The sequence below is a fragment of the Helicoverpa zea genome, chromosome 17 (assembly GCF_022581195.2).
Source record: "Helicoverpa zea isolate HzStark_Cry1AcR chromosome 17, ilHelZeax1.1, whole genome shotgun sequence".
NCBI lineage: Eukaryota > Metazoa > Arthropoda > Insecta > Lepidoptera > Noctuidae > Helicoverpa > Helicoverpa zea.
Genome location: NC_061468.1, coordinates 9,528,641 through 9,816,998, shown reverse-complemented (window position 1 = coordinate 9,816,998; position 288,358 = coordinate 9,528,641). Strand labels below are relative to the sequence as shown.

At 35.5% G+C, this 288,358-nt stretch overlaps 8 protein-coding genes and 1 long non-coding RNA gene across 9 annotated transcripts in view; 4 read left to right on the top strand and 5 right to left on the bottom strand.

Annotated features, from left to right (window-relative positions):
• The window catches only part of LOC124638112 (hemicentin-2-like), a 289,572-nt gene extending 216,369 nt beyond the window's left edge, over positions 1-73,203 (top strand). Inside the window, exons 2-8 of the mRNA XM_047174965.1 lie at positions 43,300-43,393; positions 44,827-44,978; positions 49,176-49,256; positions 56,084-56,167; positions 65,949-66,083; positions 69,665-69,881; positions 70,263-73,203. Of these exons, the coding sequence (XP_047030921.1) occupies positions 43,300-43,393; positions 44,827-44,978; positions 49,176-49,256; positions 56,084-56,167; positions 65,949-66,083; positions 69,665-69,881; positions 70,263-70,378 (879 nt within the window). The 3' untranslated portion in view covers positions 70,379-73,203. The remainder of the gene's footprint in view (positions 1-43,299; positions 43,394-44,826; positions 44,979-49,175; positions 49,257-56,083; positions 56,168-65,948; positions 66,084-69,664; positions 69,882-70,262) is intronic.
• On the bottom strand, positions 3,076-4,236 carry LOC124638113. The gene is made up of 3 exons (XR_006985333.1): positions 3,928-4,236; positions 3,610-3,701; positions 3,076-3,116 (listed from the first exon to the last, which is right to left on the bottom strand). It is a non-coding gene; the product is annotated as an uncharacterized LOC124638113 (long non-coding RNA).
• Positions 73,204-79,426: 6,223 nt separating the features above from the next.
• LOC124638515 lies at positions 79,427-82,213 on the bottom strand. The gene is made up of 2 exons (XM_047175488.1): positions 81,913-82,213; positions 79,427-80,364 (listed from the first exon to the last, which is right to left on the bottom strand). The coding sequence occupies exons 1-2, from the start codon at positions 82,211-82,213 to the stop codon at positions 79,427-79,429; spliced, it is 1,239 nt and encodes a 412-aa protein (XP_047031444.1).
• Positions 82,214-82,439: 226 nt separating this feature from the next.
• Positions 82,440-83,012, bottom strand: LOC124638514. The gene has a single exon (XM_047175487.1). It carries the CDS (start codon positions 83,010-83,012, stop codon positions 82,440-82,442), a length of 573 nt encoding a protein of 190 aa, XP_047031443.1.
• A 12,016-nt stretch (positions 83,013-95,028) lies between these two features.
• On the bottom strand, positions 95,029-102,325 carry LOC124638546 (mitochondrial potassium channel ATP-binding subunit). The gene is made up of 14 exons (XM_047175549.1): positions 102,187-102,325; positions 101,756-102,101; positions 101,321-101,476; positions 100,281-100,426; positions 99,710-99,785; positions 99,316-99,456; positions 98,631-98,815; positions 98,038-98,215; positions 97,576-97,695; positions 97,188-97,291; positions 96,674-96,848; positions 96,081-96,259; positions 95,531-95,678; positions 95,029-95,160 (listed from the first exon to the last, which is right to left on the bottom strand). The coding sequence occupies exons 1-14, from the start codon at positions 102,231-102,233 to the stop codon at positions 95,059-95,061; spliced, it is 2,103 nt and encodes a 700-aa protein (XP_047031505.1). The 5' UTR covers positions 102,234-102,325; the 3' UTR covers positions 95,029-95,058.
• Positions 102,326-151,584: 49,259 nt separating this feature from the next.
• Positions 151,585-153,772, bottom strand: LOC124638278 (forkhead box protein D5-like). The gene has a single exon (XM_047175210.1). It carries the CDS (start codon positions 153,733-153,735, stop codon positions 152,836-152,838), a length of 900 nt encoding a protein of 299 aa, XP_047031166.1. The 5' UTR covers positions 153,736-153,772; the 3' UTR covers positions 151,585-152,835.
• A 10,457-nt stretch (positions 153,773-164,229) lies between these two features.
• Positions 164,230-248,781, top strand: LOC124638285 (putative phosphatidate phosphatase). The gene is made up of 6 exons (XM_047175217.1): positions 164,230-164,470; positions 193,406-193,557; positions 212,145-212,342; positions 244,233-244,394; positions 245,262-245,438; positions 245,798-248,781. Exons 1-6 carry the CDS (start codon positions 164,359-164,361, stop codon positions 245,897-245,899), a joined length of 903 nt encoding a protein of 300 aa, XP_047031173.1. The 5' UTR covers positions 164,230-164,358; the 3' UTR covers positions 245,900-248,781.
• A 341-nt stretch (positions 248,782-249,122) lies between these two features.
• LOC124638356 (putative phosphatidate phosphatase) lies at positions 249,123-259,885 on the top strand. Its single transcript, XM_047175296.1, has 6 exons — positions 249,123-249,286; positions 255,728-255,879; positions 256,789-256,986; positions 257,391-257,552; positions 258,169-258,345; positions 258,797-259,885. Exons 1-6 carry the CDS (start codon positions 249,229-249,231, stop codon positions 258,896-258,898), a joined length of 849 nt encoding a protein of 282 aa, XP_047031252.1. The 5' UTR covers positions 249,123-249,228; the 3' UTR covers positions 258,899-259,885.
• A 12,544-nt stretch (positions 259,886-272,429) lies between these two features.
• On the top strand, positions 272,430-288,053 carry LOC124638226 (putative phosphatidate phosphatase). The gene is made up of 6 exons (XM_047175124.1): positions 272,430-272,756; positions 275,587-275,738; positions 281,684-281,875; positions 282,841-283,008; positions 285,510-285,686; positions 287,177-288,053. The coding sequence occupies exons 1-6, from the start codon at positions 272,687-272,689 to the stop codon at positions 287,270-287,272; spliced, it is 855 nt and encodes a 284-aa protein (XP_047031080.1). The 5' UTR covers positions 272,430-272,686; the 3' UTR covers positions 287,273-288,053.
• The last annotated feature ends 305 nt before the right edge of the window (positions 288,054-288,358 follow it).

The window sequence follows — 288,358 nt, the reverse complement described above, 5'->3', positions numbered from 1 at the left end:
TATGCGGACCGAATATTACGGAATAAAAGAATCGAGCAATAATCGAATGTGAATCGATTTGAAATTACCGTTGTGTGTTTACGATTATTGTGTGGATTGCGGTGTTCTTTTTTATCGATTGCGCAGCAGTGATTGTCATGCAAAGTGTTTGGAGTTTATGGCGTATATTATGGGATGATTTAATTTAGGTAGCGGTGATGGTGTAACTCGGAACAGATGCAGGGCTAAGTAGTGCCTTCTTGTTTGATTAAATTCGTAAGCTTTGTTTCTTTAATGCACTGTAGTCTTCTATCACACAGAAAGAATCCTATAAAGAAGCATCGTAAATGCAAAAGTTTGTTTAAACTATTATGTTTATAAATTTTTCACAGTATTGTTGAATGGATTTTGACGAAACGGTGTAATGATATAGCTTTTATCAAAATAACAAATAAGATACTTTTTATCTATACGTAGAAATAGTTCCTTCGCGATGCGGGTGAAACCGTGGACATTTTACGTGAAAATTATTCAAGAGCACGTATTGCGGGATTCAGCTTAAATATGAAAAAGGTTACATCATTTCTGTTTATATTATTACCAAAATTATGTTTACAAGTGCCATTTAGCTTTATTGACATTAAATATTTTACTATAGGGCTCTATTTTGGTTAGAATAAAAGTAAAAAAGGTTACAATTTTGTCGTCGGTCCGTAAAAATTTTTTTTTTTTTTTTTTTTTTTTTTTTTTTTAATTAAAATGGCGTGTTAGATGACTAATATGACGTTGGGACAAGTAATTAGTTTATTTTTCAGTCATTTACACAAGTACCTAATATAGTCCAAGACGAACCAAAAGAATGCCCTTTTGGTTCCTACCTTTGCTCAAAGTGATTCTTCACATATTTAAAATCTCATAATTTTGACTTTCCCTTTTTAAACTGAATGTTCTACCTAACCATAATAAAATTTTCTTCAACAATTAAGCTCACCGATCATTAAAATTATCCGCGTCTGCAATTTTTCATTCGCTGAAATAACAAGCTATCTGAACCTAACCGTAGTTATTCTTCAATAGCAAACACACTTCGTTTTACTTTTAGGGTTCCGTACCCAAAGGATAAAACGGAACCCTATTGTTTTCGCTCCTTTGTCCGTCCGTCCGTCCGTCCGTCTGTCACCAGGCTGTATATCATGAACCGTGATAGTTAGAGAGCTGACATTTTCACAGATGATGTATTATTGTTGCCGCTATAACAACAAATACTGAAAACCAGATTTAAATAAATATTTTGGGGGGCTCCCACACAACAAACGTGATTTTTTTGTCCATTTTATAAATAATGGTACGGAACCCTTCGTGCGTGAGTCCGACTCACACTTGGCCGGTTTTTTCTCTTCACAGTTTTCGCTAAATCTTCCTGCCAGTTAAAGGTGCTTCTCCGAACGTTATCAGGCATAAAAGCAAATGATACTGAAACAGGTTTTTAAGCAACTCTCAACTGTCGGTTAAAGCTCTTAATGATCCAATTTGCAAAGCATTTTGTGAGCAAATACCGCCTTAAGTGGAGCCATGAAGTCAGCGAGTTTACGAACGCTATGCAGATTTTAAGTGTGATTTTTCAGTTCTTCCAATTTGTTAGTTTATGATGTTTGTGACGTTTCATTGCGTTTTTAAGTTGCGTTTAGTAGTAGTTAACTTTAAATTCACGTGCAATAGTGAAAATTTGGTATCATTAATACCCTGTCATAAAATGTTGAATGTCTTCACATACAATTTATCCTTAGGTAATCTATAGTTATTCAGCGACCTTAGCATGGCGATTCTATATCTATTCTACCAAGAAACGATAAAGCTCTTTCTTTCCCACTCGACATGTCTTCTACCCGAGCATGGCGCGAGCTGTAGACTCGCGTTTCTATCAAGAGAAAGACTTTCCATAGCAACGGATAAGTAGCTAGTGATGGGTCGTTCTGCGATGAATTTACGTTTAGTTAGCCAAAAAAATGTGTCAATGCACTATTTTTCACGCATGAACCTATACATAAACTCACGTAACTCAAAGCAACAACAAAACGTATTCATCGAACTTATTTCTTATCTGTGGAACTAAAATGGTTGATGCTATGGGTTGATGTTTGTTTGTTTACAAAAAACGATTCTTGTTGTTGATTTTACATATTAATTTAAGTTGTTGATTTTTAATATTGGTGACTACTGCGGCAAGGAAAAAGTAAGTAGATTTTGTGATTAAATAAATAAAGTACTGATTATTCCAATAGTTGTGTGTAATTAATCTAAACGAACAATAATTAATTATCCATACATACGATGAAAAGAACAAAGGAAAATAACATAATAATCTCAATAAATGGTGATCGGTGGCATTGTCTGATGAACACTTTGCCATGCACAGTTCAATGTGTTCCTCACTGTTATCTTGCTTCCCTATATTATTGCCCGAAGTGTTTTTACTTTCGCCGTTACAAAAACTGTTTATTTACAGCGTACGAAGTCCCATCTAATAAACAGAGAAGATAGTATCGCGATCCATTGAGAAAAGAAGGCCACGATAAAGAAGAATGGGTCAGTATTCAAAAGCTGCTGAAAAAATATGGAAAAAGAACGAGTTCTTGGCATACAATGCTGACACAAGAAATATTCTATTAGTAAGTGTCTTTAAATAATATTCATTTACTAGTAATAGTTCCCCAGACTTGTTGGCTTCATTCTAGCAAAACTCTCATGCTTTGTTTTCAAAATATAATTATGGCAATAATAATTATAGTACCTATTTGTTGCTTGTGTGATATAATATAAGCAACAACTCTTAAGATAAAAAATAAAATGAGACAATCATTTACACAGAGGTAAAGGTTTATTTACATAAAATTAAGGCTACAGATAAAGTCATTTATTCAAAATAGGCTGAAAATCAGCAGCAGAAGCGGTGGAACAAACTCCCCAGCAACTCAATTCTGTCTGTATGGTTTGAAGAACTGTTGATATACAAAGATATTCATAATAGTTGCTCTTCTGTGAGTTGCAGCTTGTAGTAAGCTACCACTAAGGTCATTAGTGTGTCTCTCTCTCTCTGCCTTTCCTCGGGAAGAGTTGTAGCTTGTAGCATAGGCACCCTGCAAAAAGAAATAACTGTGTGTTTGGTAAAGAGTTTTTACAGTATTATAAAAGAATAACATACTGATAGTGATACATTATCAGCATTATTATTGGTGTCATGAGCCAAGACCCTAACGCATAACTAGAATCCCCTGAAAATGAACGATAATTTAATTTTGTGTTCTTGTTTCAGATTACAAAAAAAGGATGCTAAATGACAGCTGGGCCTTCAGTTTACAAATTATAAATTATTGAAATTATATTATTTAATAAAGAATGTGAATATTAAAATCATAATGGTTGTTTATTTAAAATGTAATTTTTTTCTTAGCAGATAAAACTGTCCAATTCTAGAGTCATATAGCCTGCGCAGTTCGTTCTTAATGAGAGAACTATTGAAAATTGATTGTTTATGAACTCTGTCATGATAATTGGCATTTATGTTCAGTATTTTGCACTCAGTATCTACAATCTGAAATAGAGGTTATATCTAATATTAGGTATACTAACCTTGTATTCACTGCAAAAACAAATTGTTTAAAAAATTTGCTAACAGTGGTTAGTAATGTTGTTAATGACCTAAGCAGGAGCGAGCAAAGAACCTGCAACAATTAGGCTTTGTTAAATATTTTTCTTCTGTTTAATCATTTTCTTGCAATGAAGGGCAATACCTACATAATAGACAAAATAATCTTAGAAACAATAATAAATGAAGTGAATAGATTTTTCTATATTTAAACCTTATCTATAAGGACGAAAACTTTGTCATATTTTTGGTTGATAACAATTGGAAAGCACAACAATATAAAATAGACTGTAGGTACTTACATTGACAAGAACAGGCAGACCCTGAGATATAGGAGACAGATTCCTGGCACAAATACTGCACCATCTCTGCACATTTACGTTTTCGATGTCGAGAGGCTTAACACTCGTATAGCTCGTTCTTTGAGCTTTACACTGATTCTTCTCAGCATAAATACTGACCACATGACGACGGTAGGACCCCGAAATACTTTGTAAATGCTATTTGAGAACTTAAAATTATAATAATATTCTTGTCTACTCTTGTCTAGGTCCGATGAGATGTAGAGTATTTGACATTTCATATAGAAAGTTATATCTACTCCCAAATGTCAAAAGTAGATAAAATATAGTCGTCATGCTCGACGCGATAGACACATGTCGATGAAGAAAAGAAACATTTCTCTTCTCGATGTCAAACATCGCCATGCTCGGATCGATAGAAATCTTTCTTCAATCTGTCATTTTGTCGATTCTCCGGTAGACAAAAGCTGTTTCTATGGCGGTCATGCTAGGCCCGCAGGTAAATCCTAGTAAACAATAAGAATATTCTGCCATGTAACTTTGTATAATACATTATAAGGTGGTATAAAGCATTCATATAACTTCCACAAATACCAGTCAATATTGTTTACTATCTTTACACAAAGACATCAAAACTTTTGTTTGTCAAATTGTATTTATTTGTTATCAGTAATAACAATCTGTGTTTGTGTATTTCCTTAAATAAGCCAAACCAAGGCTGAGGTACGAAATTGTTATTCCGACCGGCTTTCGACAACAATTTAGATAAACTTTCTTCAGAATAAATTATGTAATATAATCATTTTGTTTTGTACAAATTATTTGGTATATTTCTCTATCTCAAAACTAGCTGCTTTACCGCGTTTAGAAACTACTGCCTGTACCCAGATAAAATATAAACTATGTTATTTGCGGATAGTGTAGCTTTCCAACTGTGAAAGATTTTTTTCTAATCGTTCCAGTAGTTTTGGAACCAAACAAAGCATGTCTTCTTCATTAGTCACTATTTTAATTCATACCACACTATCTTGCACTTGTGTTGTATCTTCTTTAAGCACCCGGAAAAAAACTAGCGTATAACCTTCCTTTATAAATAGCCTACTTTACAACTGAAATACTTTTAATAGCGCCTTAAACGAACAAACTCTTCAGCTTAGTAGTAGAATAAATTAATTTAGTCGTAATTAATTCAAGTTATATTAGTTTTGTTTGATAATAAGTTATAAATAGATTATTCGTCTGTATACCAATCTCGACAGCGAATTCATGTGTAAATATAAAATTATCATTAAATTGTTTTGGTGCGGTTGATACATTTAGAATTCCTTATCTTGCACAATAGGGAATGGGAAAACTCGTAACATATTCTAAATGTGAGTTTATTATGTGTTTAATTTTATGCAAAATTCAAACAATGAGTTTTATTTCTTAATCAAACTGGTTAAACTTATAATCTAATTAAGTTCCCAGTAAATGTCCTCGATAAACTTATGAATTTTAACAAAAAACATACAAAACAGAATTCTGTTAACAGTGTTTCTTAAAATTACTTTAAAATCTATAAGTAATCTGTCACAGCGACACACTGGCGGACTTTCCGCTCGGTTTTACCGCGGGCGAACTCTCACTTTGTACGGGCAGTGTTGCACAAATACCGCACCGAAAACAAAAAACAAACAAATAACAAAAACCGAGCGTGTATACGCGCTAGTATGAAACCTCTAAGAGTAACAAAACAAACACGCTACTCTCGTGGCCCGTATCTAAGGATTACAGGGCCGTCGACGTCTCGTTCACGGCAAATTCGTTTATTTCTCCTTTTTTCTCTCGAAACTTAATCCCTGTAGTATCTGGGGTGTAAGCAGGCACCTACTTAAACTCTCTGTAATGGCGGCCGCGTCGTCGGCAAAATTAATTTTAATGACTAGAACTTCAGAGTGTACGTAGAAAGTGGATTAAGCTACAAAAAGTTTACATTTCAGTGTTGCTATTACACTTAATTTAATGATATGGTGTTGCCCCATTTTTAACGCTGGCAATCAAATTATTTTTCATGACTTCGTTTTCGTTCCGTTGTTTGTTTGATTCGCCTTTTTAATTAAAAGCGTTGCTATTTAGTTTTGTTTGAGTTACGTACTTAAAGGAGTTTTAATTGGAGTTATCGTAAAGTTCCTATTAATTTCTAGGAAAATATTGGGGAGGATTGTGGGGGTCAATGAACCTATAGGGTACGGCTTATAACTTTGTGATTGCTCTCAGTTTTAAAGCTCAAATAAACTGTAAAGGTTCCGGAATTAATTATTATTAATTAGGCTTTTTACAGTGTACTATTAAAAGGCCCTTATTTTTTACGAAGGGCCGCTAAAACCGTAAAAAGTAAAACGGATGCGCCAATTAATTCCACTTCCCGCTGCACAAATTCCTTGAAATGACCGGCTGTTTCACATAAAATTCTCCCCTAACCAGGTAGAGTAATAACCCTGAAATGATGGGCCTTATTTAAGGGGAATTAATTGTCCTCAATGTAGTACACTTACTGGAGTAAAAAATATAAAAATGTTACGACTTTCAGTAAAAAGCCTTTGCCGATGTAATAACTCAAACAGGGAGAAAAAAAATTGTCCGGTCTTCCTTTGATGTGGTCGTCCTTTGGTCATTGTGTAGATATGTCGTAATACAATGAATTTGTCTTAAAAAATAATAAAAACACAACCTTTGATAATAAAAAGAATTTATAGGAAAATGTGTATGTTGTTAGAATGTGCGATTTTTTTTCTCAATAAAAAAATACATTAAGTATAAGTTTATTTGTATAGGTAGGTATTTCTAACTTTTCACTATTAATTACGAACCACTAGAAACTAAAAAAAAATAACAACTTTTTTTGTCGTCTCTCAAAAATTAATTTCAACCCCAGTTGAGGGGTAATTAAAAATAAAATTCCGCTAGGCTCAACTTTTCTACTTTTATTATGTACTCCTACTAATTAATGTTTACTTTTTGAGTTTCATTTTTTCCTGTTACGAATGTTTTCTGAGCAACAGGATAAAAAAATGTTACGGACTGTACTATGACTGTTCAAGAGACAGTAACTTCCTACATAATATTATGTTTTCATGATAAATTGGCTTAACTAGATAACATAGAAACTGGTAAAAAGAGAGGCTGATAAAGACGGTTACAGTTTACTTTTAATCTGAGCATTAGACCTGGTTTTGGGAAAAAGGATGGCATATTTAAAACTACTTTTTTAAGCTTCTTATTTTAGAAATATCAATAATAAATAACGTACTATATTTATAAAATAAAACGTCGTAATTTATAATAACATCTAACCTACATACTTCATATCTGCAAACCCATGAATTGTACGCTCATCTTTGGGAGTACTAAAATGCTGCCAGGATCCCCATTCCTGTCGGACCGTACTAAGTAACGCTGGTACAAAGCGTCATCTTATCGCCATCTTCGGTAACCCTTGTTCAAGTCCATGCATTAAATAAATTATTTATATGGACAGGGAGAACCCGAATAAGCTTTAAAATTAAAGGTCCCGTGGCTCCAAGTTTATGTGCATACCCTTGGGGTCAGTGTCCATTGAGGGTACGACACGGCATTTTTTTGACAACGATAAACTTATTTTTTTTTTACTTTATAGCAATATGGGAATGAAATTGCTATATTTGAAATCTTGACAGTTTTTGTTTTTGTACTAACAACATTGAAATGTTTACTGTATTGCCATATAAGCTTCCGCAGTCGGTTTCATCCGCGTTCTCCATCCGGATTTTTTTATCTTATTCTGATGCATTAGCTATTTTTTAACTTTTCATCAAAATCCATTAAACTGTTTGCGTGTGATCCACACATACAAACTTTCGCGTGTACAATATCAATAGGATATTTCTACTATTGAAAAAATATCGTGCCAAGTCGACAATGGGCACCAGACCTTGGAACTGCCTCCTTACTTACCATTTAGTGTTAGAATTTTGTCTTTTATAGCTAAGCATCTTCGCCGTAATTTTTCGGTTGACGGATCGCTTGCTGGGTTATATTCCCGGAGGGAGGGGATTTTTAAACCCTTGCATTTTTGGGTTGGGAAATATTTTATTTTTTGTTACTTTATATACTAACATGGATTTTAGGCGTCACTCATGTTGTAGGTATAGATACTAACTATACTTTCAAAGGCACACCGTCGCACGAAATATATGCATATCAGGATCTAATATTATGGCAAGAAAAAACTGTAAAGAACAATGTCAGACGTCCATAGTAACTTAGGCTCAATAAAAATATTTCATGTACAGTGAAAATTCTTACAGGTTTTTGTGTAGTTTAATGTTAGAAGCTTTTCTATGTTTTCCACTTTTGCATTGAACTTCTCAAAACCAAATTATTCAAACGAAAAACCTGAACTCGATAAACAAAATAATTACTTATTAACATGATATTTTTTTTTTGGAAAAGTTCTAGATAACAATTAAATATTTTATAAGAAGTTAGTATTTTATATGTAAATTGTTGCAGTAAAGAACTTTGTGTACGTGAGAATTCAGTTTTAAAAGTTGATTGGGTGAGCCGAAACCTGACATTGTTCTTTAGCAATACAAAAGTAATTTGATTATCCGTGTTCTTTAATTTAAATCGGTTCAGTAGTTTTGGCATGAACAAACGACATACTGACACACAAAGTTATATTCGCATTTATAATATAATTAGGATTACGATACTTAATATGTACAATTTTAACACATAATGCTCAGATTCTTGTTTTTTTTTCTATAAGATATTCCTTCATAAAACAAATGAGTGCACTTGACCTTCCATGAAAGTTTTCCTTCCATCGTAAGTGGACCCTTTCTCAGAACAATCTATATTAATCGCATCGCTGTTATTTGTACAACTCTTATAACCAATCATCATCCTCCGAGCCTTTTTCCCAACTATGTTGGGGTCGGCTTCCAGTCTTACCGGATGTAGCTGAGTACCAGAGCTTTACAAGGAGCGACTGCCTATCTGACCCACTCAACTCGGGCAACCCTTATAACCAATCATTAGTAGGTATTATAAGTTTGAAATCTTTCTTTGTGTCTAGGTTACCCTTTACACGAAACGACTGAATGGATTTAGGTGAGCTGTGGCGGATACAATTTTACATACAGTACCTAAGGTTAATCTTGGTACTCATACTTAATTCTAGCAGACAGATGTTCGAGACCCACATTCAGAAATTAAAATTATTTCGTAAAGTATATGGAGGGTCAACCATAGGACATTATAGGCTATTAATAAATAAATAAAATATCACATTTACCACAACAAATAACTTTCATACAAACAAACAACGTGAAATTCATCAAAAAAAACATAAATATTTATCACAACCGAATCAACTTCCTGAGTCTGAGGTCACACATAACTCAATATCGATAAAATAAACACTCATTTCCGTCTGTACGTCACACTGACCTTGAGCCTAAGAGAGCACACTGCAAACTTTTAGTCGGCCGATAGTTGTTTTGGGCTCATAAATCAGTATTATGATGAATGGAAGTACACACGTAGAACGATCAGGTCCGGTAACAGAACGACTAAAAACTGCAATTGTATGCATGTTTTTTTTAATATATTTTTTCCAACCACCAGAGCAGCAGTTGGCCGACAGTTTACCTATAGTTAATTTATTTTTAAACAAAAACTTAATTTCAATCAAAGTTTTCAGTCGTTCTGACACCGGCGAAATACCTGACCTTTGTGATGCGCACTACCATTCATCTTCATGCTGATTCATGAGCCCAAACAAACTATCGGCCGACTAAAAGTTTGTAGTGTGCTTGTACTGTTAATAAAAACAACCGATGACAAATAACCGTACATTTCCCCCCCCCTCTCCCCTTTTGTTTCCGTGATTCTAACGAAAACCAGCAAAATTCGGGCCCTTATTAAAATTCCATAGCGTAGATTCCCTTACAAATATTAAAATATTTTGTAAATCCACGCACATTTGAAGGGAGATAACAAATTAAGCGTGTTTTTTTTTAGTTGGGTTCTGTACCTTTAATATTTGTGTTTATGAGCTTAAAATATTATTTCATGACAGTTTTATAGTTTAAAATAAAACTTACAGTAAAACAACAATGTAGGTACGTCAAATTCATAGTTGGTTGTAAACAGCAAACATAGATATTGCGGAATTCCAGTTACAATAAATTAACAATGTTGCACTAGTCCTGATTTTAAATTATATCAAGGTATTTACAGTAGATTTAAGAGTGAAAGCCCTAAGTTGGAAAAGACTATGCTACATTGCAATAAATAGTCGTATTTTCTCTGCATAGTGCACTGAATAGTGAATTTGTATAAAATTACATACCCAGGCAAAATATAACCTATATTATTCGGGAATAGTCTAGCTTCATAACAGTGTTTGAAGAATTTTTCGTATAATCTAAAAAGACTTTATTTTCTGTAGGACCCCTAAAAACCGGGGTCATATGGAAATTTGACTTCAGATTCATTAAATGCATTCGGGTATATTAATGGGGGTCCGAAATCGGCCGTATCATTTTTGAATTTTGTTCTACGTTAACGAGCATTTTAACGAAAAGGTCCAATTCTTATCATATTTTTACTAATTAACCTTCGGTTTTCCTGTTATCTGGGGTTCTGTTGTATCAGCTGTGGTACGTAATATATTTTATAAAATCCCTTTATTTTATAAGATCATTTTTTGTCCGGATATGCATATCTTTCAGGCCCTCTCAGTTGGGCTCAGATATATGTAGATTGCGTACTTTATTTTGATATATTATGCAAAATCATAAAAAAAAAATACCTTTCCACTTGACTGTACAAAACCCTAAAGCATGAAACTTAAGCATGTCTAGTACTCCAGCGTTTCTTCTGGTATACACGGCCTAGCAAACAGTAACAAATTGCGTGCAAACATTTCTAAAACTGTCCGCGTTATTGCTATCTTTGTATGCGTATATGCCAGCAGTGGACGCGTATACAATTTTGATGAAATCTCACCATTTAGACTCGAATAAAAATATATATTTGTCCTCTGCAAATCAAACGACTAACATGTTATTTAGTACAATCTAAAGAACGCATTGAAACCAGGTTGCCAGTAGAAAAAGAAAGAATGTTTAAACAACCCCACACAACGTCAGTGGACTGAAAAATCTCCCGGGATTTAGCGAGTGCTTGAGAACTTTTAGTTAAAACGCACTTAAAGTGCTTGACCCAAATAAAGTTACCGTGGAAATATTACAAAGTACTATCCCGCGATCAATGTTCAGATCTCTGAATTCCCGGAAATAAGTCCGGGATTACATTGGCAGCGGGATTTTATTGTTCTTTGCCACAATTAGGTACAAGCTTATCCGACTTTACGGAAAACTGAGCGCTGTTTTAATTTTCATTGTGATTTTTAATGTAAGCAGCGGATTAACTTGATAGGGTTCTTTGAAAATGCTTTTTTTGGAACTTAATTATTAATTGTTTAAAAGAAAAATACTTCAGGTCTGCTAAAACCTTGAATTAACAAGAACTGAAACATTTGTAGCAATAGCTAAGTAAGGTACTGCTGACAAATTGTAATGATTTATAACCACTAGCTCGTAATTTCTACCCAATTTGTTACATTTTAAAAAAAATTATAAAGCACTATTATATTGTACAGTTTGTTTGTTTCTTTGAAAGAGTCAATCTCAGGTAGTACTAGTTTCCTTGTCAGATAACTTCGAGCAAGGCTACATACCACTTTTTATCTGGGCGCGCGAGTGAAACCGCTGGTGAAAGCTAGATACATATATTTTGACTTTTGTGCATATATACTACCATCATATATATTATGTATAGGTCACCGAATCCCTTGACGACACTGCCAAAAATAAACTTTATACCAAACAGTCGCTATACACTTGATTTGCCGTCATCAAAGCAGCCATTTGCTAAAACGGCTAAACCAGATCTCGGCCACATCGTAAACCCACATTGGCATATAAAAAGACGGTAAAACTTTAACAATGTACCCGTTAACTGTCCGTTTTAACTGTCTGTTAGTTCTAACTATTCTTCTTGATTAGATACTTGACTTAGTTTTATGGGTTGGTTAAAGAAGATTTTAGTTTTAGTAGTTCATGATGGTGAGTAAGGTAATTTAGTTGTGTGTGGTTTTTTTGTTTGATTTTTCAGTCATTGTAGCGCTGTTTTCTTAATTTCCAAACTTGCAAAAAAAAAACGGTAATCATCATTACTAACTTTATTCTAATAAAACACAAAGACAGCCAAACGAATATTATAATTCAATCTGGATACTACTTCAGGAAAAGATCAGATTTCTATTATAATGAATGACATCTCAAATAACAATAAAAATCATTCACAATCGTCATCAACAATGAAAGAAATATTTCAACTAAACCACTTAACAAAACGAATCTAATTTCAAACCAAAAATAAAATCTAATTCAAGCTTATCTACCGCAAAAACTTTTTCCATTCTACATGACCTCATTATGGGACCAAAAAGCAGAATACGAATAAACGAAAAAAAAAAGATATACCAACTCCGTAACGTTTAAAAAGCGTCCAAATTTCAAATATGACGTTTTTGTAATCTAACTTTTTGCGTGATCAATCACCTAGTGAAAAGTTGTGCCGTTAAACTGTCCGGATTATTAAAAATACCTCGGACAGTACCGGCATTTACGTCACGAATAAAGGCTCTGTACTCACTAAAGCACGTCATCTTTAAAAAAAGTTTTTTCTGTTAAAAATTGAAGAATATTTTGGGGAATTTTTAGAAGTTGAAGCTATAAAAAGATCCAAAATATTGAAGCTTTAAAATAAGCTAAAGAAATAATCCCTCGTTTAACCTCTAGTATGTTGCTAATTGTAAAACAATAGGAAATCAATTGTGTGTCGCGTATCGACATACAACGGGTTAAGTATGAATGCCACTAAAGTAGTGCCTAAAGTAGAACGATCTTAAATATGGCAACATCTGTGTTACATGAGTACAATCGTTCTTTGATTAAGACTAATTGTGATTTCTCTGCAAGATTTTCCTGGTGTTTCAGTTTTGATTAAGTATACCTCTTAGCTGGTTACCAACACGCCTGACCAGCACTGTGAGTGTAGGCCAATCTCCTCCTTTCCCCACGAATAGGGGAGGCCTTTGTCCAACAGTGGACTTTTTTTTGTTTTTAATAAATAAAGTATTAATAAAGGTACCTTAAATAATGTTTTTTTTTTTGCAATATATAGGTATAGGTAGATTCCATTCTAGTTACCAAGTGACCCAGTGGACGAATACCGTAAAGATGGCTGACTGCTCTGAAATTTTTGAGAGTCGTATTTCGAAAGGGAATTATTTTATTAACCTGAAACTCACTTGGGATTTTTCTATTGGATCTAGAATCAGGTTGAGCAAAGAGAATTGAATACCTACCTCGTTAGAGTACTTGTTTGCAGTAGTATTTATTTTAGGTCTTATTTCAAGTGTTTTGAAGCAAGGAAATAAGATTTATTGTTAACGAAAAATTTGTAAAAATATTAAATGTCAAAAATGCACATATAGTTTAAGAACAGAGACCGGCTTGTGAATGCGCTTGAAAGCTTGATTTGTATACACAAGTATTATACAAGTCGTTTCCTATAAAATTCGTTTTTCAATCAATTTGACATAGAAAACCGTCGAAATATGCGGTTAGCAACAACACACAATTACTACAAAAACAACTGACAACACAATCAAATAACAACGACACGACGTTCCCAGAAAAAATCTTGATACTTTCCCGGAATCCGTAAAATCCGACTCACAAAAGAAAAAACTTTCGTGATTTCGCAACATGTACCTCTATATACTCACAAAGTATATAATATATACTTACTACAAGTCTGTGTTATGGATTGACAAACTTTCAGAATTAATTTTGATACTTGATAACAAAATACGGGACTCAGTAAATGTCCTTAATGCTCGTGTCCACTAGAGCGTACCAAAGGTTCGTAGGCAAAAGTATTTTGGCCAAACTTCGGTGTTCCTAATTATGTTAGGAAAAACTCTTTTTATCTTGGAGAACTGTAGATAATATTTATCGGGGAATTGTTCACGCGTGCGTTTTACGGGATTTATTTGGACTATTTACATACGGATGGTGTTGATATATAAGTCGTAAAAGAAGATTCAGAGACTGTCTTGTGTTTGAGTTTTTGTAAGATATAGACTTATGGCACTCCCGTTAGGTTAGTTTTATAAAAAAGTTAGGCTTGATGCATGATTTGGCTTAACATGTGAGGTAGGTGTATACTATGTATTTAACGCGGGCCAGACATACACAAGATCTCTAGAAGGAATAAGCTTCGTTTTAGACAGTAAAATTCTGATAATTTCTCACCTCAAAAAAGGTGTTTGCTATATATACATAGTTCCATGTTCTAATATCTTTACCGTCTTTAACTTATAAAAACATATTTTACACATATTTTCAATAAACCCACTTACTAATTATTTGTTACGATGACGATGACTACAGATATACAAAGTTCCATTCACACAAACTAACAAAAAAAAAACAGCTCAACACCGCGACATCTAAAGGCGCTATCACACGATTTGTATTCCGTCTCCGAAATACGTACAACAGTGCTGAACGACTCCCGTTTGCTTTGTACTTCTGCAAACAAATGAGAACAGTTTCAGCTTTTGTGCGCCACCATGTAAACATATACAGAGGTATGTGTGCGGCACTAATTCTAACTGCGAACGTAGGTGTTTTGAAATGTGTGTGTAGAATGGTGGGTGAGTGCCTTAATTTTGGACGATTTGTGATGTTGAATGGGTTTTGTGGAGTAGGTAGGTTGATTTAATTATAAAAGAATAAGAAGGGAAGTGTCTTCAGAATATTAAAAGGAAAAGGGAAAGACATTAGTTACTTAGGTATTATTTGCACATAATTGTTGCCATAAATGCTTACTTATAATTTTAAAATCTTGCAAGTAGCAATTGATCCTTACATTTCATATACTTATTTACGGCAGAATAACGTATCAAAGTATCTGTCAATTATTCAACATCTGGAGAAGGTATTTGTCATTATTTGTACGAAGCTAATGTGAGATTTTAACCTCTAATAAGCATATTAGTTGACAGACAGATATTGAAATACACAGTCAAGTACCGATTGTATTTTTTTTTATGTATGTTTTTTATACTATTTGACTTTATTTTTATTTTGACTGACTCCGCCCGCGCCGCCACGATTGAATTCCCGTGAACAAGCTTAGTGATCAATATAGGCTTCGTAACTACTAAATATAAGACCATTCCCAAAACCACGTCTTTCAAAGAACAATAAACTCACACATCAATGACATTACCTTTACTTAAACAATACATGAGTATCGTGAATTCAATTACAATGTACGGCTGACTAAAGACCTACTCAGTTGTACCACGTTTGTGGTACAGGTACAGCCATGGAGGACAAAATGACTAGCGGAGGTGCCATAACAGAAAATCGCCTGAGAAACAAGCGCGCCAAAATGCGGATGAGCGGGGGACGAGGAACGTTACTGTTTTTGCCCTTTCTTTGGACTCGACAATTTGTAATACCAAAAATCGTTGATAGCCCAAAGAATTCGAACTCCTCGTTAGTCCACTCTTAACTGGTCGTTTTAGTCTCGTGGAACTTGACCTAGAAGAAGGCGCCTGACCTACATGCATTATGGTATCTCCGTTCATCTTTCCTTGCTCCGTGGGTACAGTTGAAAGCGAAAATCGAGTCTCTACGAGTGTGTGGCATTCTGTGTCCAACCGAAGCGAAATTCGATGTTCGTTCTGTTTTGCTTGCCACACCTGGTTACAGGTTTTGATGGCTACTAGAATGTAACTACATTATTGGGATGGTAAGTAACTCTTAGAGTGGGTTATACTATTTATCTGTAACTATAACCGAAGCATTTTTAGTTGTCAAATCACCAATTTCATGGAGGCTATTTGATGGCTGATTATGGTTTGGTTTTCGTTATTATAATTAAATGTTACAACCTAAATAAGTGTTTTAGCTATTCATAGCCCCAATATCGTAGACACCACAAAATAAATATAAAAGCCCGCAATTAAAGACAAAACAGAGTAAATTCTGACGGTTCAAGTAAAAAGTTTCTAATCAAATTCACCTCCTTCTACTCAAAACCTCAACTTAAAAAAAAGAAACAAAATTCAAAATTAGATCTTCCAACTTCAAAAAGCGACACAAGATACAAAACCGTTCTATAATCAAACATGGCGTCTAGAATCGGAATGTTCCTCTTTAAAAGCTATCAAGGCAGCGATGCGAGTATCCTTTACTTAGTAACTCTTGCAAAAGACCCGCATCCGGGATTATTCCAGCGATGGCACTGAGCCGTCTCAAAATGCAGATTATCCTACTAATATTATGGGAGTCTAACGTAATCTCGGATGCGACTCACAAATTCTACTTAAATACACTTTTATGTTAGGTGCTAATTTTTGTGTCAACAGGATTTATGTTTGTTTGTATTTTTGTTAAGGTAATGGCCATATCTCTCGTATATAAATTGCATGTCTCAAAAATAATGGTCATAATATCTCTTCTGTAAAATTGAAATATTTTAATCTATTATTTATAAAAAAAAAAACATATCCATTTCTGTTTCAGCGGTATTAAAATACAATATTAATCCATTAGCCTAAATAAATAATATTACGAGGGATATTTATAAAAATATAATTAGCAAAAACTATTCCAAATCTTTATAAAATGACCCAGATTCTTTGCTCTCGATTGCAATTATAATCCTTACTAAAATTAAAAATGTTAAATTAAGTAATCTTTCTGTTTCTTTCTCTTTCTGTCTGTCCGCCTAATTTACTAAACTGATTTAAAAATGTACAAATTTTTATCCTGGTACGGGAAGTAGTTCGCTCAGGACTCGAATGAAACTACAGTTATACTAAAGTAGTTCATATTAAATTTAGCAGCTTGAGTATGAGGGCGCGGGTTCGATTCCAGGTCAGGCAAGTACCAATGCAACTTTTCTAAGTTTGTATGTACTTTCTAAGTATATCTTAGACACCAATGACTGTGTTTCGGATGGCACGTTAAACTGTAGGTCCCGGCTGTCATAGAACATCCTTGGCAGTCGTTACGGGTAGTCAGAAGCCAGTAAGTCTGACACCAGTCTAACCAAGGGGTATTGGGTTGCCCGGGTAACTGGGTTGAGGAGGTCAGGCAGGGCAGTCGCTCCTTGTAAAGCACTAGTACTCAGCTACATCCGGTTAGACTGGAAGCCGACCCCAACATAGTTTGGGAAAAAAGGCTCGGAGGATGATGATTAAATTTAGCAGCATCACCCTTGTTACATCTACTTTTAGTAGGTAGGTGTACTTACAAAGGCTAGGCTGAGTAATTTTTAATTTGATGGCCGTAACTTCAAAAGTTGTAGCTCCGTAATTATCAAAGTGGCTAAAATGTACACCGAATACTAATTAAGGCTGTGTTTAGAATAATCAATGTGCACGGTACACATTGAGGGGATTCAGTTCTTTTTATAAAAGAAAAAAAAAACTAAAACCTTTTTAGTTGATGAGGTCTTTCAATTAGTGGACTTGAAACATTGAAAGTTGAAAACATTCAGAGAAAAAAAACCTATTTATATGCTAGTCTTTTTATCGCATTTAGAGTGTGAATGTTTTAGATAATATATTATTTATCAGTGCACAACCTTCGATCTTTAGGGTCATTATAAGGTATCCTGGTTCATTGATAGGTCATTAGTTTGTGAGGACCTACACATAGGTCAGATAGTAAAAAAACATTTAAAAATCTTCTCTCAGAATATTTGACCACCAGTTGTACCCTGAGGTTTGGGTACATTCTCCAGCAATCAACTCACTGAAAAAAGGTTTGATACCTATATTTATTCGACTCGTATTTAGTGTCTCAATTTTCTTAATGATGAAACCTTAAAAGCATTTCCATTTTCTTATGTCCGCCTAACGGACTATAACATGAGAAAACAATAGCTACAAGATGATATAGTCAAGTCAGTCTAACATGCCTCTTAAGTAAATAACACCAAAAAAACATAACTATGTCACAATACACACTCATAAAGAATAGAATGATGACATCACAAAACAATACACCACAGAAAATGTCAGGCCCAAAATTCCGTCCACCACAGTCTAACGAGAAAAGACATTTTTTCCACAGGATAAAGACGTACCCCAAACTTTAATAAACGTTCTTTCATATATAAGTAGTTATACTGTGGCTGAAGGCCGAAGAAATAATAGGTAGGGAACACGGAGTAAGGATGAACGGAGATGCCATGATGCAGGTACCAGACGCCTTCTTCTAGGTCAAATACGTACAGTTAGATGACCAAAACGCTTAGTCACAAGTGACCTAATTGTAACATCTGTTAAACATTTTTTGGTACTACAATATATGATCGGACCAAAAAAAGGAGACAGTAACGTTCCTCGTCTACCGCACACCCGCATTTGGGCGCGCTGTTTTCTTAGGAGATTTTCCGTTATGGCTCCTCCGCTAGTCATTTTATTCTCCATGGTAGGTAAAGAATAGGCAAATGGCAGTGGGTCTATCGTTTTCCTATATGCCTTTCTTTCGCTCTTATTGTTCGTGAGCGAGAGGCGCCTTTTCTAAGCCAGTTCTTTCGCATTAATTTTTGATTTCAAAGTGTAGGCGAGGTCGATTTTGTATGGGTAGTTAGTTAGTTTGTTCGTACTTGTAGCTGTTTTGATGCCAAAGTAAACGTCGAATGATGCTATAGCTACCTTTTATTGACAAATAAAATTGCCGGATATACACAGTGCAATGAATACAAGGTGTTGATTTGCATCTGTGCAATATTTCAGGAGGTTGACGTAAGATACGTAAATATAATCGATTGGAATTACAGTAGATGGAAAATAGTTAATATGCGCTGCTTTTTTTGTCATTGTAATGTCAGAGTATTTCAGAAGTAACCCAATTTTATGAATGAAATTTATGAGTGATCGTTGGGCATGCTTTGTTTTTGCGTTTGTGTGAGGGCGCAGCACTGTTTTGAAGCCGCGCCGAGTTTAAATAAGGGTAGGTGACATTGACGGATTTCCGAAAAAAAAAAGAGTGGTTTTTAATTAATATGGTTACTCTTGGGTGCTATATTTATTCCTCTCTATCAAGTGCAAGTATCGAGTTGCCTATATTGCCTAGGTTGTGGAGATCAGATAGTCAATCGCTTCATACAAAACACTAGCACCTGTATCCAGTAAGACTAGAATATCTCAACGCAGTTAAGAAAAACCTATCCAAATTGATAAAGTACCCCACAATCTCAATACCGATTCCCTTATCAGACTTCAGATATAAATCTCCCCCGAGGTCAATATTTAGTGAACCATAAAATAATAGAATCAAGCCCGATAAAGATTGGGAGCTCGTTATTTGTAATGCACTCAACTGTCGATAACTTGATTGCTGTGTTAAGACAAGCAGTCGCTTTATGTAAAACACATTTTCACCTGTATACCGTAAGACTGGAAGCCAACCCCAACATATAAAAAAAAACTAGCGAGATGATAAAGTACCGCACAATCTCAATACCGATTCCCTTATCAGACTTAAGATATAAATCTCCCCCGAGGTCAATATTTAGTGAACCATAAAATAATAAAATCAAGCCCGATAAAGATTGGGAGCTCGTCATTTGTAATGCACTCAACTGTAACGGGTCCATTATGGCTAAGATCGATCTTAGAGGTTATATCTTGGAAATGTCCTGTCCTCGGACTTTAAATTATGGACCCATATTATTATAAGGACGCTTTATGTCCTATCTTAGGCATTTTGCGTGTAATGTAGTGAAATGAAAATCGTTATGTTGGAGCTAAGTTTGTTCAAATTTTGTTCTGGATTTTATCTTGATTATTGTTTGTTTGAATCTGTAGATATAATATTATTATTATAAAGCTGAAGAGTTTTTGTTTGTTTTATTGAATGCACTAATCTCAGGAATTCCTTGATGGTTTTGAAAAAAACATTTCATTGTTTGATGGCCCATTTTATCGAGGAAGACATAGACAGCAAAGATATCAGGACTTATCCCTTAGTCTATCATATATATCCCTAATTGCTGGTTTTGATTACTTTTCACAGGAATCGAAAAACAATGCAAGTACTAAAATAAATACCGACTTTATTTCATTAAAACGAGCTCGCCGGTTCTATCGATGAAATGTGGTAAAAATTATGGCCTTAAAACTGTCCTTCAATAAAACGTTTTCACAAAAACGGTTCAAACAAACCTACAAATAAAACTAAACTTTATATTGAAGCAATAAAAGTTCAAAATGCAATGGCAACCTACAAAAACGATCCAAACAAACCAACAAACGAAACTAAACTTTATATTAATGGCATAAAGTTCAAAATGCAATAACCTTCAACAAAACGGTTGTACTATTAATATTCTTCGCTATCTTTTTGTACCATCACAAACAATTAGTCGTAATCATTTCGAAATAAATGGATGTTCAATAGTTAATAATTATTATTTTAATCTTTTGTTAATTGTCACGCGATTGTACTTTGTAATAAGTGAAATTAATTTTACCTTGTTTATGGGGAATGCAGATTAAGAATAAAACTGGCTGGAAGTGGAATAAAGAAATAATTACACTCACACATACGTATGTCCAATTTTATGGAAAATCATCAAATGACCCTTCCTGTTGTGGTTTTTGTATGAAGGAGTATCTTACTAACTGAAACCCACCATGTTCCTTCTAGAGCCCTTTCTGTACCAGGGCCGCGGTGACTTATATCAAGCAGTTGATCGCATACATTTTAAGATGTATTTAGATTTTTTAGTTTTTCTTTTTTTCTTGTTTTACCTACTAGGACAGTTTGTTATCTTTATTGTTAATATATCTATAAATCTCAGATTTATTACAATGACTATGTAGGGATTGTAAGCGCCTACACTTGGATGATAGTTGATAGGTTGACTGCTTCTCGTTGATATAGACAGGAAGGTCGTGTAGAAATGATAAAATAACACAAACTTCTGTGACGAGAGTATATTGATACTTATTGATACAAAATGATAAAGTGCAGTGATATAAAATGCTAATGCTACAGTTTAAATGGTCATACAAAAGTGCTGACACGCGCCGCGACAGTAATTATGTATATAAAATAAAATTAAACCTTTACAGTTGTCTGTACAGACTATAAAACATCCAAATATTTTAGTCACTTTAATATATCTAGATAAGCTTCCAAAATATAACATCGCATTGCATTTTAGTCATAGATGTCGACAGCAAAAACGACTAAACGTGGGTATTTTTAACAGTATAATCGCTGAATCATACGGGCGTAACCCTATTTGTCAAAGCAAACATGTATTTTCCATTTTCACTAGTAATTGAGATTGATAAAAAATGCGTCGAAAAAGGTTTTTCCGACAATTGATGCAGTGGAGTTTTTATTAGTCTTTTTTATCATGATACCCAATTTTATAAAATTTTGATGTTACATTTAAACGAAGCTAAATAAATTCTACAGTAAGCAAATTGATCATTCAGTAAAGTTGAAATATACCTGCTGCGGCTATCCCTTAGATTGCTTTATATTTCTACAAACTCTTCAGTGCATCTGGAGTTCAAAATATGTCATTCCATAAACATATCTAGTTTTTGTACTGTTTATACTTTACTTTTATGTAATTGTTACGATTATTTTATAACAATGTATATTTTTGTTGTATAGCTGACAAAATAATCGTATTTAATCAAGCCAATATGCTTTACTCCGAAATAATACTGATAAATAAAATTGCAACCATTAAAATAACGACATATAATTACAACCTGATAACACCAAAACAAAATAAAATATTCACCCCCAATAACAAAGCCATACAAAAAATAATTACAAAAACAACTGACAAGGCCAAAACGAGGCCAAAGCGACAGAAATCCATGGAATCGCCTGATTCTACAAATTGCTGAAACATTAACCTGACCATAGAGAACAAAATGAACGACGGAGGTGCCATAACGGAAAATCGCCTAAGAAAGTAGCGCGCCAAAATGCGGGTGAGCGGAAGACGAGGAACGTTACTGTCTTCGCCCTTATACCTACGCCTTCTTTGTACCCCACCATTTTTTGTAACACTAAAAATCGTTGACAGATGTCTCGAAGAACCCGAACGCCTCGTTAGTTCACGCGTAACTGATCATTTTGGTCATGCCCACCGTACGTATTTGACGTAGAAGAAGGCCCCTGATCTACCTGCATTATGGCATCTCCGCTCATCTTTCCTTTCTCTGTGCACCTAACATATTATACTTTGAGGAGAATCGAATGTACCATTAATTTTCTTGGTCTTACCTTTAAAGGTTATTACTGACAATCATTCTGGTTTTACTGTTCTTGGTTCTGTATATAAGAATTGTTCTGTATATAAGAATTGTTCTGTATATAAGAATTGTTCGATAAGAACCTTTTTATTAGCTTTTATTAATGTGACTTTATAAGTTGGGGTTAGAGGAGTCGCATAGGTTTTTGTCACCAATAAGGGTACCTATGTTTTTTTTAGACCTTAAAACATTGGTAAAAAATATCTGTGAATTACACTATTCCTCAAAAATTAGGGGGATATATTTTTATTGTATGTATATCTTTTAGTGATTCTCTAAAAGTTTCATGCATTGTTTGCTGTTTTTCTTTTGCCTCGCTTACAGGCTTTAAATCCGAGGCAAAAAAAAAACATTTTTTCTATATTTTGGGAGTTACATACAAAGCAACCAGGTATACAGAAAACATTTACGTCTGCAAAAGTTCAATGCACTAAAAAAACTATATTTTTAAAAGTATTTTTTAAAACAGTCCAGCCCCCGAGATTAATGAACCCTACAGACAGCCAGATTTAAAGATTATTTCGTTAAAATATTTATTTGTTTAAAATCTCGTTTCCGATACGCCTCTAGCTATAAATAAATGTTTTCGAAATGCCCATGTACATTCCTTTATACAAAAAATACATGAAAAATTAAATTTTCAGAACAACACGACGTTAAATGTATAAAAAATGTATGAATTTATTGACATGCATCTTCCATATAAAACATCTTCCATATAAAACTGGCACATAGTAGGCATCTGTCTACTTATTTTTGCAAGTCAGTGTATTTTGTCCCTGTCTGATCTTTTGCTCGGTCGAGTAAAAATGGGTTATTGTTTTCCTTTTTATCCTCACTTATATTAATGCAAAGGTAACCTGTCTATCTGTAATGTTTTATGGTAAAATGGCCACGCCAAAAAAGGGAACAAAAAATATGAAATTGGAAAATATAGGAAATTTTTACCACATCGTTTCAAGTTTTGCTATTGTGACTTACAATATGAATGTATATCTCATTCCCAGATGATTTTTAGGGTTCCGTACCCAAAGGGTAAAACGGGACCCTATTGTTTTCGCTCCTCTGTCCGTCCGTCCATCCGTCTGTCACCAGGCTCTATCTCATGAACCGTGATAGTTAGAGAGTTGAAATATTCACAGATGATGTATTTCTGTTGCCACTATAACTACAAATACTGAAAACTAGAATGAAATAAATATTTTGGGGGGCTCCCATACAACACGTGATTTTTTGCTCACTTTTGCTCGGGTACGGAACCCTTCGTGCGCGAGTCCGACTCGCACTTGGCCGGTTTTTTCAACATTATTTCTTTTTTCGACAAAGTTTGGTCTATTTGCTTTTTTAAATTATACATGTCATTTATAACTCCATTATCCTGAATTGCAGGAAAAATCGCTGGATACAGTTAGTTATATTATAAAACGTAAGCTATCAGTATTAGTGTAGGTTAGGAGCAATCCTTAAGAGATCCGATGCTTCTTTGATCCTTTGAAGAAAAAATAAAATAAAACTCCTTCATTTGCTCGACTGATCTGAAGAGTTTCCGGGTCCAAATTCGAGACGAAGACAAAATTCTTTTTCTTTCTATTTCTACAAATAAAAATAAATTCAAATATCAAACACTTCGCAACAATTAAGGTAAATGTAATAAAAAATATAGCAATTAGAAGAATTCTTGGAACACAAAAAAAGACTAATTTAGTTTTGCCAAAATTGTTTGAGCAATGAAAGTAATTTGATAATTTGTTTAACAGATTGGAATCAAGTAATCTAGGCTGTTACTAAATAATTATTTTAGTAATAACAAAATAATCTAGAAACATTTTTAGTAAGTATCAATATATTGTATAATATGATAGAGAATATTCATGTTAGAGCGCCCGCACATTGCAAACTTTTAGTCTTTCGACAGTTTGTTCGGGCTCAGGAATCAGTATGTAACCGAATGATAGTACGCTCATAACAACGTTCAGGTATTTGGCCGGTGTTAGTATACTTTGATAGAACATACGAAATTAATTTTATTAAAAGAAACCCTCTTGCTATGCGGTTGCATCATGCATGTGTGCGGATACTCTTAAAATTACCAAATAATGATCTCCAGATTCAGACGCTAGAAGTTGCGTCCACGTGACGCGAGTAACAAGTAAAGTTATATTGTTCAAATAATATGTCGGTTCCCTATTTATAGGATACCATCAAAGCATGTCATTTTGTCTAAAAATAGTATTTGGTGTTCTGTTATGAAATTATGTGGTTTAATTTAACTGTTTTCAGAGAAAGAGTAGGTAATTATAATGATAAACGATACGTTAAATCATTTTATTTTTATATTTACTATGTAGCTTTAACGAAAATAAATATATGTTCATAAATCTAATTAAATTGTTACTAACTGCCGAATAAAGTATTTTCATACTAAAATCAGTCAAAAATAAAATAAACGTCAGACTTACTTGGAAGACTAATAAACTAAATAGATTCAGTGTAGGTAATTAATTTGTTTACCCGAGCGATAAATTAGACGCTTTTCCTCTGAGTAATATCGCGTTTAACAACTTATTAACAACATTTACTAATAAATATAAGTTGTCTTATTTTACTTTTCGTTATTAATTAATTTAAGTAATACATTCACCTTTCTAGTTTGCAACCCATTTTTAAGGCGAAATAATTCTCAACTTTGCATTCTCAAAAGAGTGACCACTCTGAACAAAATACTCTATGACCAAAGACTAAGAACTGATCTCGAATTGTACCTAACAGAGCATGCAGCTAACAAAGCAAGTCCGGTAATTTGATTGTCTACATTTTTATCGTAAATAACAACGAGCACGTATTTACTCTTGGATATATCTATTTATTAACTTCAATCAGTGGACATCGCTTGGGGATAACGAATTTCGCGTTGTGAAACATAAGAGATAGCGGGTTGTGAAAGTATTCAATATTTTAGTGCGATAAAATGATTCCCTGTTGACAGTTTTAGGTAATTTTTCCCCAACGTTCACTGTTACTGCTGCTTTAGAAGCCTTTACACAGAAATGCTTGTTTTATAAATAAAAAAACTGACCTCTGATTACGGTTTAGGTACTATACTGGCTTGTACCTACTAAACAGCTGTCAAAAATATTGACACCCTTTATTTTTGCAGTAAAGTGTAATACAAATCACGTAAAACTCAGGTTCGCTTTTGACTGCCCGGCTAGTACATAGAGATGAAGTTCTTAAAAGAATAATGCATATTTTCGATTAAAAACTATTATAAAATACTTTTACGACTTCGCAACTTAAGTTTTAGCTGCAGGTTACTAATTCTGATAGTCTAGTAAAGTATGAAACCTAATGGATACTATCCATCATAATTACACAGCAAAATGTTTTTCTACGAGCTGAAAATAAAGAGTCTCTAACAACCTGAAATTAAAGTTTTTTATAGCACACTAATGACCGATGCGGCCTACCGACTTTTCAAGTTGAAAAAGTTTTTTTTGGCTTCGGCGTTTTAACGATACAAATTTTTTCATATAAAATGGCTTTCGAATAATAGGTGTAGTGAGGTTTTTAATGAGATAAAAGCATGTGCTAAAGTTTATGCTGTCTAATCTGAATAAATGATCCTGCATTTTCTTTTTGTACCAACAATACACTTACCTATCTATTTTTTTAGGTGTAGGTACCATCAGCATTATATAAAATGACTAGAAACATAACCTTTTTTGATATGTGAAACAAGTGAATAAATTATATGATGTAAATAGGTAGACTATAGGAACATTCGAGAGAGTTACCACAACCCTTGTACACTAAGGGTTCCAGAGGAAACAACGGTCAAAGTTCAATCAGTAAAAGTCTGACACTCCCTCCCGCTGCACCCTTAAAGGGATGCGTCATTTCCCAATACAAAAAGAAGTACTTGGTCACTTGGACACGCCAAGCCTATAACTTGTACCATACACAGCATCCCCCATTTTTCTTCATAAAATATTAAGGGGCCTATCTCGTTGCCCGAGTAATCTTTGGCGTACAATCATATAGGATGGGAAGTATATTTGACCGTGCACATTTTAAATGCGTTTGAAAAGAACATATCCTTTACCTATTATGTTCAAACAAGTGAACTATGTATTACATGGCTTATCTAGATTAGAAAGAAGAAAATTTAAGTTTGCTTAGGAGTATGTTTATGAAAAAGTTAAAAGTCGTACCTCAATAGCAACAAAATATGTTTGCTTCTTCCATACTTTTCCATCTGGCACCTTCGCAGAAGTCTTTCCAGTCATACCGTCTTTCACACACTCTACTCATAGTTTCTCTGGTCGTCCCTTACCTCTTTATCCATGCTCATCTTGCCATAACATTTAATACGTATAATCGAATCGAAAACCCATCTGAATCATTCCCCTATCTCGTATAAATCAGACTCGAACTCGTATGTAAAACTAACAAAAAGTTTCTATCGTCGAAAAAGACCCATTTACCAATGAAAGACAAAGTAATCATATAAATCCTTCGTAGTCCAGAAAGCACTTTGAAAAAGTTAAATTGCACATTAAAACCGTCTAAAGTTTAATATTATGCCAAAAACCGTTATAACGCCCTCTCGTTTCCGATAAATTCCGGTGTTTCGGAAGACTTCATTAAAGCCGTAAACGATTCGTTTAATTTTGCGGTATTGGCTCAAATGGTTTGCTCTATAATGTGAATTTGTAGCCAGCAATGATTACGCAATTTGAATGTTTTATGGGCCTATTGAAATATTCCTGGTGAGGCGATTATTAGGTATTCACTATGTTGACTAGGTAATTAGGAATTTCAATATAACTTATTGATTTGAAATTGTCGGGAGTGTACTTTTGATTCACATGATGTAAACTGATCAAAGAGCAAAATAGATTGATATGTTTTGGAATATTCAAGTCTTAAAATTAGTGAAAATTCACTGTTTCATTTAACTCTCAATACAATTTGACTTTTAAAATATTCCTTAAAAAAAACATCGAAACATTCACTTTTACCTACATAAGAACGATTCCTGATTATACTTTAACATTTCAATTGTATTTTATCGATACTCTTCCGAGAAGTTTCGGAACGTATCGATACATAATGAAATCGGTTTCATTGTTTCTTGATTCCGAATTCTGTTTTATCGCCGTGAATGCGGATGTCGGCTTTAAAATGGGTTCTGTAGTGTGAGCCGAATTATTATTTAAGTAAGTAGTTTGATTGGATTGAACTGAGTAAATGTTTATTGCAAATAACTTATGTAATGGGTGAAGGATTCAATTTTCAATTACATCATCATCATTTGCGTTAACTTTTGCCAACTATGTATGTTAAGGTCGACTTCTCCAGTAAGTCTGACACCAGTCTAACCAAGGGGTATTGGGTTGCCCGGATAACTGGGTTGAGAGGTTCAGATAGGGCAGTAGCTCCTTGTAAAGCACTGATACTCAGCTGCATCCGGTTAGACTGGACGCCGACCCCAACATAGTTGGGAAAAAGGCTCGGAGGATGAGGATGATGTTAAAGTCGGCAGAATGCAGCTGAGTACCAGTGTTTCATTTGAAAAAAATTGCCTATCTGACCTCCTCAGCCCAGTGACTTGGGCAACATGATATCCCTTAATAAATTCCCCACATACAGTATTTAAAAAATGTTCATAATAAAAATTCCTTGACATTCAATTTCATTAATTCCTTCGAACATAATCGTGCTATCTATCCCACATTTACCACTAGTATTCCTTCTACCTTGTAACAACACAGTACCACTTTACGAGTAACGTTTAAAAGCAATTCCCCGAACAAACAGACGAACAGACAACGCTTACTGTTCACTTGTGAATTGATCGAATTGTGTTTACATAGTGCAAGAACAACAGAAGTAGTATAAGCTGTCTGTGATGCCTGAATAATGAACTGTGAATACGTAGTTTAGGCCACAGAGTTTAGTATGTGTAGATGTGGCCGGTGTAATTCAAATAGGGGTTACTTGTGTGTAGTTTTCAACTTACGCTTTATAGTTTTCGCTCTAGCTAGAATCTAACACTTTATTTCTGACTTGTGAAATGTACAGCCATTAGCCAGTAGATAAGCGTGTTGACTATCATGCCTTCTTTGTACGAACGAAGCGTCATATAGATAGCATTATGACAAAAAAAACCGATGATGATGACATGAAAAAGATAAAAAGTATATATTGGACAAATAAAAATGAGTAAAACGTTCTTATGTCGTGATTTAAAGCAGTTATAAGCAATTGAAATTGCGTTATCTAGTCACACATAGGTCTATAGTAATAGGTGCCTTTAGTAACGGTCCAGATATGGAAGTTTGGAAACTGTATTGATTTGAAACGCTAGTTGAGAGGGTGTGGTCTGTCAAACACAGGATTTCAGCCGTCCTGAATTGCAGGCTTTGTATGTCAATATTAAGCTGAAAGATTTCTGAATCGTTTTTAATGCAAGTAAGTAAAAGATTGGGCATATATAGGTACACTGCTTCTTCTACTAACTTATATAAATATGTAATTGATACTTCTTCACCAACACCCTAAGATAGACCGCCGTTGAACATTGTGAAAAAATAATAAACAAATATATTCAATTATATTATTATTATATTTTTAGGATATTAAGATATCGAAAACCTCGCTTGCTGAAGTTAGATAGGCTGTATCCGACTTCGATTCTCTGTTTGGGATCGTTTGAAAAAAACGGAATACTTATGTAAAAAATAAAAAGGTAATTTTTAGGCAGCCACTCAATAAATTGCCGTCTATCGTAAATCAGACTCTACATATAACCGAATACGTGGTATTTTTGTATGAGCTTTCTGTTATACCTGCAATATATCGTATTTATCGGTTCCCACTAGTTATACATCAGGCTGGCCGTTTGTCAGGATTTGGCCAACACACGAATTTCCAATCATTAATCTTAATTATTTAGACAATGCAAAATCGCCATTTCACAGTTATATCTCTGTGGAATGAATGTGATGAAGTGAATGGATTTGTAGCTAAACGCATGAAAGCATAGGTGTAGAAATAGTAGCTTGTATTAAGCGTTAAACTTGGTTTCAATAATTAAGCTGGATTCATAACATTATCCTAATATAAAAATATAATATTAATTGCGATACAAATTACAAGATGTTATCAACATATTATTGTCGTTCATTCATTTCCATACATATAAATTACATTTTTGCGATAGGCTGAGGATGATGATGAAATTACATTTTTAAATATAAAAATATAAAATACCTATGGCCACCGATATCGGGCACACGACCCAAGGTACTGGTGGTTAGGGTCCCAGAGACTGAAACTTCCTCACAATACGCGCCGTATCAAGGCTGGCTTCTGAATCAGTCCCTTGATCCAACCGCCTAAAGAGATCCTCATGGGGTTCCATATTTTTTTTTCACAATAAAGCTTGTAAGAAATAAAAATTCCAAAGAAAAAACTAGCTTCAAATTCAGCGCTTCCAAATAACAAAAATATCTAAAAACAAACACAGAATAGAAACCACTGAATAAAATAAAAAAGTAAAACTCAGGTACACGTAAAAAGTCGGTGACCTTTCCTTAATTTTTACGTTTGCAAAAGTTCTGATATTTTTCACGAACACCGTCTCCGGTAGCGCCCGCCATACAAAGCATTTGTCGAAAGCAAACACAATATTAAAAGTTCACTGACCTGTTTAATGTCTCGTTATTTTTAATGACCCCTGTCAACATATCATAAAGTTGAGGATAATCTTGTTTTTTCGTTGTTTGTAAATAACATATAAAGTCCATGTTTGTATGTGTCAGGATTTTCAACCCTTTTCGCGTGTGGTATTTTTGTTGCTTGAATAGATCCTTTTTGGGGGCGTTGACTCTTTTATCTATGGGTTTTAATTTTACTAGACTTTATTCTTCGTTTTTTAGATTCACCTGTATCTTCAAGAATTTACTATTAAAACAGCCCTCTTTTCGCTAGATACGACTTGTTTTTATTACAAGCACCTCGAACAAACATTTCACGTATACGTTTCACACCATAATTTACAGTAACAAGTTCACCCATCCATCCATGAGCCAGCCTTATCAAGCGGTGCTTAACCTCAATGCCTAGAGAACCATATACTTAAATTACAAATGAATACCTCTGCTTTTTGATAAAGCTTTTTCTTTCCAAAACATCTTTCTTGATAGCCAATTTAAAATACAAAGGTGTCCTTTGATCGCCCAAGCTCAGATATTGGGTTACAATGATAGAAGGTGTTCCGATGGCGAATTAAATTTTTATTACGGCCCAAAAAGGGTATTCATTACTTTAATAAAAAAAACGAAGTGTTTTACAACTCGGATTTCTTGTAAGCTCGAAAGGGCACGATGTTTTGGGGTCCCGTATGACGTTAAATGGTGCTTTTGATTGACTGCCTTATTTTATGTATTTTAATGACAAATAAAATTCGTTAAAACAAAATGTGTTTAAAACGACCATATCATGTATTTTTAGGATATGCGAAGCAAAAATCTAGATAATATAAATAATTTATTTTCCAGTATATTTTTACATAGGTACACAAATTCATTCAAAATTAAGAACCTAATTTGTTTACTCAAATACTTTAAAGTTAAGAATTCTCATAATATTATAACGAATACGGAACCCAGAATGACTAATCGTAGCGAAACTTTTTTTTTCTTATTTTGGTACTAAAAAGTTTTACAAGATTTTTATAACTTTTCCTCTTTAATCCTCATCTGTTTAAAAAGCCACAATGTTTTTTTCTAGGTCATAATTTTGGAGAGTATTTTTTACACAATGGGCTACTTAGCAATTTGGCCTACTTATACATGGCCTACAGAAGATAGTATGATTATTAATCCTTGTAAGTCGACTAGCATTATAAACGACAAAGTAATTAACCTATAGATTTTGATGAAATTAACAAACTTAACAGTGGCCACATAATAAGCTTATAGACCACAATAACATAATGGGCTACGTTTTATCCGAGTGAGGGAAGAGATATCGTAGGCGGAAGCTAATATCTAACATAAGTATCTTCTACACATAAAGTTATAAAATATGAATGTAATATATTTGGCTAGCGGCATATGGTGTCCATGTTTCTATAACAAACTTTGTTGTTTGAACTTCTTACCAAACAAACTCTTTCGCAATTGAGCGGAACTTCGCACATGATATGCTTCTTGTTCCGCGACTTATTATTAACTTGTCTTGTTTCATTAAGTTTATTAATCTTGGTATATTTTACTAACTTATACTGGAACTGGTACTGGTGTCGAGTTGGTGATAAATTCTTTGAAGGAAAAAAAATATAACCTACATGTACCTAAATATTGACTAACTCCTTGGATTCGAATAAGTTTGATTTGTTTCTATAATATGATATGGGAGTCTTTATTCAGACAATAGGCAAAAATAAAAAATCAGTCGAAACTTGTAAGACTCTCAAATTCAGACTGAAAGAAACTATGCTACAAACATACTTACATTGCGAGTTAAATAAAAGCTTTTAAAATAATAGTATTCATTTAATTCACATAACAAAACATACCTTAAAGTAAAAAATAAAAACAAAAGAACTTCACAGACGTCCAAAAGCATCCTTACACCTCGGGGGTATTAACAACTCTTTGTATTTAAACTCAACACGACTCGGTAATCACGTCACGTTGTCGTAGCGGTGTCGTTCGGTTTAGCACGCACGTGAGTCGCATTAATATCACCCTGAAATCAGTCAAGGAACAACCCTCAATCAATGGGTATAAATTACTTTAAGCACGTAAGGCTTAAGATAAGGACTGATTTGGTTTTGTTATCCAGTTGTGGCGAGCTAAGTTGGGCGATCAATTCTGTTTTTAAGGTTTTGATACTTTATTGCGAAATAAGTATTATTTTTTTTTGTTGGGTTTAAATTACCATTTAAAATATTAAATGACCATGGGTATCATCTTTGAGGCCGCTATGATGTTGCAGTCGAATTTAATAGAAACATTACTGGTATTGAAAATAAGGTAATATTCCACGTGGAGTATTTGTTATTTTGGTTCGCAGGTAGATAGATAGATTAGGTAGATAGGTAGGTAGATTTGTTATATTAAGTTTATATTCTATAAATATATTTTCTAGCGATGCTGATTTCATAAAACAGATTCCCGTTCACTATTTTTTGAGCCTATTCCCGACATCTGACAGCTACTGTCTGCAGGATATTCTGATACAGTTCAATGCGTATTGTAACACACTGACAGCACGTCAAAGAGCGTGACTGCAGATACGTCACTCCGCAAAGCAGTAACATGTAATCCGCCTTCATCATTATCAACTGTCTAACCGTTCCCAACTGTGTTGGTTTCGGCTACCAGTCTCACCGTCATGCCGCTTATTACCAATGTTTTACAAGGAGCGATTGCCTTTCTCACCTCCTCGATCCAGTTACCAGGGCAATCCAATACCCCTAGGTTAGACTAATTGTCAGACTTTCTGGACCCGTAACGATTGACAAAGGTGTTCAAATGACAGCCGGTACCTACAGCTTATCGTGCTTTCCGAAACATAGAAAAACTCGAAATATGACAAGATGGTCACCCATCCACGGACCGACCGCACCAAGCTTAACTTTAAGATCGATTGATCCGCGTGGCTTTGTCTTAGCCACGAGCACTTCAGCATGTAATCCGACTTATAGTATGAAAAACAAACACAGTAAACCAGTCCCCAATAAATTCTAAGCGTACATAATGCTCTCAGAACGGCCAGCGATAATGTTGAAGATATGAATTACCATGCCATGAAATATATTCCCTCCTTTTACGAGGGTATAAAAGATTTAAATTACTCAAAAGCACACGTTTAATGCGGGGACTATTATATTTGTGACAGTAACTGCCGTAACGGAGAGCATGTTAGCAGTAACGTACCGAATATTAGAGGGTGTGTTTGTTAGTTTGTATGTTAATAACTATTGCAACTCGTTTTGTGGGCAAATAATAGCTAGGTACTAACTTTATTGAAATCATTTTCTATCTGTCATGCTTCATGTTAGACTCCTATGGGCCAATTTTACCTACAATCGCTTAGGTACGTCATCGAACTTTTTTTTGTGAGGGTCCAATAAAATAAAAACCGGTATCGATCATACCTATCAACCTATGAGCAAAACTGATATTTTAGTGCATAAAAGCAACATTTAAAAAAATCTCAATACGATACCTATTCCTTGTTTCTTTTAAACAAATCAATCGAAAATCGCTTTGATTCATCGCATTCACTACACAGCGTCTTTAAGATAAGTGAATAAAGAAATCGGTCCACCCCTTAACTTGGATCTAAGTAGAGGAAAAAGTCGAAAGCAATCGATCCTATGTCCCGTAGACATTTGTTCGGCAGTTACGGAAAGCTGAGGATTAGCCTGTGAGAAATACTTCTCCGATGTATCGTACGTAGGTAGTTGTTTGGGAGAAAAATAACGGTTCCGTAATGATTATAGTGGAGCGATATATAGAATATATTCTTTGTAGTTAACTATGTAGGGCCTGATAGGTCACGGTGAGTTTTGATTTTGGTACGTGAAAGTATATTAATGTTAATGGAGGTATCAAATCGATATATTGGATATACTTAATTATTATGCTTCGACGAACAATCTTAGGAAATTATTTTAAGTACACGCAAAAAACATGCACATATACAGAAAATGTAAAAAGAAATTGAGAGAAAGTCAGTGACAAAATATTGTATATCTTGCAGGTTGAATACGAAAAATATTCACACGAATTGAAAATGAAAAATCATGTCGAAAGAAAGTCGGTGACAAATGCTTTCAAAGAACGTTTCAAAAACGATCATTATGTGTTACCTCTACTTATAGTCGTGCGTGACATTCAGACAAAGGGGGATTAACAAAACAAAAGTCAAGGAAAATTATCGGGAGAATCGCAACGGCTTTTAAAATACGCTTTTACCTACAATAAAGAACCTTTTTTTTTCCTCTTCAACAAATGATAAAAAAATCCTGATATTTATCTGCGCCTACTAAATAATTCTAGCACCACAAAACGTAATCCTTGTTTTTAATACCAGCTTAGAACCGCTATATTTACGTCAGCCATTTTCTAAATTACTCTTTTAAAATTCATAGTTTGTTAAAAGGGAAAAAATATCAACGTAATATTGTAAAAGGGTTCTTCAAGATTTTTGCGTTTATTTTTGGAGGGAAAATGGCCGTTTTTGGCTTGATTGTATTGACCTAGGTATTATGTTTTGCGAACCTTAAATGCGGGTTACGAACGACGGCTTATATTTTCAGCCTAAGGTCGGTGTTGGGTTATTTAAGGCAGCAATTCCAGTCACAAAATAAGACAATGTTATTTATTTTGAAAATGTTGTAAATCCCTAGTAGTTGTTTTTGGACTTTCACAGGAAGATTATAGTTAAGTCCGCCTTTGTAAGTTGTTTTTGTAATGTGTGCAAAAATATAATAAACAAAAATAAATATTTGAGTTTACGAGCAAGACACAAAAAGGTAACAATTCAATATTATGTCGTATAAAATAGAAAAGCAGTAGCCGTGGTGGCCTAGTGGGTAAAAGACCAACCTCTCAAGTATAAGGGCGCGGGTTCGATCCCAGGTCAGGCAAGTACCAATGCAATATTTCTAAGTTTCTATGTATTCGTACTTTCTAAGTATATCTTAGACACCATTGACTGTGTTTCGGATGGCACGTTAAACTGTATGTCCCGGCTGTCATTGAACATCCTTGGCAGTCGTTACGGGTAGTCAGAAGCCAGTAAGTCTGACACCAGTCTAACCAAGGAGTATTGGGTTGCCCGGGTTACTGGGTTGAGGAGGTCAGATAGGCAGTCGCTTCTGTGTAAAGCACTGGTACTCAGCTGAATCCGGTTAGACTGGAAGCCGACCCCAACATAGTTGGGAAAAGGGCTCGGAGGATGATAAAATAGAAAAGCATTGAAATAAATTACAGGTTTTCAGCCAGTTCAGGCAGTTTCTCTGTAACATTTTATATCTGAAAACGGCCTATGATTGTGGTAATCGGCCGCTGAAAATTCGCCTGGTTAGTAAAACCAACCGTTGATTTATTAATCGAAGTTTTTAAGTTCAATATTTTATGTTGTGTTTGTATGAAGTGATTTGTTGGTTTTGTACTCGATAATGCAAGTGCGGTAGTTTAGGGATTATTTATGTTTTTGTTAATTATATTTGGTTTTTCTGTTTGTTTTTTCATCTTTTTCTAAATCAAATTGCAGGTTAGACACACATTATTACAAGATATCCAGCGAAGTGTTATCCTAATAAGTACCTACACTGCCTCATGAATTTTATTACCATTGTCGTTCAAAAGAAGAAATACTTTACTTATTTTTATTAACTTTGACAGTCAAATAACCCGATAGCACCCTGAAAACCGTATATAAAAGAAAACACCTAGCGTTTATCCATAGTATCAAACTATCTGAAAAGTTACCGTAAAATTCTAGTTACTACACCTTCAACTATCCCCCACGACTCATTCTAAAACTTACCAAATAATCTCAACCCTCAAAAACTCAAAAAGAAAATAAAACTACCGCATACACAATACATATTCATTTGACCCAAATAAATATGGCGATCCCCGGATAGGACATATTTGTTTAATACAGTCCATAATTTTCACGGCTCAGAACATTTCAGTGATCAAAGCATGCCTAATCGTTGGGGTCGGTTTGACCATTATATAGAGTGGTCCAAGTTTATAAATAGATGTACTACAGGGTTATTATTTAGTGGCTAATTTCTTCGGTCTTTTGAGGTATGCGAAATATTTATTGGTAGGAGATGAATACATTGATTTTGAAATAGTTGGAAAATTTTCAGGAATATTAAAAAAAATGTCGTTTAAAAGTAAAGTATTATCTTATCGACTAGTTGTTACATTATAATATAAATTCGGATTATGTCTTCTAGTAAACTAATTACAGAAGTAGGTACCAAGGAGTCAAAAACTTATGGTTAACATCTGTGTATAATTCTCGTCAAATATCTTTGCCCTTCTCAATCTCAAGTCAGCCATTTATATAACACTTCGCGAATGTGTGCAGTAGTATTTTCCAATTTTGGAGCGGTTAACTTTTTTGTAAAAAACAGTAATAGTTATGAGAAACCTGTGTAAGAAGTGTCAAAAAAATCGTCATCTAAATTACAAAAATTAAAGGGAAATTAACAATTATCAATTATTATAATTAAATTAACAATTAACAAAACACCTTCTAAACCCTTATTCAATTTCCCAGTAACAAACAGAACAAATATAATTAGACAATACCGGTTTTCCCGACCTATTTCTACAGCATTAAGACTAAATTGAATGTTAGCTCGACACACAAGCTTTCCTTTAATGGACCAATGGCGTGACACGCTTAATAGCGAATTAAGTACCTTCAGTATTGGTATAACATGCAAATAGATTGTTTTTTGTATTTTTTTTAATGATATTGATTTATGATACAGCCATTTGTTTTAGAATCGTTGTTTTCGAAATATTGTGAATATATATAAACTATCTATAAATAGAGATTTTATTTTGACATTAGCTCAGTATAAACTACGTCTTCGAATCTCTAATCGCAAGTCAACGGTAGATTGGTTTTTGGAATCCGCAGCTACTTAGTCAATATGATTTAAACGCCGGTAAGCGTAAAGTAGGAAAGTGCCCTAAATAATCCTACTGATATTAATATAACTGTGAAAGCTAGTTTGTTTATTACGTAGAGTGAGGAAGATTCGTATCTTGGAAACGGAGATACCCCACATTTTTGAAGATATGAAAATATACGAAGTAAAAAATTAAATAACTCATTTATTTATTGTTGTACACACTTAAACAGAATTTGTAATATAAACCTACTTCAAATTCCTATTACCCTTGACTCATAGCTCAACTAAATAATCAAGAGGCTTTGTAAACTAGAATCTATTAAAACTGGAGCCAACGACTTACACTAGAAGTACCTTTGTGCGGTAGAACTTGTCGAAAATGCTAAAATTCAATTGGTAGCCATTTTGATTTTCGTATTGGACCGTTCGGGATTCAATTTTGATGACAGAGTTCTCTTTTGAGGTAAATATATTAGGTAGTAGGTTTTCGTTCGCGATTTCCCGTCCAAGCATGTGTGATCTCTCAAATGTGGTCGTTTAAAGAATGGTGGGTTCAAGCTATACTGGTTTTTTCAGCTTCTTTTACTTGACGTTTCTACTGTTCATTATTGACTTGTCTGTAGTGTATTTCGTTTCATATGCTGATGTAGGAATTTGGCGGTTATTTGATATTAGATTTTTTATTACCTGTCTTATGTCTGGGTTTGAGGAAAGTAGCGTTTATGTTGAGATAAAAAAAAGTTGGGGAAAATGGAATCTCAAACCGGATAGTACATTTGTATATTTGAAAAAAGATGAAAAAAACAAACAGAAAAACAAAATATAAAACTACCGAACCTTATCAGCACTAGCGTAATCGAGTACAAAACCAACAAATCACTTCATACAAACACAACATAAAATATTGAACTTAAAAACTTCGATTAATAAATCAATGCGTGGTTTTACTAACCGGGCGAATTTTCAGCGGCCGATTACCACAATCATAGGCCGTTTTCAGTTAATAAATATTACGGAGGTACGGCCGGCTGAAAACCTGTAATTTATTTCAATGCTTTTCTATTTTATACGTCTGGTATTAAAGAAGATTTATTTTTATTGCCGTTGCCTTATAATAAGTTTTATTAATGGTCCTCTATTGAATTGTTTTGGTGTAATTGCAAGGAGTTGGGGAGGTTACTGATAAATGTTCGCTTCTGTGTTTTTATTGTAAGAAGTAGTGATACAGAAGTGTTTCAAAATGATTTTTTTTTTGTTATTTGATAAATAAGCGTTATTTTTTGGTCTAGTTTTCAAATGCTTTTAAGCTAGCTGTATTTTTTGAATGTGATTTGGTTGAATGATTCATGTAAATCCTAGTAACAAAAAAACATAAATAAACAGTTTGTTAGTTCTAAACCTAAATGTTCGCTCTATAGTTCTTATTACTTTTATTATCCAAACTACCAAACATTTACAGGCATCACTAACTTCAACGTGAATACCAAAACTTTAAAATGAAAAGCAAATTGTCAGTTCAGTAACATCAAAACCCAAATAATAATAAAGCATTTAAAAGTAAAAAGTTAACTGAACTCGTCGGGTTCAATGCAAACAACGAAACTAGTTAAAAGTTAGTACAACAGTTTAACAAATAGCGATTGGACAAGTAACAAATATTTAACTCAGTTGATTGTTGGATTGCGGGTAGATTCGGCTTTCGGCTAGCGCTGTCGGCAACGACAACACTATTTTAAAACTGTGTTAAGCGCGAGTTGGAAAAAAAGGCTCGGAGGATGATGTTGAGCGCGAGTTGGGTTGTCACCAAACACTTTATAATTTTCATCTTTCTCTATGTAATTAAGTAGGAACTTAGTACCAAAAATATTGATTAAACCTCTATTTAAAAACTAGCAATTTCTCATGGTTTCACTCGCAAACTGAAAGCTCTGCTTTGCTTATTTACTCAGATAAGAAAGCATGATATTATGATGAATGACGTAGCTTTTTATTGGCTTTAGAATGATTACTGCAAAAGCGGTTCAGTAGGTACAGAGATTACCTATCTTTTATTATATCTCTTCCTCTCATTATTATCTCTTTGTAGTATTAGAGGAAGCACAGTAATGCAGATCTTTTCTCTGAAAAAAATGCTCTTGTACTGGTTGGGAAATTTCACGAAATAGGCATGAAAATTAAAGAACAATTCCAGCAAAACACTTCAGCACTATTACTGTAATGTATTAAAAATTAAACACAAATTACATAGTTTTTATTTTTACAGCTATCGCGTAATGCCTCGCTTCTCTCTCTTCTTTCCCAAATGTCTTCATTACATAATCTTACGAAATAACTTAAAAGACCCACAAGTACACTACAGAAACCTCTTAATAATACCTTGAAACTAACACTAAATTATACACATTAATTTGCGTATTTCTATCCACATTGTTAGCAACCCCAAAGGACATGGCATATCTAGTAATAACCAGTATTTATTCTCTAAATAAACAGTACACAATGGTTAATATCTTGTCACAATGTATTTTAATGAACACACAACACGTTTGCTTAAGATTCGTGGTTACAACAATGACGTATTTTGGTATATATAGGTATCTTGGTTGTGAAGATACTTGTGTACTATCAAATAATTTGTTTCTCAACCCACTATATGGCATATTTCTTTGCTATTCAGATACTTTAAGGTCGATATTCGCGTAAAAGTATTTTCTATGATTCATCTGTTTGACCGATAGTCGGCCACAAAAAGACAGGTGCACTACACTGTCTATCCTTTACTCCCATGGCCCGATGAGACTTCACGGGTATATCAATCGCCAAATTCCAGACTCGGGATGCTTTTCAAAAGTTTTTTGAAACATACAGCTTTTGACCCAACCCAAGAATTGATACCGAGATCCAGTTCACTTCTCAATAGTAGCTCCATGATCCTAGATCAATGAGGCAGTAGGTATTTGTGATACATCTATTTTAAATAACTTATACAACAACACCAATGAAAAATAGCAAAAACATAACTTCTCAAACTAATCCAATGCAACAGAAAAGTTTTGATGCAAAATAAAACATATATTCTACGATTCTTTGACAGAAATTGGCGACGAACTCATCAAAGTTGAGGTTTGTAGAATCCTCTCGAACATTCGTGTTATGTGGACAACACTCGTTCTGTCAGTTCGAACTTGCAAGGAATTCAATATGTTTAAAGAGTTTATTTTTCTGTACATTTGTCATGAGTTCTTCTTGTTATTTATGTTATACAATATACATGTTTTGTAAAAAAAACACCATGTAGATAACTTGTTTAACAATGTATGGCTAAACTACAAAATAGATAAAAACTAACTATACTTTTGAATTGGCAAAAAAAATTGCATGTAATTAGGTAGGACTTCTCTTAGTATAATATATTTCCTCATAATCCTCATAAAATAAATGGTACATAAAATTGCTGAATAGTTCATCATCGTGTGAGTATAGTCATAGTCACGTTTACATCATAAGTAAAATAACTTTTTAAGCAACAAAAACGAATGAGATCAGCCATACTTTCAATACCTTTGTTATGAAAATTTCGCGAAATATAAAAGGATCTAAGTACCCTAGAACCCCGAAAGATATTCTAGATTACCTATTTAGCTGTCAGGCCCTATCGTTAACATAATATTTCACACAAAAAATACTAATGTAGGTAATACGGTCAGCATGACCAGATTTTTGTATCAAATTGAATTTGATCCAATTTTCCTTACTATCATTGGCCCAAAGAAATCTAAAAAAAGATTATGAAATCCCGTCAATCCGTGTAAAACCAATTTGTCATTGCCGTGTCCCAAAGTCATGGAATGCTAAAGAATTCTTAGTAACAAAGGAACGGAATCCCTCAAAACACTTCGGCACTTAATCAATCAAATGTTCGGATAACTTGACAAATCCTATCTCTCTTTGTCAAGAATCCCTTTCTTAAGATACGAAATAAAAAAAAATCGTAAAGAAGGTCCCCTAATAACTGCCAATAAGGAAGTGACATATGTCATATATAACTGTGAAGATATCGATAGAACGGGAGGTATTTACCTTGATACGAACCCCGATTCTATATGATTCGAGTAAATTACGAAATTGATCGATGTTTTGATTGAGTTTGCTGGTGTGAGTAATGGAAACAGGTGGGGTGTGGTATTTTTTTACCGGTCACACTTGAGGTGGCTATCAATTTGATTAGGTGGTAAGTTTTGAATGTTGAGGAAGAAATACCAATTCGTAAGGACTGTTCTTATACTGGTGCAAGTATTCATTTACTTCGTAACGAACACAATATTACTTATCAATGCAAGTTTTTGTAATGAGTGTTTATTGTAAACAATCTATTTCATCACCTAAACTTAAATTGCATTTAATTAATTGAAATCTATCGATAGTTTTCATACAGATTGTCGAACTAGTGACATCCCTAGTTGTTTTGAGAGTGATGAGTTATTTTGTTGCTTTCATAAAAAAAAAATATGGGGAAATGGTGATCTTTAATCATCAAATATTATTAAGATAACTACCTACGTATTATAAGTATAACAAATACAATTAAAAATAAAAAGATTATAGATATTTTCTCCCAGCTCCATTATTTTTTATCCCCCTTTATAAAGTTCTTTATAAAACTTCTGCCAATTTTTATTCTGTGATCCAAAGACCTTAGAGACGAGCAATTCTTCGAGCAAAGTGCGAATCAATCCGAATGTAAATTGGTTTGGATAAGGGGATTATTCTGGGGCAGGACATAATCACTAGTACTTCAATCAGGAGTAGTCTGTTTTTTCTTAGCTCTGAAATCTTTTTACATCTGGTTACTAGAATCGTGATGTGAATTTTAAATTTTAGGATTTTTATTCTTTTTTATCTGTTTTTTGTATGTTTTTTGTGAAAAAGCTTTAAGCTGTATAGATATATCAATGCAGAGGGTAAGTAGACTTGCATAGATTCACATTATGATGGCATCAGTTGATGAGATAAAAAAAATGTGTGAGACTTTATATCGCCAAAAATCTACCCAGATCTTCGTAAATCGACACGTTCTATAAACATTTTATATAATATTCCACCTCAATTTTTTTTATTCAAGAATAATACCCGAGTGTTTCTTTACACAAATATAACAATATTATTTATTAGCATTGATATATAACAATATAGGCAGTATGTACACCACTGTCCTTCGCAACTGATTGGGAACGAGAAATGGGGCGGAAACTGATTTTGGAGTTAGTTAAAGATATCGCCTTGGGGATACTGTTGCTTTCCTACAGTTACAGTCAAAGAGCTACAATATTTTTGGGTGTAACTTCTTAGATATTTGGTTGCCAAAAATCGCTATAAAGGCATGTAAAGGAAAAAAATAAATGTACTCAAAACTTCCTCAAAAATTACCAAGCTTCTTTAGTTTTACAGTTTGTTGTGTATAACTAGAATTTAACCGCGGCTTCATCCACTTCCCGAGAGAACTGCAGCCTGCACCCGGATAAGAAATCTGTCTACCAAATTTCGTCTCAATTGCTTCAGCAGTTTTATCCTGAAATCGTAACACACCACCAACCTCTTTTTCTGATTTATAAAAAACATTATTGTACACATACTTCTTACTTAGTAAGGCATAACAAACAATCACCATCTCCCCGCCTACACAGCTTCATAGGTATTGATTGGCGCTGAAGCCCTCGTTGAACTATAAACTCAGAGTAAACACAGATATTCTCTCTAACTAGATATTCTCTATCAGCCGGGATCAGTGTCGCGATCATATTCTTGTTAGTTTATATGAATTGGTAATAACTCTTCATAAACACTTATGAAGTCCTAGGTAGTTATCACATATTACATGTCTGTGGGTATGGTGGAAGAATTTGTTTGTCAATTTTACGAAGTGGCTTTAATTAAAAACTTTTAATATACATATAAACAAACTGGCTATTTACAAGTCGGAACAAAGAGTTCCGTACTTGCCATTATTAAAATCGACCTTAAAACATCCCAAAAATACATAGTTTGACTGTTTTTACTGTGTGACTCTGGTGGTTCATGAGGTACCCTGGTTAAAGAATGGATAGGACAATTGAGTCTTTGTAATAGAATTTCGTTTGGATACAGAAACTTAAAAATTGAGAGTATTGAGTGATTCTAAAATGCATTTTAATTATTGTTTCAGATGAGATGGCGACTGACTGGCGGCATGGGCATACAGCTTGCGGCGGCCATATTCTGCATGCTGCCTCTCTTCACATCATCCACAGGAGACATACGTGAGTTCTCTTCATCTCTTTCATCATCATCATCGCCTTTTTTATCGACCCTCTGCTGGGCACAGACCTCCTTTCACACAGAGAAGGATTGAGCATTTCAGACTTCGTAGTCCAGGTGTTTTCGAGATGTTTTCTTTCACCTCTAATCAGTCATGTGATGTTTATGATATGTTTATATATGTGGACATTCTAGTAGTTGCCTTACCTGCTCTTTCTACTAGGCAATCACAACTGCCATTATTTTCATCCATATACCTAGGCATAATACAAAGTAATACGACCTTTAAGAAAATAGCGTACCTACTCCTTTTCAAAGGTAGTGCCCTTGAGACTTCTCTGGTCTTGCAGTTGTCGATAATCGCACAGCCTCATGCTGCTTTAACCTATACAAAAAATGATGATGGAGAACTGTACTAAATGCTTACCAACAAAATTCTCCTAAAGCGTCACAAATAAAAAAGCCAGGACATAAAATTTACGGCCGGCATTATTCCGGCAAGCCAATTAAGCTTCACTGTTTCCAGGAGATAAGTAGATACTTGCCAATAATCGCCACCAAACCTGGCCTTATTATAATAAATGCTCATTGAATTAATTACTGAATCACTAATAAGATAATAAATGGTCCCTGATTGTGATGAAGCCGAACTCTAATTATCATAATTTTAATATTAATGCTGAGAATTTGACACGTGACAACAGATATAGCTTTATCATTTACATGGAATACTTATGGCTGTATTCTGTCACATATTTTATTGTCATTTACTACATAATAATTATAGTGAGGTATCGTAATTAATAAAGGGATTATTAATAAATAATCCGTGTTCATTTATTGTCAGGATCACTTTACAGCAATCACTTTATAAGTACATCAACTTGACTTTTTATTTCTATAATTATTTTAAATAAATACCAAAGAAATCTTGCGACTTGCGAAACTAACAATTTCATGCAAATTATTCCGCATTGTGCAAAATTTGGTGATGCGAAGAATAACTTTACATTATAGTATACGACAAACAATATCTTATAGCAACAACAATGCGATAGTAAACACATTCCGTCTTACCACAAAAACTTTTAAACGTCAGTCTAAGACTTGTCTAAAAAAATGTCAAATTATGACGTTGACATATGGTTCATTTTGCAGCCACATTTTTTTTAGACAAGTGTAAGACAGGTGTTAAAGTTTTTGTAGTAAGGCCAATTTGGTTTTATTACAAAAAAGTAAAACAGACGTCAGTCAAGACACGTGTCAAAGGAAAAGTCTCCATAAATAAAATCTAAAACACTTAAGTGAGTCCCATCTATGGCGTAAGCAATCGCCATTTTGACGACAAGCATATTCCATCCAGTTAAGCTCCTTAAATTACCTATATGTATATTTACGCTTAAATCCATCCTAAACCCTCACTCTCATGTACCAGGACATCATGGCACGTCAAGAGCTCGCGGGTGGCGCGCAGGCGTGCAGCCGGCCGCTGACGTCACGGCCAACAACACGGTCAGCAATATTACTGCTCAGCTGGGAGGCACGGCGTACCTGCACTGTTTGGTGGGGCATTTGAGTGAGAGAGGCGTAAGTATTCGTTTTTTAATATTTTTAACCGACTTCCAAAAAGGGGGAGACTCAATTTCGACGATTGATTTTTTAGGGCTATAAAGTTCTACTTGAGATATAATAATGGTATTAGAACTTGATTTAATTTTGTAAAAAAATATGTAGAATACACCATCATGAAAAACTCGAATTATAACGAGGTAAAGATACATATAATTATGTCGGACACTTAAAAACGTTTACGGTAAGCAGCAACAAACAACAAAAGAACACCTTTTTGTTGTTTTCAAAGAAATAACAAACAATTTTTTTTTTTAAGTTGAATTCTAAGCTTTTAATTAATGTTATTGTTTTTTGAATTCTGAATCTTGCACGCTAATTACACTAACTACAAGACAGACTCTGTTGTCTGACAAAGCAGTCATTTTAATAAAAATAAACGATTTTGAATTAAGAACTGAATCTCACCGAAGAACGCAATGACAAGACTATAGACACGCAATAAGATCTTAAACCAAAATTTTGAAATTAGAACGTACCTAACACGAATAGATAATAACAATAATTCTCCAATGAGGTCTTACATAACGGACGAGAGGTCGAAACTCCTTGGACAAGTCCAACCACTAAAGTGATAAAGTTTACGTGCTCAATAGCCAGTGATAAATCTGATTAGGACTTGCTAAGTCAGTTTGACATTGATGCTTAGTTTAATATCCAGCAACTTTGCCCTGATAAAGGTCTGTCACCTTTAATAATAACGAATTTAATAACTTTGAAAATAAATGGTAATTAAGGGGATTTTACTTGGCAAAATCCATAGTTAATTCTTATGTAAACAAACTAGGGCATACAATACCGGTTTACCGGTTTCGGTTTTACCGGTAAAACCGCCCATTTTCGCGATTTTTAAATTACCGGTAAAAATAATATGTTACCGGTAATTTACCGGTTTTTACGTTTTGTGATAAAATATAGCAATTGTTCATTTAACGTCAAATCTTTGTTATATAGCCTGAAAATAATGTAATATTGCATACATTACATATTGTAAGTGTGTTTAAGTTGCTGTTTTTTAGGAAAGTAAACTTGTGTCCCCTTAACTATCTCTAGGTTAGATACAAATCTTCATTCTCATCTTATTTTATAATATCTAAACAAATTTTATTCATTCGGTTATTCCGATTTTCCTCATAGCTGTCAGCTCATATTAGGTAAAAATGTAGCTTATGCTTATTTTACCTACTCTATGATCTTGCTGAGTAAGGGCTTTTACTTCACCACCATGCGGACAGCTCTGAGGACACGGTGGAGCACACAGTCTAGGTGTGCACTGCCTGGGAAGGGTAACGCCGTGTCGTCGTCGAGGCAATAGGCAGCGGCGACCTCTCGCGTCCGGTCGTGGTTCAGGCCATGGTCCTGAGTGAATGGGAAGCCGTCGCCTCCTTCTGCGAAGCAGTCATGCTTGAGAAGGAGACGGCGGAGAGACTGCGAGATCGCACCTCTCATCCCAACCGCTGTAGTGGACCAGACACCACGGGCGCTGAGTGTCGAGAGACGACACCCGGCCACCGTAGGCGTCGGTCTGTGGACGGTGAGTTCGGGTGGCTCATCGTTCCTCCGTCTGCATAGATAACAGACCCGTGTTGGCTTCGCGTGTTGTAAAGGCGGGTCTAGACGAACCGAGCACGAGCAAAGTACAAGCGGAGCCGTTCTCGGTTTCATCGTTCGCGGCGTCAAGTGTGGACGCACAACGAACCTACAACGATCACTGTTAGCAAATCCCTTTGTGCTCGGCAAAAACCGACAACAGGCGGAACGCAGCCGAGCACGAAGTGCTCGCAGCGCGCTCGTTAGAGGCTTGTAAGTTGGTCCACACTTATAGACGAATTGTGTTCGGCTCGTGCTCGGCTCTCCTAGCGTAGACGCAGCTTTACACATTGTTCGAAAGAGTTACCGCGACCCTGGTCCATAAAATGCCTACGATTTACTTTAATGAAAAAAAAAATTTTTTTCACAGTTATTCGTAGCGTTTATCCCGTCTTGTGACGGGGTCCGCTTTCCGTATCTACTTCTTCCATTTCATTCAGATGTTCTTTCCAGGACATCTTCCTCTTCGAGTTCGCAGATTTTCATGTCATTCATTACGACACTCAACCACCACAGTTTCGGCCTGCCTCTGCGCCTTTGACCGGGTATATCGAGATTGAGTAGATAACATTGGCGATGTATTCAGGTTGTCTCCTTTCTACATGTCCGTACCATCGCATATTGCCGTTTCTCTTGCATATTGTCGGCGACATCGCGTATGGATGGTACTAACATGTTTTTTTGTTACGGCCCACGTCACAAAAAATGTTTACCACCTTATACCCTGTATTTTTATTTATTTTTTTGCTTTTAGACTACCCAATCTTATTGTTATAATATCACATTTTAAAAATTACAAAAATTACCGTTTTACCGGTTTACCGGTAAAAATATTTTTATTACCGAATTTTTACCGGTAATTTTTATTTTACCGGAATTGCATGCCCTAAAACAAACCTAATGTCTGACTTTAAGACCTTTTTGATTAACGTAGATTAATTTTGGTCTAGTTTTGTAATAATTTTAAACAATGTTTTTGGGGCGTAGTTTGTTTTTCAAGAGGATTTTCAATTGTTATTATTTTGGCATAGTTACCAGTCTCATTGTAAGCAATATTTACACTGAAAAGCATCAAAACTGGATCAAGTTGAAAATTATTAGCAACTTTAATGTTTGCGCAACAAATAAGGACTACTCAAAGTTATATACAAAGTTGTATAAGTTGTATACATGTTATGGACCATGTGATTAATTCGGGCATTATTAATAATGCCCGAGCATTATGAATAATGTCTAGCTTTATCGGGCCAAGTGATTAATAACTATCTTAACTTCATTATTTATCACATTGCACGGGCATTATTATATTGCTACATGACAGTTGGGCAATTTGATAATAAAGTGGTGACGAAAACGTATCCCACGTAACAGTTGCCCGGGTAACTGGGTTGAGGAGGTCAGATAGGCAGTCGCTCCTTGTAAAGCACTGGTACTCAGCTACATCCGGTTAGACTGGAAGCCGACCCCAACATAGTTTGGGAAAAAGGCTCGGAGGATGATGTGACGAAAACGTATCGCTGCAAAACCGACTCCACGTAGTCTTGTCTGTCCTACCCCTAGAGTGCAATTCAAAACCGCGTAAGTGTGGAGGGGCGAGGCGGCCTGCGAGCTGAGGCGCAGGTAGTTTTAACGCTCGCCGACGCGGCTGAGGCTGGCCGGCTGAGCCGGCCAGCAAGCCGAAGCTGCGGCGGTGAGCGTGAAAACCATCTGCGACGATAAGCTCGCATGGGACCGCCGGAGCCCCGCAGCACCGGAGCCGTGACAGAAGCCATGCTTGCTGCATGTTGCTTGCTTACATTTTAAACGTACTGAGTAAAAAATTTAGAAGCTAAATAAATAAATTTTATGATGTCATTTAATAGTATTTTAGAAGTTTACTGTTAGAACGCATGCTACAAATTTAGATGCTAAAAAATAACCATCATGCGGAGTTGTATTTAGAGCGGTTTACTTAGAAGATAACGAGTGGCTGAGATAGTATTATTTAGATGCTCGTTAATTGTGGCTGACTTAGTAATTTAGAAGGCAACATACATTATTCGGGGCGAATAATTATATTAAAAAGGAGCCTGTTTAATAAGCACCCTTTAAATATGACTTTCCTTAACTTTTAAATGCAAAAACTAGTGGATTTTTAAGGCAGAAGTCCTTCATAATTAATCCAAATCATGAGGCTGATTATTTAAATTAAATTATTGCTGGCTTTTTATTTTAAATTAAATGGCAATAACAATAAAAAATTAAATATATAAATATGTTATTACTTTGCTTGTATTACTTTGCCCAAAAGGTCACGGGCAATATGTATAGTGCCCGGTCAATTTGATTATTTGAATAATTATTATCAAATTGCGCTCTCATATTGGGCATTTTTCATAATGACCGGGCATTATGTATACTGCTCAATTTATCACTTGGTCCATAACATACATATTACATATTAAACTTCTTACTGAAGTTTTTGCAAAATACATATTTGCTGTCGATTGTAATATATTAACTATGTAATCAAATTACACGTATAAAAATATATGTGTTTTTGATGAGTCTCATTTTATTTTGCAGCAAGTGTCGTGGATCAGGAAAAGAGATTGGCACATCCTCAGCTCCGGGAAGTTCACATATACCAATGATGAACGGTTTCAGGTCAGTTTATCATAATTCTTCTTAATATTACAATTTAAAAATAATAAGATCTCAATAATTCTTAACAGCCTAAAATCTCTTTACTAGTGGCCTTTTGCAATTACAAGGTCTTAATGATGAGGTTAGGCGTTATTAATGATCTTTAATCCGCTTATTTTTGATGTAACTTTATTACAACCAGGACAACTGCCTAAATTGTCCAAGACATTTTCCTGACATTCCCAAGTTGGCAAAAATCTGGCTAAAAAATAGCTTCATTACTGACAAGTGTCATGAAAATCCGTAAAATACATTTTGCATGAAAGAATACCTTTACATTCATAGGTCCTATTTAACTCAGTTTGAGTGTAAAATACTAACAGACAGCTTCTAGTTCGGCTGAAAGACTAACACAGTTGCGGCAAGTCTAGCCAGACGCACGGTTCCAATATTAGCCAATTAGCGACGCGGTATTGAGGCTCATTATACAGGATGTGCACATTATGCAAAGTGACGGACTGCCGGGATACTCGACGGCTAATTGAAAGCAAAACAATGTAAACATTCATTAGTGAAGACGAACTAAAATTAGGCAGCTTTGTGATGTTGCTAATTTATTTCTGTGTACTGTTTTATGTAACACTTGAAAAATTACATTCTTTAACATTGAGTCTTTCTATTTTTAAGAACAAAATATTTGACTAAATACTCTAAACAGCCATGTGCTAGTTAAACTTGTGTACCGAAATTATCTTTCTGAACTGAAAAATCTGAAAAAATATATCAAACCCGAACATCGAAGTAGGTCAATCTTAGTTTACTACTGCTGTAAAATACTGAAATACCAAAAATCATATTTTTTTCTGACAAACTGTAGCTCAACTGACAAAGATACGAAGTCATCATATTCCTTTTGCCTTCATAGATCTGATACCAAAAAAAAACTTAGATATGCAAACGCCTACCGCTACCATACAACCAGCCACCTACATTTCATTGAAAAGGCAACAGCCCACCCATCCAGAAACATCCTTGTATGTTATCTGTGGCAAACACACGAGTTACCAACAACGGGCAAGTTTCACAAACTTACACAGGAAAACTTCCCGTATGCAGTGTTTCAAGGCCTTCCTAGTTTGTGTGAGAAAAGTTCATTTAAATGGAATAATAGGATGTTTGTTGTTAGTTGCCGCGTGAATCTGATAGTACTTGGGTAGTTGGTCTTTGAAATTGTGTCTTAGGAAGTATTCTGAAAGAGTTACTAGTTTATAGAATACGTAAATGGTTTTCCAAGCATAAGTTATGAATAGAAATGCTGCAAATATTAAAGGGAAGACTTTTTCACATAAATATCTTCATCATCTGCTTTTGCCTTTTCTGAACTATGTTGGGGTCGGCTTCCAGTCTAACCGGATGCAGATGAGTACCAGTGTTTTATGAGGAGCGACTGCCTGTCTGATCCCCTCAATCCAGGTACCCGGGCAACCCAATACTCCTAGGTAAGACTGGTTGTCAGACTTACTGGCTTCTGGCTCCCCTTGCCAAAGACTGTTACATCTCAATCCAACCCAGTCTAAAGATTGATCAAGCTAAAAGTTAATAGCTATCCGAGACAGGATAATGGCTTTACTTATAACAATGGATAGATATTCCCAGAAAATAACCATCACCATAGATAGTATATGGAAACGCAGCTTAAACCGGGACCCATTGATCCGCGCGGCTGTTACTTAGTCACGAGATTATCATATAGGTTGAGTGGCACTCACACCGCTTAGTTTAATATAAATTCTATTTACAGCATAATACGGTCCATATCACAATGCAGTAGCGTGGCCGCTTTATTGTCAATGCTCTCTAAATTGTTCGTAAATTGGTCCGCCGCAAAATTAACGCCCTAGAATGCTAACGAATATGTGATCCGGCGACCGCTGTGGTTGAATTTAGCGCGAATGTGTAGGAATTACGGATAATTCGACCATCATTGAAATTTGGAACCTGGAGCATGTGTAATTATTTTAGAATAACGTTTAGTTTCTACTGTGATGGGGGATTAGGATCAAGCGTTGCATTCGGGTGTTAGAAGCTAGATTCCATAATGACTTGGTCTGAAATGTTTGACGTTTCATTTCATGAATAGTAATAATCTAGAGTTCATACTTTTAACAAAAGACAATAAAATGACTTAAACTCCATTGTACTGCAACGAGGAAACAGTAAAATTTGGACCAAACATGTTTATCCCCGAATCTGAAAAACATCGTAAAAAACTTTTCAAAAAACCTGAAGTTTATACTGTCCTATTAACTCGTATAAAATCCGCAAAAGCTTGAGAGGAAAGATGGGTGGCCATTGACGATTATTGTGACGCATTGCTCTTATTTACAATGACAAATAACTCACTACGGGCAATACCGTGGTCAGAACAGTCGTCCAATAAATACCAACTCGCAGTCTGACCCGGTCTAACCCGTCTGACACGACAAACGTTCGCTCAAGATATATGTATGTCGCTAGACTTAACGGCAGTAATAAAAGCAGATGCAATTCTCTCGACATGGCATAAATGAGAATGAGCTTGCTTTTGCCATAGATATAGAAAGGGGAAGATGTCGCTTACTGCATTACTTTTAGTAAGAAAATGGAAAGAACCTCTAATTTGTCTTTTTTACTATTAATCTAAAAATATAAGTTATGCTAATATTATTTAATTCAGTATATGCAGAAGATTGCAGAGCATACACAGACATAAAAAATAAAATCGTCAAACAATAGATTATGTTTTTTTATATACATTTTTTAAACAGCTTAAAAAATTTATAATGTTTATTTCCCTTTTTCTTATCCATCTTTAAGGCACTACACAGCTTTAATACAATTCCACACGCACACATACACATACAAACAAGAACACACAATTACACTAGCCCTATCTAAAATCACACAAGTCTATAGCACTTGCCCTCAGCCAAATCCGTGTCAAGCTGTATGAGTGATTCTTATCGCAGTGACAAATGTGCAGAATGAATTTTTGATGTAATTGAGAACGTTCCGTGTCGCACAAAACATGCGCAGTGCATCTGCATGGGAAGTTTTGAATAGGTTTTATATGACTAGCTAGTTTGTTTGTTTGTTTCTGTGTCTGTGGCGTGTGACTTTGTAGGAATATGTGGGCTGTTTTTTGAGTGATTTAGCAAAATGTTCGTTGGGTAGTTCTTATGCGAAAACAATGCTTAACACTTATGTGTGTCATTTATCTATTGCCATGCTATAAACGTACCATATCATAACACATACATATAAAGCCGAAGAGGTTTGTTTGCTTGAATTGGCCAATCTCAGGAATTACTACTCTGATTTGAAAATAATCTTCAGTGTTAGGTTAGGTTAGTAAGTAGTAGTAGGGTTTGAAACCGCTTTCGGTAGCCAGTTAATATTACAAATAATCCTTCTTAGAAAATAAAATATATTATTCACATAAAAAAACATACAAACACTACATAATACTAAGTTCAACTTTCTCACTAACACAAGTAAGTAAAGAAAATAACAAAACGCTACGTTTAGTTACAGCAATATTGTGCTGTGCCGGTATTATAATTTCTGAATAATAACACTGTGAACTAGAACACGTTTAGTTTCGTCGAGAGCATGGGAACGTCAGCAGCCAACATTTCGCGTGACTACTTAACTTGTAACGTTAAGTTTGTTTTAAGTTAGCAAATAATATTATTTGTAAAACTGGACTAATAATATAATAGAAAGAGGAAGGTTTTTGTGTTTATTTGTTTGTACCCTGAAGGCTCTGAAACTTTCAAGGGTTCCATATAGTTTTGTAGCCTTTAGGGAAAAGATAAACAAACAAACAAAATGCTCTTTATATAATTAGTTTAAATAGTAAAAACAATCATCAATTCATCTTGAGGAAACCTTGGACTATAAAGTTTGAAATCACCAACCCGCATTGAGCAAGCGTGGTGATTAACGCTCAATCCTTCTCCGTGTGAGAGGAGGCCTGTGCCCAGTTGGACGATAAAAAGGCTGTAACAGGTAAAAACAAGCTAAAACAGAACATTGAACTGCAATTTGAGACGTGAACTTAAAATTACAATTTAACGTTAATTCTTTTGCGGAATATTTTAACGACAGAATATCATATAGCATTGTATTTTACCGCTTCATGAAACCGTATACACAAATTAAGCTCAAAAGCCGACATAAATTAAACTGACAGCTTTAAGTGGTAACATCATTTTTATTTTATCTCATTTTAATACCTAAAAAGCAAAAGCTTAACAAAAATTGTACCTACATTGTACTATAGATCTAGTTATATCTATATCATGCTCTTCATTTATCTCAAAAGCATTCTTAGCTATACAAATCTAGAGCTTAACACTGGCATAAAAATGCCGTATAATAATATAGTTCGTATTCAGTTCTATATACCTACTCAACTCAAAAACTGTATACAGGACCAGCAAGGCAAGCTAATTCCCTTGTTACAACTAGATCACACTAAAAACGATTGACTGTAAACTTATCTCTCATATTACAACTAAAGCAGCTTTAACATCGATGACATGACATTATATTTATCTACACCATTTCCCAAGTACGTAACAACATACAAAAACAACTTTGTGAAAATTGTGTCGGAAAAGCCTGACACACTTTTCATATCGACGTCGGCATAAAAACTCATTTTATACAAAAAAATATCGTATTACACATTACGGCCAAATGCTTGTTTCGGACTTTTTCGGCTAAATTCGGCACTATTCGGCCTTCATCGTCATTGACGCGTCGTTTTCTATTTCTGCCGTGTCAGCCGATTGGATCACGGTCTAGGAATATACCTTACATAACTAGGCAATGCTCGGGCCCACGAATTTGCCGATGTCATGTTTGAACACAGCATAAAGATCAGACTAGACGGTTATAATATCGGGAATTTTGTGTAAGGGCTTAGACAATTTAACCAACTGGATACGCCGCCAAACTCATACTCGTTTGTTCATGTGTGCATCAAGTTTATGCTTGATGATGTGATCAAAAATGCATGAGTGAGCTATCACTATTTGTTGCGTTGCGTCGCGTCCCGCGCCAATATTGGCAGACTTTTTCTCATAAAAAATGCTCGTAGCGGTTCCTGTTTGCTACATGCTCTAAGGTACTGGGTTTTACAAGGTTATAACTTCAAATAGTATTTAGTTTTGTACGTTACTACGTACGCCAAACACAGCTTCATAACCATGGACGCGTAAAGAGCTTAGTTCGTCTAATCCTCCCTTTAGTACGAATAGTACGAATAATTTCCTTGTTGAACTGAAAATGATTGGTAAACCAGTAACGGCTGGTTCTGAGTACAATTTGGTGGAATCAACACAGGTTAATAGGTTGTGTGAGCTCAAAAGCGTTTCAGACTTGCTTGCTTTCAAAAACTGGCTTCACAAAATGTGGCAGTGGTAGTGTATGCGGGTTGTAATAATACAGTTTTTATAGTTCTAATTTTGTTGAAGGTTCTTGTTTGAAGTCGGTAGTGCTGAAAATCGTATGTTTTAGTGCTGTCTGATGAACACTAGTTCTTTGGCTCTTATGAACAGACAAAGTCCAAGTACTTTAAGAAAGGCAATTTTAGACTCTATTTGTTTAATCAACAATCTTAGCGTTATTTGCCTCCACCCTTAGTGGCGTTGTTAATTTTTACTGTTATACGTAATTCCTACGGTTTATCTAAAATTTCATCTCACGCTACAGAACCGAAATTCATTAACTTTTATACCGGTACAAAAGTTACCGGATTACCATTTTGGAATTCTTTTCAGTGTTTTAATTAATTTCCTCTCGATAATTTCGCGCCTCAAATTCCAAAAGTTTTTGGCTTCGTTAAAAAAATGCTGATTCGTTTGAACTTTAAATTGACAGTTGATTTGACGACTGTGTTCGTCTATTCCATCGGTTTGGTGAAGCGCTGTTTTTAATTAACAGGATCTAGTAATTAACAATTTAGAGCGTTACGTAATTCAGTCTCGATTTTTTTTTTGTTTTCTTTAAAAAAACTGTCATGAAATTATAGAAAACATATATGGCTATTCTTCTACATACTAACAATCCAGGTGATTGTTGCCCAACGTTCTCACGTACATTTTAGAGATGCTACAGCCATTTTCCAATTTGTTTGTCAGATTTTCACTGTTCTGCGAGAAAACCTATAATAACTACCTATTAAAAATTCTTCAACTGACAGCAGAGTCAAATGGGAGAACATGCTGCGCCGGTGACTTTACTTTTGACCGTATTCAAATAAAACTATTTTACCCCAAAAAGCTGCAAAGAAAAACTACGTTGCACTATTTTAGTTACCCCGAATCGTAACTCTCTTGGCCGGCAAAAGATTGCAAAAGCTTTTGTGCATTGACCCGGCCCGGATTCGAGAAAATACGGTTTCAGAGAATTCCGATCTTGTTCGTATATTCTGGGTGCAGTGTCCAACGATCAATTGAGTTCCGGAATCTTTGAGTATTTCTGGGTTTGTCGTCTTACAGTCCATTTGGCGGATATCCCCAAAAGATACTCAATTAAATAAGAACGTGATGCTGTCTGTTTGTGACACTTTCTCAGTTAAAAGCAGATATATTTTATGCAGGTTAGGAATTTTTGTTAGCTCTCTGTTAGGATTCAGAAAACCAGGCAGGAAAATGAACTGTAATAGTCAAGTATTAATAACAAGTTTGTTTAACGGAGATTGCCGTCTAGGGCACGGCTAGATATTTTTAGGCAACCCGTAAAATTCCTAAGGTTTTTTAATATTTTACACATTTTTTAAATGATTTGTTTCTTTGCAGGTATTACATGGCGAAGGTTCAGAAGACTGGACTTTGCAGATCAAATTCGTGCAGAAGAGAGACAACGGGACTTACGAATGTCAGGTAAGGAAATAGTTATTGAAAAAAAATGGTACACGTTTCCAATCTCACGTATACATACGATTTATGTAATTACCTACAAGGAAATATTCACTTAGTTTTAATACAACTGTCTGTTTACGGAGTCTCACTCTTTTTAGCCAGTACCTACATGGGTATAACAATCTGTTTACTTAAAGAAATTATAATGCTTTGTAATGTTTGTTATTTGACAAACAGAAAACAAATCATGTCGATTTATTTATTACAATTAAGTATTTACAAGCTTAAAAACAACAATCATAATTAAAATTAACATTATGTCAACATAATAAAATTGTACGCGTGACGGAGCATAACTTTTCTTTATCAATTACTAGCTTCCGCCAGCGGCTTCGCCCGCATGGTGTGTTGATAAAAAGTAGCCTATGTGTTAATCCAGGATATCACCTATCTACATACCAAATTTCAATCAAATCGGTCCAGCCGTTTTTGCGTGATTGAATAACAAACATACATCCATACATTCTCACAAACCTTCACATTTATAATATATATATATATAAGTAGGATTTATTAATGTAATGTTTGCATTGCTCTGCAATCAAGTAAAATTACTTAAAAGATTAAAGGCAACATTTAAACCATATTTATACAATTTAAATAAGAGATATGCTACTTAAAATTATTACTCTTTACTTTAATCTCGAAGATTATTATGCCCTTTCATATTTTCAGTTCCGAGAATGAAATATGAATAATAAGTATATATATGAACTGATTGAGCGCTTGTACTAAAATGTTGTTGAAAAATCAAAAAGAATTTCATAATGTCTTCCAATTCAATATTCTATTATGATTTCAACTATTTCACTTACCATGAGTGAGTGCTGAGTAAGACGTCACCTTTTATTTTCCACCGGTCATTCCCAATTTTGACATTAGCCCTGTACATGCAATGTCGTCATTCCTATAGTTAGGAAAATAACAGATCGAAGGGTTATTGTAAATGACCGTCAGACTACTAAGTCTGACCAAGTAAGGACCCCTAAATATGTATTTGCAAACAGAAAACGGCTGGCATACCTTCCGAAGTGCGGATGATTTACACTCTGTTGGCCTGTAGGGTGATCGCTACAGCACAGATTAACCTTAAAATATCAACCTCCAACTCAGCTCCCAGCTCCTTCTTCTTATATATACAGTCCCAAAAATAACAGCAACTTATTTCGTAAGCTAAATACTAAACCCCCATTCGCAGAACTGTGTTTGGGCGAAATTAAATTTAGCAAAAGCAATTTAAGCAGTAATCGTCGGCGTGCAGGCAAACTTGTTGTTTCTCTAAGTAAATAGTAATTTAGGTTTATATTGAAGTGCTTTGTTGCATTAAATGATAACATCTTAGGCTTGTGTAAGAATATTTTGAAGGGGTGTACTGAGACTGTTTGTTTTGAGAGGTTAGGTTGAGAGGGAGGTTGACTGGTGGGGTCCCTTAGGGCCAAGGCTTAACAGGGCTTTGGTAATGTTCGTAATAGTTACTTAGAAAGAATACGAGTAGTGTCATAGTAAGAATCTGTCAATTTTTCTGGCACCAGCTACAGATGTAGGCTACAGTTATAGTATGTACCCTGTACTTGAAAGTTAAGTATATTATAAATGGGGAAGAGAAACTCTTCTACTGAAAGTAAAATTTCATAAATAGCAGTGTCATAATACTAACCTAAACTAACCTCTGAGTTAGTTTTGAGACATCATCTACAGCAGTCCTGCTTGTGGCTAGATTCAAGTTAAAAATATATGAAGTTGAATGATAGTATGAAACTTGCACAACTCTGCTTAGCCTTACAAAGGAAACCACAGTTTATTAAAATAATGACAAAGTTTGCAAAAATACCCATCGTACACAATTGTATTGAAGAGAAAGAAAAATATTAAATATAATAGCACAAATCTGTGGGAACCATCGTTATTACAAAGTAATGATCTTTTTTCAAAGATTTTTCGTATTTTTACCTTTCTTTGTCATGTTTGAGCTTATTGTTAACGGTAATCTACGCGGAACTTATTATTCAATATAATATATTGCTTTGAAAATACTGTTATTATTATTCTTCTTCTTTGTATTTTTCGTGTTCGTTATTAAATCACGATTTCTTAGTATAAAACGTTTTGCAGCATATTCAACACAAAGCAGTGAAAATATTTTGCAATTCAAATGTTCTTTTAACAATATCGGCACGTACAAACAACAGTTCCACGAAAAACTATCATCTGACCGCCTTGTTAAGTAAAAAAGGTTTTAAATGAATAAAATTCACTTCAGTCACTCCATAAATATACACTATGACGATGCAATTTAAAAAGTCACCGCCCACCCACCGTCGGGAAATTGCTGAGCAAATAAAAGCAATAACATTTTCCAACACAATGACAGATTGCAAATTTAACCCTTATAATATTTCGCAGCGAATAAAATTTATAGAAATCGTAAAGTAATCCCAGAATACAGGGCGCGAAATTTTTAATTAACGGCGAAATTAAACGCGCACCCTGTGTTAAATAAAAAATAAATATCGAAGCAATTGAATCACCCTTTGTTATTTTTAAGCGCGGTTTCAACTCGCAAAATGTTCGGAAAAAACAATTATGATTGGTAAAAGCAGGGAATCGGATTGGGATTTTCTTCCATTTTTTCCCCATTGGTATAAAGCCGGTTATTTTTTATTAAATATTCGGTTTTACGGGTCGTTTTAGATGGCGCGTCATCGCATTGGATCGTAAATGTTTGTTGTTGAGTTTTAGCTTCACCCTGTATAATCCTCCGGGGATGTTGCGATAATCACCAAGCTTAGGGGATTAAGGGTAATGCTGACGCTGTAAATATTTGTTTCTATACTTAGATAACGTCACGAGCTAGTGATGACAACAGATATCGATAAAATTTACCATGTACCTAAACGTGACCTACTTTGATATCTAAAAACCCTTTTTGTAACGAACATAAATTCGGGGAATCAATTTCGAGTTCCGACATTTAAACAAATTGTGTTCGATTCAATTGACCTTTAAAACAAGGTTAGCAAATATTGGAAGGATTTGAGGTCAATTTAAAAAGTGTAGACTAGGCTTTATCGAGATTAAAATAAATATTGTGTTTTAACGATCATAAAAGATGGTGTTTATTTATTCCATGAGAGATAGAAAATTTAAAGATTTTGTATAATACAAAATATATGTATATTGCTGAACTTAGGTATGTACTTAAAATTTCTTACCTGTACCTAACTAATGCGAACACTAACAAAGTTTAGTTTATGCAAGCTCGTCTCGCTACGTCGTAGCGGCGTAGCACTATCGTAGTCTCGTAGCGTCTTGTAGCCTCGTAGCCTCGTAGCGATGTGGTTACACCCGATCTATACAGAGCGAATCTTATTATCGATTTTATGCTTCATAAATTTACATTTTCATGTGTGTGTTGTAACATTATTACAACAAGCCATATTTTGTGGATCGAAGACACCTGAATTCTGAGAGAAGGAACATTAAAGTTAAATAACATTATCTGCCAATAGATGAACATAGGTAAAATACGATAGAAACCTAATAATGGGCTGGATATTTTAGTATTTTAAAACATGTATAATTTGTGCTTATTTATTAAACCTTCTATAGCAACAATTTTTCGGCAAAATACAAAAACATTTAATACCTAATATCAGGTATTATTTGTAGCATCTATCTAACATTTACGTCGAAACTAACATTTCGAACAGACAGCTCCCCGCTACAAGACAGCTATCTATTTCGTAGCATCGTAGCAATTTCGTAGCCGCGTAGCACCTCGTAGCGCCTCGTAGCTGTAAATGGCAAGTCTGATATACAGGCTGTTCTATATAGTAATTACTTTATAATGACCCAAATCTTGGTACATTTAGTTAAAAATGTATAAAATCATTTTTTAAGGATACGTTACCTAGTAGGATTATTGGGTTGCCCGAGTAGCTGGATTGAGGAGGTCAGATAGGCAATCAGATAGGCAGTCGCTCTCTGTAAAAAACTGGCTCTCAGCTTACTCCAACATAGTTGGGAAAAGGCTAGGCAGGTGTTGAGGTTTTTAAGAATAAAAATTGGCTTAATGTTTCAAAACAACTTACAAAAGAATATAACCTTAAACAATGATACTTTCTCGCTTAAGCACTCTCTTTTCTTTTTATTTCCTAAAATTAAAACTCGATTAGTAACGGAATTCGATTCTATAACATTAGAAGCCCCTATCAGTTTCCTTAAGAGCCTTTAAGCTACAAAACATTGAAAAAGGAAGGAAAATTGTCGAAATAAACTTGTTTCTTATCCTTTAGTACTCTCACTACATTTAAATTGACATTTCTACTGAGAAATAAATATAACACTTTAAATAAAACTTCGATTACATTTTTCTGTGTTAATACTAATTTGTTTTTATTTTTTATGAATTTTATTTGACATTATGCCACTTTAAAATGCCATTGTATTCCTGTACAATAAACCCATGTTTTGTACCGTTGTTTGTTAAATAACCCGTTGTGTCGGAGCGCAGATATACCCTAGACACAGTTGATTTTCTATTATTCTATGATCAACATTAGCACTATACAAGCATTTAAAAACGATACATGCGCAAGTACGACTTGCACTTGGCCAGTTTTGAGGTACAAATCTTTCTGGAATTGAGCCTCGATCGACTTCGGGCGTGCTTGCTAAGCGCTCGGCGGAGTGTCTTTATTATTTTGTGATTCGTTGTGCATTGAATATCAAATAACTTCACGGAACACACCGAAAGTACACACCTGACCAGTTTTGAGGTAAAAATCATTCCCTTTTAATTCCTAAAATTCTATTTACTAAAAACTACTTGTAACTAACCATCCGTCCCCAGTCGGCACATTAAGCTATCATGCGGAGTCACGTCACGTCTCTCCCGATTGTTTTGTACCCTCTTGTACGACACGCTCTTACAAGTAAACTATATGACGCTACCTTGCTTAAGTTTAGAGTCCATAGATGGCGTGATAAGTCTACAGTGTGACGTTAAGGCCATCTTAGTTTTAGTTACGTTAACTAGATGGCGCTAGTAGGTTAGACAGTTCAGTTGAAATTGAGCCTTTGTCGACTCCGGACGTCTTTGTTAAGCGCTCGGTGGAGTGTGTTTATTATTTTGTGATTCGTTGTAAATTGAAATAAAATAACTTTATGGAACACACCGACAAGTACACCCTTGGCCAGTTTTGAGGTAAAAAATACTCCCTTTTAATTCCTAAAATTCTGTTTACTAAAAACTACTTGTAACTAGCCATCCGTCCCCAGTCGGCACATTAAGCCATCATGAGGAGTCTCGTCACGTCCCTCCCGATAGTTTTGTAGCTCCCTTGTACAACACGCTCTTACAAGTAAACTATATGACGCTACCGTGTTTAACTTTAGACGCAATAGATGGTGTTAGTGACGTCAAGAACGTATTAGTACTAGTTATGTTAACTAGATGTCGCTAGTAGTTTAGACAGTTCAGTTGGAATCTAGCCTCGGTTGAATTCGGACGTGATTGCTAAGCGCTTGGTGGAGTGTCTTTATTCATTTGTGATTCGTTGTACATTGAAAATGAAATAAATTCCAGACAACAATGTTTTTTGCTCGATATTAGACTTTATATATATTTTTCCATACTCAGTCAGATTTGAGTTTACAAATCACTGTTTTTATTCCTCAAAAGTCTGCCCATCTACTAAAAACTAGCTAACCATCCGTCCCCAGTCGGCACATTAAGCCATCATGTAGAGTCACGTCACGTCTCTCCCGATTGTTTTGTACCCCTCTTGTACGACACGCTCTTACAAGTAAACTATATTTACAATTGTATAGCCAAACTGTTTTATTGGTGTCGTTAAATGGCGAGGTTTTTTGGTGAAGAATTTGGGAGATTAGAGATTATGTTGTGTCGTTTTTTCTGTAAGGAAAACTAAATATAACAGTTGTTAGGAAAGTATAATCTGTAACTCTGTCCTTAGGCAGTATCTTTAGATTAATTTGAGGATTGAATAACAGAGATAAAAACATGTAATCATGAAGTAGCTAATAGCAAAGATATTCTAACTGTGCCTGGAAACCTAGACAGAATATGTTACGCGAGGATAGTGCAGCATTCCAGCAGTGAAAGAATTTTGCAAATCGGTTCAGCTATTTCGAAGCCTTCAAATTCTGGTAAAACTGCGAGAATATTATTAAAATATTGCTACAATAATGACAATTCTATCTTCTATCTATAGAAGCAGTAAAATGTCGATAAGATCTCTTTAACAATAATAGTTAGGAATTGAATTCGTATTATATTCCAAGCGGTTTCGATGTTATCTCTAGTTTCATTGTTTCAGATTTCAGCTGAATGTAATATGAGCAATATTATATTTTATTTATATGATAAATCAATTGTAGTACAGCGATAGCAATATTCGATATTACTCGGATCGGAGAGAGCTTTAATGATGCAAATAGAGATATTAAAAAAAATATTAATATGTATATTGCTTTGTGTAAATATAACACAAAGCAATATGCTGAAACATATTTTACGACCCTCAACCAAACTCGGGTAATTAGCCCTGAAACTTGACAATACTTCGCTTTCCATAGGTGTTGAATCTACAATCTCACGTTCACCATTATAAATCTTTAAGGACATAACCAACTGGCGAATAGTTCACACTGGACGCAGATGGAAACCACAAGGAACAGATAGTTATTTAATATCTTATGTCCAGGTGCGGGAAGCAGTTTTTTTCGGGACGCGTATCATTTAATCTATATTAATATTATAAAGAGGAAAACTTTGTTTGTTTGTTTGGTTGTAATGGATAAACTCAAAAACTACTGGACCGATTTTAAATATTCTTTCACCATTAGAAAGCTATATTATCTACGAGTAACATAGGCTATATTTAATCCCGGTGCGGGCAGTAGCTCTCACGGGACGCGGGTGAAACCGCGGGAAAACGGCTAGTATTTTATACAGCAACTGTTTATTACCGTTACAAGTAATTAAAGTTAAAGACAAGCATATTTTCATCTTTACTTCTTATGTACCCAGCATCACTATCTACACATACATACCACGATAAAGCGATGTGTACATAAGTGATAGCTTGTTACACTTGTTAGATGTTCAGCTGACATACTGACCTACTTCCCTCGCTACATTTTAAACTGATGCGGTGTTCCAGAGAAGGTATGCTTCATTCGATAACGGTCAGTTTGAGACATGATATAGCTCAGTTAGCTGGATACTTGGACAATATATCCCGTGTTATAAAATTAATACAGAAAATACAGGAAATTATTATCAAAGCCAACGGCAATCCTAGCTTTTGTCTTTAAAGGAGTTAAGATAGACTTTCAACAAAGAAGTAAAACATTGTATATTTTTCTTTAATTATAATCATCGATGTAAAAAAGAAGTTTACACATAGTTCCATTCAATTTTTTAATTTTCATTCTTGACTCATTCTTGGAAAATTCAAATCCACCATTAACTAAGAGTTCAATTATCAATTTTAAAAGTCCTCTTCACAAAAGTAACTTCAAACCCAGTAGCAATTAATAAAAACTCGAAACCATTATCAAATCAAGCAAAATCATAAAGATTACAGTAACCACTCATCAATTTGCACAAAACGAATTTGAAACCGGTTTCCTCGAAAGCGAAACTCGAAATCGTTTCTGATTCCCCCCAATAAACCGGATTAACTCCCCCGTCTCGTTATACCGAAGAAACAATAAAAATAACAAGATTCGTAACATCAAGACTGTGGATCTTTTAAAACCATGGAGTACAAAATTAATAGCAGAGGTGCCATAACAGGGCTGCGGGATTGTTCAAAAGAGTTACATAAAAGGCCTACAAAGGACCACAATGGATTTTTTGCCAGTAAATGTCTGACGAAGTCTGGGCTAATTGATGATTTTTGCCATGGATAAAAAAAAGGTTCCATAACCAAAAATCGCCTAAGAAAGTAGCGCACCAAAATACGGGGACGAGGAGCGTTACCTACTATTATCATCCTTACCAAAAATCGTTGACATATGTCTCAAACCACCCGAAGCCTCACTCGTACATGATCGTTTTGGTCATGCCCACCGTACGAATTTGACCTAGAAGAAGGCGCCTGACCTACCTGCATTATGGCACCTCCGCTCATCTTTCCTTACTCCGTGTTGAAAAAGGAATGCTCACCGTATGCTGATGGTATCGCTTCGTATTTGCATGTAACGAAAATGATTTTCACAACTTACATGTGGATGGTACTTGGATGTGGGATGGGATGGGAATGGGATGGAATGGTTCTTGTATGATTGCGTTTAGATCTCGTTCTGTTTTACTTGAAATTATTAGGAGGTACCTATATTGTCACCATAATATTTTAGTAACTGATACTATTTTGAATATCTGTAGGATCACTCATATTTACCATCAGTTTCTTTAGATATTCCTCTGGAACGATACGTGGACTATCATAAAGATTTATTTATGCCCTAGACCACAGAAAACGCTACCGTCTTTGTGATTCGTCTCTGCCTTCACTCAATAGGACAATTTATTATACGCAAATTAGGTCGCCGACATGTCGCCGACTTGTCTTGGCGACGTTGCCGAGTTTGATGTGCTTAAAATCAAAAATATGTTCACGTGTCACGAAGTATGATTTTAGGCTGCGTCACACGTCCGATAATCGGTGACCGATTTTTTGTAGGAATAAAATAGAAGACATTGATAGCAATAGTGCAACACGCATATTCTACAACAAGTTAGTCAGAAAATTCCAGTAAGAACGTCCTACAAAAAATCGGTCCGATTATCGGTCGTGCAAAAAGTCTGCAGCTTTAAAAGTCAAACATTTCTGCATTCCACAGTAATTCAAACAAACTTCAGTTTTATTTGCAATTTGCAAACCGTTGTAATACTGGCACCACACGAGGTTATAAAAACGGATCGTAAAATAAGCCGTTTCGAGGAATACAATAGGTGTGCGAACAAAAGTGCTTCGTGTGCGCCTCACTTAATATATGCTAGGTGCTTTACAGACAGACGCTAAGGCCAATAAATCTAAATACACGAATATTTTTCGTCAAAACAACGTTTTTTTTTTGGAGATGCCTACCATTTATTTTTGTTAAGTAGCCATATTTTTGCAGGCTTCTTGGATTTTTCTTTTACTACGCCTTGAATAATTTTTCAAAGACAATCCATTGAAATACTTAAATAAAACAAAAATAACTTTGTGTTTATTCTCAGTCTCTTGAACTGTAAATAAACAGCTTTTATTTCTGATAGCATAATGAAAACTGTGACGTTCTTGATGTTAGATATAAATAGAAAATGTATTTTTAGTATTGTCATTCTACAAAACAACATAGGTAAGGATTCTGTGTCAAAAAATAGAACAAAATTAGCGAGATCTCTTTTATAGAAAATTACTTTTTCGCAGATACTGATTTCTACCAAACATCGACATTCGCAGAAACTGATTACTGCCTATTATTTTTTCCTTGCCACCATTCGCAATCTCACCTTTTACACTCCGGAAAAAAAACTTATATAGAACAATAAAGTAGTTATAGGTACTGTTATGTTTTAAAATCTTTATAATTTAATAAAGGAATGCTATTTACCACCCTCAGTCAAATCGCTAAACTGATTTTATATGAAAACGTTTTAGTATGAATACACTGTTGTTACAAAAAAAACACGATGTTAACCAGCATAAACCCTCAATTCCAGGTGTCAACGCGAACAGGCATCGTGTCCCACTACGTGCGGCTGCAGATAGTGGTGCCAGAAGCCTTCATCCTGGGCTCCGGAGAGCACCACGTCGATCTCGGCAGTGTCATACATCTTATATGCATCGTTGAGAAGGTGACTCCTTACTTTGACACTAATGATGCCTAGGAAATCTCCATGGAATTAATTTAAATTGAATTGAGCTAAAATTACACTTCAGACTCTTTTTTAATAACGCTACTTACTCAACACAATAAGAATTTGGAAAAACTGATTCCAGTTTCCAGTAAAGAGATAATTGTATGTCACTTTAATCAGGATTTGCCCTTAAATTGCAGTTGTTAAATCATAAGCCCATGCTGGCCTAGATTATTTCATGAAAAGTCACTGCAACACCGAAACCGCATTGTCAAGTGCCAGAGCCAGCCGAATCAAAGCTTACAGTGTCAAACCTGCAAATTAAATATTATAGAAGTCACCTCTTTAACACTGAAATTCTCTTTTTAATTTACATAACCACCTCCAAATCTGCAACAGCATACTCTTAACCTACTTAAAAAACAAAAGAGAAAAAAAGGAATAAAAAAATGTTCTCAAATTCCGAGCGCATTATAGAGCAGACTAATTGCATGTTTTACAGGAGAAAAAAAAATAATATTTTCACTTTGGATTTTGTACGTTTTTTCTTTGCCAACATTATTTTTCTTAACGAGGGAAGCTGAGCGTTGTATGTAGGATCGTTCGCTGTAATTAAGAGAGGCGAGGTCGGCTCGCGGTTACGATCTATCGATTTACGCCCCTCTAGATGGGTATTTTCGTTTTAAAGTAGACGTTAAAGGGTAGTTGGTTATCTTGATTTATAATGTTTGGTTTGTGTTTGCTTGTTAGGTGAAATTAATAGGTAAATGGTTACTGTTGTTAGCTGTAACAAATTATTTATGCAATGTGATATATGTATTGGGTCTACGTAGGTATTTATATTATAAAAGTAATGGTCATGGGAGACGGAAAGACAACAAAGTGATCTAATAAGAGGTCCGTTTTTATTTTTAAGTAACTGTAGTCTAAAAATGAACTCTTTATAAGATATCACTGTTGATATACATACGGCAAATACAAGTAAGTCAAATTCGTCTGATAATTATAATTCAAATTGAAAGCAGAACAAATTATTTATTAGTTGATACAACATTTCTAAATACTACAAACTGCCAATCTCACCCCTCACCGCTTTAATAATACCAGCTGTTATCGAAGTTTGAGATTAAACTACCCCCACTTGAGCCACAAGATAGTTCACAGCTCTCAACACAAACAGACAGACACACACTTAGAATCCGGGTCAATATTTTTATAACTGACCCAGATTTATTGAAAGCTAGTGTAAATGGGAACAACTTATTTCAAGATGAAGCGATATCCGTGTCGATTCATTTGCGGTTCTAATGGCTCTCTATATTTGACTCAATTTAAACTATTACAAAAGGACTGTGAAATTAAGTCTTTTCCCATTTACTGTATTGTGAAATTACACCAAAATTGTTCGAGAACAAAGAATGTATATGCGTCGGCGCGAGTCCACTAACATGTATTGATGCACAGAAGTTACAATTCGCGGACTTCTCTAAATTCTAAAATATAAGCTCACATTTTTTTTACTATTTCATAGAGTAAGTAGAAAACAAATATTATATTTTTCTCGGTTACGGAAAGTTACGAAAACCGCGAACGGAATCGTGAGTAAATTTAATATTGGTAATAGTGAAAAGCGGGCTAATGATTATCCTAAACCTATCTGCCAGGCCACTAGATATTAAGTCCATAAGCATCATAGATGTAATTTAGCTACTGCGAGCGATCCAATGCATATCCGATACATTAGTAACACACTAGTTGGAATGTTAAGCGCTTAATTGATAATTCCCCACATCTAAGCTCTCTGATTAATGTTTGGTCTATAATTGTGCCCTGACCTTTAACCAAAGTACAAATGGTATAAACTGCTCAATTGAATTATGACCCGTTTGTGAATACGTCAAACAAGAAACTTCTATTTGCTTACTACACTTCTAACCTTTTAAATATTAAGGAAACTACATATGTTTTTGTGGGTTGTAAACACATATAGGTATTGCAATTTTAAACTTTCTCATTACGACAGTAAATAATATTTTTAGATAATAACAGTTATAATCATATTTTCAAAAATGTAACTCATCGTCTTAAAATGCATCCCAAGCTGTGCTGAACGGTCAGTCGACGCCAGCACTTTCTGACCAGCAAACCAAACAGCTTGAATTTTCATTACAAAACCAGCAAACTATAGTTACGCCAACATTGCTGTTATGTTCAAGTTCTATGTACGCGATGTAAATAAAGCCAGCCTTCAGGCTTCCCCAGAAATTGCATATCAAATATCCGAATAACTCTTTGACCGGTCGGAATATTCAAGTCGAGACTCATCAAACTGGCTATGTACTGGACATGTTTACTGCTCGACTATCGAAATAAGCGATTTAGCGATTTTAGATTTTTTGTAGAACATTCTAATTTTGCAGTTTTGTATTAAAAAAAATGGGGTCATTGTGTAGACTTAGTATGGCCTAGCTTCCGCTATCGGTTTCACCAGTATCTCGTAGGAATATAAATTATTAAATTAGTCAAATTGTTCCTGAGATAAGTGCCTTCAAATAAAGAAACAAACTATTTAGCTTTTTAATATCAGCAAGATACCTATCAGGTGGACTGTGGAATTGTATATCATATCATATCATTTATTGCATTCCATAATGTACATTTGGTTGTTGTAGGTACATAAGAATCTCCGAAGGAACATGATGGGTTTTAGTCAGCAAAAGTCTGATACTTCCTTCTTCTGAACCCATATTGGGAAGTGATATTTGTTATTTACCACATTATACGAAAAAAATACTGAAGAGGGTAAATAAATATAATTGACAAATAATGCGTAAATAAATTACCTAGGTACTAAGTACCTAAAGATTCATAAAATTATTTACCTCAACGAATTCCCACTGAACGTTGTCGCCCTTTCAAATTATCATTTGACGAGACAAAAACAAAACACATCGTGTAATACATGAAGGGTTCATTCAATATACGTCAGTTATTTACATGTGTTGTGAAAGTTTACAGCCAACTGGGGTTTTACGACATCTTGTGGCACCTTCTCGTAAAGTCGGTTTATTTTACATGTGGAGTTTGGACTGTGTTATAGCGTTTTCGATTTTGGTGGCATGAATTGAATTGTTGTGTCTTGTGTTAAAGCTTGATGAGGTCGTAAAGGATGTGTTGGAGAATTAGAATCGGTTGTCTTATTTTTTGGTAATGATATAAAGGAAATGCGTCCTACACTGCAAGGACAGTTTCCTTATTTTCAGCATTGACCTATAATGTTTTGAGTTCTTTACCAAAATTAGAACTGCATTAACTGGCTACTTACCTACTTCTCTGTTTGTCATAGCCATTTCGATTCCGTTGATTGTGTAGGTATTATCCTCAAAATATTCTAATGCGCGATTCCGACTCTAAATTAATAGTGTATCTAGTAGGCTTTTAACTAAAGATAAACAATCTTCATAAGAAAATACTACTTTATATGACTTGACTCTTTTATGTGCCTATTCAAATAGGATCCTATAGCCACAATTATCAGCTTTATTTTCAATTAACATCTTATTCCTTCTGCCTTCCAGAGCCCAACACCACCCCAATACGTGTTCTGGTACCACAACGACCGCATGATCAACTACGATGCTACCCGCGGTGGCATCACAGTGGAAACAGAACCGGGTGCGCGCACGCAGTCGCGGCTGACCGTGCGCGGCGCCACGCTCAAGGACTCCGGGAACTATACGTGCAGCGCGAGTAATACGGAGCCCGCTTCCATACATGTCTTCGTTTCTGAAGGCAGTGAGTATTGTTTGGAGTAAATTTTGATTATATTGGAAGGGAACAGGGATCTTCTCCTTATGGAGTGAGCTGCGGGGCCACCTAACAAGCCTAGTGCCAGTTTTGTCAAATTCACCTGACAGCTTCTTAAGGAATTGTAATGCCGTATTGAGGTCACCCGTCATCCCGTGCACGAGATCTTAGCACCGCCAAGTCCCAAACTTTGAACTGTTTTGTTAATGTTTCTAAAACTCACGAAGCAATTTTAGCCCGACCCAGAAATCCAGAATGTTTTGCTTCCCTGCTATTTGCAAACTTAACACACGACAAAACAGGTCGTAATACCGCTGTCCTTAACCATGAACTATCCGACATTTTGTAAAATCAACTACCATTTTCCAGGTAACAAAATGGCGGCGATCTTACGACGCAACACGAGCGCTATCCACGGCATCACCACCAGCGGCACGTGTCTGCTGCTCCTGACGTCAGTGCTCATGCACTTCGGTCTCCGATGACGTTAGTGCGGGATGCGAGCGAAGCAGCACTGTATGAGAGAGTAGGTAGCAACGGGTATAGGTAGCACTGTTGCTAAGAGTGACGGGTTCTTTTTTTAAAATTGGTTTACTTAATTCTTTTTTTTCGCAAAGATTGTTATTAGAGGTTTTATTCCGGTAAAGTGATAAATATTATTATTATGGAGTCTTTCGCATTTTGAGATATTGCAATAAAGAATTCGAATACACACCAAATTACACGAAATAGACACATTTATTACAATAATAATTACTTAAATCGTTTTATGCACGTGTCTGCAGCTCCTGACATGAGTGATCATGCACTTCGGTCTCCGATGACATTAGTGCGGGGCCGAACGAAGCAGCACTGTATGAGAGTGTAGGCACTGGTAGTTGAGTAACGGGTTCTATTTTTTAAATTATTTTTTCTTCTTTTTTTAAACCCAGCGCAAAATGATGGGTGTTTTAAGTTTGACTGCTATGTGTGTCTATCTGTGGCACCGTGGCTACAATACAAAGCCATATATGGAGGCCGAACTATATGGTTTTCTTCCAGGATTTTTCATTTTATTATACTGATGAAAAGAAGATGGACCTGTTCGGATGAGGTTTTTTACTGCCGAATGATGTGTATTCTTGTTATTGTCTTGTTCAAGAAAAAAGTTGAAATAGTGATATAACTCTATGTTTACTATTTGTAATATTGGAACTTGTTATATTTTCACATTTGTAATATTGGAATGTATTTTTCTCGGACTTTGATGAATAATGGATTTGAATGGCACTTATTTGAATAGTTCTGAGTGGTCACTTTAAAATAATGCTTAGACATGCCAAGCAATGTCACACATTTTAATGATTTGTATGAATTCCCAAAACTCAATTACATTCTCAATTTACTTTACATATTGCAACCCAAAATATATTCACAAACTATATATTATAAAATATATTATGAGTGTATTGAAAATCAATAGTCACAGGACCTCATACAGTGCTAACTTAGAAAATTAATTACTAAAAAATAAATTAATAAACCAATCATTGAATTGTAAAATAAGTTGATTGTAACTTAGTTAACGTAAAACAAATATATGACGTAACTTAGTTACTTATTTAGATTAATTTAGAATGTATTTATTATATAGGCACAATATTGTACAGTTAAACAATTCTTAGTATTATGAACTTGCTGGATTTTGATGTTAAACGTTAAGTTTTTTGGTACTAGATATTGAAACAGTAGGTATTATGATGTTTTAAAACTATACTTGTTACGTAAAGATTTGGAGTTATTTGTCCAAAATTGAGCCATCTCTTACTAACAATAGTTTCAAAACGTCATAATAAGGCTACGGCTTAATCAGGCAGTTTAGCAAGTCTGAATTTTTCAATAAGGGTACGAGCACATTAATGAACTAAATATGCAGTGAAAAAAGCGTCATCTCATAAGTGTGCAACAACCCTAATAGATACCTACTCACTAAAATAAATATTATACAAAGAAGAAAATGGAAACCAAACCTTAAAATTCAAGTAATTATAAACTTAATTATAAATTGTTGTTCTCAAAACTTAAGCCACGAAAATATAAAAGTGTTAAACAAAATTAATTGTAAACATTCTGTCATTAAAAATAATGCTCAAAAATTATATTAATCATCTGATACTTGTATGTACATAGTAAGTAATGGTTCGATTCATTAAATTGTAAATAAATAAAGCCTGTGTAATGGCATTATATTATATTGGCCATTTCAAGATGGCCGCCGGCGCCTATGTTGATTGCGAAAACCAAACTCTTACTGAGGTCACTTATTGGTAAGAAATAAAATTATAAATAAATTCTAGCAGTCAAATGTTAAAAAAAATAGGATTCATGCTCTGCAGTCAACAAGACAGTGAAACAAGCACAGTTGTTAAATAAATTAATGAAAATAATTTTTGAGTGCATGGATTTTTTTTTCATTGAAATAAGTGAATGTTGTCATCATCATACCAAAAAGCAATGTTTCTTTTGCGGAATTTACTCAGTACTGCATTTTTTTTTTTCTTTGGATACCTACTTATTAATGTTTCACCCTTGAACACGATAGATTTCATAATGAGGTCAATTAAATTATACGTATGTGTAAAAACCTGAAATTTTTATAAAAATTATAATAATACCCTGTGCCAGATAAGTTACATTTAAAGTAATATTCGTCACTTATTTTGAACTCACTCTTATCTCAGAATTTGTATAGACAGAATTATTTCAAATTATTATCCTGGTCTTACTGTAATCATTGATATTTGTATTAAAATTAAATTCTCAGGAATTAAAATTAAGATATTTCTAATGTTAAGCTGTTTGTTGTAAAATCTATTTTGATATTTAGACATTTGATAATAATAAACATGGGAAACTTTTTAAAACTATGCCAGAACATAAGGTACATAAAATCAATCTGGACTGTTTAAAACTCAAGTTATTTTCGCACAAACTTCGTTATGAAATAAATCAAATGTCTAATTACCAATATAAAAATATAATTTACCGTTAGAATCGCCATTACCATTATTCTATGGTAAGACCATAGACTAGTATAGCCATGTAAAATACCACAAGTATACTTGAAATAAGGTTTGAACGTTTCATTCTAAAAGATTATTCTCTTGTACATAAAACATGACATTATCATAAAAAATAGAAATAATAAAATTAGTCGAATAGTCTTACTATTAGTTAATTTGTAAATATATTCATCAGTGTTATTAACAATCATTTAATGTAAATAATATTTCGGTGATCATGTATGCAATAAATAATAAATTTCCTTGGATTATGAGTTTTATGACCCACCATATAGGCCGGAATAAACGCATATTCTTTGGGTAAGTTAGGAAGGTATGCGTAAAGCTTGAAATAGATTATCGGATGCAAACTACCGACAATTTGCACGAATTTCAGTTAGGTACATCGCTAGCTTATGATAATAAATGATTTCGTAAACATTAGTCAACTTTCGATACACACAACTACAACATTGTATGTACGTACCTAACCCTATTGGTGAGGCGTGTGAATAGACTCACCCCGAAAAATAATGAAGAAGAAAGAATGCGGGGATTTAAAAAATTTAAAATAGAAAGCGGGGAATCAATGTGTGTGTGGTGGTGAACACAAGTTGTATATTAATTAAATCACTACTGATGAGATTCCGTGAGACACCAATACTCACTACAACTATTTGCAGCAATAAAGCCCATGTATCTTGTGAATACATTGGCCCCACTCATAACCAGGGAGATGGCCGGCGAAATCTTGGTTCATCCGCCGGTGGACTGGTTAAAACTCATGAGATAAACACTGCACTATAACTTCACAATGCCTCACAGCAGCAGGTCCACTTATTACACGAGAATCTTCAGAATTTCAACATATAGGGGAGTTCATAAAGTGAACTTAAGGAAATACATAGCGGATTACATAGAGTGTACATAAGGAAATACATAGGGGATTACATAGTGTACATAAGGAAATACACAGCAGATTACATAGAGTGTACATAAGGAAATACATAAGGCAGTTCATAAAGTGTACATAAGGAAATACATAGCGGATTACATAGAGTGTACATAAGGAAATACATAGGGGATTACATAGAGTGTACATAAGGAAATACATAACGGATTACATAGATACATAAGGAAATACATAGGGGTTTACATAGAGTGTACATAAGGAAATACATAGGGGTTTACATAGAGTGTACATAAGGAAATACATAGGGGATTACATAGAGTGTACATAAGGAAATACATAACGGATTACATAGAGTGTACATAAGGAAATACATAACGGATTACATAGAGTGTACATTAGGAAATACATAGGGGTTTACATGAAGTGTACATAAGGAAATACATAGGGGATTACATAGAGTGTACATAAGGAAATACATAGCGGATTACATAGAGTGTACATAAGGAAATACATAGGGGATTACATAGAGTGTACATAAGGAAATACATAGGGGATTACATAGAGTGAACATAAGGAAATACATAGGGCAGTTCATAAAGTGTACATAAGGAAATACATAGCGGATTACATAGTGTACATAAGGAAATACATAGGGCAGTTCATACAGTGTACATAAGGGAATACATAGGGGATTACATAGAGTGTACATAAGGAAATATATAAGGGAATACATAGAGTGTACATAAGGAAATACATAGCGGATTACATAGTGTACATAAGGAAATACATAGGAGATTACATAGAGTGGACATAAGGAAGTACATAGGGGATTACATAGAGTGTACATAAGGAAATACATAGGGGATTACATAGAGTGTACATAAGGAAATACATAGGGCAGTTCATACAGTGTACATAGGGAAATACATAGGGGATTACATAGTGTATATAAGGAAATACATAGGGCAGTTCATACAGTGTACATAAGGAAATACATAGGGGATTACATAGAGTGTACATAAGGAAGTACATAGAGGATTACATAGAGTGTACATAAGGAAATACATAGGGGATTACATAGAGTGTACATAAGGAAATACATAGGGGATTACATAGAGTGTATATAAGGAAATACATAGGGCAGTTCATACAGTGTACATAAGGAAATACATAGGGGATTACATAGAGTGTACATAAGGAAGTACATAGAGGATTACATAGAGTGACATAAGGAAATACATAGGGGATTACATAGAGTGTACATAAGGAATTACAAAGGGGATTACATAGTGTACATAAGGAAATACACAGGGCAGTTCATAAAGTGTACATAAGGAAATACATAGGGGATTACATAGAGTGTACATAAGGAAATACACAGGGGATTACATAGAGTGTACATAAGGAAATACATAGGGTAGTTCATAAAGTCTACATAAGGAAATACATAGGGGATGACATAGAGTGCACATAAGGAAGTACATAGGGGATTACATAGAGTGTACATAAGGAAGTACATAGGGGATAACATAGAGTGTACATAAGGAAATACATAGGGGATTACATAGAGTGTACATAAGGAAATACATAGGGGATTACATAGAGTGTACATAAGGAAATACATAGGGAATTACATAGAGTGTACATAAGGAAATACATAGGGGATTACATAGAGTGTACATAAGGAAATACACAGGGGATAACATAGAGTGTACATAAGGAATTACATAGGGCAGTTCATAAAGTCTACATAAGGAAATACATAGGGGATGACATAGAGTGCACATAAGGAAGTACATAGGGGATTACATAGAGTGTACATAAGGAAGTACATAGGGGATTACATAGAGTGTACATAAGGAAATACATAGGGGATTACATAGAGTGTACATAAGGAAATACATAGGGGATTACATAGAGTGTACATAAGGAAATACATAGGGGATTACATAGAGTGTACATAAAGAAGTACATAGGGGATTACATAGAGTGTACATAAGGAAATACATAGAGTGTACATAAGGAATTACAAAGGGGATTACATAGAGTGTACATAAGGAAATACATAGGGGAATACATAGAGTGTACATAAGGAAATACATAGGGGATTACATAGAGTGTACATAAGGAACTACACAGGGCAGTTCATAAGCTGTACATAAGGAAACACATAGGGGAGTTCATAAAGTGTACATAAGGAAATACACAGGGGATTACATAGAGTGTACATAAGGAAATACATAGGGGATTACATAGAGTGTACATAAGGAACTACACAGGGCAGTTCATAAGCTGTACATAAGGAAACACATAGGGGAGTTCATAAAGTGTACATAAGGAAATACACAGGGGATTACATAGAGTGTACATAAGGAAATACATAGGGATTACATAGAGTGTACATAAGGAAACACATAGGGAATTACATAGAGTGTACATAAGGAAATACATAGGGGATTACATAGAGTGTACATAAGGAAATACATAGGGGATTACATAGAGTGTACATAAGGAATTACAAAGGGGATTACATAGTGTACATAAGGAAATACACAGGGCAGTTCATAAAGTGTACATAAGGAAATACATAGGGGATTACATAGAGTGTACATAAGGAAATACACAGGGGATTACATAGAGTGTACATAAGGAAATACATAGGGCAGTTCATAAAGTCTACATAAGGAAATACATAGGGGATGACATAGAGTGCACATAAGGAAGTACATAGGGGATTACATAGAGTGTACATAAGGAAGTACATAGGGGATTACATAGAGTGTACATAAGGAAATACATAGGGGATTACATAGAGTGTACATAAGGAAATACATAGGGGATTACATAGAGTGTACATAAGGAAATACATAGGGAATTACATAGAGTGTACATAAGGAAATACATAGGGGATTACATAGAGTGTACATAAGGAAATACACAGGGGATTACATAGAGTGTACATAAGGAAATACATAGGGCAGTTCATAAAGTCTACATAAGGAAATACATAGGGGATGACATAGAGTGCACATAAGGAAGTACATAGGGGATTACATAGAGTGTACATAAGGAAGTACATAGGGGATTACATAGAGTGTACATAAGGAAATACATAGGGGATTACATAGAGTGTACATAAGGAACTACACAGGGCAGTTCATAAGCTGTACATAAGGAAACACATAGGGGAGTTCATAAAGTGTACATAAGGAAATACACAGGGGATTACATAGAGTGTACATAAGGAAATACATAGGGATTACATAGAGTGTACATAAGGAAATACATAGGGAATTACATAGAGTGTACATAAGGAAATACATAGGGGATTACATAGAGTGTACATAAGGAAATAGATAGGGCAGTTCATACAGTCTACATAAGGAAATACATAGGGGATGACATAGAGTGCACATAAGGAAGTACATAGGGGATTACATAGAGTGTACATAAGGAAGTACATAGGGGATTACATAGAGTGTACATAAGGAAATACATAGGGGATTACATAGAGTGTACATAAGGAAATACATAGGGGATTACATAGAGTGTACATAAGGAAATACATAGGGCAGTTCATACAGTGTACATAAGGAAATACATAGGGGATTACATAGAGTGTATATAAGGAAATACATAGGGCAGTTCATACAGTGTACATAAGGAAATACATAGGGGATTACATAGAGTGTACATAAGGAAGTACATAGAGGATTACATAGAGTGTACATAAGGAAATACATAGGGGATTACACAGAGTGTACATAAGGAAATACATAGGGGATTACATAGAGTGTACATAAGGAAGTACATAGGGGATTACATAGAGTGTACATAAGGAAATATATAAGGGAATACATAGAGTGTACATAAGGAAATACATAGGGGATTACATAGAGTGTACATAAGGAAATACATAGGAGATTACATAGAGTGGACATAAGGAAGTACATAGGGGATTACATAGAGTGTACATAAGGAAATACATAGGGGATTACATAGTGTGCATAAGGAAATACACAGGGCAGTTCATAAAGTGTACATAAGGAAATACATAGGGGATTACATAGAGTGTACATAAGGAAATACACAGGGGATTACATAGAGTGTACATAAGGAAATACATAGGGCGGTTCATAAAGTCTACATAAGGAAATACATAGGGGATGACATAGAGTGCACATAAGGAAGTACATAGGGGATTACATAGAGTGTACATAAGGAAGTACATAGGGGATTACATGGAGTGTACATAAGGAAATGCATAGGGGATTACATAGAGTGTACATAAGGAAATACATAGGGGATTACATAGAGTGTACATAAGGAAATACATAGGGGATTACATAGAGTGTACATAAAGAAGTACATAGGGGATTACATAGAGTGTACATAAGGAAAAACATAGGGGATTACATAGAGTGTACATAAAGAAGTACATAGGGGATTACATAGAGTGTACATAAGGAAATACATAGGGGTTTACATAGAGTGTACATAAGGAAATACATAGGGGATTACATAGAGTGTACATAAGGAAATACATAACGGATTACATAGAGTGTACATAAGGAAATACATAACGGATTACATAGAGTGTACATTAGGAAATACATAGGGGTTTACATAAAGTGTACATAAGGAAATACATAGGGGATTACATAGAGTGTACATAAGGAAATACATAGCGGATTACATAGAGTGTACATAAGGAAATACATAGGGGATTACATAGAGTGTACATAAGGAAATACATAGAGTGTACATAAAGAAGTACATAGGGGATTACATAGAGTGTACATAAGGAAGTACATAGGGGATTACATAGAGTGTACATAAGGAAATACATAGGGGATTACATAGAGTGTACAAAAGGAAATACATAGGGTGGTGTGACTTGAACGGCGCTTCGTTGACCGTAAGCCCTAGACCATTAGGGTTTTTTAGATCTATCCAGGTTGTAAGGCTGGACGAGATTTTCTGTGAGAGGTTTATGGAAAGCTGCACACAGGACCGATGGGAAATAGGAATCAGTAGGTACTTACAAAGTTCCGCCGGTTGCTGCAACTTGATCCACTCACGCTACTGCACAGATCACTTGTACACATATAATTTATAGTATGATGGGCGCCCAGTAACTCCCTGCAGGGGTTGTCGACTAGTTTAAGAAGTTTATGGAAGTTTACATATAGTTTTTGATTTTAATTTGCGGCGCGTTATGGCGGCCGGCGTCGTAATTTTGGCACACGCGCGAAAGTTTTTTGCATTGACGGTGGCGCCACGTCTCGCTTGGTGAGTGGCAGTTTTTGGAACTAGGAGAGGGAAATGAAAGGAATAAGGAATGCATGCAAGCTCAAACATTCCCCCCCACTTGAAATCAGTCCAGGGATTTCACAAAATAAGAGTCGAAAAGACTAAAAGATGTGTGTTATGTGTGCTTGAGTTCAAATCGTGCTGAATTACCTAGTAAGTTACGTGATTACGATTCTAAGTTTATAATTTTAAGTTAAAAGTAGGTTGATTTTAAGCTACATTAACAATAATTATGGTAAAAAAAAATACAATGGAAAGGTTAAAGTTTAGTTAGAAGTAGGCAAAGGGCAAATCTTGACTACAGGCCGTCGAAGTAGTCCTTTGGCCGTACGTAGCGTGACGACACGCACTACACCATCAGAGCCTGGATGAAGCTCGACAACACGACCGAAACGCCACTCCAACGGGGGAAGATTTTGTTCCACAATTGTAACTATATCACCCACTTGCACATTGACTTGGTCTTTGAACCATTTGCATCTCTGCTGCAGTGTATGAAGGTAATCTCTTTGCCAAATTTTCCAAAAACTCTGTGTCATTTTCTGCAACAATTGCCATCGCTCTTTAGGCGGTAAATACGTATCCGTAAGCGGGATCTCCGGAAATGATACCAAAGGACCACCAGTGATGAAATGACCCGGTGTCAAGACATCTACCTCAGTGGGATCGCTAGACAAAGCGCATACCGGTCGAGAGTTGAGGACGGCTTCTACTTTATTCAGCACAGTCAACATCTCTTCGAACGTCAGCACTTGTAAGCCAACAACTCGTTTAAGGTGGTACTTCATCGACTTAACACCACTTTCAAAAATACCGCCAAAGTGGCTAGCAGTTGGTGGATTATGTTGCCACACGATATTACGCTTTGTACACTCAGTATTAAGTTCTGACTCCTGAGTGGAAAGAAACTGGTGGACCTCGCTTAAGTAGCGCTTGGCCCCGACAAAATTTGTACCACAATCAGAGATAATAAGTTGACAAAGACCACGGCGTGATACGAATCTGTCCAAAGCTGCGATAAATGCACTTGTCGACAAGTCTGTAACTAGCTCAAGATGGATCGCTTTTACTGCGAGGCATACCATCACACAGACGTACACCTTGTAAACAGGCGCCTTACGCCTTTTACTCTCTTTCACGATGAAGGGTCCTGCGAAATCTATCCCTATCTTTGAAAAACATCGTGAAGGTTGTACTCGGGGTGCTGGTAGATTTCCCATTATAGGTGAAACTGATGTGGGATTTACTTTGAAGCACGTTACACACTTGGAAAGTCGAGATCGTATTAAATTGCGAATACCCAAAATCCAGAATCTACGACTTATAATAGACTGCAACATTCTAGGTCCACAATGAAGGTGAAGTTTATGAAAATAGTCAACTATAAGTGCAGACAGTCGTGAATTCTTTGGTAACAACAAAGGGTAAATTGCAGAGAGTGGAAGTTTTGAATTTGCTAATCGCCCCCCCACTCGCAAGAGTCCTCGGTGATCGAGAAAAGGATTAAGTTTTTGAATAGGACGTGAACAAGTCCTTTCACATTTTACTGACTCTATCTCATTAGCAAAGCATTCCGTCTGCTCGTGTTGAACAAGCAGGGATAATGAATTTTCTAATTCGTCCACAGTCAAAGTTTTACAATTGAAAGTAAGTTTTCTTAAGACTTTACTAAATCGCAACAACCAAGCTAATGCTCTTTGGACACGTGAAAATGAAGAATAATGACTTAATAATTTTTTAATCGGATCCTCATATAAAGGCACTAAGTCCGCGGAATGAGTTATCACAGGCAAGCTCTTTACCTCAGGCACACCTCCAGGTGGCACGTATACGTCCTGTGAAACTGGCCATTCTGCCGTCCCTAGAGAAAGCCAAGATGGACCTGACCACCAGGTATCAGAAGCGATCAGCTGTGAACATGATAACCCACGACTGCTATGATCAGCCGGATTATCGGAGGTCGATACGTGATACCAATTTTGAATCTGTACGAGATCGGTAATTTTAACTACACGATGTGAAACAAAGGTTTTTAGTTTATAAGGTTCAGTATTAAGCCAAGATAAAACTGTACTACTGTCAGTGAAGGCGATCACTCGAGAGAGCTTCAGATGTGGATTTAACAAGTCAGCCATATGTTTCAAGACCCGAGCAAGAAGTACTGCACCAAGAAGTTCGAGGCGATTAATCGTAACTGGTTTTATGGGAGCTACTCTCGACTTCGCGATTAATAATTTAACTGAAATTTTACCTCTACAGACAGATCTTAAATAAATACAACAACCGTAACCTTTGGATGAACCATCACAAAAACCAACGAGCTGGCATTCTACTACGTCTGTGGGCAGAATATGACGAGGAATTTGTACTTGTTTGAGGTAACTGAGCTCAGAGACAAACTCAGTCCATTGATGAGCAATACTGTCTGGCACAGGATCGTCCCAATTTAATTGAAGTTTCCACAAGGCTTGAAGAATCAATTTAGCTTTAAGCACCATGGGAGTTAACCAACCCAATGGGTCATAAATGCGAGCAACATTAGAGAGAATGGAACGCTTTGTAAACTTTGTAGTGAATTCAGATTGAGAATAAGTAAAAAGATCTAGATTCGGGTCCCATTGCAGACCTAATATTTTTAAAGTTTGTATGTTTTGATCGTCACAAAATGATTTTGGAACTTGACAATGTTCAGAAGGAAGTTGTGCAAGGAACTCAGGTGAGTTACTACTCCATTTACGTAGTTCGAATTTACCACAATTCAGCAAATTAATAATTCCGTCTTTTAGATTTAAGGCAGCTTCAACTGAAGGAGCGCCAGCGGTGACGTCATCCATGAACGTGTCATGACGCAGAATGGAAGCAGCTTCAGGCCATGATGCACCGTGATCGTTTGCTAGCTGGTGTAGCGTACGGATGGCTAAAAATGGTGAACTGCTCACGCCGTAGGTCACAGTCTTAAGTTCATATTCACGGACTTCTTCACAAGTTGAGCTACGCCACAGGATATGTTGATACTTGCGGTCCTCAGGACGAAGTTCAATATTTCTATACATTTTGGAAACGTCGGCTGTGAAGACTACTTTGTGTAAACGAAATTTTGTAATAATATCAACGATATCGTTTTGAAGTTTCGGACCTGTGTAGACAATATCGTTAAGAGACATGCCGCTAGATGTCTTCGCGCTGGCGTCAAAAACTACACGCAGTCTCGTTGACGTGCTGTCAGGTCTGATGACACAGTGATGCGGAATCAAATATCTAAAATCTGTATCAGAAGGTTCAACTTGATGCATGTGATGTAAGTCTTGATTGATACTCTTGCATGAATTCTCCATAATCGTGTTTCAGGTCTTCGTGATGAAGGAACCGTTTCTCCAAATTATGAAGTCTGGATAAGGCCGTGCGATGAGAGTCTCCTAACTGCTCATGTTCTTCCTTTAGTAGCATAGGTACTACATATCTTCCATCTTCGTTGCGTCGAACAAGGTCTGTGTAAATGTGTTCACATTTTTCATTTTCCGGGTTGACAATCGTTTGCTTAGGCGGCTCTTCTACCTCCCAGAATCGCTTGACCACATTGTCTAAGGCAGCTGTGGAAGCCAAAAGTGTAGACGTTTCAGCTGGAGGCGAACACTCAGCGTCGAGCCTGCCCGTGATAACCCAGCCGAATACACTATGTAGGGCTACCGGTAGACCCGGGCCTACTTCAAGTCGTTGACCATTATAAATGCTATGGAAAATATCTGCGCCTAACAAAAGATCAATGTCACCGGGTTTATCAAAGTCACTGTCAGCTAGAACCAAGTGCTTGAGGTTAGCTTTGACAAAAGAAGGTATTTCTACTGAAGGCATTTTATGGGTGAGAGCTTCCATGACAATAGCTCGTACCGTAAAAGTTGGTTGATCTGAGTGTAATGGTTGAATCGTAAATGATGTTTCACCTTTGACTTCAAGCACTGGATTCTGTCCTATTCCAACAACAGAATAATCACAACTACGTAAGGGTAAACCTAATCGAAGTGCGCAGGCAGTTGTTAAGAAACAACTCTGTGCACCGCTATCAATAAGTGCTCGAAGATGTGTAACACCACAAGGACCATACGCCCTAACCACACATGTTCCTAATAACACTAATGAGCGATGTTGCTGCAAGTTGCAACTTGTATTCATAGAATTAAGAGTAACTACTGGGTCAGCAGAAGAAGCTGGAACCGCTGGAGTAGCACAAGAAGTCACAGGACACGCTGACGTGGGGCCCTGGTCGCGATGAAGTAGCGTGTGATGACGCGCGTTGCATTTGGTACAGCAAGCTTTGGACAGACACATATCAGCCGCATGATTGGGCTTTAAGCAATTGAAACATAAGCGCTTTGATTTGGCTAAAGATTCACGTTCCTTTACATTTTTTGAATTAAACACCGGACACTTATAAATAGTGTGGTGAAAATATCCACAGCATACACACCCAAATTTTTTATCAGACACTGAGTATGCATGAACATCAGGATTATTTAAATTATTATTTTGCATGAAATTGTTGTCAATAGAATGCGACCCTGTATTAGAGTTCGAACCTGTATTCAAATTACATTGATTTAAAATTGACTCAAGATTCACATTTGATGTATTATTAAAGTTAGAACTCGCGCCTGAGTGCGGCCCTGCATCTGAGTACGGCCCTGTGCACTCATCGAACGACATCGATGCCGCGTTATCGTAACAATGCGCGGGAAATGATCCTAACTTTGACTTCGTAAAATTATTGTTATTTCTACGTGCCATCGGTGGCAAACTATTGCTCGAATTACATTTAAAAGGCTCACTAGCTTCTAATATTTTTAGATAACTTTGTAGGAATGTTAATAATTCGATAAAAGTAGGTATCTGACTTTTGTTTTGACTTTCGAATCGCTTTCGTGTATCAGAGTCTAAAATGCGAGAAGATAAATAAAACAAAATAAATTCACCAAGGTTTTCGATTTTAATGGATTTTAAAGCGTTTACGGATTCCTGTAATAAACTAGTGATTTTACGTAAATCGTTAAGATTACTAGATTTTAATGTAGGATGACTACAGATTTTTTCCAAATAATTTACTGCTAAGATTCGCTTATTTTGATACCGATCTATTAGCGCATCGAAAACAATTTGATAATTGTCTGATGTGACCGGAATGCCCTTGGCGATTGATAACGCGGAACCCGTGAGGCAAGAAAGTAAATAATGAAACTTTTCGATATTAGAAATGTTTTCGTTATTGTGCACGAGAGATGCAAATGTGTCATAGAATGTTTGCCAATATTCTATATTTCCGTCAAATTTAATAAGTTCGATTTTAGGTAAACGTGGTTGCGCAAATGGTTTCCGGTTTCCGTTTGCCTCCGATGAGATGGCGTCGCGGAACGGCAATGCGGCTTCACTTTTATCACACTGTAGGTAGATTTCTGCGACTTCGTTGACTGCGTAGTACATGTCGTCAAAGGCATCAACCGTTTTCATGTTTATACTGTCTTGAGGATTCAAAGCTAGTTTTAACGAGTTTATTTCGTTCGTGAAATTTATGTATTCATGACGCAAGTCGTCAATACGTCTATACCTACTCTTAAAAGGGCCTAACTTGGACTTATCGGATGTTATTTGACGAGATAAATCGAATAAAATTTGAATCTCACGAAATACGTACTCACGTTGAGTGACGAGAAGTTTGAGTTTAGTTTCTTTGCTATCCATTTTGTATTGTTTAGAATTCAATGACTAAAAATGGACAACTAAGTACTTTTACGTAGGTAATAATTGAGTCGTAGGTTACACGATTTGAACCAAGCACACTCAACAATTAGGTATATTATACGGCTCGGAAGGATCACTAAAAATGGTGTGACTTGAACGGCGCTTCGTTGACCGTAAGCCCTAGACCATTAGGGTTTTTTAGATCTATCCAGGTTGTAAGGCTGGACGAGATTTTCTGTGAGAGGTTTATGGAAAGCTGCACACAGGACCGATGGGAAATAGGAATCAGTAGGTACTTACAAAGTTCCGCCGGTTGCTGCAACTTGATCCACTCACGCTACTGCACAGATCACTTGTACACATATAATTTATAGTATGATGGGCGCCCAGTAACTCCCTGCAGGGGTTGTCGACTAGTTTAAGAAGTTTATGGAAGTTTACATATAGTTTTTGATTTTAATTTGCGGCGCGTTATGGCGGCCGGCGTCGTAATTTTGGCACACGCGCGAAAGTTTTTTGCATTGACGGTGGCGCCACGTCTCGCTTGGTGAGTGGCAGTTTTTGGAACTAGGAGAGGGAAATGAAAGGAATAAGGAATGCATGCAAGCTCAAACATAGGGGATTACATAGAGTGTACATAAGGAAATACATAGGGGATTACATAGAGTGTACATAAGGAAATACATAGGGGATTACATAGAGTGTACATAAGGAAATACATAGGGAATTACATAGAGTGTACATAAGGAAATACATAGGGGATTACATAGAGTGTACATAAGGAAATACACAGGGGATAACATAGAGTGTACATAAGGAATTACATAGGGCAGTTCATAAAGTCTACATAGGGGATGACATAGAGTGCACATAAGGAAGTACATAGGGGATTACATAGAGTGTACATAAGGAAGTACATAGGGGATTACATAGAGTGTACATAAGGAAATACATAGGGGATTACATAGAGTGTACATAAGGAAATACATAGGGGATTACATAGAGTGTACATAAGGAAATACATAGGGGATTACATAGAGTGTACATAAAGAAGTACATAGGGGATTACATAGAGTGTACATAAGGAAATACATAGGGGATTACATAGAGTGTACATAAGGAAATACATAGGGCAGTTCATAAAGTGTACATAAGGAAATACATAGGGGATTACATAGAGTGTACATAAGGAAATACACAGGGGATTACATAGAGTGTACATAAGGAAATACATAGGGTAGTTCATAAAGTCTACATAAGGAAATACATAGGGGATGACATAGAGTGCACATAAGGAAGTACATAGGGGATTACATAGAGTGTACATAAGGAAGTACATAGGGGATTACATAGAGTGTACATAAGGAAATACATAGGGGATTACATAGAGTGTACATAAGGAAATACATAGGGGATTACATAGAGTGTACATAAGGAAATACATAGGGAATTACATAGAGTGTACATAAGGAAATACATAGGGGATTACATAGAGTGTACATAAGGAAATACACAGGGGATAACATAGAGTGTACATAAGGAATTACATAGGGCAGTTCATAAAGTCTACATAAGGAAATACATAGGGGATGACATAGAGTGCACATAAGGAAGTACATAGGGGATTACATAGAGTGTACATAAGGAAGTACATAGGGGATTACATAGAGTGTACATAAGGAAATACATAGGGGATTACATAGAGTGTACATAAGGAAATACATAGGGGATTACATAGAGTGTACATAAGGAAATACATAGGGGATTACATAGAGTGTACATAAAGAAGTACATAGGGGATTACATAGAGTGTACATAAGGAAATACATAGGGGATTACATAGAGTGTACATAAGGAATTACAAAGGGGATTACATAGAGTGTACATAAGGAAATACATAGGGGAATACATAGAGTGTACATAAGGAAATACATAGGGGATTACATAGAGTGTACATAAGGAACTACACAGGGCAGTTCATAAGCTGTACATAAGGAAACACATAGGGGAGTTCATAAAGTGTACATAAGGAAATACACAGGGGATTACATAGAGTGTACATAAGGAAATACATAGGGGATTACATAGAGTGTACATAAGGAACTACACAGGGCAGTTCATAAGCTGTACATAAGGAAACACATAGGGGAGTTCATAAAGTGTACATAAGGAAATACGCAGGGGATTACATAGAGTGTACATAAGGAAATACATAGGGATTACATAGAGTGTACATAAGGAAATACATAGGGAATTACATAGAGTGTACATAAGGAAATACATAGGGGATTACATAGAGTGTACATAAGGAAATACATAGGGCAGTTCATACAGTGTACATAAGGAAATACATAGGGGATTACATAGAGTGTACATAAGGAAATACATAGGGGATTACATAGAGTGTACATAAGGAATTACAAAGGGGATTACATAGAGTGTACATAAGGAAATACATAGGGGAATACATAGAGTGTACATAAGGAAATACATAGGGGATTACATAGAGTGTACATAAGGAACTACACAGGGCAGTTCATAAGCTGTACATAAGGAAACACATAGGGGAGTTCATAAAGTGTACATAAGGAAATACACAGGGGATTACATAGAGTGTACATAAGGAAATACATAGGGGATTACATAGAGTGTACATAAGGAACTACACAGGGCAGTTCATAAGCTGTACATAAGGAAACACATAGGGGAGTTCATAAAGTGTACATAAGGAAATACACAGGGGATTACATAGAGTGTACATAAGGAAATACATAGGGATTACATAGAGTGTACATAAGGAAATACATAGGGAATTACATAGAGTGTACATAAGGAAATACATAGGGGATTACATAGAGTGTACATAAGGAAATACATAGGGCAGTTCATACAGTGTACATAAGGAAATACATAGGGGATTACATAGAGTGTACATAAGGAAATACATAGGGCAGTTCATAAAGTGTACATAAGGAAATACATAGGGTATTACATAGTGTACATAAGGAAATACATAGGGGATTACATAGAGTGTACATAAGGAAATACATAGGGGATTACATAGAGTGAACATAAGGAATTACAAAGGGGATTACATAGTGTACATAAGGAAATACACAGGGGATTACATAGAGTGTACATAAGGAAATACATAGGGCAGTTCATAAAGTCTACATAAGGAAATACATAGGGGATGACATAGAGTGCACATAAGGAAGTACATAGGGGATTACATAGAGTGTACATAAGGAAGTACATAGGGGATTACATAGAGTGTACATAAGGAAATACATAGGGGATTACATAGAGTGTACATAAGGAAATACATAGGGGATTACATAGAGTGTACATAAGGAAATACATAGGGAATTACATAGAGTGTACATAAGGAAATACATAGGGGATTACATAGAGTGTACATAAGGAAATACACAGGGGATTACATAGAGTGTACATAAGGAAATACATAGGGCAGTTCATAAAGTCTACATAAGGAAATACATAGGGGATGACATAGAGTGCACATAAGGAAGTACATAGGGGATTACATAGAGTGTACATAAGGAAGTACATAGGGGATTACATAGAGTGTACATAAGGAAATACATAGGGGATTACATAGAGTGTACATAAGGAAATACATAGGGGATTACATAGAGTGTACATAAGGAAATACATAGGGGATTACATAGAGTGTACATAAGGAAATGCATAGGGGATTACATAGAGTGTACATAAGGAAATACATAGGGGATTACATAGAGTGTACATAAGGAAATACATAGGGGATTACATAGAGTGTACATAAAGAAGTACATAGGGGATTACATAGAGTGTACATAAGGAAATACATAGGGGATTACATAGAGTGTACATAAGGAATTACAAAGGGGATTACATAGAGTGTACATAAGGAAATACATAGGGGAATACATAGAGTGTACATAAGGAAATACATAGGGGATTACATAGAGTGTACATAAGGAAATACATAGGGGATTACATAGAGTGTACATAAGGAAGTACATAGAGGATTACATAGAGTGTACATAAGGAAATACATAGGGGATTACATAGAGTGTACATAAGGAAATACATAGGGGATTACATAGAGTGTACATAAGGAAATGCATAGGGGATTACATAGAGTGTACATAAGGAAATACATAGGGGATTACATAGAGTGTACATAAAGAAGTACATAGGGGATTACATAGAGTGTACATAAGGAAATACATAGGGGATTACATAGAGTGTACATAAGGAATTACAAAGGGGATTACATAGAGTGTACATAAGGAAATACATAGGGGAATACATAGAGTGTACATAAGGAAATACATAGGGGATTACATAGAGTGTACATAAGGAAATACATAGGGCAGTTCATAAAGTGTACATAAGGAAATACATAGGGGATTACATAGTGTACATAAGGAAATACATAGGGCAGTTCATACAGTGTACATAAGGAAATACATAGGGGATTACATAGAGTGTACATAAGGAAGTACATAGAGGATTACATAGAGTGTACATAAGGAAATACATAGGGGATTACATAGAGTGTACATAAGGAAATACATAGGGGATTACATAGAGTGTACATAAGGAATTACAAAGGGGATTACATAGAGTGTACATAAGGAAATACATAGGGGAATATATAGAGTGTACATAAGGAAATACATAGGGGATTACATAGAGTGTACATAAGGAAATACATAGGGCAGTTCATAAAGTGTACATAAGGAAATACATAGGGGATTACATAGAGTGTATATAAGGAAATACATAGGGCAGTTCATACAGTGTACATAAGGAAATACATAGGGGATTACATAGAGTGTACATAAGGAAGTACATAGAGGATTACATAGAGTGACATAAGGAAATACATAGGGGATTACATAGAGTGTACATAAGGAAATACATAGGGGATTACATAGAGTGTACATAAGGAAATACATAGGGGATTACATAGTGTACATAAGGAAATACATAGAGGATTACATAGAGTGTACATAAGGAAATACATAGGTGATTACATAGAGTGTACATAAGGAAACTGCCTCGTTGGTCTAGCTGTCGCAAGTGCGGCTGCTGAGCGCGAGGTCTCGGGTTCGATTCCCGAGTCGGGCCGAAATCGCTTTGTGGGTTTTAGAAGACTTTCACATAGCAGCCCGGAGCCTGGAAGGTGGTGATTGATACACCCGTGCATCGGAGAGCACGTAAATGTCGGTCCTGCGCCTGATCTCTTTCCGGTCGTGTCGGATTGCCGTCCCATCGGGCTATGAGAGTGAAGGAATAGGGAGTGCACCTGTGTCTGCGTAAATGCTTGTGCACTATAATATGTCCTGCGTAGTTGGCTAATCTCCTTACATGAGAACAGCCGCCGTAGCCGATCGGCTAGGAGGACATCATCATCATCATCACATAAGGAAGTACATAGGGGATTACATAGAGTGTACATAAGGAAGTACATAGGGGATTACATAGAGTGTACATAAGGAAATACATAGGGGATTACATAGAGTGCACATAAGGAAATACATAGGGGATTACATAGAGTGTACATAAGGAAATACATAGGGGATTACATAGAGTGTACATAAGGAAATACATAGGGGATTACATAGAGTGTACATAAGGAAATACATTGAGCAGTTCATAGAGTGTACATAATGAAATACATAAGGGATTAAATAGAGTGTACATAAGGAAAATACATAGTGGATTACATAGAGTGTACATAAGGAAATATATAGGGCAGTTCATAAAGTTCATAGAGTGTACATAAGGAACTACATAGGGGATTACATAAGGAAATATATAGGGCAGTTCATAAAGTTCATAGAGTGTACATAAGGAAATATATAGGGCAGTTCATAAAGTTCATAGAGTGTACATAAGGAAATATATAGGGCAGTTCATAAAGTTCATAGAGTGTACATATACATAGGGGAGTACAAAGAGTGTATATAGGGGAGTTCATACAGTGTACATAGGGTGTAAATATGTAGCAGAGCAGTCGGGAGTCGGAGCAGTAAATCGGGGGATTTTTTGTTCTATTGAGAGCTTCTGCTGCGTGCGCTGCGTAAACGGTTAAAGTTTCGCAAAAATGATGTATGACAGTATTGTTGTGGACTTAAAATCAAATAACAATATTGGTTACAACATTTTATTCGTTTCAAATACCCCCATGATTACATTTTTACCAGTCTTTTCAAAATACCAACCTAGTTAAAATTCTTACCGTTATCAACGGTCTTTACACTTATATCACTTAAAACTGTGGACTTTAATGATATTAAATTGTTCATTTATATAATTAAAATTAAATTGTTCATTCATATATTTTAAGTTGATCATTCACAGAACTTCAAATGTAGGTACTATTTCACAAAAGTTTCTTGCGTCATTTTTGTTTTGAAAAAATGGTTTTTCTTTCATTCTTTCTTTCTAAAAGCGGGTGAACCATACGGCCGGCAATACACGGACCGCTTGAAGCAGGGCGACAAATTCAAGCTGTCGACCGCCCGAATAAATCGCAACTGCTCGAGCGGTTCGTGTATGTGCGTTCATATGATTGAACCGTACATATACAAAAACCCAAGATGCACAGTCTCGAATAAAAGTAACGTTCGAGTGTCCCCAAACACTAATTCTGTCTCTTTCTATACGGTACAAGCATACGTTATTGCAAATTCAACTTTACGCGAATTGCTTAAAGTCGTTATTACAACGCACTGTAGTTAGAGCAATAAAATTTTACGACCGAAGTGGTCGGCTAAGACAAAGAAAATGAGCGCACAATTTTGAATGTTGCGCTCATTTGGTGAGGACGTTTTTGAGACGTTGAGTGTGCATCTTGGGTTTTTTGTGTATCAATGGATAGAACTCTGCAGTTCACTGCAGTCAACAGCTTAAAGCGTCGCCCCTGACTGCTTCAAGCGGTTCGTGTATTGCCAGCCTACCTGTGTTTAAAAGTACACGCATATTGTGTGATTCGGCGACTCAGCTACTACTGTGTATTTCCGTAATTTACACACACACAAGTATTGTTTTTGTGAAATAAGTCATCTTCAGTTCGTTTAATTGTTCATTGCGTGAAAGGCCTTTTTTAAAACAGTACCTTTAACTTGACCGCACATAGCAAGCTCTATTATCCAACAAAGGCAAATGCATAAAACATTTAGATAATAAAGGTGTAGTTTAAATTATATAAATATACAAACGTGGAAGTAAAACTGCATAGCTATACTCCCCAGAATAACTATCAACAACTGATCATTTAACTATATAATTCTATAACTACACTTCATAAATCTGTTACGTACTGAAGCACCAAAATTCATAAAAAAAACAGTTAGGTAGCAGTAATCAAACCATACATTCTTACATTGCTCTCAGACTAGCGGAATTTCTGCGCAGCAACGCGATAATTGACAATGCGTTTCAAACAATGAGCCCGGAACTGCGTGAAAATCAGGTAATATGAAAGTGCTCTTAGAACTCATACGAAGTAGCGGCGTAGATGCAAGTTAACCGCCAACTCCTTATAATTTACACAATAAATAGCTGTGATTATAGTTCGGCCATTCAGAGAATGCGTTCCTGACACGTCGCGATTGAACTGACGACGTAACTTTGCAATGGCGTTGCAGTTACGATAAAAATATTTTTGCTGGTTGTTTACCGTTTTAACAATTGAGGAGCATTAAAACAACATTATTATATCAATAATCAATGAATGTTATAATTTTGTGCCAAACTGAGTGTCAAATAACTTGGTAAACAATATTTTTCTAAATCTATACTGCGCTATTACAAGGTTATGTCAGCGGTTTATATTTTGTAGTGCTGTGCTAAAAATAACAGGCAAGTATCGTAATCTGTTCTTATACAGTTATAATATAAAATAATACGTTTTGATTTTCTTTTTAAGAATTGGAAAATAATGGACTATAAGACTTAATTATAACTTTTATGAAATATAAAAATAAAACTATGACCAAACCGCATTTTTATACTTAGATTAAAAATGGTAACCCCAAATGGCGTTATGGGCCGCCATTTTGTGACGCTAAAACAGTCGTCCGTTGTCGTTTCGTGCGCATAGACCACGTTTTTCAAGTGTTTTCGATCTGTTTTTATTTGATTACCCGGCTTTTGTTAGACCGAGATATCAGGATTGATTCTGTTATTGATAATAATATAATTATACATGTAGGCGAAGATGATGATGAAGACACCACCTCCTCAAGCAAATCGGAGTCTGATTAATATTCTGTTCGCACATTCAATTCAATGTACTTGTAACAAAGAATAAATAAAACAATTTTATTATATGAATATTACCTTTTTTTGGTTTCCACTTAAATAACTAAAATATAAAACAAATGATTCCGCCAATTTAAAACGAAAATAATCTTAAAATAATGCGGCGGTTCATTTTGAAGGAACGGTAACGAACTCAGTGTTATGTTGTGCCCATCACTAGTCGTGACTAACTGATAGGTGTCAGGAACGCATTCTCTGAACGGCCGAAGTATAACAACAATATTCATATTTATATACTCACTAAACTATATTATATAACATCATACCGATATTGGGTTTAAATATATTTTTATACAAACTTATACCTAATCACGAGCAATCAACCACACAAGGTTTGCAATAGAGACAAAACAAATTCAATACAATATTCCCATATTTTTCAATAAAAAAAGCCTCTAAACTACTTTACGTTACTATAGAAAACTTAATGAAGGCCCCATAAAATTAAGTTACACACTTGAACCAAGTCAACCCATTTTGACAAATCGACTGCAAGCAAGCAATACCTCCTATCTGACTCCGGGTGGATTTTAAAGGGGAACAATAAAACTTAATAAAATCCTTATTCCGAGGTAGGTATAATGAGATACTGAAAATCCAAGTTTTCTTTATTTACGCATAGTATTGATTAATAAAGTTTTTTGTTTTTATTTTGAATCTTAAGCTACCTTAAACCTTTTTGGTAGATACAAGTTTTTTGAAACAAAAATGTCAGATAGGAGGTATTGCTTGCTTGCAGTCGAAATGTCAAACTAAGGAATTGACAATATTAAAAACAAACATTATATAACATTTAAAAAAATAGTACCTTTGCGTAGTAAGTGTAGGTATTCTATTTACCAAACTATGATATTGTAAGAAACGCTAAGTTCCTTTGTTAAAACACGCAAATGCGCTTTGAAATTAATGCACATTGGCGCAAGATGTGAAAATGAGAAGATAAGGCACCTGGATGCTAGAAGCATTTAACAGTTTTGGGTATTTTTATAGACGTTGAAGTCTAACCAAAAAGTAAGTAAACCCTTCATGGACAACTGTAGGTATTATTACCACCCGCATTCTATTTATTGTACTCCGGAATTCAAACTACTCTTTATCACACTGGTATCTACAACACTGGACGAATATTGGCTAAACTGTCATAAATATTCTGTTAATACTACTGAGGTAAGCATGGGTAAGGGTACTAATTAGCACTGCTGCCACACATAACATTCTGCTTAAGGTCTGTTCCACTATCTATACTAATATTATAAAGAGGAAAACTTTGTTTGTTTGTTTGGTTGTAATGGATAAACTCAAAAACTACTGGACGGATTTTAAATATTCTTTCACCATTAGAAAGCTATATTATCTACGAGTAACATAGGCTATATTTTATCCTGGTACGGGCAGTAGTTACCACGGGACGCGGGTGTAACCGCGGGAAAACGGCTAGTGTAATATATAACGATGACCAAGCCGATTTGACCAATGGATGGCTGGTAAGAGTTTCGTTTGCCAAAACTTTATAAAAATACAAATGTACAAGAATTTCTGATTTCCTTCTAAGGCCTGTGTTTGAGCGAAACGGCCTATGACTTACTAATATAAATATTGCTTTACTTTACACGAAAATAATCGCCAAAAGTAGAGTTTTTATGTACCCGATTTCCAGCAATTAAACTCGCGATTAACGAAACTACTTGCACCAGGGTAAAAACGAGCCTACGTCCTTTTGTGTATCAAATTTCATTTGAATCAGTTCAGTAGTTTTGTCGTATAAGCCGGAGAGACTGGCAGTGATACATTCGCATAATTTTCATATAAATAAATATTTCAAATTTCATAACGCGTAAGCTGTTTCGGATGCGGCGTCTTGATCTTGCTGCTTTATCAGGTTCCAATAAAAGCCTTTCTGTTTCTTCAGCTGACTGTGGGTACCCATCTGCAAAAAGTACAAAGGTATATTTAATTGAAACTACGTTTAAGAATCGTTTTTAGATTTTTTACGACAGGAATCAGAGATGTGGTTGAAAGAATGTGTAATTACGATATTGTGACTACTCAATCTATAGTACTATTAAAACGCTGTAGAGTTGTGTGACTATCAAGTCAGCGTTCATGATTGTGGACAATAATAAAATACCAAAGTAGAGACTACTAAACACATATACTCCAGTATTAATCAAAGATCTTACCTCCACAATATGGCCCTTGTTTAGCACGACTATCAAGTCAGCGTTCATGATGGTGGTCAGTCAGGAAATCAAAGACTACTGAACCCATTATAAACAAGTATTAATTAAAGACCTTACCTCCACAATATGTCCCTTGTTCAGCACGACTATGAGGTCAGCGTGCATGACGGTGGACAGTCGATGCGCTATGACGAGCACGGTGCGGCCCCGAGCCGCCGTCTCTAACGCTGTTTGTACTACTTTCTCGCTAGCTGAGTCTAGGGCACTAGAAGAATGTAAGAATATGATTTAGTTGTTATTTTTACCGATTTCTGATAAAAAAGGAGTTTCTCAATGTTTAGAGAACGACTCCTTGAAAATTATTTCGTTATGAAAGATATACAGGGCCATCTAAATTTGTCTGGATATGTCACTTGAGATCCTTTAAAAACAGTCCTAATTTATTTCATTTCATGATACTTTTTTACAAAAAAAAAAAAAAACTGTCCAAAAATTTTGGGTTCTTGTAATATATCATCTTCGGCGATCATATCCGACAATATTAACACCTAAATAAAGAAGTTTTCACAAACTCCAACTGTCACAATATTTTTTAAAATCTGAAATGAGTACTTCATTTCCCGACTGCCATGTAGGTTTATATTATTAGTTACTATTTTTGCTTTACCTAGTAGCCTCATCAAGTATCATAACCGGAGGGTTCTTGATGACGGCCCTGGCGATGGCTATCCTCTGCTTCTGTCCCCCGCTGAGGGACATCCCTCGCTCCCCCACGAGCGTGTCGTATCCCTCGGGGAAGTTGAGGATGAAATCGTGAGCGTTCGCCGTTTGAGCTGCTCGGTACACCTGGTGGAAGGAGATATAGTGATAATTTCTTCATCGCTGAACTAGCTTTATTCAGTTAAGCGAAAGAGTTTTATACAATTTTGAGATAGCGAGATAGAGTATACAGAAACGAGAGCGGAGATAATGTTAATCTATAACTTCATCAAACCTTTAAATTCCTGTACCAAACCCCTTTTGGTCACGCTATCTCGTCATCATCAACTGTCTAGTCTTTTCCCAAATATGTTAGGTCTGCTTAAAGCTTCACCGGATCCAACTGAGTACCTATCAGTGTTTTATTTTACAAGGAGCGACTGCCTATCTGACCTCTCTTACTCAGTTACCTGAGTGGAACCTGAGTTGATGCCTCTAAGTACTATTACAGTTTATATCCAATTTTTTGTTTTCGATATCTACCCCATTTGACCAACTTACCTCGTCATCGCTAGCATCAGGTCGTCCGTACCGTATGTTCTCCCTGACGCTGGTGGCGAACAGCACGGGCTCCTGCCCGATGAGGCCGAGCGCCCGTCCGCGCAGCCACGAGCCCGACATCAGACGGACGTCGATACCGTCCAGCGTTACTGAACCCGAGTCTACGTCGTAGAACCTAAAAATGGGATGTTAAGGTAACAAAGTGGAAAGGCACAGCCTAAACAAATTATTTGTTAAATAAAAAACATTAGAAAAAATATATTGTGTTAATTTCCACGAGAATCAATTGAGGATTTGAATACTCGACACGTGTTGCGGCCCTTCCATGGAGCATCTTCAGATGGCGCGAAATAATTTATTTATCTATATATTAAAAAATAATCTCTCTTTGAAACCTAAAAATGGGATGTTAAAATACTAACTGAGAAAAAAGTTATAAACTCATTTGAAACACAGTTTCCAACAAAGAAAAAAAGAAAGCTTCCTTATTTGAAGTCAGTTAAAAAAATCTTACCTTTCTAATAACGCTGCGATAGTAGACTTTCCATTACCAGAAGTACCAACGATAGCTACAGTCTTGCCAGCCGGGATCTTTAGGTTAAAGTTCTTCAATACAACCTGAAAACACAAAAGGCAATTACATTAGATGAGTGCTACCTACTACTAAATACTTTACCTAAACATATATACATATAATGCGTTCGGTAATTAGACCTTCGGTCTAACCAACTGCATTTTAGATTACATACGCGTTATGGCTTGTTTTAATTGTGCTAAGACAAATACTACCATGCGCTCATCAGCCAAAATATTGAGTGTACCAGGAATCTATCCCGGGGTCCGCTACATTATAAGCATTTGATTTATTTAAAATAAACACATTTTTTGGGGAAAAAACTTACCGCATCTGGTCGAGTCGGGTACGCAAAGGTGACGTCCTTGAACTCTATATCACCATGGAACTCATGGTACTTGATCATGTGTGTGCCAGAATTGTCCATCACCGGCTTCTTGTTGATGTACTGGAATGAGATTGGATAGTGGACTTTATTGCTGTGTGTAAGACCAGATTTTAATGACTGGGTTTAAAAGTTTCTTAAGTAACAAATTTAAAAAGTAATGAGAATGAAATCTGAAGATAGATAAATAACATTTTCAGACAAAAACATTGAAATAATAAACTTAAAATTATTCCATCTACTTTAGGTATAAATATTATTAAGGTCGGAATTAATTTCCCTCCGAGGCATAAATACGGCGGTTTGATATAATATTTTATATATATAAGCTATCAATACGTCAAACATATTGTTCGAAGAAAAATCTGTCTTTAAACAAAATTGCACCACACAAATAAGGTCAACCTCGAACACCCGTCCTCCAGCACTGATGCCCTTCACAACGGCTCCAAACAGCAGAGACAGCTGAGCGACGGATCGCTGTACCGTCTGAGCGTTCACCAGGAAGGCCATCACGTCGCCCGCTGACATCTGGCCGGACGACATTAAATGCCCGCCCATGAACATTGTACCTAGCACCATGCTGGAACAAAAAAAGTTATATAATGTATACTACTCACAAAGATATAAGATATTTTTTTAGAGTGATCTTTAAGAAGCTGTATCTCTGAAGAAAATTGTCGTACAGCAACAAAACGAGCAAATTGTAGTTTGTCCCGTCGTTGTGTATCTAGCTGTCGCAAGCGCGGCTGCTGAGCATGAGGTCTCGGTTTCGATTCCCGGGTCGGGCCGAAATCGCTTTGTGGGTTTTAGAAACTTTCACAAAGCAGCCCGGAGCCTGGAAGTTGGTGATTGATACACCCGTGCATCGGTGGTGTCGGATTGTCGTCCCATCGAGCTATGAGAGTGAAGGAATGGTGAGTGCACCTGTGTCTGCGCAAATGCTTGTGCCCTATAATATGTTCTGCTCAGTTGGCTAATCTCCTTACATCACTCACCCATTAAGGAACAAATTAGTCCCTGCTTGGAACAGCCCGATGCCAAGTCCTAGCTCCATGCTGAGTTCCGCAGCAGCCTTGTTCTCTCGCTTGAACAGTTGTGCCTCGTTCTCTTCGCCCGCGAACGCGCGGACGGTCCGCATGTTCGATATCGCTTCTTCTGCTACTAACGTTGATTTTTCTATCTAAAATCACGATTATATTATAAGGCGAAAGTTTTGAGTATGTGTGTATATTTTGTTACTACTTCAAATGCAAGAAAATGGTAAGAAATAATGTTACTTGTGAGATGACGGCAGATAGAAGAGTATGGAAGAAGGAAACATGCTTCGCCGACCCCAAATAAAATTGGGATAAGGGCAGGAGGAGCAAACGACTCAACGGAATTTGATGAACTTATATAGCTTAGTATAACGGCAGTAATTTTACTTATGCATCAGATCATAAAGGCTACTTTTTATCTGAGTGCGGATCAAGCGGGCCTGTATGGAAGCGCAAATGTCGACTACAAAACCCGCGATATTTTGGATTTTTTTTTAATATTATATGAGCAATCTCAAAAAATATTTAGTGCTGAATTATTTACTCTAACTGTCTAACATTTACTTTTAACTTCAATAAAATTACTTGAGTGCCAAACTACCTACTAATATAGAATAGTAGATCTATAGATACAACAACGTACCTGTGTTTGTGCTTCCCTAGAGAGCTTTCTAAGCAGTGAACCAATGAAAGTTCCACCGATGACCACTGACGGTATACATAGTAGAGTGAGTCCAGTCAACTGCGGGGATATGACTAGAAGGCTCACTGAGGATCCCACTACCTGGAAAATAAAAAATACCTTAGTTAAGATGGGCATTTCATTGTTCCGACGTCAGATTTGATCCACAGTCAGTGAATTTTACCATAATTTATAACTCCACCTCTTTTGTGTGAAACAATATTTCGCGATTTATAATGTTAATATTTTATGGCTTTTCAGATGTTTCAAGTTCACAGATTTACGAAACACTGCCTGAGCTACTCTTGCCTGATTTCTCATTATAGTATTACAGTTAAGTTAATAAACTTTTTACCTGTGTAGTGGCCCTTAGACCACCTGAAATAGTCTGTTTGAAGGAACTCTTGAAATCTTGTACATCAACTGTGATCCTGAAATTAAATATTCAACATTTTATATAGGCGTATAAAGGGGATGATAAAAAATATGTACCGGATGACTCAAAATCATCTTTATACTGAATCACGTAACCCTTTTCAACTTAACCAAATATAAACTAAGGGTCACGTCACACATATCAGCTATCAGTATCATTTGTACGAGTCTTACTACCTACCAAACCCAACCCACACTTGTAAAAATCTTAACGTAATCGACTTGCTTCCAGATAATGGTTATGATCCATTTTCAAGTTAATATGTCTTTCTACAGAATGCTCAGGATTTTGTATAAATTACTTTATAAATGGTTCTGCACATTGAAGAAGAAGCGAGATCTGCGAGAAGCCGAAAATAGATCTCAGTGGCGTGCACTTGGAGAGGCCTATGTCCAGCAGTGGACTGCGTTAGGCTGATGATAATGATGATGATGATGACTTTATAAATGCTATTCTATCAATATATTGATACTATTCAAATTCGGCCTACCTATTAACAAGTTCCCCAGTCCTCTCCTGGTCGAAGAATGCCATATCCTGCCTCAGAATGGACTCAAATAAGTCTTGTTTCATCTCAGAGGCGACTCGCTCTCCGATTTGTGATAGTAAGTGAATGTACAGGAATGTAAATACAGCCTGCAACAAAAAACTTTTTTATTAAGTACATAACTACTTTTTTATAAGTAATAAATTAAATTGAATTAGAATATAATAAACTGTATTGAATTAATTGAAATAATAATTCTGATTTAAAATTAAAATAAATAGAATTAAGAATAATGTAATTAAATATATTAAATTATATGTATACCACATTAATTATTATCTAATACAAAAGGCTCACGCAGAAGGCAATGTATTCTGTTAACTCATACCGCACTCCTTCTCTTCTCTTATTCTTATGTTTACATGTGGACATTGGAGTGGGTTACATGTTTGTGCAACTAGCTTTAAGTATTTTCTTGTATTTTCTCTAGCATGTAACTGTTTTTTGTCCCTAATAAAAAATAAAAAAAAAATAAAAAAAATAATAGCTTGATATAATTAAATAAATTGCTAAAATTACAGCTGAAAGAATAAATCTGGATAACCTGGAATCCATATCAATATCATACAGCTAAATAATTTGTTTGCTCGAATGCACTAATCTCAGCTATTTTGTAAACTTCTTTAAGTTTTAGTCCATATATATCAAGGAAGATTACAGGCTATTTCACACTAAGTGCTAAGAGTAATTTCCACAGGATGCAGGAAAAACCGCTGGCAGAAACATGTATGTAAATACTATTGAAATTGCACACCTTGGCAGTTAAGAAGTTTTCTAAAAGAATATACAGAATTGTAGATTGTCATTGAACATCCTTGACAGTCATTACGGGTAGACAGAAGCCAGTTAGTCTGACACCAGTCTAACCAAGGGGTATTGGGTTGCCCAGGTAACTGGGTTGAGGAGGTCAGATAGGCAGTCGCTTCTTGTAAAGCACTGGTACTCAGCTGCGACTTAATTACATATACATTATTTACACTAACCTGTCCCATATACAATCCAATAAGTTTAAGCGCAGGTATTCTGATATCATCCAGGAAGTCTGCCGTTGGGTTATGACGTTGATTAGCCAGTACATTCACCACTTCTCCTAATATCGCTGGAATGTACACGTTCAAGAAAGCCACTACTAATGCTGACTGGAATTGAAAAAAATATTTTTAGATGAGACTTAAAAGTTTGAAACTCTTTTCTTATTCAAAATATTTAACAGAAGACATTCATTATGGTTTGAAATAAAAATGTGTGCATTACTTTGTAGTACTTAACATAAAGTTTACCTGATAACTAAATTTATAATCTAGGTATAAAAGTATAAAACATGATGTTAAAATAAAATCATTTTTTGAACCAAGACACACAGCATATGATAAGGAATTGACTTAATTACTAGGCTTGCATAAGCTTGTGGAGCTTACCGCAACAGCAGCAACTAAAAGCCACTTATGAGGCTGTAGATACGATACAAATTTCTCCCAATCAAACTTAGCAGTATCTTCATCAACATTTGGCCTTCTTTGTATTATCCTCGAATGACCCACCACAGCTTTACAATATGCAGGGCCATTACTTAAAAAGTAACGAGCTCCGAGTGCTAAACTGACCCCGGTACACAACTTCCAAGGACTACAGAGCAGTAATAAATCAGATTTAGCATTTTTCTCTGCCGCTGGTTTCACCTCCGAAAAGTACCGTTTAACGACATTTGAAGGCTTGTTTTTAATTATATTTGTAAAGTAGACATTAGCCTTTGATGTTAGTAACCTAAAAAGAAAGATTTTTATCAGTTTATATTGATAATTTGATGTTTATTTATAAAAGTAACTTGTGAAGCAAAAACAAAATATACCTCTGTCTCACGAGCTGGCAAGAGTGCATTTGCATCAACTGCCACATTTTTATAAAATTAAATTTAATATTCTATATGAATATCACTTATTTACATATTCTTTTAGTCTTAATTATCAAGATTATGCAGATTATTTCCTGAAAATTGATTTGATAACCTCAATTTACGACTCAATGTCACTGTCAGAAGGGTGACGTAATAGTCACAGTTCTGAAACGTAAAATATTTGCAGGAGATGTATTGTTAATTTCTACTATTTTTATAGGTTCTAAATCGACCGACTAGCTACCGAACTAGGAAGGGTTTTAAAATTATTTTGCATAAATGTACAGTCACTGCAAAAAGCATCAAGAAAAATTTTAAAACAATAAAATTTGTAATTACTTTCCGAACGATATAACTGTGTTCCATTATAAGCAGTCGCTACTGTAAGAAATATATCAATCGTAATAAAAAAGTATCGCTGAAAAAACTAAAAACTTCAGATAAAAAAGAATATTTTAGAATAGTCATAGAATAGTGGACAAATATTTTAAGCCTGTCTAGAAAAAGTGCATAAGCAAAATTAATAGGTACAAGTTTAACGTCGCGTTCTACAGATGGCGTTAGAACCTACAGCTACCAAAAAGTTTGTATTATTTTCGTGGACAAAAGTTTTAAATAGTTAACATTATTGAAATACTTAGTAGTGCTTTCTGCTTTCACATTGAATGTATTACCTTTGGTGTTGTTTAATCGACATCTTTTGACATTGAACCACAACAAAACCAGTCCAAGATAAAAACTGATCCTTAATTTCAATCAAGTGTGTTAAGTAGGCAACGTTAAGAAAAAGGTGACAAATTGAAAATTCTAACAGACGTACACACATCAGAGTATCATAACTATCCATTCATCACACAGCAATTGACCACAGTTATAAATTTCACCCCTGACGGGCTGCGATCAAAACCGCCCCTTTATTGCGAACGAAATCGTAATCCCCACAACCCCTCACTATAAAGTGCTGACAATAAAATGCATTACGCTTAAATAATGTTTAATTTGTTTGAAGTCATTGTTGCTGCTTAATAACTTGAAAGGGAATGGTTTTAGTTCTTTGTGTTTGTTTTGAGAGTTTGATTTACTTAATTACATAATTACCTACCAGAAGTAGGGGTACCTACTATCCTGTAGTGGTCTCTACACGACTTAAGGTCTCAAAAAAAAAGGTTTGGTTGTTATAGTGTATCTACTATAGGCTAACTGAAACAGTTTTCTCTGCCTCGAAAGCTGAAAGATGAAAGCAATTCAGCTTGAAATGAGATAAGGCCCTTCAGGCAAGCAAAGCTGCCCGGCAAAATCTGTACGTATGAATACCTAAATGCGTAAGATTTGTTTGGCACTGAACACCTACCTATACTACCAGTTAAGTACTTGACCACCTGACGACTTATCTACAGTTGGCACACAAATAGATAATTTCTGCTGACGCTCCAGACATAAACTCGATTCTTTGTTATGTTTAGTGTAACAAGAGGTTCCGCAATTAAATTGCTGTTGTTATTTTAAGCCTAATAAAGACGAGATGTCTGCTCCTACAGGATAGGATCTCAAGCTTTTCTATATTCGTTAGAATTGTGACATTGCAACTACCTACTTACTAATTTAATCCTAATAATTATGACTGCTTGATTAATTTTATGTCGCCCACCCAGTAGTTATGATATGACATATCTTCAGAACTATAATGTTCTCCCAATGTAATAAATCAAATTCAAAACCTTGCTTAACAAACAGATAAATTCTCAAAATATATTCTTAAAGCTGAATACAAAAACGACCATTGCGTTGAATAAAAAAAATCACAGATGGTCAAGTGGCGGCAACGCGCCCCGGTTTTGGCGCCAATATAACCTATTGTTTAACACAAGTGGCGCGTTTAAAACGGTATTATTTGTGTACCTATCGCTCGTTTTTATTTGATTTTATGCCATTTTAAGTTGCTTGAAGCATTTGATTGCTGATAATTTTATTAAGGGAACAAAGCGCGGCTATAATGCTAGGTATAGTATCTACTGATTCTAATCTAGCTCTCTGTAACTAGTAGACCAAAGAGAGTCTAACCATTTAGTACCGATCAGGAATTTATGTAGGTAAAAATAAAAACTAAATTCTATGGATTTCTTATAACAATAGCCTAGGCCTTTTGTAAATATGTATGTGATACCAGTAGATCACCAAAAGGACTAGATAGGTACCCATTTCGAAAAATAGTCTACACAGAGGCAACGGTCAAGTCGTCAATCCGATAGCAATATGCCGTCGGCAAAGTAAAGGCAAATACAACGAGGAACTGACTGCAGTTTGCAGAAGTAGTTTTTTACATTCTGACTATTCAGGCTATTGAGCTTTGTATTTTTCGATAGTTCCTAGGTACTGTATTTTGGATCTAAAACTAAAATATCGTAAACTGAACAGAATTTTTAGTTTCATTGAAATGAAACTGAAACATGTAGACGAACAACAACAAAAAAAGATCCACAACATTTTGTGGTGAACTTAAAATATTACTTAGTACCCCAAAACCTACTTATTTTCAATAAGGTAAAAAATAGGTCCGTTATATTTATTAACAAAAAAAAAAACAGACAAAAAAACAATTTAAAATTTTCTTTAGTTCTTTAATTGTTCTCAATTTGGAGCTAAATTACTTCTGTTTTGATCTGAAATGATTTGGTTTTAGTCAAGGGTTGGTTCCCACAGTGACCACGGTGTTCAATAATGACCACAAATAGCCAGATCATGACAAATATCATAAATCACACAAATCAAATGATCTGAATTAGCGGGACTTAGTTATAAATTGTTATTAGGGATCAAATTTTAAGCCTGGTGGATTTTGAGTTTCCGAAGTATTCAATTTCAGTTGCATTCTAGAATTTAAATAATAGATGGATGATTTTGGTTAAATTAGATACTAAGTATTATAAAGATGTAGAGTCCCGAAGAGTCTTTGTTGTCTGGTCCGATTAGAAAATAACTGAAAAGGTCACTTTTGATCCGCTGCCTGGCGTGTAGTGCATGGGACAAGGATATGACCGCAAATGTTTCCTTCGACCTTCGAGATCCTTATCTATTGCATAAGTATATTGTGTGGAGATTGCAGTCTCAATCTATACTATCTATACTAATATTATAAAGAGGAAAACTTTGTTTGTTTGTTTGTTTAGTTGTTATGAATAGGCTCAAAAACTACTGGACCGTTTTTAAAAATTCTTTCACCATTCGAAAGCTACATTATCCACGAGTAACATAGGCTATGTTTTATCCTGGTACGGGCAGTAGTTACCATGGAACGCGGGTGAAACCGCGGGAAAACGGCTAGTTTTCTAATAAAACTCCGACTAATTTATCAAAAGAAATAAATCTAACTTATGACGCTAAAGACCTGACGCTTCGCAGCAAAACATTAATGAAGAAAGTACAATTATTATCTATATGAAGATACAAAATATCATATAACCTTCACCACAGCACTTGCAAAACTGGATCTAAGTATGTAATTTAATCACTGAAACGATCAACAAATAAAATTAAACCCTACATTTTCGACTAAACTCTTTGCAATCAAACGCGCAAAAGCTGTCATAAATTAATAGTTTCTCCATATGCCATAAGTAGCACCATTTAGTGCAAATATCAATAATGTTCAATAACTACTAATACTTTAATTTATTGTCTGTCCTGACACAATACCGGTTCGTTTCGACCCTGTATTAACCCTCAAATGACGAGGGCGTGATGTTCCCGAATAGTGTGGGATTATTATGGTTTTATTGGTTGCATAAATAAATATTAATGTTGTCTTGTCAGTGGTTGGAATTTTATAGTATTTTTGGAAGAATATTTGAAATATCGTTTGGTTTTTAATTATGTTTAACTGTTGTATACCTAAATATTCATTATTAAGTTTATGTAAAAAGTTATTTGTAAATAAAAAAAAACCTTTATGTTTAACTACAATTTTGTAAGTTAAGATATTTTTTTTTTTCAAATGAGAAATGATAATATCAACGACGACATTTAATAAAATACCAGAAAAAGAAGTATTTCTGAAAATTTTAGGAAATGAATCTGTTTCAGCATTGTTGATTGCTGCTGGTTATATGTACAGTTCTTGTAGTTAACAAAATTAAACCAAAGCGCCGTAATGATTATACTTTGTATGCCTATAATTTATAAGGTTACCTATGTACGTACCTATGTACGCATGGATATTTGAATGTCATATGTATATGTGTATGTTTTGGTTCGTGCTGGGCGCAAATCAACCTTCAGAATATTTTACATCTGCACACCTACCGTGAACTACGCTTTTATTAAAAAGTATGACCTTATCTTTGAAATCGAATCAAAAATAAAAAAATACGTGTGACACTCGGGGACTGCCGCGGTAAAGCTATTGCATAGCATTCTGTATTGTATTCGTCCGATTTCGGAGCAGCTCGTCTCGATTCGGGCGAGTTCCGTAAAGTCGTACAATACGTCTAATCGCACGACACAGCGCCGTGTCGAAGACTGCCGAACTGACACGACGTTAGACGATGCACGGCCTTCAAGCCACACCTCCGTGCCCGTCGGAGTGGGGAGCGTGAGGTTTTTTCGTTACGGAATTTCTGGGTTTGGTCCCCGCGCTCAAGGCCTGCGATAGAAGCTATGCAATAGCTTAATAAATAAATTTTCCTCTACGTGTATGATAATGCCCAATAAAACATAATCCTATTACTGACACTTGTGCTGTGCAAGTGTTTAATGAATCGGATCATAGTGGATCTGATGATCGCTGCTAGTGCGTCGGTGGGGCGGTAAAATGCTGCTTTCGTAAGCGTGCGTGCATATGCGAAATATTGATCCTGTTGCTCGAAGGAATTTTATTGTCGTTAAGATTTGTGAGTGAGGATCCGATTTAAAATATTATTTTGTAAACATTTATAACCATGGAAAAGATTGCAATTTGTTTGGGGGTGAATTCCGGGGATGAGAATGGCAGTTTCAATATTTTGTTTTTCAATAAATTTAATGTAAGCACTAACTGTTCAATGGCTAAATAAAAATTCTATTCTATTCTATTTTTATTTATGGCAATCCATGTCGATGCAAACGTCGACGATTCTGCCAATGACAAGTGGAATGAGAAGCAAGTAGAGCTTGTGATTGACAAAAAGACAAAATTAAGTTGATGTTGTAGTCAAACTTGTGTAACTTATCGTGTTAGTAGGACGGCACTGAAACAAACAGAAATACATTTACATATATAAATAACTAGCTTTTGCCCGCGACTTCGTTCGCATGGAATAGTGACTTCCGGCATATTTTTGGTTTGACCAATAGATGGCGCTATATGTCCGGAATAATTTATTTATTTATTTATTTATTTTTTAAATAAAAACTATTCTATGTCCTTTCTCAAGTTCCAAACTATGTCTGTACCAAATTTCACACAAATCGGTTCAGTAGTTTAGGCGTGAAGAAAAGACAGACAGACAGAGTTACTTTCACATTTATAATATTAGTTAGGATTAGGATAACAATTATGTTAGTAACATAAAACAAGAAACATATGTCGGAGGGCGCCGTAACATCAGGATGGCACTATCGTCCGACATCAGTTAGGGTAATCGTACAAAGAGATAACTCAAAGAAACTCAAAACTCAAACAAACTAAAAACTCAAACGTTTATTCAAATTAGTCGGAACAAAAGACAGCCCCCAAAACGCCCGCCCTTCGCCACTTCCTATGTGTTTTGGCTTGGGGAGAAGAAGTGGCGGAACAAACTCCCCAGCAACACATGTCTGTCTGTTAGGTTAGAGGAACCATTACAATACAAAAATCACAAGACTCTACAATAACACTAGGTACACTACACGTAACGAAATTTAGTTTCGAGATGTGCGCAACACGACGACTCGACCAAGACTGAGCTCCGCGGACGCCACGCCGACCACCACGACTCTGCCAAGCGCGCCAAAATGTTGTTTCACTGGAAACGCCACCAGAGGGCGCGCTTGCGTGACGTTTAGTGTCCGTACTAATGACAGTCTCCGACACGGCCATCCTGCGTTGACCACGTCCTCGTGGTCGTTTAATCTGCAACAACACAAACACAGCACAGTATGCACAGTACAACCTCGGCCACTCCTGACCACAACAGTAACTTGTCTCATTCCAATAAAACTACACAACGGGGAAAGTAAAAATACTCTACGCTCTACACTTCGTTTGTTTCATGAACCTGACAATAATCCAAGTCATCAATGTTTTAACTGCTAAATCACAACACACAAATACCAAAGCCATGTACCATCGTCATCATAACCAAAACTAAACGTACTCTAAGCTTACAGAAAACTCCAAGTAAAAAAAACTAACGCCACGGCTATCCAGCCGAAAAGCAATCACATTGCTCTCACACAAAACTTAGTACGCATGTCCACCCAGTGGACAGCCCGTGTACACCACCCCTGCGGTTACACGCTACGGTCTCCATAGACCACGACCTCCGCCAGAGTTAACCGCGCACCGCGCATCCACGGTCTACTCTTCCACCGAGAGATTCCGACTTCTAACGGACTACGGCTACGGAATAACCACTGGTACGGCCGAACACATTACGGCCGTTAGCTTAATTTACTCAAACCTTCTAAACTTGATCATCATCATTATCAACACGATCATCCATTACATCAATCTCGACTGGTACATGACCTTTTGGCATTTTCCTTAATCTATCGTGAGCAAATTCATTCAGTATTCAAAGCTTTTTAATGTGTAACGATCACCTTCCAAAACTTCGATTACTCTAAATGGACCTTTGAATTTCGGATCTAGTTTTGTCTGATCAATCTAAACATTTTCAATGCAATAGAATGCTTTCACCTTGTGTGATGACATGCGATGTCCTGGCCTGCCGCAACTCATACGGCCTCCACGACAAATCCGGGGGAGGACGACGCTCCAAACAGTAACTGCAGCGCACCTCGCCCTCCGCTTGACTAATAGACCTCGTCCTGTTCTCCAGGCTCGGTCCACCTTAGATGATATCTGTTAAGCCAGAAATAGAAAGTGCTTAGGCATCAAATATTGACAACATATGGGCCAGCAACAAACCTTCCGGTTACGCAAGATAGTAAGACGTATACACATGTTACAGATTTAAAGCATAGCAATCACTATTTAAATGAGGAAACTAGAATGTAGGTAACATTAAATGCTAAGCACGAAATCAAAGAAAGATCGAATTGCTAGTCAGACTCAACTTGCAAATTACTAAATCGCTAGGCTTCAAATGACCGTTGTCCCTTAGCCGAGCTCTCAGCCCATCCTGGCCTACTAGGGACCACAACCACAACCACAGTGACATGACACCAACTGTACCGCAGACTTTACACAGGTCTCTTCTTGGTCACCCCGATGCCATCACACAGGCCAACGGGTCTTTTCCAAGTCACCGCGGTATCCATCATTGGTACAACTTAGCACAAAATGTTACCAAAAGTCTATAGTCTGATGCACAATTCAATCAAATGACGCAAAAACTGAAATATTCTAACTTTAGGATATTGACGAGATCAGGTAACTAATAATTTTCAACTCTGGGATCAAACCTAGGTTCATGGTTTCTGATTCTGATTATCTACGATTCCACTAATTAATAAGCGCAGTGGGAGCGCAATCAACGAAACTGAAACTGCCTCTCAAGTTTATAAATGTCGTAAGACAAATAACCTCAACATAAATCAAAAATGGATCGGTCTCACCGGGTTTCCACTCAACGCCTCAACGCGCATGACGATGCGCACATCGCTATGGCGCGCAGTTCAGCAAGGCTTTCGCGTTCACAGACTACGGAGATGCAGGAGCACCAACACTCCGACCTCACGTTCGCACGTCAGGCTCCGATTTCAGCTGGGATGCTCCATTTTGTAGCCATATTGCACAATAATCACCGTCATTGTTGAAACATGAAAATGAGAAGATAAATCGGTTAATTTTCTAGCGTACCTTCACTAACTAGTTTGACATGTCACAATGGAAATCGATACCATTACCATAACCGTGGTTACCATACTTGTACCATCGCTGAAATCCTTAATCAATTTTCTACTATAACCTCCATATCAAAATTCTGATGTTTCCTTATTTTGTTTTCTGCCTACTGGAAAACATGGTATTCAGCATGTGCCTATCGTACACTCAGAAATCCAGAAAGTTTGTCTTCACGTGGCGAATTCTCTCGAAACTAATCCACCATCGACCGCCACACATCACTCCAAACGAGCACATCACTTTTTCACTTTTTGAACAATGGCATGGCAATCCTTAACACATGTGGGCATTCAAATTTCATCCCACTTCTGATGTCGGAGGGCGCCGTAACATCAGGATGGCACTATCGTCCGACATCAGTTAGGGTAATCGTACAAAGAGATAACTCAAAGAAACTCAAAACTCAAACAAACTAAAAACTCAAACGTTTATTCAAATTAGTCGGAACAAAAGACAGCCCCCAAAACGCCCGCCCTTCGCCACTTCCTATGTGTTTTGGCTTGGGGAGAAGAAGTGGCGGAACAAACTCCCCAGCAACACATGTCTGTCTGTTAGGTTAGAGGAACCATTACAATACAAAAATCACAAGACTCTACAATAACACTAGGTACACTACACGTAACGAAATTTAGTTTCGAGATGTGCGCAACACGACGACTCGACCAAGACTGAGCTCCGCGGACGCCACGCCGACCACCACGACTCTGCCAAGCGCGCCAAAATGTTGTTTCACTGGAAACGCCACCAGAGGGCGCGCTTGCGTGACGTTTAGTGTCCGTACTAATGACAGTCTCCGACACATATATACCACAACTATACAAACAGTGGTCTAAATAAATAGGCCACAGTTTATAATTTAATATTATTACGATGGATGGACATCAATAGCGCCTGGAGCAGTTCTGGACAGGAGTAAGTTAAGAGGGAACGGAAATTAGTAGGGAGAGGAATCTTTAGTTTTTGGTGACGACCATATAAATCAAAAGATGAGTTATTGGGACAATTAAAAAATATATGGTCCAAGGAACCCTCATCCAGTCCATACTCGCAGAGAGATGAGTCCTGCACCCGAATTTTGCGCAAGAAGACCGGAGTACAACAATATCCTAAACGTATCCTGCATAGAACTGAAATAACCTGTTTAGGGTATTTTTTTAAAATGAGTAAACCACGGTTTCGATTTTACAGCCGGTTGGATAGCGTAGTATGAACTACCCTTCTTTCTGCTGGAGATATTCCACCATTCCTGCCACGAGGTCTCAAGACTCAATTTAGGTACGTTTAGTAGGTCATGCTCTTGAAGGGAGAAGTGTGCAAGGTCCGCTGATTAAAAATGAAGCTGATAAGTACATACAGTAGGTACTGGGTAAATTAATATATTGACGTAAGAAGCACGACTGAGATCTTTGTGAAATGTTTAATAGTTCCAAATACTCACTTCAAACAATTTTCTAACCCATAAAACACATTTTAGCGCCCACTGGTGTCATCGCAGCTGGTATGACCACCCGCGATTCATCTCTACATTTTGACTTTAATATTATACAAACATTTTTATTCACCTCCCCAAAATCAGCCAAACCTTATCCCCTTCACAAAGAGTTCAAAGTCACTTAACATTTGTAATAGACAGTGTAAAAGAAGTTGGTGTGTATGAGTGTACGAATCTGTCGACAGATGGCGTGGTTTTATAAAACGGCGCGTAACGATAAGTATTGGTTATGATATAAATCGGAGGCTAGCATTGTTTATGAATTGTTTGTTTGGTAAACACTACTGTTATGAGTTTGCGTTTAAGGAGTCGAATTGTATTCTGTAGTTGGATGATACTGGCTTTGAATATTTGAAGAGATTTTTTCAATTGTCTTTCTGTTTTTGAATTTGTGATTTCAAATTAGGAATTTCTGCTGTACCTGCCTACGCATTCATTCTTTAATTTGTACCAATTTAGTATTGCGCACATAAAGAGGTTGGCTTACCAAATTCAAATTCGTTAAAATGCGCTAAAATTCAAATTCGTTTATCAAATTCAGGGACTCTAAGTAAGTACTCTACCTAACACATATGTAGATGTACCAATTTTCTTTGGTTTTGGCAAAATTATCTTGCTTTATCACAATTTCTTAGGTACATAATAACGTTTCAACAATCTTTAAACAGCTTTACGATACAAAATCACTGTAGAACACATGAGATTATCTAAATATTTACAGTACGGTATCCAACTGTTCGGTAACTCGGGATTATTATGAGAAAATTAATTATTAGGCAAGGGCTGTGCTCGATAAAACGTATTGTAAACAAAACATCATGTTGGTTCTATGATTTGTGCTTTTAATGAGTTTCTGAAGGGTTATTTTCATGGGAATGAGTTGTAAATTGACGTTTGTTTGATGTTTTAGTGAGCTTTTTTAAGTTTTTTTTGTATGTCCGTTATTTTTTGTTAAAATAATAAATTAAAATAATAATAAATAAATAAATAATGTCGGGACACCTTTTTCACACACGGTCGGTTAGCCCCATGGTAAGTTATTTATTAACTTGTGTTATGGGTGCTAACACAACTGATAAACTACATATAGCTACATATATACATATTTATAAATACATATCTTAACACCCAGACCACGGCCAACAAGCATGCTCATCACACAAATGTTGACCGAACCGGGAATCGAACCCGGGACCTCAGGTTCGGCGGTCCGGCATGATGACCATTGCGCCATCAAGGTCGTCATCAATTAATAATTGTTTTCTTTTGAATACGATTAAAAAACATGCTTATAGGTTAAAAATGATTAAAGAGTATTATATACTTTGGTACAGTTGAGAAACCCTTGGCCAAATAGTAATAAAAAATACTTTACATTACAGGAGTACTATCAAAACACCAGGCATTTGAAAACAGCCGTACTAGAAAAAGAAATAGTGCAATAAGAAATGTGACCGACCCGATCCCGACGGGGAAAAAAAAATCTTTTTTTTTTTTTGTAGGTATACCTGTCAAATGCTGCCTTAAAATCTCAAAGCACTCCCTGTAGGTACTCTTATTTTTCTACCAAGCCACATTTTAAGACTTCAGTCTTCAAAACCTCTTCATTACCATTAATCAAAAACATCACAAGCCAACACACACAACTACATAAAATACACACGCACCCACACATGTCTACACACAAACCACAGGTGAACTTACATAATTTCCACTCAGCCCTTTGACTTAACCTCGTATGAAATTCATAATAATTCAGGAACAATTAAGACTGGCCGACCTCTGGGGCCCTAAGGTACCTACACCTTTGAGGTAGGACCCATTGCGTCCTATTTCGCTTTGAGCGCTTAATAGAGAGTAACCTCAAAGAAAAATGTACTTACCAACAATTACACCTACGTATGTAACTATGAGGCACTCGGGAGGGAGCTGAGTCAGTAGCTAGGGATGTGGTGGGTTATCGATAAATTATTTTAAAATTAATTTATAATTATGACGTACCTTACACTTTCACATTTGTATCTTATGTGGCATTTAATAACTAGACCACAGTACAGATATCGATGGCAGAGATTTTTTTAGTCAGCCTTTTCTGTTATAAAGCTCTGCTGGGAAAAGTTTTCCACCACACTTTTACATATTTTCTTGTAGGAAGCGTGTTGTAGCCAATTGGCAAAAAGGTGCCTGATCTTCTATCCAGCGCTTCTTTGGTCAGCCTCTAGGTCGTCTTCCACCCTCAAGGAAATTAGGTAATGAAAATATTTTATTATGATTTTTCATTCACTGCTAAGCTAATTGACGCGTCAACATTAAAATGCGTTAGACCACGCGTCATTATGTACAGCAGATACCTTCTTACTTGCCAGTTTATAATATTATCTTAGACCAACCAACACATCTTAAAAACAAAACCTCAAAATAAAACTATCGATATCGACACCCAACACATCGACATCCCCCCACCCTTACAAGCTCCGCGTGGCCTTTGTGGAGTCTCTCCGATATTCGCTTTGTTACTCTGAAAAATGTACCGCCAGCCATCGTCCGTATTACTTTGTCGTAAATGTTTGCCTTCATATAAATACGAAGGCTTTCAGTGTATTATATAGTTGTGTAAGCTGTTGAATCTTGTTTGGAGTTTGGCGATAGTGATTTTTCTTCGATAGGCTTGTAGGCTTGAAGTTTGTTGGTGTATGTGCGCTATCTTTTTTGAGGAGGAATTTTCTCTCGGGTTTAGTAGAGTCTGCCATTTATTATATTTGCGTATCTATCTGAAGTTGACCTACCATTCGGCTCTCGTTGCTATTTTTCATCACTGTGTTATGAAGTCAATAAACATGAGTAAAGCATGTGTCTGTGAATCTATACTAATATTATAAAGCTGAAGAGTTTGTTTGTTTGTTTGAACGCGCTAATCTCAGGAACTACTGGTCCGTTTGAAAAATTCTTTCAGTATTAGATAGCCTATTTATCGAGGAAGGCTATGGGCTACTTTTTATCCGGGTTCGTGCCGAGGTTCCCACGGGATGCGGGTGAAACCGCTGGCACGAGCTAGTTAGAAATAAAGCAAAGTATGTGATTAACAATTCACAAATAAATCCACTGCCAAGTAATTTAAAAACATAACTAAGCACTAACATGGCTCTAAGAAAAATCATCTGAATCATGAATTTATCCGACAAATAAAAAAGATACCAAACGCGCATAACTTAAACTATTTTTCTCCTTTTTTCTAAGAAAACCCATTTCTATTTTCTATTTTCTTTGGCAGTACATGACGCCTTTTAAGCCGTTTCTTCGAGATTTTTTTTGTCATTGCTATTTTATTTTTACTTGGAGGGAAACATCTTGTTATATTTTTCATTACATTATAACGTCATTTAGGTTCTATTTTTCATTAAGTATCTATGCATTTTTTGTGAAACTATATAAGTAACAAAAAATAAACATAAAACAACCAAAATACATCAAAAACAAGTATCCACATATAAAGATATAGATACCACGGACAAACCAAAACACATACCCTCTTTACTTACACACAAGAGCCCTACGCATTAACACTCCAAACGGTCCGAAGGAATATTTTTTCCCAAAAGCAATCTATTGGGTTGTACCTAATGAATTTAGAGGGTTAATGGTACCGCCGGCCGGTCCAAATGACCGACGGAGATATTGACCGGTAATGTGATTGCGCATACTTCTTCTCTGTTTTGTGTGAAAGCTGGATTGATTGAGCATTTTAGGGTTAGTGAATAGTTGTGACTATACACGTGATTGGAAGTTGGTCTACTGTATCTAATTGATAAAAAAATATTTGATAAATATTTTTCTTTAAATTAGGTGGATCTAGGTAACTTGCCTATAAATTCTAGAAGTTTTAAAATCATTCCTTACTCACCTACTTACTTCAAACACTTTTACGCTTAACGTTTCGCAAACCTACTAGCTACATCGCTTCAATACGTCTATTCTATCAACAATTTAGAATTGAAAGGATTAAAAAAATCACCTAAGAATTTCCACAACCAAGAGAAAAATGTTTTAAACATAATTTTCTTGCCAGCCACAACCAACCTTCAACATACTACACCATACCAAACACAACCCAAAGTAAGAAAACACCATAAGCACAAATAGTTATGAGCAACAAATATTGTCCATTTGACCACTAACAAAGATTCCGGGAACGACGCACCGTACATATTGTAGTGGGCTGAAGTAGTGGGGAGGCTATCCACGTTGGCGCATGTACTCGCGAACGGCAATATCGCGATGGCCGGCGGCTCATTTAATCACGCGACGGAATTTGCAGGATAAGAAGACCTTTGGGGTGGCTTTGTGTGGAGATGGAACTGGAAATAGTCTTGTAAGTTATTTGGATTTCAAGAGGATAAGGCGTTGAAAGCTCAAAAACCACCTGATGGAAATCTGAATTCTACTCTTTCACTAACACTCATAGTCACATCACTCAGAAATCATGCAGTTACACATACACTTAGCAGCAACGAGAAAAATAAAACTAATGGATGGATTGTGCTTTTTCGCTCAAAATCATTCAACAACACAATCAAAAAAGATTCTCTGAACAAACAGTACGTCGATTCTATAAAATTCAGACAACAACTCGCATTTCACTTCGCTATTCACTTTCACTTCGCATTCGGTTCAAAACGTTCTAAAAGACATCTCATACTTTAATGCCCGTTTTCACCAACAACCTCTTACCGTTTCCCTATCTAAATGCTACTTTTAATAAGGACCCCTCCCAATTTGACACCTACCTAAATTCATTTTCACCACACTTGTACATGGATCCCTTAAGTAAGTGACAGATTACTAGTTCTACAAACGATAATGCAAAGTCGATATTTTATCGATAAAATGATTTTTCTGTACTTCTTAAGAAATAAACGTCTATCGAGTATAAATTACTAAAGCCTGTGAGTTTTTTTTCTTGTGATGTTATTTTAATTTAACTTAAACTACATTACGCTATGTTTTACGCAATAAAACAGTAAAGAGGTTTTCTATAGGTGAATTTTTTTTTACCTATGTCCTTCGCGCGTTTGTCAAATTGACTGATGTGTATATGTGTACATTGAGTGAGGTTAATTTTGGGTTTATTTTTGTTGAAAAGATAAGTTTATTTTGGCAGAAAAGAGAAAACGAGGACAAACCTTTCTTTCAGGAGAAAAAGACAAGCTAGTGAAATTGCTGACGTCTCATAGAGACACAATATTAAACAAAAAACGGATGGGACCACGAACGAAGCCAAAACCAAAGCTTGGATCCAGTCTCAAATAGTTTTAACAGGAAACGTTTTCAGGTAAATGTGAATAATATCTGTGTGGAATAATATAGTGTGTTAAGATATTGTCGTTCAACTGTGTTCCTTGTTTTAATGTGGTTTCATTGTATTTTTGTTTTCCATGAGTTGATGGATATAAGTATGGAGTTAAAATTATAAATTTATAATGTTTATTTCGTTTCAGGTGGTGCGAGAAATTGGAAAGACGTGTAAAAACATGCTGCGCCGACCCCAAATTAAGATGGGGCGGGAGGATGATGATGTTTGGTACATGACATGAGGACTATTATTAAAATATTTGTTTACTATCTTTGTTTTAATTTACATAATTTATTACCTATACTAATATTATAAAGCTGAAGAGTTTGTTTGTTTGAACGCGCTAATCTCAGGAACTACTGGTCCGATTTGAAAATTTCTTTCATAGTGTTAGATAGCCCATTTATCGAGAAAGGCTATAGGCTACTTTTTATCCCGGTACGGGAAGTAGTTCCCAAGGGATGCGGGTGAAACCACTGGCAGAAGCTAGTGTTCAATGTTAGCCTACTTCTTACCTTCAGAGGGTATCCAGTATCACCCAGGAGATAGGCTCTTCCATGTTCACCATTTTCGAATCATTGATCTCTGCTGTTTTGGTATATAGTTGAATCATGTCCCAGCCACCGTGAAACTACATCAGTGATTACAAGATTTGCATCTATTATGGTCTGTGTATTTATGGACATGCAGGACTTCCTACTTATTTTTGAATAATTCAACGACATCACGACCTAGCAAGTGCATTGATAGCAACTGATAACTTATCTATATGTATAAAAATGAAACCCAGTTTCCGTTGTCACGACATAACATGAAGACGGCTTGACCGATTTGGCTGAAAATTAGAGGGGAGGTAACTTAGACCCGGGTGAAGGTTTTAGGCGGGCGAAAGCTGGTATCTTATAAAAAAGTCATGATCGTCGTATTTCTCAGTCATCTGCTCTTACACGTTAAATACGTGGTCTTCTAATGATTATTATTTAACATATCCACAAACTCCACAGCTTCTTAACTTTCTAAAAACATTCGTTTATTCACTATCCATCGCTAGAAACGATTCGAAATATGTTTTTATTCTGTCATGATAATGATAGGGGTCGTTTAAGCAGGCATCAATCGGCCCCCCAAGTTTTAATGCAATTTTAAAGTTGTAACGGACACCTAAGCTTTGGTGAAAATGAAATTCTTATTAAGTGTTCCGTAAATGCTCCCTAAATTTAGGTGTTTGTTGGTGAAAACGGGCATAAGTATCTGTCTCGCAAACACGCTCGCAAGAGTAGCGCTAGTGTAGTTTGAGAATGCCAATCAAGAAACTCACGGCGGATTCAGATGCGAAGTTAAGAATGAAGTCTTACAGAATCACACCACTGGTCATCAAGGCGAACCTCATTAAAAATTATTGAGAGCTGGCGAAAATAAGTAAAGTAATTTGGCAACTGAAATAATTCAGTGTAAAAAGCACAGAATATCTAAGCATTTTATTTCTTTTATTTTGTGAGCGCTGCTCATTTTCCCTAGCAGTTTCCTAGTTTCCCTAAGCCTAATTAAGTATTTGATAATTACCTTACCTGAGCCATAGCAACTAAACCTGAAATTATGTAGGGACTGCTCAGGAAAAACTAACAGATATGAAGGTACACGGGCACAGTTTTAATTGATCCTCAACTGATCTCAACTGATACAAACAACAAAGCTACGCTGAATCTTGCACATAACAATCAGAGAGAAAAATCTAAAAGATATGTACATGAGCAAATCACTAAGCTACTAAAGATTTCTTCAGAACCTCAACGAAATCATGAAGATCTCTCTCTACACTAAGTTATCAGATGGCTGTTAAAGGCGCGCGGACATCGCACGCTTATTGGACGAGTCAATAATGTACTGCTGTAAGGACAAATGCCGGGACTAGACAACGTATTTGTATGTATATAGTAATAAACGTTGTCAACGATAATGTTGGCTTGTCAGCAGCGTGATTTGGGTCTTTGTTCAGTCTTTAGAAGATGTTTTACTGCTTTATTAGTTATTAATAGTTCGTAGACAAAGGCCTTTGGTAAATTCGTCGATGGACACGGGTTCATGTTGATGGTTCAAAACTGGTTTGATTTTATGTTGAGTATTTATGTTAAGAGCATCTATACCTCTATTAATTTTGTCCTTATCCAGCCTTATCAAATCAGTTTTAATACAGAATTTCCTGTACATACTGTTCTTAATATAGCTAGATTAATAGAACTAGAAACATACAACCGTCGGCATTAAAGAAGACAAGAGGGAAGAAAACCTTGTTTTCATTGGATGCGAAAGGGATGCAAAAAAAAAATTATAACATTGCCATTTCAACTTTCTGAAGTTTAACGTTATAGCCATAAAAAAAACAAACGAACTGGAGCCTACTTTCAGATAGTACTTTTCAATTTCATGGTGTGGTAAAACGTGACGTCCTTCTACAATATTGTTGAAACTAAAAATTCCAACAAAAATTAACTCACGCGGTCATTATCGTGATTTGAATTTTAATTTAGTATTATATTCTACGTTCAACTAGCGTTTGCAGTTGTAGAAAAGACATCTCGGTTATTCCCACTGAGTCCGTAAGTCGATATTTTAAGCTCAGTGTAACCGATCTATCGAAGATCTTGTCAATGAAATTGTATTTCTATCACAGTTGCCTGATTTGGGCCTTTGTCTAGATGGTTTGAGGATTTCTATGAATTATGTATTTAGCTTAAACGAGATATTTTAGTTTGAACCTGTGATTTGAATGCAGACCTACTTACATATTATGCAGTTTCATATGTTTGTTGCTAAGTTAAAATGTTTAAGTAGGTACAGCATAGGTACCTACTTTAAAAACATTAGATTTTTAAAGTAGGTACATTAATAAGACAACAATTTCTAAAACTATGACCTTATGCAGCAAAACATTATATTATCATATCACTCTCATTAGACTGACAAAACTTTATACTCACTGAAAAGGTAATAGACGAACCGATCCTCGTTTAAAACTACCAATGCCGCATACTTCAGACGTTTTACAATTTACATACAGAAGCAGAAGTAAGAATTACTAGACACCAGACTAAAACGCGAAAAACATTTCCTCAAAAGAAAATTAACTGCAGAAAGCCGTCACTATAAAAAATATACTCCCCATTGTCGGTCAACATTCCTCATTCTTTGGAGTGCTTCTTCACGCTTTCAAGTGCGTAATCCTTCAGGAATCGCCACTATTGTGCTCGCGAAGACAGAGCATTAATCCTGCCTTTTCAAGACAAGAGATATCCATCAATTGTCAACATTGAACCGGTGGTGCGTCCCCTCTGTCTCCCTCGCCACCCCACCACTCACACTACGGGAAACTGACACAGATTATGGCGGATGGTTGTCGTTTTCAGATGCGACGTTTTGGGATGAAATTAAAAGAAATTAAGAGGTATATGTTGTATGTTGTTAAGTTTAATCAGATGCTTTAGTTAGATCTTGTGAGTGAATGTCTTCACTGTCCCAGTTTGAGTGTTGTCTTGTCTATTTCACGAGTGTTAGGTTAGGTTAGGTTAGGTTTTTGAATAAAACCCAAGTGCCAAAAACGAGGCGGGAATTATAAGATATTATAAGATAATCAGACATTTTAAACTTTTCGTACAATAGGGAAAAATCGTCAACCCCTTGAAAACAGCGTGAAATAAGACATAGTTAATACACAGAATAAATAGAACTGCTACCAAAATATGTGTGACCTATCATTACTTTAACTACCGCAATAAGAATTCAATAGCAAAAACTCCCACTTACAATCAAGCAGAATCGAAAATCTCGCCGCCCAACTTCACCAACCTTTAGAAAAAAATCAAAAAAACCCTATCGAAAAATTTTAATAACTTCTCAAACAATAACGAAATCCCCGTTTAATCTTTGGCAACCGCCCGTGTACATAGCTATATGGGGAGTGAGCTAGTGATTGTCAAAATTTGGCTTCGTAGAACAAAGCGTTATTTACCGAGCCGAGGAGCCTTTGTGTCGGCATTACACCACTCCACATAATATTGTGAAAGTTCTCACAATACCCTGTTTGCTGCCAGGCATTATGACTCGGAAAAATTGCGACTTGTTCCACTGGGAGCTGATTCGGATTAGGTTTTGAGTGGGTGTCTGTGGTTTTCTGTTTGAAGGTTGTTTGGATTTAGTATTTTTTTTGGTTATGATTTTTATAATTTTGACCTGTATGCTGTGTGATAAGTAGAGAAAGATAAAATTACCAAGTAGGTTTTTTTTAAACAAAGTCTACCTACACCAATTAAGTGCTTATCATGTATTCATTTGAGGATTTAAAAAAATGCTGTGTGATTGTTCATTCTACCAAAAACATGTTACAAAAAAAATAGTGAACAAATAAAAGGACAAACCAGTCCAAATACATCCCTTTATAAACCGGCTATTAAATAACAATGAAGCCGTCACACGATGCACGCAGAAAACGAATTACGGAGAAATTAATTGGCCGAAAACCCATCCGAACACACGTTCGGAAAGCTCGCGTTCGAAATTCAAATGAGGCGGCACGCCCCACCCCCGGCTCCGCCCCGCCGCCATCTTGGATCCGAGTGGGGAGGCGGAGGGGGGCTATTAAATTATTTCATTCCACATTGGGCCGCTCCCGCTATCGGATTAAAACAATTGCCTGTGAAACCGTAAATGGATAATGAATTTTGCGAAGAAAATAATATGGTACGAAATTTAATTTTGCTGGGAGCTCTATCTTGTTTTATTTCTTCTTCGGGTATTTTGTTGTTACATATAATTTTATTATCTATTCATGGATATTTTTACACGATGCTTTCAGGGAAAGATGTGGTTTTTAATTCAATCTGTGAAGCAGTTTCACGGAAATGATTGAACGCGGGAAACAAAGATATTCACGGAATAGGTAGTATTCAGACACTTTCTCTACGCTTCAAGAAAAGTCAGTTTTCAGTAAAAGCGACATATTTTAAAAATCATTCATCAGCCACTTAATTAAGTAAAAACGACAACCTTTGTTCCCAATATTATAGTACCGCGTTCTTGCCTACTTACTGTTTAGATTCCAACACGAAAACAAGTAGATGTGAAAAGATAAAACTTGTAATAGCACATTATAAAATAAGCACAACATAAAGTAGGTTTATCACAGGTATCGTTAATTTTAATTATTAACACAGCTGCTAGGTACTTGAACAATTTAAACAAGAAACAAAGAAAAAATAGGTAGTTCCTATCCTATGTAGATCTCATTATAAAAATATATCTATCTACTTATTGAAGGGGGTTTCCAATAAAAGTTAAGGGCTAAGCTTAGATGAAAATATATTCTTACCTATATTTTTAATCAATAAATGAAACAATGACAGAAATAGACAAAGGATTAAGAAGAATAATGGTTTGTTCATGGTTCATGAAATTTTGTCTTCTGTGAGAACTTAACAATTAGTCTAATTATTTTGTAGTATGAATATTTTTAGGAATAACACAAAAAACAAACAAACAAATTAAGAAAATGAACAACGTTTGCAGAGGAATATAATTTTTTACAAAAATATTTGCGCTAAGTTTAGTCATCATACCAACGAAACTATTTTTCAGGAGTATTCAACCCGCCTGCTTACAGAATAACTTATTAAGTAGAACGCTTTTGTCACAAATAAATGAAAAGAGAAACAGGATGACAAGAATACAAACACATGACAATTCACCCCTTTACTGCCTCACCTAAGAATTATAGCTGCAAGTAATTACCTGACTAAAAACTTCTATTATTCCCTTACCCACTATCAATCAAAACTCAACCTTAACCACCGATCTTAAAACCTACATTCCACTACAGAACAGTTTTATACAATATTAAATACCAATAGAGGAACATCAGTGACCCGGAACTAGTCGAAAGTTCTTTTCGATATTCGCTTCGCAACTTACGGAGTTGTTGGCGAAACTTGCGGCCGCGAGTGCTTCGGTTAAGCGCTGAGGAGGTGACAGTTTGCCGTGGCGAACATTGCGGTTCTATCGCGTCGTGTTGCAAGCATCAGTTCTGGAGTTCGGTGGGTAATGGGCTCTACTTTGATTTATTAGGGGAGTATTTCTTCTTGGTAGTATGATCGGATGGGATTTTTAGGAAATAAATTCTTAGAGGTTTTTTAGAATAGGTATTTGTTACTGGCAATGGCATTTAATGGGCTATCCAATTACTTACATCGACATACTTACCTGTCGATAAACGACATTTGAAATATTGCAGGAAACAATTAACGAGTGATTAAATTCCTGCACATATCACTGTTCTGCTTCTGTATGTTTTAGTCTTGGGTTTCTAAATTGTAATGAAAAGATCATTAAAAAAAATGGACTGTGTGCATCAGAAGTTCTAGGTAGTATTACCAAGGGATTTTCAGTTTCCTGATTTCCCAGCTAACTGAGCTGAGGAAGTCAGATAGGCTGCATCTAGTTAAACTGAAATCGGAGCCCAACATAATCAAGAAAAGGCTAGGTAGTCTAGCTAGGCGACTAGAATTATAATTTCACAATTTTCATTACCAAAGTAAAGCAACATGCCCACCCACACACATCGCAGGTGCGAATCGAACACGGTTTAGCCATCAGCGCGGCGTCGTCAGTCGCCCCCCCCCCATCCCCTTGTCTCCGATTCAAATTGAATCGTCGAGTTGCACCGCTTGAACTATGTGCACGCAATTGGGCGGATGTGGCTTTGAAGATAGAACGATCAATACTGTGTGTTTTGTGTTCAAGTCTGATGCTGGCTGGTTTGTGGCTTTCCTGTTTTCAAATTTAGAATGAAGTTAGTTTTTAAGAAGGTTGCAATAGAAATTGACATGAACGTTGTGAAAAGAGATGAAATGACAGCTTGTGACAGAAATTAGTATGTAGCTTTGGTTCCATTTAAACCAAAATGCGACATGCGAAAAGAAATAGGGAAAAGCTTTCAAAGAAACATGAAGAAAGTTTGTAGTAAAGAGCTTTCAAGGATGATTTATCTAGTTTGTTTTTCAAGTTAGTAAAACTATTTTTCCATTAATTTAAATACTGCAAGATTACGAGGACAAAAAAACAAGACTCTCAGAAAATAAAGTTTCCACACCGAAAATAACCGATAAAAATTTAACGCTTACGCCCGCCATTTTAAAATCGATAAAAAAATCGGGTCCCACAAAGGAAAGCCCTCGGTACTCCATTGAACTCTTTATGAAAGGTTTAAGCAATTTAATAGGGGTATTGGCAAGAATTTGGCTTGCAAATTAATATTCTTATGAATAATGCAAAGCTTCAAGTAACCACTATGTCTATATTTGCATGTAATTAAGTGAATTTTATTCTTTTGTAACCTGATAATTGAATTGATTATTATGCTACTTCGGATAGTCTTCCTATGGCCAAAAGGACATATTTTTTTTAATGATAAACTACCTGTTTCCCGCTGATCCACCTTGAGGAAACTAATTCCTGTATTCCAATAATAACTAGCCTACATTCTTTCTCAACAAAAAATATTGAGGTTGATAATACCCATTTATGTAAATCGGTTCAATCGTTTCAGTGATTTTGATATGAAAGTGCCTTAGAGACAGTTACCTTCGCATTTATTATATTAGTAGGATAGCTATATAAAATTGCATGAAAACAGCGGTTTCTCAGTTTCAGAAGTAGGCTTTTTACCAGCGCTTTTACTGTTACTGTTACTGTTACAGCCTTTTTATCGTCCCACTGCTGGGCACAGGCCTCCTCTCACACGGAGAAGGATTAAGCATTAATCACCACGCTTGCTCAATGCGGGTTGGTGATTTCAGACTCAGTTTCCTCAAGATGTTTTCCTTCACCTTTTTATCAGCCATTGGTGTCTAAGATATACTTAGAAAGTACATACAAACTTAGAAAAGTTGCATTGGTACTTGCCTGACCTGGAATCGAACCCATACCCTCATACTCGAGAGGTTGGTTCTTTACCCACTAGGCCACCACGACCACCACGCTTTTACAGTCAACGCCAAAACACAACATTTTCAGACCTATTTTCTTTTCAGAATCAATAAAATATAACCACTAATTAATAAACCTACTCCAGCCCATATACTTCCCTATACCCATATAGACACAGGGCGATCCGTTTGGAGTGAATTGGGAAATGGGCCCGGTGCGCATCAATAATGCATGCTAGCGGACAAATCACTTAGCGGGTCGATACTCGCTGCAGTGTTGCCACCCTACTGCATATTACCTATGTACCTAATGGACAGGACTGGTTTATTTCTGCTTAAAAGACTTGAACTATCTTGTGATATTATTGTGCTCTCCGAATGTTGGTTATCTCGTGTTACAAACATACCAACCCTGCAGGGATATGACTCATACAGGACCAATGATAACTACAATCAAAATGACGGTGTCGTTGTGTACACAAATAGTAACTTAGAATGCATAGTACAGGAACCTTCAGTAGTTGATGCAAATTGCCTAACAATAAAAATAAAAAATCACACGATTATAATTGCTATCTACAGACCAGACTAGCCCAGACTAGTTTCAAATCACTTGATAACTTCATTAACTCATTAAACAGTTTGTTAGAGGGCTTGAAATCATATAAAAATATAATTATTGTTGGTGATATTAATATTGATTTAAAAGGAACGAGACAAGATACAGCGGCATACTTAGATATTATTGCATATCACGGACTCCTCCCTGCCATAAATACGGCGACTAGAAAAAAATCCTGCCTAGACCACGTAATATTAAAATCAAAACTAAATGCCTTCACTTTTTCTTTAGGTACTTGCATCACCGACCATGAGGCGGTGTTGTTCAGTTTAAAATCAATATTTGAAAATAAGAAACCTATAAAATTAAAATTAAACTATAAAATTAACTTTGAAAAATTAATTGCTGAATGTGGAAATTGTAACTTTAATAAAGTATATCAAGAAACAAATTTAAATATTGCTATGAATAATTTTATTGACATACTGCAAAGAATGATAGCTAATAATTCTATACGCCGTTTAATTCCTAGAAATAAATGTATAATTAAACCCTGGATAACCGCCGGTATGTTGCGATGTATACGCACTAGAGACAGGATGCATAAAAAACTAAAAACAAATGATAACGATGTCATCCTAAAAATCACATACTTAAGGTACAGAAACTATTGCAATAATCTAATTAAGAAACTAAAAAAGCAGTACGAACGAGATCAACTACTACTATCTAAAAGTAACTCAAAAAAATTATGGACTACCATTAAAGATATAATAAATAGCAATAATCAAAAACAATTACCATTGCAATTACTGGCGGCTGAAACTAACCCTAAAGATGCAGTCAACAAAATTAATGAATATTTTACAAACATTGGAAAAAAACTATCAGACATGATACCGGCTCATTTACCAAATTTTAAAAATGTTAATTATCCTTCACCTTTAAAATCTTTCGTCCTCCTACCGACCGATAATGAAGAAGTTGAAAGAACTATCAAAGCATTAAAAAGCGACTGTTCTCCTGGATGGGACCAGATCAATGCTAACGTTTTGAAGCACACCTCTAAATCAATAGCACCTGTTCTTACCAACTTAATTAACCGATGTTTTGATGCTGGGATATTCCCAGATGCTCTGAAAATAGCTGTAGTGCACCCGATTCATAAGTCGGGAGACAGGGGCAGTATCAATAACTATAGACCAATAGCTATTCTAACAACATTATCTAAATTGTTTGAGCGATTAATCAATAATAGATTAACCAAATATTTAGAAGACGGGAATATACTCTCGGACTCACAATACGGTTTCAGGTCAGGTCGTTCTACCAACAACGCAGTGCTTGACCTCGTTAACTATTTGGTTAACAAAATTGATAAAAAAAACAAATGCTTAACAATCTTTCTCGACCTGGCAAAGGCTTTTGACACTGTCTCTGTACCCCGGCTTGTGCAAACGCTAGAAAATCATGGCATCAGGGGTACCCCGCTGAAACTACTTGCGGACTATTTAAAAAATAGAAGCCAATACGCAAAAATTGGAGATCATGTTAGTGACAAAGCATCAATAGAATTTGGTGTGCCTCAAGGCAGCGTATTGGGGCCTACATTATTTCTCTGCTACATCAATGAACTCTGCTCCCTGAAAATTAAAAACTGTCGTATTTCCGCGTACGCAGATGATACTGCCCTTACATTCTTCTCAGACTCATACAACGAATTGTTTGAGCTGGCACAGGAAGGCTTTAACACAGTATGTCACTGGCTATCATCAAATTCTCTCACAATAAACGAAGATAAAACTAAATATATTATTTTCTCTATTCATAACCGTACGGGCGTAAATAACCTAATTTCAAACATAATTGCACATAAATGTAACTTTCCTCCAGCCCCCAAATGCAACTGTTCTGTCATAAAACCAATTAAAAGTATAAAATATCTTGGAATTGAAATAGATGCCAACCTAACATTTGAAAACCATATACACTCTCTATCACAACGAATTCGTAAACTTACTTACATTTTTAGGGAGCTTCGGGGTGTAGCGGAGAATCAAACCATACGGTTGGTATATGAGGCTTTGGTACAGTCAGTTCTAAGTTATTGCATCACTACATGGGGTGGCGCTTGCAAAACAAAAATGATAGCACTGGAAAGAGCACAGAGGCTGATTTTAAAAGTAAGCTTTTCTAAGCCTCGTTTATACCCTACTGCTAAACTATACGAAGAATCGCAAGTGCTCTCAGTACGACAGCTCTACATCATGCTTACCGTTCTACTTAAACTTCCTAACATATCGAGGGAAAGAAAACAACGCATAGCCGCCACAAGAAGAAACTATGCTATATGTGAGCCCATCCATGTAAATACTCATTTTGCACAAAGATTTTTCCCTTACAGAGGAAATATGCTATTTAACAAACTAAATAAGATAATTTCTATATCTAATTGCAATAAAAATGAATGTAAAAATAAAATTAAAAAATTTCTGTTAACATTAAATTATCACGAAACTGAAAAAATAATTGAAGTGGTAAGGTAGTTTTGTTTGTATAACATATATATAAATAGTATAGCATGCATAGCACGTATATTGACACATTTACAAACACACGTACACACACACACCCTCACACACACACACACTCACACACACAAACACATACACACACCGTCACATACACACACACATACACATTTAACATGTACCTACTCGTTGACTTATAATTAGCAAAAACTATTATATCATGGGGGGCCTGGAGTTCTATAGTACAGGCCTTGGCTTAGTTTAGACTCCAGATCTCCCACAAATTACATAGATCTCACAACTGTCAACTTGTATATTTAACTTAAGATTGTCCTCGTGCATAATATGTAATTTGTGGAGATGAATAAAAACATTTTTTTTTTTTTATTTTTTTTTTTTTTTTATTTATTTATGTAGGTACTTAGGTACTGTGTTAGTGAAGTTTGTGGTGTAGAGGCAGAGATAAATATGTAAGTTTATCTACAAGTGTATATAAGAGAGCTTAAATTAGCTTTATGGAAACTGTATAACTGTGTAAATTACTTTATGGTTACTGGAAAAATAACTGAAAACTTCGTTGTTCATGTCACGAGGAAGAGGGAAAATTACTGAACTTATTGCCAGAAGCCTGATAAATAAATTGTAACCAGTATGTAAACTGTGCGGAATAAGCATTAGGACATTTAGACAGTTCATATTATTCACTGCAATTACACAAGAGGAAAAAATACTGATATAGGTAGAGTAAAACGATGATAGGAAAACTTTGCAAAATAAGAGCCCTAAGCTTTTTCTGCAACTTCTAAGTAAGTATCCCTTCAGGAATAGCCGGCACTTTTAAATAATGTAAAAGATGTCATGACCCTATGAAAGTTACCGACACACATTCATAAAAACACACACATCGCTAATCCAACATCTTCATGAAGGCTGATAAAATAAAAAGAAATAAAAAAAAAAAAACAAAAGGCCGAAGAATTTAAGACAAACGCCAGTTATAAAATGAACATTCTTCATAACAAAAGTGAGCCGCGGAAGAATGTGACGCTCTATTCTTTCTATCGGATAAGGTCTTAATGAAATACTTCGTTGATTAAGCGAAGGAGGACCAAGTTCTTTTTAAAAAAGGAAAAGACTTGAACCTTTTTTCTGGAGCGCCTTTTTCGTTTGGGTGTTTGTTTTTGAGCGGGAAATGCGTTTGAAATTTTGGAATGTGTTCTTTTTTGTTTTTAAATGTTGACGTTTTTGGTCACACAATTTTTGGCAGGGAAATATCTCTACTCCATTAGATTTTTGTAGGAAGTACGTGATGTATCGTCAATTTTGCGAGCATTAACTGCCTGAAATATTATTAAGTTTGTGAACGTTTATTTAAAAATCCTTCTAAGGTGATGTAAGTAAAAGAAAGTTACCCTGAAGCTGAATAAACTAACTATACAAAATAACGTAGCAAGATGTATCAATCGTATCAAAGGACTGCAAAATAAATTGATTGCGAAGGTTTCCCCAGAATTCTCAATTCAACTTTGCAATAACCCCTTCCAGACGCTAAAAAAGAAAATCTCAAAAGCCGTAACGCGTTCGAAATTCAAAAACAGCAAAATCCTAATACGATTTCCATGGGAACATCACAAAGTACATGAGCAAATAGTTCTGTACTTTGGCACACTAATATCCGTTGTGCAAACGTAAAACAGACATCTCTGCCAACTTATATTTTGCCGCCAACATTTGGACCACCACACCCTTACTCCTTTGACTTAGAGTTCAATTTCGCTTGGCAAGTTTAGCAATCGACATCTAGTCTTTATTGCCTAAGACATAAGGTTGAGATTCGAAGTGGAATTTTGCCTGTCAGCATAGTAGTCCGGTAGTTACATGTTGACAACTTTTGAAGGGGGGGTCGAAGCAAATAAAAATGTAATATCGTGCTTGAAGAGCGTCACGTGCAATGGGAACTGATCTCTCTAATATAAAGATGGTGTCGCGATAATTGCCGTTCAATTTGCCGTAAAAATTGGGGTGCTGTGTAACAAACATGTTTTTGGGGGCTTTTTGGAGCGTATTGAGACCTATGTTGATTATATCGACACTCTCAGTGGCACTGGGCTGCTGACCGTTACATCGATCACTAGTAGGACCAGGGCTTCCACGGGCATTAAAAACAAACTATGTGCCAAATCCACGATTGAATTTTACGGAATTGATCATGAAAATTTTGTCCTGAAACTAACATAACTTTAAACCATCTACCATCTACAGTTAAGTCTACTATTTACTAACAAATATTATTTCCCTTTATTAATATACAAAATCTGAAATATTTGTGTTCTGAAACGCGCTGATCTCAGAAATGTTTGGTCCAAATTATGTCATGTTAGATAATAATTTATCGAGGCGTATGCATAAGTAGTATGAGTAGTCCAAATAAGATGCGGGTCCATATAAAAACACTAGCAGATAATTGTTTCATAACACAAAACACAGTCTCCCAGCAAATTCGTCGCGAAGAATTCTATTAAGTTGACGAACCGTTCATTAAGAGGAAAGCCAAAGGAAAAAACAATAATAGCTGTAAACGACACTTTATTTTTCATAGCCACGCAATAAACGGTAAGCCGCGGCGCAATTATAAATATTTCAATTATTAAAAAGCTGACAGATTCAGCGACTATTCTTCTTTGCTGTGTTCCTATTGGGGTACTGGGATTTATGATACAATAATCGGGTTTTTAGACTTACCAGATTTTTTTACAATCCACATAAGTACCTGTATGTAGCTACTACTTTACATTTCTCTCTTGGTATTTCTTACACTACTATACTCATTTTCACTGGACTTTTGTTGAAATAATAGGTGAGAATTCTGGTAGGTGATATTTTAGGACAGGGAAATGTGTAAAATTATATTAAAATCTTCTGTCTTGTTTATCAACTGCCTAGCCTTTTCCCATCTATGTTGGGTTCGGCTACCAGCCAGACCCACCAGATGCACCTGATTACCAGTGTTTTACATGGAGCAACTGTCTATCTGACTTTCTCAACCCAGGAAAACCGAGACGTCTTGGTTGTCTGTTTGTTAGACTATCGGTGTTCTACCTACCCTTAACGACTGCAATTGACAGCCGTGACCAATAAAACGTGCCTTTTGAAAAACTGAGGAACTCGTCATGACAAAATGGTCACCTATTCACAGACAGACCGCAACGTTGTTTCTTAGTTACAACCCTCGATCTTTCTAGAGTTTCCTGTTACATAATAAAAAAAAGACGGCTAGCCTTGCATCCTCTTATTCTGAACAGCTAACAGACGAATGGGGTGTACAATATTCATGATTGGAGAGTTAACACTTATTACAGCGGCGCGCCATCTCACTCATTACTTACTACTTACGGCTAACGTTCAACGTTTTTATTCGAACCTTTCTGGAGAATCGAATTATGAATTTTAATGGTTTTTTTGTTACTTTGTTATGGGTGTTCATTTCGTTTATGCTTGTTCTTAGATCTTTATATTCTTGTCATATCTGTAAAGTTTATGGATCGATTCCACTTTTATGTGCTTGCAACTTTTACCTACTTCGTTGCCGCACTTTGTTCATTAGTAGATAGTCTTCTTACCTACATGTTTATTAAATAGACCATACAATTTATTTTCAATTTAAAAGTGCAAAGCCTTCCTATCAGAACGCCTTGGCGTCTTTAACTCTTGTAAATCAACACCCATAAAAACACGATCTTTTTTCAAATACTTACACAAGATAACACCTCACCATCATAGATATAGGTTAGAGCTCCGAGAAGAATGAGATCCATGCCATCCAGATGTTTCATAAACATGAAAATCCCTAAACAATTTTCCGTCAATTTTCAACAGTCCCCTCTCACATCCTGCTCTCTATACTTGGAGCTAAACCTATAACTAAATACTCTCAAAGTCGGCAAATAAATCGCGATTGTCACTACACGGCTTAAGCCATCCATGAGGGCGGGTTCAGGCACGCGACTGCGCGACAGTGCGAATAGCAAACACGCTCGCGGCGACACGGCGACTATTAATTACGTACTTGAAATGTACGTTTGTCACTGTTTGATGTAATTTGTGTGTTGTGTGTTATATATCAATATAATACATGTTTGGTTGGATACTGTTGTTATTAACTTACCTTGGAAATCTTACTTATGAAAATTCATCTGTCGTCTGCTTGGTATGTTTCGAAACAATACATAAAAGTCGGTTTCAAGTCTAATGACAAATTAAGAAATACTCCTTTTATCATACTATGAATATCGTTATCGAAGACCGTCTGTCTTACTTACTTTCACTATCTTAAGCGACAAAGAAACTAGAATTGACATAATTTGTGTGGGTCTAAAATTAATTTCAAAATCTTTAAATAGGTACAGCACACACAAACACAAGAGCCAAAAATACTTCACCATACTCAACTTATTTGTAATCAGGAAACCAACAAACAACAAATAAATCCTCCACTCCAAAACAAGATCCCTAAATAAAACAAATAAGGACCTCTATCAGCGGAAATTACATTCCTAAATTAACACAACACTTTGTTGCGTATCGTAGTGTAAAATGACAAGTAATCGTGACACTTTTGATGTCCCCATGTCCAATGTCCTTTGTGTATGACACGTGTCAGCGTAATCAATCGACGCCTTTTTATCAATCGCAAACACTTATTGCGTCTGAACTAGACGTAATAGTGGTGTTTGTTGTGATGTTCATGTGTTTATTAAATTGTTATATTTGTTGATGGTAAATTAATGTACAAGTACGTTCACAATTTTGTGAAGAAGTAAAATGAATGTAAGATTTTAAATTGTGTGAAATGGCAGCACCATTCTATATTCTCTGCGAAATCACCATCGATTCAGTTATCTATTATAATTAATTGATTTACTTTTATATCAGAAGTCGTCTGATATAAAAGTAAATCATTTAAGTAAACAACTAAGTAAACAATAAAAGTAATGAATTTTTTGTATCCTGAAATCTTTCACGGACTTAAATTTTCGCGTTTGTTTTCTCCACCGAAATTGATTCCCAACCTGGCATTCATTTTATCGAGAAACTGCGAATACTAAATCATCTTCCAACTCCCAGTAAATGGAACCTTAGGTACATAACTGCTTGTAAGTACATACAAGTATTGCTAGAAGCTTCTACAGGCTCGTGACATGATCCTCGTGAAGTATTGTGTCCACACAATATAAGCGCAAATAAACCGGATCTCTGCCGTGTGCTGTGACGCTAGCGAAACATGGAATTGAGTTTTATTTTTAGATATTGCAGGATTTTCTTTGAAAGGTAAAGATGAAAATGTAAATATTTTTGATTTTGACATATTATTTAATAATAATAATAATAAGACCCCGCGGGGCTATATATCCGACCCCGCGGGGCTATATATCCGAGTGCTCCAGGGAGAGTATGCTGTCCCCCACCTCCGGCTTGCCGGAGTGAAGCATGACGGGGGATAGGTCTCCCGCCTCTTGGCTTGCCTTCATCGGCCGGTCAGAGTGGAGTCGCTAGAGCAAGGTTAGTCCTGCTCGGAGGGTAGGTGCCTCGTGGTAAGTGGCGAGTGGGCCGGTGATGCTGGACCCACAGGGAGCGCGTGATCTGCGTTTAAAGTCCGCCGAGGTATCCTCACCCTTCTCAGCCGCTCATGTCCCTGTTGCCCTCTTGTTGCTTTTCAGTGACTGATTCCCGGGGGCCCAGTAAGTGAGTTGGCGAGTCTCCACCTGCCATTTTAACATGTATTTAATACATTGTCATCGGCAGGTGCCATAGTTCCCGTAGTTTCCCCATTCCTAGTCCATTAGCATCCCATCACAATAGCCTAAGTAGTTTTCATCCATAGTTAGCAATAGTTTAGCACAGAACCGGGGATTGTCCTTGGGTACATTTCTATAGTGTATACAGGGATAATCGTCGGTTTTGTGTTACCATTTCATTAAAGTTGTCTCAAAAGGGCTTCAGCGTGTTGGCTTCGGCCCCACGTTCGCCTTCCAAAAATCCGGGACTCTGTAGTCCCGAGGTCAGAAAGAGATAATAATAATATAGTCTTTATTTCAGACCAATGTCCATACATAAAAACATAAAGAAACCAGTTTACAAAATTTGAGCACGTATAAATGCTTTCAGGACGTTTGAGTCTTGCTTTTCCGCAATAACCTGTAGGATGCTGTTGGTACTGCTCCTGACTCTGTTCAGCAATGATGCGAGCCGCTTGCGTATTATAGCATGGAAGCCGTCTACCCTGGCTTCCGCAAACATACCGGAGGCACTGCAGAAACGGGGCAACCCCAACAACATCCTAAATCCGTTATTATATTGGACACGTAGGGCATTGAGCGTTCTCTGTGTATATCTGAATCACAGGCTGCACGTGTAGAAAGTCTGGCAGTAGGCTTTAAAAAGTGTGAATTTAACTTGTTCACTACAACGCACAAACCTGCGGGCCAGCATGTTACTTCGAACTGCCAATGCCCTACGTTCCCTTTCCATGTCAACTTTGTCCTCAAGGTCCTCAGTAACGTAATGTCCGAGATATTTGAACTTGTCAACCCGCTTTAGTTCAATGCCATTTAGCTTTATTGCGGGCACATTTAGTGTACATTTACCGGGGGCCTTGAAGACCATGTACTCGCTCTTCTTAGCATTGTACATCAAACCATGTTGAATGCTATATGCTTCACATATTGCGAGCAACTGCCTCATTGCACTTACAGTTGGGGTCAGCAGCACCATGTCATCCGCGTAACTAAAGTTGTTCATACAAATGTTGTCAATCCAGCATCCCACTCGATTGCTGCTGAGCCCAACTATAAGCTCATTAACGTACAGGTTGAAGAGCTTAGGAGAACTTAAACCACCTTGCCTCACCCCACACTCCAACCTGTACGTGTCTGAGAAGGTGTTTGCCCATCTTACAAAATTATTCTGGTTTTGGTACCAGAAGTGAAAAATTCTTTGCACCTGTGTAGGCACGCCAGTTTTCTTGAGTTTCTCCCACAACACGTCATACGACACAAGGTCGAATGCCTTGGAGAGGTCAAGAAAGCATGCATACACAGGTGTACTTCTTTCCGTATAGTATTGAACAGTGTGCTTCAGACTCAGAATTGCGCTTTCAGTGGAAAGTCCCGCGCGAAAACCAAACTGAGCGTCATGGATATTGAGATGTTTATCAAGTTCTGAGTCGAGCACACTGTCCAACACCTTGGCTAAGATTGTAGCCAATGAAATCGGTCGGTAATTGTTCTTTAATTTAAGTCGAACATTCAATGAAAGAGAACAAAAACATGTTTCATTCTTGGTAGCCCCGTACTTATTCATCATTGAAAAAGTTCTGTAAGGTTACTGTTTTCCGATACACTGAAATCGGTTGCATTTTTTGACAATCACACGTAATTAAAAACCTTCGATATGTTCCACCTTTCCCATGCTTAAATCTTGAAATAAAAAATGTTTTTTTTTTTTTTAACTACACATTGGTGGAAGTAGATTATACTGCGATGTAATGGTGACATGCAATTTTGAATTTTCAGAAAAAAAAAAATGCTAAAATGTGTTTCCCAAACCAGCTCCGTTCATTCCCAACCCTCCTACGTAGGTAAATTGTGGCTTTCATCGCGATGACACGTCTGAAGTGAGCGGCAATCGCGCCACGAGTGAGATTACGTGACTCGCGAGCGTCGCCGGCAGTGTGCGCGCCGCTTAGTCGTTGCTTGTAGCGCAATGTTAGGCTTAGTTTGCACAGTTTGAAATCTATCGCTTTAAGCATGTACTATATGTACTATTGATGTAGAAAGTGTTACAACGTTAAGTAATTTCTCTAAAAGCGCTTCAAACTTACCCAAAACCAATTTAAATGACTCCGAGAAAGAACACGGGATAGGTACTTTTCATCGTGCTAAAAAATGGCAATAATTTCAAAAAAAGGCTGCTCCTTCCATTCCCAACCCCTCATACGTAGGTAAATTGTGGCTTTCATCGCGATGACACGTCTGAAGTGAGCGGCAATCGCGCCACGAGTGAGATTACGTGACTCGCGAGCGTCGCCGGCAGTGTGCGCGCCGCTTAGTTGCTGCTTGTAGCGCAATGTTAGGCTTAGTTTACACAGTTTAGGATTATGGGTGGGTAAGAAATTTCTTTTTTTTTTGATTTTCATAATAATATAGCTATGAAAAAATGGATGCGAATAGATGTATGGTGATTTTCCGGAAAACCCTTCAAACATATTTACTTCATTCCGACTGATTGCGATTTTGATAAAATTTATTAAAAATTACTTATTTATTTATTTACTAGAAGGAGAATCAACAGCTGTAACAAAGGAATAACAATTCTATGATCATTATTATTTTATGATCATTTATATCAACAGCACTTAATCGTTTTCCAATAACATTTTGAATGTCATTACTTTTCAACTGACAATGACAGAGTAATGTAAGGACTCTCTGTCTAAAGAGCTCGTCAAAGTATATTTCAGTTCCTGTTCAATTAATTATAATTGCATCTAAATCCAATCAGCCCAAAAACAAACACCAAAACTAAAAAAAACAGCATCAAATCGTAAATAATAAATACATGTCATTGTTTAGCTCCGCCATGGTCCATGGGAATGCTCCCATGTGCGCAGTAAGTAGCATCGCAAACAGATTTGAAACTAACAAACTCCGTCTAGCTTTGTGGGTCCATAGTATTGCAGTTTTGCTTGTAGTTTTCATTTTTATATGTACTTGATGTTCCTTCCACCTCAGTTCCTAGGGACCTACTTCCTGCACCCGGACAAAAAGTGGTGAAATGAAATGAAATGAAATGACTGTATTCCTTTCATCAAAATCGGTTCGGTAGTTTTGCCTTAATAGCGGAACACAGTTGCTTTCACATTTATAATATTAGTAAGAATCTGTATGACTTGTCAGCGTATTTTAGTGACGTCTTAGCAGATATATTTTATAGAGGAATGAACGTAATCTTTTTTGAGAAACTAGAGGATTTTTTTTATTTGCCATGGTATAGATCTTAAAAATAACATTTTAAACATAGCTACTTTGACATAAATAAATGCTTTTTTCAATTCGACGTAGCATATTTGTTACTAGTAAATAACTTGCAAAACAATTAATCGCCGAACAAGTGAAAAAAGATTGACACTTATTAAAATAATCCTCACAAAGACTCAAGTGTACAAAACAGCTGTACTCCCACAGGATTACTTAAGTTTCAATCCGACGCGTCCCCAAAACTGTTAAACTGTTGACTTTGTAAACTAAAAACTACAAATAAGATTTAAATGAGAGCGCCGACATTTTTAGGGTCGAATTTAATATTGGGGACGAATTAGCGGGGTGTGTAATGAATAATACAGTTGCAGATTTTCATTAAGTATAGTAGTAGGCGTAGTAAACTATCTGGATAAAAAAATACTGATAAAAGTAACTAATATTTTTAGTGAACTGCCTCGTTGGTCTAGTTGTCGCAAGTGCGGCTGCTGAGCACGAGGTCTCGGGTTCGATTCCCGAGTCGGGCCGAAATCGCTTTGTGGGTTTTAGAAGACTGGAAGCTGGTGATTGATACACCCGTGCATCGGAGAGCACGTAAATGTCGGTCCTGCGCCTGATCTCTTTCCGGTCGTGTCGGATTGCCGTCCCATCGGGCTATGAGAGTGAAGGAATAGTGAGTGCACCTGTGTCTGCGCAAATGCTTGTGCACTATAATATGTCCTGCGCAGTTGGCTAATCTCCGTACATGAGAACAGCCGCCGTAGCCGATAATCGGCTAGGAGGACATCATTTTTAGTGAAGCAGTTGTTCCTGTGTACAAAGGTAAATACTTTTCGCACAGTGTAATCTGAGTTTCTGCTAATGAACGTTCCGTTGAAATTTGTTCAACCATTTCAGAGATAAGCCGGAACAAACACAGAGACGGACAAAACAATGTTCAATTATCATAAAGGCCAAAATTATGAGTGTAACAGACAAAACCTGTAGCCACAAATACTTACACCATATAGGATGCCTCCTGTCCTTACTCCATTTATCATATAGGAAGCTACTCAAAAAAGTATTGCAACAATCACGCAACCAGTTGTCTCATTTACAACCAAAGGACATTTCAAAAATCACAAAACCGACTTCACACATCACCACATATCCCAGTTAATACTCAAAAGAACCGGTAGTTAGTTTCCAAGCAATCTCACGCAGTAGAAAATTATTCACGCTCCTTAGACACACACAATCGGGAGTTTTGCGAAATGGCTAGGCAGATCCGCAGCGTCAAATTGAGGGTTTGTGCAGTCAGGCGTTATACAATTTGCCCCACCGGCATAATATTTATTTCATTACTTCTATTCATAGGCACTAATCTGTTGCGGTTGAAGTAGTGAATTGGGCAGATTTGGCAATGTCTAGTTTGATGCTGTCGATGGTGATTTTGTTGTGTGTTACAGGATATATCATTTCTATCTTGTTTAATATATAATTTCTTATGGATTGGTAATAAACGAATACACTACTCTTCTTATAATACTGAAATAATTGTGCAATTTGGGCACATAGGCTTAATTTATCTTGGTCGTTAATTTAAACAAGTGCAATAGTAGACCAGTACTAAATAGACTGATGATGAAGGACTTTCAAGATACATAAGTAATCAAGGATGTAAACTTTACCAAATTATCTACAGCCTCGATTAGATGCTTATAAATGTTAGACCCTCAGCAGTTTTATTTTACCTATTTTTACACGCTTTTTATTAGCTTCACCTGTATGTTTGTAGGTTTGTAACCGACTTCTTTGGGCGCGATTTTGACCCACTTTAAACGGCCAGATTTCGTTCAAACTTTGTAGATTTATTGAGGACCGATGACAATACACTAATTTGATAAAATTATTCCATTTTTAACCGACTTCCCAAAAAGGAGGAGGTTACACATACACATCGATTACTCCGAGGTTTATAGACCGATTTACGTGATTCTTTTTTTGTTCGACTCGGAATAGCTGCCACTTGGTCCCATAGTCATCAGGTCAGGATCTGATGATGGAAACCCTGAGAAATCGAGGGCAACCTTCAAAAGTTGTAGGCATACATAGGGTAAAAACTTGACACTCAGGTGTACGCCTAAAAGCACTATTCAACTGTGAAGATTTGGAGCTGACCTGATGATGGAGACCAGAGAGGGTCGAGGGAACTCGACAACTGAATATGTAAACTACCTCGTGTTTGGGCTTAAATTATTTGTATTGACAAGACCTTTGCAACAGTGAAGGTTTGGAGCTGACCTGATGATGGAGACCAGAGAAAGTCGAGGGAACTCGACAACTGAATATGTAAACTACCTCGTGTTTGGGCTTAAATTATTCGTATTGACAAGACCTATGCAACAGTGAAGGTTTAGAGCTGACCTGATGATGGAGACCAGAGAAAGTCGAGGGAACTCGACAACTGAATATGTAAAATACCTCGTTTGGACTTATATTCTTTGTATTGATGAGAACTTCCCACTTGTATGGATAGTGACAACTATTCGTATCACTGAAAAGCTTTAAATAAATAACCTTTTTACAAAAAAATTAAGCCGACTTCATAAAACACTAAAAAGCAAAAAAAAACTAATTTTAGGTGCATCGGCCTAGAAGTCGGTGGCAAAATTAACTTAGTAACATCCATTAGGCACCGACTTCTAAGCTTTTCAATTTGCAAAATATGATTTTTGTTAATTTATATAATTTTCATCTATAGTCGATAAGATAAGAAAATTAATGAAATTTTTCTAGAATTTTTCTCTACAGTCGATAAGGCAGGACTCGATGTTAATTTTTATTTCCAATAATTATCTTTAGCCGTTTTCTCTAATATTGACAAATTTTTGTATACTAAAGAGAATTTTAATTCTACAAAACAAATAATAGTTTTAAAACAAACTAAAAAGTAGAAAATAAATAATAGTTTAAAAAAACTAAAAAACACGCTTTTTATAGAAAAACGAACTAAAAAATAGAAAATAAATTTAAATGAATTTAAATTAAGAAAACAGTGTTAAAAATTTCAATGAATATAAATTAAGTAATAATAGTGTGAATACAAAAAAAAATATTTAAAAAAAGCGTGGGGTGCTTTTTAAGATATTATCGAAATGAAAATCACTGTACTCATATCTGTCAATAAAATATTTATAACTATTGATACCATGCACCCCACGCATTTTTTTAATTTTTTTTTTTGTATTCACACTATTATTAATTTATATTCATTGAAATTTTTAACACTGTTTTCTTAATTTAAATTCATTTAAATTTATTTTCTATTTTTTAGTTCGTTTTTCTATAAAAAGCGTGTTTTTTAGTTTTTTTAAACTATTATTTATTTGTAAAGAATTTTTACAACGATACGAAAATCCCGTTGAATAAAATGGATCACTTTGTAAACTACCCGATTTACCAACTTTAACCGCAACATTTCAGCATACGAACAGATCATAGCTTACTTCACGGGGCGTCACTATCAAGGGCTGGATTTTGCGACCCCCGCGGCGACATTATCACCGAACCACTATTAAAAACAACCTTATTCCAACTACAATACAGTTGAGAATCCTTTAACAACAATTTGTCAACGTAGCTTCAATGCGGAACACTATTGTGAGGATAATACCGCGATCAAACGTACACCCATTGTCAGTCAACCTGCTTGAATAAAACCAACCTTAAAGCCTGATATTATAAGGTTGAAATTTTCTTGGTTTTGGTTTATAGTGGTTTTGAATAAGGGTGTAAGTGAGATTCGTTTAATTCATCTAGACGTGCGCAGGACTCTTAATTTTGAATGTAATATTTGTAGGGAGCGTCAGGAGACACTAGGTGGCTCGCACTTAATAGTTTTCACTCATTTAAATAATAAATTGGATTTTAAAGACCTTTTGTTTGAAATTTTACACTTTCTACACCTATGTTTACTTTCTTCATTTTGAAAAAAGGCTGTGTGAAATAAAATAGCAATTAATGATGATGTTTTTAGGCTCCGATTTTGTTATTAATGAGCTAGACTAACAATTCTCAAGTTACTATAATAATGTTACAACTTAATAAAAACTATAGCATGTATGTTTATTGAGGTTACCTTTTATTTTCAAAAGTCATTCATAGGAGTGACTATCACGAATAGACGTGAATGTCACTGAATGTCACGTATAGACGTGATCATCATTATTCTGGTGTGATATCACTTCAAATGAGCACTTATTGAGCAGAATAATTTCGACCTTTTGGGGTGATAATACTAAAAAAATAATATGGTTTGTTATTGCCACGTAGCGCTACGGTATGCTACGGCGTAGCATTGTTGTAGACATAATTATTTGCTTCGTTTTTTTGCGTCTATTTATGATTACCCCAAAATTGAGTCGGTTTTGTATGTTTGTTTAGAAATTAAGTCGCGTTTGAAAAAATCAATTGCACTCTATATTTTTGTCATGTCGAGTGGATGTACTTCAAAGTAACAAAGAATTTTTTTATTACATTAAAACCTATTTACTTTGATTGGAGACCTAAGTAACCATTCAAAATAAACATAAAATCGACTTGAACAATACCTACCAAAAAAAACGAGTTCGTTTGTCTATGTATGTATGTGACCAATTTCCTCTGTGTCTTTACATAGAACACAATATATGGATTATAAAAGAAGGGATGACGTCCCTTCGGTAAATCTAATAAACATCCCTTCGAGGGACTTTCGGAAAACAATTTGCCGACGAATTGATTTGTTGTGCGCCGAAATACTTGCGTCATGTGAAAATGTAGCTGTGACTAGTGGCACTTTACTGTGGATTTCTATAAGCAATCGTTCATTTGTTTTGCTATTAGACTTATGGATATCCACAGTTAGATAATAATTTAATGATAAATTCCACGAATTGGCAATTGCCTTATTTGCATTTTATCATAACTCCAAGGTTCCATACTTTTATCGTAAGTGTCATATTTTTTATTTAGTAAAGAATTTTCAAAAATAATAAATTTGCCTATGTGTCTTTGATATCGTTAAGTATGCGTATTATAAATTTTACGCATAAAGGTGATGTAAGAAAACTTTTTTGTAAATTATATTGATATGGTTGTATTTTTCTTCAGGCATTCCTATAACCAATGCTTTTCCGAATTTTTCCTTATAATTTGGATTCAGGAAGAAACAACAACTGAATTGAGAGACCTGCGTATTTTTCCTTTTCATCAATTTTTATGTAATTTTACTACTATTGAATAATCATGCCAATGTCCCTAACCAAATAACATCCTCATTATTAAAATTCAAGCAAAAAAACATGACATTATTGCACTCACATTATACAGTAGCCTTCCTAAGTACCATCAACCATTGAAGTGGGAAAAAAACATCTTCAAATAATAAATTCAATAAGATATTGTACATGTGGTCGAGTACAATCAGGGATCGCGTACAATCGGGCACATTCGGGCACAGTTAGGCACAATTGTGCCCACTTGAGCGCGCACGTCATAATATGTAGATACATTTGTTAGGGCATAATAATTGTAAGTATAGGGGCGGGTGGATGGGTAAGTAGGTAGAATTTTGTGGTGTTACTCTATGAGGATTTTTGTTAGGTTTTGTTCTACAAGTAGTGTCAATGACTTTTGTGAAATGTAAATTTTTTATTCTTCGAGCACGAACTTAAATATTTTATGTCTGAAAATATATTGCGGATGATTGTAATGACCAAAAATTACCAAAGGCTTCCTAGTGTTTGATATATTTACCTATATCGTTATAAATTGTTGCTGTAAACTTGCTTAAGGATTTTGTGTTTAATAGAAACGTTCTACAAACATAATAAAAACAACTCAGGTACAACTTTTTTTTACACTACGTACATTTATTTATTTATTAACACACCAACGACTTATTCATCATCATCATCAATAATTTAAGAGCCCAGCTCTTGTCGGTGCAGCTCCTTCCATTTACACCTATCTAGCGCCAACTCCTGAACTTCCTTATACGTCACAACCTTCACCTTTTCTTTAATTTGCTTGATGTAGCTATATCTTGGACGACCCCTTCCTCTCTTTCCTTCGACCTTCCCTTCCACGATGTTTTTGATAAAATCGTCGTGACGTATAAGGTGTCCTATCATTTTTCCTCTCCCATTCTCTATATTTTGCAATAGTTGCCTCTTAGTTCCGACTCTGTTTAGTACTTCCTCGTTAGTAACTCTTTCCGTCCAGCTAATTCTCTCTATCCTCCTCCAGCACCACATCTCAAAAGCCTCCAGTCTGCTTATATCCTGCTTAGTTAGCGTCCAAGTTTCACAACCGTATAACGAATAAATAAAATAAAGACTTATTCACTAACTCATTAAATTAGATATTATGTTCTATTTAAACAGCAGTAAACTGTAGGTAAAATATTCATCACATCAAACGCTCTCCATTTCTGTACGTACATAATCTGTGCTAATCTTAAACACAAAGCGATTGTGCGCACTAAACAACAATCAATTGTGCGCTCAAAGCGTTAACTTTACAATTCAAATTATTTACACTACGGCAGATATGTCTCAGGAACTGTGGGGAGCCTTATATTAAGGTTACGTCAAACTTATACTTCCGATTGCAAAAAAAACAACATTGTGTTGTCATTGAGCAATGTAAAAATAATTGAGTCATGTAACGAATGTTTTGATGCTATTGCCAAAAAGATATTGAGCTTGTCGAGATGTATGACTTATCTCTTTATTGCGTATTTCCTACCTAATACTTCAGCCGTAAAGCGGCTTTAAAAAACTTCAACTTCAGGGCTTGAAGGGAACGTGTTAGTGAGGGTGATGATTGATGATGGAATTATTTTATCACTTTAAGGTAACCTCAGGTTACTATCCAGGGGCCCGATTCTCCTAAGTTAATAATGTCAAAATCGAGTAGAAATCGAATCGCAATAGCAGTTTTAACCATATCGGGCATTCCGCTACTAATAAAAGACCAATCGCATTCGATTGACATTTGATTGGTGTGCGATTGGTCTGCTATTTTGGTGATTTTGGTCCATACAGTAGTTTGCTGTACAATCATTTTGCAATCGTAAATCATTTGCAGACAAAATGATTCATTATTGAATGACAGAAAAGGATAAAAACGTTTATTTCAAAGAAAAAATAGCGGAATGCCACATACCCTTCAATCGTAATCGAGTCGGGATCGGATCTCAGTCGAATCGAGTCGAACGTGAATCGTATGACGCTTAAGTAAAATTAGGAGAATCGCGGCCCTGAACCTTAAAACCCCCACACACGCTAAACTTTTACCTACTCGAATGGTAATCAGTAGAAAAATGAATATCAGTGCGCTTATTGCAACGTTCTGTTGTCTGGTTACTACAACACCGAATAAAAAGTTTGATTGGATTCTCAATTAGCTTAAAAATAAATAAATAACAATTCAGCGAACTATCGGGCCAGCTTCCAAGAGTTTAGTCTGCAGTGAGGAGTAGTTCTAAGAGCCCAACAGCGAAATAATTTTTCATATTCATTCATTAATGTCGGAGCGTTTAGGCTAAAAGGAAACAAAAATGGTTTCCTCTTTGTTACAATTATTATAGATGCCTACGATAATAACAATAAAATGTTAGTTACCTTTAAAGATAATATTAGCAAAAGATTCCACTGCAGTATTCACAGCAACAAAGTTATGACAATCATTCGCTACACAAAGTCTAATCTAATTATTATTGTTGTTACATTGTTGCTAATGCGAGTTGTCTTAACACTACGATTGCTAAATATTTGTTTAGTAAATAACGGAGAAATTGCGGTTTGTTTAGCGTTGTTTGTGTTGTAGTGATGTGTGAAGTTGATAGTGATGGGAGAATGATAATGTTATTTTTTTAAGTTATTTTTACCCGTACCTCGTTGAAGTTTTGTTATAAAATCGAGGTTCAGCATCTAAGTACAAGCTGCATTTGGAACATCAGTGGATAATGTTTTTTCAAAAATGTAATAGAAAGAAATTACTACATTGCACCTACCTGCGGGTTAGTACCTACCTTTAATTAATTCCCTATGTCTCACTCAGGTTGGGAACTCAAAAAGATTGGAATTTATTGTTCTTTAGTTCAATGTGTGTTCCTGCACAAGCACAAGGAAAAGCGCGTAAACAGAGAGGGTCTTATGAATGATATTATTAACTTTTTTACCGCACTTTTTATAGGTTAGTTCCTACCTATACCTATACCTAGCGTTGTTTAAGCTAGTTTCAGTAACTGGAGATGCATGAAGAAAAAGAGCCGGGCAACTAACCGTAGGTAGGTAATATCAAGTTAAAGAGTTTTTTTTTTGTTTGCTTTGGTTAGTGAAACGCGCTAATCTTATGAACATTTTGAGATAGCCCACATATTGAAGAATGTTATAGACTACTATTATTCGACTGAAATAGTTTCTACGTGACACGAGTAAAACCGCGGGCAGAAGCTAATGTGATTTATAAATAAATAAACATAGCAAATAATATCATTATGTTGATCATGCACAAATACATAACATTGTTACCGACCTTCAATTAAATAATATATTAAGTATATACGATATCTTATTATTGTACAGTACTTCACTATATAAATATTATCACGGTTTGTTTGTTCTGATCTTGTCAATTGTTTAGATTAGATTGTATGTATAAGAAAAGTACGTACTATATATAGAGCAAAAGGAGTTTTTCGACAATTGACAACAAATTAGGTTTTCCTACTTACATAATACTTTCTAGGTAACTTTTATATATCATTCAAATAATGTGTCAAAAAAATCCGGAAACCAAGACGTCAGATATATCAATTTTAACAATGGTACTTTTCCATGATTTTTTATTTATTTTGTGCCAAATGTATCAATAGCAATTATGATGTTGAATAGGGTAAATACGCTTCTTCCATTGTTTTGACTCTTGGTTATACGAGACGAACCATCTGTGACCTTGGAGGATGTTTTAAAGGATCTTCGAACCAAGTAAAAGTGTTATCTGTTTTCTTCAACAGCAGAAAACTCAATGTTGACGAAAATAAAAACAAAATCTTTTCCTGGACTTTGTATACAAGGAATAGCGATTTCTTATGCAGTAATAAATAAATCTGTCATTTCATAAAAAAAAAAATAAATACAGAAATACTGAGTGATTGAGGAAAGAGTCAGTACCCATGCAATCTAAATGTGTGATTAATACATTGGCCAATATATCCACTTGCTTTTTTATGATTGACACTTGTTTTTGAAAATTAAAAATTGAAGTCGTGGTGGCCTAGTGGGTAAAGGCCCAACCTCGCAAGTATGAGGGTGCGGATTCGATCCCAGGTCAGGCAAGTACCAATGCAACTTTTGTAAGTTTGTATGTACTTTCTAAGTATATCTTAGACACCATTGGCTGTAGGTCCCGGCTGTCATTGAACATCCATGGCAGTCGTTACGGGTAGTCAGAAACCAGTCTAACCAAGGGGTATCGGGTTGCCCGGGTAACTGGGTTGAGGAGATCAGATAGGCAATCGCTTCTTGTAAAGCACTGGTACTCAGCTGAATCCGGTTAGACTGGAAGCCGACACCAATATGATTGGGAAAAAGGCTCGGAGGATGATGACTTGTTTTTGAAAACTACAGTTACACTGCGTTCTTCTGTTCATAGCGTAGCATCTAAACAAATACTTAGTAGAAAAAAATCCAAATAATTTAGAACATCACTCATCTACTTTGATAAGAGCCTCTGTTTTCGAGATGGCAACACACCATTTCGCAATACTCAAACATTGTTGTAAGTGTCGTAAATAAAACTAGCCATAGTTTTGTGTTCTATGAAAAACAAACCCAACAGTTTGTTTAGACATGTGTGTAATGGTGGAGACAAAAGTGTTAAGGTATTTATAGCCTCATTGCAGCTTATATAACTAATATTCTGTACAAAAATAATTACAACCATCTAGAATGACATACATACATTGCTGATTGTTTTTCAAATATTTGCTGGCCATGAGTTGCTGATCAGTTAGTTATGTCTGCTCCCAGATAATATTTTTCTTTACAAAAAAATACCAACACTATGCTAACCATTAAAATAACACCCATTTATAGGTGAGTACCCCTAATCAGTATCTGAAACACATGCCCAACGCTTTAACCACTTCACTGTCCACAGACACAATACTTAAACAATCAGTGTGTATCACATATATGATTCATGGGACAGGAAAATTATGAAGTATGCACAAATCCAAACATAAGCTTGGGCACGAATTATCCCCGAATTTGTCCAGATGTGGACGTTTTTCGACGAGGACGACGACTCTTAGATACAGAATTCTCCGTGGCTTTATCCTCGCTTTGAGGAAATTTCTTCCTTAACAAAGACAAAAGTTGCTTATAAGTTTTTCTAAGTTCTTTGTAAGCTAGATTACTGCAATCATGAAAATTCGTAAAAGAAAAATTACTTCATATCACCATTGTGCCCGATTGTACTATACGCATGTGAGTACCTAATTTAATGTTAAATCAACAAGCAGTGTTCTCGTTTAAAAACATTGTGACACATCGTGACATCTCGCTGAGTTTTGATAGTACTTAGATACCGTTGTAGTCCCGTGAAAGACTGTGGCTCTTTGATAATCACTAGAAAGATCACTATTTAAATTAATTTCCCTTTCTACCAGTAACAAGGCATCTCATATACCTATTTGATTACTACCAGTACATATCTCCGAAAATGTTAAATGGACTCCGAGGAAAGAGGACTTTATTACAACCCCATGTAAGTAATTTCCTGACATTCAACGGATGTAAATTGCATCAATCAGTCAAAATCAATTCTGCGTATCCATTAGTTTTCTTCTTCTAAAAGTTAAGACTGAGTTACCCCTACTATCGTATCAGGGGATGAAACTATTTTTGTCTTATAAAAAATTCATATCCATCAATATGTCATCCGAAGCATCTTCGAAACAAACTGCGCTCACCAACACGCAATGCCAGTGAAGTGAGTGTAGTCACATCGCCCCCAGCTTGGAAGAGGCGCTTGTCCAGCAGTGGACTTTTTAAAGCTGTGACGGCTACTAACATCATCCAAATAGAAATAAAATGATCTGGCATATTCCAAAAAATACCATTACACGTACATACATGCAACATGAACCACAGTCCTACAAATCTTACAACTCACGCTGTCCTTAAAAAAACAACAGCATGAAACATTACGATTACTTAATTTACAACCAGTTTACCTTATCAGATATTTTTCGTAACTCACAGAGCATTGTCTGATAATACAAGATTGACAAACGTTGACAAACGCTCTATTTTTTCTATAGTTAGTACTATTTGTTCAGTTTTGTGGAATTATTAGAAACATGAGTAAGATAAGTAAGTAATTAAGTTTAATGTAACTAGGTTTAGTTTGGAAAACCCCTGTAGACTTGTATTGACTTGACTCACGAAACTTTCACGAGTTTGTTGAAAGACTGATTAGGTATGAAATTGTCATGATGAGTTATGATTTTGCCTCTTGAAATAACATAACCAAACTATCTGTTTTTCATGGTTTCACCTGGTTTTCGCTCCCCTTTAAAAAATAGCATACCTATGTCCTTTATCTGGTTCTAGACTATTCTGTGTACCCAGTTAAATTATCTCTGTTCTACCGCAATATACCTATAGATAATCAGACATAGTCATTTTAAAATTTTTCGTTTAATCTGCATATTTTTATAGGTAAGTAGTTGTATAAATAAATTGATTTTGATATATGAAAGCCTCTCGACCACAAATTCCTTACTCACAGTGTAACCCAAAAATATCATTATACCTTTATTTATTTTTAGGTGAAGCCGGAAGCAGGCTTAAGTATATGAAAAGCATTTCTCCAATTATTTTAGTGACAGATTTTCCTGTTATTCTGTTACTGACACAGCTGTTTAAGAGGCTACGTGACGATCACTATAAGAGGAACAAATAAAATATTTTTATATACTGAATATATATATAATAAGTTTATGTATAAAATTGACATACACAAGGACATTTATATTATTTTAGCTAAATTAGCACAGGTGTTACTTTTTCGCGAGAATAACATTTTCTTATTTAATTTAATGTTTGGTCAATATTTATGCACTTGAGTGTAGTGGGTGTGGTGTTGAAGAAAAATTGGTGTGTGTCTAATTGTATTTTACTTTAATTTTAGGTAGGTGCTTTGTTTAATTTAAGTACATTCATTAATTAAATATGATTTGTAAATTCCAGTTAAATAAAACCAATCTGTAACTACCAGGCTACTTTCTACAAAAATCCAGCCTTGCTACCTACTGACAATATAAACACAAAACTAGCAGTTTTCCCGCGGTGTCACCCGCGGGAACTACTTCCCTTACCGGTGTATATATATAGCCTATGTTACTCGGGATGAGTGTAGCTGTCCTACAGTGAAAAAAAAATCAAATTGGTTCTGCACTTTCGGAGCTTTGAGAGTACAAACAAACATAAAAAGTTTCCTCATTAATTTATTAGTATAAATTACATAAAGTAGTAGTTACCAACCATAGGTACTCTCTAAATATTTATTTCGGTGAGTGACGCCGAAGGCCAACCCCAGTATAGAACTGTTACCATCTCACCAAGATATTAACTGGTTAGCGCCAAACTTTAAACTGGAACCAAATATACTCAAACAATTGAAACACCTGAAATAATAAATTATTTGACCTTCTTTTAATATGTAGTTAGTTAATTAACTGTAAGAAATAATAATTATGTATGTTAAGTTTACTTTGCGTTACCACCCAAAATATAGGGTGTATGGCATGCCTACAAATGTTGACTATGCGTTGGATTGATTTTTTCATACTTAATTTACACAAATATTTCTTCTTGTTTACTCGCTGTAGCTAAAGGTAAGAAATTGTGTGCGAAAATTTTTAATATCGCACACCCACCATAAACAGGGTTAACTCAAAAAATAACTGTTTTCAGAAAAGATGAAAAACCTCTGTCCCTGTAGGTACGTTGGTATGCAGTTAGAACATATTTTTTAAATCTGTTTTTTTAGTCGATGGGTATTCATATAAGTCTAAGAAATTTGATGGTAAATATGCGAAACTCAAAAAAAACTAGTTTTTTTAGTCGGACCTTCTTTAGATCTAAGTGTGCAAAATGCCCGCAAAATTGCAATCCTTATGCGCAAATATGATAGCAGTAGACTAGCGCCGACGCATAGGTACACATATTTTGTATTTCAGAATTTTACCATTAAAGTTTTAATAATCAAAAATCCTTTCTTTACTCGAAATCTGAATCCAGACCACCCAAAAGCGAGTATTTGTGAGTCCTGACGTAATTCGCGTTATCATGCGCCCGCGCTGATAAGCGACGTAATCCAGGAGCTTTCGCTGTCCCGGGCCTGAGGTGTTTGTCTATGGACCACCACCTCACACGACGAGGTTTAGTTATGAAGTAGTTTAAACTTGGAACGGGATTATTTTTTTAAATGGTGGCTTTTAAATTGAAATTCGAGATATTGTCTTTCTATTCTTGATTAAGTATTTATATAATTCTTGCATTTTTTTTTGTATTTTTAATTAGGTATACCTGTATTTTCTGTGAAATAGTAGTTTTTTTTAATAGGTACCTAATTATCCGAAACTTTCATTCTTAAATGCAGTTTTTCACTAACCACCTTCTCAATAAGTAACTGTTTTATTTTTGCAAAAAAGTTTTCTGTTTTGTAAAAGGATGCTTAAGTTTTATAAAGGTGACGTCATACCTATTCCATTAAATCAAATTTTAATAAGTTTAATTTCAGTTTGATTTCAATGATCATGATTCTCTGGACACCGATGCGGTATCTATAGGTTCTAATACTTATCACATGTTAAGCTGAAGAGATTTCTGATTTGTTCGAAGACGCTAATTTCAAGAACTATTGGTCCGATTTGAAAAAAAAACTTTAAGTATAAAACATAGCCAATAACGAAAGCTATAGGTAGTCCTGGTAATGCAAGTAAGGCTTCTAATCTAAAAAAAAACAGTTACTTAGCAAACAAATCATAAAACGCCTTCTGCATATTTCTAAGACTGATACCTGCACTAAAAACATTTTTTTTTAATCCAAGTTCCGCCAATAAAAGTTGTGATAGAAAAGCTGTTTATTTTTTAACTAATTATTTCGTTTTGCTGTATAAAGCAAAAACAAAATCTTAACAATCTTTCAGACATGTAGTGGAAAATACTCGTACGTATGATTTCTTTTTTTGACTAAGGGTTGTGTTTTTTTAACTTTAGAAAAAATATGATTAGATCAGAAGTAGAAAATGAAACGAATACAAATATAATTCACATTATGTTATATTTCTCCCTTAAAAATACGATGTTACACAAAATAGCTACAGTTTATTATAACAGTTAGATACAGCACGGTCCATTTTAGAACCAAATCAGTGTTTTTTACAAGAAATATTGCAATTCCTACAATAGATATTAAAAGTAGTGAATAAGGAGCACTTTTTGGCACTTCCGATTTTAAAAAGATTTCAAAAAATTAACTGAACTGAAACTGAACATGAACAAATTATAAAAAAAAAATAGAAACCTTATCGTCAAAAAATATGTTTAACTGAATGGTAAAATTCTATTGCTTCTGTCGCTGCTTTTATTATTTGGTTTTATCCTTTAGGTATATTTTGTAATTTCAATACGTGGTCTAATAATGTAACTAACCAATATTATTACACAATAATGCGCCGTTGAAATAACAACTGATATTCACTGCATTTAATGTCGACTGACGGTTATTACTTACAAAGGTAAAGTTAATATTTACAATAGCCTTAGATTATACTTACATTTTACAACTCCACACTACTTTGTACATAGAATGACTAGACTTATTTATAGATCACTATCTTTTTGATAAAAACTAAAAAAAAAACAAGTATTAATTACATTGTTATCGGTTTGGAAAGCTGTTGAAATCATTTACACAACATTTTTGCTCGGAAAGCAGCTTTTATTTAATAAAATGATGATGATCAAGATCATGAAACGGATTTCGTATCAGAGATAAAGTCGATTTCTAAAATGCATCTTGTTTTTGAAATCTGTAATTTTTTTAAAGTATTTTAAAGAAAATAATTTCTATAAACCCATTTCAGTGACACAATAAACTATAATTTGCGTACCTAAAAATCGCTGCTGTGTCATTTAATTTTGACGACACTTATTATACGTAGCTGCATATCCGTCGCATAAAAAAACAATCAACTTAAATTCAGACATTCTTCAACTTCTAAAAATAAAATATTCTGTACACAATTATTTCAGCTAAAAAGATCACACATTTGGACATTATGAATTGATTAATGGAATGGTAACTATTTAATTATTTGGCAATTCCAACGCAATTTGGAAATTGATATTTGACCCCTCCAAAAATGTACATCATACACCTACAATAAGTTTCTGACTCACTATTGGAACACCTCAATCTTATCGGAATCACTTCAGTCAATCGGAGCGTCACGCGTCCGACGGGACGATTCAAAACGGGGATGGACTGGAACCGTACCCGTTTAGATACATTCATCTCGCCCAGTCGTCCGGCGGACAGTTGTTCTGGTGAAGAGGTGAGAAGGCGCTTCTCCTCGGCTCCGAGTTCATTTGACTGTCCTGGGAACCGATTATGGATTCGATGGAAAATCCGTTTCGAGATCTCTTACTTCGTGGCTCGGTGGTCTCGGAGACGCGCGGCGGCAGCGGCACGGGCCGCAGCGTGGAGGGCGGCGGGCGCGGCAGCGACAGCAGTGGCGCCGGCGGCAGGTAGCACGGCAGCGGCAGCAGCGGCGCGTACGCCTCGCGCGCCAGCATCGCCACCACGGCGTGCGCGTGCTGCAGCGACGGCGCCGGCCGCTTGTACCGCTTCCTCCTCCTCAAGAAGCTCCCGTTATCAAACATATCCTCCGCCAGAGGATCCAACGTCCAATAATTCCCCTTCCCCGGATTTCCCGGCTCCCGCGGGATTTTTATAAAACAATCGTTCAAACTCAAGTTATGCCTGATGGAGTTCTGCCAGGCGGGAAACTTCTCCCTGTAGTACGGGAACCGCGTCATGATGAACTCACAGATACCACTCAACGTTAGTTTCTTGTGTGGAGACTGAAGGATGGCCATCGTGATGAGTGCGATGTAGGAGTAAGGCGGCTTGATGAGTTGTGATGAAGACTTCTGCTTTGGCTTCTTTGGTGTGGAAGGTTTGGATTCGGTTGGACTGGAGGCGTCGTATCTCTCGGAGTCGCTGGACGCCGGCGGCGGCTCGGGGGTGTCCTCGTCTACGGAGACGTAGGTGTCGTCTGGCGGGTACTCCTGGTCGCGCTCGTCGCGCAGGTAGTGCGGCAGGTAGAGGCGCGGCGGCGGCCGCAGGTCCAGCGGCAGTTCGCCCTCGATGATCATATCGCGGTATTGGGCAAGATCACAATCTTCCATGCTCTCGGTCACATGTCAGAGGTGCGTTGTGTCGCGTGTCGCGGCGCGGACTGCGGCTTCGCCCCCGAGCGCGGAGGCTCTGCCCCCGGCGGCTCCGCCCACGGGCTCCCCCCGCCCCACCCCGGGCCGCGTTTACGTTCCACTAAACACAACAATTGTCGTTATTATTACTGCGGGTCGGAGCTTTGTGCATGAATTTCAGGCCGTCGACTAATAATTATTAGGCCGCTTTGCGCTTATCGATTCCACTTTGTTGTGGTATTTATTTTTAGTTTCGTGAAAGGGTTATTTTGTTTTTCTACAGTTTTAGTTCTTTTTGTGATATTTCTTAGACTGTTTGTATTGGTTTTCTTCAATTGATATTTAGCTTATTTTTTTTAAGTTCTTTGGAATAGTTAATTGGGATTTTCATGGTCATTATATTCCTAAAGATCTCATTAACATTTCTGAAATCAGACGTTCATCCCTACATACTTAACATGCCTTTTATCATACACAACATGAATAAAACAATAAAAATCTCCTACATGAAATCAAGAACAAAAAGAGACAAAGTACCCAAACTCAAAGGGAGATAAAAATAAAATCCTACACGTTACAAATAAAAACTGTTTACAAAGACATCCTCATCCCATAATCCGTTAAAAGACTCGCGTATTGAAAAAAAATCTCATAAAACGAATTCTAGTACTCCATTCAGGTAGATATCTTCAAATAAAAGTTGCGTAAAAAATATTCGTGAATGCGGCACGACAATGCGAGCGCGGTACTAGAAAACCCTCGTATATGTTTCCTACCATAACATTTACCCCTCGGGCGTTGAGGGAAAAGCTACACGAGCGAGCGAGACCCCGTGCGCCGGCGACAGAGACGCAGCTAATCCTAGACCAATGACCGAACAGATTTCGATGGGCGGAGCTCCCAAAAGCTAACATGTCAGGGCGTGGCATTAGATCCTATTATTGTCTGGCAAGGCAAATAATATTTTGCACAATGTACACATTGGGGTAAGGGGGTGTTCAAGGGGGGTTGCTAATTTATTCCCAACTTCGGTTAAGGCTTGTTTTTCAGCTTTGCGAGCCTGTTATTTAAATTGGACTCGGTCGGTTATTTGTATGTACCCGTCTGAAGGCATTGTTGGCTTTAATGAACGAATTTTCGCGGGATTCCGTTGTACAGAATTTGTGATACAAAGTTAGGATTTGGTGAATATTTTTGCTTATTTGTGTTCAGTCGTTCAGCGCTTTTGGTTAGAGCGTTATTTATTTTATCGCGGCTTCGGGATTGTTGGCTGTGCTATTCCGACTCTACTTGTTTGTATCACGTAACTACCTATTGTATGTAGGTTGGTATTTCCTTATTTAATTTTATTGTGTTTTATGAATACTGAATAGTATCATCATCTGCCTAGTCTTTTCCCAATTACATAATATGTAGTTGATATCGGGTCCCAGAATACCGTAAAGTGTCTATACCTAAGACAAAAATAATGATCGTTTGGTTCCTTTAATGAGAAAACTTTGTACCTATATTTCATAATGTCAGAAACTGCTAGACTGTTTTCAACAAAAATAGCAATACAAAATCGTCGAAGTTTGAAGAAGAAGAAGAAGAAGTCTGCCGACTGTCAGACGATCGATGGAGCAGAACATGTCTAAGAGTGAAGATTACGTGAAGCCAGTACACATTGCCGTCCTGAAGTTTGCCTGAAAATTGTTTTACTTCTAGTAGGACGCGCATGCGCGAGGCATCAAATGGCTGAATTCAGAGGGGCAAAGTTAATTCACGAGAATTTTATTGTAGTGTAGGACGTAGCTGCATACTTACCTAATTGACATTTTGAATAAGGTGGCGGGTAGTGGATGGATGCGGGCTGATCAAGACCGGGAGAGTTGGCGCTCACTAGCGGGATGAGCGTTTAGCTGTGGATTGTGTATGAGGAATATGAAGGCTTAATTTTCTTACGGCGATGCTAATACCGGTGCAGGTCACGACGACGATTTCCCACCTCAAAGTAAAACTTTATGATGTTCTTACTTAAGTTGGTACTTAAATAAATATTGTTCAAGTCCTCTAATAGGTAAAGACGGTACACTATCGTTTTACTCAAAACACAAAAATAATTTATTCTGATGTTTATTTTGATGTTTGTTGAGAATTGTGTGAGGGGTTGCTAATGAGTCACGAGGAGTTTTAAAATTGGGTATGAAATTCAGGGCAAAATTTCTCATAGCACTTATAGACTTTTTTAGTTTTCGCCGACTTTAAAAAATGAACGAATTTCTGAATTCGGACGTACCTAAGAGTAACCATTGAACAAATCTATGTCTGATTAGGTAGATACTCGAAGATGATACTTAAGACCAATTGAGATGATTGTTGTTGCAAAGGATTTCCGAAGTTCTATGTGTGTGATATTTTATTCAATCTTCAACCAAACAGAAAACACACAAGCAAGCAAATAGGTACCAACGTCTGTATTGGTGCAAAAGTGGCACAAATTACACAAATATTCTTTCCCCTGAACCAGGTGATTCCTCAGGTGATGTCTCAGGAACCAGTGAAGTTACCTTGACTTTACATGTCCTATCTGGTACCTTTGGTATCTATTTAAAAATTTTAAATATCGTTGCCGTCGATAAGTACATCTCTTCCAGGTTGACATCAGTTATCTGAACTATCTATATATATTGTATTACTTATGTTCTAATACTTAATTAGTATTAATCGGTATAGTAAAGAGGAAGCTGCACTCTTTCTCAACAAAGCTGTGTTTAAGAGCGAAATCATAACTACCTATATTAAAAGATCACAAACCTGGTAATTAGCTAATAAGTCTTTTTAATGTATTCCACTACCTAATAGCTAAGTAGTTATTCTGTATGGTAATCTGTGGATAACGTGTTGAGTACCTAGTATATTTTGGTACCTACTTTTTATAAGCTCTATATTGTATGCCTAGTGTGTAGGTAATATTTATACTGCTGTTTGTTATTCCTTTCAAATAAAATAAAAATAAAAAAAAGTATCATAGGTACGTTGTATTTTATTTCGGGCCCGCCAGGAGATTAATTAATTTCTAACGGCCAGTTTCTTCATCAAAAGTTAAAGTTAAAGTAATGTCTAAAGTAAAAGTTACGGTCAAATTCGTTTTTTCAAGGCTAAAGTGACAGCAAAACGAATAGAAAAATTGAATTTAACCGTTACTTTTACTTTAGACATTACTTTAGCCATAACTTTAACTTTAACTTTTGATGAAGAAACTGGCCGTAAGGAGTTCGTGATTTAGCAACAGCCTCCAACCCCTGGCACGGTTGACCCGTGGATAGATCATCTTGTCAAGTACAATAATTTCAAAGTTACAGCTATGATTTTTTGTCTTCTGAGATTTATATACCAAGTTGTATTAAAAAAAAAATGCTATGCTATGATGTACCTATTGGTATATATATATATATATATATTCTTGCATAATACTTATACCTACTACCGTGCAGAATATATAAAAAATTGCGACAAGTAAGCTAGCCATCCTAAAGACTGAAACTGATGCTCAAAAAGACCTAGAACTAAAAAAGACTTCATAATCAGTGAATACACACCAAGAAAGGTCTTACCTACAACTTAAAACCACAAAGAACATTACGTACCTAGCTATTCAATTACGTACCTACTTATTTAAATGTTTCTATAATAAGAATATTTAACCGTACTTCTCATAAAGTAAACATAGGTCCGCGAACGTAGGTAATCCATCTTTGTCGTTGAAGAGCAAACATTTCAGTATCTACTGAAGACTTCAGTCCAGCTTAGCCTAGCTTAGCTGAGCTTCGAGCTGGATTACCGCGGCCACGTTAGCAAGCAAACTTTACTTGGCTTAATATTTTAAGATCCATCGTCCAGTGAAGTCTGTGTGTCGAGTGGATTTAGGAATATCTGTAAGTATTTTGTTGGGTTGGTTAGTTTATTTTGGAAAAGCAAATTAAAAAGGTAGTAACTACTTAAATAGAAAACCAGAGTAGTTGAAAGTGGGAAACTGAAAGTTTAAAGGCCACTATCTAGGTGTTTTTATGTTCTTCTGTTAAGGCCAAGTAGTCATTTTACTAATTTCCATAGAAAAGGACATAAGAGCTTACCTCTTTTAAAATGGCAACAAACTAAGTATTTACCTACCTACTCCAGTTTCATCTCTCTTTCTCAACCTTTTGAGAAAAGCTTAAATTAAGAATTCTAAATCTCTCTTAATATAGCTAGTATAAACGGATTAATCAAAATGACTACGATTTTATGAAACGAATCGTCGAAAAGAAAGGCAATCATCTCCATCTGTCAAATAATTTAATGTGCCTGGCGACAATGACTTTTTTGAGTGGCGCCATCTATTTATTTTAAGACAAACTTAAGTACATGCGCAAGTACCACCTACTGTTATAACAGAGAACTATTTTTACTAATAGTCAAGCCTCAGATTAGATAGTTCAGTAGTGTACCGCCAGATGGCGTGCTAAGTGGTTCAGGTAACAATGAATAGATGGCGCTATTTTGAAGTTTATATAATTTGCTCACTTTATGCAAGAATTTTTAAACTTACATGCTTATTTACATAGTTGTATACATAGACATTTACAACACAAAAAAAAACTATCCTAGTAAAACAATAATAAAAAAAACACTATCTATACATATAATAAAATGATAGGAAAGTCAAAACTGTACATTGAATATTTTTTTAAAAGAATACTTGCGGGGTGATCTATTATCGATTCTGAACCCAAATATATAGTTTTTAGAATTTTTGTCTGTTTGTCTGTTTGTCTGTATGTTTGGTCTCACTGAACTCGAAAAGTACTGCATAGATTTAAATCAAATTTTGCATGAATATTACCTGGGAACCGGTTCAACATATAGGATATATATTATCACGCTATCACCTACGGGGGATGAGCAATGAACGATAATTTCTGTTAACGTTTCTGCAACAGCGGGTGCAATAATGACACATATTTGAATGTTGAACTTTGTAAGTTTATCGGCCTATTATCAATCTTTACATAGAAAATAACGCATTTATAAGTAACTTGAGCAAAAAACTGAATTTAAAGAAATGATATCCTAAAATTATAGATGAAGAAAATCATGCAGAAACAGATGTGCCATAAAACAGGTAGTAGGTAAAATATCAATGAAAACAGACTTCACTTTGTCATGGTATGTTCTTACTTTCAAGAAAAAATTATATGACAACGTGTGTATTTCGCTACTATAAAAACACTACAAGAAATATCAGCGCATCATCAGGGACATTTTTATAATTCTTTCACCATTAGAAAGCTACATTATCTGCGAGTAACATAGGGTATATTTTATACCGGTGCGGGCAGTAGTTCCCATGGGAAGTGGCACCCACGTCCCGAAGAAATTATGAACTTCCCCACATTCTTAAAAAGTCTACATATGTTGTTCTGACATAATATAAGCTATACCTCTCATAAACATGAATATCCATTGATTTCATCCAATAACAAACATGCATCACACTGAAAGTGCATTGCGAGTCTAAGATTTTATTATTATAAAAAAAACATTGTAATTAATATTCAAACATCCTTAAAAATAAGTTCCTGGTTTTAATATATTACATTATTTTGAATTCACTTACATATAAATAGAAGGTCCTTATTAATATACTTTTTGAGTAATGAAGAATGTAGGCAAAATACGACCGAAAACATTGTGTCACTTCTAAAATTAACATCAATGGGAATAACTACCTGTCACAATACGTCAACAAGATGTCAACAGAAGACAAGAGTTCGTTCGTTCTGAAAACGTACAAATTACGCGTCGCAGGCCAGAGACATACTTGCTTTCAACTTCTGATCACAAATCATCGAGCTAAGAATTATATCACAAATACACCGTTTACAATTACGAACAGTCACAGTCAGACCCACGGACTGAGTAAAAAAAAACATCTTTTATATAGCTACGTTTATATCATTTATATTATTCAGTTACTAAGACAGAATTACTATCAAACGTGTTTTTGCTAAATGTTCTATTAGTTTTTGCAAACATACATTGCCAACTCTGATCTCATGGAGGTGGCGCCTGGGTGTCACCACTGTGCGGACTGTGCGACCTATCGCACCCGGCCCCGGTTTAAACCATGATCTGAAGCGAGAAGAAATGGGATGACAAAGAATGAGGCGGCGGAGCGACTGAAAATTCCCAACTCTCATCCCAGCCACTGCGGTAAGACACCACGAAAGCCGGATGTCGAGAGACGACTCCCGGCCACCGTAGGCGTGAGCGATTAGTTTTGAGTGGGTCATCGACCTTCCGGCTTCTGGGAGACCCGTTATTTCACGCGCCCCTCAAGGAGATTCAGCAAACCCCTGTGAGGCCCACTAGGGCCAAAGCCTGGCACTCCCTCACGCTGCTCAAACTGATGGCTGAGAATTACGTAACTTTCCAGGATGCCATGCAACGTGTTGCAAATGCCCAGGCCTTTGGGAGCTTGGTAATCCTTTTCTCCACCTTAACTTGAGTTTTGTGGTACATGAACAAATTAGAATAGTAATGAATTAGGTCATCTTCATCACGTATTTACCAACTCTTAATGTTCATCATGCACACCCGCTTCTCTAACTTTATTGAAGGATCACTAAAATTGTTTCAGTTAGTTTAACTACGCTACTATAGCCCGTTGTCAAACCTTTTAATATCAATTCTGTAGAAGTGTGAATATCGAATGTGTAATGTATAGAATTTCCGTTTGTGCATTGCACAAAAACCAACGTTATGATTTTCGAGAAGTCAAAAGAGTCGGCCGGCTAAGAATTATATTCATCGTTGGTTAATTGAATACATTTTCAGAAACCACAATAACAGTAGGAACCAAAGCGAATGATCGCTTCATAGAGCTCTGATTTTCTCGAGGCGATCAAGTCAGTTCTGGTCTGTTCGCTCATCAGATCTTTGAAAGCGGTTCGATGATAATATACTGTTGTCCTGTTTACCTACGTGTGACACATAATATGGTATTTAAATGTCCTCCGCAAGAGAGCGAACCTTTGTGCTATTTATAAAGACGAAATTTTACCGTTGTGCAGTAGTGACGCACAGTATACACAGCACTTATGTTTCTTCTGATCTGCTGGCTCCACCAAGAAATGACAATTTGCGAGCGTACATTTTGAAAATCTTGGAAGAACTGCAGGCTTCAAGTGCCAACACACGAATTGGACTTACTCTCTCGGACGTATACTTTACCTGATCGTGAACTAATGCAAACATTTCGGTGGAATTCCAACATAACATAGTGAGTGAGTGCACAGAAAATCACCGAAATACAAGTAGTGAAACTATGCGCTTGCCTGATGACTCAGTCATCATCCACCCAGCTCCTCAATTGTGTGGGTGTTGGCTTCCAGTCAAACCGAATCTTTTTGAGTACCATATTTACTTGGAGTGCCTATCTGATCTCTTCAACCCAGTGAACTAGACACCGCGTTATCCGTAGTAAGTAAAACTGTTTGACAGACTTTCTTTCTGGCTCCTGATTTGTCGCAGCTGCTGCAGAAAATGTACAAATGACAACTTTGTCAGACCTTTGTTTTATGTGAGAATTACGTAATAATTTTCCAAATCGGTTGATTAGATCCAGAGATTTCCTCAACGTCACAAACTTTACTTCTTTTGTTTAGATAAATAGTCACACGTCGTCGACACCACCTTGATTGATCAACCCGTGCTGCTGCTAAGTGGTAATCCTAATTAAGTATATTGTTATGTAAAAGAATACACCTACGCTACGGCATAAGTAGTATTTTGACAATTCCAAATTGCCCACGCAGACGAAGTCGCGGGCAACAGCTAGTAGGTATCTAAAAAGCGTTATTTTTAAGTATCTAAGGCCCAAGTTTACCAAAAACATAACCATTCCATTTTCTTTAAACAACTGTTCACTTTGAAACATGTAGGTACGTAAAAACCAGTGAACCTAAACGGGTATTTTAAGAAAACTGATGTTTATGTTGTGGGCTAACTTGTGCCTAAGGCGCTCGCTAAACTGTTAATTAAATTGCGCAATATTATGTGCTTACCGTGCGTTCATAGTTAGGTAATATTGTGAAGATTGCGCAATAATTCTAACTAAAGAACAAAGTTTCTATCATTTCTTGTAATGTTGCACAAAGTTATTGAAGGTCTCAGGAACGCCTAACGTTACATCATTTGTGCAAGAAAGTGGTTAATTTTATCATCGTTTAAGTAGGTACTTAAACGATGATAAAATTACTACTAATTTAAAATGGTCTATTAAATTATGACACATACTTAATGTTCCTTTTTCTATTTATGTACTTAAGTACCTTAGTAAGTATAAAATTAGTTAAGTACCTAGATACAAATTAGTAGGTATGACAATCGGTATCTAATTAATTAAACAAGTCCTTTTTACTTAGGTACTATGAATGTGTTAGTGAATCTTGAAACTTACTGAACACATAGTAAGTAGGTAGGTACACTAGGTTCCCACTAGTTTGTCGATAGGTTGGTATTGTAGGTGCCCGAGTGCTACCACTACCTAAGGTTACCTACTAATATGATACTGATACCTTCGCCACATGTATCTATACTAATATTATAAAGCTGAAGAGATTGTTTGTTTGTTTGAACGCGCTAATCTCAGGAACTACTGGTCCAATTTGAAAATTTCTTTCAGTGTTAGATAGCCCATTTATCGAGGAAGGCTATAGGCTACTTTTTAACCCGGTACGGGAAGTAGTTCCCACGGGATGCGGGTGAAACCGCTGGCAGAAGCTAATAACTGATACCTTCGCCACATGTATAAATAAGTATATATTTCGTATTTCCCATGTTTATAAATACTCCTGCTCGTCTGCGATGCCGGGAAAATTGTATTTTCTCCACTTCATAACATATTGTTTCATCATCTATTCTCTTATTGTAGGTAGTAGGTACTAATATAATAGAGAGAAAATATTTTTTGTTTGATCGTAAAAGCTTCGTAAGTAAACTAAGTAAGTAAAGGTACTGAAGCGATTTGAAAAAATATTTCAATATTGGAAAGTTACACTATTTCCGAGTAATAAAACTATATTTTATCCCGATACGGGGAGTAGTTCTCACGGGACGTGGGTGGGTGAAACCACGGGAAAACCACTAGGTACTTCATAAAAAGGCAGTGTCCCAATAGTGGCAGGTGTTGCTATTAAAACTCATCCGAGCCTTTTCCCAACTATGTAGGGGTCGGCTTCCTACCTATTACTTATAACTTTGCAGCAAAAAGAAAGTATCGTCAAAGTCTCAATCAAAATGGCCACACCACAGTATTATGTCTTTATGAAGAAACCATGTATCATAGCAAAGGTGAGAACCGTATGAAAATCCATGTACCTATTTAGTAGTTTTTGAGTTTATCACGAGCAGACGAATTCGACTGAGTTTAAAGGCGTTAATTACCATTTATTTTTAACTAGCCGTTTTCCCGCGGTTTCACCCGCGTCCCGTGGGAACTACTGCCCGCACCGGGATAAAATATAGCCTATGTTACTCGTGGATAATGTAGCTTTCGAATGGTGAAAGAATTTTTAAAAACGGTCCAGTAGTTTTTGAGCCTAACCATTACAACCAAACAAACAGACAAAGTTTTCCTCTTTATAATATTAGTATTGATTAATTTCAGTGACGATTGATAACAAAATTTATTTACGGAAGCCCCATATCACAAGCAACATATTTTTTTATGCACTTTGGGGCAAGGGAGAGACAACTAAATAGGAAGGTGGATATTATGAAACATGGTTCAAAAGGCAATAAATAAATAACAATAAATATCCACAGGTGTCATCTGAATGGCTACCGATCAGCGGCATTCCTCAGTTATTTTTTGTTGTTGTTTAAATAACTATCTTAAAAAAAGGATTAGAAGGGTCTTTGTCGCATCCAATCTTTCACGGTTCGTCCGGGAATTGTGAAGCTAGGAAAATAAGTCATGCGTTATTATGTTCAGAGTATCATGAGCGTGAAATTTAATCAATTTGGTACCGTAAATTAATATTTTTATGGCTTCATCCTATGGATCAGTTTATATCAATGGATTACTTAGTACATGTTTGGTTAGGTTTTTAAACTTCAGTTCAATGAAAGGGGGTACAGATTTAATGCTAAAATAAGAAATTATAGTCACAGGGTTAGAGATAAAAACCGTCGAAAGAAACCTATGGGACATTAAGGGAAATTCGTTGGTTATTGATTTAGTCTTGTACATAATAATTAAAAAACTGAACTAAATACGCGCATTATCACGGTGTGGTGATAACTGTGATAAATTCAAACAGCAGCCAGTTGCCGGCTGTCAACACCAACAACAATAAATAAACGACGTGAATATAGTAGCGAGCTCTACGAACGCGCCGGGCACTGTTTCCGAACGCAACGCTCGCCAGTTTGCGAGCGCATGCGCCCGGCGTTTGACGTGTGATTATTGTGAAATTTTCACATTACGTTTTTGACGTTAGATATTTCGTAAAAATCTTCGCAGTGATAGTGTTTATATTATTTTCTTACAGTAGTTTAGTATAAAATTAAGTTAAAATGGAAAGAAATGACCGTAAAACGAACTCTCGTAATCATACAATCACAATAGACCGAGATTCTAAGTTTATATTGCGAAAAATTATTTTGGATTTCGCCATTCTATTTTGTGGTGAGTTTTTACTTTAGATCAACTAAAGTTATGATTATTTATGAATGACACTGTGTTATTTGCAGGGAAAATATAGGAATTCACTCACTGGACTTGTATTAATCGAAACCGGCGATTGTAGTGTAGTATTATCAAACACAACTTGCGTAGGTACAAAGATTAATTTATCATTTATCAACATTGTTTGTACACCGACTACTACTATAAAATAATATAATACAACATTCATTTGCGAAATTCGACAAATTTTTCAAAACCCTAATAAAAATAGGTCTTAAATACTTATTCGGCGTACTTAGCAACCAAAATTATTCAAAAAACTACTTACTACCTATAAAGTATGAATAAACATGAGAACGTATTGTAACTTTTATCAGTATGTAGGTATACAAAACAAACTTGAAATATGTAAACAATAGTGATGTAATAATGGTTTTATAACCATGAGGAATATTATTTGTGGATATATTAATTACTGTTACTAGGTTACAAGTCATACTTAAGTACCTAAACTATATTTAGTAATAATAATAAATTATTTAAGAATTTAAGTCAATGAACTCATTTTGAGTGTTAATTAAACATTGGATTACCAACATTAGCTTATGTTAACAAGAAATTAAATATGACTGTCACAGTTCATTCATAAACTTTACCCAATAGTACCTATTATTAATTAATCATATATTGGTATATGAGTTATTACATATTGATAAAATTCAAATGTATGATAAACTAAAATTATCTATCAGCTGATTTCAAGTAAAATTGCGAGATAATTTGAACCAAACTTTTGACATTAAAACATAAATAAGCAAGTGGCCATGAACTTTGCACTTAGGTAACAATACATTTTACACAAAAGAATACACTATCAACGTTTATTTGCATGGAATAATTCTAACAATTTGTTTATTTAAACAATATTTATCATTTTTATTTTGTCTATGTTTTGCCCTCTTGTTACACAAATGTCCTAAAAACTCAGTCTTTGGATCTCTATCTAACTTGACCTTTATTAAAAATTGGTTAACACATAGAAAGAAAGAAATAATCAGCATTTTGCCAGTAAAATATGTCCCAAAGCGATTGATGTTATATAAGTACCAACATTTTGAGTACATTCTGTAACACTATTTTATAATAAGGAAAAAGATATAGGTAATACTTTCCTTAAAATAAATTACCTAAAATTGTTTAAAAATAACTAATATGACTTGAATGAACTTGTCAACAGAAAACAAAACAGTCAGCATATTATACTATTATAAAATTCAAATATAGAAACAATTGAACATTTTGAATGCTAACCGGCCAGTTCTAATTTCAGGTTTCAGTTTTGATTTCTAATTTCAGCGGACCAACCAAAAAGTTTGATCGCTCCTAATGCAAACTTTTCACCCGACTACCGAGTAGTGTTAACCTTTTTTTCCTCAGTAAATACTAAATAACGCCTGACATAACAGAGTTTACTGACATATTAACATGTTAAACCAATGGTTGCATTGCACTGTCTCACAGCACAGTAGCCCCATTGATTGACCAGTCACATTCCCATTCAAACGCTGTACTTGGAAATATTCCATTTTGTTATATTGTTGCTTGATGCGGCTATTTTTAGATTGTAAATAGGTTTTATTTTGAAGTCTAGATGTTATAGGTACCTACTCTTTTGTTCTGTTTTTTATTAGTTGTTGAAGAATTGATTATAATCGAATTGTAATGATGATAGAGAGAGGAGAATCCTAATTAGTAATTAACTAATTAATGAGAAGAAATGTCCGTATATGTTGTTAAATAAAAGCTTAAAAATATGTATCTAACCAGAATCCATTTAACTTTTTGAACTTTTAGTGATTGTTCTTGGTAATTCCAACAATAATTGATAATTTCCTCGGGTTTTTAACTGGATCATTAAAAAAGTAGGTTCCTATCTCACTGATAGCTAGAAGATAGATAGAAACATCCGAACTGGGAACGTCTTCCTTTTAGGGAAATCGGTTAAATAATACAATTGTGTATTAATATACTGTACCTAACTACGTAGGTATGGTAATTCCATATTTACCTTTTGGAAAGCACGAAAATAGACCATTACCTTACAATAACCGATCTATTATTTGTTTTGCGAGAAACATTATTATTGAAATCCGCAGGAAATCGAGAATTTCTCATTAAATAAAGCATTAAAGTCAAAATAATGTATCTCCATTTATACCTAGTGTTCAACAAACGTTAACACATGTAACCGGCCTCAACAAAGCTGTACGCGAACGAGATCGCGTGTTTGAGCTAACTCGCTATTTAGCACTACCATTCACTGCCATTCCCACGGGCCACGCGTACAATATTATGCATTTTACTTACTTCGATATATGCGAAGGCATTTTATGAAAACAACGGATTGCTTTCATAAGTGACGTGTGTATTGACTTTTTGAATACTTGCTGAAATATTTGAAAGTGTTTAGGAAGGTATCTGTTTATCACTTTCTAGATTTCTCGGACGCCTTCGTCTTAAAAAGTCGCCTATTTGATTCTTCAGGATACCACTTATCACCATGCCAAAATGAATCTCAATCGGTTCAGGTGTTTAAGCGTGAAACCTTAACTGACTTAGTAGGGAGAGTAACTAACAAGGATTTGAATTTAATATCAAAGGAACAAAACCGTTTGCCTGTTCCTAAATCCTGAGTTCAAAATAAGGAAAATATGGTAGGTTCATTCAATTAAGCGTTACTCACGCTTCATTCTGTATTCTTAAAAATATGTACATTAATCCTAGAACTACATCGTTAAAACATTCAATGCTCTCAGAAAAAATCCACAGTCTATCTACTAACCTATCAAGGGAACCTCTCCCCAGCTTACATCCCAGGTTCGCAGCAATCGCAGGATGTTCAGAGCCCGCCAAACAAACTGGCAGGTAATTGGCCGCCTGTCAAAACATCCGACGCATACGACCTGTCAGATTAAACGTATCCGTTAAGTAGGCTCGTGTATGACAGGATGCCGTGCCGTGCGAAGAGAAAAAATAAGCGTTCCAATTTTAATTTTTGAATCTCGCGCTTCTATTTTGTTGTGCGGGAAATCTCACGGTAAATTGATTCTGATTTCAAATTCCTTTTCTAAATTTAAATTAGGTTGGACTGTCAACGTAAATCAGCGGTATCTGGCTGACATTTTGAGATTCGAGCTTTCTCTGTATTGAGAGTAGCTGACCTTTCGATATTCTTGCTGGCGTACCCTCGAGGGAAGTCCTCAGACGTATACTTTCGACTCATGGGTAGATTATGGGCCATATCTAGTCTACTTTACTTTTCCTCCTATTACGCTCCCAAGTTTTTGTTCCCTGTTGTAACCCTCTTGTCTGTAGAAAAAAAAGGACCAAATTACAAAGAAAAAACAGGAAAATTGCCAAAAAATAAAATGATACTTTCATACATTTGTGTTCGATTTTTATTCGACTAACAAGAATGGCTATATCTTGTTTTCTCATAGCAACGGATTTCAATAATAATTATACACTAACCAATCAAGTCGAAAGGTTTGAAGCATAAATAAACTTTTCCCCACCATACAGTTACAATAAATACTGAGAAAACATCAACACAATTTCTCCTAGAAACGATAATTTTATTTAATACTTAATGGCCTACTATTATAAAGCCGTTTAAGTATAATTGCTATAGGCACTCTACGGAATCTCTTTTGCTTGACGTAGGACCTATAGAAAAATTACAAACAAAATTACAGTCTGATCCTATTGTCATTTTGTTCATCATATTCTATATTTAGTTACCTTAGCTTTCCAAGCACTTTGCTTATTTGGATATAATTTAATATATATGTAGATGTTTTTGTTTCCAATTCGTGTGCTGCCCAATTAGCTAATTTAGTCTAAAGCTCGGTACACATAACTAAAATCAGCGCTTCAAGAACCTATATTAATTCTTCTACCCACATGGAACCCTTTACAGAATCAAGTGTGTACTCGGTCTTTGAAAAACAGCAAAAAAGAGCTTTTAAAAATTATCTCCCACACACCTGTTTGTAATTAAGCACGATGTATCAGAGAATTTCTCCGAAACGCAACTAATGTACAGTTAAGTCGTACTTAAAAACTTAAGCACTTGCTTAACACGTCTAAGTGGATGTATTGCAACCAGCTTTGCGGTATTTCACTCAAACATTTACAATAATTAGTCGGTATGGCTTGACGATGCCGACGGCCAAAGACTACGAAAAATATTTGTAGATACGACACTTGCTGTATTAAGGGTATTATGCCTACATCTTGCGCGACTCCGTGCGGTCATATCAATTAGTGTAGCAGAGAGAATGATTAAGTTGTCCTTAAATCATATCTGTGTGCATATTGAAAATTACGATACTACAAAAGAATTATTGTTCATTAAATTAAAGTACATTATCGTCCATTAGATTGATGTTCTTCATGTCTATGACGTCATTAGATGTCCCATTTAGTTCTCCCGTTTATAACTAGGTACAATGTGTAGTCACAATTGTAAATGATAATTGGACATTCTAGTAATTAAGTTTATTAATAAACTTAGCTAATGATCTTAATGAATAATGTGCTTTTAAGTGCAGAACTAGGCAGTTAATTTAGCTTATAGTTACGACTATTCGTTTTCGATGAGCAAGAAAATGAATTATTGTAATCCTTAATTTTATTGCTGATCTTTAACATCAGGCTTATAATGAATCATTACTTAAACTTATTATTCATGATAGTAAAACAAAAACCTGACACGAGAGTGCAGTCTTATTAATTCACTTGCATGAATACATTAAGAATATTCAATAAGTTTTTTTCATTAATCGCTGGCTCATTATCTTAGGTCTATAATTAGTTTTCTTATAGTTTGTGCTTGATTGGACAATAATTGTGTAACGGTGAAAGTTATGTGACTATGCAGTTAATAATTAATTGTTGCATTAACTTGGGATTACATATGTTATATCACAAAGAGTAAGTATTCCCTAGCCAGTTAGGCAAGTAGGAAAGAAAGAAAGAAAGAAAGAAAAACCATTTATTTTACACACAAGCACAAACACATTTTTACACACACACATTTTTATTTTAGGCAAGAATGCAATTATTAATAATATTCAATTATGTAAATTCCATACAAAATTATAAATAAATCTAAATGCAGACGAAAAAAAATATTGATTTCGATTAAAGTAAATGTTTGAAGTAGAGTTCTAGATATACCTACTGAAGCAAAAAATTCCTTGTTTTTGGTGCCTCGAGAAAAAGTTAATTTTAAATTGTAAAGGTCATTCAATACTTTTTACTCATATTGTTTTCTGATTAATGTTCCTACATTTGTAGTTGACAGTAAAGTATACGTGTGTTCGCTTTCAATTACCTATGACCAATGGGATTACATTTAATTTAAAGGTTTGCCAGAGGCGTCAAAAGCCTTTACTGAATCCTTACGCAGCACATTAAACTTTGCACGCCTGCAGCTAATTAATGAATACTTAATTAACTTCAATTTTTCATTTATAGTTTCTTTTAATTAACTCCTTAAAATAACCTATCATTGATAGGTTGATAGGCTATCAACAATCATAATTTCCGCTTAATTACATGCTTTGCCTGTAGATTGGTTTCAGAAGGAAAAATTCTTAAAAAAACAAAATTGATTAATATTTCCATTTCCTAAGGTTCCAATGGTTTCGGTTCGTATTTTTACGTAATTAAACTGTTTATCGGCAGAATACTTACGCAGTACAATTTATAGGGTAGATATTTGCCTTCTAATTAGTATTTACCTTATTTGAAGACTTAAATGGCACGTGTCGTGTCGTTACACGATAAGTACATATTGGTAAGCGTGTTAATCTTCATGTAATAGTAATTATGAGGGTGTAAATTATATTGATTGACGCTAATAACGAGACAAATTTTAATGTCTTTGCTGACCTCTGCTTGCGATAAGACAGTAAGATTGCTTAGTATTTATCAATGACATAGAAACAAACAATATTATTTCTTGGCTTAGTAAGCTTTGCCTTGTGCTTATATTTCGTCATGCTTGCAATGGCTCACGTCTCCATTTTTTCTTTCCATGCGTCCCGTATTATGCCTATCGCCGCGTTTCGTATGTCGCTTACTCTTTGTCCACGCACTCTAGTTGAGTATATCGTTCCCACGTGGAGTGCCCTTTATCAATATTTGTATCTACCTGCATTATCACCTGCGGTATCCGTACCGTACTACAGCTGTTCACTAAAGTTAATCTGTTGTATTTCACTTTATCTAATGAAAGGATATTTGTAGTTTAATTTAAGTTGGTATCATCTAGATTGAGTGGCCATGTTTTATGTATAACCACTTGTATTGTGCGTGCCACAGTTTAGTACGAAAATAATAAGAATATCTGATACATTTTTTCATTCTGCTGCTCCTTATAGTCCTCAGGCTACCCACTTTCTTTTATCCTCATCATGTTTTCCATGAACAAAAATAATTCCCGTCTCAGTTTTAATTGCATAAATGTACAGTAGACCGTCTGCCTTTATAATCATCATCATCCCAGCACTATGGTGTTTGGTGAACTTGTGCTACATAATCCCTTCCATCTCCATCATCAGAAACAATCGTATCCTTATTTACAGTAATCAATTCCCCACAATTCAGTGTCTGTCCCCAATTGATGGTGTAACTCCTAAACGATACCTTCCTGAGTACGTGGGCTGAAACCAGGGTGAAATTACATGCTGAACTCAATCAATTAAATGATAGCCTGGGAGGAAATTAAATATCCTTAGCGGCAATTGGGAGAGGAATGGAAAAAGGGTTGTATTGGATGACCCATTTTTTGGACTCGTTTAGTTCTGTGGACTTCTCTTTTGAGGTTTTCCTCTCGATCCCGTTGGAACTACATATGCCTTCACTAGATTCAGCGGTTTTACACTCGTCCCGTGCAAGTAATATCTCGCGCCCGGATAAAAAGTAACCTATATATCCTTCTTCGATAAATAAGATTTATAACGCTTAAATAATGTTCCAAATCGGATCAGTGGTTTATGAAATAACGAATTTAAATAAACTCTTACTCATCTAACATTGGCTCCGGTTTGACTAGTTACAAAAGCTTTTCATGATAGACCGAAATTCAATGCTCGGTCAGACTCAAACTGTACTGTCTAAACCAATAAGCAGCTGAGTTCAGAACGACCATTATGTTTATAGTTTGTAAAAGAATTTTGCGCAAGTAAATGCCTTTCACATTCCATATTGTTGATAAAAGTGACAGTTCCTTATCAAGTTATGGCATAACAGCTATTGTAGAAGTAATTGCTTAGAAGGGATTTTCTACAGAATTTAAATACAAAGTATTCAGGTCAAAAACATTTGTGTCAATGGATTTTACTTAAGTGTTAACAGTTGCATCACATACTGTAATCTCATTGTAACACTTAGATAAACATTTGAAAGCATACAAACATATTTCCGATAAAATGCTTTGGTTTATCGAATTTACTTCCGTATTGTTCACACTTCAGAAGATCGAGTGAAAATCAAAATAACCATCAATAACATTCTTCACATTACCAGTATTGTAAATATTTCCCACGTATTTACGTGTAATCGACACACGTATATCTTCATTTAAATCTTGATTACTATTACTGCATTAATTGCATTTTATCGCTGTTTTAATATCTCCGTAACCAAGTTTAATTAGACTGTTATTAAAAGTACCTTCTCTATAATTGAATTGGAAAAACTTCTAGCACATCACTCTTTCATTAAGTTGCCTTTAGCATTGAATTACTGGTCAGCCGTAAACAAGGTTGGTACTGCATTAGCGTAATCCGCACGGCACCACTCACTACTTAAGCCCAGCTATCTCAGTTTTCGCTACAATTCACAACGCTATATTGCTCTTAATAGTACCATATTTGCCACTCTTGAGGATGTTTCGAAATTATCACATCCGCACATCTAATTGTCATAGTACACGGAATGAAAAAGGCGCCAAAGAGGAAGCCAGTAATAAACTTTGATGAGCTATAATATCTAAATTGTGTCACGCTAAAAGCATTTTAGAAATAAGTGGATTGAGAGAAACATAAATTTAATTTGGACGGTTTCTGGCAAATACTGAAGCAGGACACCTATTTCGGGACCGTTTAGAGTTTGGTTCAAATCTTTGTCAACAAATACAATTTCACGGAACATTAGGTTTCCCTACAATTGTAGTCTGTTCAACGTTAGCCAGTAAATCTTAAAGTCTATTGAGGTTGTTAACAATTTCATCTGAAATCCTCAAGTTATTACGCCAACCGCTCAATAAAGCCTCAACGGAAATCAGGACCAAAAAAAGTATACATTGTTAATTGTGACGATTATCAAATTCCTGAGGTAGACCTATTGTGCCTTCGACATCGGACAGGTGTCTTAATCTCTCAAACCTGATGTTATTAGAGTAAGTTGTTCAAAATAAAAGAAAACCTCAAAACTACGCTTCACAAAAGGACCAAGAGATTCTAAATCCTTTAGCAGGAAGTGTCCAGTAATATTACGACAAAGATCCGATCAACATCAATAAATCAACATTGGGTCTTATCTCACTGTCTAATGAAATAAAACTCTTTTGAGCTTCGTCTTCCGAGATGTGAAATAATTAATGCCCTGCATAAGATTTATGATTTCTTAATGCTACACCCACGCGATTCGAACTCACCCTTATCGCAATATCAGTACAGGTACATTAGGACCAAAGTATCGAGGATCTTTTACCGCATAAGTCGACTCTGTTGCCTGTTAATAAGGGTTAGGACGAAAATAAAATGATTGCATAATTTAAGGTGTTTAGCTCAGACGCCATGAAATACGATTTGCGGCCGACGACAAAATGAATGAGTGTGGAACGCGTTTACAATGTTTTGTTAATGTCAGGAATGGGCCATTTGTAAATTTTGATTAATTTTACAATGAATACACCAGGGCAGAGACAAATTTTGCAATTAAAGTTATTTATTGTTGTTACTTGAAAGCTGCTACATTCTATTCGAGGGCTCATTAAAGTTTCGAACTGTAAAACTTGATTAAAGAATATTTATTATTCTCTCCTTGTTTACTGTTGATCTATTAATACTCAGCAGGGACTGAATAACAAAATATTTGAATCAGATTATTCCAAGCATTGTCTCCAACGCATTGTTTTAAATTGGTATGTGTGACAGTACCGTAGTGGCCTACAGTTCTAGTAAAATAAAGGAGTACACACAAACAATTGGTGTAGGCCCTGATGATATCTGCAGTATGACTCGGATTATTAATGATGGGGCCGACACAGACACGCCTGTGCCGCCTCTACGACTTGTAGATTATAATGCAGCAATGTGAAATATGAACACTATTGAATGGTTGTAAAATTGTGATCTGAATCTCGAGTAGAAATTAATAGAATTAAAAGTATTTACTTTTGAAATCAATATGAATTAAATTGGAATGCATGACGATAAAGAAGATCTTTTTGATGTGAAAGCGATGCATTTAGATCTTATCCTGCACTTTGAGGAGTGCTATCATGACGATCCATCAGCACTTACGCGTAACTTACTCGAAAAAGCGTGGACGAATAAAATAATTATCTGGCCGGTTTAATTTAATAGCACATTTTAATGGTTATGTAAATAGCCTTATCAGACACTTAAGTTTCTTAAAAAAGTTTATGGAAGATAGAAAACAAGATCTAAATAGAAACATAAATTATGGTTTAAATTACGATGCAGCGGAAGACAATAAAGTAAAAATCCATTAAAAGAGAGTAATTGATCGTAAAAACTGGCTGACTGATAATGACAATGATTAGGGATTTGAATTAAGTGATAACATCGTTTTCCATGTTTTTATCGACGGCAAATTACCTGGCTACACGCATGGGATTTTCGAACCTTATAAAGTTAACTGTCGACCGAGGCGAGCTTTTGTCGAACTTTTTATTCATATGACCTCCAACCTACAAAATGACCTACTCATGCTCTCTATTTTATATTATTCATCATCAGAATGAATTAGGTAATAGAGGACTATTTATGTAGTATTTTTTTCCTCATAATTACCAAATGTTAAATGACGTTTGTGGTAAAATTAACATAAAAATACTTTTTAAAAAGGAATTTCCTGCCTAAATAGGCGATATTAAGTGCACCAAAAATAACAGTTATGCGGGGAAACTTATAATTCCAGCAATTAGTGAAAAATGTAACAATAAGGAAGTGAGCTTATTTTTCAGTTCACTGTATATAGGCACACAAAATACTTCCTCATAGCTTCCAAATGTGTTAATGTATCTGGAAAAATTATCAATATAGGTAAATATATATTAAAAAAAAATGAATTTCCTGCCGAAAAAGGCGAAAGTGCACCGAAATAATAGTTAGGCAGGTAAATTGCTACTTGCTACAATTCCACCAATTAGGTATAACCACCTAAAACAATAAGGAAGTCACATTATTTTTCTGTTCACTGTGCAATGTACGTAGGCATCCAAAATGTAGGTATTTTACGTAGGGTTTAGCACAAAATTATTACTGAAGCAACATTTTCCTTTCACACAAATACTGTTTTATACTCTCTTCATAAAACTCATGCTACTCATGTTATCGGCCTTTCACCGATGCTGCCAGCTACTCGAACGTGTTACGCCGTTACGCCGCAGTGGGTGTTTGCTCTAAAATCTAAGAGCGCATCGTTTGACTCATTAGAACTACCAATGTCAATGTTATTTTACCTACCGCTCGTAATTAAAGTTACGTGTATTAAGTATACGTTAATTTGTGTTTGTATGTTAATTAATGCTTTTACTTTGATCTTCCATGTCTTGTTTGTTTTGTCGGTTTTTAACGTCTCGTTAGTGGCCACTATTTTTTTGTGATAGCTTTAGTGATCATTGGTATTGATTATTTATTTAACAATCAGACCAACATCGACGATAGTTACGTTTGTTGCTGTAAGAATGATTTGCGTTTCTATGGATTAAATAATATCGTCTGAACGCTTACTATCAGGGACATCGTTTTTCTTGTGCTTTATCGCAACATCCACTGTAGTACTATTTCGATAGTTATGGAGAAAGTGTAGGTTATTGGTTCCATTTACAATAATTTCAATATCAACCTGGTCACAGCCCTTGTCACGTCCAGCATGAGTCATCTAAGTGCTTCTGAACGTACAGGAGTAACAAATCTCCGTACAATATTGTGATCTGTTAATCCAGAACATTATATTGCTGCACGTGGCATTGGACTATTAATACTGGTTGCAGTTTATATTTATAATGTAACTTTATGTGCAGACCTTTAGGTATTGATAGAGGCGGAAGTTTGTGCCGTTTTGATTAAAACTGATAGCATAGCATAAGTACGCTTGTAGCAAAATAAATTGGGGCACTTATGTATTCACCTTTTCTGAAATAGCTATTTCAGTTCCATATGAGGATTGTTGTTAAAGTTTTTGTGCAATATTTATATTTCCATTCTCTACTCTGTGTGCAGCTAACTCCCACCCGTCACCGGTAACAAAGTGTATCTTCCCACTTTCAAATAATCCTTTAGCTACAATTTTCGCTATTGTTGCAAGCCCATCTATAACTTCGTTATCATCTCGTAGAATCAAACAAATGACGTCCTTTACGTAGGTGTCAGTGATTCGTTTCCCTTCACCGAACAAACTCTCCACTTTAATGTTCCTTGTGGTCCGTTTACAACTACCCACAGGGGGGGATATAAAGGCGGTGTATTTTAACGACTATTTTATTATGGTGTGAATAGAAACGTGAATTAAGACCACTGTGATATATTCCAATATTTATAGTCGGAAACTGGATGATGTATATTCGAGAAAGTTTTATAGATGATAAAAGATGAATGAGAGAGTAAAGCTATGGTGCCTATAATCCTATACAGGCGTGAGCGCAGGAACTGATTGTGTGTCGCTTGCTAACAAGAGAAATCCAAGTAATTTCCGTTTAGATATTGCTTTATGAGTTTTGTCATGTTTTGACTGCGAAACAGCTTTCTCGGTATGAATAGGAGAAAAGGCCTATAATATAAAATAAATTCTTTTGTTAGGTTTTCATTTGATTTGTCAGACTTCTTAAAACAGAATTCTTAGATTTTTTAATAATAGCATTTAGTACAAGTTTCACATCTTATCATTTTATTACCTTTTCATTACTCGCATTGGCATTTGCGTAAAGAAGAGCCAGAACACACGCACTGACTTAATTAAATAGTCAAATCGATTCATTAAAATTTTGCACGTCCGTCCAAAAATGAACACTTAGTTAAAATGCACGAAACGCATTCTAATATCTTACAGTATTGCGTTTTAATATTGTTATTCAGGTCTCAACGGCTACATTTTAGGCTGATTTATTGCATATCCTATGAAAGGACGATGATTCTATAGTCTATCAATTTGCGACACACAATACAATCACGTATGCTTTTGGCTATGTATTGAATTTTAAAATTTGACTGCCAAATGTTGCAATATCAATTGCTTATTACCTGGCTAATGTTGCTATGATGATGTATTAATGAGCTTCATTTCCATTGATATTCAAAAAAGGCTAGTTTGTATTTATCGTAATTTTATACTGCATTTGGTTGTACGGACCTACGTGATAGTTGCTATTTTGATTTCAAATATATTCATCTTCTTGCTTATTGATATGCAAAACGTTAGTGTCATCTATAACCGAAGCTGTTGGTGGTCAATTTGAATAAATGTGGAAAAAAATATCAATTCTTGGACTTCTAACAAGGCTTTTGTTAGATTAGTATTCATGTGATGTGCGTATATAATTCAGGGTGTCTAACTGGAAAATAGATTCCTAGTATGACCACTTGTTTGTCTTTTGGATTTTCTAAGAAATTACGAATAGAAGTAAAAATTCTTTCGATGTTACTACCTCTTTCAAAACAGTGCGTTCAGTAATATCTTTTCATACGTTCGATGATGGAATGGGATGCGTAACTGTGACTTAGGTACTACGTACGTCTCTTTACGTTCGCTTGTTCATCAAATATTTAGTAAATCATCGTTCATTTCTTCCGCGCCGTTTTACTTGCAGAATTGTACGCTATTTGCATTAGAAACAACTGTTGCACATAGACGGTTATTTTTGTATCGAAACTGACATAACTTCGTGCCGTTATTAAGATCAATGGTCATTGCTTGTATGCTGTCGGTGCAATTGTGCTATAAGTTTGATTAATTGCTCGTTTTAATAGACCAATTATAGCGAACATGGAGCCAGTTTGTTGGCCATTTATTTTTGTTTTATTTTGGTGACACAAACGGGGTGAGCTAAATAAAACCGTTTAAAAAAATAACTCGGGCGTGATAATATGGCCAGAAATAGCCAGTGAGTTAGGTTAGGTCATTGTCTCGATTTTTCATTCCTCCTTCAACGACTCCTAAGTTACGTACCTTATGGTCTCCCATCTGTTGTTTTGTTTTCTCACTTTTATTTTGATTGTATCTTTAGTTAAACCTTATCTCCGATTTCAATGCTAAAATCTTAACCTTTAACTTTACCACATGACTTGTATTTGATTCCCCGACACTTTCGTGGGCGTCAAAACTTGTACAGTTAAATCTAAAAATAAAACAAGCGCCCCAACTTTTAAAATATTCAACAGAATCTCTGTAACAAGAACAACAGTTGTTTGTAGAAATCTGTTTGCTTACAATGCATTGTTATTGTAATTTATGTTAAATTGTTCGTTTGTGTTGTTGTTATAAGTTTTGTGCACCGATTCATTTGCAAGTATTAAGTTTAGAGGCTTATTCCGTTTGAACGTGTCGTTCAGATTTTTTTAGATCATCACTTAGAAAAGTCTTTTAAGAACAGGCTTTACTTTTCAGAAATGTGTGGCTTTACAGATTAATTTGGCTGTTATGAACTTGAGTGTATAATAATCTTCGAGTTCAAAGCTGCCTGCGAGCTATGAATGAAGTAATACTTAGCGAAAACAAAATTATACCTATCATTTTCTATGTTGTATTAGCAATTTAGAAGCGACAGGTCAATAAGTCTAGAAATGAATGATCCTACATTCATTGCATCCGGGTTTACATTTGCATAATTATCAAATATTGTGTCCCCACGCTATGACATTTGTACAAGTCTGCGTTTATGGTATTCCTATTATAATTTTATGCTTAAAACCCTGTAGTTACTTCGTCTATCTTTACATCTACTTCTATTAAGTCTACTCTTCAAACTTTTACACTATTTTAGCTTCCATATCATGGCGCCTTCATGATAAATCCCTTAGTCATCATTCGTTTAAAAAAACTTTAATTCACAACCCTGCCACTACTGGTCATCAAAATGAAGAGTCATTATCTAATGAGAGGGTCTTTATTCTAAAATCGGTAGGGTTAGCGATACTTTTGATCGCGCCGACATGACTTTTTGAAATCTACTACTTGTCGATACATTTAACGTCCCTTTGATGTTACCATATATGTGAAATCTAATATGAAGAGGTTAAAATATCAAAAGGAAATTCAGCAGTAAATTGACAGCAAAAGAATAGATATATTTTGTTTAATTATTAAGACCATCAAAATAAACGTGTACGGATGCTAGACGCGGAACATGTTAAAAAATTAGAGCCACTTAAAAAGCTAAATTTAACCGAAATTTTACTACATTTTTAATTAACAACAGCTTCATTCCCCAACCCTCCAAACGCAAGTCATCGACTCGCACAGTTATTGGTCGATTATATCCCAAAAACAAATGGTGCGGCTTCCCGGCGCGGGCGCAGAGGCGGGGTCATTGCGCGATCGACTACATTGAATGACCAGCGTCCCTATTACGTGGCGTATGTTTTGATGGCTATTAAACTGGCTGATATTAATAGTGTTCTGGGAAGTAAACTTTATGGATATGTAGTGTTCGAATGAGATAAAATGTGCATTTTTTCACGTTTATGTAAGTCATTGTTGTGGGTTTTATATTCCATTGCAAAAGTTTAATTAAAAACGATTAGCACAAAAAGAAAATCAAAGTTCATTTTATGCAGAGGCGCAAGAATCAAAATAAATCAGACAAAAATGCTGCTATTGATGACTTATTTCCTCAAAGAATTCTTGAATTATTTTAGAATTATCAATGAATCTTTATTTAGGGTGATTAGTACTTGCTTATCTAGCATTGAAAATACTGTCATATCTTACGCACATACCGATCAATCAATAGATCGATAAAAAAGGGGTGATTCATTATACGTGGTAGTGAATAAACAATTTCGGTAAATACATGTATCCTAGTGCGATGACACTGAATTTTTTTGAATCATTGAGCAAGCTATGAGTGTACATGCTATCTAATAACTTATCGTTAAACTAATTTATTTTTTGTTAAAAGATTAGGCAGATTCATAAGAATTTCCTTGTGTATTCAGTGGGTTTTTCAGTACCTCATCATCTGTATCATCGGGATATTTTAGAGTTGGCCTTTACGTGAGTTTGAGATATTCAGTAAGAAACCGACTTGCATCGCTATCTCAATACGTAATAAGGCCGTTCGAAGAAAACAGCGGGACCATTAATCCAGCAATGTTTTTATTTGAACGCTGCCACACAACATATTAAATAGAATTACCCATATATCGCCTCTGAAACAGGACACCTCAATTGTGTAGCCTAAGATTAATGTTTCGATATAACTTTAGTATCGAACTCTATAGCAACAAATGGGTATTGTTTTAAATGTGCTACAGGCATAATTAGTATTTGTTTTTTGAAATATTCGCAGTACAACCATGTTTAGCTACACAATGCTTCGGTTTATGGTTGAACATTAAATGAATAATAGTGTTATTATAGAGCCTACCAGGTGTTGGAGAACTTTCATTATTGAAAGCTTTTGCTAGAGGCAAATTAAAAGTAGAAATATATAACTCAGCAAAATAAAGCGTTACTTTTATAACCCTATAAAAATATGAGCGCACTCAAAAAGAAATATTTATAAAACCACTCATTTTGAAAAGAAGCCATTTAAAGACCACTCGGAACGTCTCAACGATTCAAAAATCATGTTATCAAACATCTCAGCAAGCATAATAGAATGCAACGTTTCTTCAGTATTACGAAACATGGAATGCTTAAGATATGCTTCTGTATACTCTGATGCTGTGTGGTCGTATTCTATTTGATCAGCACCTGTTTAGACAACTGTTCTTTTGTGAATATTGAAGTTTTGTCAATACGGCTGTTAACGCGAGTCTTGGTTGTATAAGAAGCATTTGATACCGTTGGCTAAGGTAGAATATAAATGTTGGGCTATTATTTACAAATTAGTATGTGTTTGTTTTGTTGTAGGGAAATTAAATGGGTAGGTAAAATAATTAATCGTAAATAAAGTACTCATTTACGATTTTTACAATGTAGGATAGTGGAGTTCCCCAGGGTAATGTATAGGGTCCAGTCCTATAAAAGATGATTTAATCAAGTCTCAGCCTTTTATATAATGAGGTCAAAATAAATGTGTAACATTACCATATTCAGGTAAATGACATAAACACCGGAATGAAAATAATACGATATTTTACCTTTTCAAACCTCGAGGTCATGTAATTATGTTACGCAAGTAAATATTCTGGCCTTGTAGGTATACAATTATTCTTTTGTTTAAAAACACTTGTAAAAGTACATATGTTTGAATTGAGACACTGTCGCGAAATTACACATTTTTGTGGAAAATTTTGGTAAGCCTGGCCCCTATGTGATGTCATTAGATCTATAGGGAAATATAGTAACCATGATGGTATTTTTAAGGTCATACGGGTTCATTCTGTAGTCAATAGGTATATTCGTATCTATATAAATATAAAGCTTAATATGATCAATACTTCCTCTGATATAGCGACTACTATACCTATGTATTGTAGTTCCTTGAATTGATTTGAGGAAAATGTGTTTGTTGTGATCTTAGGTGTAAAGGTGTTTGACGATTATAAAATTCAAATGACACAATCTATTTATGTTTGCTGTACGAGTCAGGAGCAAGGCTAATATTGTTTATATAGTCTAGGTTATGTGCTTTATGTTTATACAAGACATTATTCAAGTCAGCCAGTTTTCTGCATAAATCTCTTCAGAAATTGTAGCCTATTACTGATTGCTTTATCTGCCTTATAGGAAAAGCAGTATGAATGGATTCCCATACAACATTGTCTAGATAAGGAGAGACCTTGAATAGAACTGTGTCGAATCTTAAGGCTTTGTAAGCACACCTGGTTAACAATAGGCATTCAATCAAGTATGAATTGATACGAAAAGAGCGTAAGGCTATATTCACGTTGATCCCCTTTCGTCTAAAGTCTAAGCATTCGTATACGCGAATTCATTTATATCTTCATTGCGGCTATCCAAAGACATCCTTGAAACCGGTTTCTTGAATAGGTGGTTTGACCATACACATGCTTACTCATATGAAAGAACCATTAACTTCGATACAGATTGCAGTCAATGACCCGCTTCGCAACAGCTTTTTTTGGACAAGTAAACATACTACTTGATAGTATGTTTTGTTTTTACTAGATTTCTTCCTCAAGATAAAGTTCGTGTGTCGGAACTGAGTTTAAGGATTAGCGCACACGCTAAGATTAGTTAGGACGATAAAGTGTACTGTTTATGAATCAGATCTAAAGTCATCAATAATGCAAAACGTGCGTTTGTGTCTCGTATTCAGTTCACGAATCCATTTCATCAGAACTGGAATCGTACACGAGCCGTCTAACGGATAACGTGTGTTATGAATGGATAGACGTTTGACAAGTTGAAACTGATTTGTCACTGCAAGCAACCTAGTCATTACAAACTGTCATGTTACAAGAGGACTTCAAAATACTTGAAGCTTAACATCGTCAACGTCATCTTAAACTGTCTGCTTTATGCTGCTGTTAGCAAGCTCCCGTGCCTGACATAATTGGGTGTCGACTAAAAAACGTAAGTGTGCGCTGAACGTGTCGTGATGTCATTGCTCTGACCTAGATTACCTGTTTGAAGTGGCGTTAATGTGCGCTCTTATCAGCCAGTAGATCAGGGTAGTTCAGCTTGTTGTGTTTGACTTGATCTAATGGGAAGAGGTGCTAATGAAGGTGCATTTGTACTTTGAAGTTTAGCGGTGTTATCAGCAATGTTATTTAATGAGGCATATCTTAGCTCCGGCAAGCTTTAGTAGACGGAATTCAGAATAAGAAGCTTGAGCTTTTAAGTACAAGTCAATATTCAGGTTCAAATCGTCGTTGAAAGCAAGCTCGTCAGAAAACTTAATTGATAAAAACAGTGAGTGAACAAGCCGTCTGGAACCGTTCTAAGTTCTTCTTGCAATTCCTAATTTCTATGTTTGACACAGAGGTGTGTATGTAAGATTAAGCATGGAAATAGGACTTCAAGTTTAGAATTGTTTCAATAATGAATTATTAGGATCATACGGCACGCCTTAGGCGGGCGCGTTAAATTCTATTATAGTTCGGCCATTCAGAGAATGCGTTCCTGACACGTCGCGATTGAACTGACGACGTAACTTTGCAATGGCGTTGCAGTTACGATAAAAATATTTTTGCTGGTTGTTTACCGTTTTAACAATTGAGGAGCATTAAAACAACATTATTATATCAATAATCAATGAATGTAGTTACGTCGTCAGTTCAATCGCGACGTGTCAGGAACGCATTCTCTGAATGGCCGAACTATAACTATGGGTGTGACGGACATTGTACTGAATAGATAATATTGTGCGACGATATTCAATATGGTAATTTGATCTTGCAATTATAAAGGTGTTTCAATATAATTATACTGCGGTTGTGCGGTGTACCAATCCCTATTTCTGTGCTGTGCGAATTTTTGCGTCTAAAGCGGGATTTATGAATATGGCCTGGTTTACATGGCAGAACTTTTGCTCTTTAATGACGATGGTCTCGTTACGGTAAAGATTTTTTTGTGGTTGTAGATACACTATCCCGAACACATTCTTGCATACGAGTGATATTATGAAACTATCAGAAATGTAGATTAAATACTAGGTACAACACATAAATGAAACAGCTTTTACGAAGCTTAAGGTATTTTAACCGAAACCTTCGTTAAGCTTAAATACCTAGACAAAGAACACCGAAAGCATTTCTATAACTTTAAATAGCATTCTCTCATTAAACTTATGACGTCTTAAAAAACTTTACGAAATTCCCTAATCAGTACAAGCAATTAACAATTACTTAACTGCTGTATTAATATTTTATGCGCACATAAAAATATATCTGATGATCAATACTGTATCTTGTAGTTATCGGTGATTTAAACAAAAATGAATTTCTTATGAAAGTGCACTTTGAAGATTATTTCCTGTTTTTGAAGTGTTCGTTCTCTCTTAATTGATACGTGTTATAATATGTTGATCTTGTCTTAGAAACAGTAAGTTTTGTGTTGTAATGCATTAGTTTAGCTTGGTTGTTTAAGTTCCTTTCTACTCTTTTCATGTTGGACATTAATCATTTGAAGAGAGTAATTAATTTGTTTGTCTGATTGAAAGCTGTGAACATGAAAGGAAATTGTTCTTTGGGAAGCGTTTAGTTTTTTTATGTTTAAATCTATTTTTTTTAAACATATATTTTACATTTTTAAATATTAAATATAAAAATAAAATAAATATAAAAAATCTAAATTATTATTAGTATTTAAAATACCTACTTCAGGAGTTTTTACCTTATCTTGCTTATCAGCAAAACATAAATAAGGTTGTAATTCTGTTATTTCAAAGGAATTTGGAATTGTACAATCATAAAATTGGCATAGATGACTAACAAATAAATTAAAGTCATGCTTCCATTTAAATGCGTAACCCCATAAAGGATTAACTATCAGTTTTCAATATCTTAAATTGGACATATTATTGTTACTGCCCTTTGCAAATTGTGCTACCATAAAACGTAAAGAGACATAATTATATCATGTAATTTGATCGCTTTTGCCTGAATATGTCATAGTAAATTAGTGTCCTGATAGCTGGCTTGTAACTACTGTTGTTGTAAACCAGTTTTGAGAGGAGATTTAATAGGTAAGCGTGTAGGAAGTACCTACGGTAAAATGTGACGATCTATGAAAGACTGTAGGTAGCAGTAAGATCACATGTTTGCCAGGTTCGATAACAGGAATGGGTCATTTAAGTTATATTAGTTTTCCTCTAAAAGAGGAAGCAAACCCCAATGAGGTCTAGTAGGACCAAAGCCTGCCGGGGCTGCGGGATTGTTCGAAGGTGATACCGCAGCTCTTGGACACTCACTCTGATTCATTCATTTGATGATTTTCTTACAAAAAAATGTTGTTGTAGTTTACGCTTATAGAATGGCCTATATCTTTGAAGTATGCGGAAAGTCCTTACACGTTCGTCAAATTGTTCTCATTTGGGTTTTATGAATAAAGGTGTTTGTTATATTTAGAACTGTAGTTGTAGTCAGTTGTTTTCCTTGTTGACTTTACTATACGCTAACTGAATTTGTATGTAAATGATTGAAAACTACAAACGTGATAAAATTACAAGGACTTGAATTAAATCCTGCAGTACCAATAGTAACTAAAAGAAAGGTTTTGAAGTACATATGCAGTCTTCAGCGCTATATTTTCACATAAAACCATAAAAATTATAAATGCTAAATCAATAACGAACCGCTATAAAACCAAACAAAAAAGTCATAAACATGAAAAAAAAACGAGCCAAGTTCTCCGCAAATGTTAACATAGCGATACCCACGTGTGGTTTGTTTCACCCATAATCTTAGATTACGGTGTCATTATGCAACAGAGAGGTCATCGGCCCAATTTGTAGACTGCCGAGACCGCCGGTGACTCACTGCGGCTTTATGGCCTTACTTTAACGAATAGGATGTTTAAAACTTTTGATAGTCTGTAGAGTGAATGAAGTGTGGGGATATCTGAAGCTAATTTAGTGTCTCCTTTTGCAAGGTGTTGTATTTTGTTGTCAGTCTTGGCGTTTGCATTGTTGAGATTTGTTTTGTTGTCATTATCACTAAGGATTCGTTTCTTGTTACTCTATTTCTTCAAGATATATTCACGATCCTACCTACCTCACTATCGTCCACCTAAAATATTGTGAACATCTCAAAAATCTAAACTTAAGTCTTGACCTGTATTCCTCTTGTTTGAATAGTTCAAGTGCATATAAAATAAGCTGTGCCTTCAGAAATATTTGCTGCGCTTGTACTTTTCAAGGATATTTGCATATGCATAGGGCTCGGCAGGTCAAATTCTCTCGAGGGATCAGAAGATAATACAAAATAATAAATCAACCTTAGACCGGTCCTAGCAATGTAGATACAATGCTTTTATATTATTCCGAGTATAGAGCCAAAAACAGTTTAATTTATTAAAGAGGATGTATTGCTTCGACGGCCTTTAGAAAAAAAGTAAAACTAGTCGGTCAGGTTTTTCGCTGTCGCGAGGAATCCCCCCAAAAGCCATGAGAGGTCAACGGAAAGTCGAGATTTTATTTATAAATGTAAAGCAATACGGTGACCTTTCGACTTCTTCGGAAGTATTGTTATTGTAACCTTGAAACTTAACAATGCACTTACGTGCAAGTTCATTGATAATTTTTAATGACATAAGTATTTTGATTATAACACTTCATGTATGTGGGTCTTTAAAACTTCCTAGTGGTAACTCCAATGACGCAACAGTTCAACATTCTAATATCTTTCACAGGACAGCCATAGATAAGCGATTATTTCTTAATGTGTTGGCCGTTGACTTGGCACCACGAAACACCGGTAGCTCATGCCAGAGGTGACAGCTGGTGCTAAATATCTCTGAGCTTGTATAATTGAGGATTACCTGTGTTGCTGATGTGAATGTAAATTACTCTTGAATAGGCTTTAGCAAATACGTGCTAAAGCATGCTATTTCTAGAGACCCTTCAAGGATACAACAGATGTGAACGTTACGGTTTGAACATTAAGACAGGACTCGAATGAGTAGTAAGTTTAATAGTGCGATAACTTAAGTTGAAGGCCAGCGTAGTTCCTTTGCAAAGTCTAGCTAAACAAAGTAACATATGATGATGAAATCTAGAAAGAGATTGTTGATATTCGCAAAGCAAACTACATTTGTGTAGATCGTAGGATCTACACAAATGTAGTTTGCTTTTGTAATGTAGTTTCGAAAAATAAAAAATCAGAGAATCCACCTTCAATTGAAGACACCGTGTAAATTTTCATTGGTATCATCTACCTATTCCTAATCATTTTCTATCCATATCCAGTCTTGATTGGTGTATTATACTGGTTGTAAATCATATCCCAGTGACTAGAAATTTATCTCTGATTTGTATTTCTAATGGCGACGTCGCAGGAAATCCGCGTGTAAGGATTGGACTGTAGATGAGATATAAGTCATAATTTGTTCGCAACCATGTTGGCTGTGGGATATCTACGCAATATTTTAGACCCAGAACGTCAACGTATTCTGAGCACATCTTTGTACAATTAATATATCAGGTAACGCCACACTTAACGTTTGTAGCGATGTCACTTACATAATGGGATTGACATTGGAAGGCTTCTATAGTGAATAATTCATTCATTCAATTGTCATTCAATGTACGTTCGTTCTCAGCACAAAATCGTTGCTCATGATCTTCGTGGTATGTTGTTTCTTCTGATTCCTTGCGGAACGTTTTAAGCGTTGTTAATAAAGAGGCATTTTTTAGATGCCTGCAGAAAGATGCCTCTTTAGGGATCGTATGATTATGCAAGGGTAACTATGACTAATCGGTGGTATATATCGTTATAAAGTTAAAATTTTTAATAGAAGTTCTTCTTCAATATCTGTCGTGTCTTCAGCCTAAAGAATATAAGCATTAATAGAGTAGAAAATAAAAACAAGCAGTCCTTAATCTTTGAAATCTGTTTAAGACCTGGAAAGTTGCTCACCCGTCACAGCAAACCACAATTGGATCAAGTTTTAATCCTCAGTCTTCACGCCAAAGGTTTCAAGTAGCTGCTTGCACTTAAGACTGGCTAATCGGTCAGGTATCATTAGAATTTTATTACGAACGTGTGTAACTTACACTAGTATCATTATTCAATCAAGATCTGTTGGAATTCCAACACGTTGCTTCTTGGACTTCACAACTAGTGACGTGGCATCCAGTGATATTCCGATGGCAATTTGGGGATATCCCAGAAGGTAGAGAATTGATGCCTATGAATACTGTGTATCATCATATCATTTTCTATCGGACGAATGCGTCTTCTGTGCGATATTCTTTTTAGTCATTTTGTGTTTCGGTTTCTCACGGGTTTTATAAAATCTGTAGCATTTTGTAATAAGATTTTTTTTTCTACTTCCTTTAATACTATCATATTTATGACCAAGACGATAAAATTACATTTCTTCGAGTTGACGAAACCTTTTTAGCGTAGTAATCAACTTCGGCCTTCACAACATATTAACAGTTACTTTAGACTGGCATTAACCAGTAGCAGTTATAGTTCGGCCATTCAGAGAATGCGTTCCTGACACGTCGCGATTGAACTGACGACGTAACTTTGCAATGGCGTTGCAGTTACGATAAAAATATTTTTGCTGGTTGTTTACCGTTTTAACAATTGAGGAGCATTAAAACAACATTATTATATCAATAATCAATGAATGTAGTTACGTCGTCAGTTCAATCGCGACGTGTCAGGAACGCATTCTCTGAATGGCCGAACTATAAAACATTAACTACTTCTAATGTAGTTACGAGAATTAGTGAGTTATCTTGTTAGCTAACTGTATAGGTTGATGCAAGGTTGCCACGCGTGGCTGACTCCGTGGCGATCGGATGTCTGATGACGGGTGACGTAGGACAGTAAAACAAAAGTGTTTCTAGGAAGAGGCAGTTGAAGGAAAAGATAATTAACGTCTATGATTGGCTATGTTTAGAGTTTGGCGAGATTGTTCTGTGTCCTTAATTTGTTTTTCATGCACTGCATGTGCGTCCTCTGTCTTTTATTTCTTTACTAGCTTCCGCCCGCGGCCTCGCCCGCGTAGAGTTCGATTATATCGCGTTTCCAGGAGAATTCTTCAAAAGTCCGGGATAAAAACTATCCTATGTTCTTTCTCAAGGTCAACTCTATCTTTGTACCAAATATTAAAATCAGTTCAGTGGTTTAGACGTGAAAGACGTAACAGACAGACCGACAGACAGAGTTACTTTCGCATTTATAATATAAGTAGGGATTTTTCGCATTAATCTCACCTAATGAGATTCAGCTTTGTTGGTGTCTTAGAAATTGAGTCATATGACGGTAACGACAGGTTTATGATAGCACCTTATTGAAATGTAAAGCAGCACTAATGTATGTATGTAAATTGTTACCCATCCTACATAGTTTGACGCCATTGCAAGGATGTCTGCAATTCTTTGCAGTTGCTGATAAAATAGCACAGTCCTTGTCACATTTTTCAACACTTAGCATTTCATACTTGCAATATTTCATTTCTTTCTCACTCGGCAGTATTCGTACTGACCCAATTCAAAAACATAAAGATTTCATGTATGATCGATTTGAGTACAACCATTTCATTGTTATTTCTAACAAACCGTATCGCGTATGTACCTACTCGTAATTCTGACATAATTTTCATTTTTTATAGTTTGTTTGCAATTACTTTTAATTGGCAGTCTTACGTTTGTTCTTTGATATGGTCGTTAGATTTTCGTGCAGATTCAGAGTAATGACGTTTTTTGTTTATTTTGATTTTATTTTCTTCTTCGAAATAGTTTTCCCGTGTTTTATTACCTTAGTGGCGTTTGGCAGGTGTTAACGGAATGTGACACACCCTCATTGAATGTATACCATGTGTTTTAGAAAGTTGTTTGGCATTATAAGCCCTACCTTAAAAACTAATTAAAGTAAACTCAAAATTTTATTTTATTTGCTTTGTGTCGTTTTTATGGGATTTGAGTATTTACTGGCTGGATTGTTCGCTCTGTTGATTATTGAGTTTTAAATGTTTTATTGCTAAAGTAGCTACAACTATTAAATGCCATTTATGCATAATGCATAATTTTATGGGTCTTAAAATGTCTCTCTTTGTTTCATTGACAAGATTCTCATCGTCAAAATCTATGGAATCAGCTGGCAAGACTAGTCCACTCACTTGTTTATAGAAACGGCTGTAACTCGATAATAGTAGCCATAAAACGGTGTTTGTTATTTTAACCAGATCAATAACAAACCCGAGTCCTTTTAGCATTCTGTAAACTTGCTAGAAGTGTTTTAAAATAAGATGACCGAATAATTTTAAGTTTAGGTTTCTTGCATATTTTGGGTAGTTTTAGGGCTGCAATGTTCAAAATATTAATCTAGTAAAATAAATACATATGGGGATTCCTCGCCCCAAAATTAATATTCATTATGTGTGGATGGTGATTAAGGCAGAGGTTACGAAAAAAAGGTTCCAGGAACCTTATGCCTATCCAATTTTAAAGATATCAAAGATTGGTCTTTAAATTGACACCTGCCTAAAAAAGAATTAAACTAACCACTATTTACGTCATTAAGGCAACATAAAAACCTGTTATTTAGAAATAATCGTGACGTTTCCATCGATCTATCTCTATGGCCACCCCACTTGTGGTACCTGCTGTTTTTTGTCCAACCATACAAATGTTTGGACAGCCAACAATCCGTGAAACAATAGTTAATTTTGTACCAATGGGGTTAGTTTCTACCAATTTAAATTCCGCTCTGACAACAGTCAGTCTATTTTGAACGTTTTTTTCTTATTTTTGAGAACGTTAATTGCTCTTTAAGATTTATTACTAGAACAGCATCTTCTGGGATTTATGAGGTGTTGTCGATGAAAATATTTGTTCTCCTATAAAATGGAGCGTGTTATTTTAATTGTTTTATATTGCGTGGTCGTCACGTTTCTTTTGTTTTTCTTCCGAGATTAGTACAAGGACAGTTAAAACAATAAATGTAACTAAAATACTTCTCGTATCTTGTTTCGTGTTGTTTTGATGACCTACGAGTTTATTTTATTTTTTATAGACTAGTTGTTTCCCGTTTCTTTACTCAATCGCTTCTTAGCTATCTGTTTCAAATTCGACATTACACTAATATTCATTTTATCTTTCACTATATTAAGGTTTTTCCCAAGCTTTAAATCTCCCACGTTTTTGTATATGGTCAGTAGTACCAATTAGTACAGTATTAGAATCCCCTTAGCATACCAATAATGTATTGGGACCGTATTGGTATTCGTGACGGAATATGGATACTCCATTATCGTTTAGTACGTCTCCCACGGGTTTAAATCTTTATCCCATAGATGGGAACCAACTGTTGCAGTATGGTAAACTTTTAATACCTTCGGTAGTTTATAAACTTGTTAGCAATATTTCAAGTGTCCTATATTAAGATTTTTTTCATCTTTAGTATCGATGTTAGCAATAGTTCTTGCAAAAAAATATAGCCCACTGGAGAAAGGGCAATACTTTTGCAGTAACAAATAAATTGATGTTGGTGGCATGGTTGATAGTTCAAGTTCAACCAATCGTGAATTAGATTATCTCCACCAAGAATTAGAATTGATAAGTAAATATATTATTCACAATTTAGTGGCGTCTGCAAGATGAAATAATGGAAAAGTTTCATTAACGAAAAGTATTTCCTTAACTGTTGTATCTTTATAACCATAGATTACAACAGCTGGGTAAATAACATAAAGCTAATAAAAACGCGATAACTACAATTTGCTAACGTTTTATTCTTTAATCTCATTTTGCTTGATAATGACTCTTTGGCGCAAATTGTTTGCTGTTTCTCAATTCTTCGTTTAAGTTATTTTATCTGGCATTAAGACGAGCTTTAATAGGGCACGCCACCATCGTGGCGGTAAGTCCCCTGTTTGAGGAGTGGCTCGGGAGGAGTCACGGCGCCCTCACGTACCGCATGACGCAGGTCCTCACCGGACACGGTTGTTTCGGGAGGTACCTGCACCGCATCGGTCGTGAGGAGGCGCCCGGGTGTCACCATTGTGCGGACAGCCCCGAGGACACGGTGGACCACACAGTCCAGGTGTGCCCCGCATGGGAGGGGCACCGCCGGGTCCTCGTCGAGGCTTTGGGCGGCGGCGACCTCTCGCGTCCGGCCCTGGTTCAGGCCATGGTCCGGGGCGAGAGGGAATGGGATGCCGTCGCCTCCTTCTGCGAAGCGGTCATGCTCGAGAAGGAGGAGGCGGAACGCCAGAGAGTTCGCACCTCTCATCCCGGCCGCCGCGCTGGACCAGGTAGACACCATGGGCGCCGGGTGTCGCGAGATGACTCCCGGCCACCGTAGGCGTGGGTCTGTGGGCGGTGAGTTCGGGTGGCTCATCGTCCCTCTGTCTTTCTAGACGACAGACCCGTGTCGACGGCGCGCGTTGTTCCACGCGCTCCTCAAAGAGATGTCAGCAACCCCAGCGGGGCCCAGCAGGGCCAAGGCCTGCCGGGGCTGCGGGTTGTTCGAAAGAGATACCGCGGCCCTGGTACATAAAAGGTCTATGACGGAACACGACGATTTTAGTCAGTAAGAGTCTGACACTCCCTCACCGCTGCTAACCCACAGCGGGAGGGGTCATTTGATGATTTTACGTCGCTAAAAAAAAAAAAAAGACGAGCTTTAATATTAACATCTTTAACACTGCCGAAGTTACAACAGCATTTGCAATCCGATAATTGCTAAGCCTAGAAATTACCATCTTATTATTGTAACAACCAAATTCTAGGTTAGCAACATTAATCTATTCACCGTTGGTCTGTTACACATTCCTGTCTGTATGCAGTCCTAATAAGTTTTCGCCTTGTTTGACTTGTCGTATAAATAAGCTCATTAATCAATGGTCTCGTTGTCCGCGACATTAATCTGAGTTAATCGGGAGCCTATAAATAGACTATATTCACTTCTCGCCTGCGCGAACGTTAAATCTATACTTATATGATTTATGGACGCTCGCCTCTGATTGTTCATGCTTCTGCCTGCTGTTTTACTTCACGCATTCGGTAGTAGTAAGGCGTGCCTAGTTTGATGATAAATTATGTGGATGCTCGACTGTTTTCTTATTTTCCTGGTATTTTGAAAAATATTTAACATTTATACTATTTTAAAATTCTGCTCGCTTGTATTACGTTTTATTAGTAATTGTATTACGAAAATGTAGTCTTTAATTAACTGAACAATAAAACAAAATGTTGCAACAAATAAACATAGTACCTATAATTTAAGAGCACTAAAATTGGAAGATGATTTATTAAGTGTTGCCATCCTAGCAGCTGTCGTTGTCATCCATAAAGAGATCAACAGTTGTGAACACTCCGCCGAAGACAAGTAGACAAGGCTTAGAACATGATAAACTACAACCGAACAAAGATGATTTATCAAATACCAAGATTTATGTTTAGTTTAGATAGGAAGTGTCTAGTTATGTAAAAGGAATATCTGCCATAGTTAATGCAAGCCGTGAAAGAGTTATAGCAGTGACTGCAATTTTAGAGTGAACATTTTAGACGGTGTTCGTAACCCAATTAAAAGAATGTTTAAAAAATCATCTTAATAAATTGCAGGGCGTGATCCGTGCCGTGATGGTGGCAACTTAGAGTTATCCAAATGTTTAAATTCTACTGCTTTATTTATAATGTTTTGACTATCTTTTCTATTTTTTGTCGTTTAGCCAGGTGTATAATCCCTTGATAGTTTTATACGTTTCTGTTAAATCCAGAAAAACAACGTTTATTGTTTGCACTTTTATATTTTTGAGTTTTTGATTTCAAGATGATTGGCTAACAAGATTTTTTCATTGTTACAGTTGGATTCCTGATCTTAGTCTTCTACCTCTGGGGCACCCCCTACAAAAGGGGCTTCTTCTGCGACGATGAGTCCCTTAAGCACCCTTACAAAGAGTCCACCGTCACCAATGTCATGTTGTACATTGTTGGGCTTGGTCTTCCAGTCGTTACGGTAAGTTGAATTTTCTTCTATTGAAAAAAACACTAAAATACGTAACCTTTATTGTCTCTTGTGGTCAAAAATCGTAACACTTTCACACTAAACTAGATCTCCAACCTGTGAAATGTTATTTTCTTTCTATTTACCGTCTTCTGTAAACATATAGCCTTAGTGGGCCATCGATCAATGTTTGCTCATAATTTCTATGTCCATACACTTATCGGTCCAATATTGGTCCAACATGTTTGGTATAACACATTTTGAGTCGATTAGAATTCGAATGACAAATATGACCAATGTTTGGTCAAACTCTTTACTATCACCTGATAAAGAACCAAAAATTTGAACTCCGATTATGTTACTATTAGGGCCAACTCCCAATTCGAAAGCGATATTTAGACTTAGCTCTCTGTATATTTCGCACACCTAAATTGGTAGCTCTTTTATTGTTACATTTGTATTAATACCTTTTTGTTCGACTGCTCTCCCACGGTATTGAGTAACTTTGAACATATTACCTAACGTCGCTTCGTAGTTAGACAGGATTTGTATCAGTAAGTTATCTTCCCACACGAGCCATTAAAGAGCATTGGCTTATTTATTTTGGATCTAAAATGATTTCACAACGATTTTATACGACTCTTAAGTAAGTTTCCTAATCTGATTTTATATTTTACGAACTTTGTTTACATCGATTATATTTAGCACAATTGCTTTGTCAACGCTATTTCTTGTTTTGTATTCTACTTATTACTACCGGATCTATTATTCTATCTATCAACATATTTCCTTCTATCTCAATTATTTCTACAGTTTATTACAAATTCTAAATTCAAGTGCTACTTAAATCATTTACATAACGCCATTACTATATATTAGCAAACACATAAATAATATAGTTCTGACAAATATGCAACTATCGTGATTTTGATATAATGATATTTGCCAATGTACTTAATTCTAATGTTTACCGGTATTTTGCAAGCTCTTGAAATATTGCTACTGGTTGTAAATCTTCATCTATGATGTCTTTCTGTTCTTGTATCTTTAGAAACAGTTTTCCACGTGGGAGTATAGCTATAGAGGAGATTAATTCATCTTGGAGTTATAAATAACTAGGACTTCTGATTTATTCTCGATCAGTAGGAGCAAATAGGAGTAGGTATCAAGGATTAAGGATTAAGATGTTTTGCTATCTACTATAGTAAACAATTTAACCTTCTTAAGCCTTTAAATTCTGCAGAAAAACTGCTATGATCTCCATTATAATTTTCTTCACAAAGGTTCTATAGAAGGACGTATTCACCACACGTGTAATCGCTTCACCTATCAGTGTTTACGGTACCTGCCAAGTTGATCATCAATTAACTATGCAAAGTGGACAATATAGAATGCGAGGCATCAACCACTAGCTGTCATTACCCATATCTTTCCATACCCTACAAGGGATATTTTATCTTACAGTGTTTTCATTAACACTATTTATATTAATTTATTCAGTACCAGCTGTTCAATAATTCAGTGCTAGATTGTCAATCTTATTATTTACACCGCCTCATTAGCTGGTGATTGTTAGCTTTAGTTAAAGGCCACTATAATTAAAGCCTTAGCTTCAAGTTAGAGATCAAGATTAGGAATATTTTATCGAGTTTCAGTTATGAGATTAGGCTTAGGTTTCAACAGGTTTACAATCACTAAATTGAATAATTGTTATAATTATATCAGTGTCGCTGGTATTTTGAAATAACTGTATAAATAATATAGATTTTCTATTTCTGAAAACGTAATTGACATTCGAGTTTTTAAAGGGTCTCGAATTACTTACCTGTTTTGCATTTGGGATTCTTGTTTAATGTAAATGCGTTTTTGTTTCAATAAATTTAATTTTAGTGTCTCTTCTAACACTGTTTTCGTTAATTTATTCAAAACAAACCGTTACATAGTCCAATACAGTGTTATCGACGTCAGAATCGATCCCTTCCAATCGTTCTCGTCCATCGCATTCGAAAACGATACGTTGAATAGGACGAGTGGGTTCGATTCCCACGTTGTTATCGATTGCACCCACTTAAATAGCTATAAATAACGATCGGACATTGAAGATCGGCCTTGACTTGTTAATTATAGATCCGATTTGTCCTTTATGCGGGAAAGACTGCACGTTTTCCTCTTCTTGTTTCTGTCATTTGGTACCTGATACCGTTTTTACTATAGTGTCATCCCTGAACGTTATTGCTACGTAGGTGGCCTCATCTGAAACAGATTTGGTATTAATGGACGCTCCAATGCTAAGTGCCTTTTTATTTTAAACGTAATCACAGACATCTGTACAATGTCACACTGTATTTAAAAACCTTGTGACAACCATTTCGCAAAGATAATTCTCATTAATTATAACTGTCATATAATACACAATGTGAACTTCAATTTCGGTATCAGTTACCCTGTTGAAAGCAATCTTTAAGTCGGAGTAACATAATATCTGCTTATAGCATACATGTTAACATATCTATGCGCACAAAAAGATTGATCTCCGTAATTACTGGAACGTATCATTATCGTGAACTAGATCAGTTCGTGATGGGATCTTGTTATTATCTAGTTCTGTGGCTGCCTATTTTGTGACATTAAAATCAACAATCTTTAAACAGTAAATTGCTTTATTGCCGAGTTTTTTTGTCGATGCAAACAAGACATTGAGATCAATCGCCTGGCATACAAGTCCGTTAATGTACTCGTGTTATTTATTTGCCAGACCATCCGGTGTTCGATTAGATTTTTTTATTCGTTTATTACCGACATGGTTTTACTCCCGAGTTCGGTTGCAATGTTCGGAACTAAAAAAGCAATTATGCTACAGATTGAAATACTTATAGCATTTTGTTCTTTCTTAATTGAAATTCGTGAAATCTTTACATACAATAAGGCATTGAAGTATAGATTCTATCATTCGTTCGTTGGTCAATAAATTAATAATAACTACTGAAATATTTCTAACAACCACTTTATTATGGAATAAATTATCGAATTCTCAAGTGCTTATTTTTATAAACACGTCTTGAATACCTTCAATATTTATAGCTGGTTCGATAGATCATAATATATCGAATAACAGATAAATATATCGTTGAGTGAACATTTCATTTGAAAGATTCGATTGCTAGATCCATTTAATTGATGTCTGACGTATGTGGAAAAAATATGAAGGCGTTTAGCAATTTGCTCAAGTTTTTTGTTGATGTGAATGAAGTAATGTAAAAAGTGGCGGCGAGCGGACGTGGTAAAGAAAAATAGAATTGCGGCGAACCGCGTGAGATGATTGCACTTAAAAGTAGAGTATAAGAACTAAAACTGTATTGATGTTTTGCTAAAGGTAAAATCATTTTTTAACATCAAATTCTGGCAGGTAATTGACCTGAATTTATCAAGCACGTGCACATGTCTGTAAATACGTTTCTATAACTATGAGAAAATTGGCATCAACAGGAAAATTGTGGCGAGAGACCTGATCAATTTCCGACTTGAACATATCAATTGGATCATAATTATTACCTTTGCCCTTTCCATTATGTTTAAGTGCATGGTTTCCACATAATTAAGTACCAGCACGATCTAACTCGATGATTGAGTCTTTCTGCACGATTTAGCCCTTAACTTTCACCATGTACCAATCACGTTTGAATCCCATTAATTATATTACGATTGTTTCCATTGACCTGAATTATGGATTTAATAGCTTGATGGCAATCAAATACTACTTCGTCTACTATTACAGCTATTCGTTTCAGCTTACTATCATTATGGGCACTATTAAGTTTCCTCTTTTTAAGTTCCGTACCGAAATTACGCGGTTAATTATCAACATCAGCGTTTATGATATGTTTATCGTGACTAACTGTTTAAAATTCGTCGTTAATGGCAGGGTTGAAAATTGCCTCTCACGTATCGAAGTGTCGTTTATGTAGATCAATGATAGTTTTTTGTGGGACCGTTTTTATATCTTCTGATTGGGATGAAATTAAATTGTAACGAAGAAATGAATTTGATTTAAAATTTATTTCGATGTGGCTGGTAGTACATTAAATCTTGCTACCTTTATGCTGTAATTTGTTACTGTATTTATCAGGCTTTAAAGCTGTAAATAAAATGAATGAATGAGAAGTAGATTTACCAGCATTACATGGTTGCTAACTTGCTGACACGTCGTTTATTTACACTGCAGCACTGAGTGTCCTAGCAGCAATGTCTAATGTCTGCACTATGCTGATTTAGATTCCGCCTTTGATACCAAACGGGCCGAATGTTTGTTCAAGTGATTTGTGTTTTGTAATACCGTTTATTGGATTCCTAGCATCAGTGTGAAGCATTTAGAAATCCTGACGCGATCTATTTGTATGCATCATGTGTTTATCTAAGAACTTGGTTTACTCTAAATGTTCTACCATTTTGCATTTCAAATTAACTGCGTAGTACTTACTACAAGTTAAGTGTTGTTTTTTTATTTTGCAATGGGCGGTTATTTTGTAAGGATAGGCTTGCGTAAACGCACGCCTTTTGCATGTTCTGTGTGTACAACGGATACGTTAATTATTTTAATCTAGCTATTTTTGTTTATTAAGAAATTTATCAGAAGAATGTCGGCTTTAATAACTGGGCGTTGTAAAAACGTAGCTGTAGTGTTATTTTTAATGAATTTGATTTGATTTTTCCACTCAAGGGATGAAGAATATTTTTAATTGTAGTTTTCGGTTGCCGCTAGTGCTTGGTTGTTAATTTCAAGGCTGGGTGTAAGTTATAGAGATTAAAATTAGATTCGTACGTCTGCTATGTTTACTAGTGTCACTTAATAGTTATGAACTATTTTTAACGAGATAATTATTGTCTGTATCGTTAAAGACATTTTAATTTTAGATAGTACTCGTAATGTGACTCTACCTGTAACCAAAGCACTTAGTACTCTAATTTTGATTGTATTGAGCTTTTCTGTGAATGTTTAGTTAAGTTTAGTCCATTCTATTGTTTTTGTTGTTACGAGACTAGAATGGCAATATGAAAGAAATTCCCTGAATCAAAGCAACGATTTCACGCTTTCATTCTTTTGTCTTCATTAGAAATTAGACTGTCACCATGGTTGCATAGTTTAATTGGTTAATCAGCGCATGTTATGTATAAATTGCAGGGAACGCGATTATTTATAATTACTTATGCAGTCTAGTGCATTTCTACTTAATTATTGTAATATTTTAATTACATTTGATATTATCTCCTTCTTGGAGCTTGCTCTTCTACTTTCCCATTTTATGCGACCATAATATAAATGAAATTATCAATATATGGCAGAACTTAGAAATCGTGATATATATTTGCTTACGTTCTAAAGTTCTTAAAATTAATTACTTTATTTTCTGTGTCGTTATCAGTCTCAATGGAAATTGCTTAACAACTTGCAATAAAACAATAGTTTAAGGTTATTACGAATGTTTGAATAATTTCGACGTTGTGTACAGTAGTGCAGTAAAATCATAACAGTCTTATAAATTAATGCATTTAATGACTTTGTTCAAGTAATTTTACAAAGCATGTTTTCAACTAGATAATGCTACAAATCCAAGTGTTTAACTGTTGAATTTCTAGACTAGTTAAACATATGTATTTCATAAAAAGACCCCCTAAAAATATTGGCATACACTAAGACTTCATTGTGGATTAAATAATTAATTTCGTAGATAAAAGAGTCATCCATATAAAGCGTCTGTTGCTTTAACATCTCCTAAATGACACATTTAGTTGACACAATAACGATGATGACATACTCCACTTATCGCACCGTGAAGGTTTGCCCGGTGATCCGTTGAGACCAATATTTTACCCGTGACTTTGACCTTTTCAAATGTGGGCTCGTCAACTCCCGTATTCTATACCTAGTATGTTATTCACTGAAGAGTCCAATCACCTTAGCAACCATATTGAACCAATTCGTCTTCAGTGCTGTGCATCATTTATCAAAGGGTAGCGTAGATCTGATTTTGAGAAATGTAATGCTGGTTACAAGCGCTAAGAAAAATCTTTACTTATCCTAGCATAGCTTTTGAAATCAAGCGTGAGTACTTCATGGCAAGCCAACGTTTGTTCATCGTGCAGCCAATTTTATGGGCGAATCAACTTATTGCTTTCATGTCTGGCTTTTGAGTGATGGCGAAAATATAGACTGTCTTTATAGCTAAATTGATTTTATAAGTTTGTGCGTGGTCTATCGTGTTAGCTTTTGTTTTAGGATCTTTTGTTTAGGATGTTATAATGTTCTTTATCTTGCTGCTTTCATCAATAAATGCATAAACATAGTGGTTTGTGGTAGGCCTTATGCTAAACTACTAAATTTTAAGTACGACTGACCCCTCACATAACTTAAGCTAGTGCTAAAAGGCTTTGCGTGTGAATAGGCATATAAATATTAATGTTTTCACCATGGTAAACGGCTGCGTTAAATAATGACATTAAATTTTTACTGCATGTAACTGGTCAGCCTTTACTTTAAGATACGAGGACTTTTACTGGCCGATGCACGACAGCCGAGTTCGTAACAAACCTACAATGTGGTTACTAGCTACATTTACGCTTACATGCCCATAAATATTAGCCAATATTTTCAACGTTTTACGGTTTTCATTAAATAACTCCATATATAACCAATAATAGATAGATAATAGAACCAATAAGGTTGTAATTTATGTGAAAGGCTTTGAAGTTTATGTTTATATAGTGCAATTACAAGAAAGCATTTCTATCATTATTTGTTCGGAAAATGCCTCTTGATAATGAACTATTGATATAACTATTGATACCAAATAAGCTTACATGAAGTCATCGTCCTCTAAAATCAGCCAAAATTAATCATCAAAAGTTTCATCCTCCTTTTCAATAAGTCTTACTTTTTGCGATGTTTCTAACAGTTTACCCTCAGCTTTTGATTCACCAAATATTTCACACAAACACTTCATAAGGCTGTCACTTGTATTTATTTGGACCACACCGTTCCATTAGCCTTGACCGCTAAGATGGCGGTACTTGGCACGATGCCAGTCGATACTCGATTATACGTCCTATATAGTTTTATAAGCTTTAAGTATGAGGATATTGACCATGCTGATGATAACAGTGTCTGTGTTTATGTTGATGATGTATTTAATTTTGGAGAAGTGTCTGTTAAGGTTAGATTCAATGTTTGGTAAATGGGAAAAGGAATTCGCGAGACACATTATGACGCTGCGTATGAAGTCTCAGAAGAATGCATAAAAGATAATACTATTTTTCGTAGAATTCGTTTATCACTACGTTTAACCAGAAATAAAGACATAAAATAGCTTCCCAGCAAGTCATTCAGCGATATCATGTGCAGTCTTTACAAAATGCACGTAGATACAGCCAATCAATCACGTGCAATGTCTGCTCCATATTTTTCCTTAATTTATATCTACTATTAAATTGAATAATATTTTTCCAACTGAATGCAATAAAATTTAATTAATTGCCAAATCTGCTATTCTTGAAACTGTAAGCCAAATGTTATCTAGACTAATGGTATTTTCGTCATTGAGCGTTGACACCCAAGAATTTAATTTTCATCATCGAAAATATACTGTAGGTCATTTGCGTATGATATAATAATACCACCCAAGTCGCTGGCATTGTTTTTATTTCTGTTAACCGCGACTTCAGGATTGTTATTTAAATGCCTACCTAATTATGTCTTATAATGAGATTGTTTTTTGTAATTTTCCATTGTTTTAATGGCGAGGTTATTTTCATTTTAATCTTCTGTTCCTCGTTGTTGGTATGTGATGTTGCTGACATGCTGCTAACTGCTGATTCGCGTGTAAATTTTCCTGTAAAATAAAAATGAACTTTAGTAAAACTAAATAGTTTGTGGTGGTATTCGTGTGTTTGATAGATATCTTCGTTTAATCTCTTGATGATGTGATCTTAATCAGCTTAGGAGCACTCACTTTTTATGGGTACAAATCTGGAAGCCTAAAAAACTAGTATTTTAAATATAAACCTAAGATTGGTTTTTTTTTTTTTTCCTATGTAAGTGGGGCTATACTGACGACAACAGCTGCGGGTGTGGTGCCATTCCACAAACCATGCGGCACCTTCTATGCTGTCCACTATGCCCCGACAGCTGCATAGTGGAGGACCTTTACAACGCTACTGACAATGCCGTATGCGTAGCGAAATATTGGGCCTCCAAAATTTAAGTTGCCATCGACTCGCCAAGAAGAAGAAGATTGTTTTTTTTTTACTCCCTTACGTCAACGGAGTATTTTTGAAAACTGTTTCACTAGTCCAATGTCACTTGTATATTTTGCTACCGTGCCACCCACGAATATCGCAAAAATGTTGATATTATAAATATTTCTTACTGTAAATAAAGTATTGGTGATTCAGAAGTATGTAACTACGAAAATGCAAGAAAGGGTTTAGAAAATAAGTTATTTTCATTTATAATTTGGAACATGTTACTTATCATGTATACCAAAATTGGACTTTTAATGCTTCGTATAAAACGTTGCAAAGCAAGATTCTACTGCTATGAGCGATACCGTATTCAATACTGATGTCCGTAAGTTGACTGATGTCACCTGATCAAAAGGAGAACCCGTTGATAATATAATTCAGCAGCAACTGCATAAGAAGACCAAGTATGGAGACATGATGGTGTACCATTTAGGCACAAAGACCATGACTACAATAGCATACAATAGTAACCTACTGGCAAAACTCCACATGATGTGGGTGCTAAATTTTCATTCAAGTCAATATTGTCAAGGTTATTTCCTACTATTTGGAAATGAATTTCTATTCTGCTATTTTTAGCCTCGTTATCGGGAACTCCAATCATTTTCTCATTTGCATTTCCAGAATTTACAATACACGCACGTCTGTCATCGTATTTTCCATGACCGTTAACAAGTCTTGGTATTGTGTTATTTTTGATCTCTTGAACATCAAAAATAATACAGTCAAGTTTGCCTAATCTACATTGTTTAATATCTTGTTTATGTGTTTGATCTAACCATTCTGCAATTATACTTCAGTCTTCTTCAAATCTCTAACTGGTTTTACCTTTATTCATCATTCTAATTTGATGGATGCTTTTAAGTCTGAGGCTGGATAAAAAATCCTCGTGCGTGATACAAACCACGTAGGCACTGGTATCAACGACCAGTAGATCTGTTCTGGCTATTAAGAACTAAATAAAGCGGGCGTTTTATTGTGGAAAAACACTTGACGCTCACTTGTGCCATCTGTTTTAACTATGAATCTATCAGCAATATTTGATTTCGCATTATAGTCTTTTTGTCCTTGTTCATATCAACAACTAACAACAAATATTTGCGTACATTCAACGTGCGCTATTTGATACACCTTGTAACTATCTTATCTATTTATTTAACCCGGCTAATTTTGTTTTTCGTCGAATTTAATTGAATTTTTGATATGAAGTGCGGTAATGTGCAGACCACACACTGCGATAATTAATGGTGGGATAATAAAAATAATTGGTGTGGGTCGCCAAGTGCTTTAAAATAAGATAAATAGTTGTTGCGAAGTAGATAGCTCTATAATTTAGGTCTTAATGTGCCATGTGTGAAACTATAGTTTTATGGTTATTGCGTGTTCAAATGACATGTGGTTTTGTTTTTGTAAAACGTTTCCTAAGATTTAAACTTATTACTTCTTTGAATCTACTTTTTGTTCCAATTTATGTATTGGCAGCACAAACTCAAAAGCCTTAAAGTTTTGTTCAGTGTCTTTGCTTATGATGCACCACGTTTGTCGTTTTTAAGGCGACAAAATCTAACAAAAGATATTTAGACTTTCATACGTTTCATGCTAAGTAAAACATCACGGCATTACCTAACTATTAAAACATAATCCCTAATTCCTGCTTTAGCATAAACAAAGCTCTTTGTCAACTAGGTGTACTTAATTAAAATTTCAGAACAGTAACCAAATACATTTGGTATATATAATTTTTATGGGAGTCTTTTTTTTACACCACGTTTTTTACATGATTTTCTCTTTCGGTTGTAGTACTACGCGATATATTTGAGCAAACACAAACTATCTCAGAAGTAGGTCTTACTGAATGGAGTCTGTCAGTCTAAGAAGTCACTCAAAGTTAATTCGGACTCGTGCCATTCATTTCACAACGCTGGATTGAGGGCATTCCTGGTCGCAGCCGGCAGCGGCTGCATCAGTGCCAAAAACAATAGCTGCCACATGTTTATAGCTATTAACTGCTCTTCAAGAAATCTTATTTTTTTAATTTAGTTCATTATAGAAAATAACTTCTTCAAATACTCAAGAAGGATTGTCGAAAATTGTCATATCTGTCTTGAGTAACCTTAAGACAGTAATTAAGCTATTCATTTGATCAACGAATTGTAACGTGAAACATTAAATGTCTTCTGGGTTAATAAACCCTGAAACAAATATTTCCGTATTTACGGAATTCCTGAAATGTTTCAGTCTAGGAAATCTCTCCACAAATATTTAGTATTATTTGTTCCTCAGGCATTAACTTGGCAGACTGTAAATGTTATCATTTTACTTGGAATAGCTACATAGAAATAACAGTTTGTTCAAGAACCCTTAACTGGAAATATACGCAATTTTAGAGTTCATCCGTATATAGAAATCAATAAAAGGTTTCTTTAGAAAATAATATTGTCCTTTGAACCAAATCATTGCGCAGTGATGCAAATCTCAGATAGCAAAAACCCTTTCAAAGTTAACTTTTACTTGTGTTTCTGCAAACTGGCTATGTGCACTGTGATTTTCAGCTTACGTTATTTCTGGGTCAAAAGCTATTGTTCTAACAGTGTCAACATGGAAATATACCAAATAATATACCAATGGGAAAACGGTTAACGGGTCCATTTCTATACTATGTAACAGCGATAGTACAGTCATTAATGTATACTGTAACTAGGAAATTGTTGCCTACTCCAAACTATGTTGTGACGGCATTGAATTCTAAATTTAGCATGCTGGTACTATGTCCGATTTTTTTACGTTGCTGATCGTAAATAGATTTTTATACAATTCTTCATTGTTTGTTTGATCTGCTGGCATTTGTCGTTTTGTTTTGAGCGATCCATAAACTAAGGCGTCCAGAGATGTTTTTGTTGGCATGGGTTGTCATTTCGTGTCATGGTTTTCTAACCTTATCTACCAACTCACAAATTCTGATGTCTTTAAAATTAAAGAAGTTCAAATGTGCCATGCTAGTCTTTAATCAGGAGTTCTTGAAAGAAGATAAAGACGAACAAACGAGACGTAAAGTAGAATAGCTTAAATATATAAAAGACGGTCTTTATTTATAATCTTGGACCATCAGCAGCATTAACTGTACAGCTACATGTATTGTGTGGAGTCTAAATAGTTTCAGCTGCAGTTTCGCAATTTGCAGTAAGAATAGTCGACAGAATACGCAGTGTGCAATGTCATTGACATGCCTCATCGGTTTATGAGCAAATAAATCGCATGCATACAACTTCAGCATGCATTGTTTTTGTGATTTCTATCTTGATCGTAAACGAGTCTCGGAATTTCAACAAACATGTTAAGCGTTTTAAACTTATCTGTTATGTTTGTGCTGCAAATTGTTATTTTAATACTGATTCTATCAATGGTGATTTCATAATGCATTAAACTTAATAGGCACCTACTTAATTTGAATATAAAGATACTCCTTTATGATAGGGAATCTTATTTTACTAAGTTTTATCTAAATGTTAAATACATATGGTTTTATGATCGCAAACAAACCAGACAATAATATTACGATTCTATGCAGAGAACATAATTCACGGACAACTTGGCATAGTGATCCCCAGGCCCTATTTTATGTAGGTGAGTAAGTAATTCGAACATTATCAGATGCCAAGGCGAGTCCTTGACATTATAGTCTTGTGTTATGATTCGTCCATCAACTTTATATTCATGGCACGGTGGATACTCTCCCTGAAGATGTCTATATGAAGATGTCTATATGTAGATGTCTTCAAATGCCTATAAGATCAGCATTGCAATGAAAATTAGGTGATACTCCTTTCGCTATGGGAATTGATTCTATGAAAAGATCATTCTTATTTATTTTAATTAACAATAGTTATTTTAACATCTAAATCTCTAGGATCATGTGAATTGTCATCTTGAACGTTACCATGTGCTGGTCTTTCCACAGAAATAGCGTGTTAATCCTAAACTACGGTTACAACAGCTATTTTGTTAATAATCCTTTCTGGTTTCGTACTAAGCAACAGGAATTCTTGAACAAGCCGTAAACTGTGTTGTCAAGATAACAATATTGCTCCGAAGTAAATACCAGAGCAAGAAATAAAAGATAAGTCCTAATCTTTTGGAAAGGTTTTCGAAATCTTTGCTTAAATAATGGAACTGTTTAGTGGAAACGTCTGTGTAAATGATAATATACCAGATATAGTTCGATTAAGGAACTATGTATCTACTGTTAGTCGTGTAGAATACTTCACGATAAAATTGAGTAGTTTTGCTTACGCTTAGCATGTTGGAAAGCACTCATACGCACAATTGTTTTCAATAAAACTGACATTGTAGTAAACGCTAATCATCTATCTTTCCCAGCCTACTCATATTTACTCATATCGTAAACATTAGAGTCAGACCGATACATTTAAATCAAGATGATTGCAGTATCCGTATCGTGAGGAAAGCGTATCTTTTATCTTACGTTCGTTCAACGTGCTCCATTGCTTCTTCGGTATGTCGCGCAAAAACATTATCTCGGGTCGATGCATCAATGAATATTACATGTGAATTCATGCGATTCTCTCCCTCGTCGTTTGCATGAACATAATTAATCGTGCCTGCACGCTATTTTAGCACGGCATTTATAAATAAACAACCTCTATTAATAAATAATATTGTGTTTATATTTTATTATTGGGTGATAATAGCTGAGTGCAAATAATGTCTACGTGAATCTTAAAAGGAAGTTTTTTTTGCAATTAATTCTAGTTTCCATAAATGCATGTTTCCTAACACGATCTTTTATCGTGTTAGGAAACACATTGAAAACTTCAGCTTAGCTTATCTAAGACATCTTCGTAGCTAAAGTGGTGATTTATGCACAGATATGCTTATTATAGCTTTAAGATCAATCTACTCTTCAACCATGATAAATTTCAATCGCGATTTCGCCATTTGATTTGATTTTCATTTCATTGGAATTCCATCCATTGAACTTCAATTCAAAATTTCTTTTTCTGTGCATATCTTGCTTTACACTTTTCTGTGAAGTATGCAGGCTGTAGCACTCAACTCAGTCCAGCAGGCCCAGTTTGGGTCCTGCACGACAGGTTTATGTAACCACTGCGATAATTACAATTGCCCACTCACATATAGGCTAATTGGCATGAAAATAGCTAGCTAAATTTAGTGTACTTAGCGTGCTGCTAATATATTCATCTTTACCAGACACAGTTTTAAATAATGATTGTATATCAATGGTTTCTTGGTGTGTTTCGTTTTCCTCGGTAATTGCTCCCGAGTGTGTTCGTTTATATAATTGACTGTTGTTTGTTTTGTTTACTTTTTCATTTTTATAGAAGCCGACTGTTTAGTAAGTTCTTATTTTGCTTGAGGCATGTTCTGTTTGTATGAAAGCAAGTAGTATGTTAGAACCTTGTAGCAATTATTTTAGGTGTAAGCCAAGCTAACGGATAGATGTTCGCAGTATGATTTAATTGGATGCCGACTCAACTGCTCATTCCCGACGTTCATTAAAATACTTTTATCGCTATTTTCCGGGAAATGTTGCAAAATGTTTTCCTGGATTTTATTTAACCTCTTAAAACTGTTGGTTCTTGATTAAACGCGATGAAAGCTGACAACTAAGGGTAAACGTGACAAATATGGGAAATTGAACATCAATGAAAGATTGAAGCCATGTTAGACTTGATAGCTGAATTCCAATTCTATCAAATCTCGTAGTTCCATACTACTAGTATATAGCTAAATCGTAGTAGAGAAAGTTTCTTCTGTATTGTGAAAACTAATAAATATCCATGTCGTATGATAGATCTACGAGTGCGATTCCACGGTTATCAGAGCGATGTAGATGTGTATCGTTACTAAGAATCATAAAGTACTGTGAATCAAGTAATTGGTGAGCAATGGAGGGAAATACGAGCATCTCACTCTAATTAAAAGAGACTTGCTGTGATAGTAGACATTCTTTCAAAGCAAATTATGAGGCTGTCTTCGAAAGAAATGAAGAGATAATTTGGGGGGATTTAGTAATGAAGTGTTTGCTGAGTGCAAATGAATCACTGGCCGTCTTGTTGCACAAGTAAAATAATCATCTAAAGCTTTTAAGTGTTCCTCTTATTATGTGTTCCTCTTATTATTTGTTTTTGTTGTTATTTATTTATCTAAATTCTTTTACTGCTGGTCGCATTCAATTTTAAGATTCTACCAACTTTCAAATTATATTCATTTACTTAGTCAAATACATAAATAACTTAAACATATTCTATTGTTATTAAAGCTTCAAAGACCAGCTTGTTCAGCACTGTCTATGCTAAACACTACGGAATCTTGTTTGCATACGTTATCTGGCAACCATTAGCACCCCATTAGCACCCATTTACACACCTTATCTTTCTCTTTCTTTTGCGGGCATCATCTTAAGGTGAACACCTTTTAGTATTAGAATGCTTACGGGTCCATTTATCTTTGAAAGTATTTTTGCAAGCTAATTCAATATTTGATGTCTAGGCTACAAGCATGACTGCTCGACCTAGGTTCCTAGGTAAACTTAATGATGTAGTTGCCTTAGATTTCAATCTTATGGACGTGTATGAATAGGCAATTTTCCATAAAACTGTGCTTTTTCAAAAGGATCATAGCTTCGGCATGGAATGTCAGTAAAATAGCATTCGCCTTAAGTTATTACTTTTTTTGCCTAACAGCGATTTGAAAGTTAAAGGAAGAAAGGTAATGACAGTTGTCAATAAATCTGTGGCAAGTTGAAGTGAAAAGGACTTTTTATGTACCTCTTCCGCATTGTTTCCCATTACTTTGATTTTGTTATCGGATGCTTATGTAAGTGATATTGCAGGTCCATCCTCAAACGGTTAAAGCCCTTTACTATTTATTAGTCACAAGTTTACTATGAGTCATTGTTTATGTTTTATGTCCTTGACCATTAGATGCAAGATCATCTGCGTCTTATGTAATATTTGTTGTCTGTCTGTTGTGGTTCTTATAACTTTATTTGTCATCGTTTTATTAATGATTAGACAGACTTGACTAATAATAATAGGTAATAGTTTCTTTGTTGACTTTTTTGGTAAATAATAAGAAAAAGAATTGACAAACGAGATAAAAATATTGGCAAACGAGAAACTAGTTATTAGACAAATCTGCAGAGGATGTATGAAAATTTGACCTTAGGAAATCAGACGCCCTTTCCATTGACACCCTTCTTACAGAGTTTGGTGTCTTTGAAGGACTTACTAAAACTTTGCAGATGTTGCTGATTTTTTACCACACTATTAAGAATCATGAAATCTGTGAAAAGCATAGGAAATTGAAAATAATCAAAGTGTATCCACAAACGTTTGCACACCGTTCAACAACTCAATTAATAATTCAATGAAGTTTTGCATTATTTCTTAGTAAATTAGTTTCCGAACAAAAGCAGTGTTATTAACGCTGATCAAAACAATAGTATGCAAACAAAGCCTAGGGTTAATTACTGTGAAATCGTGCATTAGTAATAACAGTTTCCTATTATGTACTGGAACACTACCACTTATAACTTTCTGTTGTATAAACAAGTTTTTTGCACCTTGTAACTCTGCTATACATAGATTTCACTTACTATTTACATCTTTATGAAGACTTCAATCAATATCTTCTGGTCGTTGTCAAAAGTTAGTCATTGGCGTTTGCTGTCTATAATGTGTGCTTTCTAGAGTCAAAAAGGTTTTATATCATCTGCTTACTTGTATGCCTTTCTCAGCTTTAAGGAATTAGTGGTGGAACTCACAATTAAGGCTCCTGCAAGCTCGGAATAATAAATAGGGTCTTAATATCCTGTTGGATGGTTTTGATATTATGAAGCTATTTTATAATCACGGGGTTCTGGAAAGCCTGCTTCGTGATTTGCGACTTCTTGATGCATTTTATATTGGTAGAAATTAACTGAGTTTGTGCGTGTTGTTGTACCTTTTTTAAATATTTTGTGTCTAATCCCTAACCCATATTTATTATCAATTTTTTTTATATATTTTTTTTTAGTCAGTTATTAGTTTATTATTTTTATTTTTTAATTCCATAAAGCATACATTATTTCATATCGTTTGACACCCGCAACTCCTCATAGGTCCAGTTGAAAACCAGCGTCAGGCACTAGCTGTCTGGCATAATGCTGAACTGGATGCTATTTGGCGCAACCTACTATCTGTGTTTTTTTTTTGTACTTTTTATTATTATATGTATGTCTTGTGTTGTGTCAATAAATGTTTTTTCTTTCTTTCTTCTTTTCTTTACCTCACTCTTGTAATAGAAGTAAGCAAACTTATACGCGGTGCCAAAGAACCAACTTGACCCAATTTCCATTGATTACGAAGTAAATATATACTGCAATATATTTGCTATAGTGTTGCAACAGTTTATTAGCACAATCTGAAGAACTATTTACTCAACAATTTATAAAGATAGTAAAGAACCTTCAATGAAACTTTGTCCTGGATTTCTCTTGCACTAGAAATTACATAAATCTCATATACACAATTATAGAATTGTACTGAATCTAGGACTGTTCTAGATATCAAGTTTCCTGGCTCGGTGATAACATATGCGAAATTGACATGAAACCTAGTAACGGGTACTATGTGGGTGGTGACCCTATTAGATTTGCGGATATGCGAAATATATGGCAATGGATCGTAGCTCGTGAACTTAGGGTTATGATGGTCTAGGCTTGTGTAGGTAGAAACTAGGAACTAGCATTTGATACTCACTAAGATCTTAAGATATGCAGATAGCAGACCACTACTTCTAAATGCCTATATACTAGCTATAAGGGAATGTTGGAACAACCCCAAAGGTGAAGACCAAACATAAGACAAATAAAACCATTAATAAGCAAAAATAGGCAAGTCAAAAAGTCTAGCGAAGCAGTTAAAGTCGTATTTGTTGCTAAAACTTTTATTGGTGCCTACTAGTTTTCCTCGGCGACATCGCGAACAGTGTTCATACATAACCATTTATATCGCTCACGAAAGCTGAGACTGTAGAACTGAAATAGTTCAAATATATTCAGTGGGAATTGATAGAGCCTTGGGTCTGGTAAGACATGGTAACTGAACTGTGAAGTTCATATAGTTACTTCAAGTAACTACGATACTCGACTGCATCAGATTAGATTACTAAAGAGGAATTAACATGAATCTCCAAAAGAAGTTAATATTAACCCGCGACAGGTGATGATTAATGGATCCTCAAACATTGATCTCACATTTTGGATACTTAAATTTGATAGACCATGAGACAGTTACGTACTGATTCCCTTTGGTAACCTACTGGATTACATGCAGTTCTGTAATCAATATGTTAACCAATCAGATAAATTAGCAACAGTACTTATATGGTATGAAATTCCATGCGCGTGTGACCTGACCTTAGTCGTATGCAGCACAAGGTTAGTTGCAACAGACGCGAATTGTAATACTACGTAATTACGCGAAGGAAATGCTCCAAATAAAAATTATGGGGAACTGCCAGAAACCTTGTATAGCGTTTAAGTGTTTTTTTTGTTCAGATGTAATGGGCACGCAATGTAAGGTTAGGGCTGGGACATATTTCTCTTTTCTTCATAAACATTATTGACAAAGGAAGCTAAAATATTGATGTAGAACCACAGGATATGAACGCATTGCAAATTATTTTATTGAAGCCTTTCTTGGCTTGCGTCATACTTATTTTGTCAAAGTCGAACGTGCAAAAAATATTCATTAGGATATGGGATGACGCATCTTCTTATTATAAAGTCATCGAGTCTTGTGTTGCATTTCTATCGTAGGTAATTATGATTTCACGTGAGAAGTAATGACCTGTGTTCAGCTAAGCTAGGTCACGCTTCGACGCCTTCTGCCTCATTCGTATGCAGACCGCCTCCCAGTGATTAGTTAGTAATTAATTAATGATGTTGGCTTATCGCCAATATTGACACATGCGTGTATTGGTAGTCGACTTCCCATGCATAAAGTGTGTCGTCGGTTTTTTTGTATTTTAACGTTTTTGTCGGACATGATATTTTCGTGTGTAGCTTCTATGTTTTATTAGAATGATGCTGTTGAAATATTGTAGCGATTTATTTTATGGACATCTTAATAACTCAGTGGTGTCAGAGTTATGTTTGTTTCTAGGATTTCAAAAATGTTTTGTATTAATGTCGGGTCATAAAAATATTTAATTGATTACCAGACGTTTGGACACACTTCAGTACCAAAAGATATTTTAATAAATCTCCCCTTCCACAGATGTCCCTCACAGAATGGATAAGACTGCGCGACTACGTTGGTGGGAGATCCCGTAAGGTCCTAGGCCGGGAGATCCCAGCCTGGGTCTGGGAGGCCTACCACGTGATCGGAGTATTCCTCTTCGGCTGCGCTTGCCAGCAGCTCACCACTGATGTGGCCAAGTACACTATCGGAAGACTGAGGCCGCATTTCTTTGATGTAAGTTTTATTTACTTTTCTAATCTAAAAAGGGGCTTTCGAATTTCTCTATAGAAGAGCTTTGAAGCTGGCAAATATCACGAAATTGGTGTTACCAGTAGTAAAGCCAGCCTGGAATGTTCTTGAAGGCTTATCGAATGCAAACGAGGCTTCACTAGGCTAAAGTAAATCAAAATTGATGGAGACTTTGTTATGCTGATTCTGAGAACCATTCAAGAAATTCATAAATTTAAATTCTCAATACAAATTCAATTTAGTTGACGACTTGTTTTGTAGATTACGAATTATTGTTAGTTTGTTCGACACACGTACGTTGAATGAGGTTGTATTATTACTTTTTACATGTTCTGTCAACGTGTTGCGCATAATGATGTTTGGTCCAAGGATATAATTTGTCTCCTCTGGAAATATTACTATATGTCCTTTGTGAGGATTGTATGTGGTATGACCGATCGCTGCACTTTAGCTATCCTTCTCTCTACATACAACAAAGATTCTCATTTATTTGGCAGGATTTTAAATGAAATCAGACGGAACGTAATCCCTGATGACACAGCGGTAGCGTGTGGGCGGCGCAAACGCATTGTGTTCTTGTTCGAGTAAATATGAATGCTACATTATGTTTTAATTTCATTCGTTTTGTAACATACATGATACAGCTGTAAGAAATGAAGCGGTTTATTTCGATGGACCATTGAGACGTAAAATGTCTGTGTATTGTTCTCCGCCTTGCTTAAATACGTTGACAGTCTTAGGCATAATGCATGCTAAAGACGTGTATGACGGATTGTCCATTTTATCATTTAGGTCCATTTTGTTTTTCAGGACCGGGTCTGCAGGTTAGTCAAGTTGTGTGGTCTTTTCTTATAATTTCACTCTTATCAAAAGGCAAATTTCTCCTTAAGTAAACGTAATCTTGCGCATGTTATAACATTGAGCCGTTCGCGACAAGGGTAATGTTGTATTTTCATTGTTTTCCGCGATTATGGCACGTGTAGGTAGGCGAACGTGCCAGTTTTCACGTATGCCTCTAAACAAATATAATTATGTATTTTATTGAAGATGAGATAATTATTGTTTGAGCTAAGATTTTTCTCCTGAAAGGTCACCTTCACGTCGCTTTCTTCGGTCCTAAGATGTCACGTATTTTCTAGAACTAACATGGCAAATCAAACCTTTTCTTATTCCGCTTGATATGATTAGAGTGCAAGTAGGAGTCACAGTGGTTACTTTTCTTTTAGTTAACTTCGGAATCTTCTATTTTTTCCATTGTTAATTTCCTTTATCGCTTGTGTTTCTTTTGCTCTTAATTTCCCATTGTAATTTTCTATTACCTGACCAACTGTTTTATATTTTGCTTCATTTTGATTGAATATTGCAGTCAAGCTGTAGCTTTGTTTTTTTTTTTTTAAATAGTTTTACCTAAAGATCTTCCAAATGAAACTTTCTCTAAGTATATAATATATTATATTCAATACACGATTGTTCCTCCTTAATCACGATTTCTTTGAAGTGCTAGGAACCAAAATATTTACGTTCAGCTTTAGCGACCGCAGCGTAATTATTGGTCAGTCGTAAAACATAAATAATATTTTACACTGAATTTTCTAATAAGTGTGAACATACCGTTGAGTTTGTCTGTGGTTTGTTTGGCACGCAATTTGTAATTTGGATTTTATGACTGACCGATATTTCAAAATAATTTCATTGTGATATTTCCTAGATTGATATGTTACCTATATGAAAGTTCTATTCCTCTTTTTTTCTATGAAGTAAGTGAGTGTTTGTTGATTTAATAAGTGGGCGTCTCCTAACCGCATGTTTCTCTCAATATGTGATGATTAGCAATATATATTCCGTACTAGCTGACCCAGCGAACTTGGTACCGCCTAATTATTGGAGGCATATTTAGTAAGTCACAAACACACGACACAAGACTTTTTTCCTTATTTGCTCACTGTTTAGACCTACCTTGGACTACGACAAACATTTTAAAACCAAAATCAGCTCAATCGGCCCAGCCGTTCTCGATTTTTAATCAGACTAACGAACAACAATTCATTTTTATTTATATAGATATTGCTTGTCCAAACTAATAACGTACTTACGTATAAGCAATGACAAGCACAACGAACGAGGACGCTTACAAGTATTGTTCTTCATTTTCTTCTGAAAATTGGTCGAACTTTCCTACCTAGCTAAACTGAAATATTTTTATCACTAACCCGCTGTGCTAGATTAATTTATGGCTTTTCCTGAAAGTTATGAAAACAATAAGGGTGCCTGCACACCGCGTTCTTGAAACGCGCGGTTTTCATTCTACAATAGGCATACAAGATGCATCTGACTCTTCTAAGATCTTCGTATTATTTTGATCTTATACGTACCTACGTATATCGCTGCCGTATCGACAGAAACGCGCGTCGATAGAGCGTTTAAAAAACGCCGTCTGTAAAGTCTCTAATGTTGATATTTTCATCCACTCGTAAAATAATTACAAATGCTCGTTAAATGTTTAGAGAATAGCCGTCTTACCACAAAAACTTTTTAACGTCAGTTTAAGACTTGTCTAAAAAAATGTCAAATTATGACGTTGACATATGGTTCATTTTGGAGCCACATTTTTTTAGACAAGTGTAAAACAGTTGCTAAAGTTTTTGTAGTAAGACCATAGATATTTACGTCTGCAGTGATGACGGTTTTCTTAATAGCTGTGGTCAAAAACCGTAGCATCGTTATACTAAACCTACTTCTCGAAAACACGTGCTTAATAATAGGAGAGCATTTTTTTCTTAATTTGTTTATTTTTTTGGGAGTTGTGTTTTTAATGGTTCGTTGCTTTTTATAAGCTTTGCATACTATGTTTGACTTGTATGTTATTTTATTAGTAAATTGTATAAAACTCATCATTCTCATCATTCTCCGAGCCTTTTCCCAATCATGTTGGGGTCGGCTTCCAGTCTAACCGGATTCAGCTGAGTACCAGTGCTTTACAAAAAGCGACTGCCTATCTGACCTCCTCAACCCAGTTACCCGGGCAACCCGATACCCCTTGGTTAGACTGGTGTCAGACTTACTGGCTTCTGACTACCCGTAACGACTGCCAAGGATGTTCAATGACAGCCGGGACCTACAGTTTAACGTGCCATCCGAATCACAGTCAGTGGTGTCTAAGATATACTTAGAAAGTACATACAAATTTAGAAAAGTTGCATTGGTACTTGCCTGACCTGGGATCGAACCCGCGCTCTCTTACTTGAGAGGTTGGTCCTTTACCTACTAGGCCACCACGATTCAAATTGTATAAAACTGTCAACATTTAATTTTATATTATTCTTCACCTTGATAAAAAAATAAACGGATATAAGACTGCGTGATGTACCTAAAGTTGTATTTCTCACGATAGACAATATAGACAAGATATAAATCAAAACATCAATCCACTTTTACCATTACACGTCGTCATCTTATTATTCAAGAAAGAAAGATGGAAAACAACTACGAAAAGAAAACTGCTGTAAAACCAAAAATAATACAACAAGACCAAATAAACGCAACGCACAATACAGCAAACACAAGCATAAAATTCGATCTGCACGAATCCCACACAAGTTGCAATTGAATTGAGGAAACGGCTCATTACACGGAGTCGTAAGCAGCGAACTAGCAAATTGCTACTATTTCAACTATAAACCAACATTTAAGTACAGAATGCCCGTAACTAGGAACCACGCTATCTAAACGGCCCTATATTGCTTCGTAAACTGTTTATCCTGGTTAACTGTTAATTCTAGGATTGGTTTATGCTCTGGTAATGTGATGACTATTGCTACTAGAGGGTTTTAATGGTATATCGATATCAGCTTGGTTAAAGGAGGTAGGAGGTGTAGTATTAGTAAATGGTTTGAATTTAATGTATGTATATTGATTCTTCCTTGACCCTAGTGTTCTACAGTGATATTTAGCTTTAGGTCCATGTCATGATATACTTCTTTCTCTTCTTCTCAGGCCCTTTCGTGTAATATCAGACTAGAAATGACTAGACTGACCTTCCAATTAACCTTCATGTTCTACCAATACAAAGAACACGAGTGTTATTCACATAATATATTACCGTGTCGTTGTACTACAATAAGCAATTTTCCTATCCTCCGAATTCCCAGATCTCACACTTATCATTCAATTACCGACCAATTACACTGCTGATCTCAAAACGCAGACTCCGATGCACATTACGAGTAACCAAGGCAATAAGCATCCATGCACTTTGTATAATTCGTTTGACCTCAGTTTATCTAATTAGAACCACTTGAATCGACATATCAACTTGCGAATTGCCTCGCGAATAGAGATGTGTCTTGAGACAGCTGGCACGACTGCTCGCATTAATCTGGGATGGGATACTATGATAAATGTAGTTTCGATTAGAAACAAAAGAATGATGGGGAGTATTGCTTCTGCGCAAAACCGAGACCTCAATTTATATTTGGATACTAGTGATGATGCTCTAAAGGGTTTGAAACCAATCAACAACAAGTGTAGGGGATTCTTCATACAAACAGTTCAAGATACAGAGATGTTTACTGTATTGAAAAGTTTTGTAAAAATACTTTAGCAGCCCAGACGTCGTAATTTTTAAGGTCATAGATCTTATGTCCTCACGTCTATATTTATCGCTATATGTCCATTTTATTACTTCGATGATGTAATTGATAAGACGTTATTTTGTCTCTTGCCGCTTTATTGGTCTAACGGTTTTGTTTAAACGTCGGTTTTACTATCCTAATTGTACTGTGAAGTCTCCAGTTTATTTGTTTAATGATTTTTTTCAAATCTTTAAACTCGGAAGTTGATGTAAGTTTGGTTCCTTAATACCCGTGCCAGATACGGTTAAATTCTGAACAGCTGAATAACCAATAAGATGTCCTATAAAATGTTTCAAACGGTCCCTATCCAATAAACTTTAACGTAATATTCACTTAAATAACGCCTTAAATTCAGATTCCAGCATGAGCTTGGACTTAAGAAAACCCAATAACTTAGTTAACGTATCTTACCACAAATCCGGAGCGTCATCTAAATTATTGCAACTTAAGCTTGGCGATGTCCACTCTATATTTACCGTACACTCTCTTATGACGTTTTGTAGTCTGGGTGGTTCGCGTAAATAAGCTCGGAGAAATACAGGGATGTTGTTTGGGCGTGTCCGTCACTCCTTCTTTTAGTATGCCGACTCCTCAAACTGGCCAGCCGAAATTTTCTAATACATTGTATTTTTTTATGCTTTCATTTGTCATTTGCCGTTTACATTGCAGTGCAAATTACCACTTTCTGTTAGTAACCATTTTTGCAAAATTATTGTTTGTACTAAGGCTTTCTCTATAAAATCATATAATTTACCTGCTACTGTTCTCGGGAGTCACGTGTCTTTGGCAATATTTTTCTTTATTTTCCTTTTCGCACGGGTACGCAAATTAGTTGCATAAATACCTTATCAGTTCTACGAAGCTTGTTAGTGTTTTTGATTGGTAGGTAAACGAAGTCATTAATTGATTACCTTAATTGGTGTTAAAGACTGAGATTGATTTGAGTGCCAATATTTGCCTCTATCGTTGTTAATTCACGAATCATTATAAATGGTAGCCGTTTTATAACTGCATTCATTATTTACGTCAGTAATTTATTCCCTGGAAAAATATTAGCGATACGTATGCGTTGGCTAATATTTCTAAGACTTTATTAAGAAGTTTAAGATTAATTTGCACTGTGTATAATCTTGTCTACCATAATGATCATTCTACTCCACCATCAGATTGTTTTCCGAAAGATTAATGCTATATCCAAATGAGGATGCCAAGTGTGACAGCGGGCACGCTCCATCCATGTTCAGTATGTTTCCCGATCTAAGTAGCTGTTGGTATAAATAATACTTGTGCGGCTGCTCGCTTCGCCGCCCGCGACCGTGTGATTTTGACTTATTGCTTCAGCTCAGACAGAGTACTATCTTGCTAGTGCTTTAGTCACCTTCAGCTGCTTTAGCATTTTCACTGTCACTGTCTGCACTTCCTGATTATTCTGCACGGATTCGTTGAATAGGGTTTGAGAATTATTTATAAAGCTTTTCTTCGTCACATATTACAATGTCGTCAGCGTCACTTTCTATTACTAAGTTCACTTATGTCGTTACGGGAAGTGTTTATTAAAACTTATTATAGTGGTCTCGCACTCTCGCACCAATATTTAGATTACTTTAACGCATCATAATAAAACAGTCATAAAGTACGGGTTGAAAGTACTCCAAAATGTTAATATCCTCACTCATCATCGTTCAATATCAAAGTTCATTACCGTTTCCGTTCGGCTGTCAGTCTTTACCGTTCGCTCAGAACGCTTTAGCCAAAGCCTTCACGCCTACAATTAAACAAGCTTCATCAATATATCTATCATGAACGACAGATTTAATGGAGATTCAAGTCTTCACAAAGATTAATTGCCTTCAATCATATTAGTTAAAAGTTTATTCCCTCTATCATTTTAATGGGTTTATAAATCTTTGGATGTGGGCAGGTTATGAATTATGGTGTCAGTTTAGTAATATAGGATAGGTAATGGGAAGTCGATATAACTTGATTCTAGTATGTTTGATAAATATGTAGAGTTTGACCATGTCCAGCCTTGATTAATGTAAATGAAACTATTTCATATGCAGTTACACCCAGAGCATAAATGCAGAGAAGTCAATCCACTGATGATATCAATGAACCTAACTACAATTTAACATATCATAATAAAGAAATAACAAATCGGTCTGAAGCTATTTATTTCACCCCATGAACCATATTAGATACCAATTCGGAACCCAATAAAAAGATACCAAGAAACCGTATTAGTAACGGCAAAAAGGGTTAATACAAACAAGGGTGCGTTTGAAACGGTTCACGCTTGGCTGATGACGTGTGACACTGCGCCGGCGCAGGCAAAACGACATTTCTGATGTGACGAGCTGTTATTTTTAGTCTGGATTTGATTTTAATTGAGAATGACTGTTATGGCGGCTCCTTTTTGTATTGTTTGGGTTTCTCCTTTCATTCATTGAGTTATGTTTATATCATGGAGATTATATCTCTTCAATCAAAGTCGTAAAATTCACTTACAAACAGTTTTGCATTCTCACACCAAGCGAAAAAATAAAGTGCGTTTCGTTTTGCGTAAAGCGCATAAAGCGTGCCATGAAAAAATATTTATTTCGAATATCGCAACTGACTCACGTTTGCATTACCATCTCAATACTCTTTTTGTATTAAAATTGCCAACGTGATCGGAAACTATTTGGCGGTAATACCTTTGTTATTAAATTCTATTATAGAATTTATTTTTAATATAATGTCACGTTCCCCTAACACGCCAAGCGTAAATGGCTGCCATATGGGCTTGCGAGTGCTTCAAATAAAACGATTCTTCAAACTTATTTATTTTGAACACCTTGTCTATCAGACGTAGCACTTGGAACGTTGGTATTGTCAATTACAGTTTTGTTTGTCGTAGTGTCTTTTGTGCCTCCTGTTGGTAAACGTCCATCGTCATCTACAATAACATTTATTTCCTGAATCCGTTTGTCAGTCTCTGTTTCGGCTTCACTTTGATGTGTATTTAGGTATCGTGCATCGTTTAAATGTGTCGTGTCATTTATATTGTTTGTTTTTTCTGTCACATCAAATGACAATGATTTGCGAAAGTGTTTGTTATGTTAGAGGTACGATGTGACGTGATTTAGTCGATTTTTTGTTGTATTAATATCAAAATGTATAACTCTGGCTGGCTATACAGCATAGGAATGTGTTGTATCTTTATTGTTAGCAGTTGCCTTCTTATTTAATGCTTATTTTTGTATTAAATTTCGCAATAGTTTAGAAGATCAATATTTTAGTTATTTTTCTAGTTCGAATTTATTTTATTTTTTCATAAACTTGTGTACATACAGCTTTCCTCGGAAATATACCAGATCAAGAGGTACATCTCCTTTACTTGAATAAATTTTTATTTTCAAATCACAAGTTATTCGCGGACCACAAATCTTTCATTCCGCTTCCCTTTCGCATCAATTCATTCCCTCAGATCTCGAGTATCATTTACCTCGCGACTATAAAAAATCATTTTGTTTTAACTCTTTACTCCTTGACAAATGTCTGCGGCGTCTGGCAATCCTGCGCATCGTCCTGTTTTAGTTTATTATAAGATATTCTTGGACGCGTGCTATACAAATTGTTGGAGGTTCAAGATTTATTGCCCTCCCATATTTTATTTTCGTTCGCTATAAGTTTGGTTATGGCGATAAATCCATCAAGGACTCCATTCGGTTTAAATTCATTAGGGAATCCTTGATTAATTAGGAATTGATGTACATATAATTTGTTTTCGTTAATTGAGATGCAGTGTGCGTAAAAATACACTTCTGCTGGGTTCATCCAAGTATTAGAAACTTTCGACAGCGTATTTATTGATCGAAGAACACAATCTAAACACAAATCTTCATCGTTAAAATAGATATTATAAATATCAGCCGTTGGTTTATTTTCTCTGAGTAATACGATAGCATCGCAAATAAAATTAAGTTCTAACGACGTGGGTGGTATGTTTTCGTTATGTTTTAGTCGTATTCGATCACAATAAGCATTCGTAATTATTATTCCGTCCGTGTCTACATATTCGATATCGTTTTTAATAAATCACGAACGTCTATCGACCTTGGTAACTGTAACATATTTTGAGTATGACAATCAATTTACTACATTCATGAAATCAGAGTTTATTTCATAATTTTCTCTGCACTTTATCACGTTAGGTCGTAAATGTCAGTGTATTATAGAAATACGTTATTATGTTTTCTTCTTTGTTTTTCCCACACTCCTGTTTAATAGCTTTTTAATGTTTATTGAAAACGTTATTAGTTTCTGCTTTCATATAAGTGTGACCTGTCTTACCTTTCAGTTACCAGATTTCTAATTGTTTATCTTATGTCATAAAACTTATAGTAACATCTCAACCCTAAATTGATCTAAATCGATGCCATAGTTATTTGTATCGATTCGCAAGTGCCTTATCGAATCGTTCGGTAATCTTGAACCACGGTTCATTTTACGCTCGCTCGATATTTTTATGTTCCATAGGTCATGTGTCACGTCCTTATTTAGTATTGTTATGATTCTCAATAAAGATAAACATTTGACTGTGTGTGTGGTAATTGGGATATCATTTGTCTGGCTGTTAGTATATTTTTGAAGATTCATCAACTTGCCTTGGAGACTGCTAAATAATTTTGCCTTGATGTGATGTGTAGGTACTTTCTTTTTGTGTCGCAAGCATAAAAATGCATCAAAATGATCCATAATATACAAGAGTTATATCTATGCATCTTTTTTATTGTATTTGGTGATATATGCTAAGTCAAAATTATGTCGAGTTGCAACGCCACGATAAAGACCAATTTCTCATGCGTATTTAGCTCCTCCTTGATTTTTAAATAGGTTACTTACATCAATATTTTTTAATTGCCCGACATAATCCCTTAATTTAAATCTGAACCCTCCGGTCAATGTTCCGTACATAGATTGCGCGAGCTTTACATTAGCGGCGCGTCTCAAACGATCAATTAGCGCTATCTAGCCGCCGACGATTGAAACGCCATCTGAATTTACGTGTGGTACAAGTTATGGGAGGACCGCGTTGTTGTTTTTTTAAATTGAAGCTGTAATTTTCCTGATATTTTTTTTTAATAATTTATAAAAGTGCCTATAGTGCTGTACTGTGATTTTTGACAAAAAAAATATTGAATGGTAACTCGCTATCTGTAATTAATTTGTAACTCCCATTGACTTACTTTTTTGTTATTCACGTAAATTATTATATTTTTAAATTAAACATAGGTATAGCTTGTAATTCTCAATATTCAAGATTCTTAAATTAATTCAGGTGACACATACTACGTTCTTATTTCCGAACACACATCAAGTATTAAACACTATGTCCAAGTTCATCGACAAAATAAACAGTCAGTTGTCTTAAAACAACTATTTACTATGAATTTTCACGTACAAGTTTCAAAGAAAACAGTGGTTCTTAGAAAAAGGGACATTAACGTTGTCGGTGAACTTGAGCCTTTGTCGCTAGTCGCTCATCACTTGTCCCCACCAGCAAGTTAATTGGATTTGTTTAGTAACATGAGTTTGTAATTGAATCGAATCGGTAACAAATGTTAAGCCGTACCACTTTGTCTTAACTCGTACCAGATTCGGTTATGTCAACCGTGTCGAAAGGGCTTTTAGAAAAAATGTTTTTGTAGGTCAAAAGTTAAGTGTTATTGTGTAGGGTATGTTATTGTTATTTATAGATTTTTTTTACACGCGTAAAATAAAATAGACTTTGTTAGTGAACGACCTTAAAAGAACGAAATGATTATGTAAAGAAATGTATTTTTTCTGTCTCACTACTTATTTATTTAAAGACCTAGCAGATGATTTTGCTTGTCAGTATTCAGTCACTAGATTTCAACTGTAAATACTGAAGATTCTCATGTAGCTCGAGTAAAGCTGGCTTCAAATTACAAGAACAATGAGTTCCGCAGTATTATTTCAATTATAGTAATATAATATACATATGTAGTAAATGGATTAAAACTTTGTAGTCTTATCGATACCAGACCACCCATGTGTTAAAAGGTAGTTGATTTTATTTAAGATCGGAATTAGTAGGCGTAGAATCATTATGCAAAGTGCATTTTGTAAGTGTTTTAATTAATAACAACTGACATCATGAATTATAAAAAATACCTGTTATGCTATTGAACGGAAAATTACTAGGATTTAAGTATTGGGAGTAATTTTTATGTGCTATTTAAATATTTATTCAGCTTAGCGCCATTACAAACTCTCATCTTTAGTTTAAAAAATCTGTATAGCTAAATGAGGAAAAATGGTGTGTTATTATCGAGAACATAAAGTATTACTATCTAAAATTATCACAATCGGTGACAGGTTCTATCGTACAGCACAATTTATAGAGTAAGAAATTAACTTTTCTACTTACAAAATCTCTGAAATATCTGTACAATTTTCTCCTCTGATAGAAATAGATGCCCTAATCTCTATTCACGTTCGAGAGCTTGACAATCTGTCAATAAGCCTCGTTCCATCTGTCTGATATCTACACAGCATCACCTGCAATCGCTTCCAGAACCATTGCCTCCTATAACAAAGGCATAAGGTTGAAATTTGAATGGCATTTGTTTTATGATTGTCGGTTCTAAGTTGGTGCTAGTAATATCGCGTGGAGTGGCTCGTTGGAGGGCGTTTTATGGGCCATTTCGTCCCACGCTTATGTTGGAACAATGTTCAGTGTAAATACGTCCACGAATCACATTCGCTGTCACATTTCCTGGATGATTTTTGCCTCATTTTTAACTTGGACAGTTGAATGAAGAGATATTTGTAAAGAGATCAAAGAAAGCTCCCGTTTGGCGTATCAAAATACAGCTCCTATATTTCTGAGAGATGGGTGTTTTTGTCTTATTTGCATATAAATGTCTGTATTAAATAAATCAAAGCTCGTTTTTATGATTTAGTTTTAAAATGCATAAGTGCTATCAAGTTTAAAGAAAGATGAAACTGTTTAAAAAATAACTGTTTTTAAAATAAATATTAGCTTCTAACAGCTATAACTCTATTCTGGTTTGAAAACTGGAGATCCATTAAACATATAAATGTTTTAATTTAATCAGTGTATGCGATTACATATCTACTTAAGCTTCTGAATATTCAAACGTAAAACGAGACATAAACCATCCAATAGTCTCACGTTTATCAATATAAGTAAGTACTCCATTTATATTCCGATCCCTTCACATGATTAATTCTATCAAGTAAACCAGAAAAAAACAAGCGAGTAGTAGACATGTACATCTTCGTTTCTAGAAGACCACAAGTTATGCATAACTATAACATAAAAAATAGGAAACTTTTTTGTTCCTTTGTACCTTAAAGGCTCCGATACTAACGAACAGTCTTGAAAAACTCTTTCGCTGTTGGGGCGCTACACTCTTCCCGAGTAACATAAGCTATATTTCCTCTCGGTAAGGGCAGTACTCACTACGGGACGTTGGTCAAACCTCAGGCAAACGGCTAGTGCATAACAAAAGTGGGTAGGTAACTTAAGCACCGTTAAAATGGATCTCGGATCGATTCTTGAGGTTTCCCACAAAATGTCCATGGAACCATGGGGTATGACCAAGCTATTTATATTCTATGGTACTGTTCAATAAATTACGTGTTGTGATCGTACGGCGAATAGGAATCGCGTGATTAGTTTGAATCTGAGGAGTCATCGAATTAATTTGATTAAGTTGTTTTCATTGATGTTGAAGATACTTGTTAGTCTACTTGCACCTACATGTTAATAATTATTATTTCTGTTAAAGCCTTGTTGATTATCGTCGTTATTTATATTATACGCTCGAGTAGGTACGGTAGACTGCACATCAGTGGTAACTGGCATGCACTTTAACTCAATAGTAATAAGCACGATTTTCCTATAAAACTGTTACCACTGACCTGAAGTTGACTGTACAATGAACATCAGTTATTAATCCATAATGATATTTTATTATCCTCCCAGAAAATTAAGAGTCTAGATAAATTAAAACCCCTGTATTCTATTCGATCAGCTTCATCTCCTTCAAAAACGACAGGAATCCTGAATAAGCACTTATTTTAGAACTGGCATATAAGCAAGGCTGGAACACAACTGGATGCAATTTCACACCTAGTACATTATTAGTTTTACCCAAACCTTTAGAAGAAAACAAACCATTCTTAATTTAACCTTTACCCTTTTGTAGAAAACAGACTTAATTTTACGTTATATTCATGTTTTCACACCTTCCAACACCTAACGTTGACCTTTCCTTATGTAAGTGTTAGAAACTCTAATTATATTCTTGATTAACGGAGTGTTAGTGCATTACACTAACAGTCAGTTTCTTCATCAAAAGTTAAAGCCAAAGTAAAAGTCAAAGTAATGTCTAAAGTAAAAGTAACGGTCAAATTCAATTTTTCTATTAGTTTTGCAGTCACTTTAGCCTTGAAAAAACGTATTTGACCGTTACTTTTACTTTAGACATTACTTTAACTTTAACTTTTGATGAAGAAACTGGCCGTAAGCTTTGCCGCTTCCTCTAATACGTAAACCCTGCCCTTTTCCTGGTTAAGCAAGCAGAAATGACAGCAGGAAACCAATCCTATGTCAAGTATGTATGTGGGAATGCATAAGTGGCTAGCTATTTGAAACATGTTGTAAGATAGGGAGTAATTAGCAAGCTCATGTAACATGCTTGATGAAGATAATCTGCAGGATCTTATTGACAGGTAGCTTCATAGTTGAAAACCTGTCCCTGTCTCAAGCTTAGGTATTCTACCTAAGTAGGACTAGACAGATATGTAGCAACCTGCAACGAAGTACCCTATAGTTGTTTATTTACTCTTATAAGTTTGCTTTAAGAACTCTGTAAACACCATTTTATCCACATAAACTAATATTGTCACCGACACATTGTGAGTACGAAGCAAAAGCTTTAGAGGTCCAAGTTGTAAGTTTTCTCACTTCACACTCACTTTGTTTGGAGAACCTAATAAAATAAACACCTTGTCTGTTTTAATTAGTCTTCATGTCTTTGATTTAATCTGAAAAGGTCAATCATGAAATGATTTTAGCCCATCAATTCGTGACCTTTATCTTAAAACCCGCTATTCATAATCCGCCCACGGATGTTAGAGGATTGAGGTTTGCAAACAAGTTTATTGCTCTATAGATCCAAAGACAATTTAATTATGATGTTGATTAACTGATCTACCGATTTGAATGATGAATGTTTTGATAAGAATCTTTGATGGAAGGATGCGTTTATTGATTTTTTGGTGTTTCTCATTAGATGTCTTTGACCTCTAACACAATCATTTTGATATTTGCTTTGCCTATTATTTTATGATTATATTCTGTTTCTATACGTAGTTTGATGATAGCGATTTACGCAGTTTTTTGCCGTTCTTTTGTTCACCTTTCGTAGATGGAGCTTGAAATGTCTTATGTGGTTAAAACTCACACTTAGCTTTACCTTAGCATTCTGTTAAATAAACGACAGTGAAACTTAGTTCTTTACTTACCGTTATTATGATCTCTGTCTTCTGAATAAACAAATGTATCACTTCAAGTGTTTAAATGTCAATTTTCCATTTAGTTCCGAGTGCGGCCTTTAAGCCAGCTAGTGTGTGCCTTATGTTAAATGGGTCAACGGTCTCATTTCGTTATGTTATGGCTATGAAATAGGCGGTTTCTTATCGTTGTTGACATTTCAATCCGACATATCTATAGTAAAGTCTAATGAAATTATTACGAAAATTAAATAAGAACTTCATCTAAGTGAGTGATTCGGAGATTCTTTTCTCAATACGTGTTTTTCAATGTTATGCTTTAGGTAACTCTTCGCCGCAGTTTATTCTAAAAGCATAGGTATCTAAATAACAATTCATTCTTATTGTGTTATCAAATTGACTTTAGAACAATTTGTTAGCTGTACTACAAACAAATCGATTTAATAAAGTTACTTTTCGATTATTACATTGATTGTTTGTAAATTGAGAGTAGTACAAGTAACAGAAAATTCAGATAACTTACTTTATCCTTACCCCGCTAATTCTGTGGCCTGATCTCATAAACATGTTTATTGTCGTTGCAGTGAGAGCCATTTCTTTTTATTAACGCCTACTCCTGCTTCCTGACTGCATTATTTTATGTCACAATTTATGTGTTTTTAAGTGTGACCTCTTGCCTCTTTGTTTTCCATAAATGTACGAGAACATACATTGTTTCATGTACCCTTCTAAGCCATAGTGGTCTTACTTTCTACGGCCAACATGTGGTCAAAGCCATTTGCTACGTATAATTCGGTGTATGAAACAAAAATTGCATCATCAATATAAAACACTTGACTGTTGAAATTGGTAGGTATATGTATTTCTCTTTCGCTGTCTTACTGAACTTACTAAAACGGGTTTTTTAATACACTAGATCTAGGTGCTATAATTAATTTCTTCCAAAGGTTTTTCTTGAGAATAGCAAATAGTAAATTGGTAGACAAGAATCAAACAAACGACAAAAAGTCACGATTATTTGATCATGTATAAGCTGTATAATGTGTGATGTTTGCAGTCAAATTTAGCACCGAACTATTCAAATGTTTAAGTTATTAACAGATTATTTGCATTGTTTAAGGATAATCTTATATTAAACTATGTAACTCTCGCAATTTTGCTCGTGTCCTGAGGGAACTAATGAACATACTTGGGTAAAAATTAACCACCTTCCCTGTATCCTAGCACTAGTTTATTTTCTATACCTTTCCTTTTCTCAAAAGACCATTGAAGTAAGTAATTTTTATCGATACAATCTGAACTTAAAAATTCCATCCACACCTGTGAGAAATAGTTTTCAATAAATTGCTCGGGTATTCTAATGGCGTCCCGTGGCAATATACATCCTAGCAGAATTTGCAAAATGCAATGAAGATACCATTCGATTTCAAGCAACATTAATGTAAAATGTAACAGATGAATCTGTTAAGAACATATTCGAAATGCCTTTATCGCCTTTTGCTGCTAATGTAGGTAGCTAACTTCATCGTTCAACCCCACCCTAAAGGCAGTGGTATTAAGTGTTTACTACTGTTCTTTTTTATATTTATTCTCATAAAAAATAAACAACCTCATGAATACTTTCTCCACCACTAAACTAGACAACGAAAGCTCATAAATTACCTTTCGTTTTATACCTTCGACTTCTGTATTTTATCGTCTACGTATAAAAAGCTCTCTTATAGACGTATTTTAAATAAACCTGTCTAAAGCCTTACCGATATCTGAAACATTAGTTCACAGTAAACGAGATCATTCTTCTTTATGAATTCAATGTGCCTCTATGTTCCGTAATGTCGTTCCAAATGGATTATGGGCCATATGTATCTCGCCTGTAACTAATATATTTAAAATAATTGGATATATTATGGTGTTCTGTAAGTAGCTGTTATTGGGTATTAGAAATGGAATTTATAATCAGTTTTTTTAAGTCATGTTAGATTTTTGTTTTGTGGGTAATCGGATTTGGTATTTTGTAAGCGTGGTTATAGCTTGAACTATTCGTAGCGTGACGTAAGGTATGTTAATTTGTAGGTGAAACCTGATATATTTTAATTATAACCCTTAATTTGTATTAGGTACAGGAAAATACTATCGCAAGAGTTTATAAAATATTCAACAATGTTAAGATGAATAGCATTTGTTTTCGATTCTCTAGTCCGTTTGTACTACAAAGTAGATTGTTTCTCAATATTATAAGTAATTTATAACCGTATAATGTACGTACATCATTATCGTAGGCAACACAAAGGGAGCTGTCAGCGGGATCCCTTTCAGAATCACGCGTGACAACATTTTCAATATCATCCCATACAATTTATTATAGCCCAATCTTCCCATCGCCTTTCCTCACAATTACACGTCAATGTCCATGGATGTTGTCTCGTTCACACTTGGACCTATTTTGCCAGTCGCCCCATATTAACGTTCCATTTTAATTAAAAGTTATGACGCATCAATGTTGCCCCTACGAAAATATAGCGCTTTCATTGTATAAGAGTTGATTTGTTAGCGTTCCCCCTTCGCATGACCTATACCATCCATTTTATTGTGACCTATTGTATTTTATTTTTCATCTTTAACACCATATGCATTTTGGGGTTCTATGGATTTTGGTTTTGTATACACAATGTCTGTTGGCTTGAATGAATTCATGTCCGTCTCTCTTGCACCTTTTGTGGTGTCACAGTCATGGTTGCCTTAGGGATTAGTGGAATCACCCTGAAATTGTCCTATTTTATTATTCTTTCCTTTTGCTTTATCAAATAGTTGGAGATTGTCGTGTGTTTTGTGCATTGTACAAGTTACCTGTATCAGTTCTTTTATTTTTTGTTCACACCTGACGTAAGGATAGGCGGTATCCTTGCATCTGTGTTGCAGATTTTTGCCTATTGTGTCTTTTATATATTTTTTTGCCTCGTAAGTTTGATTTTTTATATGACGATATTTACAGCAGCACAAATGTTAACGACCTCTCAATTCGTCCTTAAGATCTTATTGAGAAGCCCCAATCTCAATAAGGAACCTCTTGAAATCCAACACGCTAACGGCTAAAACAAAAGGGTCGACATTCATGTGCCCCTTGCAGCTGATTGAGTGATTGTTGATGCTGCACTTTTATTACTAACAATTGGTTGTGATTAGTAAACAAAAGGGGAGCTGCTGTTAATGGTTCGACTGATGCGAATAAAAAACCCAAGACTGCGTAGACGCATTGTGAAGCAATGAATGCCATGTAAGGGTTTAGTACTTAATTCAAGTGAAAAGACAAGTAAAAAAGCGTGTCTTGGTTGCAATCTCTTTTAAGACTATTGATGGGATAGTGGTGAAAATAAACTTGCTTCGTTTTTTTTTTATTGTACAGTTACGTCATGACCCTTTTCATTGTTAATTTTCGTAAAATTGTTCGTTAAAGTACCATGCTCGACAACAAGTCTTGCAATTCATACAATCTTGTAGGTTCTCAAATATTCAAGTCTTTCCAAACAGCTTAACTGAACACAGTACAAACATCACGAGTAATTTCTTCAGCTAACACTCCATGTTCATAACATTCTGTTGTTTCTGCTAAGAGTCCTCAATTACTGTTGTCGTTGTTAGCTTCGGCACTAATTGACGGTGAAATGACGTCATGACATCTACCAACGGGTTCACTACGATTTGGGTTATGTTTGCCTAACAATTGAAGGGAATTTAATAGTAGAGAACAGTTTGATTGACTCCGAGATAATTGCTGAGATTTCGTGTGTAAATACAGATGAAGAGTATTGATGTGGTCTAATTTAAAGCTGTTTAAGCACATACTATAACAATTCCTGTATTACATTGATTTAGGCAGTATTGTTGACTATTAAACTGTTGTGATGACGACAATAGGAATCAATCATGATTTTCCTAATAAGGTTTCGAGGAAACAATAGATACTTTTCCTAAGCACGTTGTCACACACGAATTCTAGCAACACCAATCATCCAATATCTACAAATATTAGTCCCCAACACAAGCAAATATTAGCCACGCGATTCCTCGAAGTTCGCAAACATTTCTCTGTACTGTCAAGCTAAGCGTTTGTTTTATGGACCATTCTGTCTGACGGACAGCTGTCTACCTCAGCTTGGATGGCTATTAGATTTATATTGCTTTCGAAATCTATGGAAAGCTTTACAGCCTACATACCTACACGTGTGTTTGCGATAAATGCAGAGACACGTGCTGTCTAGAAAAAGGAAATTATGTTTTTATGTCCTCAGCTTACAGACGTTTGAAAGTCTAATGGGGACGCTGCTTAGAATTTAAGACTTCAGTATAATAAAATCTTATACAATCTATGATTTCTCCTCATGAAGAATGAGTAAATCAAATTCTAAAATCCTTCTTGACCTCCATGTTCTGTGCCATAAACAAAAATCTACGTCATCCAAAAATATTCCAATATCAACAAAAAAATTATCACCCTATTTTCCTCACCTAGATCAGATCGATTTAAAGTATAAACTCTCCAGTTCATCATAATTTGATCGACAGATTGCTATTATCCTCAACTTATTTAAATATCTCACATAATCTTAGACACTTGACTCCCACATCGTTTGCAAAAAGATCAATATCGTCTGCTGTTGCCAAATCAATTGTGTAGTCTGTAGTCCTACACGCGTAAGCGCATGTTTAGCTTATAGACACGTCTTCAATATTGTTTTTTGGAATTGGTATATGAAGTATTGTTAAACAAACTGTTGTTATTACGTTCTAATTAGAAGTTTCCTTTGTGAATTATGTTTTGTTTCTTAAGCTTACTGTGATTCATATACCAAATATTAGTATACGATGTAGGTCACAAAGTATCAAATGTCATTTAAAAAGTAAGTTGTATCGATGTTCCTCTGGAATTCAGAACAATCTAAAAGGACTTCATACTAGAACATCTACAGGATCACTTCAAACATTAACTAATTGTTGAGCCCTTTGCTAAACGAGATTTCATAGAGCCATGGGCGAATTACTATTGTCATTGTCACAGATTGTTCCACTTGAAACAAATTGAAAGTTATGCTATTTAATGAAGGAAATGGGTCATTTTAATGTGTACGGACGATAGTCACGCCAATATTTATTAGGTACGGCTATTGTACAGAGGCGCCAACAGTTTTGAATTGCCCATTACGGTGTACATGCCTTTTTCTTTTTGTTGAGAACTCGTGACTTAGGATCGTGATTACCAAGAGTACAAGTGTTCCTTAAGTGATTTTGTCTGGGGCAAAGGGAATTACTACTTGGATGTTACATTGGGCTTCTATTCACTGATCACCCACAACTCTTCATCGAATTAGCTGATAGCCTCATTTTCAAAGTGCCATCAAATGATAGCTTACAGTTCTATGACACAATCTGACTCTGATTGTGTTTTAGTTTTTCTCCTATTTACCTTGGAATAATCAGCGCCCACATTGCGTGTCTCAATGTCACTGCCAGTCGCTGATTGTCAAGTCAACAGCTTTTTGTTGCGGTTTATTATACTTGTGCAGAAGCTGTAGTGGGAGTAAAAATATTTTTATAAGATGACATAATATGTATCAAATTTTTCTGATTTTTATGGCACCGCTTTTAATCGTACTACCCATAACCCCTAAAAGAAGAAGTTCCTCAACACTTTTCTTTGCATCATAATTGACAGCCCCATGTATTCCGAAATGCGACACTGTACCCCAACATTCTAATCCACCTAAGACTCAGGACAGTTGACTATAAATTCCACTATGAGATCAATCAAATCAGACATCTAATCAAGTTCTGAAATATGAATATCGTCATCAACCAGACTTTCCATTTCGCGAACACCTCTAATCTCACCTCCACCACGTTCCACAGCCCATTTGCCACCTAATTACGTATAATACGATCCATCTTCGTGTTGATCGTCCATTGAGGTCTCAATCGTCCACATCAATGCTACCATTGTGTCGGATTGCGTCACAGCTGTCATTCTAGTGCCACTGACTGGATATTGGAGGTTTATGCTAATAGTTGATATACGGACTTTTTTATGATTTTTTGATTATGTTGTTAGGTTGGCACGTGCTGCTTTTGGTTTTGTGTGTTCTTTATTTAAATCTAGAGTCTTCAAAATAGAATCGTTTGCTTGGGAAAGAAAAGTCTTTTTATGGTCAGAGTGAAGTGTCCTATTTGGTTTGGTATCAAGCTGGTAAAACTCATCTTAGAAAAAATACAAGACTTTTCAATTCAAATGAAATTCAAAAAATATATAAACTGCAATTTAATTCACATTTCAAAATATAATAGCATTCATACAACATTATAATAAAACAAACATATATTTTTTATATTTTATTCAAGTTTTGGCCCATTATGATTCTTTTGCTGCTCTCAAAACAACAATAAAACTATCTTGTGATGTTATTTTTGAAGTCGTATACACTCCAAATATTCCCATTATATCTATTATGTCATTTTTATGGAACACCATTGCCATAGTTTAAGTTTTACGATTCTGTACGGAACTTTAAATGTTTTACCCAAAAACGTATTGAAGTGATCTTGACCTATGGGTCATGACAATTTACTGTTGTCTCGTTATAGTGGCAAAGTTATGTGACTGGTGTGATGTAAGTGCGATAAAAAAGTCATATTTATGTTCATTTCACACTATTTAATGATCCACTGATTGTAAGATTGTTTAATGTGTATTACAACAGATACAGATTAAATACAGATCAGAAGTACTTTTACACAAAGTATTGTCTTGCCTTCAGTATGTTTTATAGGGTTACTTTCAAATTGAATATTTTGTGTCGATGTAAAACGAATTCGTGTTGAGAACAATTGAAATTCAATCTGCATATATCTTATTTTCCAAACATATTCTGGCCAACAACCCTTACATGAAAGCCGTTTATCCATTTTCCAGTTTTCATAAACAAAGTTATAAGTTGCTTAATATACTTGCACTGTGTCCACATACCAACAGTAGAATCATTTACTTCATACTTATTCATACATAACTTCACATGATCCGAGGCCCGACTATCAATAGCGGATTTAAACCTAACATGCCTATAAGTGCTTCTTAGACCTACCACTTCACACCGGTCCTGTCAGCCCCCAGCACATTTGTAAGCAATATAATACGCTGCATCATGACTGCCATAATATTTTCACACTCACGACTCGTAATGGAACCATTCCCGACCATTTTAGAGTTCCGCGAGTCAATATCACAAATTGAAGGTACGGCCTTTTCTTGGCTGTAATTCTGTCGAGGTGTCAAAGGAAATGGGCTTGGTACAGGGTACACGCTATCCAGTTATTAAAGTGTACTGTAAAGAGGGCGTTCGCTTAGAGTGTTTATTAAAATGGCTATCTTAGAATTTATTTTATTAAAGAGATAGTTATTATCTAGGTGCAGCTGCGAAGCTAGTTCAAGATCGAAATACACGACGTGGTTATGTGTGCGGATAGCTCGTAATTAATTAATGATTTGCTATGAATTATGCTTAGTTTTTGCCAGCCAAATACGTGAAGATACTTGGCCCCAGGCAATATAAAAATACGGCTGATTTGGGTAGTTAAGATTTAAAACACGCTAGCAAATAAGCATTCCTACATAAATACGCAACAGTTATCTAGAAACCATTCAAACTTAATTCGTCTCTTAAAAATAATTCAATTAATTCAGCCAGTGCGGTTAATAAATTACATTGTTCTTCAAAAACAATGCTATCAAACTCAAATCTGAATAAGATCAGAATTTTAAGTATACGGAACCCGGCATTAGCATGCGACACAGTCACCGAGTGACCGTTGATCGTTTTGTCTTATTTGTGTTGCTATTTCAATTCGATATTCGCCATCGATTTAGGTAATGATATAGAATTATGGATTGCATTTGGAAAGCCACAAATGGTTTGAGTTTCTTTTTCGATATGTCTTAAGTGGCGGTTTTGACTTTCAAATAATTTTTGGTTTGGACTTTGATATCTTTTCTAAAGCTAATGTTAAGACATGTGATATTAAGAGTAATGGCTGCGAGCTTAATTTGTCTGAAGCCACTGTTTTAGTGATATCTAACTTTTAAACGGTCATCACTTTCATTTTAGTGTATAACCTTAACCTACCTGGCGTTTTCAGTATTGGGGCCTAGGACCACTTATTTTTTTATGTAAATACCTTCAGGTTGTCATTGCTCCATTGACATCTTAATCCTATGACATCATCGGACCTAGCACAGTTACAAAGTATTTGTAAATTCATAAAGCGTGCTTCTCTTGGTAAGCTGTTTATACCAGCATGAGGATAACAAGAGCCATTTAAGTTTATGCCATTTTTGGTATGTCGAAAACCAAATTGAAATGTGACCGGCATAACAATGGGTATGTCTTAAATCTCTAAAGCAATCTGCATTTCAGTTCCAACTTACTTGGTTCCTAAAGCCATATTAGCAAGTCTTTTATCATATACTAGCTTTTGGCCGCGGTTTCACCCGCGTCCCGTAGCGGGATGGTGACAAAAAAATCCTAAACCCTTCTCCCGGGTCTAAGTTACCTCCCCTCTAATTTTCAGCCAAATCGGTCAAGCCGTTTTCATGTTATGTCGTGACAACGGAAAGCGGGTTTCATTTTTATATATATAGATATACATAACTTGATCTATCAAGAATCTAAGTGGTACTACGTTTCCTAATAAAGTTGAAGATGACTTGTCAAGATCCCAAAATGTTCTAGTTGCTACAAAACTCGTCCTTTAGTTATTATATACTAGCTGATCCCGCGAACTTCGTTATCGTTTAAACCTTCCCTGGCCCTCTACAAACATTTTAAAACCAAAATGAGCCAAATCGGTTCAACCATTCTCGAGTTTTAGTCAGACTAACGAATAACAATTAATTTTTATATATAAGATTATGCTTGTTGCAGGTGCTCGTACAGTAAAAATCCTCAAACAGACTCTGTCAGACCTCAATCCGCTTCAAATCTAAACATTTCTCCAAGCATATCTCAGCTACGTTTAGTTACAGCTCGTCTAATACTCGTGTCATGACGTGATCTTAATCTTACGCCTCCGGGGAACGGCTTCGCCTTCAATTCCGCGTGTTTAAAGCAATGGACATACCTACAGACATTCTCTGAATTTCTAACAAGACTAGTACTATATTTGGAATAACTTTGGTGAAATTGGTGTTTAGAATTTTTCCTGGCGTCAACAGGTCTATAGGTTACGTAACTTTACTACATTACTTGGTCCTGAATCTAATATGTGCTAATACCATTCGGTGTTAGAGGCAAGATAAAGCAACGTTTGACCCATATATCTAACAAAAAATATTAGGATTCTGATAGAATATTTGACTGCCTTCTTTTAAAGATCCCACCTTACCATTAAAAGTTGAAATTATGAAGCATCCAAATGCACAGTCACAGACGCCGTTAATCCAAACTATCCTAAGCTGTCTCTCCACACAATTGGTCCGCTGATTAATATTGAAATCCGCCACGCTGCGCAAGCGCGTGAATCAATTCAACATGGCATTATGCGTCGCGGTCCAACACCGTCCGATAAGGCCGTGCAATTTACACGCAAAGCCTCATAGACGCTTATCGATAAAATCTTTCCTTCCGCTTAGATAACTTGCTGATTAAATTCCTGTTGTGTTGCTTATGACAGCTTGCCTTTTATAAGTGCAGTTTTAATAAAAATAGATTTTTAATTCGCTCTTCGAGTACAACTTTTAATGGAATGGCGTCAATCAAGATGTTACTTATGTTTTAATTGACCGTATCTGGTATTCCTGTTTGAAGAGCTTATTACCATTTAATGGTAACTTTATCTTGTTGATTAACTATAACACTCAACTGCTTCCGAAATCTGGTCTTAACTTGTTTATAGAAGCAATTTTCTCACCATTAATTGAAATGTCAACTTTGCATGCACCAATTTTCCGTCAGACACTATTCAGTATTCTTGGTCAGCCTCAAGTAATATACGCGGTTGAAAACAATGCTTTATTTTTATCTGAACAACATGGAATAGATCACTTACAGAAGATATCGCGTACTCAATGTTTAGCATAAAATGCGCGCATACTATGAACAGATAAACTAAATCTTTCGAGTCATCTTTGCACTATAGCAAATTCTTTGACAAGAATACAGATTTTTGGCTGTACCCGATTGCCTGGCATCGGGCACTTTTAAAAGTTTGGCAACTGGAGAACGTCATTACTTTATCTGACGATGCCAGTTCTAAAGTGGCAAACATTTACTTGACACTTATTGAAAGGATGTTACACCTGAATCTTAATTGGACAATCCAGGCAACCCGTATAACTGAGATGACATGCTCTGATTTTCTTTTCTATTTATCAGTGACGTAGTATCAGGCCTTCTTTATCTTTCTACGTTATACACTCTCACTGATGTGACGATATTCAACCCTCGTGCCATCACGTCGTGACCAGAGATCAATAAGCCTTTGTACGTGATCACGCAAGCAAACACGATTGTTTCCGATAATTGACTCGCTCCTGATTTTACGTCGTCTATGTAGGTGGCCAGAGTAGGATTTGATGCTCCAAATTTTGTTAGTACAAAATTGCTTCCTTCTATCTTCAAAATTTATCGTTCCAGAATTTAGGCATCTTTTCTGCCACAAGAGTATGAATATCTTATCCCCAATCTGTCTAGTCTTTACAATATTTATCATTGTTATGAATACCTTTCTTAACTGTAGACCTTATGTCCTTCTTGATAATTGGTATTATTTATAACTCCCAAACGCTCATTTGTTGCACAAGCTTTTATATACATTTTGGCAGATGCGACGATTATGTAAGCTTTCTTCGTCTATTTGTGTGGCAATCATCAATTATCTCCATAACGCCAAATTAGCTTTGCATGTCCACAAACATGGTGTAACCTTCGTATCTTCACTATCTTCGTGCCTCAAGGCATCCATACGTTAATCTTTATCATGCTTGTATGCGTTTGGTCACGGTGTTTCTTTCACCTCACCGTTAGAATTCAATGATGTAGTGTTATTTCATGCAAACTGCTTATAATCGGATATGTTAAGTTAATGAGCTGCTAGCTTGAACATGTTGTAATTTGTTTAAGTTACGATAAGTTTTTGTTGCGTTAATAAATTGACGATTAAGCAGCATAATTTTTTGAAACGCGTTTTGTTGATGTTTAAATAATGGTCGTCACAGATATTGTAGGTTATTATTGCTATTACTTTTAGATATATATTTCTCTTAAAATTAACTTTCAAAACAAGTCTAAACTCCGTCTCTGTGCTCACAGTCACGATGTCGTCCAACCAAAGTGATTCTCACTGCATATTCACAGTTCCCTTACATGTGAATATTCACGAAATTAATTCACTTACAAGTGAAACGTGTTTCTCAACTGTGTCAATGTATTCTGCGATAAAAATGGTAATTTGTCGTACTTGGTTTCCGTCCTCACGAATGATGACCTGGTCGTGGACAGGTAGCTGTAATTTTTCATACAATATTGATGGCCTGTCTGGTTTGTTGGTCGATTAAATTTCGAATTAAGTGGTTTCTGTTTGCCGTTGTTGATTTAAGTAGACAATATTTTTATCATCTTCCTGCTCATATCCCAAAACTTCTTTGTTCAATTCAGTAGCTACTTTTGTTATTCTATCTATCTAGGTTTATATCATAGGTATAGGAGAGAATAGAATAATAAAAGGTGTTTACCTCATGAAGAAAATGTTGTATTCAAAAGTTTCCTTTATCACAAACAGCACAGCACAGCTTTGTATCATTACACGAAATTATACCGCACTATCACTTATGATATCCACTTCCTCAATATGCCTGCTTCAAAGCGCCACCCACGTAACCATATCAGCATCATTGAAACAAGAACATCAAAATGCACTCTAGATAATTGCCTTCCTAACATTGTACCAACCTTAATCTGTATTACCAACTCTAATCACAAATTCTCCTATCCTAGCTTCATGTTGGTCCTAGAGCACGCACACACTACAAAGATTTAGTCGGCCGATAGTTTATTTTTGCTCATAAATCAGTATGAAGATGAATGGAATTACACACGTAACAACGATTAGGTATGTAATTATTCGGTATCAGAGCGACTAAAAAATTTGATTGAATTCATTTTCTTTTACATCACACAAAATGTTTTTATTTCACATAGGCCTTTGCAGGCACTTATGAAACGTCACACTATTTGCACGGTTCCAAAAAATGTTTTTTCTACCAATGGCCGACTAAATAGCTTGCAGTGTGTGCGCAGGTTAATCTGCATAGAAAACTATAAAAGCCACAGTTTTCCATACGTTTATCTCGTTAATTCATGCAGCGATAACTGGAGGAGGTAATGATAAAATTGTTAGTTCGAAGAGAGCGAAAGTCCCATCGGCGCTTGCGCATAAAATCGCCATAATGTCCGACATTAACGTTTTCACGTTCGCTGAGTTAGCGATTGTGGGAGCCATAAATTTTACATCGGTTATTAATTTGTATGGTGTTGTTGTAAATGTTTGATTGAGCTGTTATGAGGATGGTCCAGAATTTGGCTGTATTATTAGGTAATTACTTGATCAGAAGTTACCTTTGATTTTGATTACTACTTTGGACACTGGCGGGGTGTTTTTTTAACGACGTCAAAAATCATCAAATGACCCCTCCCGCTGTGGGCTAGCAGCGGTGAGGGAGCAGGGTGTCAGATTCTTCCACTCCACGTCCACTGGCGGGGTTGAATGAAAATAAACCCGCAAAAAAGATAGAACCGGTGAAAAATAAAAGAGGATTTTAGTTATTGACGAAAGGAAGCCCCTTACAGAGTATAGAAACAAACTCAGACTGATTTATTTATCCTTACCAAATGTACCTGAACCTACTTACCAATCAAAAATAACAGCAACAAAAAATCAATTTTCTCCAACAACCTATTTCCATATTATATCGTATTTCTCACGCAGGCACGGTTACCTCAAGCCCGCGGCTCCACCCTCGTTGGTAATCACTAAATTACTGCACAACTTTAGATATGTATGCGAAACACGAAAAATAAATACTTTACCCGTTTATGATCAGCACGTTTTTAAAAGTACCAATTTTGTGATATTCCGCATAATGCCCTTGTTAAGGTGAAGTTGTTATGGGCAATTATATGGTGAATTGAATATGTGGTACAGCACATGAAAGTACTTTAACTAATTAGTAACTGGATTTAAAAGGTCGTGTTTTATACTATAAGTTCGGCCATTCAGAGAATGCGTTCCTGACACGTCGCGATTGAACTGACGACGTAACTTTGCAATGGCGTTGCAGTTACGATAAAAATATTTTTGCTGGTTGTTTACCGTTTTAACAATTGAGGAGCATTAAAACAACATTATTATATCAATAATCAATGAATGTAGTTACGTCGTCAGTTCAATCGCGACGTGTCAGGAACGCATTCTCTGAATGGCCGAACTATACGTACATTTACGTGAGTAATAAAATCAATAACGCTCCAGGCGTTCTCAGTTTGTCATTTTATCTAGTTATTGCGAAAGCAAGAAACAGTTAAATCAACAGTTAGTAACAGAAACAGTTTGTGACATAAACCCTAAGCAAAAACCTGCGTATGAAGTTTTTAGCGATCAATTGATTTTCCCCAAACTAACGTATGCTTTACGCCTTCCTCCATAAAATAGGGCTTGTCACCACTCAATGCCAATTAGCGGTGAGTGCTATGGGTGGGCAGGCCGTAAGTCACGTGATCGGATCATAGCTTAGGAATCACGCTAGTGATATGTTTACAGTAGCTCTTTTCTGAAATAAATAGCTGAGGAATAATGAATACGTAATTTGGTAGCTAACTGGACGTAAATAGTATGGATTACTTAAACTGTTCTGTAATAATTGATTGCCTTAGTGAAATGTTATGAGCTTTGAAAATTTTATTTAGTGTTAAATGATTTAGCATTACATGCCATTTACTTTGACACCAACTTATGATAACTTCATCCAAGCTTCCAATAAGCTTCCTAAAATAGAATTGCTTTATTAAATAAATATGAGCGTGTAAGTTGTTCAATAAATCATAAGGTAAATATTAGCTGACATGTCTAGCCTGCAAATTCACTGCATAACTTTCCATACAATTATAGCCAGTAGCGTTTACCTTTATTTTCATTCTCATCTTGAGCCTCGAGCTGTTCACCTAGTAAGGGAAAAATTGCCATAAAAATAAAGAAAAACAACCATCAATATACTTTACTGAGGAACGAGTTTTTAGGCCAGAGAAGGGCCCACTTGATTGGATGATTGACTCGCCCATAAATGGCGAAAAAACCACATAAAAGCACTTAACAACATGTTATCGAGATTGTAAACAGAATTATAAATTTCCTACTTTTATTATGCGCTAACCTGTAGCAATAAAATCTCTTGGTCCTGCAGAATCAATATGCTTAAGTGGCGTTGCAATATTAAAGACGTTAAAACGTAGGCTTTGGCTAGTTTAAGTGCAGACTTGAAGTTATGAAAGATGTATTGTTGACTTCAATGACAACATTCTTGGCAGCTGATGACCGGTAACATTGCTCACTTTTAACCGTGTTTGTCTATACGTGGTCTAGAATTTAGACGTAACGTTTTGGCATACCGTTCACCCACTTTTGCTTAGTTATTTTAGGAGACTAGGAATTATAGTTTTAAGCAATGCGCTCTTAGTTACCAAACGACGTATCTGATGTAATGGTATAGTTGGATTATGAATACGGTCATATTTTTGTGGAAAATCTGTATTCCTAATCCAAATCGGAATGTTAAAGAGCTTAAAAATTATGGCTTCTTAAAATATTTGAATAGAGGTCGATTCAAACAAAAATGTGTTAGATCCACGGATAACATTCACGCGCAAGCAGTAAAAGTTTAGTGCCTGCTTGTTTTTGGCATAACAATATCAAAATGAATAAACATAATACCATTGTTTTCGTGTTTTTCAGAGCAGAATAGAATTTATCGCGTTATCTCGAAAAAAATGTATGATTTATTGCTCATCTATCAAGCTTTATAATTTAGAAAATGCGTTGATATAAATATACCAACGGAATGTAGCGAAACTGTAGAATAAACTAAGATAGATTTATCCATGAAACAAAAGAACTATTACTAACTTTATAGACTCGTAAATAAGAATAATAGTGATTTATAGTAGTTATTTATTTGCGTTGTATTTCGTTACACTATACGTAGATGTCATAAAATACATAACGGATTCGAATCGGACATTTCAAGTGAATGTTCACGCATAAATTAAGAATTAATCAGACATGCAATACGAACCTTAAAGCTTTTGAATCACACCGTTAATAAACAACCATTAGAAACATGAATAGACTTACAGAACAGACCAATAATTTGCCATTATGCTATTAAATTACACTTAGACAAAAATAAAAGCAGAAATAAATACAGTTTAAAATATACTTAAGTACTGAGCAAAAGTAAGTTAAGAATATGCCCGGGAGGCAGACGTCAATCACGAGGTGGTTTAAGAGCAGAATAATATTAATTGTTGGGCGATTTACAACGTTTCGCGAAAGACTGACGTGGGGCAGTAATTGGAACTTCGCACGGCTTTCCATCAAGTGGTTATAGGATGGTCATTTGCATGGATTGTTATAATATCGTTGATGTTTTTATGGTTTGGTATATGGATGACAAATGATAAAATTCGATGACAAATGATATTTGATAACAAATGTTGTGAGTGAAACATTTAACTAGGTGTAACAAAATAATTGAAATAGAGTTTGATTAATATATTTAGATAGTAAGAAGGTTCATCCTTCACACTACCACTGCTCTTTCTTTCACTTCCCTAAGAAGGAATTTTATATTTAAAAAAATTCTCAATTTGATTAAATAAACAATTGTGTTTTTAATACTTCCTTTTGGAACCTTCACGTACTTTCAATATGTGAAATAAGGTGTTCACTTCTCCAATATCTCGTTTTCTTTTACCGCAATCACAGTTAATTCTAGGCACAGAAAAGCGTGAAATCACGTATCAAACAAGTTTCGCATTAGACTATCGCAGTGCACATAAGTATCGATACTTTATCGATAAGTTTATCGATAAGCGGCTAAGCTTGCAAGCGCTGCAGTTAGCCGTTTCTACTTAATTGACTTGTTCGACGCGCGAGAAAGATAAACACTGAATAAATATGGTTTTTCAAACGTTATTAAGATTATCTATTATTGTTATTTAATGTTGAAAATCGGAGATATATTCTCTTAGTCACAGCATCTCCTAGATTTGTTCTAAATGTGTATTTATGCAAGTTTAAAAGAACCGAACTAATCAAGTTATTCCGTTATAAGTTTTGTTTGTATACCAATTATCTGGTGCTTTTAAGCCTTGGTGTTTTATATCAAGTTTATTATTTGAAACAGGTTCCTTAGGAAGTGTATCCTATCCAAATTGAGCTATAACTGTATCGTTAATGTCTTCTGTTATCTTGTAGGAAATAAGTTGTTTGAATTTATACGTCCTATTAATTATCCGATAACTTAACCAAACGTTTTTAAATTAGTGAAAACCAAAACGCGTATCTAATGCATAGTAATTTCTCAAAATTATTTAAATAAATACTTATAATTATTTAAATGACTGCTGGGCAGTAAAAATAATATTAACATAAGTTTTACTAGTCTTCATATATTTAACTACAACGATAGCATTTAGTCTCGTTAAAAAAATTGTGAAAGTATGCACGACCTTAAAACTATTGCCTGTACTAAAAGGCAGAGGTGACGAGGTGTCGGGTACAAAAAAGTGCTCAACAATAAAAGGCTTCTGACATTACTAACTGGCCTGAAAGTGACACCACTTTAGTAGAAATATTGGGTCGTGGAAGTGGGACAGACCAACCGCTTAAAAACAAATGAGCATTCGTTTCCAATTGGTAGGACATCTAAATATTGCATCACTTTTTCATAACAAAGTGAACAGCTGAACATCGATGAGGCTGGCGAAAATGTACTGATGAAATCGCTTGAAAAAAAATGCACAAGTTTTATTTATAGGTCTTCCAGTCGAAAAGAGCGTAAGATCTTTGTTAAGAATGGATAAGGGGGATAAACTGTTCTTCGGGATTTCTGCGATTGATTTTCGTTTCGCGGAAATTTTCTTGAGTATTGGGATTCCCTACATCTTGTCATATGCAGATGTTCACATATTGTATTTTTTTTTACAAATCGATAATATCTCCCAACCTTGAACATTCGATATTATTTGTTTTTGAAGGCTAAATAAACAGATGGACACTGTGTTGCCAAGTTTTATCGAAAATAAAACATTTGACTATCGACTTTGCGTAACTGTTTAATTATTTTTGTGTTTATGCCAAAACAATAAATCGATCACAGTTTTATTGGCTGAATGAGTTAAAGCATCTTTCTGTTGACGGACTGCTGCAAGTCTGGTCTAAGAAGACATTTGCGTCACCAGTACGCAATAGGAACACACTGTCTTAGCGTTGTAAATATACATAACAACACAGATTTTAGACTTCTACGTAGGAGTCATCTGTTCTAATCTCGTCTAACGGTACATAATTTGCTAACAATCTTCTCCCATCTTTCCAGGTATGCAGACCAGATATAGACTGTTCCTCACCGGCCAACAAATGGCGTTACATCGAAGTGTTCACCTGCCTCGGTGACAACGAGAAACTCAAGAAGGAGATGAGGCTGTCCTTCCCAAGCGGCCATTCATCTTTCTCTGGATATACCATGCTGTATTTCTGTGTAAGTTTTACTACTGATCTACATGTTATCGAGGAAGCCGTAGGTTTTATCATTTAATGACTAAGGTTTCCTGAAATCCACCTTACGGCCCCTCTGACATACAATTTTAACAACGGCTGCTACTGGGAAACAGTCTAAGTCGCCGGCTTTACGTGCTCTCCTATGCACGGGGGTGCAACACTGCCAACTGCTAGACTCCGGGTTGCTTTTTGAAAGGTTCTAAGAACCCACAAAGCGCTATGGAAACGACCCAGAAATCAAAACCGTGATCGCGTGCATAGCGGTCATGTTAGGGACCACTAGACCAACGCAGCAGTTAATACTTCCCGGTATAAATAACAGTGGTGGTGATCCATCTTATGCTAAAGTTTAACTACCGTCGAGCCATACTTGACACATTGATGAGATGTCACTGTTCAATCCGTAATTCGGAGAACCCATTATGCAATCATTCACCGCGAATGTCTAAGCGTAAATCTATCTTAGTCAGTCCTTAAAGGTAGAGCGCAGTGAGACGTCTAGTCTAAACTTAGATTGCCGGTGTTGCTTATAAGGTTGTGACAACCAGGTGATCTGTACGACGTACTTTTATTCTAAACAAAAAGAAGAAACAGATGATTAACAAAATAAAAAAAGCTTTCGTTCAAAGCAATAATACTGAATTGAATGTATGTATGTAATAAATAGCATAGGACTCAATAAATCATGGTATAGCTAGGAGACCTCTTGTCGCTCGTTATGATTTCTTGTTTTCAATCAAATCTTGAAGGATCACAGAGTTAATGAATATCCTTTTTTGTGTCTATAAATAATAATCCTTCATTCCTAAAGACAGTTTACCTGAGTCCTTATATTTTGTTCTACCAGATGTATCTCCAAAGACGCTTCACATGGCGAGGCTCGAAGCTGATCCGCCACGGGATCCAGTTCATCCTGATGCTGTTCGCGTGGTACACGATCATGACGCGCGTCTCTGACTACAAGCATCACTGGAGCGATGTGCTGGCTGGCTTCAGCATTGGCCTGCTTTATGCTATCGTTATTGTGAGTATCGGCTTCAAGAGTGTATTGTATTTCTTCAGAACTGTTTATACTTATGAGTATAAAATGTTCAGTATTTTATTTACTTGGTCACTATTTATGAATGGTATCAGCTAGATCGGCATTATCTGTATCAGTAGTATTGATAACCTATATAAGTAACTCTTACATCATTATTATGTAGGTTATCAAAGATAATTTTGGCTATGAATTCCATCAGTGGTTTTGAAGTGATAAACGTAACTTGTCTAAGAGTATAGCCATTGGTGGTCTATTCTTTCTATTTCTCTTTTTTCTAACAATTCATCGCTAAAAGTTTTAACTTTCAAAACATTTTTTAACTTACTTTTTCCCTCTTCCAGTTCTCCTTCGTATCAAACCTCCGCAAGTCTCCACGCTCCCGACAGCACAGCCACGAAGCCGAGCTGCGAGTCACCAACGGCAACACGCGAGTGCAAGTCTGACAGTCATCCCCCACCAGCTCCCGATGCGAAAGCGACGCTGAAGAACTTTGATACGAACAACCTACCGTCTCGTGGATCTCCCACGAGTACATCGATGCCTGCAGGCAGAACAGTGACATTCAGTGAGCACAAAATATTAGTGAGTGTGTTTGTGACTACTTGGGACGCGTCGCTTTAAAGCGCTGGATGTTTTAAACGCTGTAAGTAGACTTCTTCTAAAGCGCTGCAGCGGTGTTTAGGGCGGGAAAATTGCAGCTTATTTTTGCAACTTTGGTAGTCATTTGTTTGTTGCTGTTGAATACTGTTTGACATAGAGTATCTATGTTAGTACTTCGTGTATTTATTTTCGAGTTTCGCTTAGTAACGCTTATTTTTTGGATATGTGGTGGATTGCAGTTTCGTGGTATTTTATTGCGTACACTTGACTGAGGTTGCTGAAAACCTGGATCGATTCCTGATTACGTTTTCAGCTACAGAGCTAAGAAACTTTTAACCTATTGGTAAAAATTAAAAATGCATTGAACGAATTTAAGTTTCGTTCTAGTCAGTATGAATTGACTAGGCTTATTTCGTCATCACATTTATTTTGTGAAGGAGATGTTTCTTATGAATTTAGAGTCATATCAAAATTAAGTGTTTTCCTTATACTTTTACCATTATAATCAACAGTCAAGTGTTTACAAGAAAAGCATAATAATACAAGATATTTTGAGGATTGTGCAATGTTATATAGGAGTTGATAACAGATGTATGTATATGTATATATTTAACTACTACCGGGTACTAGAAGTATTACTAACAGTGCTCGTAAAAGTTTGTGTTAAGATATTACTGTATTTATATTTATAAAAGTCGCGTACAACTGGCTAGAGGCAGCTAATTTACATAAGCTGGATTTGACCGACTTTTAAGAATGGCTATTAAGGAATCGTGTTATTAGAAACTGGGCAGTTGGGTCAGTTAAAATGCGAATTAACAGAATTGAAAAGTACACTGCTTTATTTGTTTAAAACTAGACACAAAAAGTGACAATATGGGCGCCATTTTGAATTTTCTGACGTTAGTGTATTTTATCTGTGGCAACGGCCTAACTGCCAGTGTTGACTGCCTCGAAAGAGGTTATGTAAAAAAAGTTTTCTATTGTTTTCAATTAAATTGAATATCAATAAAAACGGTTCACATAAATATGAGTGAGTCACACTTGTTCGAATCGTAATTTATGATTAGTGTTGAATATTTCAGATAATTTATATCATACGAGTATATTTTGTAATTATAAGCTAAATTAGGTGTTCAAAGTGATCCATTGTTTCTCAACTTATTTTCTAAAAGGTACTCCTAGTACCTTATTGAAAAAAATGTAGATCCTACATAGAAATTGGAATAAATAAGTTTAGAAACAGTGGAAATAAAACAAAGATAATGTACATAATGTATTTTTAAAAACAGTACAATTTATAGTGGGTGCACTTTTATACTTCTAAAAATTATGAACTATTTTATATCCTGCAGCAAAATATTTTTTTTTATTTTATTAAAAATAACGATTTTATTTTACCGAATTAATTGGATCAAAGCTGGATATTCTATTTATCATTATTGTTCGAAAAGTTCCCTTTTTGGGGTGAACTTAAAAGGGTGACCAACCTAAATTGACAAAAATATACAAAAATGCTTAAAATAAATAACAACCAGTGCGAAATCTGGGACTTTCAAATCTACTTAAATCCGCAAATTAATGCAAATAAATATCGAAATATTTCCACTTAAAATTAAAATGTAAAATATATTAGTTGCACATTTTATAATTATAGTACAATTTATAATAAGCTATTTATAGATATATCACATGTAGTTGTTTCGTCGAAATTTTTAAGAATTTTTCAAGCTGGGATCTTGCTCCATATTGTTCTAAAATATTTTACTCAAAATAATCTCATACTAATTACTGTAGGGAAAAATATGCAGAGTAGGTTTTCTCTTAACTCTACAATTCTGGTGAAGTAACTCTGCCACTACGAAGTTAGCCATAATATGACTGCACGTCAGTCATAAGGTATGGACAAAATAGCTAACTTCAGAGGGGTTGAATTATTTTGACTAGAACTATTACCCTGTGTTTATTTTTATTGAGACTTTTTAAAGCTATATGGAGCTAATCAAATTGCATTTAATTCAATTATTCGTTTATAGTATGTCATATGTTCTAACATTTGAACATTGTTAAAATCGTTGTATAAGAACTTGTAGTTTTCAAAAATATTGAATACAGCTACATATTTATGTTAGTCATAGAAAAACGTAATCTGAAGTCTCGAAGACAGCTGTAAACGTATTTTTTTATACTGTGATATAGGCTTTTAAATACAAGGAATTAATGATCTGAGATGTTTGAAAAGATATTTAGTCGATTAACTGTTATAAAACACAAACCTCCAAGTTAAAGCTCCTCCTTTTTGGGGAATCTGTTAAAAAAAAACAGTGAAAAAATGTTTTCATCTGTGAATTCAGATTATCAAAAGTCAATTATTATCCTAAATTCAGTTAACGACTAATTATCTATTTAGTACATCTCTATTACAAATACCCAATAGAAAATTAGTTTTAGGTCCAATTAGGTGCTAGATAAGTTTAATATAGTTTTTAAAATACCTATTTTTACTCATTGTGACACAGAGATGTCAAGATGTCTACAGTTTTTTTTTTCTTTTTATATTTAAGTAAAATTACTTGTTTGTATGTTTTTTTATGTATAATAGAAACTTAAAATGCACTGCCTTTAGATTTCTTGATGTATTGTAGCTTTGAGGCAGCTATTTATTTACTTATTTTTAAACGTGGTTAAAAGTTTATGAAGCATAATAATAAATCTGTATAAAGTTTTTCTTGTTGTTATTTTTGCATGAAATGGTTACCCTACTGTTTCGACTACAATTGTGAACAGCGCCATCTATTATTTTCTGATAGAAATTATATGCAACCGCATTTCATGTGATTCTGAACGTAAGTAAAAGATGGCGCTATCCTCAGACTACACAAAAGAGGTTTTATATCAATACCAAATTATTCACAGCCACAATTATAAATATTTACAGTCTGTTAACTAGGTGGGCAAACAGTCGTTATCGCCAACAAGATGAAATATAACAGAGCAAGGACCTCGGTAACGGTGCTTTTTGCAATGTTTGACAATGACTAACACCGGCTACAAGTTACCCACAGATGGCTGGTTTTTTATCAGTATTGTACCAGTAGTTATCGCGTCACGGTGTGTTCCGCGGTTGTGAACGAACATTTTTACGTAAATATAATGTTTTAGTAGTGTAACAATGGCTGTGGACAGGTTAATATGGAAGATTATACTGGACTTCTTCGTTTTAGCGTGCGGTGAGTACTGGGGAAATGAGAATGTGGTTATGTTGACCATATGTTTCGATTGTAATGCTGACTTGTTGCCTTCCGATGTATGAATTTAGATCACAGTGTTAATCAATGGCCAGATAATGGTTTCTGATTTTGTTTTCCACTGTCGGAAAATTCGGATAGTGAAAATTATATACCTATATATATATTTTTTTATGGTGCTGCTTATTTAAGTAGGTAATAATTTTAGTTGGTCTACCGTCAATTATTTTTTTTTAAAACGGAATAAACTTCCTCATTAAATAAGTTTGTTGCCTGACATAAAATATATTTAAACATCATTAATTAAAATATTTTTAAGCCAAACAACAATGACCTCGAATATTCTAGTTAGTATGTTTTATCACGATTAAATACAAATAAAAAAGCCTTCAAGATAATTGGTTTAAGTCCGTAGAGACTGACAACGTCCACGTAAATATAACTAGCTTCTACCAGCGGTTTCACCCGCATCCCGTGGGAACCTCTGTTCGAACCCGGATAAGAAGTAAGCATATGACCTTCCTCGATAAATGGGCTATGTAACACTGAAAGAATTTTCTAAGTCGGACCAGTAGTTACTGAAATTAGGCGAGTTCAAACAAACAAACTCTTCAGCTCTATAATACATATTATTATCTAGTATAGATTTTAACGGTAAAGGACTTCGCTCACTGCATTGGTCGGCAATTGTTTTGTAAGCAACTGGCCTGCATTAGAATTGTTACCGTCTTACCACAAAAACTTTTTAACATCAGTTTAAGACTTGTCTAAAAAAATGTCAAATTATTACGTTGACATATGGTTCATTTTGGAGCCACATTTTTTTTAGACAAGTGTAAAACAGTGGTTAAAGTTTTTGTAGTAAGACCATTAATCGATAACTTATGAGAATAAGTAGTGAAACACAATGCGGTAGGCCCAAACCCTATTATAAATAAATATTTCTTTGCCGCATTGCGCTACTAGATTGTGTTAGAAATGGTCTAGACTGTCAGGTGATTGGTAACGTAGAAGGAAGTATTCGTGGAACGTTATCGACCATTACATTGGTTTTTCTAAACCAATTTTGATGTCTGTCTTTTTTTAAACTATAGAATTACCTTACGCAAGACTCAAAGTACTACTTTGTAAATAATTCACTCCTAACTTGTAAGGAGCCCCAGAAAGTAAAGTTATAAGATTACGATCAAGCATGCATTTTTAAGTACCTTGTACTTTACCACGATGATATCACCAAGAACTCACCTTATCTCTTTATTAGGGAACTCCCAACTTCTTTTGTAAGTATGTCAGTTGCATATTGCATGAATGAAATCATCAAAGAAACAGCTGAACAAGTCTTACACAATACATTTGTGAATGGTGTCCAAATGAAATTCAAATTGATTACTTACTTTTTTTACAAAAAGAATAACATACTTATGATGAATGATCACAGCCAAATATTAGCACATGCCTACCTACTTCACCATTTTAGTAAATAATAATCAAAACTGGCATACTTGAACGATCGATTGTAACATACGAGTCCATACCACGATAGTGTCGAATCGATTTATCGAAATTGCATTTAGAGCAGGCGAGTTCAAGCAGGTTACACCGATGAGGTCATAAGCCATCGTAAATGAGTATAACGCTCCTAACGTTCACAGAATGCGAATTCATAAATATTTGGATGCATTCGTCAACAAAGTCACACACACATGGAAATGAAATATTAGGTACAAGATGTGCGATTGTTTTTTAATCGTTTGTAATTATCGGCAGTTTCTCACGTTTGCGTGTTTAGACTTCGTGAGTGCATTTAAGATTGGCCATAAACTTGTATTCGGTTTAAAGAAATGAAGGTGATTGTTTTAATAAATCTGGAATCGTGTGGTCTCTAAAAAGAATAGGTAGTTGTGCAAATAAGCCATTATTTGAATGGTGTGGTGACGCTAACAGAATAGGATGAACTTATAACCCGGAAATATAGATGGCTGTTAGTAATAGCCTCTTGAAAAATAATTAAATACTGAAAGAACATTAAACAAATAAATTTTTGTTTTGCTTTCATAAGATTATAAATCTTAGGTATATATCCCAGAAGACTATTAATGATCATCATCCTCCGAGCCTTTTTTCCAACTATGTTGGGGTCGGCTTCCAGACTTCCGACTCCATGAAGACTATTCATGATAATAATGATTTAATGGTAATAATTACATAATATTTTTTTTCAAAGTAGGTTAGCTCAGCAGTAGAAGTCATCTCCTACCTAATAACCGAAACCCCCATTACCTACAGCATTACTATCAGTAGGTACCAACTTCCTTAACGTGTGCAGTGTTTGAAACCAGGATTTAATTAGATCTTTCGACTGGGCAAAACCTGTGTGACGAACTTGAGAACTCTTCAAAATATTCTGTCTGAAGCGGCCTTTTTTGTCCATACTTCCAAATCACCGGGAGGCGGGTCCTCCCGAGGGAATCCCTCACCAAAAGAGAGGCTTTCTATTGGTAAAAGAATTTTCAATATTGGTTCAGTAAATCCTGATCTCAAAAAAAAAACTACGAAAAAACTTTGTCATACCTAATTATAATTATCAATAGAACACGGATTAAAGAAAGATGATAAATAAGCGATTGATTCCAAATGATTTTGTATTGCATTCCAAAGAAACCACTGCACCGGAATAAAAATATCTTTTGCATTTCTTGAATTTCCTTCGCAAACGTCATTTTATCTCCGGTTTAAATGTGTGCCAGATTTCATATACTTAACTTGTTTCTTTTGTTTAACAATAAACTTAAACGGTAACATACAAAGCAGACGGAAAAGTTTTCACTTTCAAAACTACAGTATTTTGAACGCACCGTAATATGAATGACGATGCATTTTTCATGTGTCTGCGAACGCCAACGTCGGAGTTCCATTTTTAAATGTAAATTCATTTAGTTTTTGGTTTGTACATTCTATTTGTGTCCAGTGACTTTGTCGCAGCTTTGTGATGTCACAGAGAAAAAATGAGACGAACATTTTTCTATAGAATTTGCTCATCTGTTATGTCTGTTCGTATCAAGATAAAAGATAAAGTGAATGTTTTCTGATAAAGGAATCTATGAATCTGACGAGATTTCACTTTTATTTTTAAACTGCCTCTTTATCTGACTATCCTAAGGAATGCTGCTGAATTATTTTCCTTGATAGGTACATCCCACAAAAGCATGGGTATGGCTACCAACATACCAACCTACTTAATGAGATACAAGGAGATCTGGGTTTTGATTTACTTCAATGCTTTATGATAAGGAGCGTTCATCAACTCTTGACCTGAGAGGTCATTTCCATTTCTAAACGAACTAAGGCATGACAACGTGTGTGAAGTTCCTAAGTCTCTAGTTCATCGAATGCGCTAAAAGTCTTTGGTTGTAAAGGAAAATCTTCTTAAAAAATCCTGAACTTGAAGCTTTCTAAAAATATTATTAATAGATGTTTTCCTGCTGCATGACAGGACTTATGTATTAGTATAGCAACAAAAAAATCTAGTAGGAAGAAAGTGGAATAATATGTCTAGACATAAAAATCATGAGGGTTTTACTTATCTACGGATTATGTGTCTAAAAATGTTCTACAAGTTAGCGCCATTTAATTCCTTAATTAAATATGAAATTACACATTAGCTTCATTATCCTCCGGAATTAGATAGATAAAATATCCTTGATATCCTTCGTTGATATCAAAATATTTATCTTTTTTATTAGTTTTTGACATGATTCGATAAGAATGATTCATACTGATAAGAGATTGGGTTTATGACGGTGCTAAATCCTGTTTTTGTTTTATCATTGTCCTACTAGCGTTATGCATTTGAATGTTATCCTTCATGTATTCCTACATAGTATTTATACATGTCAATTCTATACAAACATCTTTACATGACAACAATACTTTAAGTATTAGTACCTATGCAGTAAGTATTTAGACTAGACCAAGCAAAGATGAATAAAAAAAAGTATTTTTACAGACTAATGCCTATCACACAAATAAATTGAATAATATAATATATACCTCTAGTTGATAAGTATAGTACTACTCGTACAAATTGGTTCACTATCAATTAAGGCTAATCGACCACCAACTTAAATTAACCTACTCAACTATATCCTACATCAACAAGGCTTTGCTATACCTAAATATACGCGCACGGATAAAAAGTAGCCTTCTTCGATAAATGATCTAAAATCTTACACTGAAATATTTATCAATTCTGACATGTAGTTCAGCGTAATAATATTGAGAAAAGAAGTATGAATGATCTTTATAGCTATTTTATTTTTCCGTACTTTATAATAAAGCTACATTGAGATGTATTACAAAAGGATACATATAAGGATATAAATAAATGTCTTATGTATGTAACACAAAATGAAAAAAAACTAAATCGATATTTACATAACAAAAAAACTTAAAACCAACAAAGGTCGTCGAAAAATTGGTCCTCATCGCTGTCACCCGGCAGTGTACCCAAAAGGCTGGCTGCATTGCCACGTTGAATTGCAGTATAAATTCAATAATCATTAATTACTTAGTACCTACTTGCAAGTGCACTCAATGCAATTTTATCCTGCTTCACGATTCACGAAGAAGAAGGAAGGAAAATTTATAACTTTAAATAAAGTAGGTAATTAGTCTTAAAGGCGCTATAATTAGACCGCACTATGGCAATGGAATGCAATATAATAATCAATACTTTGGATTACGTTATCAACATTGATAACAAATGAATAGGTTCGTATTATATCGAAGAGGTACATACCTTTTGACTACAATATTTTTTTGCGGTTAATTTTCTCCAAAAGCGTCAGTAGAACATCCGGGAAACAGTACTTTGCTAAAATAGGTACTTACAGTCAACTTCAGGTCAGTGGTGGTCAATAGTTTTATAGGAAATTCTTCTTATTACTATTCAGTTAAGGTGCATGACAGTTACAACTAATGTGCAGTTTACTGTACACACTTATCTGATTTAATTATTTTTTTGCACCTAACTAAATATAATTTCTCTTTGTAAGTAAGTATCGACCTATTATTATTCATAGTAACTTACCCTGCCATAAGTGCCACTATAGACTTGATAAACGTTTCAAGATCAAAATACATTACTTATAGATAAAACTATAAATGTTTATTTGTCTTTTGTCTTGTCCGTCGCGAACTCCATCCAAGTCTTTCAGGACTCAGTCTTTTCTCTTTAAGGAGGTCAGATAGAGTAGTCGCTTCCTGTAAACCACTGGTACTCAGCTGCATCTGGTTAGACTGGAAGCCGACCCCAACATAGTCAGAAAAAGGCTCGGAAGATGAAGATGAACATTCTTGTGACGCTGTATGCTGTATATTATAGTTGCTAAAATATGGGGAAAGGTCATCACCCTCCCAAACCTGGAAATCAGGTCCACCGTGGAACCCAAACCGACACCCCTTTGTGATAAACTGTTCAAACATGTATCTATCTCCAACATGTAGGTATAGAACTTAGTTATCATGCAAGTTGATAACGTTGATAAGCTGAGTCAATGTTGGTGATACCAGTAAAATTGATTACTGCTTGAAATGACTAAGTAATGCCAATATTATTATTCATTTTATTACTTCGAAATGCATGCTGATTTTAAAACACCTGGCGTTAAAATAATAAGTCTTTACTTATCTATACTTCTGCATCTGTCTTTATAGTAATATAATATTACAAGGTGGATTTTTTTGTTTTGTTTTTACCTTAGAAGCTCCGAAACTACGGAGCCGATTTTAAAAATTATTTCAGCAGCGTTGGTAAGATACGCTTTCCCTGAGTGACATAAAAAAACCCAAGTGATAAATACAATATAAGCGATTAATACAAACTCCTATCCGGCTTAGGCTTTCCAAATCCATACATGAGTCATTTATATTTCACCTACTTGATAAAGGATAAAAATATCGTGAAATTTAAATTTAGGTACACCTCAAACTTTTCTCAAATAGGTACGCACGCACTACAAATATAGTGGGCATCTATAAGTATTCGTGAGTTATGTATGAATAGCATATTTAGAATGTGTTAATATGACAAACACACTTTTGAATAGCTAATAATATGGCAACAGTAAATTTTTAAACGAATAAAACATTTCCATTCTACGAAAAAAAAGCTTTATTTAGACCATACTCGTTTGAGTATGATGCTACCGAAATTACCTACACTATAAAGAATTTTAGTACCGTGTCTTTTCTCAACTATGTGTAAGGGTCAACTTCCTGTTGTTTAACCGGATTCAGCTGAGTACCAGTGCTTTATAAGAAGCGACTGCCTATCTGACGACCCAGTTACCTGGGCAACCCAATACCCCTTGGTAAATCACTCCAAACTAAACACTATTGAACGTTTTTCTTTTAATGTTCCAGCATCGTTCCCGCTGCTCGCGCTGATCCTATGGGTGACGCCGTTCCAGCGCGGCTTCTTCATCACCGACCCGTCCATCAGACTGCCGTATAAGGAGCAAATGATCTCTGTGGGGACTCTCGCGGGAATCGGCTTTGCTTTCATGGTGGCTACGGTAAGTTTGAACTTTTCCTAACTAGCTATCGTATTGAAAAGTATAATCCTCTCGTTAAGTAAGGTAAGGTAGGTAAGAGCACCATTTTGCAAGGGCCAAATGAGACTAAGTACTTACATTTTGGTATAACCTATTTGTTGAAGTTTTAGTAAGAATGTTGATTCACTATAAGTCTATAAGTATTCACTTATCCTTCTTACTTGTTGGGACAAACAAAGATAGTATGTACTTGACAAAAGAAATGTAAATATGATTCCCCACGGTAAAAACATAACCCTATTTCTGGCATTTGGGTAAATACACCAGTTAATCCACACTCTTTACACTTACTCACATTAAATAGAAGTTTAACTGAGTTAAAGTTGAAATGAGCCGTAATTTCCGCGTTTGCAAACACGTTTAATAAGTTTATTTGGCATAAGCAGCTATAAAGATTATCCTATAGCTATAAAACCTAGTTTGTAATGAGAACTTTCTAACCAAATAAACACTAAAGATCATTCACCTAAGCGCAGATTAGAATCTGAGTCACTTTTTGAGGCTAAGCCTTGAAACGGGTGATAGCTAATTGTATCTTTAACTTTATTTGAAGTTTAACTATGTCTCTATAAAAGCCTGCCGGATTGTTCGAAAGAGTTGCCACGCACGACCCTGGTACACAAAGGTCTAAAGGAACATGGTTGATCTTGATCAGTGAATCTGACACTCCCTCGCTACCCTATGCTTTACCCACAATGGAAAGAACAGGATCTTTAGAAGTCTCAATGTAGCTGATAAGTCTTGGCCATTATTAAACCCTCTACGTTCACAAACACCCAATAACTAACGTAATTCCTGGCCAGTCTTTGAATCCCTCTGTATAATCATAAAAGATTTCCAACAACTAACTTTTTATTTCACCAATTTCAGATCCTCATAATCGAGATAGTTCGAGACCGACAAGGGAAGGGTATCGGAGAGAAGTTCCTCTCCGGCTGCGTGGTGCCAGGCTGGGTGTGGGAGAGCTACCACGCGATAGGAGTCTTCACCTTTGGAGCAGCCTGCCAGCAACTCACCTCGGACCTGGCTAAGTACGTCATTGGAAGATTGAGGCCGCATTTTTATGAGGTAAGGTTCATCAACATAATGATATTCTTGATTATTGGCTATTATAATATTAGTAGAAATCCATATAAATTCGTACTCACATAAGTTTTATCATCAAATACGGAAATATAGCAGGAAAATTGTTGGTTTTGTAAATTATCTCGTATAGAAGAATACTGAACTGCCAGAATTAAGAATAACAGCAGAACAAAACCGCTTCACTTTTTGAGATACTGCAACTTTATGCTTATGTTTTAAGAATTTCAGTACCCATAACAAAGAGACATTTAACTAAATCCTGTATGAGCAGTTGTCCCCACGAGACGCGGATAAAACCACTGCCAGAAGCCAGTTGCTAAAATAGCTCTAAGTACTACCTTTCTAAACCTCAGAACCATTATAATCCAAAATACTTCCAATTCCAGGTGTGCAACCCGTCCTTCAACCTGAACGCCACAGCGAACGCTCTCGGCTACATCCAAGTATACACATGCACGGGATCTGATGACGCCAAGATCAAGGAGGCGCGCCTCTCCTTCCCCAGCTCTCACGCCAGCTTCGCTATGTACTGCGCCATATTCTTCGTTGTGAGTATCAGATAGGCTCTTGCTCCGACCTTCAACCTGAATGCCACAACGAACGCTTTCGGCTACATCCAAGTATACACGTGCACGGGACCTGATGACGCCAAGATCAAGAAGGCACGGCTGTCCTTCCCTAGCTCTCACGCCAGCTTCGCTATGTATTGCGCCATATTCTTCGTTGTGAGAAACTTAGTTCTTACCGTGATTTGGACCCATATAGGGTCGAAAATAAAACCTGATTGGTGGGAACAACAGAGGATCGAGAGGTGTGATGACAAAATGGGGAGGCTTATGCACGTCAATAGGACAGTTGGGATAAGATAAATAAAGGGAAATTAGTCTCATACTCATCTGTCAGCTTTAAAGGCCGTTAATACGATTCTAAAAACGGTTCAAATACATAAATTATGGAGACGTATTAAGTATGTTGTTTTAAGGATTAGCCTCAAAATATGACTCAGATTGCAAATTGCTGGTAGGTTAATAATCTTTGCAGACTAATCTCCAGTGTTCATTTGTTTAGCACAGTTTTTGAGGATAATCTTTACAACCCAACGACTGAAATCGTCACAATAAGTCCTGACAATAAACAGATCTAATCCAAACACTTTTATTTCAGTTCTACGTGCAAGTGAAAGGCAAATGGCGCGGCTCGAAGCTGCTGCGCCACGGCGTGCAGTACGCGGCCGTGCTCGGCGCGTGGTACGTGGGGCTGTCGCGTGTCGTCGACCACATGCATCACTGGAGCGACGTCGCCGTCGGCTTCCTTATCGGCGCTGTCTATGCTTGTATAGTGGTAAGTTTCTACTGAAGATTATTATTACTGACATTAAATGACGCATGAGATTCTGGGTTGAATTAAGTGATCCTATGGTGAGGTGATTGACAGAGGCAGGTCAATGTTGTCACTCAGTAGATACCTCAAGACGACCAATGCAGACTGGATAGGCTTTGGAAGAATTAAGGGGATGACCTACCAGGACGCTTTCAACCGTGATTGTTGGAAGCCCTTGAAGGTGATACACAATTTCCCTGCAGTGGGACTGTGACTTTTGGGCTATATGTTCACAGCTATATAACATTTAATCAGACCCAATAAATAAGTAATCTTTAAGATTCACATACAATTTGATACAATCAAATCATGGAAATCCTCTAAACATTATAAACTATATTTTAAATAACCATCCATGTACCAGACCACATACTACATACCACATTCTAACGTAAACCTTTTCAATTTCCAGTTCGTCTACGTGCTGAAACCAAAGAAGTATGGTCTGCCAGTATCCTGGGACGAGCCCCAAGTCCCCACCAACACGCTGCCCAGGGCTGTTCTAGCGCGATGACCAGAAGCCTTCTGAACAATATAGCTTAAAAATTGTAGACTACACTAAATAATATTATAAAGCTAATGAGTTTGTTTGTTTGTCTGTCTGAACTATAGGATTGTATTGAAAAATTATTTCAGTATTACATGGCCTATTTATCGAAGAATGCTATGGGACTTTTAACCGTATGTGTGCAGAGTAGTTCTGAGATAAAACCGACGGCAGAAGCTAGTTCAGTGATATATGAAAAATTTTGCTATGGTTAATAAGATTTCATCTCATTCGCTCCAATAGTGCAATAAGAATTTAAGCTATGGAAATAAAATTGTTTTTGCAACGCCTAGAAAAAACTTAGATATTGTTTGTTGAAATAAAAAAGCTCGGTTTGGTCTCGGTTTGGTTTGGTTTGAGTTTATTTCATAAATTAAATAACTAAAAAAACGGCTTTATTGCAGCTTTTTTGTTAAGAGTGTGGATCACTTTAAAAACATAAACTATATTTAAGTAAGTACAAATTAGGAAAAACCAATTTGTTACTAAAATATAACAGCTAAGCAATAATGTAACACATTTTTATGCCAGTCTTTATTTGCGTCAATAGAATTTCATGATTCTTTAAAAAAACAATGTAAATTAATTACTTTTCCTAACAATTGCGAGCCAAATAAATGTTTAAAAAGTATTTATAAGTATAGCTAAAGTAGGTTTAAAATAATATTTATCAAAGATAAAATGAGTCTTAAGTGGCAGTAAATAAAATCGCTTTTTGACTGAAATGAGTGAGATGTACTTACCTATTTAGAAAGAATAAATTACAGGGAAATATATTAAGGAAAAAAATAACATTCCAGTCAAAACAGAAACACTATTTTCTTAACTGTAGATCACAATGTAGAATTTAAGTAGAATTATTTATTTTGTACAATAAAACATATTTTTTGAAGCTACCTATGTCAGTTTTGTATGATGAATGTTAAAATAAATAAAGAAATAAGATATTTTTTATTGAATTATTTTATTTTAGCCTATTGTCGTTCTTTGGTATAGCCAATTATAACGTAATAATAACGAGTTACTGTGGGTTGTGATACTTATACTGAAGTAATAAATATGTACAAAATAAAAGTAGACATTACAATCCACTACCATTACAATCCAGACAGGTTATAATAATGATTCCTAACTTTCATAATCTTTTGTAAACGCAAAATACGCAATTCACGACTAAGAATTGGTTCCAGTGAAGGATAGAATTCTAAACTTCTAAAAGCCAAAGAGGTCTGAAATAAATTAATAAAAATAGTAATGTAAATTAAAGCTAATGAAGCAGTTCCCTCAAAATGCAGAAAAAACAGTGGGAAAATGCTTATCGATAAGTATAAAATTACCTGTCTATTAGCATGCCATAGAAATCACGCGTAAATCTACATAACGAGCCTCTAAGACCATTATCTATATGCACAAGCACTTTAATGCCCTATCAATAATAATAACATTATAAAGAAAATATTATCAAACTGATAACGTATATCTATCAAGATGCGTATACTACGAATGACGTATCAAAACTGCTTTAACTACCGACATTCCTCGTACGAACATTCCTCGTACGAACATCGTACGAGGAATGGAGGCGTACATACACATATTCAATTATTATTATATCTAACTAAAAATATTTTCGTACTATATTTTATGAAGGAAGTGATGCAATTTAAGAAGAAAAACAAGTGCTAACTGATAGATGAATTGATAACAATGTGAATAGGATGACCATGTTATAGTATGTTATCTAAACTGTCTACTAAAATCATTGGTTTACTTATGTCTGAATCTTTGTGCGCTATTCACTTACCGTCTCTCTATTAAAATTCCTTGAAAAATATCTAAGTAGTTGGCCATTTCCATGACTCTAAACTATAAAGACAGGTATTACAGGTATAGTAATCTTTAAGTCATTATCCACATATCTTTTTCTACACGTGTCAATGTCTGCATGGTTTTTGTACAAATTCAGTATGAAAGATAGACTTGACTTTGATTGACATAGGTAATTGAAACTCAGCAGGAGTTAGATTTAATTATTTAGTCTATTGACACGAGGTTTTTATGTTTGTTAGGCTGTTTGAAAAGCTTAAAGATAAGTTGAAGATGTAACTCTCCAACACGTTTTGTCCTTACAAATTCATGGTCACTTTAGTATTAGAAACGTGTAATGACTAAGCATAAGCCCAGACAACCCTTGATCTTAAGTTTATCACAAAAAGCTATTTGCGACTTAATAATATTATGGTCTAAAGTTCAAAATGCAACTTTCTGTAGCCTCAAAGTACAAGAGATAATATTAGATCTCTAAGATGTGATCAAAGTCTAAGATGTAGATAGTTGTGTTTATGTTTTGATTAAATAATTAATAGGTGTAAATAAATAATAATCATCATCATCATCTCAGCCATAGGCCGTCCACCGCTGAACATGGGCCTCCCCCTTAGATCTCCACAGATACCTGTTGGAGGCGACCCGCATCCAGCGTCTTCCGGTAACCTTTATAAGGTCGTCTGTCCACCTTGTTGCTGGACGTCCTACGCTGCGTTTACTAGTCCGTGGTCTGTAGTAAATAAATAATTTCTGCTTATACACATAAATTAAACCTACAATTTCTGGTAAGTACTAGAAACTTTGTTGATTGTCACTTATTTTTTCAAGCCATGACAATAGGAAAGCAGCGAAATATGGATGTTTTGTGGTGCTGTCCAATTTTATTGTTACAATATATGTAATTCTCCTGATATTTCTCCTGATCTTATATGACTCACTATTTTCCTTCGTGTCAGTTACATCCTAAAACCATCATGTTCCTTGTTAGATCCTTTATGTACCAGGTCCGCGGTTACTCTTTACTACAATCCCGCAGCGCCGGCAGGCCTTGGCCCTGTTGGGCACCACTAGGCTTTGCTGACTCATGTCAATTATATCCTTAGGGAAAAATCTTAGATACATCAACGAATCACCTATATTTATTGATATACAACTTTACTAGGAACTGCCTATTTGCATGTATGTATCGAGCATCTTAATCGCTCTTAAACACTATGTCACGGCATGCAAGCGATACCACATTCCACGGAGTAAAGAAAGATGAGCGGAGATGCCATAATGCAGGTAGGTCAGGCGCCTTCTTCTAGGTCAAATTCATACGCATGAGCATGACGAACGAATCAGTAACAAATGAACTAAGGAGACGTTCGGGTTCTTTGAGGCATTTTTCAACGATTTTTGGTATTACAATAAATTGTCGGGTCCACAGACGGCATATAAGGACGGAAACAGTAACGTTCCTCGTCCCCCACTCACCCGCATTTTGGCGCGCTACTTTCTTAGACAATTTTTCGTTATGGCACCTCCCATTCTCGTTTTGTTCTTCATGCCTTTTCACATTCTCATTCCGCCAGTTATAGCTTGAATACGTCAATAACTTTTAGTACCTGTGTGTATGTTGTCACGTGAATCAAACACTCGTATTTATGCGTCAACTTGAAACACAATTAAAAATGATCATTATTTCGATTTTTGGTGATCTTTATTGGTAGGAACAAGCCAAGGTTATGTTGATATTATTTCTAGGACCTCAAGCCAGGTACAAAATATGACTGGTGTTTTGTCTGTCATATCTATCCGTCTTTTGTCTTGACCTGTCTATATCTTAATACTCTATGCTTTTGATTTCAGAGATAAAATCTGTTTAAGTGTACCCGTAAATCGGAAAAAAAAAGTTTCTAGGTTACAAAGCCAATCACCTCATATTTAATGATTCTGTTTTTGATATCACAATAAAGACAAACATCTAAAAATGATATCAACCTATCTCACACATTTAAATGTATTCATATTAACTTAAATAAATAACAATCTTTCTATATCTACGTACTTTTAGTGTCAAAGTTTAATTACTTTATTTTTATGTTCAAAAACTTGAATGAGTGGTGTGATACTATTTTTAAATTGCTCATTAAGTCGTAAGTTTTATTGTAAATATTTACCCACTTACTGACTTAGTTTTAATTGTTACTTTCTTTCATGCATGCGATGTTTGATACTCATTTACTACATTGATACATCTTCTTTGTAAATGGTAGGTACCCATCTCCCTGCTTGGTAAGCACCAAGCAATTTCAATGAAGACAATCGCTTTATATTAATAAAACATTGAATAGGATCTATTCTTAAAAAATAAGCATTTCAGAGAGATTGAAACATTATATGTTTAATAAACTTAAACTTAGTAGATTGACTAGGGAAAACTCATGATCTGCCTAGCCTTTTCCCAACAATGTTGGGGTCGGTTTCCAGTCTAACCGGATGCAGCTGAGTACCAGTGCTTAAAAAGGAGCGACTAAGGCGACCCAATACCCCCTGGTAAGACTAGTTGTCATTCCAACTGGCTTCTGACTACCTATAATTACTGCCAAAGATGTTTAAAGATTTGCGAAAATTGTACCTACTCTCAGTTCTACATATTTTCATAAGCAATATAGTATAAGCAATATATTTTTATAAGCAATTTCCACTGTCCACCGTCATTGCATTAATGTGATGTGATAATCCAGTAAAGGTCAAAGAGCTATGGCACCCATGCCTACATGATAATAATCTGTTGGTAAAAATTAATTACAAGCAATTAACAGTATAGTAGATAATAAAATATAAGCCATATCGCGTGGTTAGGTACGCTTGCGTTCCAAGATTGTTTTTGAGCGAATCTGGGTAAAAGCTATGTGGATTTGTTTTAATATTTTTAATATTTTTTTTTGTATTATTGTAGGTACATACGAGTATAATAACTAGCGAAATTGGCGCTTTGATGTGCCTAGGTTCATTTGTTTGCGTCCATTGTTTTTGGGGAAATAATATTAGGTCTGTTTCAAGTACCTATGACCAATCAATTGATTATGTATCATTAATTTCCTAATAACGTTTTCCCTTACCTTAATTCAGTGACGTCCATATTTCTGCCTGTTTGTCCGTCCATACATGTACTTTTTCCATATTGAGTTAATCCATTTTTGGAGGAATACCTATGTGCAATCATGGTTTATTTCTCTGCGTCACTATTTTGTAGTTAATACGATGTATCAAAATTTAAAGAATAGGTAGTAACAAAAATACACGTAACATGAACACTATTAGCTGCATCCGATTAGGCTGAAACCAACCCTAACATAGTTTTGAAATGTCTAAACGGATTTTTAAGACTGGAAGCCGACCCCAACAATTTAGGTGCGGCAAAGCAAAAGATTGACCGGGATCAGGAAAGAGTCCAAAAATGCATTTTTTTCTGCCAGAACATGCCTTGAATATACAAAAAAAAAATATTCCCAGTGAACCATCTCTTAAGAGTTGCATCACCTAAACCCGGCACTGGGGGGCACTCTCGATAACCGTTAAGATACTTACTTATCTTCAATAGTTTATCAAAACAAGTGTGGTGACATAAATAGCTAGTTATCTTCTGCGTCACTCGCTTCCAGACTTGTGATTGAAGCGTGCGGTGGGCGTGGCAGGGAAGTGGATAAGTGAACATACATACATGTGATTGATTATCTTCTGCCAGCGGCTTCACCCGCTTTCTGAGAGAACTATCTTCCGCAGCCGGATGAAAAGTAGCATATATATTATTCTCATGTATAGGCTGTATAACTGCCAAGTTTAATCAAAATCCGTTTAGCAGTTTTTGCCTGAGAGATGAACAAATATCCGTACTTACATACATAATTTTATACTTTCACATTTATAATATTAAGTAGGATTAATTTTTCATTTTCCCTTAAAAGTTAAGTGCCACCATGAACACAGATTTTTACATATATATAGTATAAATACGTACTCCATATTGTAACCAAGCAAGCACATGATATAAAACCTATATTAACATCCTATTTGAAAACATCGTCTGTTATCCAGAGTTGCCATAAAAACATTAGGAATATTTAATTTTATCAATTATCTCTCAACTAAAAACTAGACCATCACTAAAAACTACGAGCAAAATATGATATAAACTCAATTATTATCAATCTTATTTAATAACAGAAAAACAAGCTAGTTTTACATCCATAATAATCTGTACAAAATAAGTATCTGATCATAGATTTATTAACCACTGGAAAAGACACGAAAAGTTACTTTACGAGAAAATTGAAATCTTGTGCAATGAACATACATCATAATTCACACCTAATTAAATCATTATAACAGAAATCACAAGCGAGTTTAGCGAGTTTGTTTGGTTAACGCTAATCTCATAAAATACTGATTATACAATGAAAAATTATCGAGGAAAGCAATATATACTGTATATATTCTACACCTGCGATCCAGGCAAAACTATTATATATATACTAATAATGAGTCTTAAATAATTAGGCATTAAATAGTAAGGATTAAAATTAAAATGACTCATATACAAAAAAAAACAATAAAGATTAAAAACTCTTAGAAAAAAAAAAGCCTAAAAATTGACAAAAAATTCATCCCCACTTCTGTGGACTGGGAGTGTGCCCAAGAGTCTGGTAGTATTACCGCGTTGGATCGCCATGCTAATGCTTTGTCCGAGGTGATAGTGGTAATATCCAGCTTTTTGGTTACGAGAAATGTCAACCAGTCGCCTAGATAGATCTTTAAATAGGGTGTGTAGGCGTTCTGCGGTAAGTAGTTAATTTAATTAAAAAATAATTTTAAAATTTTGTTCCCGCGCTACATGTATTGGGCACTGGTTAAAGCGTTATCTCCACGCAATAACACGATGATATAAATCATGACACACCTCTTTATAATCTTTAAAAACACATTATCAGTTGTGCCCGATTTTTTTATTCATTCACTGTGGATCAGCTCTACTACGGACTACTGTTATAGAAAGGTTGAACGTTACAAGACGTGCCTTAGGAATCACGGTCCGCTGCAAAAGTAGCTGAACAAATAACAATCAATAGTGCCTACCAAAGTAAAGGATCATCATTTACACACGGTGTCACTTTATTTAAAAGTTTTGGAAATTTAGGTTTGTTCAGCTTCATTTGAAGCTGACTGTACCTACTTTCGCGTTTACAAATTAATTCTGTATACTACAGGCACTTTTTTACATTATGTATGCCATAGATCCCAGGAGACATGGGTGACCACTGGTAAAAGTAAAGTATTTCAATAAAAGGGAATAATTACAATCCCTCATCCCGTGATCTTATTTCTTTTCGATAAACTGCTACAGATGACCCCCCGGGACGATTCCTCCATTCATGTGTGTCACTCAGATAAGGCTTCATTATATAAATGGACAAACAACTGGGAATATTTAAAGACGGATATTAATAGTCTGTGTAGTTGAACTCTTTAGTAAGGAAAGTTTTTTTTTTTTGCTTTTAATGAGCAAAGTTAATTTATTAATCCTAATCCTAACTAATATTATAAATGTGAAAGTAACTCTGTCTGTCTGTCTGTCTGTCTGTCTGTCTGTCTGTCTGTCTTTTCTTCACGCCTAAACTACTGAACCGATTTGTGTGAAATTTGGTACAGACATAGTTTGGAACTTGAGAAAGGACATAGGATAGTTTTTATTTCAAAAAAAATATATAAAAATAAAAAATAAAATTTATTCCGGACATATAGCGCCATCTATTGGTCAAACCAAAAATATGCCGGAAGTCACTATTCCATGCGAACGAAGTCGCGGGCAAAAGCTAGTCTGACATAAAATAGACATCGCATCACGCGGTTTGCATCCAATGAAGAATGATTTAAATTGTGATTTTTTTTACTTAAACACTAAAAATAATACGTAAGTTTGTAACAACGCTAATACATTACAAAGATCAGGTATTTAGCCGCTATCAGACCGACTGAAAACTTTGACTGGAATCAAGGTTTTCTTCCAAACAATGGGTTAACTGTCCGATCGTAAGTCTGCGCTGTGCAGATACTCTAACTCATATCAATTCCTCTCGCTGAAAATGGAGTAGATATTATTAAAGTGTTGGAACCTTCAAATACCTCCGGAAGCTAATAAAAACACTCTACAGCTGATAAGTGATAACAGATTACATTGTGATTACAGATGCTTCAGACTCAAAGACAAACTATTTAGATAAGTCTTAAGAGGTGGATTACAGGTTTCTTAGATAATGCTCAGGAAGGTGAGCAAGTTATTTATTATTTAAAGGCAAAACAGTAAAGGTCTCGTTTTACAAAATGTAGGTACTTTTAATACAAAGAGAAAAAAAAACATTTGACGTTTTCTTCAACTTCAACAACAAATTCAACGTCCTATTTTTCTCTTTGTATTGTTTTTGTAGTATATTTGTATTATTTTGTATATTTTTGTAGTTTTGTCTTATTTTTTTTTTGTAGTGTGAGAAATCTAGTCGGCCGACAGTTTGGTCGGGCTTATACATCTTCGTGCTTATCAAGTACCCTATCAATGTCGGCCGACTGAAGTTTGTAGTGTGCACGTACTCTTAAGTTTTGAAAATACTTTTTGAAATACACTTATTAAATTAAATGGTTTGCATTAAAAGTTGATAAGTTTTTTTTTCTTTTTAGTTTCTAACTAGCTGTTGCCCGCAACTTCGTCTGCGTGGGCAATATAGAATAGTCAAAATACTACTTATCCCGTAGATGCATTCTTTCACGTGACAGTATAATTAGGATTAGCACTTAGCAGTCGCATAGATTCATTGATCAAGGTTGTGTTGTGGATGTGACCATTTATCTAAACAAAAGAAGTAAAGTTTGTGACGTTGTGAATATCTCTGGATCTAGTCAGCCAATTTGGAAAATTATTACGTATGGTGCGTAAGTAATTTTCACAGGAAACAGCTATAACGTCTATATGCTTTGAGTCTGACAAAGCTGTCATTTCTACATTTTCTGCAGCTGCTGCGACTAATCAGAAGCCAGAAAGTCTGTCAGTCTTACCATGGATATCGTCTTGTGTAGTTGACTGGATTGAAGATAGGTAGACAGGTACCTAGTCGCTCCAAGCAAAATATTGGTACTCAAACAGATTCGGTGACTGGAAGCCAACACCAACATAGTTGGGGAATAGCTGGATGGATGATAAAATGAGTCATCATCATCAGCAGGCGTATAGGGTAGGATAGTTTCACTTACTCACTATGGTAAGGCTGACCCCACATTAGGCGTGCGCGATCCTCGGGCGTGTGAGTAGCGCGGGCGTCGCGAGCGCGCTGCGTGAACGTCGCGTTTTGCTGCCCTGCGGCATGTGTGAAGAGTGCAAGCGACGCGCTCGCGGCGAGCACGCGGCGCTCGAGTTGCGTTCTTACCCCTTCGCCCGCTATCCCCGCCGCGCCGCCCGCTAAACGCCTCAGCAGTTAAACGTCAAGGAGAGCGGCGCGTGCGCGCCGCGAGCGCGTCGCTTGCACTCTTCACACATGCCGCAGGGCAGCAAAACGCGACGTTCACGCAGCGCGCTCGCGACACCCGCGCTACTCACACGCCCGAGGATCGCGCACGCCTAATGTGGTGGCCTAAGCCGGGACTCCACCGAAATGTTTGCATTAGTTCAGGAATAGGCAAAATGTACGTATCTGTGAGAGTCCACTTCATGTGTTCGTACTTGAAACCTGCAGTGTTGCCAAGATTTTCAAAATGTACGCTCGCAATTTGTCATTTCTTGGTGGAGCCAGCAAATCAAAAAAAACATAAGTGTTGTATACTGTGCGTCACTACCGCACACCGGGAAAATTTCGCTCTTGCGAAGGACGTTTATATACCATATTTTGTGTCACACGTAAACAGGACGACAGTAAGTATCCACCGAAGCACTTTTAAAGATCTGATGAACGAACAAATCAGACCTGACATGGTCACCTGGGGTCAATCAGAGCTCTATGAAGCGATCATACGCTTTGGCTCCTACTGTTATTGTGGTTTCTGAAAATTTATTCACCTCATTCAACGATGAATGTAATTCTGATGGTACTATTAAGAACACTTGCTTAGCGCAGAAGCTGACGTTGGCAGGTCAACTCTTTTGACTTCTCGAATAGGATATCATTGGTTTTTTTGCAATGCACACCTGCAATGCATTCTGGATTAGGATAGGATATAGGTGGATAGGATTTGCAACAGAGAACAATTCTGTGTTTGTGATTAAATGACATCAAACGTAGTTTTATATAAAAGGTGTTTTTTTAGACTTGGCTCGGGTCTTACTGAGACTGTTCGTAATCGTGAACAGTGTATTTGCGATCAGAAGTTGAAAGTAAGCATGTCTCTGGTATGCGGCGCGTAATTTGTACGTTTTCAGACGCATAAAGCATTTTACGTGTGTATGGTATTAAATCGAGAAAGCTCCCATTTCTTACCTGCACTTTGTATCTGGGCTTGTTTTTAAAGCTACAGAATCCTACATTACCTACCTCACGCTTAGCAGCGCTTGCGAGAGATAGATCCTCATTTCTTCTAGGATTAAGTTTACATATTTTGCATCAGAAAAAATAATTAAGGTCTACTTAATACTATTCACTCAAAGTAATTTGTTTTAAGGCCACCACATTAGTGGAAGATAAGCTAAACGATGTTTATGAAAAAAGCCTGATATGAACTCCTTCTGTAAGTTTAAATGATAATTAAATGTTCCACTAAAGTCATCATTTTTGACATAATGTTCAATAAATAATTTAGATGGCACCGTTTTAAATTTGGCTGAGAACTATTAATTTTCTTTTCATCAAGGTAATAATTATAGTTGGATTTTGATGTGGCACGGCAAACTGACAAACACTATTTAAATGTCTATCGAAAAATTACACTACGTGTTAAAATATGGTGAATTACTGAAAATACACAACTCCATCTGTTGAAATAATAATCCTCTATAAAGAATGTATGGTAATATTGTCATTTACCACCTCGCTCCTTTGACAAATTCGATGTATTTTATTTACCACAGATGGAGCTACTTTAACCTTGGCTGAACAAAATTTTCATTTTTTTTTTTCTTCCGAAGTTACTTATAAAGGTGTGATTTTCTGTTTAAAGATTAATAATAGGCCGATCAACTAATATAAGTACAACATTCAAATGTACAGTTTTGACAAATAGATTGCGTGTCGTAATATTTTACATCTTGAATTCACAAAATTAATCATATCTTTTGATAGAGTGAATCGATTTCGATGAAACAAAAACTAAGTAATACCCCAAGTTACGTAGAATTTTTGTATATAAGCATTGTCTGCATTTAATTCGTAGATTTTACGTGAATCGCGAACAAACAAACAGACAAACAGACAAAAATGACAAAAATGATGGAAATGGGTTCTGTTAGTTATCCTTTAAAATGCTGGCTATTTTTTTTGTCAATTTCTTCAATGTACAAAAATTACTTTTCTACAGATTTATTATATGTATAGATTAAATTTTGTAGATAACTACGCATAGGTAAAACTGCAATGTTATCTCGAAAGTCACATCCAAAAAAAAATAAAAAAAAAGATAAAATATAATACTATCCATATCATTAAAATTTTAACACAATTTTTAAACGCCTAATCAGCAAAATAACTATCAAAACAGGGGTTAACAGTTATCTTCCGAACGTAATACAACCACGCGATCACTTCATGGTGACCCATAGTAGCTTTATGTATATTACAGTAAGCATATTTTATTCTGCAGACAGTTGTTAATTTGTAGTCTATTATTATAAAATAGTAAGATAGTATTATATGTAAAGTTCGGTTTAGAAGTAAAGATCGGACATACATTTACCTATATTAATCTGGGAGGGAAAAGGATCTACCTAATTGTGAAATCATACACTGCTGTAATGAATTACAAATTATAGGCCAAAACCATGTTCGTTTACGAATAAGGCGTTTGTCTTGAAAGCAGTATTTCAGTCGCTAAATTCTGCTCTAGTTTAAGGCCTCAGCCTGCCGGGTCCTGCCGTTTCTTCGAAAGAGTTACACAAAGACCTGCAGAAGTAAAAAAGTTGGGTTTTAGTCTGACACTCCGCCCACTGCTCCTGCGCGGGTCAATGGTTTCCCATATAAAAAAGTCTAAGAGGTGAGGCACCCCCATACCACCAAATGTTTTTGACAGTATTTCTGGCGCAATAAATGCCATATTTACTGCGTTTATTGCTTATAAACACTGACAGAAAAAAAAAAAACTATCAACTAATACACTGATAATACCTACATATGTCATATGAATAAAGCGCTATCGTATGATCAGACAAAAATAAATGCTTATTACATAATTTCGGTAAGTTATCTTGAGTCCAGTAGGATGACGCATAGAGAAGTTTAAGGCACATTACTGCGCAAACGCATTAGATAATAAAATGCCGCGAATGAATATAATAGCCACAGAATGAATATAAGCGTTGAAAGTATAACTTGGGAACTATCAGGAATTAACCGAAGTATATATTAACTTGGATAGAGCAAACATGCTCTCATATAATAATCAAACAATTATGATGATTACGAAGAAAGCCTTAAAAATATATTGGTCACCACCATACTTATAGTATTTTTAAGTGTTTATATAAATATAGTATTGTTTATATGGCTGAAATAATTGGATAATTAAAAATGAATAAAAACAATTTCTTTCAACGTCAATGGATATTTTTCTTATCCTCAATTTGATTTGAGGCACGCCATTATAGCATGTCAATCTATACTAATATAATAAAGAAAACAATTTTGTTTGTTTGTACCGTAAAGGCTCCGAAACTACTGAACCGATTTGAAGCATTCTTACATTGCTGAAAAGCTACACTCTTCCCAAGTAACATAGGCTATATTTTATCCCGGTACGGTCAGCAGTTCCCGCGTTACGCGAGTGAAACCGCGGAAAAATGGCTAGTCCGCATAATTTCAATAACAGGTAAAATTAGGTCTATCAAAGAAGTCTTAGGAAAAATATAAGCAAAACAGTAGGAATCTTAATTGTTTAAACTACATTGTTAACTCGGAGGCACGTGGATATCAGAAACATAAAATAAGTCTGTTGAGACTATATTCATGATTTTTAAACAAATCATGTATCTGGTTTGTAAAATGTAACTCTGAATGGCCTTCAAAGTATTAAATAAACATACTAGCTTTTCCGGAATATCTTCTCAAAAAATCTTAAAAAAACTGATAAAGCGCCTGAGTAGGTATACTAGACTTATATTAAATGGCTTGGCAGTTTTTTGCCGTCTAAATTATAATAAAAGCAAAACAGCTGAGGATAAAGAAAACATGCACGAATATTTAGACAATTATCAATTTTAAAATTTCGTATTTTTCCAGCAATAAATACCTTATCCCATGCTAATACATATACTCAGCGCTGAAAATGGTCTTCAGCATAGTCAAATAAACATTATTGTTTACCTACTGAAGAACAATAATCAAAACCAAATCACCCTCATTTACCTAAAGACATAAACTAAACGTATATTTTTAATTACGTTTATAAACTAAACGATATCAATGGGCGCGTTGATAGGGGTATTTAAGATCGAGTCGGTAAGCAATCTACATTAGTCAGACGACACGCTGCCGATCGCACGGACGGTCGACGCAAGCACTATCCTTTTACGACGCGTACATCGCGAATAAAAAAAATATAAACATCATTTTATACACGAAAAAGGTTAAGAAAATTTAAATATATTTTTTGCGAATTTTCGGGATAATTCCTAAATATTTTTCGGATATTCCGGTCGCGGTTGCAGAGGTTTTAGAAAATATCTCCGGGTCGTGATAACATCTGAAAATCATCATCATGACAAAAGAAGAGAGTTCAATCCCTATCCTCAGGAAGTTTGTCATCGATTGCTTCATTGCTATTGGGCGTAAGTATTTATTTATTTATTTATTTATTTAAGGACAACCAACAAAGCATACACCAGAAAAGAACATGTTATAGCACTTACATAATAATTACATTTTGTAGTGTAGCCTTAATTAAAGGCTGCCACGGCATGCATTAAACATAGGAGTAAGAAAAAAAACAATAAAAAAATCATTTGCCATGTTACTAGCTAAGAATATTGTGCTGACTTGTGCCATCCAACAATTAATCACAGAAAGGAAAAACAAAACCTAAACATTTTATAAGTTTCAAAGTCTTATATAAAAAAAGTCTATAAGTACATTTCTTTTTCATTATTTTTTGCATTTTTTGTGTTAATTTTAACATAAATTCAAATGTAAAACAATAGCATTTTTTAGTATGTAAATATAGTCGAGAGAAAGTCGTGGTGGCCTAGTGATTAAAGGACCAACCTCTCAAGTATGAGGGCGAGGGTTCGATCCCAGGTCAGGCCAGTACCAATGCAACTTTTCTAAGTTTGTATGTACTTTCTAAGTATATCTTAGACACCAATGACTGTGTTTCGGATGGCACGTTAAACTGTAGGTCCCGGCTGTCATTGAACATCCTTGGCAGTCGTTACGGGTAGTCAGAAGCCAGTAAGTCTGACACCAGTCTAACCAAGGTGTATCGGGTTGCCCGGGTAACTGGGTTGAGGAGGTCAGATAGGCAGTCGCTTCTTGTAAAGCACTGGTACTCAGCTGAATCCGGTTAGACTGGAAGCCGACCCCAACATGATTGGGAAAAGGCTCGGAGGATGGAGTATGTAAATATACTCTATTAGCCGTTCTATCTACTGGCTGTTTAGGGATAGGGAGCCTATGTTACTCGGGAAGAGCGTAGCTTTCCTATAGTGAATGTTTTTTTCAATTGGGTTCAGAAAAAATAAAAAAACAATCAAGTAGTTTCGGAGCCTTTAATGTGAAATAAATAAATTATACCTCTTTATTATTTAATTTGTAAATTACAGGAAAAAACCTATTATTTGATCAAAGGCTCTATTTAAAATTCTAAAAATAACCAACCGTTTAGAAGTTAACTGGGCTTAAACCATCGTTAATGGTTTAACTACACGTCACAGTCGATAATTGCAGCAATCTTCGGAACCAACAATGCGTGAATTAGTGACAAGTTTAAATATCCCACAATTACTGCAAATCATTCTATTGTATTTATCTTAACTGCATTTAAACTAGACTATTTGATTGTGACCATAAAACTTAAATTTCTAATCACGTCAAACTCGGTTCAATCTGAGGAGTTACGGAGTTCATCATCAGATTTAGCTTTGCTGATTGATTAAGACGATTATTATAGACCAGGGTATTTAACTAACTTCCGATAAATTATAAAAAAGTATATAGAATACTTTGCATGCCGTAGGGTGAAATGTATTGAGACACTACAAAAAATGTCCATCCTATTTGTATAGAGATACTTTTTGTAAGTAAATTATTTCTATTTGTATTTCATAAATCAAATACTAAATAAATCTTAGAAGTGGTTAAAGAACCCTCGTATATATAAGACAAATAACCGTTAAAAGACTATCATTAAAAAAACCTTAACTTAGAGCGCCCGCAGACTGCAAACTTTTAGTCGGCCGACAGTTTATTCGAGCTCACAAATCAGTATGAGAATGAAATGAACGCACATTACAACGATCAGGTAGTTGGCTGAAATCAGACGAACTTTGATTGAATTCACGATTTTCTAAAATACAAACAGAAACAATCATGGGCCCAACTATCGGCCGACTGTTTAGTCTACAGTGTGCGGTTACACAAAATATATATGACATCAGCACACATTTAACAACAACGTCTTCTCAGGTCGAAGACCGCTGTTTTTTACTGGTACCAATAGTTGGTAAATATTATTAAAAGTTCATCATCATCATTACATACATACCTACTAACTATAGGTAAAAACAGCGGTCTTGAACTGTAGTAGGATATGTACCGCAGTTCAAGACGCAAAAAAATACTCAAAACTAGTTCTCCAATTTATAAGTGTCTAATTAAAATAAAAATCCAATTTGACTTATCGAGAATTCAAAAACTTAAAAGTTTAAAAACCACTCGGAATTTGCATATAAAAAATAACCAGTTCTGAAGTGCCTAAGTCTAACATTAAGTCGTTAACTTACATATTTGCTTAAATGCTGTCATTCTTTTAAATAAAAACATCTCTCATTGCGAAAATGAATAGGAACGTAATATTACGAGCTCATTATAGAATTCGCATAATTTTCCTTAAACTCAGATCACAATGTATATTGAACACTTGTTAATGATTTCAATTTTAATTATCAAACACAATACCCCCAGTTATAAATGCATACATTTTATATTTGGTAGAAAACTCACTGTTACGTTTGTGAAAATATAAATGACTGGAAAGAAAAATATAAACACATTAGTTCCTCGTTAACTTGCATAATTGGAATTGGGAAGTCAGAGCAAAAGGGCCGAAAAAATAAAGAAGCAGTATAATATATTTATACTGCTTCTTTATTTTTTCGGTTCTTTTCTTTCTTACTTAACTTACTCTTACTTTCTTATACCAAAAGAAAATTACCACCAACTTGCACCCACCCGGCCGCGGTTCCAACCGCGCTCCGTGGAAACTACTTCATGTGTGCAGAAAAAGATAGCCTTTCTAAATGAATGGACTACCTAACTGAAATCATTTTTCAAATCGGTCAACCGTTCCTGAAATGAGTAAAGAAACTCTTTAGGTTCATAATATTAGTAAGTACTAACAATATTTTTTATAGCATAATAATGTTATTTTATGTTTTGCTTCAGTAACACTCGGCATATTTGCAACCTCCCTACTCTGGCAGCCGTTTGAACGAGGTTTCTTCTGCGGAGACCAGAGCCTTATGTACCCTTACAAGCATGACACCGTCACGGTTCCCATGCTGAGGCTCGTCGGATTGGGTCTGCCTATATTAGCCGTAAGTACATACATACCTTACAAGAGAATTTATACCTTATGCTCTGCTACATAAGGTTTACTTTCCATGGTAGCATCCTTCCAAGAAAACACTCAATGTACATAAAAAGTATGCACAAAAACAAATGACATGCTGTCGCTCCGAAGACGTGGTTTTGATTGAACCATGCATAGCAAGAAATCGTCAATTGAAGATAGCAGGCATATACGATGATGTGCGGTTTATGTGAACCGCAGTCCAAAATTATATGGGTAGGAAGATTGGATGGCTATAGCTTCTCAACTCTCGAGCATTTTCCCAACTATGTTGTAGTACGCTTCCAGTCTAACCGGGTGCAGCTGAGTACCAGTGTTTTACAAGGAGCGACTGCTTATCTGACCTCCTCAACCCAGGTACCCCGGCAACCCAATACCCCTTCGCTAGACTGGTGGACTGGTGGACTTACTGTCTTCTGACTTCCCGTAACGACTGCCAAGGATGTTCTATGTCAACCGAACCACGAAGATCATAACTTCTATAAACGAAAAAATGACATGTATGCCGACTTTGTAAACTTAAGTTTATCCCACGTCGCAATTAATTATCCTTATAGTTTACGATGTACTATAACACAGGCAAAGTACCCTGTTGACATTAAGCAGGAAAATAAACTGTTAAAGCTAATATTGACATAGGTATTACCTGCTTTGATTTGTAATAAGTTCTCAGTAGGATAAAGATATTAGCCGGTAGTTATGAAGGCCGACTATATGGCACTGCTTGTAAAGTATCAGGCACTCGGGGTATTTATTAGCATTGTAAACCTATCTTAATAGGAAAATAATACATCTGTATGCTACTTGTGTAAGCTTATGATAATCGGAAATGATCATCTGGCTAACAAATACAGGAAAAGTTCTATTTACTTCCTGATGGCTTTACAATACGATTAAATTAACGGCTCGCTTATCTTCGAAAGAATTACCAAGCCTCTGGTACACAAAGGACTCCAAAAGGAACAGATGTGGGTTTCAGTCGGTAAAAATCTACACAAAATACTACAGCAGGAAGGGTCGCCGGATGATTTCTAACCTTAAATGCCGCAACCAAAGTTGTCTCTATTAGCTTTCCCATAAATCGCTCCATCTACTTTTTAAAATCCCATGAAAATACCGACAGAATAATATCACGCGCAGACACGGCGGACCAACCAAATAAATCGCCACACAATACGATACGATATGAAAGACAGGATACGAAAACGAAAGTCATCAAAATCTGAAAATAGCTGAAAATGACGCCAGATAAGAAACCCAGCCACAAATCGATAACAATATAGTTAACTACTGATATAAACTTTCCGAACTACATTACCTAGGTCCGTAATCGTAATGGTCAGGAATTCAATTACTACAAAAAAAAATATTTAAAAAAAGCGTGGGGTGCTTTTTAAGATATTATCGAAATGAAAATCACTGTACTCATTATCTGTCAATAAAATATTTATAACTATTGACACCATGCACCCCACGCTTTTTTTAAATATTTTTTTTTTGTATTCACACTATTATTAATTTATATTCATTGAAATTTTTAACACTGTTTTCTTAATTTAAATTCATTAAAATTTATTTTCTATTTTTTCGTTCGTTTTTCTATAAAAAGCGTGTCTTTAGTTTTTTTAAACTATTATTTATTATTTTATCTTGTCTTGTCTAGAAGTCACATCTCTTGGAAAATTTTATATTTATCGAGACTTAAAACCACAACCAAAATATCTGGTTGTCTGTTTGTCTTGTACTGTTGATTTTATACCGCCAGTGTGTCCTTAAATAAATACTTATAACTGAGCAGTGCAAACCTATTGATTACTCATTATGTTTTAAGGAAAACAAATAGTGAGTTTTCGTTAATTTCAGTATGACTCAAAATAAATACTTTATGCAAGTCACATAACTTATACTTACGTCAGTTTTATAGATTACCGAGCCGAAGTTCACCGACCACATAAACGTCTGGTTTCTTAAAACCTCTGTTTATTACGGTTTTTCATGTTCAATTTTCAAATTAAACTGTTGTTTTAAGAAGCAGTGACTTGTATTGTCGGTGTACTTGGGCCCAAGTATAACAAAAAACAATACAGGATCTTATTTATTGAGTGTATTTACACAAGCTTTTTTATATTGACAGGTCAATTTTGAATGATAATGCAATGTTTTTTAAGTCAAGAATCGATTAGTTTTGCTTACAGAAAGTATTTTTATACATACTTTTCAATTTATCTATACAAATATCCGTTTCGTTTTTCTCTGAAACTATTGAGATAATGCTTTTTATCAAGTGTGTAAACCTATGAGGTATTTAAATAGATAAACGTTCTGTGTAACATAGGTGTGTATCGGAATATACATACTTAATCTCAGACATCCGGCGTTTATTCTAGCAGACATATATTTATTTACCTGCGCTGTATAAATATGATTTAACACTTAATGATGAAATTACTGCATTTAGTACATAAATATTTATGTACCTCTCTTGTGTGCTTACACTAAATCCGTATGATTGATGTTACATAATATTTTCATAAGCGAAGTTGATTATACAGGAATGAATTTTAAGCAGTGCGCAAAATAAAAAACTGGTGTTCCAGAATCATTAACAGAACATATCTGCATCATCAGTAAAAAAAAAAATTTTCATTCTTTTATCCGCCCTAAAATCAGCAAAATATGGATACCAACTATTCTTACGCGCTTGGAGCAGCGCCCGCGTCAGTATACCGGTTGCCGCCGTGCCTACTATGACGACTGTGACCGTACAATCGGTTACAAAATAAACATCTTTCGATATCAATGACTTTTCTTTTTTGTACTAAAACACGACAAAATAGAAATATACGTATCTATAAAACATATTTAACTATAAGTTGTCAAAGTTTGCGCACTGGATAAAATTCATTCCCGTAATTACATTACAAAATGAGGTCAAAAACCTAACCGGTCCCAACCATATTAACGGAGGCTGGGGCTGCGGGTTGTTCGAAAGAGTTGCCGCGGCCCTGGTACATAAAAGGCCTATGAAGGAACACGGCGGTTTTCAGTCAGTTAGAACCGCAGTATGCAGGTACACAAATATACGCGAGGCGCAATTGATTTCAATGTTTATAGGTGCCAAAATTACGAGAGGTTAAGTTTTTAATGGTAAATTTAGACTAGGATATTTACTTTAAACCGAATACAGAGAGGATGAGCGGTGAGGTGATCAATTCCATTGCGGATCTTTTTACTTTAAATCTAGACAAAATCAAAAAGTCACCATGCATCTTGAAAAATTCTAATTTCAATGTTATCTTCAACATTCCCTAAGATTTAACACTGAAACGTAAGCAGTAGTGCACACTTACATCAAACCAATTGACAGAAATAGTCTCAACTCCCGTCTGTCCGTCTTCCGTTGTACGTAGTACACTTCCACTGGCATTGTGCTCTAAATACATCCGTATTGTATGCACTTACCCTATTAAGAGGACAATGATATGAATGGTAAACTGATGGCGGAAAATACCGTGGAATAATAACGATATTTTTGTAAGTAACTTGTTGTTTTCGACGTCTCAAGGGACCTGTAGGCAACAGGATAAAATGTAGCTTAGAATACCAATACGTTTGATCGAAATCAATTAAATCTAAACAAACTAGTAGTAGTATGAATAGGAAGGGAGTGAGTGTCAGTATGACGAGTGAATTCAGGGGAAAATGGAAGAGGATGACATATTGTGCCGATTCTTAATAAAATTGGGAACAGGGGCCCGATTCTCCTAAGTTAATAATGTCAAAATCGAATAGAAATCGAATCGAAATATGATCGCAATAGCAGTTTTAACCATATCGGGCATTCTGCTACTAATAAAAGACCAATCGTATTCGATTGACATTTGATTGGTGTGCGATTGGTCTGCTATTTTGGTGATTTTGGTCTATACGGTAGTTTGCTGTACAATCATTTTGCAATCGTAAATCATTTGCAGACAAAATGATTCATTATTGAATGACAGAAAAGGATAAAAACGTTTATTTCAAAGAAAAAATAGCGGAATGCCACATACGCTTCAATCGTAATCGAGTCGGGATTGGATCTCAGTCGAATCGAGTCGAACGTGAATCGTATGTCGCTTAAGTAAAATTAGGACAATCGGGCCCCAGGGCAGGAGCAAGAAGAAACTACATAGTAGTGAAAGATAAATTGCTGCGTATCTGTAAATAATTTGGTTGATTTTTCATGGCATAGCTTCCGAAAATAAAATAAAAAAATACGATAGGAAGGACTCCTAGTTTTCAACAAATCAACAAAAATCTGTTGTCCATTTATAAATAAAATCACAAAAAAGAACCAAATTAATTAACTAGAATACAAAGAAATTCCGACCAGAATTAATCAAGATTTCAATTCTAAATTCAATCAATGCTCTTTGCCAATACGATTTTGTATTAACGTAACATTGGCACTGAAATGATAACCGATTGCCTATTGTAAGTCCGTCTGAATGACGATGACGTCATTCTGTTCATTTGTATGAACTTAAAACCATTGTGCACACGTGCATGCACGCTATCTATCGAAGGCTATTGATTGTGTATAGGTATGGCCGTTGATAAGAAATACATTTGTCGGATTGATTTGCACCTGCGAAAATATTTTCGTGTGAATTTATACCAATTTCAATTTGCCGATGCAGCCACTGTTGGCCTATTTATCGAAGAAGGCTACAGGCTAATTTTTATCCAGATGCGGGAAATAGTTCCCTCAGTTGGGTGAAACTGCTAGAAAAGCTAGTGTAATATAAATTATAGTTGTAGTCATGTCAGTCTGATATTTAGAAAAATACTTCTTAGACCTACTACCTAGTTTATCGGTAGCTAGTCTAAATTGAAATAGGCATTGAGTTAATTTCTTTAATTATTAACGGTGACGCTTGAATGGTTAACTTAATTATTAAATAATAAAATGGAAAAAATAATATGCTTAATGATAACAGTTATCAAGTCAAGGACATTTGTACTGAAATTACGACTTATCGTGATTGCTAATTATTATCAGCATGAAAAAATGAAAGTGTTACTATAGAAAATATATTTTGTTTTCATGTATTTATTTTTACCATTTATTACCTGTATAAATACAATATATATCTTATTTTTGACTCTAGGGTGACGACAAGTTAAACATAAATAGCTCTAAGTGCAAACATGCACAAGGATAACAAATAAGATAGTTTTAATCTTTCAGCCATAAACACGATACGAGTATGTTATAAAATATTAAATCCTTTAACCATGTATGTATCTAACAATGATTTAACAGTAAGTAAAGTAAAGTAGTAAAGTATAAGACCTTACAATATCATTCAATATTGTTAAATAATTATACTATTTAGGTCATTAATATTATACTTTACACAAAATTAATTCAATACAATTCATCTCCAAGTTACATAAACATACTGAATAAGATATTATCACTTTATGATTATAAAATATAACGAGGAACGCGCTTAATATTTATTTTAATTAAACATTCAATTAACTTATTCAGAGATAAGAAAACATTTGGTCATCAAAAACTCGTTTATTTTAAGTTATTAAAGTGTCCAGATTCCGGCTATTTAGGCATTGAGGGTATTAGCTACATTTTAAATATCCATAAATTCCCGGCAATTTAAAACCAAACAGTAGGTTTGTCACATGATATTTACTTGTGTCGTCAATGTATCAGAATTTAAGTGGGTTTAACCCATCACTTTTTCAAAAACTGACATTTTGATTTATTCATAGTATGCGGTATTAACATTTCTGGTACTCCAGTTAGACTGGAATATTTGCAAAAAAAACGGCGACTAGAACTCGCACACAGAGACTTTTGGACCAAAAAATTTTAATTTATAATTATTATTCCGTTGTCCCCAGTTCCTAGTATGCGAGTGGGGACTCCTGCGCAAGATTGACAGCAGTGATCGATGCCTGGGCGTGCGCATACCGGCCTGGGTCCAAGGATTCTACTGTAGCCTGGCTTCTTTCGGCATTGGAGCTTGCTTCGTGGAAATCGCTGTGAACTTCTCTAAAAACATTATTGGAAGACCGAGACCTCATTTTTTGGATGTAAGTAATTTTACATATACTAGGTTATCTATGGGCCATTGATGCCTGAGGACAAGGTTTTATATGAATAAATTGATTAGCTTCTGTTAGTGGCTTCACCGGTGTAACGTGGGAACTATTAAGCGTACCCGGATAAAAGAAGCCTATAAGCCTTCCTCGATAAATAGGCTGTCTATCACTGAAAGACATCTAAATCGGCTCATCCGTTAATGGCCAAAATATAACAAACAAACTGACTTTTTCATTTATCATACGGTTTAATAGCTGAACCGTCGTGACGACATATACATAATGTTATATTGATAAGTATGTAGTAAAATAAGTATGAAACAGTTTAGTTTATTACATTACAAACCAGAAGTAATTGAATTAACTCTAGTAGCGTTGATAACCAATATCCATATCAATTTAATAGATAGTACGTTATTCATATAAATTGATATCAATGTTTCCTGTACTAACAATTATAAGTACAAATCGTAAACCAACAACGTTATTTAGTTGTCTAGTAGAATATTGTTAATTTCCTTATAAGAAGTATCTTGGGAATACATAATATATATTGATATAGCTAAGTTTGCTATCAACGGTAAATGAGTAGAGCAAAACTAATTGCCGATTGCGTTTAGTAATTTCATTACATTATAAATCCTTGAATTGTTATCAATTTTCATTCAGCAACTTACCTATGTCGTACCTGTAACCTACTCAGAAATATCTAGAAAGTAATTGAAGATACCTATTGTAAGCACCGGCGCATCCCTTCGCGTGTTTTACGAATAAATCACTGGGTTTTTTTAACAAAATGTTGTTCCGCAAAAGATAGAAATTGAGGTAGGACTGTAGATATTTTAGCTCAGTGCACAAAATAATCTCAGGTTATCATAAAATAATATAGAACATCCAGCGCGTGGTCATTTAGCTGGTTTTCTTTCTAATTGCTCAATCCACCATCTTATTTCCAGGTATGCCAGCCGTCAATAGACTGCAATTCAGCTGAATGGCAGAACAAGTACATCCAGTCCACTGACTACACTTGCAACGGCCCACAAACCGACAGGTTTGAGGACATGCGCAAGAGTTTCCTCAGTGGACACTCCGCTTGGGCGGCTTACTGCATGATTTATTTAGCTGTAAGTATTATCTTTTTGGTAGCTGAAACTACGAATATTTTAAGATATAGTTTACTACTTTTTTTACGAGTGCTTAGTGCGAGTTTTCGTGAATTTATTTACGGACTCACATGAGAGCGCGTATAATAAGATTTGTATGGAACAAAAACAGCTCCGCCTAGTGTCAAAAATTGGAACCTAAAGTAGCGAGTGCCAGTTTACAAATTTTCGAAATCGAATCGCTCGGACTCTCAAGTGAACGTGACAGGCACGGGATTGGTTTATTTCTGCCGTGATGCGAGTGCGAGATTCAGATTTTGACAGATCGAATAGTAAATAAATACAAACGCGATCGAATTTAACCAAAAAGTTCTCACGAAGATTTTTGTGGTGAAAGTGAAGTGAGGAGATATTCGTATATCAACAATTAAGTTTTTATTTAGTGAAAATAATACCAAAAATATGGCAGGACGCTTTTTCTTTGCTCGGAGGATGTTTGCGGCCGCAAAGGCCCAAGATGAACGCAACAAAAGCGCCAGAATTGGGGCAAGGGCTTGCGCATTTTTTAATTCGTTAGTTCACCTCACGGAGACGCAATTTAGACATAGATATAGATTGTCCAAGAAGATTTTTAAGTTCTTGTGCAGTTAACTGAGACAAAGCACAAATCTAAAATCCACTCTACGTGTTTCCTTGGAACATAAGGTACCTATTTATGTAAGTTACAATATCAATTTCCAAAACAAAACTAGGTATGTATATGATTGAAGAAACTTTCTCCTTCTTTTATTTGCAGGTGCTTACCGCTTTATTCTTTTTTGCCACTGGATCCTATCAAAGGCCAATTAGAGAAGCAAAGCACGTATCCCAAAAAATGTGCAGTGTGTATTTAGAACAAGTAACTGAGGTTCTGACTCATAGAAATATATAAGCTTCCCTAGCACTCCAGAGTGCTTAGTGCGAGTTTTCGTGAATTTATTTACGGACTCACATGAGAGCGCGTATACTAAAATTTGTATGGAACAAAAACAGCTCCGCCTAGTGTCAAAAATTGGAACCTAAAGTAGCGAGTGCCAGTTTACAAATTTTCGAAATCGAATCGCTCGGACTCTCAAGTGAACGTGACAGGCACGGGATTGGTTTATTTCTGCCGTGATGCGAGTGCGAGATTCAGATTTTGGCGGATCGAATAGTAAAAAAATACGAACGCGATCGAATTTAACCAAAAAGTTCTCACGAAGATTTTTGTGGTGAAAGTGAAGTGAGGAGATATTCGTATATCAACAATTAAGTTTTTATTTAGTGAAAATAATACCAAAAATATGGCAGGACGCTTTTTCTTTGCTCGGAGGATGTTTGCGGCCGCAAAGGCCCAAGATGAACGCAACAAAAGCGCCAGAATTGGGGCAAGGGCTTGCGCATTTTTTAATTCGTTAGTTCACCTCACGGAGACGCAATTTAGACATAGATATAGATTGTCCAAGAAGATTTTTAAGTTCTTGTGCAGTTAACTGAGACAAAGCACAAATCTAAAATCTACTCTACGTGTTTCCTTGAAACATAAGGTACCTATTTATCAATTCATGTAAGTTACAATATCAATTTCCAAAACAAAACTAGGTATGTATATGATTGAAGAAACTTTCTCTTTCTTTTATTTGCAGGTGCTTACCGCTTTATTCTTTTTTGCCACTGGATCCTATCAAAGGCCAATTAGAGAAGCAAAGCACGTATCCCAAAAAACGTGCAGTGTGTAATTAGAACAAGTAACTGAGGTTCTGACTCATAGAAATATATAAGCTTCCCTAGCACTCCAGGTGCTAGACAAGAACTTGTCTTCATTTTAATAAATTAATATAGATAAATTAATTAATTTAAAACAACTAAAAACTTTTTTCGGGCGTCGCGTCAAACATAAACAAAACATCCAAACAATAACCCCAAAAATTTTGAAAGACAGTCGTCCCATACGATTACATGCTAAAATGACGTCTTTCTAAATTTGGTAGGTTTATCCCACCAAGCGAACGGAACACCAACCTAACAAAAATGATCATCGCTATTCGCCGTGAGGAAACGTGATGCGAGTAATTTGCGAGATGGCAACTCGCACTCGCTTAAATATTGCATTCGGTTCGTTTGAAGTTGACTCGCTAAACTCGACAGTGAAGTCATTCGCAAAATTTTGTTCAACTCGCACTAGGCACTCAGGTAACTGTAAAAAGTTTATCGATAACATAAACGTCAGTTTTCTAAGTAAAACTTTTTAATTTTCGAAGTAAGCAATTGTTTTAAGATTAGCCTAAGAAATCTGGTTATTTATCTTTACATTATTTTATTTTATTTTTTACTAGCCGTTTTCCTCTTTATAATATTAGTATAGATAAGTACTTGAAGCTTATAACTGTTCCTATTACAAACATTTTGGTAAAATCCTGATATTTAATCACATCCAACAGTCTCTCACCTTGTCATAACATTCAAAAACCGTTCACCCAATTAACCAAAGATTATCTCCGCAGCTATACCTGGAAGGGCGCATGACGTGGTCTGGTACGCGCACTCTCCGCCACGCTTTGCAGTTCGGAGCATTCCTGCTGAGTTGGTTCACTGCACTCTCCAGGGTCACAGACTTTAAGCATCATTGGAGCGATGTGCTCGCTGGATACTTCTTGGGAACAGTGTTTGCTGTTGTTATGGTTAGTATCGGTTTATAAAGTTAGCACTTTTTGTTGATATAGAGAGATCTACGTGAGATTTTAAGTTTACGCCAACATTTTTGAAGAAGTTAGGCAGATGATGATAGAGAGAGAATTCTCCGATTTTTTATAAATTGACCCTAAAAGTCCCTACAAACTGCAGACTAAAATTTCAATAGTTGGTTGGCTAACAATTTATTTTGAAGGAACTGTGTCTGATGGCCGGACACCTGACGATCCACACTATTGTTCACTATTGTTCTCCATAGTGATTTATGAGCCCGATTAAACTGGAGTGACTAAAAGTGTGCAGTATACGTGGACTTTAAAACGAAATCTATTTCATAATCGTCAGCCGATATGTCGTCCAGGCGGCTTTTGGGAAACCCATTATTTAATCTTATTAATGAATTGAACTATACTCTGAAATACCCAGAAAACAAACCTACATTTGGTTTATCGACAGCCGCAAGAGAGCAAGTACCTACTATTAAAAAAGACTTTATCGGACCTACTTGATTACACCTACATTATTATTTTACCTAAATTCCCACTTCATTATCGATATATGTAGGTACAGTCAACCTACGTTTGTGTTCGATGATAAATTCAATACTAAACAATAGTGATCTCGTATACAAAACTCATTTATTTTTACTATCGCATATTTAAGATGCATTCGAGTGCATTGACTGTCTGATTTCATGTTTACTTATTTTAAAAATAAAATTATCTAAATATTTTTATACCAATTAGTGTTTTTCAATAATGATATTATTCACCTGTAGAGATTGAATTGCGATTATTTTTGTTTTTTGTTCTATAATTGGAGGTGTTTATAATGCTCGAGGAATTTATCGATAAATATGTAAACAGACTCATATATTTATTGTAAATTCGATGCAAGAATTGGTGTTATTACTTAAAAGTTAAACAGTCTTTTGATACGTATTTAAGGAAATTATGAATGAATGCGAACTCAATGCTGTCTCATAACAACAGAAGTGTTTAAGATAAAAGTAAACTGGAATATAAGTCTTAGATCAACCATTTAATAAAATGATGTTATACTGGCCGTTTTCCCGCAGTTTCATCCACGTTCCGAGTTATCTACTGCCCTAACGAAGATAAAATATAGCCTATATTACTTAGCAAGACTGAATCTTTCAGACAGCTAAAAAAAATTTCAAATCGTTAAAGTAGTTTCGGAACCTTTAGGGTACAAACAAACGAAAAAAATATTTTTCCTTTTCATTTTTTATACATTTATTTAACCATGTATGTACACAGTAAACACACACGAAAGAAGAAAACGTAACATAAAATAGTACAAAGGTACTACTTATTTCTAATGAAATCTCTTCCAGCAGACCCGTAGTGGGAGAGTTAGAATATAGAGATTTAGAGAAGAGAGCCTTTACAGTAGTAGTAAAATAACAAACATTTCTACCACCTTCACCATAATAAACCTATTTTTCATTCTGTTACAGTGGCGATGGGGCACGGATGTCGTTCTGAAGAAGAAGAACAGCAGCTCGTTACCCTTCGAGACGGTCACCAGCCAGGCGGTGCCCACACAGCATTGAATAACAGTTTCACTTAACTAAGTTATAGGCTATGTCTTCATGACTTTGTTGCCTTAGAGTACCGGCTCTGTAGTTAGTCGGCCGATAGTATGTTTGGGTTTTTAAGATAGTATGAAGATGAATGGTGTCAGAAAATAAAGATGGACTTAGGTGGTATCAGACCTCCTGAAAACTTTGATTGGAATCAATATTGTCTTTAAAAAAAATATTGCCAACCATCTGCTTAGTTGTCGACCGACTGTTTAATCTGCAGTGTGCTAATATAAAAGTGGTATTCGTTTCTGGTAATAAGAAAAATAGAGAAGGACTTTTGCACGACATAATAATAAACAACTAAGTATACCTATGTCTTTAACATAAAAATGCATTGCTTAGTTTTTAAAAATGATCTTTTTATGACAGAATATTTTTTACGATTGTTACAAATCGTGAAATCGTAAAATCTTGTATGTGATAGTGTCTGTCTAAAAATATGACAATGATGAAATGCTGAAAAGGAATATTTGCGTTATAGTATCAGTTTAACTAAGATTTCCAGACCACTTTTATCTTTAATCTATTCAGTTATTGAATTTATCCAATTTAGCTTTCCACTGTAAGTCAACAAGCATGAAGATATAGTCATTAGTTCTGTTAATAACTTGTTATTTAATATAAGAAGGCTGTGTACTTTACGTTGTATCAACGTCTAGTTTGTTAGAAAATGAATATTTAATGTGATATATTATTATTTTTAGGTTAATTTGATGAATGATATTTAATAAAATCTCATAATTATAAAGTTTGTGTGTTCTTTGTCCAAACTGAAGGAGCGATTAGTTATTTTCCATCAAAATGATCATTTCGTTTCATTCGTCGAGCAGAAATAATTTGTCACATTTTTTATACACTGATATAAAAAGAACCTGAAGTTTGTGAGCATGTGTGTGGGTTTGTGTATATTTGTCAAGCGTTCCTTCAAGCCCAAATGACTAAACGGATTTTCATGAAATACAGCAGTAATATACAATAGACTACTTTTAATCAGGGTGCGCAGAGCAGTGTAAAATAGAAAAGTTGTAGTTTGTCCTTATCCCAACTTCATAC

Bases quoted from the DNA above. Each gene is read 5' to 3' on its own strand.
- LOC124638226 (XM_047175124.1), top strand. From the start codon at position 272,687: ATGACAAAAGAAGAGAGTTCAATCCCTATCCTCAGGAAGTTTGTCATC. The intron at 272,757-275,586 runs GTAAGTATTTAT...GTTTTGCTTCAG, and splicing joins TTGCTTCATTGCTATTGGGC to TAACACTCGGCATATTTGCA. The intron at 281,876-282,840 runs GTAAGTAATTTT...TCTTATTTCCAG, and splicing joins CGAGACCTCATTTTTTGGAT to GTATGCCAGCCGTCAATAGA.
- LOC124638515 (XM_047175488.1), bottom strand. From the start codon at position 82,213: ATGTATAGAAATATTGAACTTCGTCCTGAGGACCGCAAGTATCAACAT. The intron at 80,365-81,912 runs GTAAATTCGAAC...GAAATCTACCAG, and splicing joins TATTAATTTGCTGAATTGTG to CACCCCGAGTACAACCTTCA.
- LOC124638285 (XM_047175217.1), top strand. From the start codon at position 164,359: ATGGAAAGAAATGACCGTAAAACGAACTCTCGTAATCATACAATCACA. The intron at 193,558-212,144 runs GTAAGTTGAATT...CCCCTTCCACAG, and splicing joins TTGGTCTTCCAGTCGTTACG to ATGTCCCTCACAGAATGGAT. The intron at 244,395-245,261 runs GTAAGTTTTACT...TTGTTCTACCAG, and splicing joins ATACCATGCTGTATTTCTGT to ATGTATCTCCAAAGACGCTT.
- LOC124638514 (XM_047175487.1), bottom strand. From the start codon at position 83,012: ATGCCTTCAGTAGAAATACCTTCTTTTGTCAAAGCTAACCTCAAGCAC.
- LOC124638278 (XM_047175210.1), bottom strand. From the start codon at position 153,735: ATGGAAGATTGTGATCTTGCCCAATACCGCGATATGATCATCGAGGGC.
- LOC124638356 (XM_047175296.1), top strand. From the start codon at position 249,229: ATGGCTGTGGACAGGTTAATATGGAAGATTATACTGGACTTCTTCGTT. The intron at 255,880-256,788 runs GTAAGTTTGAAC...CACCAATTTCAG, and splicing joins TTGCTTTCATGGTGGCTACG to ATCCTCATAATCGAGATAGT. The intron at 257,553-258,168 runs GTGAGTATCAGA...CTTTTATTTCAG, and splicing joins ACTGCGCCATATTCTTCGTT to TTCTACGTGCAAGTGAAAGG.
- LOC124638546 (XM_047175549.1), bottom strand. From the start codon at position 102,233: ATGTGGCAGTTGATGCAAATGCACTCTTGCCAGCTCGTGAGACAGAG. The intron at 101,477-101,755 runs GTAAGCTCCACA...TTTCAATTCCAG, and splicing joins TTTTAGTTGCTGCTGTTGCG to TCAGCATTAGTAGTGGCTTT. The intron at 97,292-97,575 runs GTAAGTTTTTTC...TTGTGTTTTCAG, and splicing joins ACCCGACTCGACCAGATGCG to GTTGTATTGAAGAACTTTAA.